General features: G+C 44.4%; 1 protein-coding gene and 3 pseudogenes across 1 annotated transcript; 2 read left to right on the top strand and 2 right to left on the bottom strand.

Annotated features, from left to right (window-relative positions):
- The first annotated feature begins 47205 nt into the window (after positions 1 to 47205).
- LOC146665529 (uncharacterized) lies at positions 47206 to 47828 on the top strand (annotated as a pseudogene).
- A 6123-nt stretch (positions 47829 to 53951) lies between these two features.
- LOC146665530 (histone H1-like) lies at positions 53952 to 59401 on the top strand (annotated as a pseudogene).
- A 13568-nt stretch (positions 59402 to 72969) lies between these two features.
- Positions 72970 to 233989, bottom strand: gfra2b (GDNF family receptor alpha 2b). The gene is made up of 10 exons (XM_085413252.1): positions 233337 to 233989; positions 229529 to 229828; positions 153047 to 153124; positions 122190 to 122389; positions 109711 to 109898; positions 91053 to 91162; positions 89746 to 89886; positions 85135 to 85319; positions 75629 to 75676; positions 72970 to 73244 (listed from the first exon to the last, which is right to left on the bottom strand). Exons 1-10 carry the CDS (start codon positions 233407 to 233409, stop codon positions 73101 to 73103), a joined length of 1467 nt encoding a protein of 488 aa, XP_085269378.1. The 5' UTR covers positions 233410 to 233989; the 3' UTR covers positions 72970 to 73100.
- Positions 233990 to 286796: 52807 nt separating this feature from the next.
- Positions 286797 to 288358, bottom strand: part of LOC146665532 (uncharacterized) — a 2772-nt pseudogene continuing 1210 nt past the window's right edge.

Below are 288358 nucleotides of genomic sequence, written 5' to 3' on the forward strand. Positions count from 1 at the left end.
TGTGGGTGAGTCTGTTAGTGACAATGTTGTAAAACTGTGAAAATGATCAGAAAAATGAACATCCACGGGGCTGGTTTGAATCCTGTGTTTGACCTCCCTGACATAATAATAAGAACATGAGTGTTACAAACTCCGTGCGACTCACTGCCTACCACAGCCTGCTAATAGTTGAACGCTACCATCATGATAATGTCATAACAATAATAATAATAACGTTTCATGCTTTGGAAATGTAATTTTTACAAACTGCCAATCATTTTCTCTAACATGTTAAATTTGCCCTCCACAACAGCAGGGGGTGCTGCTGTGAGCATATAAAATGATTTTTAAGTGTGATTCATGTAAAGCTACTTTTAAAAACTATGACGTCTTTGTTCAGTTGATCTGTGACCTCAATGATCGCTTCTGTTGTGAAGGCTCACCTTTTAGCACACTCACTTCACCATATGCACCTTGTTTCTCTTCCTCACCTTTGATTGGGTGTGGTGCTTGCCTGTCACTCGTTATATAAGGACTGCACTCACCTACACCTCACTCTTTCTTCACACATGGGGCAGCAGCTGAGGTGAGTTTCTATTTGAGTTTCCTGAGTTCATGTATTATTTTGAGTTACTTAAATCATACTTTATTTCCTGTCAGAGATGGCAGTCCATGTGTCTTTCCTTTTGCTCATTATTCAATAAAATGGAAAAACCTGCAAGTGATTGCTGACTGTTCATTCTCATCCTGACCGGATGAGCCTATGATGGTAACAATCTCCAACCTCCTCTGAACCTTCCTCCAAAACCTCTTCACTTCGCTTTTCCAGATGTTTTCACATCTATTAATATTTATGTTCATAGAATGTTCCTAGTTTATAAATGTGCATTATTTGGACAGACACTAGATACCAGAAACCTCACCAATTCCATCTGGCTCAAGTAAGACAACATAAGGCTGGAAACTGGAAACTCGTTGGTGTATGAAGAGAAAGCCAGTGCTCCGATCTCGGAGTTCTGACGTTGGGATTTCTTTGGACTCTGCGCTCTTTGTTGCTATGCATTCAGCAGCTCTTCCTCCTCAGGTGATCTATAAATACTTAAAGTCTGCAGCCAACTCGTTATTTTACCTTCAGCTTCTGAAGCGTCACCTCTTTAACTCACTCCTTCTCTTAAATTTAGATTCCTTCTGTCCTCCCTTTCCTTTCTCTTCCTCCCTCCCACTTCCACTGTTGTTCCAGATCAATATAGCATTAACCTTTACTCTCCCCTCTTTCACCTTTTCTTGGGGGTTGTGCAGGTGTATAATGTGATTACTCCCAGCGGGGCTCTGTGTGCGATGAACATGGATTCTGATCAGACTTATCTTGCTATGGAGCGGGTGGATGTTCATGGTGGAAGTAGACATAAGCATTTTCCCTGCTGCTGTTTAAGTGGATCACACCGATGCCTTTTGAAGTTCAGAGACGAAAACGTAAATTAACAGTGCAGTGAGAGGAAGCACAAATTCCACTGAATTTGAGTCTTCATATTCTCAGGCATTTTCACCATTAAACCTCAAAGAATGAGCACAGGGATCAGGAAACTCCCACTATCAACATGGAGAGCTGAAATTATCCAGTAACACATCAGCATCATCATTTGCACACCTGTGTTGTGCAGTCTAATACCAAACAGCAGCGCCAGCATTCAGGCTGCATGAAAACCCAGTGTCGAGGGGCGATTTACTCTCTCATTTCCTCTTTATCATTGAAGTTTTTGGATATGAACATTTATGTCTGGCTGGTTTCAGTAATATTCTGGGAACTCTTGCATGAGATACCTTTGGTAGATTCACAGCAGATATCATGTTGATACCGACCCTGTCAGAGCTCCAGTTCAGCAGCATCTTACATTCAGCTGTGGCGAATCCCACAGATTCAAAATGTAATCATGTACAAAGGGTAATACATTATATGTATCTATTCAATTTACAGGGGTTGATCATGTTGGAGTGTGAAGGCCATATACTTTATTGTGATTGCTGCATATTCAGCATTAGCTTAGCCAACAACAGTCCAGAGGTTGTTCATGCTACACTGAGAGGAGGGCAAACAGTGGCTGGAGATCAAAGCAGGAGCAACATTATCTGAACTCTTTAAAGCAACTTTGGTACACCAAGAGAGCAGTAAGATGGAGTTTCATGCAATCTATAAAAATGCAAAGATTAACTATATGAGTCACAATCATGGATCAGCTACTAGAAATTCCTCCGCAAACAGGGACATAGTTTCTGCAGGACTGCAATTTTACTACAAAATGACAGACACAACTGTTGTTCAATAAATTTAACCTCATAACAAAACATCAAGCAGTAGAGGAAAACCTTTCAGCCCTCCAGCTGGATGTGGGGATGTGAAGCCAAACACTGAGTTGTACAAGGAAATTATCTCTTTAATTTGCAGCACACTGAAATTTTAAATGGGGTATACGTGCAGGCCTTCCTGCGCTGAAGCACTGGTACAAATGTACTGGAAGTCGGCCAGTAATGACTGGTGTGCCAGATTATTGGCTGATGGATTATTGGTGGAAGTTAGTAATGAGTTTGAAAAATAAATAAGTTGGAGGCCGGATAACTGTAAAGAAACAGATTTGAACATGGGAAATGTGCCACCATTAACTGACTGTGCTTGTGTAATTCCTATTGCTGCCAGAAGGGGGAGACGGACATTTCACACAGCTGCTTTAATCATTTTTAGATTCAAAGAAAAACAGAACTAGATTTAGTAAACATGAGAATTTCTGTTCTTTTAAATTCATTTTGTTTTTTCAAAATAAGAAAGCGTGGTCCCCATTTGGGGACCGATGCCCTACAGTCCACTGTTTACAAATATATAAGAGTGTGTGTGTGTGTGTGTGTGTGTGTGTGTGTGTACATAAAGGACTGTGTGTGTATAATCACTGATAGTAAATCCAATGAATTGTGTTTTGTAGAGCATGAGAAAGCTCTGCTGATTTGGCCAATTATACGTGCGCTATCAAAAGGTCACCATTTCATTACACACAACACAGCCGAAGTCCTCCTGTCGCTAAGAAAGGGAAACAAAAAGAAAGAAAAATGTCACCAGAAACAGAACAACAGTGAACATGTTTGTACTGCTGGGTGTCACAAACTCTGTGGAGCAGGTGTTGCATTCAGAGGAAGTGTGTCTGCAGGATCGTCTTTGGAGATGTGATTTTAATCATAGACTCATCTTAAATTCACTTGGAAAGCAGAAAGAGAAAAAGAGCAAGAAACATCCAATGCAAAAGTATTTACATTATTCACCTAATTTATTTCTGTTAGTTTCAGCTCAGTGTGAGAGTCTTTGCTGCTGCTTACACTGTGGTTGAGCTCCTTTCCTTTCTGTCACGTGAGTTCCCCTCCTCACACAGACAAGTAAAGGGAAAAGTTAAAAACACTAAAAGTTTTCTTACTACAAGTGTTAACCTGAACATGAGGAGAGGATGAGAGAGAGAGAGCCAAGCTGACAGTGAACACATCGTTGTTGTCTGTGGCGTAATTAAAGCTACTACTGTTTGGCTGTCATGATACGTTGTGTGGCAGGCAGGAGAAGGACCCAAGATGCAGATTCACAGACACGGGGATAAACTCAAAAACACAGCTTTATTGCTGGCCACGAGAAGCAATACAAAATAAACTAAAACTGGGAAAACTAAAGCATGAGATGTACAAGGAACCGAACCACGGGGAGAATAACACACAACATGAGGGAGAACGCGACGCCGAACAGAGGGAGACTCAGACAGAAATACACAGAGGGTAAACGAGGAAAGTGGGCACACACGGGGAACACAGGTGATACTGATAATCATAACGAGACAGGGCGGGGTGAACTGAACATGACATGTACAGGCACAGAGGTTCAGACAGGAGGAGAGAGAGCACGGGGAAAACACAGACATAACGGGCTGGGGAAACATGAAACAACCACAAAGGGAGACGAGGGCTCATAAATACATAGAGGGCACACAGGGGGGAGAGAGAGCACGGGGAGAACTTAGACATAAAGGGCAGGGGAAACATGGAATAAAACATAAGGAGAGACGAGGGCTCACAGATACACAGAGGGGCACACAGGGGGTAAAAGCCATGAAGGGAAAACACTTAGGGAACAACACAACAGGGCAACTCAGAAAACATGGCCTAAATAAGGAACGAAATACAAAAATACAAGGAACTAAGAATACTGGGCCCACATGGCCCAGGACCATGACATCACCCCCCCCTAAAGGGCTGGCACCCGACAGCCCAAACCCGAGAAACAAAACCAAAGAGAAAACAACCCACCCAGGGCGGGAGGCGGGGGACCAGGACGGAGGGACCAGAATGGGAAACAAAACAAACAACAGAAAACACAGGAGCACATGACCGTAGTCCAAATAAGGTTCAGGGGGCCGACCCAGAGCCCACAGGCACAAGAGTTCACGGGTCACACGGTCGGGGGGCCGACCAGGCGGGTGGCACAGGTGGCAGAGCTGGTCCGTAGGCCGGCCGTGCGGAAGGCAATGGCGGCGGCGACGAAGGAGACGACGGAGCAGTTCAGGAGGCCGGCCGCGCGGAAGGCAGCGGCGGCGGCGAGGGAGACGACGGAGCAGTTCAGGAGGCCGGCCGCGCGGAAGGCAGCGGCGGCGGCGAGGGAGACGACGGAGCAGTTCAGGAGGCCGGCCGCGCGGAAGGCAGCGGCGGTTCTCCAGTGTCAGGCGTGCTGGCCATGGCCCGGTGGGCACAGGACCAGACGAAGCACAGGCTGAGGCTGGACCAGACGAAGCACAGGCTGAAGACTCAGAGGCTGGACCAGACGAAGCACAGGCTGAAGACTCAGAGGCTGGACCAGACGAAGCACAGGCTGAAGACTCTGAGGCTGGGCCAGACGAAGCACAGGCTGAAGACTCTGAGGCTGGGCCAGACGAGGACGAAGACTCTGAGGCTGAAGCCGGAGCCGGACCAGGTGGAGCAGGAGGAGCTGATGCAGAGGCCGGACCGGGCGAGGATGAAGGCTCTGAGGCTGCGGCTGACGAAGCACGGGCTGGAGCTGCGGCTGACGAAGCACGGGCTGGAGCTGCGGCTGACGAAGCACGGGCTGGAGCTGGACTAGGAGGAGCAGAAGCAGAAGGTGGCTGGATGGGCTCCTCGGGCCCTCCAGCTGAGGTGGCATGGTGCTGGACGGGCGGCTCGGGCCCCCCAGCAGACGTGGCATGAGGCTGGTGCGGTTCTCCTGAACCCCCAGCTGACGAGGAAGGTTGCTGAACGGGCCCCTCGGACCCTCCAGCGGAGACAGGAGGCTGAACGGGCCCCTCGGACCCTCCAGCGGAGACAGGAGGCTGAACGGGCCCCTCGGACCCTCCAGCTGACGAGGTAGATGGCGGCGTGGGAGCCGCGGAGTCCTGGATGAGCTCATCCGAGCTCCCAGCAGGAGCTGATGCAGAGCCAGAGAGATTTGAGACCCCTGGCTGAATGTTAAGCTGACCAGCGGACCGTACTGCTATCGGGGACTGGGCTACTGGAGATGCGGGGAGCTGAGCTACTGGGGCCTGCGCTACAGGCGGCACTGGAGCTACTGGGGCCTGCAATGCAGGCGGCACTGGAGCTACTGGGGCCTGCGCTGCAGGCGGCACTGGAGCTACTGGGGCCTGAACTGAAAGGGACACGGGGGACACTGGAAACTGAACTGAGGGGGACACTGGAAACTGAACTGAGGGGGACACTGGAAACTGGACTGAGGGTGGCTGCGAGGGAGCTAACTGAGCTGTGAAGGGCTGCGAGGGAGCTGACTGAGCTGTGAAGGGCTGCGAGGGAGCTGACTGAGCTGTGAAGGGCTGCGAGGGAGCTGACTGAGCTGTGAAGGGCTGCGAGGGAGCTAACTGAGTTGTGAGGGGCTGCGAGGGAGCTGACTGAGCTGGCCTGGGAGGAGAAACACGAGCAGGAAAAGGAGCAGGCTCAGAAAAAACTGTCCGAGAAATGGCAGGCTCAGGGTCGACAAAAATAGCTCTATCAAAAATGAACCCGCCGTCCACTTCATGTTTTGTAGTTTTAGCATTGTCTGGTTTATGGCGGCGGGCGCGCCGCCTCCTTCGAGCAGAGGAAGCTGGCGCGATGGGCGCTGATGGCGCCAACACAGAGGGTGACGTAGTGGTGAGTTCCCCGTCGTCCGCCCCCATCCTTGCCAGAAATGAGACAGGCGAAAAATAGCCTAAGCGGATCGGAGACGGCGAGCGGCTGGTAGGCTGTGCAGCAGGTGAGAGGTCCTCCTCCGGGATGAGCCAGGGTTTCCGCCGGAGCTCGTCCTCCCGATAAGCCCATAACACCTGCTGCCGCTCTTCCTCGCCAAAGTCTATGGCTTCCGTTGTCTCCGTGCGCCACGCCGTGCGGCCAGACCGCGGTGAAGACGCGGAAGCCGGCGGGGTGCGGGCGGAAGGTGTGTCTGTGGCGAGCCTCACCGTTCCAACTCTGACCGCTACTGGCTCATGAGACAGCGGGGAAACGGCGCAACGGCACGGCTCTGGTGAAGGTGCACGCCCACCGGGCCGCTGCTCCTGCGGACGGAGTTGGAGGGTGGAGACGAGAACGTCGCTGACGAGGGGGTGCAGCGTCTCCCATAACCAGGGGAACACAGATACGCACACCCCTACTTGGCGGGTGAACTCCTCTCGTTCCTCCTCACTGGAACAGTGCAGCCACTTGTCGCATAGAGACTCCACTGTCCGGACGATCCCCCTCCTCTGTGTCGCTGGGTCCGACATGTTCGCGTCGTCCTGGAGGTCCGCGGAGGGGTTGTGAACTGCTGGGTCCATGTTGCGGTCGCGTTCTTCTGTCATGATACGTTGTGTGGCAGGCAGGAGAAGGACCCAAGATGCAGATTCACAGACACGGGGATAAACTCAAAAACACAGCTTTATTGCTGGCCACGAGAAGCAATACAAAATAAACTAAAACTGGGAAAACTAAAGCATGAGATGTACAAGGAACCGAACCACGGGGAGAATAACACACAACATGAGGGAGAACGCGACGCCGAACAGAGGGAGACTCAGACAGAAATACACAGAGGGTAAACGAGGAAAGTGGGCACACACGGGGAACACAGGTGATACTGATAATCATAACGAGACAGGGCGGGGTGAACTGAACATGACATGTACAGGCACAGAGGTTCAGACAGGAGGAGAGAGAGCACGGGGAAAACACAGACATAACGGGCTGGGGAAACATGAAACAACCACAAAGGGAGACGAGGGCTCATAAATACATAGAGGGCACACAGGGGGGAGAGAGAGCACGGGGAGAACTTAGACATAAAGGGCAGGGGAAACATGGAATAAAACATAAGGAGAGACGAGGGCTCACAGATACACAGAGGGGCACACAGGGGGTAAAAGCCATGAAGGGAAAACACTTAGGGAACAACACAACAGGGCAACTCAGAAAACATGGCCTAAATAAGGAACGAAATACAAAAATACAAGGAACTAAGAATACTGGGCCCACATGGCCCAGGACCATGACATTGGCGCACTTTTTGCTCATACCTTCCTCCACGCTGTGCTCGGACCGTGCACCGATGCTCTTAGACAGTAGTGTTTCTGAGTGCAGTTCAGTCTGTGAGTCCCTCCTGGTAGTTAGTGCATGACCACAGGTGGCAGAAAAGATCCACGTAGATGCAGGGTCTGAAAAATTAAGCCAGTGTGGATTTGCCTTACACTTAAATATTTTTATAGGCCACCAGGGGGTGATAGCTGTGGTCGCAGACTTCCTGTCCTAAACAAGCCTGTGGGGAAATGGCGCTCTGCAAGAACCTCAGTAAACACTGAGTTTACAGGCTCAGCCACTCTGAAGGTCTTCAGTACCAGACCACACAAACCAGTGGGTGACATCACTGGAGCACCGCCCATTTTTTTATGGGCACTGTCACCTTCAGGCATCATTTCTGACTGATGCCCACTCACACTAATGCCTCCCCGTGAAACCGAGCCACTGCTCTTAATTAGCTCGTAATACATTTGTTTTTAATGGAGACAGTAACCAACCAATGGTGTGATACACTTCCAGACTCACTGACACTGAAAGCGATCCACTGACCTCCATAGCACGTCTGCAAACCGTCATGGCGTCACCATGAACAGCAGCTCGCAGGCTGAATGCAGCAACTATACATCACACCTATCTGACAGCTGACTGCTCGAGCATCTGCTGTTGGAAACATATAAGTGTGTGTCTTGTATAAATAACCTGTGTGTGTGTGTGTGTGTGTGTGTGTGTGTGTGTGTGTGTGTGTGTGTGTGTGTGTGTGTGTGTGTGTGTGTGTGAGGAAAGTGCCTGTGTGAACAGACTGTGTGTATCAGCCATTCGGGTATTAGTCCACAGAGACTCAGATCAGGTCAGAGGCAACATTCATCTCTCAGCCATTTTTCTGCTGAGCAGGAACATATTACACACACACACACACACACACACACACACACACACACACACACACACACACACACACACACACACACACCTTACACTCTGAAATCTGGTGTAAAACTGCGAAAGGCTGCATGAATGCTTGGTGTCATCCAAGAGGGAACAAAGAGAGGATCCAAACAAAAAGCGGTACAGCTGACCTTCAGTTCACTTCAGAAAGCCTGAAAAAGCAGACTAATAACAGCTTACACTCCGCTATTTTACTTCATTCAGCTCACAGTTTAGTGCGGAGACTGGAGAAAAGAAAGTGCTATTTCAATTTCTGCTTCCTGCTGTGCACATTAAAAGTTTTCAGTCGTAGTTTCAGGTCAGATCATCACCAAGCAGAACTTCTTTCAAAGTTTCCAGTGAATGAAAATTAAATCAAAGAATTTCAGTTCAGTGTTTGTAAAATTATTCACTCCTAACCTCTCGACTCTCGCCTGGTTCACATCTGTTCCTGTGTGCAGTGCTAACCTAAGCAGGTAGAAAAAGCTGGAAAGTGAGAGTTCAAGTAGGACACCAGGACCAAGCTTCTTTGTTTAGCATGCAGCTACAGTGCAGCCTAACCTTGTTCCTGCCCCTGAGGATGTTAAGAGGTTAAGCTCATGTACTGAGCTCTCTCCTGGGGATGAATTCACTTTCATAATTTATCAGCACCGTTTGGTCGTGCTGTGGTTAAAGTAGAGCCAGAGGTCCATGCCCGCAGGATGCGCCACATGTGAGTCTTTTGTTTCAGTGTTTTTCATTTTGAATGGCACACCTGTAATCATATCTGCACAGCTTCTTTCTTCTGATGAAGGTTGCAGACAATGTCACGCAGCACAGCACTTCACATTAATAATTATTGAGTTTGTTTGGGTTAAAATATATAAAATAAAAATAACTTCCACACAGATCAAAGCGATAAAAGGTGCAGGAAGAAGAAACTCTAATGAAAAAAGGGGGGTTTACAAAAGCAAAATGCCTCTATTCATACCTGTAAATGTAGCTATGCTCATCAACACACAAGCAAAGCAAAGCCACGAGACCTGCAGTGATGACATCAGGACCTCATAAATGTTTGTAAAGGTGAGTCTTGAGCTTTGAATAAGCTCACAGGTCATAGACTGCAGGGTGTGTGGGGTGGGGTTGCACGGCTGTGAGACCTGTGTCACCTTCAAGGTTCAAGGTTCAAGGTTCTTTATTTGTCACATGCATAGTTATACAAGTATAACACACAGTGAAATGTAGCCTGACACGCTCCTCGACATGTGCAAAAATTGGGGGGGGGGGGGGGGGGGGGTGTAGAGGAAGAACATTATATATATATATATATATATATATATATATATATATATATATTTTAGGGGTGCAACGATATTCGTATCGATATTGAACCGTTCGATACAGTGCTTTCGGTTCGGTACGCATATGTATCGAACAATACAACATTTGTAATTTATTTTATCAATTTTCCTTCTGACGATGCTGTCTGTGTTGAGCGCTCAGTGGATCTGTGTTCGACTACTCCGCCTAGGCTGCACTGTCGAGCGCAGATCCACTGAGCGCTCAACACTGTTCAATGTTCAGAAACAGAAACAATGTTCAATGTTCAATGTTCAGAAACAGCTCCGACGATGACGTCAACGTGTTTACGGAAGCGGTTGTGGGATTCATCGGGAAACTAGCGGATGATACCGTGGAGACAAAGACTATCACAACGTTTCCCAACCAGAAGCCGTGGGTGGATAAAACCATCCGCGACGCTCTGAGATCCCGCACCGCTGCCTACAACACGGGACTCATGACGGGGGACGTGGACCCGTACAAAGCCGCGTCATATAACGTGCGGAGGGCGGTGAAAGAGGCGAAGCAGCGCTACGGGAGGAAACTAGAGTCACAACTCCAACAGAGTGACTCTAGGAGCCTGTGGCGGGGACTAAGGACAATAACGGACTATAAAGCACCAACAACCGGTATGACGAACGCGGCCGTGACTCTGGCAGACGAGCTGAACACTTTCTATGCTCGCTTCGAGGCTGCAGCTAAGGTCTCCAACAATGCTAGTGTTAGCGGCGCTAACGGCTGCAGACAGGAAGATACTGCCAGCACTGGAAACGTGCTCGTCATCTCCGAGCATGAAGTAAGGAGAGCCTTCAAGAGAGTGAACACCAGGAAAGCAGCAGGACCAGACGGCATCCCAGGTCGTATCCTAAGAGACTGCGCATACCAGCTAGCTCCTGTGTTCACTGAGATATTCAACATCTCTTTATCTCAGTCGGTGATCCCCACATGCTTCAAAGAGTCCATCATTGTTCCTGTCCCGAAGAAACCCCACCCTGCTTCTCTCAATGACTATCGCCCTGTAGCCCTCACCTCAGTAGTGATGAAGTGCTTTGAACGCCTGGTCAGAGACTTCATCATTTCTTCACTACCAGACACACTGGACCCACTACAGTTCGCTTACCGTCCAAATCGTTCCACAGACGATGCCATCTCTCATCTCCTCCACACATCACTCACTCACTTGGACACTAGAAGGGGGAATTATGTTAAAATGCTCTTCATAGACTACAGCTCTGCATTTAACACCATAATTCCCTCCACACTCACCACCAAGCTGGAGCATCTGGGACTCAGCTCATCTATGTGTCAGTGGATCTCCAACTTCCTAACTGGCAGACCACAGGCAGTAAGGATGGGCGGACATGTCTCAGCCTCCACCACTCTCAGCACTGGAGCCCCCCAGGGGTGTGTTCTGAGCCCCCTGCTGTACTCTTTGTACACATATGACACCGTCGTGGTGGGCCTGATCTCTGATAACAACGAGACGGCCTACGTGAAGGAGATTAGGAATCTGGAGAACTGGTGCCAGAGGAACAACCTCCTTCTAAACGTCAGTAAGACAAAGGAGCTGATAGTGGACTTCAGCACTAAGCAGGAGAGGAACTACCAGACCCCCGTCATCAACGAGTGCCCAGTGGAGAGAGTGGACAGCTTCAAATACCTCGGAGTTCACATCACGCAGGACCTGTCATGGTCCTGTCACATCAACACCGTGGTGAAAAAGGCCCGACAGCGTCTCTACCACCTCAGACGCTTGAGAGACTTCCAACTGCCCTCCAAGGTGCTCAGGAACTTTTACTCGTGCACCATAGAGAGCATCCTGGCGGGAAACATCTTAACCTGGTTCGGGAACAGCACCATGCAGGACAGACGAGCTCTACAGAGGGTTGTGCGGTCAGCTGAGCGCACCATCCGCTCCGAGCTCCCTGACCTGCACTCAATCTACAGCAGGCGGTGCTGGACCAAGGCCAGGAAGATCGTGAAGGACCTCAGCCATCCCAACAACAGACTGTTCTCTCTGCTGAGGTCAGGAAAGCGATTCCGCTCCCTGAAGCCCAACACAGAGAGACTGAGGAGGAGCTTCTTCCCGCAGGCGATACGGTCTCTCAATCACACCACCACACAGTACTGACCCACACATATGGTTCTTACACACACACTGGACTTTCTGGACTTTGGTTTTGCACAACACTGGTCACTATATTCTTCATTTCCAGTTAATACTTGTACAGCTGCTGTTATTGTGTATATATTTATTTATATTTAGATTTCTTCATACATTCTTATATAGTTCTATATTGTGTATTGTGTATTTTGTTGTACAGTTATTTTATTTTCAACTTTAATTTATATATTTTATCTTATTCTTCCCAGTTAAATTTACCCTTCATTCTAATTTGTGTTGTACAGTTATTTCATTTTTAACCTTAATTTATATTTTATTCCTTCCTAGTTAAATTTACCCTTTTTAATTTTTCATATTTATTTCCTATCTTATTCACAGCCTTTCCTTTTTTTGTTTTCTTTAGGTCACGAGCAGTTGTCCAAGCATTTCACTACATATCGTACTGTGTATGACTGTGTACGTGACAAATAAAATTTGAATTTGAATTTGAATTTGAACACAGACAGCATAGTCAGAAGGAAGAGCACAGGGCAAGCTAGCGAGACAGAAGTTAAGCTCTCCTTGCAACAGGCAAATTGAACCTCATTCAGATCTGGCGTTTGGAATTATTTTGGTTTTCATGTGACGTATGACCCTGAAGGTAAGCGAGTCATGGACTAAAGTAAAACAGTATGTTGGATGTGCCATGCAATGCTCAATTACATTGGTGTGAACTAGTGTGTTAGCGCAGTTAGCTTGTTAACGTGTTGGCCGTCTAGCCCCATGCACGGAGCGATCGGCGGTAGCTCGTTAACGGAGATTTGCCGTGTTGTGGCGTTAAGGTCATTTCAACGAGATTAACCTGAAAGCACTAGTGGGAACACAACGAATATGACTGCACATTTACGCCGACATCATCCTAGTGCAAAGACAAGTGGAAGCAGACAAAAAAAAAGCAAGCATGCTACTAACTTTAGCCGAGTTATTTAGACAGCTGTTAGCACATGATTCTCCTTATGCTGCTGAGAATATAGCCCAGAAGAAGCGGATATTATAGCTTTTATTTTGGAAAGAGCCATTTCTCTGTAATAAACTCTCTTTTCCAAAGATGAGTGATTCCTCAATCAGATACAGGGCTTGCAATATCGCTAGCCCGACGTCCCGGAGCTAGCGATTTTTTCAGTCGGGCTACCAAAATCTATCTCTTCCCTGCCCGTCGGGCTATTGTAGGAAAAATATATGTCAATGCTTTTGCATTCTTTCGGAAATGTAGCTGGGTAATTATGTCATTGGCATCGGTGAGCCACTGTCAATATGTGACATATTGAATTTGCGCTTGTTTTTTTGCTTTCACTTTGCAATCGTGCGAACTGTGTATAGAGAGCGACAGCACTGATCTGTGAGTGATGATAATTTGTGCACCAATTCCTCTGACATCGTCTTATTAATCGTTAGCTTACTATGCAAACATGACAAGTGAAATCTCCCGCAGCAAGCTTAAACATGTGAGAGGTTGATCGCGCAGAGAATCGCTGAGCTTATGTGAGTGCGTGTGTAAAAGCATTTCAGTTCTGCTGAGCCAAATAAGAGAGGTCAGGGTGAAGAAGTGACAGCCAAAGAAAAGAAAAGCTTACCACAAAACGGAGAAGTTATGACAAATCAGACTATAAGGCAAAAAAGAAAGTGCAGCTTTATGGTTTCATGGACAAAAGAATTTCTGTGGCTGCAATATGATGAGCTAAATAACCAGGGCTGCACATAAGTGGTCCGCAGGTGCGCATTCGCTGTCAAAATAAAAAACACGCACAAGGGTTAGGGTTAAATTTAAAAACTGTACTTTTGAGTTAAAATATATATTTATAATTTTAATAAATGACAAATTAAAAATGCATGAACATTTTTTTGTATCGAAAAAATATCGAACCGTGACACCAAAGTATCGAACCGAACCGAACCGTGAATTTTGTGTATCGTTGCACCCCTAATATATATATATATATATATATATATATATACACACTGGGTGAATGTGCAGTAGTAGCAGCAAGCAGGTGAATTCTGTACATTAATATGAATAGACATCTGACTATTTTACAGGATAGACAATATAAACATATTTAAAATTAAAGGAATTGAAATGTACATTGTGCCTTGGTTTAGAGTGTCTGGAAGAGAGTCCTGTCTCAGTCAATTATAGATGATGTGAGAGGGCGGGTGTGTGTGTTCAGGGCACGGATGGCTTGGGGATAGAAGCTCCTCTTGAGTCTCTCTGTCCTTGCCCGGAAGATGCGGAACCTTCTACCAGATTGCAGAAGTTGGAACAGTTTGTTGCCAGGATGGGACGGGTCTTTCAGTATCTGCGCTGCTCTAGTCCGGCATCTCCTGGTGTAGGTGTCCTGAAGCGGGGGGAGAGAAATCTTGCAGCAGCGTTCTGCTGTACGGATCACTCTCTGGAGAGCTTTTTGGTCCTTCACACAGCTGTTCCCAAACCACGATGTCATGTTCTGTGTGAGGATGCTCTCCACAGCGCCTGTATAGAAAATCCTGAGGATCTTTGGAGAGACCCTGAACTTCCTCAGTTGTCGTAGGTGATACAGGCGCTGCCTAGCCTTTTTGGTCTGGACCTGAATGTGGGCAGCCCATGTCAGGTCTGAGGAGATGTGGACACCAAGATACTTGAAGGACTGCACCCTCTCCACTGGAGCTCCATTGATGATAATGGGCTTGTAGTCTCTGTGCTGACCCCTTCTGAAGTCCACCACCAGCTCCTTGGTCTTGCTGACGTTCAGCTGGAGGTGGTTGTCCTGGCACCACGATGCCAGATTCTTCACTTCATCCATGTAGGCCGCCTCATCGTTGTTGGAGATGGCACCCAACACCACTGTGTCGTCAGCAAACTTCACAATGGTGTTGGAGCCATGGGTGGCCACACAGTCTGAAGTGTAGAGGGAGTAGAGCAGTGGCGAGAAGACACATCCCTGAGGTGCTCCTGTGTTGATGGTGATGCTGTTGGAGAAGCACCTGCCCACCCTCACCACCTGAGTTCTGCCAGTGAGGAAGTCCAACACCCATGCACACAGACGGCTGTTAAGTCCCAGATCCCTCAGCTTTGTGAACAGTCTGCAGGGCACTATTGTGTTAAACGCTGAACTGTAATCAACAAACAGCATTCGCACATAGTTACCCTGTTTCTTGTCCACGTGGCTGAGAGTGGTGTGTAGGACGTGGGCGATGGCATCCTCTGTGGATCTGTTGGATCTGTAGGCGAACTGCAGCGGATCTGTGGTGTCTGGGATGGAGGAGGAGATGATGTTCTTCAGCAGCCTCTCAAACACCTTCATTACTACCGAGGTCAGTGCAACTGGCCGGTAATCGTTCAGGGATGAGGGTTTGCTGTTCTTGGGCACAGGGATGATGGTGGGTCTTTTGAAGCATGTGGGGACCACAGACTTCGCCAGGGACTCGTTGAAGATGTAAGTGAACACACCTGCTAGCTGGTCAGCACAGCAGCGCAGCAGACGGCCGGTGATGCCGTCTGGCCCCGCCGTTTTCCTTGTGTTCACTCTCCTCAGTGCCGTTCGGACGTCATGCTCCGCGATGCTGGTCACCGGTCTCTCGCTGATGACGTCACTGTCCTCGGTAGTCAGGCGGTAGATAGCATTAGCCGCCTGGCTAACCTCGAAACGGGCGTAGAACCGATTCAGCTCGTTGGTGAATGCAGAGTCGGCGTTGATCGGCGCAGTGTCCCTGGCTTTGTAGTCCGTAATGGTGCGTAGTCCGTGCCACATACTCCGTGTGTTGCCCTGGTGGAAGCGGGACTCCACACGTTCCCGGTACCGGCGTTTGGCATCTCTCACCGCGCGCCGCACGCCGTATGAGGCCGCTTTGTAGGCGCTCATATCGCCAGTGGCGAGACCCGCGTTGTAGGAGGCGGTCCTGGCGTTTACTGCAGTGCGGATCGATCTGTCCATCCACAGTTTCTGGTTTGGGAATGTGGTGACTCTCGCAGTGGGGATAATCTCCTCCGCTAGCATATTGACGAAGCATACTGCTTTGTCAATATTCAGTTGTTGGTCTGGAGTTTAGGATGGATGACTGGGCAGGATCAGACCTGAGAATTAGTTGGGCTTCAGAGTCAGCTGACTCCTGCCAGGTAACTTACTTTTTTTTTTTTTTTTTTTTTTTTTTTGCCTGTCCCGTTTGACTCTTTTGCCATCAGAATTGTTGTCTAAAGGCAAAGAAAGATGCCCAACGGATTTACTTTACCAAATTGACCATCCCAGCCTTGCCTTAATGGTCCATTTGATTCACCTTTTATTGTTTATTTTATTTTCACTTACTGAATATGGGACAGACTTGACTGGGGGAAAGAAGGGGAGAAAGAAAGAGGGAAAGAGAAACAGCTGAGAAGAGGGACGGGGGAGAAGGGCAAAAAACAAAAACCAACAGAATGAGCAGAGAAAAAAAGAAAGAAAAAAAATGCATATATCGATCACCTGGATCACCTGCTGAGAAAGAAAAAAGAAAACAAGCAGAAGGGAACAAGAGTAATAGAATAAACAACATCACAATGATATATGGGAATATGACAGTAAATACTAAATATTAAACATTATTGTGCAGCACATAAGATCAACAGAACACAGTGTGCTTTGAGGCAGGAGCCAAAAAGGGTGTAGTTTGTGGGTGTGATCACCCGTGTGTACACCTGTGAGCATGGACGCGCTTGTTTTTAAAAGGTTCCTTCATGTAATGATCTGCTAGAGGGTGTGGGGGGGCCACAGCCCCATCCTCCAGGGCATGAAGCAGGTATGGAGGAGATCAAAACTCCAGACATCCAGAGGCCCCCAGAACACAAGAGACCAAGGAAGACCAACAGAGGGGCAGCCGCGCCACTGTCCCAGAAAGAGCTGAGGAGAGTCCCAGATGAGGGCTCACTCAGCAGCCGCGGAGCAGAAGCCAGGGGGAGTTGCAGTGACGCGCCCGTGAGCTCCGCCGGCAGCCAGCCGTGCCTGAGTGACCGAGCCCCAGGCCGAGAGGCCGGGGGCCCCCACCTCCGGAGTGGCCCGAGCGAGCCCCAGGCTCCAGGCCCCGATAAGCGGCCGCCAAGGAGTGAGCCGGTGTGTACCTGGACGCCCATCCCCAGACACAAAGAACCACCAACGCACCGATGTCTGAGGGAGTCCGCCACTGGCAGGGGAAGTGGTGGTAGGGGGAGATAGGCCTCCAAACCTTGGAGGGCCTGAGATGTCCCCAGAGAGGTGGCGCCTGACACCCAACCTGACATATAGACACAGAAATACAGGCACACACATATACAAACATCCATTCCCACCCTCATGCTCTCATATGCACTTACTCCACACTCAACCAACGTGGAGACAGACATAAAGAGATGCTGTACACACGATTACACTCCCCAAGCGTACTCTACGAACCGGGTCTAGGTACCCTTGCCCCTGGAGGGGGGAACCGCACCCAGACCCAGGTGGTGTTACCCTTTTCCCTGCGGTGGGGGGAGGCAGACCGCCCCGACTCCGCAGCAGCAGGGAGGCCCCACACTCCAGACCGCAGTAGGACGGCCAACTCCTCCTCCTAGCCCCCCCGCTCCTGCAGGCCGCAGGGAATGGGGGTGGGAGAAGACTCCAAACCTCCCTCCACCCGCTCATTGTAGTGTTGATGCATGTGTGTTCTAAGGTGCATTTAAAACCCAGGAGGGCATGGAGCTACCTGCCAGAGAGCAGCAGGTAAGCGCATGGTCCCTCCTGCTAGCCCTCAATGTCTACGTGTATTTAAAATTGTGAGGTGGGCAACGACGCCAGGGGTGAGGTGTACACCCTGATGGTACTTTGGATTCCGTGTATCGTGCCCACCCCCAAGATCCTATATGTATGTGTAATGAGAGTGTGAGTAATGTGAATGTCTAAGTTGTGGGATAAAATTGAGGCAGAGGCAGCCAGAAGGGGACAGAGGGGGAGTGCCTACCCTGCACCCTGGTGACATACCTGCACCCCAAACACTGCGTGTGTGGGTGGGTGTGGGTGTGGGTGCCCCACAGAGCCCGGGACAGTCCACCCAACCCCACCACAGAGAAAACTGCACCCACCCCACCATCCACTCATCTTCCAGACTACATAAGACAATAAACACCCAGGCTGAGATCTTCCTCCACCTCTCCTGTATCTCCCCCTCCTGCAGAGAGAGTTCCTGAAGAGAGGAAAGTTCCTGCAAGATGTGACAATCTCCCCCACCAGTTGAAGAGCCCCCCAGGTGGCTCGATGCACCGGCGACACCCTGCTCCAGGGCTGGGCCCCATGCACCCACCCGCCCACAACCCTGGCAACACACCAACCAGGACCCAAGCCCCCGAGGCCTGGCCTGTGCCCCAGCCCAGAGACGGAGCGCCCCCAGAACCCCATGCCCATCCCGGACCCACCCAGGGGCAGCCAGGCTACCAGGTCAGTAACCCACGTCCGTCAGCACAGACCCTCCCCTAGCCCCGCTGCACGCAGCCGCGAGGAAACAGTCACCTGAGAGCCAACAGAGCCCCTAACCGGACATGACCGCTACCCCGGGTTGAGCCCCCCAAGGAAGATGCCTCCGGGGAACCCCCCGACGCCCTAAGCCTGTCCCTACCCCCACACCAATCACAACAGTGAAGGCGGGACCAAACTATGACCCCCCACCCCCACTAGGTGATGGAGCTGATCAAAAGGAGCCCAGAGCAATTGATCTGATGTGGTGGCAGAGGCTGTATCAAGACTAATGTAATCTAATAGATAATTTCTATATTGGTTAGAATAAAGATTATTTTTATTTGTCCAGTTCATGAGGACAGTTGTCTTGGCTATGCATAGGGCAGTGAAAACCATATGGGCGATATTCTTTTCTGAAGTGACATTATCTAAGCTGCCCAACAAACACACTAAGGGGGAAGTTGGAATGTTACATTTCAGACACTTCGATAAGTCTTCACATATCTCGCGCCAGGTAACTTACTTACTGGCATGGGGGGTCTTGGTTTGCTTGGTTTTTCTTGTTCCTTTTTCTTTGGCTGGTGTCATACCGATGATTAGTTGCAGTTGCAGTCACACATTTTCACCCCTTTAAACTTTGTTTTCATCCTCACTATTAATCACAGTCTTAGGTGTCATGCTGTAGACTTTATATGGTTTAATGAACAGTCTTAGGCCATTAAATGGGACTCAGTATGCACTCACTTACCAATTTCAAGTATTTTACCTGGCCATGAGTCCACCTACCTTTAAGTGGTGTGTGTAGAGTATGATCCATGACGAAGTACAGCAGGCTGAAATAAAGCAGAATTATCCTTTAAATGACACAATTTCTCCTCCAGCTGTTCCATAGCACCAGCTATAGAATGAATAGATTAAAAGTCTCTCAAACATTGTGCCTGATTTGGATGAAAATTTGACCGTAGCAGCTGATGTATTTCCCAGAGTGTTGTAGTTCACGCAATTAAACCTAGTACAGTCTTTTTTACCTAAAAGTGAAAAGGATGTGCTAACTCCAAATCTGACCACTTGATTGCGGCCACTTTAACAAACATCCAGTTTTATCCTGCTAGTGGAAATTCATGGAACTGATAGACTAACTGAGAGACTAACTCACAATAACACACATCTTGGCTTCATGTGATTCTTTGTGTTTAAAATGAGTTGGGGTGGGTGTGACTCAAGCAGAAGGCTGACAGCAGCACAGAGTTTAAAAAGGCACCAGGAAGAATTTCCTTATGTGGGAATGAGATGTCACAGTGGTGCCAGCATGATGGGTCAGGATGGATGGTCATGTCATCATCTGCACAGGGAGCAGTGTCACAGGGTATTTCTACATTATGGAGAAGAAGATGAACAAAATAAAAAGTCATAAAATGATATGTGACCTGGCAAAATGCTGTAATGGAGCCAGTCTATCTGCTTGCATGTTGAAGTCATAAAAATGGGGCTGTTGGTCCAAACCTCATTCGATGGTCATCTAACTTACTTCTGCACCATTTGCATTCAATATGTCGGGCCAGGGAATCTATTTTCTGATAAAGGCATCAGCATTTAGGGCAGTGTGGAGGAAAAGTGGGAGGAAATGGAGACAGACAATTATTTTCATCAGGATCGGAGTTATTTAGCGAATGAAATCATTTCCATAAACACATTAAATCCATCTTTTCATGAGCTTGCTTAGTGGTGTGCTGGCTGATACTGTAGCTAGTACTACGGCTGAAGGTTTGTCTTCCTTCCAGCTGCTCTGTGGTTAGTGCGGTTCTCAGTGCACTTTGGGTCGGTGCTGATTTCTCTGGTTAATTAGGGAGTGATCATAAATGACATAACTGACTGATGTAGATTTTGTTGCTATGCAGATGATACCCCAGTATATTTGTCTAAAAGAAGTAATTCAGATTATCTGGTGAAAGTACAGGCATGTGTCAGAGACATAAATGTCCTGATGGCCTGTGCCTCTGCTTGTAAAACCAGATAAAACTGAAGTCATGATGAAATGAATGTCATGTGGTTGGAGCTTACAGAGATTACGGCCTCAGTCACACTGTCCTCTAATTTACTTGAAAAAATTGAGAATTTTTACCTTCAAACTAAAACTTTGTTGGTTGCAGTAAAAAGGCACAACTTATATTTTGAAGGCAAACTATCTTCATTTCCAGGTTGTATCTTCAGTTACTGCCAATCAGAGAAAAGTTTGCAAGAGTTTAGAAAAGATGGCCTCTTCCATGCAAATTAAAGGTAACTGTTGCAACCTGCTAGCAACCAAAGCAACTGCAAAGTTTCAGTGCAGCACTGTTTACCTCTTTCCAATGAATCCCACGCTAAAGAGTGGCAGCATCCTCATAAACCACTCATCAACTGGTTGTTGAATTCATGCTTTTTACCTAGCAATTAGTGGTTACCCATTGATTACCATGTGGTCTCTAGGCCCGTGTAACTAGCCGGTTCCCATTTGCCATTATAACCTCTTAAAAAGATATGAAATAGCACATTCCTGAAAATTTGCCATATTATCTTTTCCAGATGTGTATTTTTAAACGGAAGTGTCTCTTGTTCAGTGTTGCTTGAGCCCAGTGTTGCTCTTCTGGTACCGGCCTTAGTTACAGTTTCTCTTTTTATGCCATACTGAATACATAACTAGATTTATTTTTTTAAGTCTTAGACATACCATTTCAAAGTGGAGGATTATCTGTAGTATGAAATCATCCACTCATCATCAGTCATAAGTCATTAGCCAATGAGCGTGCAGTTTCAGTCAGACCATCTGTTCCTCATCGCATCCATTTCTTTGTAATCAAGATGGCGACAGCTCATTTCACCAGCAGGTGATGTAGCTACATCCACCTTTTATACTGTCTGTGGTTCCAGCACTTAGATTAGATGTTGGTACTTGCTTACTCCTTGGTTCAAAAGTGGGAGAGTGGGCTGGTTTATTTCTCATTTCCAACATGAAGAGAAAGTCGTGTAGGCTCCAAAACTCGTCAAACATGAGTGAGTTAATCAGCAGTAATTCAGGCCGATATCAGGCACACAGAAAGCACAGTGTCCTGTTTTTCAAATTTAAGGAAAGTGAACTGGATCTTCTCCTCTGCTTCAGACATGCCTGTTTTCCCCTCCATGTGCTGACTGCCAGTGTTTTGGGTTAAATGTAGATTCTGCTGTGATTGGCCCTGTGAAACTCTGCCTCCTGGCTGCACCTGCTGCTGATTCGTTAGGAGCCCAGTGTAGTCCACTTGTTGGTGGATCCACCTGAAAGAGGCCCTGTTTAAGCCCGGCTGAGTGTGAGTAATCCTCAGCTTTGACTGTGTGAAAGTCTAGTTTTAGTTTGTAAATGCAGCAGCGGACGGTTAGGGCACCCAGTGTGCTGAAGCCGCCTGTAAGGCTGAGCTCAGGTAGCAGGCAGGGTTAATCCTGTGCTCGAGGTGCTGGTTCCTGCCTGGGGTTGAACCTGGTGTACACACACATCCAAATGCACTCGTGCATACACACAAGCTGTTGTGTTGATTCACATCAGCTGCGGGGTGCTGCTGCTGCTCTGGATTTGGCTGATTTCTGTTAGCTCGGCGCTCTCTCAGGTCCTGCTGTCCCTGCGGTTTCTCGCCACGTCTTCGAAGTCATCTCTTGATTCCTTTTCCTGTGTTTGACATTAAACATCCTCACCAATCCCTACAACCTCCACCTTCCCTTCCCTCTACCCTTGCTGAGCTGGGAGCTGACCTCCACCTTTACATCAAGGTTCATGGGACAGATATAATTCCACCTCTAACACAATCTGTAACTGAAGAGTGAACCTTTTTAATATTACAGAAATTGTGAGTGTGTGCAGGTAGACATAAGTGACTGCCTGTGGGTATTTACATTTCTAAAACATGAAGCATATTTCAAAGTGGGCGTGTTTCTGGATAAACTGAACACATACGGGAAAGCTGGTCGTTAGCTGGTCACATGCATGTGATGTACTCTCAGTTTCAGGCCTGACTGTTTATCTATCCACAGTATGGAGCCTTTCCAACACAGCCTGCAGTGATTTGTCTGTGAGAAGTGCAGCTCAGAGAGTAAAAGGATAACCTGAACCAGCCAAAACCTTCCTACCATCTTCCACTTTCACCTAACAACATGGAGTCCTGTCTCTGACTCGCTCCTCATGACGTAAGGATCCTGCAGCAGTTATCACATGAGTGTGTTGTCTTCTTCTGTGTTTTCCACAATGGAAGATGGCAGGAAGCACAGACAAGTCTGTGTACTTGTCTTCCTCTAATTAACAGTGTTTGCTCATTTAATTTCCCAGGGTGCTGCGCTGCAGATGGTCAGCATAAACTGTTCAATAAGCTCAGCTGTTCAGCCATCACGGGCTCAGTGTGTGTGCACACACTCATCCACAGGTCACTATGCTTCTGCCTGGATGCAGAGCACAGTGCTCTCCTCCTGGAAGACTTTTCAGCTTTCACACACACCTGTGAGGCAGTGCAGAGGTTTGTCAGGTGACTTTTTAGCAGCTTGGTGTCATTTGCATGTGATTTAATGAGAGCAAAGTCAGAAAACGGCTGCAACATCACTGCTGGAAGACACAGTGCTGTTAGGAGATGTGGATTTACAGTGTAGTCCTGCCTTTGGACAGCAGACGGATTTCTACACATTCCTGCTGAACTTGCACATACGGCCACCAGAACGTCACCCGGTGATTGATTCGTCCTGCTCTGAAACCTTGAGCAATTTTTTCTGTGAGGAGTGAGCGGTGGACATGCCTGAGACTGAGGGAGGTGCTCATCACTTCAGTCACACTATAGCTCCACCCCAGCTCAACATCCCCATTTCCTGTGACTTTATTACTTTAATAATTAATAACCCCCTGAGCCGGCGACTGTGGCTCAGGGGGTTGGGAAGCGCATCTGTAACCGGAAGGTCGCCGGTTCGATCCCTGGCCTCTCTGTCCTGGTTGCCAGAGGGGCCGATGGTGCGATATGGCAGCCTCGCTTCTGTCAATCTGCCCCAGGGCAGCTGTGGCTACAACCGTAGCTTGCCTCCACCAGTGTGTGAATGTGAGAGTGAATGAATAGTGGCATTGTCATGCGCTTTGGGTGCCTTGAAAAGCGCTATATAAATCCAATCCATTATTAATTTCATGTTTTATACAAGCAGACCAGGAACCAGTGACTGAGACCACAAACTCATCACGAAAGAGTTTTTTGAGCTCAGATCAGTTGAGCGGGAGGCCCATTTTCTCATAACAAGTCTATACATTCAGACCTGTTACAACCAGAGGAACCACTCCCTGCTGGACATTAGAGAGAATGCTGTTACCAGTTACCTCAGTTAGTGTTTAAGGATAGCACTGAAGGGAGGGGTTACCTGCCCCTCCCTTCCTTCCCTCCCCATCTCCAGCTGCCTCTCTCTTCCCGCTCCACCACAACCACCCACACATGCAGGGCCTTGGAGTAGGGGTATGTCACCAGGGTGCAGAGGAGGCTACCCCCCCCCCTTCTGTCCCCTTCTGGCTGCCTCTGCCTCAATTTTATCCCACAACATTCACATTATTCACACTCTCATTACACATACATATAGGATCTTGGGGGTGGGCACAATCACGGAGTCCAAATTACCATCAGGGTGTACACCTCACCCCTGGCGTCGTTGCCCACCTCACAATTTTAAATACACTTAGACATTGAGGGCTATCAGGAGGGACTATGCACTTACCTGCTGCTCTCTGGCAGGTAGCTCCATGCCCTCCTGGGTTTTAAATGCACCTTAGAACACACATGCATCAACACTACAATGAGCGGGTGGAGGGAGGTTTGGAGTCTTCTCCCACCCCCATTCTCTGCGGCCTGCTGGAGCGGGAGGGCTAGGTGGAGTTGGCCGTCCGACTGCGGTCTGGAGTGTGGGGCCCCCCTGCTGCTACGGAGTCGGGGTGGTCTGCCTCTCCCCACCGCAGGGAAAAGGGTAACACCACCTGGGTCTGGGTGCAGTTCCCCCCTCCAGGGGCAAGGGTACCTAGACCCGGTTTGTAGAGTACGCTTGGGGAGTGTGATCGTGTGTACAGCGTCTCTTTATGTCTGTCTCCACGTTGGTTGAGTGTGGAGTGAGTGCATATGAGAGCATGAGGGTGGGAATGGATGTTTGTGTCTGTGTGTGCCTGTATGTCTGTGTCTATATGTCAGGTTGGGTATCAGACGCCACCTCTCTGGGGACACCTCAGGCCCTCCAAGGTTTGGAGGCCTATCTCCCCCTACCACCACTTCCCCTGCCGGTGGCGGACTCCCTCAGGTGTCGGTGCGTTGGTGGTTCTTTGTGTCTGGGGGTGGGCGTCCAGGTACACACCGGCTCACTCCTTGGCGGCCGCTTATCGGGGCCTGGAGCCTGGGGCTCGCTCGGGCCCCTTCGGGGGTGGGGTGCCCCCGGCCTCTCGGCCTGGGGCTCGGTCACTCAGGCACAGCTGGCGGCCGGCGGAGCTCACGGGCGCGTCACTGCAACTCCCCCTGGCTTCTGCTCCGCGGCTGCTGAGTGAACCCTCATCTGGGACTCTCCTCAGCTCTTACTGGAACAGTGGCGCGGCTGCCCCTCTGTTGGTCTTCCATGGTTTCTTGTGTTCTGGGGGCCTCTGGATGTCTGGAGTTTTGATCTCCTCCATACCTGCTTCACACCCTGGAGGACGGGGCTGTGGCCCCCCCACACTCCCTAGCAGATCGTTACATGGAGAAACCTTTGGAATACAAGCGCGCTGATCCACACAGGTATACACACGGGTGTTCACTGCTCGTAGACCCAAATTACACCTTTCTTGGCTGCTACTTCGAAGCACATCTGTCCTGCGTGCTGCACAACAACATTGAATATTTAGTATTTACTGCTGTTTACACTTAGCTAGATTAATGCGATGGTGTTGTGTTTAGTATGTTGCTTTGTTTTGTTGTTTTTTTGTCTTTTTTTGCTTGTTTTCTATTCTTCTCTCAACAGGTGATCCAGGAGATTTTTATTTTTTTTCTCCCCCCCTTTCTCACTGTCCCTCTCCCCTTCTGTTTTTCCTTTCCTTCCTCTTTCTTTCTCCCTTTCCTATCTCTCACTCATGTCTGTCCCGTCTGTAACATCTGTAAATAAAATATAATAAATAATAAAAACAAAGATCGACCAAATGGACCAATACGGCAATGCCACGATGATCCATTTGGCAAAGTAAATCCATTGGGTATCCTTGTTGGTCTTCAGACAACAATTCTGATGGCTAAAGAACCAAATGGGACAGGCGAAAAAAAAAAAAAAAAAAAAAAAAAGGATAGCACTGAAACTTCAAAACTCTGCAGTTCCTCTGATGTCCAGCAGAGGCGGCTGTGAGTCAGTCCCCATAGACTCCCATGTTTTTACAGCAGAAAAATGTTTACAGGCTGACACACAAACCGTTTGATGTCTGTGGATAATTTCCTTCTTTATCATCAACACCTGTACAGGAGGATGTTTTTAAAAATCATCTGGATTAATGTTTACATTATTAAGGGCGTGGCCTCTTTGACTGAGAGGTAGGGTTGCCAACTCCCTGAAAAATAAATAAGGGACACCTCGTGGCCAGGGCCGGGCGACCCAATTGTCTTCACCCTTCCCAGTGTGGTGAATTTTCTAGCTCTTTTTTTGTGTGTGAAATTTTTTTTTTTAACCATTTGACTTGAATTTGATTTAAGTAGATGTGTATTCTTTGTGATATGAACACATGTGAAACAAATGATCATTTAGCCATTTATTTTTAGCTCAAAATGACAACATTAACACGATAAAACAGGTCTCTTTCTTAAACAGAAGCCTGTCATGCTTAACTTTTGAGAATATAAGTAAATCTTTCTTTAAAAGAACTCTGTCCTGCTTAACTTAAAATAATAGAAAACAATAGAAAGAAAAACATTCTTGTAACAGTGCACATTTAGTGCATTTAGTACAATTGGCTTCAGTTGAGGTATTATTTCAGCTTTTCTAATGCTAATCAGCTGCTCCTGTTTGTAAACCCACTTGCTCCCATGATTACGCATCTTAACTCATCATCATTATTCATCTATGTATTACTTTTATGTATTAGTCATCTATTTGTTGTAATCATCTATTCTTGCAGTTGTTTATTACACAAAATAAATTATATTATCACACTTCTGGCCACATAGCGCTGATATTCACTGCACATGCCCATATTAACTTTTTCCAGCCAGGTGTTTTCCTTTTCCCATTCTTCCCTTTCTCTGAGGGGAACAAACATTGCTGCTCTAATGCTGGGCTCACACTGTGCGGTTTTAGGCCCATTTTGAGCCGATTTTTGAGTGATCGGACCGATTTTGGCCTTCATCGTGCGTCGTGTAGTATACGTGGGGTAACGAGAAGTGATTAACACCTCACGACCAGCTCCCGATCATCAATCGCGCGTGAGCCGCTCACACTGCTCGCGCGCAAACACGTAAACGCCGTGAAAAAGACGGAGCAGTACGGCTGTGCAGCGTGTGATCTGGACACAAGCGACGGAGGCACAACTTGGAGAACTTTGGAAAGCTCATCCGAGCCTTTTCGATGTGGCATCACAAAATTATCATGACCACAACAACCGTGAAAACAGTTGGATTTACATTGCTGCTCAATCACAGCTGCCCGATCAATGTTTTTCATTAGCAATTTAGCAAAGTTGATGGTGGTGGTGTGTGTGTCTGTGTGAGTGTAAGACGGAGAGAGAGAGAGCGCGACAGATTTTCTGTTATAACCTTCATTTTATGGAGGCACAGTGTGAGCACTCAGGTCGCATCAGAGCATCGGGCGGTATAGTGTGAGACCTGCATCGTGACCTACCAACTTCTAACCCCTGCGAGTCAATCGTGCAGTTTGAGCAGGAGCTGAATAACGTGACTGAAAAAAATTGCACAGTGTCTGCCCAGCTTTAGGTTTACTGTCGTCCGAGACTTGCACCGCAGTGTCTGCGTTTGTTTCCCTGTTGGCCATGCTTCTTGTTGTGGTCATTTGTTGTCTTCCGGTATTTTCTCCGTAAGCGACCTTTCCTCGACCAATGAGATGAGTGGTAATCTGAATTGTCATACTCGTAAGTGTGCTGTCAGCTCATTGGTCACAAAGCAGGAGAGGAGCTGGGAATTATGTTTTCAAACAAAGCGTTAATTCCATTAACATTTATAGACTACTTTTGATTCTCACTGTATTACGGGACAAAGTGCGTCCCTTATTAGCTCAATACGGGACGTGTACTTTTGTTTCGAAATACGGGACGATTCCGTATTTTAAGGGACGGTTGGCAACCCTACTGAGAGGTGGATGGTGACCAAGCAGCTGTAGCTGCTAGCTTCACCTGCGCTGGACCTCTGAACTGTGTGTGCTGTTGGAGACTTTTGAAGCATTTTTTAATGACATCATTTGACCAGGAATATGGCTGCTGTGAGGTTACTGTTCTAACAGACTGTCCAATAAGGTGGAGCTCCAGCTTTGCTGAGTGAAATTTGATTATTTTAATTAGATATTGTTGATTAGGAGGTACTTGTGTCTGAGTGAGGCTCACATACACACTGTGGATGCAGACTGTAAACTGCTTGGCTGCTGGGATTTACTCTATGTGACTTGTCAGTGTTGTAACTGAGAGGTAACACACTCTTTCCCATAGAGACTGATAATTCATTTTGATTTATTATGGTTGTTACTTGTTTATAATGAATCTCGTGGCGTTTTCAGGGTTGAGTATTTTTGGAGAACGTATGAAGATCATTTATGATTTATACGATTTGATTTGGATTCCATATTAAAGTTTTCTGTTGCTGCTGTGATGCTTGACAGTCAGTCTTAATAAAGTTTTCCTGAGTGAGTCTGATTTTGTATTCAGTGTAACTTTATTGTCAGTGCAAAGTAAGACCCATCCATAACATACAGCCTCCCGAACATGCTCCATCAGGCAGCTTCAGTCTCTTTTTTGAGGATGAAATCACATTTCAGCTGCAGCGCCTGTCAGAGTGTGCGAGGTGCACTCGGTTGAAGATGAGCGTCTGCATTTGCATCAGCATGCCACGTCAACAGCTTCTGAACAAAAATAAAACACCCGAGTGAAACGTGTCATTTCTGTGATTACTTTAGTCAGAACACTGAGTTACCTGATAAAAAAAAATGTTATTCAATCCTCTTGGTCTTCTTTCCTCTGCATCAAGCTACTCTCTGCAGGCATCAGACCCCCAGCCCGCTGTGTCCATGTGGAGCCAGGGCTGAAGCCTGTACTTTAACATCACCTCAGCTGCCACGATGATCTCTACAGATCCTGTCAGAGCAGGTGGAGTTAGGCAGGCAAATGTATCAGCAGTTAGAGGTCGATGCAGAGTTTTTTAGCAGATCAGGGAGAAGCATCAGGATTACTGTTCAGCTGTCTCACCACAGAAGTTTAAACTTTAAAAAAGAGCTTCGGTATCCACAGGTAGGAGATATTTAAAGAGCCTGAAGTGATGCTGTGATTACAAACTCATGCTAAAATGCATGCGAATGTTGTTTGGAGAGGTTAGAAAGTGAATAATGCCACCGACACATTATTTTTGCTGGTTTAACAGAATTACAGCAGACAGAGTGTGAATATGAAGCACAGCAGAATCATGGCATCAATATTCAAAAGTACTGAAAGTCTCCAAAGTGAAGATGAAAACAAGCTAAATGTGCTCTTGCTTCTGGTTCCAGTAATGAGCTGGAAAAGCCCCAAATTATGATGATATTAACTGATCTTAAATATGATCAACCTGTCTCTAATAATCGTCTCTGGACCCTTCAAGCTGGCATCACAGCACAGAAACAGCTTTAGTGAAGGTTACAAATGATCTTCTTATGGCCTCTGACAGCGGACTCATCTCTGTGCTTGTCCTGCTAGACCTCAGTGCAGTGTTTGATACTGTCGACCATCATATCCTATTAGAGCGAATATTGCTTCATTGGCTTCCTGTTAAATCGACACTTTAAAATCCTGCTCCTTATTAAATAAGTTTAACTGAAGCAACCTGAAATGTTCTGTCACACTGTCTGCACTCAGTCTGAAAAACTGGGTTTTTTACTAGTAAATATCTGACTTTATAATCTTGGTGATTGCAGGCTCTGTTATTTATTTCTTACTCATCGCTGCCCTAATACAGCACTGTTAGTGATCACAGTATAAATCATGCCTACGTTGAACAGAAACTCTTAAATTAAACAGCGTATTTTTAGCTCCTACAGTATCTGAAGACTGAGAGATGACAGCAGGCTGTTGGGGTCCTATAACTGACTAAACCTTGTGCATGTGCAGCAGGAAACACGAGTACGACACTTCCTTCACCGTCGTTTCTAAGTGAAGTTGAAACCGTGCCAGGGAGTTTGTGCCAGAACACGAGCAGCACGCTGAGTTCCTAATGTACCAGCAGCCGTATGCCGAGGCCACATCTGAGTGTAAATACTGTACATCCCCACATGTGATGATGTCCTCGGAGCCTCAGGGAGACGGAGTGTGTGGAAAATGAGTCTGAAGAGCCTGAAGTGAGCATTCATGACAGACTGAAGGCTGGTGATTATAAATCTGTCTTCCCTTTGTGAAGTCCTCTCCAAGCATAACAGAAGAGCTGAAGACATTCATCATGTGGCTCACAGTGAAACATCGTCATCATCGGAGGAAAAGGCAGGAATATAGAGCTGGCTTTCCTCCACACAGCAGGATTTCTTAAAGGAAAGGTTCACTCTTCTCTCACGGCCCCTTGCATTCGGTCTTCCTCACGTTCAAACCCTCCAGCACAGGAGGTTCATGGATGCAGTGAAGGAGGACGTGCAGAGGGCTGGCGTGACAGAGGAGGTGGATGCAGATTATTCGCTTAAAGCAGGAACATCAAACTCATTTACATCATACAGAGCGTTTTTTAATCAGTGTCACAAACTTTAACTACACATTTAATCCCTGAGATATTCGACAGTTCAGCAGCACATCTCAGGTTTTCTACATGATACAGAAATTCGGCTGCATGTCATAAAAAATAAAATACATTTCAAATTATATAAATAATAAAACAATATTTAAAAAGACTGAAAAGCTTCTTCAGTGAATGAAAGAAATCTGTCAGCATGTCTGAGGGTAAGAAATAAATGTGTAAAATCACAAAGAAAGAAATCGTTTTTCTACTCCTGTGTCGTCTTTGTGACATCATTTTAACATTTCTTTATCCTCTCATGTTATCTTTTAGATTTTTTTTTCAGTATTTGGTTCAAATTTTCATTCTTTGGATATTATTATTAAGAAACACAGATTTGTGTAATTTGGACTCAGAGTCAGAGTACTTCCATATAAAACCCTCATAAGGGCTGCAGACTGTGCCCTTCACTGCTTGCACTGGAGCCATTGTGGATCTTGACTGTTAACAGGAGGAGCGGTTGGAGCGAGCGAGTGCCGGCAGGCTGAAAATGGTGTCAGCCCTTCAGTAGATTAAAGTCTCTGCTTCCTGAAGCTTTAAACCTAACATGCAGAACGCTCGCTGTCCTAATTGTTCTCCGAGGACTCTTTAGGTTGTGCAGAAGAAAGAACATGAAGACTCGAGCTGAAACGTGCATTCCTGTTTCCTGTAATGGGGACGTGATCATCCCTCGCCCACCACGTCTTTACTTTGAGTCTATCAGAGGGTATTTTTCAAAGACAAGTTGTACAAAGGCTTTCTGACTTCTATTATAAAAACCACCAGTCAGCCAATTATGCCGCACCTCTGCTCGGCCATCTCCCCAGACTTCCCTCATTTCCTCCTTCAGACGGCGAGCGGCGGGACACAGCGATGCCTTCCTTCAGGGCCCGCTAGTTTTAGAGCAACCTACTTACCAATGTCAGGTGGTCTCATATTTAGGTGAAGACACGACCAATTTATTTTGTGTACATTACAGTCTGCCTCAGCTCCCTCTTTACCTGCTGTCTGATTTCCTGCTGCTGGTCATTTGTTTTCCTCTCTGAAAGCGACTCTGCTGCTATTTGTGGCACAAACCGGCTCCGCCTCAGATCCGTCAGGAGCTTTTTTTTCAGCCCAGCTGAGCAAATAAAACCAAATTATTTCCATCATCGATTAGGCTTCCAATTATTTCTTTGAACTGTTTTGCGTATGAAACGAAGGTAATCAGTGAGAAATCAAACCGTCTTTGATGAACACTTCAAAACTCCAGGATGCTCAGTCATGAGGAGAGAGCTCTGAAGATGAGAACCCAGGAGGGGCAAAACACTGTGTGATTATGGAAACACAAGCAGATTCATTTTGGGTTTATTAACTGAGTTTTACTTTTTTGTTTTGCTAGTTGTGTGTTCATAACCAAACGTGGCTCGAGTAATTCATACCCCGGGGGAGGAGCCCTGACTATCTCCTGTTTAGCTTTGTTCTTGTACTTGGTGAAGTACAGCACCAGGCTGCTGCTGCTGAGTATTTCCCTGTAACACCGCAGTGATTTTACTTAAAGTGCCTCGAGCTGACGCTGTAGGGTCACATTAAGAGCGTTAATTCAGCAGTTTGTGTTGGAACTAATGACACAGAGTTACTAAGTGGAGCTGTGAGTGTAATCTGCTAACAGCGCACATGAAGAATGAGTGACTGATCAAACAACATCCACATGAAACTCAAGTTTCAGGTGTGTTATCCAAAATCGAGCCAAGGCAAATCAAACCAGTGAGAGGCAGCTGACAGCTGATATGAGGTGAAGTTGATGGGGGCTGTGTGGAGGTCAGGGTGGCCCCTCCCAGGATAACACCGTCATCTCTGAAGCCTTAAATATGAAATTATTGCTAGGAAATTCAAAGATTTTAAAATTTGAGTGTTTATTGAACCTTCTGGAAAATGTAAAAAAGAAAGAGAAATTAAATATCAGGAGTTTTCATTTGTATCATATTTGCTACAGCTGCATTTTTGTGTAATTTATATAATTTATCTTATAAAGGATGTATTGTGTATTTTGTTTAGGTTTTCCAGAGTAAAATAAATCACACAGGTGATGTAGAGGTCTGAGAAACTCATGCATCAAATGTGATCCACTTGACTTTACAGGGTAAATACATGTATTTACAGGTATATATGTATGTATATACAGGTATTAATACATGTGTGCTGCATGCTTGCTCTGGGAAGTTTCTGCATGCTGTGGGAGGCTGCAGGTATTAAAGTCAAAGGAAAGAATCTGACTGACAGCCAAAGTTTCTGCAAAATCCAGAAATACATCAAGTAATTCACTTTCATTTTTCATTTACCAAATCACAAAAGTAATGCATGACAGACAGACACACTGAAAAATCTGATGAAAAAATAGATGAAAACCTAGATTGTGATGTTGCAGAGCCCTTTGTGTACACTGAGTGAAGCCACACAGAGACTTTACACTGTGCCTTGATTTGAGTAACTCTTCCTCTCCTTCCATGAGCACTCCATTTTAAGTCCATGAGATCCCCAAATGAATTAAAGCTCCCTGCAGAAACTAACACAGCCACATCAGGCACCAAACCATGCGAACTTTGTTTGGGTCTAATGGAGGAGGCTGTCGTGTTGGCACAAACCAATGGTGAGAATAAAGAGCCGGAGTTGATGGCAGTCTCTGATCATCGGATGGTTCACACTAATGGAAAGTCTTGAATGGGCTTCATTTAAATGAGGAACTGCACCATTAGGGATGCAGTCCAGTCTCTGACTTCTAATCACGTATCTGCAAACCTGGGACTTTGCTGCTGGATGAGTAAATGTTGGAGAATGTCATGGTCCGCGGCCCGGCGTCCGGGGTGCTGCTGGGATGTCCACGCCCACGAGCGTGGCTGCTAACCCCACACCTGCATCCCATCCCAGGCGATCGTCAGGTGGACTATTTAATCCTGCCCTACCTGCTGCTCCACGCCAGTCCGTAGTCGCCTCTCAGCGGTAACGTACGCCTGCGGGAAAAGAACTCTTATGACAAACTCTCCATCGGACCTAACACTGTTTTTTCCCTGTGTACCCAGATCACAACTCGGCGTGTTTTTGTTTACGAGCCACCTGCCTGTCCACCTGTCCGCCTGAGATTTGGTTCACCATCAGCTTCGCCGTCTCGACCCCTTTTGGAGCTCCACCCCCCTCTGGTTCACTCGGCCCGGCTATCACCGTGAGACGCACACTCCACCTTCCCTCGTATGCTGCCTTTTTTCCGCACCCCAGTAATCTGTCTCTCTTTTTGTTTTACAGCCTCTCACAGCCCCGCTCTCGGCGTTCCCTGCGCGGTCCCTCGGTTTCTTCTGGTTCCATACGTTGTTTTTCAGGCTACCCTCACGGGACACCTTTAGTTGCAATAAAAATTACTTTCTTTATTCGCTCCTACCCTAGTGTGTGTGTTCTGCTACTGGGTCCTGCCTGCGCTCGGAACTTCGGTTCATGACAGAGAAGCTGTGAACATGGTGAACATTATGAGCTTCAGGAGATTTTCTCAGCTTCTAAGTCTGCGTCAGTTCAATGTGGTGTGGCGTAGCGGTTTGGGGGGGGGGTCATCCAATAAAATACTTCTGAATGATGGGAATAAATGCGAGCCATTCTTCATTTCATCACTGAAAAACATGAAGTGGCATTAATGATGTGACTCATGTGGCTTCGTGTGAATAATTAAATGTTCAGCTCTTCCTGCATGGCTTCACGTTCAGTGCTCAGTTTCAGGATTTTATTTTTCTTTCTCGTAGAAATGTGCTGTCTCCCAGCTCAGCTCGAGCGGCTGACCTCCCCTCTCCGTGCTCGTCACGCTTCAGTTCAGCTCATTGAGCAGCAGCGCCCGTAAACGAGCTGTTTGCACATATGCGCTGTTGTTCCTGCTCTTTGTTCCACAGACCGAGGCCGCCAGGCAATAAATGAAAGACACTCTGTCCCTCTGACACTCTGAGCATCTTTGTAAATGGAAATGTAGCTGAAATTAAAGAATATGTGCTCAGACCCTCCAAATGAAGCTCGACAGGCAGAAAGGAATGAATCTTTGGACCAATCGTGGCCCACACCTGCACACCTACAGGTTTCTACTGGTCACATTTGGCTCTTTGGTGTTTTCTGACATTTGTGCCACATCTGGTCCATATGTGCTGTAACTCCTGGCTCACATCTGGCTTGCACAGCTTTAGCCAGTGCAGTGCCTGAGAAATACAGTTCCAGCTGTTACGTGGGTAAATGTCTGTTAGCTGGCTTTTAACCAGATTCCATAAATCTTCAATAGGTTTGAGGTCTGAGCTTTGGGAAGGCTATTCCAGAAGCTCATGTTATCCTGCTTTATCCAAAACCAGTTCTCTATTTGGGGTCACTGTCCTGTTGGAGAACCTGACTGAGTCCAAGGTTCACCCAGATAGCTCATGATTTCAGGTGAAGTTGAAGGATTTGGAGGTAGTCCTTCTTCTTTATTATCCCGTCTACTTTCTGCAGCTACAGCCCAGGGCATGATGCTACCACCACCGTGCTTGACAGCCTCACCTTTACTCACATAAACATGTCTACGGTCATTCAATTCAGTTTTATTTTAGTTATTATTTTATATATTTTATATATTATTTTTACATGTGAATAACTTGTACTTCAGTACAGTTGTTGAACTGATGACCTTGGAATCTGCCCGTGATCAGCAGGTTTACACTGGAAGCTCTTTAAGTCTTACAGTTAAAATGCTCCTTTATAAAAGTGAGATAGATGTGTGTGTGTGTGTGTGTGTGTGTGTGTGTGTGTGTGTGTGTGTGTGTGTGTGTGTGTGTGTGTGTGTGTGTGTGTATGATGTTGTTGTTTTGGAGGCTGTGAAATAAAACTAACATGATTTCAATTTTCTGTGTTCAGCACAATAAACTGAACTTACTCATGACAGAGCGTGAATTTAATCATACGACTCTGTTAGTGTGTGTGTGTGTGTGTTTACTGTGGAGTGTGTTGTTTAAAACACAGCTCGATGATAATCACTGTGAAATTAAACTCCAAGCTGTGTTAAAGACTTCTGACGTGGTGTCTGTGCTGCTGAGCAGCCTGTGAGGACAGCTGCAGATATCGGTGTGATCTGAGCCGGGTGATGCCGCCGCGGGGCCAGATTACCAGCCCGCTGTGCCCGGTGTCCTATTAAGCGCTCAGTGTGCCTCAAATAAAGCATGTGTCCTGTTGAAGGCTGCTGCTCGGAAATAAAAGTGCAGTAACATGACGCTGCTGCTCCTGAAATAGCCCAGAAACAGAGCTATGATGCGGCGTGCTGCCCGAGGATGGAGAGGGGAGGGAGGAGAAGAACGTAAAGCCCCACACAGCAGTGGATTTTGGTGCAGACCCCCCTCAGTAAATATAAGTTGTTGTGTTGTACCTCAGAGGCGCTGCGTCAAAGAGTCGTTTGCCAGGAAAGGGGACGTAAGAGGCATTAAAGGTCTGCGGGAAACGTGAGTGCCCCACAGCAGATTTTAATGTTAGTGTTCTGCTCGGCAGAAAACATCCCGCGGCTTCAGTAACAGGAAGTTCAGGCACATACACGTGAGCCCGAACAGGATAAGGCGGGGCCAAGCATCAACCGCGGAGGCTGAGAAATGAAGCCGAAACCAGCAGAGCCTGAAAGATAACAGAGCAGAGATGTAACAACACGTTTTGCAGGCTCTCTGCTGAGGTTAGCATGCCTGTCCACCCTCATTATAACACTTCATCACTGAAGAGGCGACAATAACCACCGTGACCTCCAATCTGCCCTCAGTACACACTTTCTGTTGTGTGGCTTGGATGAAACTAACAGTAGAGAGCCGCTGAGGTTTGCTTTAGCCTAGCCAGACCTCCACTTCCACAGTGTTATCATGCAGTGCAGATGTAGCCAGGATCCACTCTGAATCAATGTCTGATCATCAGTGGAGCAGCTCACACACTAATGACGAGGTCGAAGGTGTGATCATCAGCTCTACGTGTCCAAGGACGCGAAGCCCTGAATTACTGCTATCAGTGTGTGTGGATGGAGGACTGGATCAGAGAGGCAGATCTCTGATAAACAAAGAACCAGAATGACAGAGTTATCATCGGGCTCCACGTGTGTGTCACTTCAGGTTCAGTCTCCACCTCTTCATCTCACTGTGCAAAGACATGCTGATGTGATCTAAGGTGTGTGTTTTCTGTGTATAATTCTGGCTACTGATTGGCCAGTGGATTTATTATAATCCCCAACTGCCAGCAGAGTCGCCCAGGTTTAACAAGCTGACCGTGAACCGTAACCTCAGTCTCCTAAATCCACCAAGGGATTACAGATGCATCTCATTATCTTCACTTCCTGTCTTCTCTCCACTATAAAAGCATCAGTTTCTCAGGATTATTGAACCACCAAGTGCGAATGAGGCAGCAGCTCATCTTCCGGCTGCAGAGGTGAAAAGTTTGTGTGCAGAATGTGGTAGATATCATCATTATTACAAAATAAATGCTTAATTTGGAGCTCGTGTCTGTCCTGCTGCTAATTGTCTGTCAAGACATTAAGAACAGGTGTCATTTTGATGTGAGTTTTATTTCTTAGTCTGACGTGGCCCTGACAAATTCATTATTCTATATTTAATCATGCGTATTCATTCTGTTGGTAATTTTAGTTTATTTAGTAGGAACTGAATATTAGGCTGAGTACTCATATTCAGACATTAGAGCTATAAGGCAGTTTCAGTCTCAGTGTAGTCCACCGTCCATGAGCCTCTGATGTTTTTGCTTTATTAACAAGCAGATCTCATGTTTCTGATTATTTCCAATTAATTTCTAACATGAGGATGTCAATCTGTCTGTCCTTTGAATTTTTGTGGTTTAGTAACAATGCAGATGGATAAATACTCACGAGTAACATGTTCGTAAAGATTCCAGGTTACTCCAGGTACTACAAAGAGTAGCTCAGTCACGAGCCACACAGCGTCATGGGCACAGGCTAAAGAGTTAGAAGTCTCCAGCATCAAACAGGTGGATTTCATTGGCTGACGTGAGAGATCACAGCCCCGGGTGAGTGAGTGAAGCAAAAAAAACTTCCTTATATCCATTATGAACCTGGCTGTCTCTCTGTACACAACACACACACACACACACACACACACACACACACACACACACACACACACACACACACACACAACAGTTATAAGTTATAAGGTTAATGGGCATCCAGCCAGCTAGCTAGTAAGTACCTTGGGTTCAATATCGGTACATGTACATAGGACAAAATAACCAGTTTCTCTCATTACATTTCAAACAGGACAGTGGTAACAACAGCAGGCTACGGACAATGTTAAGTTTTAGATTTTAAATAGGCTGTATACATTTAAATGGGAGCAACAGGACAGTCAAATGTCGCTGATTTTACTACAGAGTAGGACGGATTGTAGGGTAGCAAACATAGTCGGGAAACATGTTTTCAACACAGCAGGTTACCTGGTGTAATGTTTTTCAGCTAAAAAGAAACATGGTCTGACTCCTACCTAACTTTATAAAGAGTAACTGAAGGTTAAATGCAGCTAATATGTCCTGTTTTAAGCCTGGCTCTAACACCTCCGCTCCGCTGCATCTCAGCCACCAGCGTTCTGGCAGCAACGGCGCTAGAGCCAGAGCAGGGGAGAGCTGGAACAAACCACTTTGTTTGTCAGTCGGTCGTGTTTTTGTAACGTAAACGCTGGCCCTCCTCTCAGAGCCTACTCTCTATCTGCTATTCCTGAACAGAGATACACAAGTTTCTCCGTGACTGCAGCTGCCAGTCAAAGCTGCTATGATGACGTTTCACCTCAATTTAACATCGCCCCGTTAGGAATTAGAATCAAACTTATGGGGAAGGAGACCCCTTGGACATCAATCAGCGTGATGAGAACTATCTGCTAACATGGAGGAGGCGGGGTTTATGACCTATACTGCAGCCAGACACCAGGGCGGGATAGTGACGTTTTGGCTTCGTTTTTGGGGAGCTGTCGTGTCATCCATGTTTTCTACAGTCATTGGTTACAACATTCATATTTTACTAACATATGGACGGGGTTAGTGCCGGCTCCAATATCCCACACCTCTGTCTTTGAGACAGAAAGCTGTCAACATGGTGGACGAACTGTGGCTAACTCACCTGCAGCAACACAGGTGAGTTAGCCTAACTCACCTGCTGCTCTTAGCAATGTTAACGTTAGCTCTGCGAATGAGACTGAGACACTGGGAGTCACGAGCCACACTCTGAATATGTTAACGTCATGCCCACCGCATGTTTGTGCATCGGTAAATTGCGTTTTTAATCAGAGAACACGAGTCACGCCCTGGCTTTGCCTGTCATATGACTTCCTGTCGCTGCATGAGTCTGAAGCAGATGAACCACTGTTCACACTGCTCACATGCAGCGGCTTCTACTACATCGAGTGTATGTGTCTGTGTGTTGCGTGTGTGTGTGTGTGTGTGTGTGTGCGCGCATGGATGTACCAGATCCCCCTCTATTGATACAGACACACTGGGCTGATCTCCACCTTTATTCATGGGAAACGAGGAAGTTTGGAAGCTGTAGTGGTGTTGGTGGGGGCTGTACTTATTGTTATTAGCCAAGTGGATAAATGTGTGGAACAACCATGCTCTCCTTTCATTTCTATTCTTTGTTCTGCTCCATGTTTTTTCTGCCTGCAGACTTCAAGGCTGGCGTTCTGTAGCGCTGCATTTGCTCGACAGGTAAACATCTCCGCTGTCTTTAAAGGTGACATTTTCTACAAAGGACGAGAAAGGAAAAGAAGAAAAAGACCTCCATGGCTTTGTCGACTCTAATTTTGTGGAGGTGTAATCTGTTTCCCCTAGATTTTTTTGTACATTCAAAGCGCTGCCTGCTGCTCTCAGAGCAGCATTATCTCTGTGATAAGGGCCTGTGTTTAAAGGTGCCAGTATCAGCTAAATCTGCAGTCGTGGAAGAAAGAATAAGAGCATCCGTCACCCATGCGATGCATATCTGCTGGATAAGAGCTGAGCAAAGGGAAGCAATCAAGTGGGAGGAGCAGGAGAGTTGGAAGCGCTGCGCTCCAACAAGCCAAGCGCACTAACTGCTCCGTTTGTCCAAATTAAGACCTGATTTGTCCACGACGGCCCGTCCCGCCTCATCCCTGGACCTCCAACCAGATTTTGTTCCACATGTTTATTTCCTCTTTGCGTCACTGAACGTAATGAAAATGCTCAGAGACTGAACTATATTCAGTGAGAGCGGAGGAGCGTTCTTCTTTTTTTATGCTGTGTGAAGTGCAGCTGTGAACATGATCAGTGACGACTCCTTTAAACCTATGTCACATTTAAAAACATGAACGCTGTTATTAAAATTCATATTTAGAGCAGCTCTGGTTCCCATTCATATTTAAAAACAGAGAGGCAGAAGTGAGGGGAGCAAAATCAGAGCAACCAAGTACAGATGTTTAGGACAGGATCGTCCTAAACATTGAAGACTGCACACGAGATGAGAGAGTAGAGGCTCCAGGCTCAGCCCCCCCCCAAAAGAAAAATATATGGAGATGGTCAGCTGTCCATTTGTCTCTGTGCATCTTCAGTTTGGTTTCTTTCTTCTCTCTCGCAGTCTGCAGAAAAAAAGGAAAGCCTCGGGCAACGTAAACCCTGCAGAAATGCACCTGTGGATGTTCAAAAAACATAACTCTGTTATTTTCTGCACCATTTAGCTGCTATGGCCACTTACGTTTAGCAGCTCCTGTAAACTTGCGGTAGACCACACAGCTCGCTACTGTTTTCCTGGGGTTCGATACGAAGACATTTCAGCAGCGCATTAAGGATTAAATATGTTTGCTTGGAGGCGCCGAGTTGCACCACTTATCAGTGTCACCTTCAGGCCCGATCCCTGACACAGGAACAATGAGGCCAGTACGTCCTCCTGTGCCAGAGGATGTTTGTGTCAGAGACGTTGCCCGGCGTGCATGTTCACGCTGCTGCTGATGAGCTCTCTGCCAGTGTTCACGATTTACATAAATGATTATATCAGCGCATGTCCCTGCCTCAGCTCACAGGATGAGTTTGTTTAAATCACATGTCCATGGGGGGTCGTGGACCTGAAGCAACCCTGAAGTTTGACTGAGAGCGCGTCATTGCACACAAACAGTGCACAGCCCCCGGCACACAAATCCGTCCCTAAATCAGTCAGAGGAAAATATGTCTCCATCATTTTTAATGCAGATATAAGGGAAGCTTATAGGGCAGACTCTGCATCAACAGCATGTTAAACATAAACATGTTGGTGATGAAGATACACTGTTTAACATAGGAGTCTATCAGCTTTGCAAAGGAAAGGTTGCTGGTTCAATTCCAACTGGAGATGATCATGTCCTTCATTTGGAAGGATATCCAACAGAAATCTATGCCAAGGTCAAACATGCGGAGCGAGCCGCTGTGGTGCCCCCAAGAGGGAAACTAGCCTTAGCCTCTGCAGCAGTGTTGCCAACTCCTCAGTAAGGAAAATCGCTATTGGTTGTCCTCAAAGTCGCTAGAAGTCGCTAAATGACATCATCGCCTAATTTGCATAATTGGTCATGCTAATCTAATTGTAACCTATGTTGTTGGAGAGAGAAATAACATCGTGGAAGAGACATAAAGTGAGTAAAAAACATCCTAAATGCATTTAGAGTTTATTTAGAACTACAAATTAAATTTCTTTTAGCAATTATTGTTTTTTTTAATGTCACAATTCCAACCCTGCACCTTTACCCGGGCTTGGACCGGCAAAAGTGACCCGAAATAGGCACTCTGGTGGAGTTACTTTGTGTGTGTTTATAAGTAGTTTTAAACCTTGTTATGCTGTTTTGATCCACAAAACAGCATAAGAGTAAAAGAGTAAAAGAAGAACTGACTGCGTTACAGCACCCGCTGCTTGTTGAGAGTAAAAGCGATATGCGCTTTCATGTCTTTTTTTAGCAAAAAAGTCACTAAGGGGTCTGAAAACCCGTTAAATATAGCGACAAAGTCGCTAAGTTGGCAACACTGCTCTGCAGGGACTGACCAATGACTGTAGAAAACATGGAAGATGCGACAGCTCCCCAAAAATGAAGCTAAAATGTCTCTATTGCCCCCTGGTGTCTGGCTGCAGTATAGGTCATAAACCGCACATCCTCAATGTTAGTTGATGGGACTGGGGTCAGACTAAAATAAATAAATTCTCCCCAGATACATTTTTTCCAAAGATTCTTTCTTTTATTATCAATAGTTCTCATCACGCTGATTTATGTCCGAGGGGTCTCCTCTCCCATAAGTTTGATTCTAATTCCTACCGCGATGATATTAAATTGGGGTGAAACTTGCGTATCTCTGTTCGGGAATAGCAGATAGAGCGTAGGCTCTGAGAGGAGGGCCAGCGTTTACATTACAAAAACACGACCGACTGTTTAAACTAGTGATGTGCGATACCACTGATTTCCTTTCCGATCCGATACCAAGTAAAATTCAGGGTGGTATCAATGATACCGATCCAATACCAATAAAATAAATAAAGTTTTTCTGCAAAGTATCTTTTATTGTATCTCAAATTATAGCATCATAATGATTACAGGACATCTGATTACTTGTTCTTATCACTTAATAATGCAGAATTCATCATATAGAAATAAAAAACCTGAAGTTGTGCGCTATTTGAGCATGTTGCCTGCCTGCAGCACTAAAGGACTCCGTGAGAGACGTTTGTCTTGCCCTAGCAGCACCTGTCCCTGTCCACTCCTCCTCTTCAGTTCACCTCAACATACGCTCATCATTTTCTGTGATATGATTTACTCTGAGATGTTTGACAAATTTGTGGTGTTGCCACAACACCTCACTTTCTTGCCACATGTATCGCAAACCACGTCTCGGCAGTTTGGGGATGTAAAATACGTCCGCACATGACTCCATTTATGCTCAGCCATTGTTGTGAGTGCGCACGCCAAGGGGTTGCGACACATTTATACAGCTGTATTTCGCACATGACTATGAAAGGTGGAAGAGGAAGTAGTTCCTTCCAATGTAGACAATTCGAATGATATAGTTTCTTTCCACTGTGTTCTTGTTAATGATAAACTACAAATTTACCCTAAATTACTAAAATATCGATATTTTAATGTGAGAATCGATTCTAGAACATAAATGACTGGTATCGGAGGAATCGATATTTCAGTATTGATCCGCACATCACTAGTTTTAACCTGACAGCCTGAGGTGTCCTTCAGTAAACTGGACTACCTGACAGAAGACAAGGCAAGTTTATTTATATAGCACAATTCAACAACAAGGTGATTCAAAGTGCTTTACAGAGACATTAAAAAACAAAAACAATAAAAAGCATGATTTAAAATTGATTAAAAAAACAGTAGATAAAATCAGTAGTTAAAATATAAGTTTTGAAATTTAAGCTTAAAAGTGTGGATTTGGTGCTTTATTCAAATGCAGCTGAGAATAGGTGAGTCTTCAACCTGGATTTAAATAAACTGAGTGTTTCAGCTGATCTGAGGCTTTCTGGGAGTTTGTTCCAGATATATGGAGCATAAAAGCTGAATGCAGCTTCTCCGTGTCTGGTTCTGACTGGGAACTGATAAAAAACCGGATCCAGATGACCTGAGGGATCTGGAAGGTTCATACTGGGTCAGGAGGTCACTGATGTATTTTGGTCCTAAACCATTCAGAGCTTTATAGACCAGCATCAGAACTTTAAAGTCTATCCTCAAGGACCCGAGGCCCCGCTGCACTTTTTCGGTAAGTTAAACGTGTTTGTAAGCTAATCCGTAACTACCGTCCTTAGCTAGTTCCTGAGACCTAGCTAGCTAAGATGAGCACTCGGCTGTCGGGGAAACTTGCTTCCATTCGTTCTTTAGCTAATCCTTGCAGGTGAATGAATTTACCCCGACTAAAGAAATCAAGAGAAACGTCCGGGCTGCTCAGTCAATAATTACCGTTACTGTACTTTTATTATAAGTATTATACTGTAAATGCAACAGGCTGCACCCTGCTGCAGCTCCTGTGCAGAGCTGATTATTACATATGTGCAAACAACAGCATGTTTTCAGTCTCCACATGTGTAAAGACAGTAACACCATTTTTTTTAAGCTTGTACTTCAGTAATTCCTCATTAATCAGTAACTGTGGATTAAACTGTAGAACTGAAAAAAAATGTAAGAGAAGAACTTCAGATCCTGAGCGTGTGGGACAGAGAAGGATCAGCTTTATTTCAGATTTGAGAGATAAACTTTATATTTCAGTTTGTGATGGTTCTGTTCTCTTTGTGATTACAGGAGCTGCCCTCAGATTCAGACCTCAGCACCACCCAGTGACAGCAGACAGATCATCCAACATTTTCACATGTTAACTGCAAGATTAACTGATGAAAACAGTACAAAGGTTAAAGTACCCCATGTGCTGTTAGTGAAAGCTGCTGCTGTTTTATTGATAAAGTTAAAGACAAAAAAAACAAAAGGATTAATCACCCGTGTATCTGTGTCACTATATATCAGCATTAACAGGACCTCAGTTTGGTGTTTCACAGAGCTGCTGATCTCAGACCTGCACAGCTTCCATTTTAAACACTTGATGTACTCAGCTGCATGAAGAGCACATGAGATTTTCTCTGACACAATTAAATAAAACCTGATGAAGGTCAAAGGTCGTCACTTGTATGTTGAACTACAGACTTGTGATCTGGAATTCTTTCACAGTTTTTTGCACTTTATGGTTATTTACCATAAAGTGATGCAGAGTTATTCATACCAGAGTAAACAGAGAGGATCATATATTTTTAAATATATAACTTTCTACAGGACTGAATATATTATCTTTATGTAAAAGTCCAGTGCCTCTGGGGAGTATCCGAGTATTTATAACATTACACAAACCAAAGGTCTCCATCACAGTGTTCATGAAATGCTGGGTTTATCCATCTTCTGAGATGGGCCTACAGAGGAGCTCTGAAGATTTCCCTGTGAGGGAGCTGCTGGTGAAGATCATGAGTCCTCATTGATCAATGCAATAAGCTTTAGTCTTCCTGGTGTTTCTTAAATGAAGCCTCTCTCAGTGGGTAAACGGAACTTCTGGCTGTGATGAAAGAAAGGGAAGAAGTGTCTCCAAACCTCTGGACCCAGAAACCCAGCTTGATCCTGATGGTCTCCCTCACTAGTTTCTCCCCAGGGTGAATGTAGACTCTACTATTAAATGAAAAGAACCAATTAGACTACACTGCTGAAACCTTATGCTGCTGTTTTTAAAGTTTCCATGTTACCAGGCTGTAGAGATTTCAACAGTTTTAGATCCATTACACTCACAGTCTTAAATGTTAAAATCTCCAAGGACAGCATTACATTTTTGATATTAACAGTAACTCTGGGACTCTGTGGAGTGTGTAGCTGATCTCATCGCTGTCTAAAAATGGATAAAAAAAAACATAAGGAGTGCTGAATCATTCAGTAACACAGACTATTAGAGTAGCAGGTGTGTAGCATCGCTAGCAACAAGCCCCCAACACAGTGTGTATGCTAGCGGCTAATCTAGCAAACGAATTAACAACAGAGTGATTTTAGAACTATAAGATGATAAGCTGTGTGTCTTTTTTTATAACAGTGACATGGTTGTATTTACCTTAATTAAACGAGTCACCAGTCGTGGTAAACCAGCTTAAAACTGGAGCAGCCAGACTACGTAAAAGTGTAAGGGGGTGTGTTTTCAGTCACGTCCAGCGGGTGTGTGGGCGGGAGCGTTACACAGTCGCTTCACCTCAAGTCACTACTGCGCAGACTCTGGCTCCAAAAATGCAAGATGGCAGCCTCCACAAGTGGGATATTTTGGCTTCATTTTTGCACAATGGGAGGAGGCGGTGTCGCGTCGTCCATGTTTTCTACAGTCATTGATTATAACTGGTGTTATCGAAGGCACCAGTGCTGATGTCTCTTCAATAAATGGTAAATGGTAAATGGCCTGTATTTATATAGCGCTTTACTAGTCCCTAAGGACCCCAAAGCGCTTTACATATCCAGTCATCCACCCATTCACACACTGGTGATGGCAAGCTACATTGTAGCCACAGCCACCCTGGGGCGCACTGACAGAGGCGAGGCTGCTGGACACTGGCGCCACTGGGCCCTCTGACCACCACCAGTAGGCAACGGGTGAAGTGTCTTGCCCAAGGACACAACGACCGAGACTGTCCAAGCCGGGGCTCGAACCGGCAACCTTCCGATTGCAAGGCAAACTCCAAACTCTTGAGCCACGATCGCCCAATAAGACACTAAAACGTTGCTCATCAACACCAGAAGTACAATTATTTTCCCCAGGACACACCTGAAACCCACTGCTGCCCCTTGGTAGGCTTCCAGATGAGGGGTATCCATACAGAGACAGAACTGAGGATGAACTGAGGGAGTGCACTGAGGGTGCCCTGGATATTAACAGGTGGATGATTTTCATTCCTCCATTTCTTTCTTAACACCAGGCAGACAGAAGGAGTTAAAAGCTTTCATTTATGAGCTGCTCCACAAACACTCTTTGAAATCAGTTGCTTTTATGGAGCGCTTGGCTGCTAAAGCTCACAGGAGTGGTGTTTCTGAGCTGGTGGAGACCAAAACCAGAGCTAAAAACATCTTAGACATAAACTCAGTTACTGCAGATCTAAAGCTGTAAAGAATACCCACAGCATGTGCTTTCACCCTGTTTGTGCCGGCACAGGTCTGTGGCTCACAGCGCTGGCTTCAGACAGGGAAGGCAGGTGACCTCCTGAGGCTCGCGGCCTGTCTCATTAACACCTGAGTGATTCCACTGGCCTTGGACTCTGAGAGGCACAGAGACGGAACGCTGAGCAGTGATCACAGCTCCCCTCCAGGCTCTGCATCGTCTCCTGGCTCCTGCTTTTATTACGTTTCAGCATGGAGCATTTTATTTTTAGCTGCTCCTACCATAGACATCTCACGCACACACACACACACACACACACACATATACAAATGTACATATACAAACTTGCACGCACACATATATACACACATGCACGTACACACCCACACACGCACAATCACGCACAGACACACATACACACACGCTGCATACATTACAGATGCCGAGTCTGCAGGGCTGTCCAGGGTTTCATGTTGTTCAAAGCTTCCCTGCAGGGTGCTCTGTGTGACATGGGAGGAAGTTTAATTAAAAGCTTTAAGCTTTAAGGATCCTGACAAACTAGTAAAGACAGTTCAGCTGCGTTTACATTTACAGCGATCAGACATGTGGATGGCGAGGTTTCTTAGTTTTTCTTTTTTTCTTCTTCTGCATTTTGAAACCAGCATCCTCTGCATTTCCTGCTCTATCAGGGACACTCCAGTGATCTGTACAAACTTTGAACTTCATTATGAATATTTTACTACATGCAATTTTTTGTTTAGTGTTACCCAAGTTACTAGGTCGTCAACAAAACACACACAATTTGAACCAATCTGTCTCCACAACCTGGCAAGCCAGACCCCAATTCAGTCTCAGACAGAATGAAAGATGGCGGCCCTGAGCTGAGTGTTTTTCATCATCACCATCTTAGTGTTCTTAAACCTGATGTGAGGAACAACGCTGGATCTGACTGTGAAACACACAGTCATTGGTTAACTCCACAGATCATGATAGATTATGGATTACTTTCTTCAAGATGGCAGGCATAACAGCTTCATGGGTTACAATCTTTCAATCTGAGGTAAATTTTCTGCCACTTTCCTTATTTGCTCTCGGAGGAGGCGGACGCACTTTTTCTCCTCTCCTCTCCCTTATCTTCCCTGCTTAGTTCTTATGTCCTTGTCTAGTCTCGTGTTTTTTTGTATTACTTTCCCTAGAACAGTCTCTCACAGCCTGTTTCTAAAACCTAAAGAGAATTATGGATTTGATCAACTGGTCTCTGAATGCTATTGACACCCTTTTCTCAACGAGAAGTCTGGGCTCGGGAGAGCCCGAGTGCCCTGGAGGGACTTTCCCTGCCGGATACACGATGGATGGGTGGCAGGAATGGAGGGTCGTGTGCCTGGCGGGACTGTCAATTGAGGACGCTGAAGATATCTACCTATTCGGAACCATGATAACAGGGTACTTGCTGATTGGAGCTGGCTTCGCCCTGGCTTATCGGAAGATTAAGAAAGCGGAACCGGCTGTTCAAACCCCCCCAAGGCTGCCCGCTGGGATTGAAACGATGGGACGAGGCGCGACTTCTCAGAATGGGCTCATTGAGAGCAGCATGGTTAAGACCTTGGAGATGCTTACAGCTGCCGTGAATACTCAGAATAATACCTCTAGCGTATATTGGGTTACATCAAGGAGAGGCCTGCTCAGAATAACACCTTTGAGCAAAAGTTGGATTACATTGTGGAACAGCTGACTGCAGTCGTGAGTTCTCAGAATCAGCTCTCTGAGCAAAAGAATGAAAACACCAGCAAGTTTGATACCATCATGGGCAAGCTCGCGGTTCTTCAACGGGAGTTTGAGAGACCAGTGTCGGAGTGTTAAAGAACAGCTTTGAAATTTTCATGAGTTGTTGCAAAAGACAAATTACCATCATAATCCGGCTACCCCTTCAGCGCCAGCTGTGGGCTCAAGGCTGGAGCTGAACAAAAACTCCCTGATAACGACTGCGTTTAGTCTGTTCCTTCCCATTCCATGCAAGGCCACCTGGGTTGGCTGGAAGACTTAGCCTGGCAGGGCGAAGGACACTGTCTCAGCTGAACTATGGACACGCACACACATACATATACTGATACTGATAAGCACTCACTGACGCATCACCCTCCCTACCCCAGATCCCACGCCACCTCCAACGCTTACCTCCCCTCTGATGTGGACATCGGGTCAGCTGGAGGCGCAGTCGAAGATTGTAGCGGTCCCAGATCAGATGTACACACTGGAACTCTTTCCCATGTTGCTGTCTGTGTTTATTGTGCTATGGTGTGTTGATATCTGTGCATTCCTGTATTATCCTTTTGTGTTACACATTTCAATGTTTTCCTCGCTACCTAGCCTGACCTGTCTCTCCAATGTGATGTTTGTGTATTGTATGTACGGTCGGCAAGGTCTGTCATCTCGGTTGTGGGCAAAAGACCTGCAACTGGCAAAAAAAGGCTATCTCATCTCATCTCTCATCTCATTTACAGTTAAAGCAGTTTTTATCTGATAAAATTTCAAGTTAGAACTGGGCACAGTACCATTACTACAGCTGTGATAGTTGGCCCTGGACAGGAAACAGCATTGCACTGCTTTACCTGTGTATTAACATAGGAATTTTATATTGAAATGAATTGAAACAGCTGTCAAAGGCATTTTACTCAGTAGATCATATGTTTAAAAAAAAGTATTTATGCAGATTTTTGTGTTAAATGGTTTTGAAATTATCTGGTAAATCAAAATCAGTGTGTTCATGCAGAGGAATATAAATCTGCAGCGTTTCTATTTTACTTTCTATTTTTCTGAGTGATTTCAGTAAAAATCACTTTATGCTGATGATACTGTCATATACACACATGCTTGAACTTGACACTGCATTTCACTCATTGCTAACTGCTTTCCTGTGTTTAAAGTTTTATTTTTATTATTATTATTGTTGTTGTTGTGGTTATGATGATGATGATGATGATGATGATGATGATTATTATTATTGACAGTCACACCTCATTTTTCCATGAGGATCCCCTGGATCATCTTTCTTTGACCAGAACAGGATCCAGGGGTCAGGGGTCAAGGGTCAGGATTTCTTTACTACTCAGACTGTTTTTGCAACCACAGCTGTCGCCCCCTGCTGGTCACTAAACAGACTGCAGGTTTCATGCTGGGGCTTCCCTGTTCCTTGTCGACCTACACACGCCCATGTAAATCATCGAAGCCCCCTACGTGCTGTTGTGTTTTTCAGGATTCTTCCTCTTTGAGCTTTTCGGTGCTTAACTAGACCTGCAGCTTTGAGAGAGCCTGTATCGAGGCATCATTCATCCAGTGTTGTCTCACAGCTGTTATAACTCAGCTCCATAAGTTCAGCTGAAATGTGTTTTGGTTTGGCCTTTTCTGCACCTCCCGGCGCCACTAAAACATATAATAAAGAAGGACGAGTGGAGCTGTAGGTGCACGTTAGAAAATCTGTTTTCTGGACTTTAATTCCCAAAATGAGCTTCATGTTTTATTCAGTGAGACTTGAAACCAGCAACTGAACCATAAACTCATCAGGAAGGTGAGCAGTGGGCTCATTTCTCACACTTGGATCCAATCAGACTTTGAAATGCAGGTTTGTCTCTGTGCTGCTTTCATCTGTTTTATTGGATTGCGCCTCTTTGTAGTCATCTGAGATTCATCTTAATTGTCTTTGAGTCTCTTTTCAGCCTTTGCATCGTTTTCTGTTTATTTTCCTTCTGATTTGTGGGTTTGCATCTCTGTGGTCCTGCAGCTCTTTCTGGCTTCAGTCAATCTACAGGAAGTATTTGTAGTCGGAGGCTCTGGGCCTCACGTCAGTGTGTGCCGTGTTTTCAGCATCGAGCTTCTTCCTAAATCACCAAACCTCATCACCTCTCTGATCGTCATCGTTCAGTGTGAGAAAGCACTGCCTCAGAGCCTGTTGTGGAGTTTCTCTCCTTTCGGGTCGACGGCTGATAGAAACATGCCTGACAGCAGGCGTGATGTAAATAATTACAGGGTGTCGGAGGGGAGTGGGTATGTATGGGTAGTTAGAGCCATGTTAATGCATTCATGTTTGCTTTCTGTGTTCTCTCGACTCTCAAACTACCGTATTTCCCGGACTACAAAGCGCACCTGAATATTAGCCGCACAAGCTAAAATCAGGGGAAAATCCTGTTTTGTACATACATTAGCCGCACCTGACTAAAGGCCGCAGGTGTTTCAATGTTGACTCATCATATGTAAGAGAATATGCACAAAGGGAATTGTCAGGAAAGAGATGGCTGTTTGGAGACACACCCCTTTTATTAATATTTTGAAAAACAAGTTATGGGTACATATTTGCACATGTAGTACATAACAGTAACCTACAGCACACCAGAACAGTGCAGTGACACAGCTTTAACAAGAAGAAAAGTCAGTCATTCACCATCTTTCTCTTCTTCCTGCCCACTAAAACCACCAAAGTCCTCTTCTCCAGTGTCGGATACAAACAGGCTCAGGATGGCTTCGTCATCCACTCTCCGCTTCTCTCCTTCGTTGTCACTTTCAAAACCAAAGAAATCCTCGTTGTCAGAGTCGAACACCCTCAGAAGGGCCGTGGCGGTGTCCTCCTCTCCATCATGCAGCAGTCCAGCCCTTAGAAATCCGTTGGTGATCGTGGATGTTTTCACACTTTTCCACGCTGTCAGAATCCACCGGTGGAGTTGAGCACAACTTGCTTTTCGCAAGTTTATCGCCGCTCATCATCCACGCCTCCCGCTGAACGCGTAGCGCTACTTTGAAGTTTGTTTTTCGCGCTACTTCGTACGGCACTACGTTGCCTGGCGGACGGACACGTGACCAACATACCACTCTTGAACCCCGATCCTTCCGCCAGGCAACGTAGTGCCGTACAACAGCAGAACAAACAAAACAAATCCTCTTACGATATGACAACAATCATGGACAATCCATAGAAAAGCCGCACCTGACTAAAAGCCGCAGGGTTCAAAGCTGGTGCAAAAAGTAGCGGCTTATAGCCCGACAATTACGGTAGTTAATCACCAACCCCAAACTCTAAATCCTTAACGCGGACTTTATTCTGCTCATCTCTGTTAGATTTGTATTGTTGATTGTCATTTATGCTTAGAAATATTTACTTATATATGCTTAGAGTTTTGTAATTAGTTGTAGATTGGTAGAGGTTTTGATCCTTGATAGTCTGCAAACTTTGTGTGTATTAGACAGCACTTTGGGAGCATGAGAGGTCATACCGTGTCTTATTGTTTTATGGTAGGATTAACGTAGCTACGTCTGTTCTAGTCTAAGTGCTCTTTGTTTAGATGAACTGCAGGACTTCCTCACCGTGTTATCTAGGATGAACCATCTAGGGTGAGGGGGAGGCTACCCTCTTCCTGACCAAGGATGTTTAACCCTTTGATCAGCAACACACACACACACACACACACACACACACACACACACACACACACACACACACACACACACACAGGCAAGGTACTCTTTGTTTGTATGTAGACGTCGTATGTTAATGAACCTATGCATATTCATGTAACCTCAATAAAAGGGCAGTGTTACAGGAGGACGGACGAGACCAACTGGAGTCAAGCGGTTGTCCGGTTCTCTCCCGTGCACGAGTAACATGAAGAACTTTGCCTATTTGTGTCTTGCTTAGCAGTGTAATTATATTGTCTTAACGTTCCAGCGAATAGGTTTATGCTACAAACCTAACATTAATTGGTCCTTCGATGCCGGAGCCCTGGAATCGCATTCACCGAGGGGAGGAGAGGCACGCTGAAAGCCTGACGTCAGCCGGGAAGTTCCTGTGGATTCGCGGTCTGTCTTTTCTCCTCGATGAATGACGGTCGGCGGGATTCGGGCTGATATTACACTCTAAGCAACGCCAAGTAAGTTTAAAGAGGCCGACTCTATAACCGTGTCGTTGTGCAGTCTCCGCCACTGTGTGAGGCGTTGAGAAGAGGCCGACTCTATAACCGTGTCGTTGTGCAGTCTCCGCCACTGTGTGAGGCGTTGAGAAGAGGCCGACTCTATAACCGTGTCGTTGTGCAGTCTCCGCCACTGTGTGAGGCGTTGAGAAGTTCGCTACTTTGTGTAGCGATACCCGGGTTCCTTGCTACTTTGTGGAGCAAGAGGTTCCTCGCTACTTTGTGTGGCTAGAGGTGAGTTCTCCGCCGCTTTGTGGGGCGTTGAGAAGTTCCGCGGGGTCCAGATTGTGCTGGACGATAGGCCTATTTTGTGTTGTTTTTGTCGTCGTCGTCGTCGTCGTTGTTGTTGTTGTGTGAGTGTGTGCGGAGCAGAACATGTGGTCTGTGACACCGACTGTTGTTGTTATCATGGGTTTCTAAGCAACCAAGAGTGAGTCGGAGGGAGACAGACGTTTGTGCTGGACTTTGCTCCTGGCAGCACAAAGTATTTATGTAAAAAAGAGAGAGAGCGACGGCTCCACAGCTGCGCGGGTTCACGCGAGCGCGGTCACGCGGGTTTCACGCGGACCTGAGCCGTGCGGTTAATCGCAGGCTTAAAAATGGAAGAGATTAAAATGTTAGAAGTTTTCAGAAAACACACCAGCCTTGAAGAGCGTGTGGAGAAGGCCAGCCCACATCAGCAGCTATGCTCTGGTGGGTGGCTGTCCCCCCACCCCTTGCTGACACAAAACGTTAACTCTTCAGCCTGTGTGCCAGACCATAGACGTAATTGAGGTGGATAGTTGTTAAAAGTCATCTACATTACGCTTGTGATTGCTTAAATTCAGTACGATGACATGTGAGGTGAAGTGATATAGGTAAATATTTAAACTACTGAAGTGCATAGAGGCACTTGACCTGTGTGGAAGACTTTCGTCTTATTATGAGCCATTGTTGAGATATAGAGCACATCTGTGAAAACAACTAATATGCTCAACCCTGTATGAAACATCTAAAAGTACATGATGGAGAAGCTGAGTTGAATATGAAAGTGTAAGACTTTGCCGCTGTGGGCAGAGCAACTACTGTGTGATGTTGCGTTGCAGTTTTTTTTTTTTTTTTCTTCTGAGCTGATGAGCAGGCTACACATTATCAGATCGAGAGCTGTCTGAGAACTACTCTAAGAGAGGGAAACAGCGCTATGATAACTGTGATAACTGGAGTGTGCAACGTTTCCATGAGCAGTTTTCTTGCATCTTGACTTGTGTGTAGAGTGTTCATAACATCAGCATCATGTTTTTGATTATTTGTTTGTTGGGTTGAAAAATAGTTAAATAAACTGGTGATCATATTTACGGATCACCATGGCACATATCATCAGCCATGTGATTTATTTTTGCAGATGACAAAGTGAGTGTGAATGTGTCTGACATCACAGTGTTTTTGTGCACTGTGCAAGAGTAATTGCCTTTGATTGTGAGTGACAGCGGTGATTTTGCAGGTCACCAGCTATTGTAAATAAAAAAATAAAAAAAAAGAGTGAATAAGAGGGAGAATTTATATTGTAGAAAAAAATAATCATAGGAAAAAGGTTTTGTGTTGATCAACCAAAAAAAAAAAAAAAAAAACAACTATAATTTCATTTTCTGCTTTTAAGAAAGGACCGTTCACAAAAACACAGAGCGAGAGAGAGAGAGAGATATGTGTTGATTAAGCAGTGATGATAATAATGAAATGTCTTAGTTGTCACTTTCAGGTGAAAAGCAGACCTGAATCAATTTTCCACATGCAGCGGTCGGAAGAAAGTTATAGTTTAACATCATTGGAAACATGCAGGCCAAGTTTCTGGCTGACTTATTTACAGTGCCATGTGTTTCTCAACCTCACAAGCGAGCTCACTCCTCCCTGAAGATAAGGAATGCAGCTCCATGATAAAGAGACAGCAGCAAGTCCTGAGCACAAAAAGTCCCAGCAAAGCAGCAGCAATGTGGATAAACAGCAGCAGAAGAAAGCAAACCCATCTTCCTGTCTGATTGGATGACTTCCACGGAGGGGCGAGCAAGATGGCGGTGGCAGCATGTTGAAATGCTCAAAAAGGACTGAGTGACTCGGGCAAGCCACATGCAGCTAGCATGCTGGCTAGCGACATGAAAGAAATGGACCCTTCATGATGCGTTCAACGTGCCAGCGCTGTGGTGGGAAAGGCTCCATCATAAACACGCCCTGCGCCCTGCGCCGAGGTTCAGGCCAAGAAGAAGAAGACGATGACTTCCAAGCCCAAGAAGGTCAGCCTCAGCGTGGGCGAGCTGATTGTGAAAGCCGTGGCCGCTTCCAAGGAGCGCAACGGCCTGTCCGTGGCCGCCCTCAAGAAGGCTCTGGCTGCCGGAGGCTACGATGTGGACAAGAACAAGGCCCGTGTCAAGACCGCCATCAAGAGTCTGGTGGCGAAGGGCACTCTGGTGCAGACCAAGGGCACCGGGGCCTCCGGATCCTTCAAGATGAACAGGGTTACTGAGACCAAAGCTAAGACGCCCGCCGCGGCCAAAGCCAAGAAACCGGCAGCAGCTGCTGAGAAGTCGCCCAGGAAGGCAGCAGCAGCAGCACTTCAGCCACTAGCACGAAGTCAACCGCATCAGAGGACAATAGTGAGAGTGGCTGTGACTTCACTGTGCATGTGAAGAAAACGTTTGAGGAGAACTGAACAGTTGGAGTTTGACATTTGCCACCTGTGGAGTAAAATGGCAAGAAGAGACAGTGGGACACAGGACAAAGCTGAAGGAGAACTGCCGGCTGTTGGACTGTTGAAGTGGGAGAGGACAACAGAGTGAGAAGACTAGGTGAGAACACATAGGAATTATTTAATGTGGGAAATCAAAATTTGGGTTAGCAAACCTGGGGAAAAGAAAACTGACTGCTTAAGTTGGAAAATTGAGACGGAGTCTGAAACATTGCGAAAATAGAAACATATACAAAATCACACACACACAAGCAGAACATGCATTAACCCTACTAACAATTCCAAACACAAAATGACTCATGAAGACTCATAGCACATTAGTTAAGAAATGATTAAATAATAGCAGAGAAGTGTGTAGGAAAGGCAGCTTTAAGAACATGCTCTGCTGGAGATGCAGCTCCACAGACATGCATTAGACCTGCCTAATAACACAAACACATGTAATGAAAATTAGCTTGTTATCTTTCATCAGTGTTAAAATAGTGTCAATTTAGCAGACACTTGTTATCAAATGCTGAATTTATCCTAAAGAAAAAAAATTGACTCTCCAAGTTGCAGGACAACAATTTAACTTTTGTGAGAAAAAAGATCCTGGTTTGACCAACCAGTGATCAGACAATAAATTTAGTTGTTAAAATGGTAAATTGGGAGAAGCTTCCTGCTTGATTGAGGCAGCACATGTAATTTACTGTATGAGGGAAATTGTCTTTTGTGATACTATTTTGAACATGCTTTTCTGTCGTCCTGTCAACTTGGTGGGTTAATAGCTGATATGCAAATTAGTTGATTGGTTTTAGATTAATGAAAGGTGACTGAATTCTAGTATGAGTGAATGAGATGTGTTGGAGTTGTTGTGTGTTGAGTAGAGACTCTAAAACACTGAGTTTCCTGCTTTGATGTGCGAGTGAATCCTGTATTTAGATACACAACTCTGAATACGTCAGAACAGACTGTTTTGTGAAGTGCATGACAGCATGTCACATGTTTTATGATGAAGGGAAAAGGAAAATTGAATAGAATAGATCTGTGGCCTAAATGAGTGAAGAGCACAGACCTGGTAATTAAACTCATAGCTAATAAGACATTAGGATTATGTTGTGTGTTGTGCAGCTGATGGTTGATTTGGAGTGAATCTAGCTGATGATTTTTCTTTTGTTGTGAAGTTGAGCCTGCCGATTAGTATGATGGTATGATGAACCATGCTAATGGTATGATTTACCCTCCTGAGATGAGGAGCTTGTGTCATGACTTAACAAGGCCTTTTTATTTTGATACTTTCACAGTGCACTGAAAGTTTTGTTTGATAATCTCTGTTCTTTAAGCAGATCTGCACGTCGGGAATTAAAAGCGCTACACGTCGTCGAGAAAATTGTGCCAAGTGAGTTCTCCACATTTAAATGGACTCTGGAGAAAGCCACTTATTTGGGACAATTATTAAATGACAGTCCCAGTCCAAAAGGATTCAGCGATGTAATCCAAACTAAAGTTCTTCTTTTTCTTTTTGAAATGACGTCATTTTGCTGAGAGTGGAAACTAAATGCGACGATAGGTTCCACTATCAGCAAAGAAAGAAAGAATGAATGCATGAATGAGTGAGTGAAAGGAAAACAAACTGACTGACTGGTAAAAGCTGACAAAAGCTGACAAGACTTTACTGATGTAACACGACTGTGTGAAGTTGACCCCCGCCTGGCAGGGGTGCAGATGAGTCTGTGTGTGCTTCCCTTTACAGGAGCAGAAAGATGACAGCAACACTCGAGGTTGCGTGATGATTTAACATTTTAAATGCCATTTTCTGTGTCTGTGAATTTACTATGTGTGCGTCATTCACTAGCTTGTGTGCTCACAGAGATATCTGTGACAAAGTATGCATACGCCTGCGCAAGCGCTAACATTTGCATTTTCGTTTTTACAGCATTATGGTTCTTCATGTGTTTGATCATGTGATTTATAGGAATACTGGCTAATGTTTCTCTACTACGAGATTTCTGGGTTTATGTGTGAAGAAAACTGTAGTTACAGGCATATGTTGATGGAGAAATTAATATAGTTTGAGACATACTGTGATGAGACCAGTGTTACTGTTTCCACAGCGAGTGTTAACTTAATGGTGTTTTATGGCACCTCTAGAATCCGTTGACCTGTGTCTGACCTCCGTCTGACCACAGTCAATGTGTATTGCTAATGTTTGTTTCTTTGAGAATGCTGTGGTAGATTCAGCTGAAGCGGACAAGTGACATGGGTAAAACAAATAAGAAATTACGGTATTTATGGAATAGTTTATTATGGGCTCATTTGCTGGCCACTTTTGAACCCATAATAATAATATATGAGTGGAGTGACTTTGCTTAAGAGAAGTCACTGATTACATTAATGTTAACAGAGTACATGGGATAATCCATGTCTGAGGTGAATTAGGGTAATAGTTGTAGTTACTGATTTGAGAAAACCTGCACATGACACTTGTCTTGCTGATGTTGAATGCTTATTACTCTTATGATACAATTGTTTACAGGTATGAAGTTTGATTTCACTTCCAGATTTTGCTTTCCAGGCCGTGATGGTGTGTATGCAGGCTCCTGGGAGAGCCAGGTGTTAAGCAAACTTAATATGCAACACACGCTAACATCTTTTATTGCAGGGTTACGGAGCTACTCCAGAGGAGATGCCCTGATGTTGCCTGGGACATGATCTAGCTAATCTTTTTCTTTAAGACAGGGATCCAGGTTTGGTGAGTTGACGCATGGGAATGTCCATGCGTCAAGAGGTGGAGTGCAAGGATTAACATTAAACAATGTTTACTATTATTGTTGCAGTGATTTGTGTGATTAGCCGTTTTATTTACAAATATTAAACCTATGCAAGTGGTGCATCCATGTTCAGATGAGGCTTTGATGGCCTATAAGTGAAGTTCACTGAACTAAAGAATGTGGTTTGATGATTGTTGACATGCTCTCCAAATAGAAGTTTTTCTTCTTAGCAAGGAAATACAGGTGCAGCAGTAATCTCCTGAGAAATCTTCAGAGGCCCAGTGAGAAGCGTGAACCATTCCAGGCATAGCCGACAGCCAGGCAGTGGTTGAGGTCAAAGGTCAAGCTGGTTGGGGCCCATCATGAGATCAGACCTTGGAGCCACAGCAAGGACCATGAAACTGCCTGCAAAATAGAGGAGAGGGTCGTCCACAAGATGGGAGCTGAGGCCAGGAGAGAGGCTTCAGGAGGATCAGAGATCATCTTCAGCACAGCAGACATCACACAGAGAGCTGTGCTACTGAGCTTCCAGGAGATTTTAAATAAAATGAAAGATTCAATATTGACGCTGAGGAAGACAACTAAGGTGTACGACGTGCTCTGCCTTAAACCTGCAGCAGCGTTGGAACATGAAAACTCGTGGGATGAGGGGAGCGTGCCAAGCTCCATCGACAGCGCAGAAGGAGTTCGGGGATGACATCATGATTCTATGAAAGCACAGGAACCAGAAGCTATGGTGGTGATGACAGCAGTTTCCTATGAACATCACCTAATGCTGTGCCACTATACTGTGCATACGATGACACTCTGAAGGCTGCTGGGATCATAACAGCAGTAAGACAACTGAACCCTGCACCCTTTCCACAGAGGTGTTTCTCTGCAGAGCGTGGACAATTAAGGAGTCATAAATATCCCCCTCACAAGACGAAGGTCTGAAGTCAGGTGATGGGGGCTGGTAAGAGGCCATAAAACTAGAGTGCTGAGAGGTCTGCAGCTTGGAAATAGCTGAGACCCATGTTGACGAACAACAAAACCAACTGGTATGTTTGAATGTCTATTCTACATACATTTGGACTCTGGTCCTATGGACAGTGATGGAAACAACTGGAAGAGACATTCATGACGCCCTGCAGAGCTTAAACCACTCTGCAGAGAGACATGTGATGTGCACACCCGGAGGAAGCACCACCAAGCTGAGATGTTTTTGAAAATGTTACTTTTTTAGTTTCACTATTAAATTAACAATTTCTTTGGTTGCTCGTAAGATGTAGTTTGCCATGAGATGAGCTCAATGAATGGGGTAACTGCTAATACATTTATTAAACTGTGTACCTTTTCAGTAATTTAGGGTGATTTGACATATGCTGAGTATAAAAAGGTTTGCATTGAAACTGTCAGACATGAGGTATTCATACCTGGGAACTTTTTAAGCATAAAGGTCAAAAAGGGGGGAAATGTTAGATTTGTATTGTTGATTGTCATTTATGCTTAGAAATATTTACTTATATATGCTTAGAGTTTTGTAATTAGTTGTAGATTGGTAGAGGTTTTGATCCTTGATAGTCTGCAAACTTTGTGTGTATTAGACAGCACTTTGGGAGCATGAGAGGTCATACCGTGTCTTATTGTTTTATGGTAGGATTAACGTAGCTACGTCTGTTCTAGTCTAAGTGCTCTTTGTTTAGATGAACTGCAGGACTTCCTCACCGTGTTATCTAGGATGAACCATCTAGGGTGAGGGGGAGGCTACCCTCTTCCTGACCAAGGATGTTTAACCCTTTGATCAGCAACACACACACACACACACACACACACACACACACACACACACACACACACACACACACACACACAGGCAAGGTACTCTTTGTTTGTATGTAGACGTCGTATGTTAATGAACCTATGCATATTCATGTAACCTCAATAAAAGGGCAGTGTTACAGGAGGACGGACGAGACCAACTGGAGTCAAGCGGTTGTCCGGTTCTCTCCCGTGCACGAGTAACATGAAGAACTTTGCCTATTTGTGTCTTGCTTAGCAGTGTAATTATATTGTCTTAACGTTCCAGCGAATAGGTTTATGCTACAAACCTAACAATCTCTATCTGTTTTTAACTCTGGACTCTCCTCACACAGCTTCTTATGATTCACAGCCGAAACACGCAACTTTCTTCTGACTGGCTGCCCTTCCTGATCAAGAGTAGGTGGGGCCAGTGTGTTATATCCCTCTCTGTGATGTCACATTGAGGTAACAGTAGAAAAAACTGTGTGAAGCCAAGTGGAGGATTTTCACGAAGAAACACAAAGTAAGTAAAGGGCTGCATGTGTCTGAATCCAAATTAGTGTTTAGGAGGAAAATGTTACTGAAAAATCATAGAAATGTTCTCAGTGTTTAAATGAACTCACATTTTGCCAGCTGTATGATGTCAAACTATGTTTTTAAACACTTAATATCTGAAATTTTATATTTTTAGACTTTGGTGATGATGTGACAAATGACAACAAGGCTTAAAATCCTCTGCAGATCATCTCTCCCCCGCCTCCCGCTCTAGCACTCATCCTGTCCCAGCGGGGCTTAAATTGTGATGTAAATGAAGCAGGAGCTGAACACGTGGCATCTGATTTATCATATTTAATGTTTCAGAGGTTTCATTTATTACGGTTATTTTTAGGCTTTGCTCCCACATCACATTTCACAGCGCCGAGTTCTTCGCGGGAAACACGACCCTCACACATCTACGTCGGTATTTCTCAGACAAATAACGACAACCTTCCTCCAGCCACACGTCGCCGTCGGAGTGGTGAGCGGCCTGATGACTAGTGTGTGCATCGCAGCGGCCGCGATGATTGTTGCTGACATCTACGAGTTATCTCTCACTCTGAAGCACGATTTCCTTTTTCTGACCCTTGCTCAGGTCATCAATCCCTCTGATGTTTGTGTTCCTGTATGTGTGTCTGTGTGTGTCCCGTGTGTGTGTGTGTGTGTGTGTGTGTGTGTGTGTGTGTGTGTGTGTGTGTGTGTGTGTGTGTGTGTGTGTGTGTGTGTTGATGTTACTGCTGTATTTAGGAATTCTTCCACCTCCTATTGCTCCTTCCTGTCTAGTTTCTATTTCCAACCGTTTAATCCCCTCTGCCTCCTCTCACTTCCTCCTTTCCAATTTCACTGTGTCAACAGCAGCTTGTGGTTGCCGTGTGTGGTTGCTGTGCACGAGCAGCCACTGGATGCTCTTAAAGGTAAAACATGTGGTGAGTTGTTGTAAATGTTAAGTTTAGAGTTTGTTTGGTGGGTGTGACCTGAAACATCACCTGCTTTGCCACACTGCCAGCGTCAGTCACTGTGGGTCAGCTATGTCCATGTGATGCCCACCAGTGGAATGAAAAGTTTCAAAACAGTAAAGTGAACATAAGCCAACATGTTACTGCTCTGAAGGTCACCTGCTCCAGGTCCACTTCATCTGCATAGTGGAAATCTCACAAAAACATGTCAGACCTGTGAGACTCAGAGGTGTGCGATTTGGAGGTAACGTCTGATAAAGTCTGATGTACAGCTGTACCTGTGAACCACAGCTCCTTCGCCTACCCCTGATTGGATAGCTTCCAAACTCACCCTGCCTTTTTTACACTGCTTTACTGTCCTTGTGCGTTTGTTTTTATTTATTTAGTTATTTATTTAGGGAACACAGCTGAACTCTGTGATGAAAATGACCCCTGCTGTGCTGGTGACCTGCTGGATGTTCAGTTTAATTTGAACTTTGTTGCTCTTGATTCAGATTTGACTTCTTGTAAGAGCCAGAGATGGAGACAGCTGCAGAGATATTTCTGCTGAAGCTGGAAAGATGTGGATCCAGCTCAGTGGAGACACAGGTCTCCACAGACCTCCGTTAGAGCCCTCTGAGACTTCTGTTTCCATTTCAAGAGGTCTCTGAGTTTCAGTGGAGACCTCAGAGGTTGGTGGAGGACCTCTGTCTCCACTGGAGACCTCTCAGTGGAGACAGAGGTCCTCACTGTGGTTGCCTGTGTTCACATTTGAAGTTTCTCCTAATTGGCAGTCTCATAGCAGAAGAACTCTAAGGTCAAATTAAGCCTCAGAGGTTCTTCTGCAGTTCCGTGATGGTTGAGAGGTCAACCAAAATCTTCTGTAGGTTTAAACAGTCTCTGGCGAGTCCCAGAGCTCAGCTCCATGATCTGTTTCTTATCTTGCTGTGTTAGCAGAGAAGACGTTCTCTAATTTGAGTTGTGCACAAACCTCCCAGAACTCGTTGGTCTGATAGCCAAAGGGATGCTGGATGAAAGAACGAATCTTCTTTTTAAGAGCCTGAAAACGATTCAGCAGACCTGCAGCTCCTATATGTTTGTGTCTGTGCCGTCCAATAGGATATCTTCATCTCCTTTCTTCATTTGCATTCAAGTGTTTGATTGGCTGTCTGATTGGCACATCACACCGAGAAGAACAGAAGATGCTGCAGACAGATGGACGACCTGAACCGCTGGGCTCAGACTTAATGAGGCAGGAGCGAGAAAGCCGGCCCTATAAATATGCTCACACACGTTGCTATAGTGACAGCAAAAACAGTGTGTTTACTCCCAGATATTTCAGACATACCAAACCTCACACACAGACACACACTTGCACTCGCACACACACACTCGCGCGCGCGCGCGCGCACACACACACACACACACACCTTGTACACACACAGGCACACATTACTATACATGCCGTCTGAGTCTCTGGATCTGAAGCAGCTCTGATTTTTATTACAGGTCAGACACTTTCTCTCAGCGTCAGTGACAGATTTCAGTTTTTGTTTCACTGTTTTAACAAAGAAAGAATAAAAATATATAATATGCTATAACTTATCTGGGCTCACAGTCTCTGAGGTGCACACACTTGCATAAAAGATGGATGTCGCCTGCTGGTCAGTCAGGTCTCCAGCTTAGTGTTACACTTTGTGATACAGCCCTTACTGTATGTGCCTGTATTACAGTTTTTTACAGCCGCTTGGACACATTTCACAATACTTAGGTCACTTTTGCAAAACTCTTCACACAATCCTCCTAACTGACCGTCAGCTTGGCAAAGCAGTTCATTTCACATTCAAAATGCACTACAACTACCAAAACACTTTATTCAGGTCTCAAATAAACTCATTCTTCCAGAACACTAGTAAAGGTTGACAGCCGACAAACACACTTTGTCACCCACAAAACAATGACCTAAAAAACACTAACAACATGTAGCATTACACAGTGTTTTCCTGTGTAAAACAAGGACACATCTCTGTTTATAATTTCAATATATGTTACTGGAATGAATCAGACATCATGCAGAATTCGTTAATATTTGTTTATGTATTTTTAGTTTTTTGCACTAAGTAATCCCAAAATACAAGAATTTGTATACACACCATCCACTGACACACATACAATAGTAATGCTAATCTACTCGGTCTCCTCCATTTGGCCACAGGTTCTCATCCACATCACATCTTATGCCATCTAGGGCAACACACCTAGGAAAGAATCTCCTGGCTGCCAGAATTGAAGGAGTTGAAAAATTGAAGGAGTAACACCTGTGTAGATGTTCATCTACAATGAGAATAAGCTGTGGCTGGTTAAACTGCATTTTTAGATTTAAAATATGTTTCAATAAAATATTGCTGTTGAATTTTGCTGTCTTTTTAAGTTTTGCATTGTGTTATTGTTTTGGCCACAAGTTTAACAGTTTTGAAAACAGTATGTAAGCACATGCAAAATGTCCTGTACGTACAAAGATTTTTGGCAGTTGTTGTGTCTGAGTGAGAAGATAATTCATGAAATTTGAGAGATGTAGTCATTGAATGCATTTTGTGCCAAAACAATGATAACTGGTCCTCAGTTTAGCCCACATAGACTTCTGTTGTGCTCAACGTGTGAGGAGTTTTGCAAAAGTGACCTAAGTATTGAGAAATGTGTCCTAGCGTCTGTAAAAAACTGTAAAGTGGAATTTAATGTATTTTATTTGAAATTCCAAATAATGATGCTGTAACTGAATGGAAGACATTTGTTAGTAACTTTATGTAGTGCATGAGTAATTTCTGTGTAGTTTCTTGGTAATTTTGTGGAAAAACAAACAATATTTCTTCATCTTACATTTAAATAAGTTGTTCTTTTTGGGGCTGAATTATGGAGTGGCTTCACCTTCAAGCTGTTGGACAGGGATGGAGTCACAATGAAACTGTATAAAAAAACTGGCTCGATTATGAACATAAAACCTCTTGAAATTAGGCAAAGTTCAGACGCTCCATAATACAGCCTGGCTGAGCCCCAGAAAGTACCGCGTTGCTGTAAATGTTCCAGATGTGATGTGAAACCTGGTGGGCACTGCACACTCAGCCACAGTTCCCATATGTTTATCTGGTTCTTTCAGGGAGTCCACCTTTAACAGGAGGTGTAGTGCATTACAGGTCCGAGGTAGTGCTGTGGGGGGGGGGGGGGGGGGGGGGTTTGCATTACTGTGGCACGTTTCATTACAATATAAAGCATTGGAGGGGACTGTTGTTGTGATATAAAAATAAAACTGTGAGGCAGCCAGTGGTGGGCCAATCACAGTGTCTGATTATGAACAGAGCTGGGTCACATGGATCTGATCTCATTTTTATGTGAACATGGCTCTCAGCTCTGCTTCTGATTTGAACCTGGATCCCTCATCGTTCAGGCCCAGTCTGTTGAGTTCACTGCTATACAAAAGCGCGGTAAGATCCACCACAGGCACCCCACCAGCACCTCAACTTATTAATGAAAGCAGGTCTAATGAACATTGTAATCAGCCCTCATGCATAATTTGTATGCAAATGTAAACCTGAGAACATGGCTTCCTGTCCGTGGTGGAAGCTGCAGCCCCCGACGGCATATCAAAGTTTCACGTTCAGCGTGTAACAATGTGGACAAATATTTGATTATTTCTGATATAATTAGAGGTTTTCTCAGGCTGACTGGGCACCACTTTTCTTCTGTCTTGAAAGTGCACAATAGTATCATAAGGACCTTTGCTCATTTATGAGCACGAGTCTAATTAAAATTGTAATCAGAATCACGCATAATTTCCCAGTAAATGTGGGATGTAAACCTGAGAACATGACTTCCTGTCCTCAGTGGCACCTCCTGAATATTAGCATGATATTAAAGTTTCACACTCAGCTTTTTACCTTGTGAAAATTATTTTATTATTAATGTGATTATATATTTTTCTCAGGATATTGTTCTGCTTCCTTTCCTGTTCTTCTGCCTCAGATTGTTTAGTTTTGCTTTGAGCCTTTCAGACTTGGACTCAGCTTTGTCTCAGTTAATGAGGGGAAGAGGGAAGCTGTCCTTCCAGTCTCTTCACTTATCGCAGGACTACAAAGCCATACACAAATCTTTTATCCTGGTTCTTCCTGGAAGATCCTTTTATACTAAATGAGATTTATAGTATCTCCAGAAAGATCTGTTCCTGCGTCAGAATGCCATCCAGGTAGTCATCCATGGAAAGCTACTGAAGGACCCCAGCTCCTGGAGGAGGAACACACCATCTTATTTGTCTGTTTCATAGATGGTGGCGTCCACACAGTTACCATAGAAACAGGAGCACATAAAACCTTCGCATCAGCTTCATAGATCACAGATCCTGAGAGAAGTCCACAAACAAACACACACACATGATTGGATGTGTGAAGGCTGAAGGCGGGTTGTCGGGCTGAGAGGCACACTGTGTGTCTCAGGAAGCTCTTCACTGTTTTCACACTGATTTAAATGTGTTTATTCTGGGTGGAGGTGGGCTGTTTGTGGGTGTGTTGGCTCTCCTTCAACCCGGACTTCTTCTCCCTGAGCTTACCTGACCTTGTCTGGTGGCTGATGATGGCTGCTCCATCAGGAGCTTGGAGCTCAGCTGACATTAATCGTTAGAGTGAATGTCCACACGGTTAAACTCCTACCTCACCCGCCACCAACCTGCCGCAGCAGGGTGGAGCAGCGAGGACGCTGCGCAGCAGCTACAGATGATTGATCTGCAGCTCTTTGGATTCAGGATGAAATATTTCAGTCATTTAGTGTAAAAGACTGAAAAGATCCTGCTGTCCTAGCGTGATGGTTTGAGGCTTTTAATGAAAAGCACAGCCTGACGTAAACCTGGAGGATCTCTGAGTAACTTCGTCTCACCTTGTTGTGTGTAATTGCTTTAATCAGCCAAAACCAGCAACACACACAGACACACACATACACACAGAGCATGTTCTGGTTGTCACGTATGACTTGATGCCCACTGTCACCGGTTTCAATCCCGGCTAGTCCACAGAGTGTTTCACAGCTCCATGCTTAGTTTGACTTTGTTCCTAACTAGATCCACCTGAGACAGACCTGAACACTCTGCAGTGGAAACACAAACTCTGAGTGTCTGCTTCATCTAACAGAGCCAGATATTTTCCTGGTTAGGTATGGCTGAAGGAGGCAGTAAAGCACAGCCAGCGATGAGAGGATAATGAGAGGGAAAGACAAAGTGATGAGGAAAGGGCCGGCAGATGGATCTCAGGAATGAAGACACAAAGGAGGCTGAAGCAGACGTGACAGGCGGATTCGGTGTGGAAATGGAGGGAATGGAGATGGATGGAAGGATGATGATTTCACACAACCTGCTATCAGTGTCGTCTGAATCAAAGTGAGAGAATCAGGATTAGCCGGGAGAGAGGAGGAGATGTGACAGAGCTGAGAGTAAGGCAGAGATAAGAGCAGAGAAGCAAAGACACAAACTCTCACATGCACATCGTTTCTTTTTATTCTCCCGTCTGCTCACTAATCTGTCTCACGGTGTTTCAATCAGCAGATTCCTCACGCTCAGCTAAAAATACGGAACAGCAAGAGTCAGGTCAAAGTTCACATTTAAAAAGCCTCTTGTGAGTACATCGGGGGAAGGGTGCCTCTCACTCTATTCCTGAGAGCTGAACAACGCAGGGAGGTTCAGCTAAACTGGGAAAGGGTTTCTGATGAGCTGCAGCTCCAAACGAGCGAAACACGTTACATAAAGTCTGCATCACCTCCTCAGACTGTGATCTTCAGACGCATCAGCACAGAAACACTTCATTTACCTCCTGCTAATGCTCAAGTTAAACTGACAGTGTCTAATAAAGAGCGTGGTCAGTAAACACTGTGAGCCTGAAGCTCCAAACACTCCGGCTATCACAGTTTCTTCTGCTTGCACATTTTTATGATGTTAGTGAGGGCGGCTATCCTTATATGACTATGTCAGGGACACAGCATCCCCGTGTGAGCACTGAAACTTTCAAGCCTTGCGTTTATGAGGGACAGCCAATCAGACTAAGGTTGGTTAAAGGGGGAAGAACTAGGTTCAGGTTCACACACCGGGACTAAAAAGTACAGGAAATTAAAAAAACTAAAATAAAATCAAGCTTGATGTCCATCTATAGCTCGTAATCAGGATCATGCAGTAGATGTTAGTGCTAACGTTCGACACTAACATTACAGGTACAAACTGTGAGGCTTTAGTGCAGCTTCACAGCCACAGACACATCAGATCTGCAGAGCTGTGCTCGAGTCAGAGACCTGAAGAGTTTCCAAAGCTTTCGAATGTTGTTAACAGAGCAACAATTTACAAAATGAGCCACCCCATATGGAAAAGATATATATAAATCCTATAAAGTTTGTATCTGTCTTGTGTGAAACTTGTATAAAAAGCATACAAGAGTGGAAACACATATATGATGCCTTGAAAAATTATATAAATGAAACTTGTATGTTTTGGATACTTACTAAAACAATATATGAAAGTGGCCACTTTTATGAGTAAATCATATAAGCCTAATATGATTTACAATATGAAGGCCACATCTGATGCAAGACTTTTATAAGTTTTTTCTATTTCTTTTTCATATGGGACAGAAAGCCTAAATGTGTAGATTAAAGCCATGTTGACTGTTTCTGAAGAGAGAGTGGTTTTTGAATGAGTCAACAGAAGCCTGAAGAGATGTGTTTGGAGCCAACAGCATGGCTTCACTCTGATTTCAGCCTCCAGCCACCATAGTTCCCTCTCGGCTGCACACATGTAGGTTAGTTTGATGCAGAGGAAACCTTCACCAAACTGTAAGACCACACAGAGGGATTTCATCAGGCTAGGGGCAGCACTTTACTGAACACCTGTGTGACGTGTTTGTGGCCTTAACTCAGCTGTCACGGTCCTGGGTCTTATGACCCAGTGTTTTGAGTTTCAGTTCTTTTGATGTTCATAGTGTATGTTTAAGCTTATCAGGTTTCCTAAGTTTATTTGTTATCATGCCTAAGTGTTTCTAGTTCTTATTATTTCCCCCTCGTGTTCCAACTATGTTAAATCTCCCTTGCCCTTCGTGTGTTTCATGTCTGTTGTCTTATGTTGTTATGTCTGCCTCTCATGTTCCTGTTTCATTTTGGAGAGATCTCATGTTTTTATATTATGGATTATGTTTTGAGTCCTTTGTGGTACTGTTTCGTGTTTCCCTAGATCTCAGTTATGGTTATCTTAGGTTTTGCTCTTTGGCTTCGTCATATGGCTTCCCTGTGTTCCATGTTATGTCCACTGTGATGTTTTTGTACCATATTTCAGGTTCCTATATTCTGTCTCCCCAGTTGCTGTTAAGTTTGCATGTTTAGAATTCAGTCAGTGTGTTTCCTGTTTTACTTTGAAGGTCCATGTCTCATGTGAGTGTTTCTAGTTTTGCTTCCCTTGCCTCGTCCTGCTTTATTACCCTCAGCTGTTCCTCCATGTGTTCCCACTTCCCCTAATCACCTCCTGTGTATTTAAGTCCTCTGTTTTCAGTGTGTGATTGTCAGGTCGTCTGTTGTCCACGCCATGTTTCCTATGCCATGCTTCCAAGTTTCTTGTCTAGGTTTTTCTTATTGTTTGTTTAGATTTCCCAGTTTAGGTTTGTGTTAATTTTGCTTCAGTTTGCCTTGCCCTTTGTTTGTACCTTTTTTTTCCAGCCATATTAAACGGCTCGCTTTTTGTTAACATTCAAGTTTTGTTCCCTGTTCCTTGGAGTCTGCATTTTGGGTCCTTTTTCAATTCATACAGTCTGCCCTCGCCAGACTGTGACATCAGCACCCACAAAGACAAGTGTAGACTGTGTCAGGTACTCAGGCAGAGGTCATCATTCAGAGAGGCTTCAGGAAGACGAAGAACTTAAAGAAGAAATGTTTGTGGACAGCTGTTGTTACAGATGTTACTTTTATTTCCAGACACATATTTCATTACACTGCTGAGCGCTGTTAAGTTTACAAATAGATCAGCAAATTTACAACCTTCCTCACCGTCACCTTTGTCCTCATTTTACTCTTTCCCAACACACGGTCGTACCAGCACAAAGCCCTGTTCAGTCATCCTCAACACCAATGTAAAATCAGACATCCATCCTGAACAAACAGTTCTTTGTTTTCAAATACAATTAGTAATGAATGAATTGTTATGAATCAGATATCATGGTGTTCCACAGGGATCGATCGTTGGACTTAAATTTAAAAAACTTAAATTTTACACTTGCGTCAGTGATTTGTTTTAATTTTAGTTTTTGCTGACGATACCATCCTATTCCTTGGAGATAACCACATTTATACAGGAAGGAAATTAAGTACAAATGTGAAAGATAAACTTGCCTGCCAACATTAACAGAAGTTACTGTAAATATTGCATTGTGACATTTCTGCCATTCATTTCAAATATTTTTCTCCCAAAATTTGAATTCTTCTACCATTAAACAGATAATTTTGTGATTTGTGTGCTGCTGAAATCGAATGTTTTCATGTTGATGGTGCTTGTAAAACAGGGGAACATCAAGCCTGCCAGAGATCATCTTCTGGGGATCATGAAAAGTTACAGTAAAGTTATGGAAATCGATTTTAATATTTTGTTATTTATAAAGTTCTGCACTATCTCAACACTAGCACTTTAATTCTGAAATAAAACCTGAAGCTTCAGCAGCACTAAGGCAGTGGAGGGATGAACTGCCCCTCTGGGGACCATGGATTATCACACTGCTAATGAAACACTCAGGATCCCGATGTGCAGGGCATCATGAACAGTCAGCGTTACGTTAACACTGAGTTAATGAAAATCACATTTTAATTCACATTTTAAGCGAAAAAAGGTGTCTGGATGATGCCGATGAGAAACTCCAGGGAAAAATGCTCCTGGAATAAAAGTAGATGAAAAAAGCAACATGATTACGGGACAAGAGGAAGGCCAAGGTGATTAGAAATATATGACTTCATCGTCCAATTTCAGACACAAAAACAAATCTGTCCTAATAATGATACTGCTGAAAGCCCAAGGGGAAATATCACAATGTTTACAACAAATTTAATAGCAATCTCACTGATTTGGACAATTGTGTAATGACCCTTCACAGACACGGTAATACGTTTTCCTGACCGCTAGCAGGGATGACAGTAATAATCACACTAAAGTAAGGACGCACCAGCGCCTCTGGAACTGATCTCAGGTTTTCCAGCCCACGGATGGCACAAAGTGACGACTACCTCGAGCTTCAACTGGTGACAACCTTGCAGCACAACAGTTCATTTTCTGCATCCTGGTAGCTTCTATGAAACATAAAAAATACCCCACAGAGTGGCCAGAGGTACTGTACACACTGAGAACCCCACACACACTCACATATTAAACACATTAAGGGAAGCAAACGCAGGAGGAAGTGATCCAAATGTTACAAACAGCTGTTTGCCATCCACCTGTCAGTCAGAAGCCACGCCCCTAATAATGTAATCTTTAATACAATTTAAACAGGTGAATCATAAAGAGTGATTATGAAGGGGAAATTATCTATAGAGACCAAACAGTTTGTGTATCAGGCTGTACATGTGTTTTTTTGGGCTGACTGCAGAAGAACCTGAGCCAGTCTGCTGGAAACAGTGACCCTGCCCTTTAACACGCTAACACTAGTGACAAATCCTTTCCTTGAATTATTGATGTTTTCAGTCACCTAGTTCTCTTGGAACTTTCATTTTCTCAGAAGGGAGTTTTTCTTCCCCACTGTTGCCGAGAGCTTCTGTCTAATTGCAGGGTCTTACAGTATAAACACCCCTGAGGCGACTGCTCTTGGATAGTTGAAGCAGTTTTACATGTTTTTTGTGTTATTAGGCTTAAAAGAGAAAGCCTAAAACCTACAGTGAAATGAAATCAACCAACTTGTAGGGACAATAGAGGAAAAAGCTCCTCGAGGTGAGCTAGTGATAAGTTCAGCTTTTCTCCATTCTAAGTGACTGAAGCCGCTACCAGAGGAAGTGACGACAGCCTGATAGCATCGCCTGCTAACATGGTGCCAAAGAAGTGCACTCGATGTCTGGAAGCTAAACATAGATCCAAAAGAAATGTGGTCTACTTAGAAACACGGTGGCTCTGAAGCAGGTACCACTTCATATGATCGTATTTGAACCGCTGATGATAAGAAGCAGCGTAAGAACACAAACAACTTTTATGCTCTGAACTGAAGAGTCTTTGTCAACAGCCCCAAGAGCTGCCAGGACAGAGGATGGTTTCATACAGGTATGAATATAGTTGAGTCTTTGGTGCATCTTGGAGACGGTACATTTGAAACCAGAAACTCCGCAGACATAAAGCTGCTGTGAATATGTCAGGTGTCAGCTGCCACCCAGCTGCCTGAGACTCTGCAGCTGTAACGGGTGGTGGGAGTCACTTTTTCTGATAGTGCGAGCATAGCTGGTGATCATCCAGAAACTGTGTGAGGAAGCTCAGTAGCTATAAAACAGAGACTCTGGGAGTAAGCAGGGAGTAAACATTTTCCCTGCCCATTCTGCTCTTAATCACCTATTTCAACCGCCCGCTGCGTGTGTGAAGAAGTACAACTCAAATCTCCAAATCTTCTAATGAGCAAGTGAATGTAGGTCCGACTTTCATCACAAAGGACAGACTTTTATTTGTTCCCCTAACCCAAACCAACGGGATCCAAAAACCCATTGGTTTGGGTTCGAAAAAATGCAGTGAAGCGGCGAGCACTGACAAGAAGTCTGGTGGGACACAACCCAACAACTGTGCTTCACCCCAGACTGCAGTCACTCTCACTGTCATTTCTAACCTGAGTCCGTCTGTGCTGAACAGAGTGGCTCGTCTTTGCGTAGCAGACATGACTCGATGGGCAGGTCTCTGGTTCTATCCTTATAGAAAAACCAGTTCTGCAGATTTATCGCTGTTGTGCAGAAATGATGTCACTCTTTATTGAGGAATTTCTGTTTCAGGCCGCTGAGGTTCAGGCTGGACTGTGTGACTGAAGACACCAACATGTTTTTTTGCCGTATTATTAGGAACAGCTTGCATTTAATTGCCAACCTGACCTGTTCAGTCACAGAAGGACAGCAGGCTGTATTGCTGTGTTGGTGCTCCAAAGTTGCTCCAAAGTTGGATCTGATTGTGAGCGGTCACAGCATTGTTCCCCGTCTCAGCGCGCTGATCTCTACAACTTTGGTGGGTCTGTGTCCACCACCACTGTCTGCCCTGCTGTAACTGCAGCACCAGCAGCACCCATTTAAACTGAGACTGTGTTAAACTGACAGGGGCTTGGTGGTCTAATACCATGATAACAGCTGTAGCTTTGTTAGCAATACACCTACAACCAATCAAGACAAGAGGAGGAAAAAACCTAAAACTCCCAAATTTTGTTTGGTTGAGAGTACACACACATCGCTGTGTGTCCTGCAGCTGAGTCCTTCTTCCTTTGTTTGCTTCCACATGTCTGTACATCCACATTCAGCCACCGACACTCATGCACAAACACACACACACACACTCGCACAATTTTACACTTACATTTGTGAAATATACACTCTTTTTTCATATTCCACATTAAATTAAGTTTTTACAGAATGTTGACAACAAAATGAAGAGAAAGACCTGCGAAAAGCACACTGGTGTACAGCATGAGTGTTTGTGTCCTTGTGGGGACCCTGTTTGCCCGCTAACGAGGTCTAAGGGGAGGGTTACAGCGTGTGCGTTTGAATGTATGCAGTATAGCTTTCTTGCCACCAGAGAGGTCCAGGGAAGTGATAAATTGAGCTGACAAACACAGAGGAATGATCCGTCCCATCTGTCCAGCTCTGTCGTCTCTCTCACCATCGCGCTGCCAACTTTAAGACTTGTTCTCCGTGTTTGTGTGTGTGTTTGTGTGCGTGTGTGTGCAGTTCCAAGCTTGAGCCAAAGTCCCTGTGTTTCTGAGCCCAGCTGTCTCGGATCCCAGAAAGCTGGAGGCAGTGAGTCTGAGCCGGGCTGCACACAAACTCTGCAGACACCGAGCTTTGGAAACGAAGTCAATGTGATCGAAAATCCCAGGAGTCTCTCTGTGTCTGCCTCTCTCATTCTCACCCTCGCTCAAACACACAACACACCCTCTCACGGTGTGTGTGCACTGTGTGTGTGGTGCAGAGAGCTGGCTAATCCGAACGTCCTCCAGAATAACTTCCCTCCTCCTCTGAAAGGCAGTTGTTGATGCTGGACGTCTGCTGGCTGACATTTAGTGTGTGTGTGTGTGTGTGTCTGTGTGTATGTGTGTTTGTAAATGTCTGTGTGTGTGTGTGTGTGTGTGTGTGTGTGTGTGTGTGTGTGTGTGTGTGTGTGTGTGTGTGTGTGTGTGTGTGTGTGTGTGTGTAAATCTGTGTGTGGGCATGTATGTGTGTATGCTAGTTCACATTTATGAGACGTGGAACAGGAACGCTGGCAGGATGGACACACACACAGTCACAAGGAGGAGGTGGAGGAGTGGGGCTGATGGCCGGCTGCTGCTTCTTGGCCCTGCAGAGTCCTGAGAGTCTATCGAGCCCTGGGCCAACAGAGCCTGAGCACAGAGGGGGGACAAAGGCACGAGCATTAGTGCACAAGTGTTTGTAATGCCTCATTCTGTGGTGTCCTGAAAATCTTACAAATGATGAAGCTGCTTGTTAGCTGGAAATCAATATACCTGTAAATCTATCCATGAAAGTTTGTATAAAGTCCCTCTGACCAGCTCCCGTTCTAATTACAGACAGCCACATTTCATTCTTCAGTACTAATATTATAAATCCAAAATTCGTGTGTCACTGGTGACTGCAGATTTCTGAAACAAAGCTTTTCTATCGAGCGGGTTCAGTTGTGGGCGGTGTTAGAACGCCTCATACCTCATATCTGGCTTCAGATAAAGTTTTCTGCAATTAAATATTAATTCTTCATCAATATATAATTTCCTACTTTTTCAGATGTGTACCGTTTAATCTTGTCCTGCTATAATAATATAATAATAAATCTACGTACGGCTGTGTTAAAGTCTCTCACCACTGACTGCATGTCAAACTCTCAGATATCCAAAATTGAATTTTGCTATCAATAATTGATTTATTTCTTTTGTAACTGTCAGCTGTAGATGGCGGCGTCACTTAACTAGAGCAAGCAACTCGGAGCGTGAACCTCTGAAAATGAAGCTGAAGAGGAAACATAAAGCGTAAAATCTGTGGTATTGCACATTTGTAACATCGCTTCACTTTTATTCTTTATGTTTATTTTGTTGCAGGAGGAGCAGTATCCTACTGTGGTCGCCGCCCTCAGCACAGATGGTGTGTGGAGGCCGAGCAGGAGAGGTGTCTGCAGGAAGGTAAAGTGAGTCACAGAGCTGAGCTTTTATGGGCTGCTAAATATCTGAGTCTAACTCTCTTGCTTGAGTTTCAGCAGGTAATTCATTTTGTGTCTCTCTGTTTTACAGACAGATCTCCACCGAGGCGCAGCCGCTCCTTTTCTTTGCCGCCACACTCTCTGCAGCTTCTTATTCGTGCATATTTCATGTTGGAAGTTCATCTCCAGCTTCAGGTTTGGCAATAATATATCAATAAATTCAAACAAAGTGCTCCCATGTTCTCCATCTGTCACGTGACTCTCCTCTCCAACCTGGGGTGGTAACAGCTGCTGATGAAGATATTAGTGTGGTGATCAAGTGTTAATACAGAGCAGCTTATTGGAGGGAGCCTCACTTTGTTTCCTCACACTACACTTTACAGTTCAGCTGTGGATCTTTAACCCGAAAACAGATGGAGGACACTCAGTGAACCGGCCACAGGGAGGCTTACACAGGAAGTCTAGCAGCGAACTCTTAGAAATGAGAGTGGGCGAAAACACTGCTCGCTTTTTAATGTGCCAGCTGTGAAACTGAGAGCTGAGTACACACAGCATCCCATCATACACCGTTTCTAAAAGACTACAGACACTACACTCATACGGTCAGTCACAGGTAGCCCCGCCCTAAACCCTTTTCTGGTCCTTTCTGAGTAACAGGACCTGAAACTCCAAAATGGACATGGTGCTTAAATCAGGCCTGAAAGCAGCGACTGACACCATAAGCTCATTGGGAAAGAGTTTCCTGAGCTCAGAGCCAGAGGCAGTTTCACCCATCCTTTAACAGTCTTTCCTGAAGATCACATCTCACCTCAGAATGATCTCCTCATAATCTCACTCGACCAAAAAGCCCATGCTGTAATAAAACACCACTTAAGTTTACTTTTTTCCATTATGTTGACCAATAATAAAAGCTTTCTCTGTGATGTAATAGTGGCCCTCTCAGACACACAATCAGAAGACGTCTAGCAAACAGGTGTCAAACTTCAGTTCTTGAGGGCTGGTGAGGTGGCAATTCAGCCATTTGATTCATGTTACAGCAGCTCATGAGTGAAAGCACAAGGTGCAATAAAAGTACTTTTAGAAGTAAAAATTTCCAAACACTTACATTTACTTACATTTATTTAAAATTACTTGAAAAGGGATAGGGGTTGCCACCTCAGCATGGAGTCAAGTTCTATTGAGTCTCGCTAATGACCTAATTTTATAAAAGGTTGCAGCAGGGACACATTTAAAAGTTTCAGGACACTGGCCATTGAGGACTGGCGTTTGACACCCCTGGTTTAGTATAATCAAGAACTTCCATTGTCTGGACTTGACTTCCTGTTCCATAAGGGGCGCTCTCAGGTCTGTCCAGAATGAACTTGCTCAGATGATTTTAGTGAAAGGGCTCTAAGCTGTCTGTCTCTGATAAAAATCATCTGTTCATTTTTCATCTCATTGTCTGATCTGATGATGCACGTCAGCGTCATATAAACAACCTGAACACCACATCAGCTGGTCCAAGTGATGGGGGAGATGGAGACCCCTCCACCCATTACTTCAACCATCGTTTTTAAAGTTTTGATCAGAGCTGCTCACCTCCTCGCACTCGAAGTCATCAGAGGGGATGCACTTCTGTCCTCCATCCTGTAAAACAAGAGCTCACTGTGAGAAAGTATCAGGCTGAGTATTGAATAAGATCCATCCATCCATCCATTCAGATCAGTAATAAAATGTGTGAGTGAACAAGGTGCTTTCTGATGAGTTTCAATAGAAAAATCAAGCCATGGTGCTGGACTGAGATCTGCAGGAATTTGAAGTGTGATCTCCCTCTGCTGAGAGTCTTCATCTGTAATATTGTGCAGAAGCTTGTCAGCGAAAGCTGAAGGCTTTAGTTGATCTGTAAAAACTCTCAGATTCTCTCATGGTGCACGCAAAGACCTCCACAATATTTTCAATAAATGATGGCGCCATTTTCCACAGAACTGACTGGCCAGTGCATGGGCTTAATCATGCTGTAACCACTGTGAACCCAGAGTTAAACCTCCCTAAATTCCAAACCCTGTATCACAGTACAGACCACAGACTAATAATCATAATGATTTTTGTACTTATACTGAGGTTTTGATGCATATGCTCAATAATCCAGGTAAGTAAATCCCCAAAAGTTGATTCTGTTCATGTGGACGTAGCGCTTTCAGTGGGAGAAACGTTTCGTCACTCATCCGAGTGACTTCTTCAGTCTCAGCTGACTACAGGTTTCCCCAATCTTATAATGATTCACTTGCTTAAATCAAAAGGATTTAGTTCCAAAAAATACTCAGAGTCAGGTCCATAAATACCTGGACCCCACAGAGGTTTGAAATGCAGCATGCACACTTCAGCTTTAATTCAGAGGTAAAAATTACAGTCAGTGTTTTCAAAGGCTCTCGGGTTCTCTGCAGATGTCTGTCAAACTGAGTGGAAACAACAGATTCCTCAGAAACAGATCATCAATAATTAAAGCAGATGGTCAAAACCTGAAGTAAAATGTGGTGTTTGGACCACTGCTTCTGTGAGACCGTTAAAGGAAGCAGCTCCTCCACGTTTCAGCCTCCTCGGGTTTTTAAATCGAGCTCCACCTTCATTAAAATGCAGAGTGCTGATGATGACAAGGATGCACACTTATTTGTCCTCAAACACACACATGCCAGCATTTATCTCCAGCCTCCATCAGCTTCTTTGTCAGTGCTTCATTAGCATATCTCCTCCCGCTGCCTGGGTGGGTGAGTCAATCAGATCTTATCGCTCAGCGAGGAGGAAGAAAATTCTTTTCAGCGTCGGGGAAATCATCGCAAGTGGCCAGATCATTATCATTTCCCTGAAATATACATGCGCAGAGCCACAAATAGGCATCCATGTGCACGCGCACAGGCTTATTTAACCTGATCATTAAAGCGTGCAGATGATTTGCTATCATATGGACATCTTCTGACGCCGGACGCCTCTGCATGTCTGCTTCCTTTAAAAGAGCTGAAAATGATCGCTGTATTCACGAGCTTTGGGGAAAAGACACCATTATACAGTATGCATGAGGTGATATACAGCATCAACAGAGACGCAGCGCACAGCAGTATCACATTCCTGCCGATCCCTTTCTCTCTTTATCTGCCTGTTTTTCAGATGTAACTCCATCTGCACTGCCGGCTGTCCACAGAGCATTCAGACCCACTCCAAACATGCACGCTGACATCGCAGGTCTTTAGAAAGAGGCTTTGAAAGTGCTGACAGGTAGCCGTCTGCAGCTCTCTGCACTTGATGGAGGGCTGCAGGGTGAATTCATACTGTCACACTATGTTAAACGTGCAGTACAGGTGCTGTGAAATTGGATCATCTGACTGAGGGTTGGTCTCCTGTGCATTTACAGGTGCTCAGAATGCTTCTGCAGGCACTCTGGCATAAAAGGGTTGGTTGAAGAATGGAGACAGGAAAATAAACCATCCATCCATCGTTCTTCAGCAGTAGCCTTCAGCAGATCGCTGAACTAGAATTTAGTTACAGGTTACAGGAAGCCAGAGGTCACGTCCCATTTGGACCTCTGTGATTTGAACATTGTTCCACTTTTTAAAAAAACAAAACAAAAACCCTGTTTCCTCTCACTTCTGCTCAGTGGTTCTCCTTACTGTCAGCTAGTGGGTTAGGTTTAGGTGGGACTCTGCACCTCATGAAACTTGATGAAAACTTGGGTCTGAGCAGACCATCACTGTGACCTGATGTAGTGTTTTCCAACTGAGGTCCAGGGGTTGTGGGAAACACTGAACAGAAATTCAGAAAGACAGATTTTTGATCATGATCTTTGTTTGTGTTGTCGTTTTTAAGTTTGGTTTTCTGACTTTTAGAAGAACTCATCCTTCCTGCGATGATCTGCTTTCACCTCGGCTCTTTATCCTTCCAGCCGGTTTCTCAAAGCCACATTTAACACGCCAGAGTTTACTTTCCATCTGTTTGCCTTCTTAACGCTTCCATCTTGGCAGTCTGTGAACTTCAAATGAAAACACTAAGCTCAGAACACACACGTCTTCATAAAGATGATCCACTGCAGCACTCTGCACCCACTCAGACATTACAGCTGAAATGCTGGCCACGATGTGCTGTGCTGTATGTGGACTGGATGCAGACTCATATCTGTGCTACAAGGATGTCTGCAGGCTGGACATAAAGGGAAGCACCATCGACCCTGAGGCCCGGTTGAGTTCAGACGACCATCACAGTGATCAACGCTGCAGCTGGACTGAGAGATGGGAAAACAGACACATGAGCTCCAATTCATCCGAACACTGTGCTCTGTGCAGCAAAAGAATTAAACAGAAAGAAATAAAAATGAATAGAAATGGTCCAAAAAGCAGGGACAATCCTCACGAGGAGGAACAAACTGAGTCATCTGCTCTTTATCTTAAGCCGAACAAATCCAACCCGTAAAGGTCCCAGAATTGCAAACCCTGGTCTTCATTCTTGCTGCACTGAAGAATGAGAATTACAGAAACTGTTTCCATTCCAGGAAAAGAGGACCAGAACTTTGTGCACTTCCTGTCACAGGGACCACCCTAGTGGGACCTTTTTTACCTCACTGTCACCATAAAGCTGCTGATCCTAAAGTTGGAACCACAGTCATCAGAGGCCATGTGAGAAGTAACTGCAACAAATGCAATAACTGGCAGATGCAGCCTTCAATTTCTAACACCAAAATTTATAAACAGTATCATAGGTGGGCGGAGCTTCTGGGTCTGAAGACTGCAGCCACAGGGGGTGATATATGTGGCTGCAAAACAAATCTACACCCTCTGCAAACACTTCTCTGATTTTATGCTCAATAACTTATTTTAGGTGATACTGAATAAAACAAAAAGTCACTTTTGTAAATTTTGGTCGTTTGATGTTTCAGAACGGTTTATCTGGGATACACGCACTGGTTAACTGTCAGTCCTAAATCATTAGCCAATGAGAGTTCCCTTTCATAGTCTCCCCCACCCCGTTCTCGTCACATGTCGTTTGAAAACACCAACATGTCAACAGTGGAAACTTTCATCTCGAGCCTTCAAACTGGAACCTCACAAACGAGTAGGTCAACTGAGTACATGATAATGATATGTAATCTCAAATCTGCTAAAAGGGCCTCTGGTTAAACGTCACTAAAGCACGCAGTGCACAGGGAAAAAAAGAGGGTACTCCAGGGTCAGAACTTCTAAGAAACTCTATAAAACTGCAAGGCAGGGTTTCTCCTCTCAAACCAATCACCACCAGTTATTTGACAACAATCAGCAACCACCTGGAAACCACAGTTACTGTCACTAACAGGACAAATCATCCTTCAGTTTCAAAGATCTGTAATAGAGGTAGTAGTAGAGGTATATACTTGCTTGTAGATACTGTGGATGGGCACATTGGTTGGCATGAAGCCATGCTATTCTGACATGGTAGCTGGTACATTGTAGTCTCGGTGAAGTTTGGTAGAAGCTGGAGGCCACATGTCACTCGAAGGTGAACTCACCTTCCAATGACAAAGCTCCAAGCTCACCCAGCCGTAACCAGAACTTCAAAACTTAGCATGGCTTAACTTGCTTCTGCTTCTGTTGTTGGGATTATGTGTGGAATTTACAGTGTGACTGAAGCTGTTACCAGTTATCAGAGCCTTTGAGTCCAGTGCAGTGGAAACAGGCTGAAGAAGTGTCACCTTTACAGGCCTGATCACTATGCTGTACACCGGCCTTTGGTTAGGGTTACCAGACATTGATTATTACAGTCAGGGATGCATGGCTTTGTAATTGGAAGATGGAACAACACTGCTAATTAAAGGTTCGTGGAGCCACCCGTCAACCTGAACCTCCACCTTAGGTGTTCTTTTTTTTACTAAAATATCAGCTGATTTCCTGTTTTTGTCCCATCATGAGAATTCTGACCACTGGAAAGCTGCTGGTGTTTAAGCACAATTTCCAGAAATGCCTGAGATATCTGCACAAAATAGAGCTATTGCTACTTTTAGCTGCTCCCTCCTTCCCAGCGGGGACCTCCATATGTTTGATTTGGCAGAATTTCATATTGGATGCTCTTCCTTCAACCCCAGAGGGATTAGTGTCTCCTCCGCACAAAATATTAACTGTAAAACTCTTTCTCTACTACAAAGACAAAGAGAATAAAAAACCCCCATATGTTTAGGTGTACGAGTGCACCAAAATAAATAATATTCAAGGCTTACGATCTAAAACAGAATGCCAAAATCCACAAACTGCTCCACAGCAGACAAATAGGAAGAAGACCCCAGTCTGCAGAACTGCAGACTGGAGTTTATTACAGACACATCAGCTTCAGCTCCAGTTTCAGTGATACTAACTCAGTATTTTGTGACTCCAAAACTGAAATGTATTAGAGGTGTTCCGGGATGGCATGAATGCTGGCAATGTGCTTAAAAAATAAGAACATTGCAGCTTTGGCTCAACCTTTAATTTTCCACATTGGCACAAGACTGCCAACACAGAGCTCAGACAGACCGAAAGAAAAAAATCTGTTAGACATTTGGCTGCATGTGAGGAAACCATCACATAGAAACAGCTGAAGCCAAAACCCTCCAACAGAGGATGGCTGGACTTCAAGACTCAACATAAACTTTATAAAAAATCCAGCATTTACATTATAATTATAAATAAACTAATAAAGTAGCCCTCATGTCTGTTTCAAACTAAAGAGAGGTATCAGCTTCTGCAGCTAGTTGAAATCATGGCCCTGGAAATGTGTTGAGGACATTCTGCGGTACCAGTCAGTGTATGCTGGGTTCACTGGTCCACTTGTGTCTCCTGCTTTGCCTCTCCAGTCTAACACAGATAGTTTTACACATTACACGTTTCTGTGTGTACGTGTGTATATGGTTTTAAATATGCATTGCATGTTTTTTAGAGTATTTTTGGAATGGTAAAGTATATGATACCATGTCATAATTGAGAACCAACAGCAGGAAGTGACATTTATGGACTGGTCATTTAGTTCAGTCCTGAGGGTGGTGCAGTCTTTGAGCATGCTGATGTTGTTTAGCTGTCCAGGTTTAAATAAGAAGATTCACTGATTCATTGAGGTGTGTAAATTGTTACACATCTCAGAAACTCATTAAACTCACTGGTTTGTTGCAGAATTCTCTCTTTTCTGTATTTGAGCCCACATTAAATGAAGCTACAAACTCAGTACACACTGACTTGGATAACGTGCACACTCATGATCAGCAAAACTAATGTTGGGTATTTTTTGTAGAGTTTTCATTTCTTTCATCATTAAAAGTTATATGTGTATGCAAGTGGGTTAAAAATGTAAAAGTTCAGTAAAATGTCACATCCATCCCATTATATGATGAAGTTTTCTATAATTCATGCTTTAAATCTCTTTCATAATGCATAGCAATTTAGTTTGGCCTATATAACCTCCAGCCTTGCACCTCTTCTCTGTACATAATGGATGGAATTCCACTTTCCCACAATGCAGGCAGGATGACGCTAATGTGTGTGAAGGTGAAGAAGAGCGACGCACATAAAGCTGCAGTGCTCAGACCTCCTCAGTCATACCTGCTGTCTGCATTTCTCTTTCTATAACCACCCGTTTTTATTATACTGCTATAAAAAAAATTAGCTTTTTCAGATTTATCCCTTTAGAACCAAATATTCATATTTTATTTTTTGAGGCGATCCACACAGTTTGACTTTAGTCACAGTGCTCCAAAGGTACGCGTTCTCCTGCTTTCGTGGTTTAATCGTGGCTATGAAACATCTTCAAAAGGAGAAACAAAATGAGGGCAAACATATATTTTTATGTGTTTTTTTATTGCTAATAATGAACAGACTAACTTAAAGAAAGAAAATAACACAAGACCTTCCACGATTCTTGCTTCCTACTAATAGCTGGTTTAATTTTCCAAAAACTGAAAGTTATCTCAAAGATAAAAATATGCTACTGTGGATGGATGAGGTCAGTTAATTCATCCAAACTCGTGGGGCTGATATGAATACTTAGCCAGGAATCTTCATTTGCTTCTTTATCAGCTTTCCTCGCTTAACCACCACCTGATTTACAGATTTATAATCCGCGGTGTGCCAGCAAAACACCTGTGACTGAGCTCCAGATCTCCTCTCCACACAGGAATGTAAGATGCACTGTTTGCCTACCTGCTAGAGTTCTGAGACTGAGCTGAAAACACACAGACAGAGCTATCATGTCCTAAGCTTAAACACATTTTTACTGAGCCCCGGCATGGGAAGTATGAGAGGCATGCTCCTGTGGATTATACTGGACTGAATACAACCTAATATTTGTTTTTAAAGAGAAACTAGATAGTTATATGCTCCTTATATTTGATATAGATTTAAAATGAACAGTAGTGAGCTACCTGGCATGGATTTAGACTACCAGCATGGTACAGCCAACAGGTCTGTAAGAATCACACTACTGAGGTGAAGGTCCACTGGGGTTGGATGGATGGGTGTAAATTTCAGTATCAGAAAGTAAGTTTGAAGCAGGAACTATGCATGCATTCTTGGAGTGGACTGAAAAATACCGTAATGAGAACGGTTTGTCTGTGGTGTCTCAGTCAGCTCTGGAAGTGTTTGGTTAGCTGAGGGTAAACTGCACTAAGCTTTCAATTATTGAAAACTCAAACCAAGTTCACCATGTCCTCTCAGCAGAAACACAACCATTAATAGCACAGCTTCTATAATACATTTGACCACCTCAGCCTCTATACTCCTGCATCCTTCTGTAATTAATAATCCAGCTGAAAAAAAAGGTTAGGTCCTTTGGACTTAAATTTTCAAACATCTGGCAAACATGGTGGCATAATCTCTGCCACCTAAAACTGCACATACATTTTTATGCAGATTACACTGTTTTATATGCCACTGGCCGTTCCTCGGATCAGGCCACTGCAAATGTACAGTCTGCTTTTGGTACATTTCAAAATTCTCTGATCACACATAATCTTATTTTAAACTCTGATAAAACAAAATGCATGAGTGCATTTAAGGTCAACTAAAAATATCCAGCATACAGTCCATACTAAAACTCATCATGGTCATTAAAATTGTTCTCTGTTATAAATATTTAGGACTCTGGCTGGAAGTTAGACTCACTTTTAAAAACCACTATTGAGGAAAATTAAAGATGAAGATTAGAGTTTCACATAGAAACAAATCTTGTTTCTCATTCACAAGCACATTGCCAGTCTTGGTAAATGGACTGCTTCTTACAAAGCGCTTTTCTACTGTACCTGAGCACTCAAGGCACTTTATACAACTTGACTCATTCACCCGTTCACACAAGCACTTTTTCTATGTAAGTGCTTTCTATCTGACATTCACACTCCGATGGATGCATCAAACAGCAACTTGGGTTTAGTACTCTCCACGCAGACTGGAGCACCAGGGCTTGAACCACCAACCTTCCAGTTGGCAGATGACCTGCACTACAGCCATGCCAAAAGGTTTGTGCCTTGGATGGTAATGTGATTGATTTGGTAGATTTTCCATTCCTTCCTGCCCTGTGTCTGTAGAAAACCAGTGACCTTTTGCTTGCCATGCAAATGTGTCAACCATCACATTATAAGCAGAACACTAACGATGATATTGTTCATATGCATGCTTCTATATCCACCTCGACGCCTCTTGATTTTGTGTATTCTGTGCACTGAATCATGTGTCTTTCCAGGCTCTGCTGCTTACCTCTGCACCTTTGCTAAATTTAAACACAGTACTTACAATGTCAGTTTGCAGGACATTTTATCAATAGCTGTGCCTCTTGAAAACTGCATTTAAATACTTCGCTGCCTATAAATGGAATAAGCTAAAAACAAACCCAAGAATGGTGTTGTCTGATTTCACAGGAACATTTTAAAGGGTTGCATTTGTTTATATGCAACTACTTGAGTAGGTTTTTCTTCATCTGTGATCATGTGTAATGGCTTGTTCTATTGTGTAGCCGACTGTCTAAATTTTTGAATTTTTTTTGTACTGACATTTCTCTTGAAAAAAGATCTCGTTCTCACTGAGCTTACCTGTTGTAAAGAATATAATAAATAAGGCAGCAGCCATGTACTGTAGCTCAGACAGAAACCACAAAAAAACTATATCCAGACCAAGCCTCTCATATATTCATCGAGTAATTTAAATAACTCAATGATAAAAAATTCGTCACAGCAAATTTTTTTCTTCAATGCTTCGTTCCATCATTACCATGTAAATACGAGCGACACATAAACAGGCCAGAGATTTATTCAGGAGTAGTGAGTGAATAAACCACATTAAGAACACACAGGCCCCAGTCTTCAACAAAAACACTGGTAACAGAAGAGCAGCAGAGATGATGACGCAGGCACAGTTTAACGTGGAGGAGGTTTGTTTCACACAGAGAAATCTGCAGTGAGTCTCTTGAAGTTTATTAAAATCTGCAGATGAAATGTTAACTTAGTCTGATACATGTTTAAATTATACAGCTCGCTGAAAGCTGACGGCAGCCGTCCTATTTTACATGGAATTGATACCTGCAGCAAGCAGGGGTGAGTCTAAAGAGGGACATTGGGTGTACTAGTATTGTATTAATATTTCAAAATATAAATATTTTAAAAAATGTAAAAATATATAAATGCAAGACCATTAAAAATGTACATGGGCCAATAAAACTGAGGATTGTTAGGTTGGACAGTGAATTATTATTAATATTAATTAAGGTCTACACCATAATAACATCTTGTTTTCAGCAGCACAGAAAGGCACAGCACACACTTCACAATGCTGATACATTTCTCTTCATCGCAGCCACCACATTTTATTTGTAAGCCTTTTCTTTAAAGGCTTACAGATACAATCTCACTCACTCTCGTGCATAGTAAAACATGCAGACACACGCGCACAAAAACTCATAAACATAAACACACAGCAAATCCACCTCATCCAGGAGATAAAATGCCGTCACAACTCTTTCTGCCTCCTGTTTTTATTATTGCTCAACAATAAGACAAAAGTACTTCTTATCCAATTGCTTGATTAATCAATGAAATAATCACTAGAATACTCAATTACTAAGGCCTAATCCAAACTCACCTGCAGGTTCGCACAAGTGGAAAACATACAAGCACTGTCCAGGGGTTTGATTGCATTTCCGTGCAGAGAGGGAGCAGGTTTGGCGATGACTGGAGGCCCGGCAGGGGGCAGGAAAGTGGATGACGGCTCGGTTACGAAAAGAGTCCCTCCCTCCGAGCTGTAACCAAACGACTGGATGGCATTTTCTGTGTGGAGATAGAGACGGGCGGTCAGAGAAAGAGCGAGAACTTTCTACACCTGCTGAGAACCACACTGACCTGACAACCAATTACTGTTTTCTCATCAAGAGGCAGCTGCCACCTGGCCTTCCTCCAGGTAGGTAACAAGAATCTGACGCTGGTGTGTATCCTAAATTTAGATCAGCACACATGGTTCACTGTTGGGTCCTAAATTCCCCCCAAAACAAGCCAAACCCTCCAAGCTCAATCAAACTGGTAATTATTAGCGAGTATGTCTGTGAATGTTCTAAGTCAACCAGGTCATCGTAGTCTAAGGAGCTTGGAGAGAAAAGTGTCTGGACTTCTTTAAGTTGCTTGAAGATGTTTCACCTCTCATCCGAGAAGCTTCTTCAGTTCTAGGGTCACATGGTGGAGAGTCCCAGATTTAAACCCTGTGGGAGTTTCCCCCCAAAGAGGGACAAAAGAACCCCCTGATGATCCTCTACCTAATCACATGAGCCAAGGTGTGAAAACTGGTGTGGGTCACAATCAGCCAGGGTTTTGGGTGAGCTCATTGTGAAACCTGGCCCCACCCTATCATGTGATTTCCTGAGGTCAGATGGCCCAGGATGTGAGTGGGCGTTAAGGCGTCTGGGAAGGGATCTCAAAACTGGATTATAGATGGCAGACAGTTGGTGTCGTAGGCTATAATCTGGTATGTTTACATTCATGTAATTTTTTTTACATTTATGTTCATTAACATGCACTGTCCTAAATAAATAAATAAATTTATGTCCACTGTGAGCGACCATCTTTGAACAGAGGCGGTGGCTTACGACACCAACTGTGACCCACACCCGTTTTCACACCTTGGCTCATGTGATTAGGTAGAGGATCATCAGGGGGTCCTTTTGTCCCTCTTTGGGGGGAAACTCCCACGGGGTTTAAATCTGGGACTCTCCACCATTTGACCCTAGAACTGAAGAAGCTTCTCGGATGAGAGGTGAAACGTCTTCAAGCAACTTAAAGAAGTCCAGACGCTTTTCTTTCCAAGCTCCTTAGACAATTATTACTGAGGCACACCTGTCAGAATCCAGCCCAAGTGTGCCCAAGTCTAGCCTGAAGTGACCTAATTCAGCTGGTCACCTGGGTGTCTGGAAACCTTTGCTATATTATATATAATACTTACCTAAAGTCATATTCATAACCAATGAACCCGTTTCTTCCTGCTATCTAATCTAATGCTCAGTTCGAAGAACTACAAATCTAAATAGCTGAAATAACTTTTTATCAACAGAAACAAAAGTCATTGGATTTGTGTCACACTGGAGGATGTGTAGTGTTTCCAGTGTGTGCCATCTTTGTGCCATTGTTTCATCTGAGCATATTGTGAGAGTCTTTGCAGATTCTGCAATCATTTATGGTCATGCTACACTCTTAGCTTATCACCTCTACTGTCTGCAGACGTCAGGCAAACATAGACACAGGTGTGGTGACTGGGAGAAGATTATGATTATGTTGATTATGTTGCTGCTGCTTTGTGAAAGTCTGCAGAAGATCTTCTTCTTCCAGCTGATTCATTTAAGGGTCGCCACAATGGATCATCTGCCTCCATCTATCCCACCATCCTTCTCTGTTACACCAACCTTCCGAATGTCCTCCTTTACAACATCCATGGGCGTTCTCTGAGGTCTTTTCTCTCTGTTTACCATCGTAGGCCCACATTTAGCATCCCTACTCTCACCTCCTCACTCTCGCCTTTCCTTCTCTCTCACTGCCTTCTAATATGCCTTCCCCCTCTGCTCTATGGCAAACAGGAGCACAGTTTCCACCAGCAACCTGTTAGCTAACAGAGGCCGAGGTGGTCATTGTTAACCTGGTATTTGGTATGGGTACAGTTTAGCCAGATACTGGGGCATACTGGGGGATACTGAGGCGGAGCAGCCTCGAATAAAGTCATCTGTCTACCAGTTAGATGTTGACTCACTCCACCTCTCCTTCATTCACAGCCTCCTCCAAATACCTCAGTATCTCACCATCAATTAGAAGGACAGCCATGGCATTTAATGCAGATACCCATGGTTGATGGAGGATGGGGAATTTTGTTGAGCTAACATTTACAGTTTTGGGTGAACTGTTAACTCTGTGTCCACCCAGGATCCCCTGAGGATGATTTGGGATCACTTGGTTATTATCTGCTGTTTCTTCATTTGAAGGAGTCCAAATACTTTGATGTTTACTGCACTGAATAATGGGATTTTTGAGTACTGAACCTGAAAAACCTTCACAGTAATAAGTGACGCTATGGCTTCAGACCAGATTCAGATTCGATGTAAGACTTTTAAGGGTTAAAAATGCAACTCATGATGAAATTCAAGGCCAGCATGACAACTATAAAACTAAAGAAACAAACAGACACAGGGTTGGAGACACAGGTGTTTTCTTTCACTGCAAAGACTTTTAAAAGATTGATTTAACCCCAGTTATGTCATTTTTGGTTTAATTAATTAAAGACCTTTTATGGATTGCAGGAATCCTGGTTTATACATATGAATAATGCACATTGAAAATCAAATTTTAACCTTCTTTTATGGCTTTGAGTGTTTTTTCTGGTCTTTTTTACATTCTGGGGATCCACTGGCCTTGGAGATGAAAATATAACCTAACAAACTGAAGACGAATGACTATCGACCATTTTCACGAGGGCTGAATACAGAATAAAGAATATACAAGTTAGTATTTACACCACAGTCTGGCTGAACTGTGTGTGTTTATGGGAATTCATACTGAGACCAGCACAGAGATACACCAACAACTTTTTAAGCCCAACACACTGGTCTGTGGAGTCTGTTGGTAGGATCCATGGTGGTCTGTTTGGAGAATGATTAATGAACACAGTGGTGCAATGCAACCCACTCAACACAAGGCAGAGGTTGCTGCTGCCTCAGTGCAGCAAATCACGTTCAGATAACTGAAGGTTATTCTTGCATCTGAACACAAAACGTGTTTGTCCAGGTCTGACTACACCTCGACTGCAGAGAGCATTCTCTGCCCCTGTTAAACGTTAACGTGCCGCCGCGTCTTCTGACAGACCGGGAGATCATGGAGAGGGTACTCGAGCCCTGACGCTGTGCTCAGGTATCTGCACCAACATGCAGGTGCTTTCAGGCCGTAACCTGGGAGGTGGACCTCCATGGATTGGAATGTGGGTCCGAAGTTCACCTGATCCATGATAACTCCCGCACACTAACAGGAGCCGTGATGAAGAGATAATCAGTGTTATTCCCGTCACCTGACAGAGCTCACAGTTTTGAGCCTGATCAGAGCACAGTCCAGTAATCTGAGTACTTTTGGGTTTGAACATTTGGAGACATGTACATCATAAACAGGCTTCATCCTTCATTAACTGACTGACTTTCACATATACATGAATGCATGAAGTTCAATGTAACGGCATGGTTGTGTTCTTCGCTGCCTGCAGCACATGGATATGTATGTTTGCATCCACAGGAGGAGGAGGAGCGGATGTGTGATGGAGGAGGCGCAGAGGTGATGTTGGAGCTGGGTCAGTGTTATTTAAAGAAGGTATCTGGGGATCTTCAATACATCGGCTCGTACTTCTCTGTTTTTCCTCCTCCACTAACCTTTCCCCTCAATTATCCGCCTCACTCACACCTCTGTTTCTTTAACCATGCCAACGTTTTCAGCATTTCATGTGCTGAGACGACACATTTAACAGTAACATGTATCATGATTTTATTCATTGATTTAACCTCATACTGCAGTTCCACACCTCTGCACAGCTTGGGTTAGAGTTTGATAACATTTCTACATTAAAGTCTGAAAGTCTCATTATTTATGAACCATTTAATGGTTTCCCAAAATGAAGCCTACTTTTAAATGTAATAATTTCTACAATCAATAATTAAGACATTTAAAAATAAGAAATTATTCAGTGTGAATATTTTCTGCTTTTCTATGCTTCATATTTGTAAACTAAATTATAGTGCCCAAATCACTCTCCTTTTATGGAATAATCAATTAACAGTTTTTGGAAAATGCATAACCTAAACAGGCAACATCATTGATAAGCAACATAGAAATGAAAAATTCTGTTCTGAGTTCTGTAATATGATAGAGCTGAAATTTTGAATTTCCATGAATTTCCACCCTTTCAGTGTAAAGGGGGAAGATACATTTCTGTTAGCAGCAGCTTCATAAACTCAGATCCATAAACGACTGAATCCATCAGACAACAAACAGAAAACATGGCATAAAACTACCTGCAGGTATGTTCACATGTTGTTACAGCAGTGTGAAGGCTGATTGGCTTATAACCTGTTTGATTAATAATTTTGTTTTCTGGATTATTTAGGTAAATATTCTCCAGACTAACTGGAGAGGATCAGCACTTTACAGCTCTGACTCTCCTGATCAGGCATGCAGCACTCACTGAGGCAGGTGTTGTGTGTGAAATCGCGGTGGAAAGCTTCACACTCGTGCTCCTGGTGGCCGGTGCCCCTGCAGGTGCACCACAGGCTCATAGTGATGTTGGATGGGCTGCTGTCGCTGTAGTTTGGCGTTACATCCGAGCCTGAGGCAGGGAGGGGGGAGGAGGAGAGGAATAAGAATTAGGGTGGAGATTAGCCGGGAAGAAAGGTAAAGAGGATTTTTGCAAATTGGGAATTGAATCATTGAAAGATTTCCAGAGAAGAAATGAGTCACCAGTAGAATGTTTCTCTGCTCTTAATTCTCAACTGAAAGATTTAAATAATGGTCAAGTGGCTGCTGATCACAGCCAGAAACGAACAGGCTGGCTTCACTAAACAGGTCATGTGGTAAAGTTAGAGGAAGGCACAGTTACCTGAACTCATTAGATCTAAACAACTAACTCTGTGCTGGAGGATCTCTGTACCAAACACCTGTCACAGGTTAGGTCAGGTTCTACTATAAACAGGAAGATATTTTGAGAAAGCAGAATTAATTACTAATCTACGGTGGCCCTGAGAGGCCAAACAGACTGCAACTTAAGAAAACACCAGCAATTAGTAAAACGCTCCAAAAGTACACAAAACACAATAGAAATAGGAAAAACAAAAACAGAAACAGGAAAAAACTGATTTCCAAAAGCACAAGGCAAGTGTTTCTGTGGAGACAATAACCCGACGGACCAGTTGCAGGAATCAAAATGTGCTAAGAATTGCGCTGGGAGACACTTAAAAGAAGTGGAGGATCTAATGGTTTTGTGAGGAAAGAAAAGATGAGAGGTAAGTGTGTTAGCCTAACTATTAGCCTAAGAATCTGTCATCAGTATTATATGAATCATGATAAAACACACCTACCATGTTTTGGGTTTCTGCAACTGGTCCGTCGGGTTATTGTCTCCCCAGAAGCACTTCCCTTGTGCTTTTGGAAATCTGTTTTTTCCTATTTCTGTTTTTGTTCTTCCTATTTCTGTTTAGTTTTTTCCTATTTCCGTTGTGTTTTGTGTGCTTTTGCAGCGTTTTTCTTATTGCTGGTGTTTTCTTAAGTTGCAGTCCGTTTGGCCTCTCAGGGCCACCGTACTAATGAAGTCATTCAGATGTCAGTTTTCAGCATGTGTGACCCAAACTGTGATAAAAGGCAAGCAGTATTGTAACGACAGTCTAACCGACTCCATCAAACACTTTAATTCTGTTTCCAGTATTTGGGTTAGGGTTGGGGCCATCACCACTGATGATGTACACATCAGAAGGTTAGCCGAGTTTAGGCTAGACTTACCAATGAGGCCGACATAGGACATGAGGCAGCCGTGGTAGTTATCGTGAGGGCAGGTGGTGACGGTGTGTGGTGTCACCTGGCAGTTCATGTGGAAATCAGCGAGCCGAGACCTGCAACAGGAAGCAACACAACAAAAAACATCAGTAACATGATGTAATTTGGCCAACAGCTACCAGCTGTGTGTGTGTGTGTGTGTGTGTGTGTGTGTGTCGGGGGTTCTTTGCCTCTGGAGAATAAACCTCCCCCAAAGGGCTTGAGACAATCGAAACACTTCTATTTTTAGATGTTGTCACGATCCTGGGTCTTAGGACCCAGTGTTTTGAGTTTTAGTTCATTTTGATGTTTATAGTATGTTAAGCTCATCAGGTCTCCTATGTTCATTTGCTTATTAGTTCCCTCTTGTGTTTTCAACCCCTGTGAAGTCTCCCTTGCCCTTCGTGTGTTTCATGTCTGTTGTCTTATGTTGTCATGTCTGCCTCTCATGTTTCCTGTTTCATTTTGGAGAGATCTCGTGTTTTTATATTATGGATTATGTTTTGAGTCCTTTGTGGTACTGTTTCGTGTTTCCCTAGATCTGTTATGGTTATCTTAGGTTTTGCTCTTTGGCTTTGTCATACGGCTTCCCTGTGTTCCATGTTATGTCTCCCCTGTTGCTGTTAAGTTTGCATGTTTAGAATTCAGTCAGTGTGTTTCCTGTTTTACTTTGTAGGTCCATGCCTCATGTGAGTGTTTCTAGTTTTGCGTCTCTGTCTCGTCCAGCCTGATTGCTCCCCTTCTGTGTCTCATTCCCTCGTTATCCCTCTGTGTATTTAAGCCTTGTGTTTCTCTTTGTCAGTGTCGTAGTCTCCATCATAGCTGTGTGATTCTTCCCTGTGGCTCCCTGTGCTTTAGTTTTCCCAGTTTAGTTTATTTTGTATTGTTTTTCGTGTCCCACTCCACGCCAGCAATAAAGCTGTGTTTTTTGAGTTTACCTTTTGTCTCTGTGAGTTCGCGTTTGGGTCCTCTCCTGCCTGCCACACAGCCGAAACATGACAGATGTTCATGAAAGACCTTTCTGTCAGTTTACGGAAACGGCGTCCCCCATCTTGAATTGGGGTGTAAAGCAAGCAGCAGCCCCCTGTTAGCATCACCTTCAACCACCACAATCAGCTGCCGCTTCTACACACATGGTAGCTTCTGCTGGGCTTTAACGACGCTGCTAACATCTGCTAGAGTCATCGCTTCGAAACGGACACCATTGAGGGAGGAAGACCTGCCCTAAATCCTGAACCAGCTAATCAGCACACATTAGCAGAGTGCTAGCATTTTATGGCAATCGCTGTGAGAAAAACTAAAGGACAGAAGAGTAGTTTTCCTTCATGCTGGACTTATGGAAGCAAAAATGAAACAGACTTTTGTGTACAATCAGCTGGAAATAACATTTTGTTCTATTCACTCCATCGAGCGCCTCCTGGTGTGCCCCAGCTGAACAGGCACAAGGGACAGGCAGTGTAATGCTGTGGGTGGTTCAATGAGAGTGTGTTTTTAAATCCTGCATGCTGCTCGTCACGTCTGCAGAATCATTCCCGTGAACATTGAAAGCAAACACGTGTCATTTTGGGGGGTTTTGCAGGAAGGACTGATGGTCACATGACACTGAGTGGTCCTTAGTAATTAAGCCTAACAATGGACTGTAATAAGCAGCAGCTGCACAAACAACCTCTGGGGTTGACTTTTTTTTTTATGGGATTTATCATCGGTTGATGGAGCACAACAGCTGGTGGAGGTGATTTAGCAGGTGTCATTAAACCACAGAAGAAGAAAAGAGTGTGGCGAGGTGACGTCAAAGCCCCAGTCAAAGCGCCAACAATGGAGGCGTGTGGGAAACATGACGTTCAGCTCTGTGTAACAGTTTCGATGCTGAGGACACGCCCTGATTATCGCTGAGCTTCACCCTGCATCTCGCTCAGATCAGCAAACTTTTAAAACAGATGGATTTACAGAGTGACTAACATAAAGAAAGTAAGAAAAGAGCAATTTTATTTAGCTGAAAATGATTCACAGATGGCATCATACGCTGTAACAGCTACAGAAATGGAAATGAATGGGAGCCGACTCTCGCAGATGTGAAGGGGACAGTTTTTCCTCTCTACATTTATCATACAGACCTGTCCCACACTCACAGACGAGTGGAAGTAAATCCAACAGATTATGTTTGAAGTCTTTCACACCAAAATTTCCAAAGACAAAAAGTGGCTGATTTGGACTCTTTGGAAAGAAGACGGGTTGTTTTGGCAGCAGCGTGGATGCTAATGAGACACTGGGGGAAAAATATCCTCCCCTCATGAAAGATGGGCGACGGCAGTGCCACAGTTGGCTGCTTATGAGAGATGAACAAACTGTGTTTAATAAGCTTCATGGGCTTGCCTCTCATTGCCTTGCAGTCTGGACCTCACGCTGAGTCCGGTTCGGCCCTCAAAACAAACTGATGAGTCAGCTTTTGTGCATGTGTAAAAAATTCAGACCTGACTGAAGAAAGAGAGAGAAGGGCCAGACTCTGATGGACTCTTTGCAGTAAGTGATGTCACTGTCCATGCATGCATCCACTTCCTGCTATTTATGAGGGCCAAATTAATGTTAAACCACAGTCCACGGCCTCGCCCACAAACCAACCAGTAATTCTCAGCTAAAGGTGCAGTTTATCAACACATGTTTAGTCAAGAGGAAGGGCGGCACACCAAAGATGCATTAAACATGCATCCCTACATGACACCAAACTCCATAACTGACTGAACACAGGGGAAAACAACCGCGGTGAGAGAGCAGCCATTTAAACTACACAATTTAGGTAACGAGCAGGGAGCAGAGCTACTGTTTCTCCATGTAAAACATTGAATTATCAGAGGTTTGGAGATCAGGGACAGGACCAAAACACTGCTGCTGGGAGCAGGCTTTTTAAAATGGCCGGATGTAGACAGGAACCATTTAGCAGCTGACATGTGGACAGACTAGCCCATGGGTTTAACCAATCAGGTGGAGAACACATTCTATCTGTTTTGTCCTCGGTCTGTTCCAGGATCCCATCCCGCTGTCTGGATAGGTGATGAGCCACCTCGGCTGACTCCTTTCGATGTGGAGGAGCCTGCCTCTCAGGCCGAGCACAGACAGCTTTGAAGGAAGCTTTATTTCTTTTGTTTGGATCATCTGATAATGCCACCATCAGGAAAACTGGACCAGACTGTGAATCGAACAAAGGCAGAGGGTCTCCCCAGACAGATGGGCTTATGGCTGAGACCCTGCCTGAAAGAGCCTGCCCTGCAGTGTTCCCACCACCCGGCTGAGGTGCTATAGGGGTCTGATGATTTGTCACTGGGAAGGTAACCAAAACAGCTTGTAAGGACATAATTTACTTTATTTCGATGACAGATTAATCTGCTGATATGCTTCCAGTATTTTCTGATAACAGGGAGAGGATAGAGTCCTGTTTCAAAGAGTCTGCTCTTCTGGATTTAGTTCTTCTTGAGGTAAAAACACAGACATTTCCCAGTCAACCAGTTCAAATCATTCACGCCATGCCCAGTTTATCCACTGAGCAGAGAGATTTCAACACAACGCCTGTGTTAATGCTGTTTAAGTGCTGTGAATGGAGTATAAAGTGGGTATGTAGCACTCAGACTGCCGTTATTTGCACTGTCGAAGTGTAAAGTCCTTCAGAAATGCAAACATTGTTAAAAACAGATCGAACAGATGCCCAGCAAACTCTCCTGAGAGCTGAAAATCCTTGTGGAAATATCCGCCTGATTCATGCAGTAGTTTGGGAGATTATCTGCTGTTCCTGCGTGCATGTCCTGCAGTATCCACTACATCATGCATATGTTAATGCACAAGAAACTGTCACAGGCAATAAGAGTAAAGCTGCTGAGCTTAATCTACTGCCTGTCCTACTTTTGTGTTTCACATCCCGTCTCTCCTCTTGGTTTCCTTTGTCTCGCTCTCCTCTTAAAGCCTCTCACCTGCTTCGTCTCTTTAACGTCGCTCTTCTTCTTCTCTCTTGAAAATTTTTGACAGACAGGTGAAGTGAAAGGTGGCGTGTGGTGACGGAGACGTGTGATCTTGTCGCTGTTTGAGACAGCGTGATGGGCTTTGTGTTTACGCCGAGCTTTAGCTGGCTGCCATCGCAGGACTGCATCATGTCCTCAGAGAGGACACGAGAGCGTGACACGGAAGACATGACTGTGTGGTGGCTGTAGAGAGTGATCGGGTGTGACAGGCCGACTGCAGAGTGACTTTCAAACAGAGGCCACTGAGTGTGTGTCTGTGTGTGGGTCTGCGTGTCTGTGTGTGCGTGTGTGTTTACACAGGCACATTATGACAAAACTCACTCACTTGAACACATCCTCTAAGCATCTCCAAGGAAGGCTGTCACTGATGAAGGTCAAGTGATCTCAGCTTTCTCAGACCTGCTGCTAAACTTCACAAGTTCCCGGGCCTCAGCAGAACCAGACCCTCCAGAACTTGGTGGAGGCTGGACCAAAAAAATAAAACTCACAGGAATGCAGTGCTTCATCCGTCCATCCACTGCAGGCCTGTCTCTGTGAGTGTGTGATGATGTTGCTGTATTTCTGTATTTTGAGTCCCATGTGCTCGTGTCCCGGCCAGTCCAGCTCATAGAAACTATGCGGGGACGTTATACTCTCCAGGAAACTGCTGATATCTGTGAGTCCTTCTGTTGATGATTATGATTATTTTTCTTTATGCTAAGACGATGACCGTTTCTCTCTAACTGATAGAGTTACAGGAGGAACTGTTGGTGCTGAACAGACCAATGACAGTAGCTGTAGATCTCTAAAAAAGTGAAAGGTCAGATTACACCGCTGGTTATGGCGCAGATTTCCAGCTGAAGCATAAATCCTCAGTAAGCTTGGAGCCTGTATTACAGCTTTATGCTGAAATACAGGCAGAGATCGGTGATGATGGTGCGGACTGGTTAGTGTGGGTCTGTGAGTAACTGCACAAACATGAGACCTTACTGAGACTCAGACTAGTTTATAAGCTTATTTTTGTGTCTTTGTTAAATCTGATCTTTGTGTTTGAATCGCCTGCACATACCAGCACACACACCTGCTCTCACATGAGAGACCAGAGCTGTGTTTATGAGAGGACCATCCTGACCTAAACCAGCCTGCCAGTGACCTGCGGCTAAACTGAGTCTGCACCCTCAAACCTCACCTAACCTTCAAACTGCTCATTCCAGAGACAGAAGTACCATCACTCACACACACACCGTACCATCGCACACACTCACACACACCTGCCCCTTCGCCCTTTGCTGCCTCGTCGTGGCAGATGCCATGAGCCATGAGTCGAGCTCTTTGTTAGTTTTAAGGATGCATGAGGAGAGGGTTTACCACACAAGGCTGGTTTTTAAAGGACATCACCACCATCAGCCCATGACCTTCCTGCAGTTTTCCTACTAATAATTACTTCGAGTGACCTGAGGATCAGCTCCATCTGTCTGACTTCAAACCTTCACGTTTACTGGGTGAAAACTTAAAAAGTAGGTCTGCACCTCTATAGTGCCTTTTGCTTTGGGTTTTATGAAGGGCTTTCATTTATGCCTCCTTCTGTCATCACACAGTCACAAACGTGCATGCATGTACGAGGCTTTGGTCGTACATGCACGGGTACAATCGTGTTCTGGAGGCTTAGGAGACCTGGCTGTTGTCAGCTCTGTTACCTGCTCAGCTTTCAGCTCAGTCTTCAGCTCAGGCATCAGCTCTGTTTCCAGTTCACCCATTAGCTCTGTCACCAGCTCAGTCAGTTGCTCAGCCATCTTTTCAGCCACTTCCATCCTCTGCTGGAAGCTCCGGTGAGCTCATTCAGCCAGCAGGGGACTGCATCTCTGGTGTTGGCCAGAGGGGCCGATGGCGCGATATGGCAGCCTTGCTTCTGTCAGTCTGCCCCAGGGCAGCTGTGGCTACAACCGTAGCATGCCTCCACCAGTGTGTGAATGTGAGAGTGAATGAATAGTGGCATTGTAAAGCGCTTTGGGTGCCTTGAAAAGCGCTATATAAATCCAATCCAATAATAATAATAATAATTATTATTATTATTATTAATAAATCCCGGACAGACTGTTTGCACTGCACTGCCCCAGCCGTTGCATCCTGTGCCGGCTGTGTGCCCCATGCAGCTACAGTTAGCGTCCCTTCTGCTGGAGGTCTCCATACCTGCTGGCCTTGCCTTTGTTCCTGCTGGAGGCCCAGGAGAGCCCCTTTGTTCACCTGGAGTCAGGGTCAGCTCCTGAAATGTTTATTAACTGTTTCCTGGGCTCCTGTGCCTTTCGTGGGCCTTTTGTTTCGGACTGTTTGAGTTCCAGGTTTTCTTGTGAACATTTTTGTTTTATTGATCAGTTTCAGGGTCAGTTTTAGGTTGTTTATTTAGTCTCCTCTTGTTTGCCTTAGTATTTTTCTATCAGTTCATTCGTGTCTGCATTTTGAGTCCACTCCTTACTACATACAGTCTGCCTCAGCCAGACTGTGACAGAATATTTGCTGAAGTTTAGGATGCTCAGTCAAATTAATCAGCTCTTCAAACTTAATACAACACGCATGGAAGCCATGACCCAGAAAAGTGGATTCACATCAAATTTTAAACCTGGCTTTAAACACTGAACATCTTATTAATCTCTTAATTAATATTTTACTCATGAACAGAAAGACTGAGCAGGCACAGGTTTGGTTTTGACTCATCTTTGAGACCGGATGTTTCAGACTCTTTCCTCCACTCTGTGAAACCTGAGAAGACTGATGACAGGAACCTGAGGGCATCAGTAAAGGCATTGACGGGTTCATATCCAGACTCATATCCACCACCACTAAAATAATCAGAGTATTTTACCCTGAAACAAAGCGCTTTACCCGTGCAGGAAGTAGTTAGCATGGTGACAAATGAAGGTCAGAGAGCGATGATGGCAGAGCCAAAGACAGCAGAGGAGTTGGGGCAGATTTAGCTGAGGAGTGCAGTCTGCTGCCTCAGAAACCACTTGATCAAATCCTGCCGAGCACTCATCTCCCTGCAGGGCTCGTTAAAGTTTCATCTCCACTAATCATCAACCGGCAGAGAGATGGAGCAGATGTACTGTACGCTGCCTGACCTAAGATGTTTCCTCTGAATTAGACTCAGACCCTCGTAATACCAGGACTCTGGAACAGCATGCATGAAAAAATATGTTTGAAAAAGTCATGCCTGCAGGTTACCGCGCGGAGGTGTTCGTGTGACAGCGGCAGGAAGTTCCCGAGCGTTCAAGTCTTTCTTTGATTTGATGTGTTTCCATCGTCTCGTGTTCAGACATGTTTGTATGAACTTCTTCTTACGGTCATTACATTTAGCACGCTCTTTGAATTTTGGTTTAAAGGTACCGGCTTTACAGCCACCGCTCAGACGCTCCAGGCAGCAGCCATCATAGAAGTCCTGGACTCAGCCGTCTACATCAGATGACAACCGAGGCCTCGGTTTGCTGCTCCACTTCGTGGAGATTTATTCCATTAAGGGACCATTTTCAACTCATTAGCCTCTGTTTAGATAACACTTTTATTTGTAACATTAGCTAAAATATTTTTCCATATTTTCTTTAATAAACGTTAATATTTTTATTAGAATTTTAGACAGCAAGTGTTCATGAGTCACGTCTGCCCTGCAATATCTTTAGCTGCACTTGTAGCTAGCCTTTCATACCATCTGTTCAGATTTGTGTTCGATCATTTTATTGTATTACATTGAATTTTTACAGGCTGTGTCCACAGGCAGGGTTTTCTCTTCAACTTCAACTTCATGAACATGAAGCCAATTTTTTGAGTACAATACAACTGAAGTATATAAAATCAAAGATTTATTTATTTATTCAAACAATTAATCTTTAATTAAAATGTGCTCAGTGAGAAATGAATGTGTAACAGTTGAGTAAATTTAATTAGAGCAGAACATTTTATATTTTACAAAATTATATGGAAAATTTCAAATTAAAAAGTGAGAATTTCAATGTGAAGTTGAAATTCAGAGTCTTTTCAGCACAGAGTTTTTTCCTTGCTAAGGTCACGACACAAACACAAAATATAACCAATCAGGATCGAGAGTGTGCAGACATGACAACATCAACACTGTAAATACCCACGGAGCACGAATGCATCACTTGTTCCCAACTAATAAATAACACATTCACACAGGACACACTATTACACACACACACACATGCACACAAACTCACACATTAATATTTAGTGTTTCTCCGATAAATCAGATCGTCTGTTTTCCTGCTCTCATTTATCGCTGTGCAGTGTGTTTGTGTCTGTGTGTGCATGTGCGTCTGCGGTGGTGTGTGTGTGCAAGTGAAGGTGAAGAATATTAAAATGAAATTACAGCGAGGCTGAGTGAGTCTAAATGCCCTCATTACTGACTGTCAGGCAGCACGATGTATTCGCAGTGACAGACACACACACTCAGGCCCTGCTGGAACGAATGAATCCAATTAGCTCTGCTGTACATCCTGACAAACACACATTAAAAGTGTATATGGTGATTTATAAGAGCTTCCATCAGCCGTCCATGCAGAATGTATGTTCCCTTATCCTCCCACTCTGACCCTGACTTGTCAGTCATGGTGTAACAGACTCACAGATCCCTCAAGAGTTATTCAATTATCAGGTCTGCATTAACGGGGATAAACAAAGCACAAACACACACACACAGACACACCTATGTGAATACTCAGCGCACATTAATGCTCACTAAACAGAACTGTGTGGCGTGGCAGAAAAACAGGATACCAGTGGAAATAAACTTCCTCAAACCTGGAGAAGCTTTCGTGAGTGGGGGAACAGAATGTGTATTTCAGCTTTAGGGGGCTCACACTCTTCTACAGTGAGGTGGGTCCATCCTTCAAGAACCCAAGAGGAGCAGTGCAGATCATTGAACCAGCTCCTTGCAGCCTCAAGGGCGTGTGAGTTTTTCCAGACAGTCTGCTTGTGTTTTCTGGACCTGGAGAAGAAATCTGACTGCAGCCCCTGTAGACGTGCTTGGTTTGCATCACCATAATGGACAGACGGGTGGGCCTCACAGCCTGTTTGATGTGTTTCTGTGGGTGTTACCAAGCAATGACTCCACTGCGGCACTTTTGCCGGGGTGAAAATCAGCACCTCCAAGTCTGAGGCCAGGGTTCAGAGAAGCAGAGCGCTGGGGTGAAGACTGAGGAGAGTGTGAAGGATGTTCTGCCCTCACCTGCTGTACCGAGGTGTGGGCGGTGACTGAGGTGGAAATGGGCTTCCACTGAAGGAGTGTGAGGGCTGTCCATAGGAGAAGAGCCATTGCTCCTTCACATCAACAGCCGACCACAGCTGGGCTGGTTTGACAGCTGGGCTGCATGGCGCCTGGGTGACCAGCACCGGGACATTACGTCTCTCTGCTGACTTGGGAACGTCTGGAGAAGGAGTACAGTTTATGACCTTCAGATGAAACTGCTAAGCTGCTGCTAACTTTATAACTCAGCTGAACCTGAATCCTCTCGTTCAGGGACGCCTCGATTGGCTGTGCTAATCCTGTTATTGGAGCCTTTCAGTGTTTTTAACTCAGCCATGTCTCAGACTGATTTTGTGTGCAGAACTGTTTGTTATCAGTTAGAGGATAATCAATGTGACATGTCATAAGCAAGCGATCATGAAGTGATCACAAATCCATGGTTGATGAATATGAAATGCAGATTTTGTGATGGGCCATTTAATTATGATTAGTCATCTACGGTGTGTAAATGCTCCACATGTCGTCATGAGTTAGGCACGCAGTTTGAAACCTGCGAGTGAGTTCATTCATTCACTCATGTGTAATAAATGATTTATGATTTGAGTACTTGTTGGTGCACATGCCTCGACAAACTTTTGATCTGATTATGAGATTTATTGTGCATGAAAAATTAAAGTGCAGACACTCCAAGGAAAATAGACAGGTTAACACGGCGGAGTCACACCTGTTTAAAGAACCACCCCATCAACTCATCAGCACAGAGAAAACACAGGAATAAAAGTTCCACACAACAACAAGACGCAGTGAAGCTCATCGCTCCATCAAGAGCACTGCAATCGCATCATCACACCCATCACTGCTGACATTATAACGAGTTCAGCTTTCAGCAGCTCAACATTACACGTGTGAATACTTCAGGGTCCCTGGACCACTGCAGAACCCCCACATGTTCACTGATGAGAGGATATAAAACTTGAATAAAAGTCTGTGGATGCAGAGTAGTGAAGCTCAACATCAGGTTCCATGTTCAGAAGCAATCAGTAGCGCAATTAGTGCTCACATCAGAAATGTCTGACAGCAGGATGGACTGTCCCTTTAATCCTTCCAGCTGCAGCGTGCTCCTAAATCCAGAAATAATCCAGGACCAACAGAGAGCTCTCGTGTGCACGTTTCCTGTCCCTGCCCTTGTAAAGACCTCAGGACACGAATGCGACACCGCCGGGCGCTGCACGTACGTAGATATAATTAGAAAAAGATTTAGTGCATGAGAAAGTGCAGAGAAAAGCCCCGCAGCATGAGGGTAACTGAAATCAGATAACTATAAAACAAGCAGGATGCTCACATCAGTAACACTGAGCTGTAACAGTGGATCATAAATCCATATATATTATATAAGTGCTTGAGTATATGAGTATCACTTTGCTTTCTACTCATTTAGATGAATAGAGCACCTGAACAGCAGTGTGGTGCTTTGAGCAGAGTCTATTTCACATGAATCTGAGGACATATATGAGGTAAAGTGTTGTGGGGCTCCACAGGGATCCATTTTGGGTCCCGTGTTAATCACCATGCTAGCCCTAGGGCTAATCGTGCAGAGCGATGGCCTTGGCTGCCTAGTCTCTGTGTCCTGTTAAAGCCCATCAGCTCTGATGACTCACACACTCGCTCTGCTTCATGGTGCAAAATAATCCCACCCAGCATAAGCACCGCCATTGGACCTTTGACTCAGAGCAGGTCATCCACGCTGTCCTTTGTCCTCCACATCAGTCATCCTCTCACACAGTTGAGCTTCACCTGAAATCTGAAGAGCTCAGACAGACGAACTCTGCAGCCTCTTCCTCTTCCTCTCTTCTTCTCTCCTTAAATTTTTTAAAATAATGAAAGCCTTCTAAAAGTTTGACCTCCTTTTTTTCATGTGTGTGATTGTAAGAATACTTGCTTTCTCTCATTTCCACTGAGTTAATAGTGATAACAACTGAAATAGTCACTTAAGGTAACTAAAGGTAAAGTAATAAAGGTCCCGTTTTTGTAAAGTTCCTGCTGATGATTAACTGTGCAGTTCTCTGCAACTCCAACACTACTCAAATTTCATTAGGAGCCATTACTCTGACATTACCATTTGTAAGGCGAGTAACTACAGACTGGGGCAAGGAGGTTCATAAATGATTGGGAGGGTAAGTTAGCTCATGATGTCAGTGTGTTTCCTTCCTGTCCTCCTCAGTATTTGGAGCTGTTATGGGTCTAAAAGCAGAAGAATTCCTTTTTCTAAATTCTGTGAACTGATCCTTTAATAACTTCTAACTTAACTTGTGATAGACTTGTTGGAGCTTTCCGCCGGGACACATCTGGCAAATGTGAGGATTTATGTGCATCAGATTCCTTGTGACCCCCATCAGACTGAGAATGCTCGCTGTAATGACAGCGGGGCGTATGCAAACACATACACACACTCATTTGCCGAGGTGCATGGCACTAAACTGCTTCCCCAAACCCACCAGCAGCGACGGAGGCGGCGGCTCAGTGCTGCTTTAAGGCGAGCGAGCCAATCTAGCAGCGGCAGCGCTCCATTACACGGTCAGTGAGGTGGGGTGGTGCCGTGATGGAAATAGCTGCCTCTTTTCTGTAGGTCACAGAGGACGCCGGTACACGCACCAGGCCCGTCCGCTCGCGCCGACGTGCTTGTGATTCATCTCATTTCCTCTGCACTCGTCTGAAGCCTGCTTTCCAGGTTGGGGGGGGGGGGGGGCAGTAAGACGAGCTCACCCTGTGAAGATGGTGCAGAAAGCAATATAACCATGAGTGTGACCGAGGGCGAGCCATCCTGATGCAGACGCTGGCTCGTCAGCTATGCTAATATGTAAATATGCAAATGAGCATTCCCACTCAGGGACTCTTAATTAAAGAAACAGCGAGAGAAAACAAAGCAGCAAGATCACCAGACACAGACAGGAAATTGTGTGCACCCAGGTTAAACATTCAGGAGGAGCGCCACGGTGATGCCACCAATCAGAGAGCAGCCCCTACCTGCCGCTCGCCCTCATATTCAGAACAAACAGCGCCATGTTTGCTCACCAGGATCTAAATCACTCCAGAGTGCTGTTTGCAGTTCAGAGCAGCTTCAGTGCCTTGCTTTGTTCTCAGCCCCAGAACCACAGCCGGAACCACAGGCCCAACTAAATACTCACGCCCGAGCCCTCGGACCAAACCGCCACCATGGCCGCCTCAGAGAGACCACACCTCTGATACCGGACGCAAACACCACCTCTGTGGAAGCACTGAAGAGAGAACATCCACCAGGTCACTGCAGCCACGTGCTAAACAAGTTTCTAAAACCCAGTCACGTCAAGTTATTCATGAGCATGGTGGACCAACGTGCCACACAACTAGCTGGAAAAAAGCAAAGCAAGAAAATACTGAAGACTAGAAGAAAGAAAAGTGTCAGAAACTAAAGATGTAAAGACTTCAAACAAAGATTTTAAAGATGAGTGTTGGAGAGGTCATAATTTGAAGAGCCAGACCGCTGAGCTGCTGACCTTAACGAGCTGTTAGCACTGTGCTTAGTTAAAGTTCAGAAAGGTAAGAGTGCTGATCCATGTACTCACTTCAAAACAAACAATAAAATGTTAAAATCAATTCTAAAGCGCACTAAAGTGAAAAAGAGGGAAACACAATCTCGTTTACGAGCGCCTGTCCGGAGAAGAGCTGCAGATGCTGGAATCAATAATCAAGCCTGGACGAAGTGAAAGCATGAATTACTTCATCAAAGTCAGCAGATGAGAGAATGTTTTTAGTCTCTGCAAGTCTAAAAGATGATTCCCTTTCAAGTCAGGTGTTATAAGTACAGTTATGTATACCAGGCATGAACAGGTCCACACCTGTATATGGACAAACCCTCAGCAGCCATGATGGACACAAGGACAGCAAATCATGTAAATTAACAGGTGGTGTATACCAGCGGTCCTCAAACCCCGGGCCTCGGACCGGTACTGGTCCGTGAGTCGTTTGGTACCGGGCCGTGAGAGTTGAGGCTCCGGTGTGAAATGTATGGTTTTCAGGGTTTTTATCGGTTTTCAGCGTTATTTTGTTATCGTTTTTATTGTTAACTCGGTTTTCCTGGGTCTTTTCACGTGTGTTATGAATAAATCTTCTTTTTTTCGGTGCCGGTACTAGTTTTATTTTGTTGTATTTATCCGCGACACATTAAAGGCCGGTCCGTGAAAATATTGTCGGGCATAAACCGGCCCGTGGCGCAAAAAAGGTTGGAGACCGCTGGTGTATACCATGACTCCGTGCAGAGATCTGCAGGTGAAGCCTGAGTGCACACAGGTGAGTGTGTGCACTCAGCGGGAGCTCTGAGAGGTGCCGCCGTCTTTGGCTCAGTGAAAATGAACAGTAGGTCTGACTGTGCTCTTATTTGAAATGCAAATAAAGTCCAAAAACCTTTTAGAGCACCCCGTAGGTTTCTCCTACATTACCTGTGGCAAAGGCCAAATTTAATTACTCCTTCTGTCACTCAGAGTCCCTCTCCCAGCAGTCGTTTCATCCCAGCTGCTTTTCAGCCTCAGTGGGAGGCAAGCCACCCTCCGAGGCCGCCGAGACCCGGAGGACCTGCGGGATTCCCATGATTATGCAGCTCTCCGCTCTCCATCCGGGGTTAATGGAGGCTAAAAGGAAAAGAACGAGCCTGCTCCGGATTCTTTTTACAGGCAATCAAACACGATTCATGCTCCATGTGTGATACCGGCCGTCACCTGCAGTGCACTCTGAGGGGAGGGAGGGGACTCGTTGGGGGGGTCGTGGGGACATTTATTTGGATTTTTGCCTTCTGGCTTTCAGGTTCTTTTGGTGGTCTTACTCCAACTCCCACTCACTGATGTATCTGCTGCTTCTCCATAGGTCACACTTAGACACCGAAACCACAGAAACCTCCTGCTGCTGTCACCGAGAGGAGCTTGTAAAAACCTGGGAGCTGTCTGCAGGGGCAAAGGATCATCTAAATACTCCACCAATAACCACGTCATGACTTTCGGGCCATGCCGCGCCCACCCAACAGCTGACATAACCTCTCCATATGTGGGCAACCCAACATGAGCCACTGCCCGAACTGGACTGTGGACTTCTCTGCCAGGTTTCTCAGTGAGTCCTAAAAGCAGCCCAGGTTAGGTCCCGAGGAGTCATCGAGGAGTTGAGTTGCTGAATCAGCTGATTGAAGAGTGGAGGAGCTTTCCTGCATCATATGTTGGAAATACACATTCTTAAAAACAACCTTTGCACATGTGGGAGCAATAAGAGCATCACCTTCACAGGTTCTTCACAGTGAAGAGATCCAGCCTGCTGTGGAGGAGCATTGCTGCTGCTGAAGCAACAAGCAACTTTTGATGGGAAGAGAGCTCAGCCCAGCAGGCAGGTCAGCTGTTTACATGCTTCTCTCTAAGTATGCTCAACCCGCTGAACTGATACCCACATGGAGGACAGAATATGTGACTGAAAGCTGACAGCAGGACGGATAGAGACGGTAAACCCCGGAAAACTGGCAGAACAACCTCGGGATGAGTTCTCTCCGGCCACCGTGTGAGAATTAAATATGCCACTGGTGCACTAACAAAGGATCTCAGTTCAACCTTCAGGTGTTAGCACCTTTCCTCGAGATTACCAAACCGTCCCACCCGCATCGCTGTTTGTTTCATCCAGATGGTTTGAGGTCTGGATTCTGGGAATACCTTTAGCTTGGAGCCCCTTCTGGGGATTTTAAAGGTTGCCTGGCATTTACATGTAAACAGCCAAGTGACTTCAATGTGAGTCACTGTGATTCTTACACCTGCTTCAGAGGTTTTCCTCTGTATTTCTATATTTCCTGTATTTTTCAGACTATAAGGCACTTAAAATTCTTTAATTTTCTCAAAAATCGACAGTGCGCCTTATGTATGAATTCTGGTTGAGCTTACTGACCTCAAACCGATTTTTTGTGGTACACGACACTCAAAAATCTGCTTCAACATAATATTATGGTGTGATTATAAGGACCCCAAAATGGCACCTTTTAAGAGACATGCTTACGGGCCGAAATCGGCCACCTGTCAAACTCAGACACTGAAGATCGAGAATTTGATGGATTTCTGGACGAAGAATGAACTGAAAAAGTGAGTGTTTTGTTCTGTATTTTATGTGTTACAACTGAACAATGTTGAGAGTTATCGTGAATGAGTTGATTAAAGTTTGAATTATGTAACAGTTTTGTTTTGCTTAATGCACCTTATAATCCGGTGCGCCTTCTGTAACAAAATAGACCCGTTCATTGATATTGTGCCTTATAATCCGGTACGCCGTATAGTCCAAAAACTACGGTACATTATCAGTTGTAATCACACATAAATAAATCCAGGACCAGGACAAGAGTGGGAGAAGATCCACACAAGGACCCTCTGGCTGTTTGCTGACCACTGTTTCATTATCAGCTCATTTTAAAAAAAGACCTGATCTCCTCTTTAAAGGCTGAAACTGAAGTCCACATGAAGAGGTGGTTGCATGAATCTTATCTGGACCAAAGCTTCACTTTGTTCACTTTACTGTTTCACCATAGGCACCAAGTGTACTAGGGCTGGCATCTGGAACAATACACAGCTAAAAATGTCATATTAAATTAAAATGTAATATATTTCCAAAGCATAAAGAGTACTTTATGAAACGTACCTGTACATAACGTTAACATTCATGTCACAGAGCTTGAATTTCCACCAAACCGCACCAGCGGAGCTCAGGCTGCACTCCCGGTCATCAGATACATGCACGAAACAAACGTTTGACCTTTGAACTGCACCCCGACACTAACACAGAACCAGTGAAAGGACGCTAGCAGTCACAGTGATTGAATGGTTCTGTCTGCTCGAGCAAGTAAGCAGCCTTGGTATTAGCATTCAGAACTACCTGAAAACAATCCAGGGCAGATTTATTAGTTGAGGAAAACAGCGATCGACAGAAATCCATACAGGACAAGACTGAGTACATCAACTTACACCATCTTACACCCCAAAAATCCCTCCATAAGCTTCAACTGGTTCAAAACTCTGCTGTTCGCATTATTATCAGAATCCCCTCCTACCAGCACATCACCCCTGTTCTTCAGGAACTTCACTGGCTCCCAGTGAAATTCAGGATAATATACAAACTTCTTCTGCTCACCTTCAAGACCCTTCATAACCTTGCTCCTCCTTACCTTTTTGACCTGTTAAGCACTACCTACCCGCTACTACTGCCCACTCACTTTGATCTTCTTCTTCTTCTTCTATCTCGTGCCTTCTTTCCACCTCACCACAGTGGGAAGGAGAGCTTTCAGCTGCTCTACTCCCAAGCTGTGGAGCTCTCTACCCCCAGATTTAAGAAACATTGATTCCCTCCCCCTGTTTAAATCTTTAACTCAAAACCTATCTGTTCAAATCTGAATATTCACTGTGAACCCACTGTTTGTTTTTGTTTTTATTGTCCTTCATTTTGTCATCTCTATTATATGTTTTATTCTATTGTTAGGTGTCCTTGGGTGTCTTGAAAGGCGCTTTTAAAATAATTTAAATAATAATAATAATAATAATAATTATTATTATTATTATTATTATTATTATTATTATTTTATACTTATTATTTTATACTTATTATTATTAATAATTATTATTATTATCATTATTGTTAATATCTATAGAAACTATATACCCTGGCAGCAGTCAGGGGGCCCGTTAGCATCAATAATAACCCGATCGATATATCAATGACTGATAAACATGTGTCAGAGTTGACTGTATGTCCACTGTGTTCGCTCATTATCTTCGTGCCGCTGTGACGGCTCGCCCTACTCTAACTTCAAGTTCCTCTTCATGTTGTAAGCCTGACTCATGCAGGTAATCAGTCCTTGTTACAGATGTCTGTGTTTATTTGTATGAAACATCTGGAAACACCGGCCTCACTGTGTGACTGCACATCTGATATTTCTGTTTCTCTGCTGAAGCAGCTTCATCACTCAAAACCACGAAGAGACAGCATGTGCTCACTTTAATCAGACAAGTCCATCAAGTGCTTAACCTCCACCCTCAAGGCTGAGTGCGCACACACACATACACACTAACACACACATACACACTAACACACACACTCCCCACTCATAATGAATAAGCTTGATGAGATGAGTCTGACCTCAACTCTGTGCTGAATGTATGAAGGTGCTGGAAGGAAACAGTTTGAATCATTAAATGATGGCAGTGAGCTCTGTGAGCTCAGCCTCAACGGCCAGGCTGAACCAATGAAAATGCTGAAAATGTGTAGCAGGAAATAAAAAACCAAACAGGGACTGACGGACTGAAGGTGGCGATAAAACTGACCTACAGGAACAGGAGGCCTGATTCCAGCCTGAGATCTTCTCCCAGAGCTCGACTAACAGGTTCAGGTTCAAATGGTCATCAATCCAAACAAAGCTCTCGGATATTAATAAAATGACTGACCTGTAGTCTATGAAGAACATCCTCACGTAGCTCTTCCTGTTCTCCAGATGGCTCAGCACTCTCTGTGAAGGGCGATGGACCGATTTGCTCTGTAAGCAAACTACTACCCCTCCGTGGAGGGAGGGGGGTAAAGAGTCTCTGATGTACAGTTTTCGTCATATTTTCTCACCACTCTGGCTCTTTTCTTCTCACATTTTCATATTTGGAACTTTATTATATTAAGATAAACTTGATTTTTCTAACTGAGGGACAGGAACATATGCACTGTGAGTGCTTTTGAGGTGATGATGAGATTAAGCTTGACTGTCTTCAGATGCAGCTACTTCAATGGAGAAGCATAAATCCAGATGTTTAGAAGACCCGACCTGCACATGTGGAAAAATAGAGATTTCTTCTGTTTCAGAGTGTAAATATTTCCTGCAGCTGTGGGTTTGAAACTGTGCATAGCGTTATTTCTGATGATTCCTCTAAGTGTGTGGCACCTTTGCAGTATCAGTCACATGACCTAGCAGCTCTGTCTCAGGTCAGGTGCTGCCTCCATCAGTGGATTCAGCTCATACTCACGCAGATAAAAAAAAAAAAATCCAATCATGTGTGAGCATTTTCCCGGCAGTGCTTCCTTCTCAAGGACGCCTGGCCTGTAGTCGCTAAAGGGGGCAGGTGTGTGCGTGTGTGTGTGTGTGTGTGTGTGTGTGTGTGAAATGCTGACTGGCCCACTTTGAGCCTCTCTCACCTTTAAAGCCGGTGCTTACCAATCAAATGTGTAATTTGCACCTGTGCGTCTATGAGATTTCTCCCCATTAAGCTCTTGAGCTGCTGATTTCATTGATTAGCTCCTCCTCTGGCTTGGCGGAAATCATGCTGAGGAGCCCTAACGAGGCCTAACAAGGGTGGCTCACCTGCACAGGGCGTCCGAGCGGCAGGTGCGCCGCAGCTCCAGACAGCTGGCTTTGTGCCTCTCCTGGTGTGAGCAGGACGGGACAATGGTGCGACGGCGACGCTCAGCACACGCCTGGTCCGGGCACGAGCAGAACAGCAGGGGGTAGCTCAGCTCCCATGACACCCGCTCGAAAAACTGTCGCAGGGCCTGAAACACACGACGCGAAGAAAAAGGTAAACAAGACGAGGAATGTGGTACAGGTGATTGAGTGCAGCGAAAAAGCTAAAAGCACTAAACTATTATTCCTTAATATGAGAAAAGAAGCCTGCATTAACAGTATAGCACAGCCTGTTAAATAATAATATCACTTTCCTAAGTGCCGAGGGAGACAACCGCCTGGCCGGGACTGGTGTCTGCATTTATCTGGAATATAAACTAGGAATTCCCAAATTAGGAAAAAATATCTGGAAAGAGAAAAGTGGCAAAGTGGTCTGTTTCACTGAGGAGGGATCTGCAGCATCACTGGTCCCTTTGATTTAATACTCACTAGCTTTACAACAAACCAGTGAGACTGGTGTCCACAGGTATCCACATGGTCGGGATGCTGAGTAAAATGTTAAAAAGAAATCTGAATGATTCAAAATGAGCTTAGATTTTTATTAAAACTGAATTTCTTCAGTTTAAACACGTGACAGGTTTTCTGTTTTATACTGAGAATAAATTCTAGATTTCTGAGATCACTGCATTCTCTTTTTATTCACGTTTAATTCAGCATGAAAACTTTGTCAGGATTGGGGTTGTACACGGATAAAAGTTGTTCATGTCATACCTGCAGGAGGCCCTCAGCGTGAACCTCCTGGCACACAGCTTCTGTGCTGATGTTAATGCTGAAGGAGATCTGGAGCGCCGCAGTGACCCCAGTACTAACATAGCGTTCCACACATCTCACGGGTCTGAAACATCTGGGCTCAAAGATCAATAGGTCTAAATGTTTTTGTTAGAATCCCAGTGAAGGCCTAAACTTCTTTGGATGCAGCTCATTTGTTTTGCTTGTTAGACTTGTCAGAATTGTTTGCGGCTAGGGATGGGTACCGGTTCTGACATAAACGGTAGAAACCAGACCGAAAAGCAGCGCACATTTCGGTGCTTTTTTTCCCCTGAGATGTCATACACTTCAGATTCTAGCCAATCATTTTACCTTTGCAAGCGTAGTAGGCAGGCCCAGGTACGTACGTTCTTTTAGAGCAGAGCTACAGATTAAAAATGCCCAAGGTAGGGTTTTTTTTTTTTTTATACAGCTTGTGAACTCACTGTCTGACCCATACTCCGGAACAGTAGGAGGCGGTAATGCTCCTTTACGTTGGTTGCCAACCGCCGTTAAACACAAACAAGAAGAAGAAGAAGAAGAAAATGCCCAAGGCGAAGCGGTCAAAAGTCTGGCTGTACTTCACAGCAAAAGATGCAAACTCAGCAGCCTGCAACAAGTGCTTTAAGGTGATACTGTGCAAAGGAGGTAACTCCTCGAATCTGATGAAACACCTGGCGACGTATAGCATTTTGTTAAAAGCAGAGAAATGCACCGTATTTGATGGCTTGCTGCGAGACCTCACATCGAGCACATCTACTGCGGGTGTGGTGCCTGTTATCAGACCGGAGTTAACAACATCCCCCAAAAACCCGAATAGGAGAGTCCTGGCCCCTAGCCCTGCCAGTGTAGCAGAAATCATGACGGATGATGATGCAGCAGCAGCTGTTCTTCTCTGCGTGAGTAGCTTAATGTTGTTCGTGTGCAAGCTAACCACGTTATTAAATTAATGCATGTAAGGTGAACTAGCAAACACCGTTGTAGTTCCATACGGCTGTCTTCTTGTTTGATGGCAGATACTCCCTTCACCCTGGCCAAAAAGGCTAAAATGACCAAAGGAAAAGTGGGAAACAGCTAAACATGAGAGGTTTTTGGACAAAGTTTGTGTTTTTTTTCCATTGTTTAAGCACTGCTTGCAACCAAGAATGATACCCTATAGCTGCAGAAAAGGCTAACATTGTTATCTTTTTACAAAAAAAACTGCTAAACATGAGAGATTTTTGGACAAAGTCTGTGTTCTCCATTCTTTAAGCACCGGTTCGAACACTGTTTAAGCACCGTCACCATTTCAAAAGTAACGGTTTGGTACTGGTATCGGATAAAACCTAAACGATACCCATCCCTAATTGCGGCATCATTTGAAGACATAAACTGTAGATAAAAGATGGACTTTGCCTGCAGTCTTTCTCATGTCCATCAGGGGGTGATTCCTCAGGTCTGATTGGATAGAAGTCTGTTCGAGAAGTCTGAGCGTCCTGTTCAACTGGTCTCTGAGCTCAGTTAACTGTTTCCTGTCAGGTGTGACTGAATCAAACAGGATGTTACCTTTTGCATTATTATAATTGCAGGGTTGTGACCTTACAATATAAAACGCCCTGAGGCAATACTGAAGCCGAAACCTGACGAGTCTAGAATTACTTCAGCTGTGATGTTTCCTGACACGCTCAGAGAGGCTGCTCTGGATCCTCACAGTAAAATCTGCTGCACTGAATCTGTGTTTGAGCATCTTCAGTGTCACTGACTCACAGTTGGTAAAAACTCCTCACTACTCTGAGCCGGGAGCAAAACTGGCAGTTTTTCTGCAGGTGTTTGGCTGTGGCCCGGTGATGAGGACACACAGACTTATTGGATTTTCCCAGGAGTCTGTGATCCATGGAGCCCAGGGGTGTTCATCTCAGCCTCGGAGCTGTGGAGCTGAATTTAGATGCTTTCTCAGGTGAAATATAACCGTATTAAAAAAGCATTTTAAATGCTGCACTTTTACTTGACTATTTTTAAAGATTTTATTCCAACAAACAGTTTGTGTAATTCTGCCACTGACGTAAAAGTGAAACCGAGGAGGAGGAACTTGAAACGTTAATAACCTTTTAGCCTTTAGAAAGCTTTTAGCATCACAGCCTGCGCAGCGCTGATACCATAACACCAGCTCTGCAGTCCAGGCGCTGTCACATCATCACCATCATCACCGTCATCAGAGAGACCCTCGGACGGTTTAAACATGGAGGCCGTGAGGTTTGAGCCTCAGGTGCCACAAATGCTGTAAATGATGCTCAATCACTCTGAAGGGCGCTGAGACACGGGCAGCTGTCAGTGCTAGCTGTGTGCTTACTGCACACGTGCATATGTTTGTGCTGGTGGAGCATTTTCTTTAATGACATCATCTGACCAATAATATGGCTGCTATGAGGTTACTGTACTAAAAGATCATCTGAGAATAATTACATAATTTACACCTGCAGGTATTATGACCTGGTAAACAGATCAGTCTGTGAGTGAGTGCTGCATGCTCTCAATTTACATGAACTAGTTTCAGTCAGAGGCTCAGAAGGAAAAACGGTTATTTATTTAATTTTTATGTTGGCCTTATTGACAGATACAGTGAAGAACTGGCAGGAAAGCAGAGGGAGAGAGGGGAAAACATGCAGCAAAGGGCCGCGGGTCAGATTTGAACCTGGGCCGGCCGCTCTCAGCCGTACAGCACATGGGTGCCTGCTCAACGCACTGAGCTCAACTGCCACCCTGAGCAGTTATTGACGAATCAGAAGGTTGGAGGTTTGACCCCCTGCTACTGCAGTCTGTATGTTGAAGTACCGTTGGGCAAGATACTAAAGCCTGGTGCATCCATCCGAGTGAGTGTGAGTTAAACCACTTGTTTCAATACAGAAAATTGTGCCTGTGTGACCAGGAGGATGAGGCCTGAAGGACCTTCAGCATAAAACAGGGCTTATACTGTTTTATGCTGCCTATACTGAAAAAGGACAATCTTGACAAGACACAAATGAACAACTACAGGCCGATCTCAAATCTCCCATTTTTAAGTAAGATCATTGAAAAAGCAGTTTCTCAACAGCTCAATTACTTCTTAAAACAGAATAACTGCTATGATGCCTTCCAGTCGGGTTTTAGACAGAACCACAGCACTGAAACCGCTCTGACCAAAGTGTTTAATGACAAATGTCTGAATACAGACAGTGGAAAAATGTCAGTCTTAGTTTTACTGGATCTCAGTGCAGCATTTGACACAGTTGACCACAACATATTACTTAAACGACTGGAGAACTGGGCAGGTCTTTCAGGAACTGTACTAAACTGGTTCAAAACATACTTAGAAAACAGGAAATACTTTGTATCAATAGGTAACTTCACATCTGAGCAGACAAGTATCACATGTGGAGTTCCCCAAGGTTCCATCTTGGGACCCCTTCTGTTTAACATTTACATGCTCCCACTGGCACAGATTATAAAGAACAACAAAATAAACTACCACAGCTATGCAGATGACACACAAATATATATCACAATGTCACCAGGAGACCGAGGCCCTGTACAGGCTCTTGGTAAATGCATTGAGGAAATTAATGACTGGTTGTGTCACAATTTTCTTCAGCTAAACAAAAACAAAACTGAGGTAATAGTCTTTGGCGCCAAAGAAAAACGATTACAGGTCACCAGAGAACTTCAATCTATACATCTAAAAACCACAAACCAGGCGAGAAATTTGGGTGTAGTGATGGATGCAGACCTAAACTTAGAAAAACACATTAAGACAATAACATAATCAGCTTACTATCACCTCAAGAATACAGTGGGGCAAAAAAGTATTTAGTCAGCCACCGATTGTGCAAGTTCCCCCACCTAGATGGCGCCGCGGATGGTCGCCCTGGTGCTTCAGTGCGTTACTTTTGTTTTGTTTTTGTGCATTTTCTCTGTGTCTGGGCACTCCTCTGGATACTCGTACACCAGAGAAGAGCTCCTTAACTACAGGACTACAACGCCTGTGGATTTATTTCCAATATTTGTCGCATCTGCGGCAGATTTACTGCTGACTCTGACCAGGAAAGCGAGACGCCGAAAGAGAGGGAAGCGAGCCGGCGCACTCGTGCGTTTGAGGAGACGCGGACTGCGAACTGCTCTTCCTGGGATCTTCCTTTCTAATGTACGCTCACTCGGCAATAAGATTGACGAACTGGCCCTGATGAGAAGCATGAACAGAGACTTTGCCTCCTCCTGTGTCTTATGTTTTACGGAGTCGTGGCTCAGTGAGAACATCCCAGACTGCGCGTTCAAGCTGGAGGGCTTCCATCTGCTGCGCGCGGACCGGCAGGCCGCTCTCTCCGGTAAGTCCAAAGGTGGAGGTCTCTGCTTCTACATCAATAGTGGCTGGTGCACAGATGTGACAGTGATTGCTCAGCACTGCTCTTCCTCTCTGGAATATCTTTTTATCCACTGCAAACCGTTTTATTCTCCGCGGGAGTTCGCTTCATTCATCCTGGCCGCTGTTTACATCCCGCCAGACGCAGATGCGCAGGCAGCTCAGTGCGCACTCGCGGAGCAGATTCTCCACACGGAGCGGACATTCCCGGACTCTCTCATCATTGCTCTTGGGGACTTTAACAAAGCCAATCTGAGCCATGAGCTTCCAAAATATAAGCAGTATATTAAATGCCCGACCAGAGAGGAGAGGACATTAGACCACTGTTACAGCACGATCAGCGGGGCCTATCGCGCGGTGCCCCGCGCTTCACTCGGACTTTCTGACCACGTCATGATCCACCTAATCCCCGCGTACAGACAGAGGCTGAAGCTCTCCAAACCTGTCGTGAGGACTAAAAAACTGTGGAGCAACGAGGCTGTGGAGGAGCTTCGCACGTGTTTGGAGACCACAGACTGGGACACATTGAAGGCTGCTTCTAACAGCTTGGACGAGTTTACGGACACTGTCACCTCCTATATCCACTTCTGTGAGGACAGCATTGTGCCATCACGCACCGGGGTGAGTTATAACAATGACAAACCCTGGTTTACTCCTAAACTCAAAAAGCTGTGGCTGGAAAAGAGAAAGGCGTTCAGAAGCGGAGACAGGGACTGCTACAGAGAGGCCAAGTACAGGTTCACTAAAGAAGTGGACATTGCTAAACATCAGCACTCTGAGAAGATGCAGCAGCAGATCTCAGAGAATGACTCGGCCTCTGTGTGGAAAGGTTTTAGGAATATCACAAACTACAAGCCTAAAACCCCCCACTCCACTGATGACTTGCTCTTAGCCAACACCCTTAACGACTTCTACTGCCGTTTTGACGAGCCATCAGGCAGCCTTCACACCTCCAACGGCCCCAACAATAGAGACACTTTGGACACTAATTCCCCCACCTCTCCCCCCTCCATAGAGCCATCACCACCTTCAAACCGTTCACCTACAACACCCCCCTCCTCACCCCACACAAAAGAGGATTTCACACCACCTCCTCCCACCACAACTCTTCATATTCATGAAGCAGATGTGAGGAAGCAGTTTAAGAACCTGAATGCTCGGAAAGCTCCCGGCCCAGACGGTGTGTCTCCTGCCACCCTCAGACACTGTGCAAATGAGCTGGCCCCAGTGTTTTCTGGCATTTTCAACTCCTCACTGCAGGCATGTCATGTGCCTGCCTGCTTCAAGTCCTCCACCATAATCCCTGTCCCCAAGAAACCTAGGATCACTGGACTAAATGACTACAGACCCGTGGCTCTGACATCTGTGGTCATGAAGTCTTTTGAGCGCCTAGTTCTCTCCCATCTCAGGACCCTCACGGCCCCCCTCCTGGACCCCCTGCAGTTTGCATATAGAGCCAACAGGTCTGTAGACGACGCCATCAACATGGCCCTACACTTCATCCTGCAGCATCTGGACTCCCCAGGAACCTACGCCAGGATCCTGTTTGTGGACTTCAGCTCTGCCTTCAACACCATCCTTCCAGACCATCTCCGAGACAAGCTTTCCCAGATGAATGTGCCTGATCCCATCTGCCGGTGGATCACTGACTTCCTGATGGACAGGAAGCAGCATGTGAGGCTGGGAAAGAATGTCTCGGACTCCCGGACCATCAGCACCGGCTCCCCTCAGGGCTGTGTTCTTTCTCCTCTGCTCTTCTCCCTGTACACCAACTGCTGCACCTCCACCCACCAGTCTGTCAAGCTAATCAAGTTTGCAGATGACACCACCGTTATTGGACTCATCTCGGACGGGGACGAGTCTGCCTACAGGAGGGAGGTTGAACGTCTGGTGTCCTGGTGCAGCCACAACAACCTGGTGCTGAATGCCCAGAAGACAGTGGAGATTATTGTGGACTTCAGGAAGCACACAGCCCCACTCCCCCCCATCATCCTGACTGACACCCCCATCACCTCTGTGGACTCATTCCGCTTCCTGGGTACCACCATCACCCAGGACCTGAAGTGGGAGCCCACCATCACCTCCGTCATCAAGAAAGCCCAGCAGAGGATGTACTTCCTGAGGCAGCTGAAGAAATTCAACCTGCCAACACGGACGATGATGCAGTTCTACACTGCAATCATCGAGTCCATCCTCACCTCCTCCATCCGCTGGAGCCACTATCAGGGACAAACAGAGACTGCAGCGTGTTGTGCGCTCTGCTGAGAAGGTGATTGGCTGCAGACTCCCATCTTTGCAGGACCTGTACACCTCCAGGACATTGCGGCGTGCAGCTCGGATCTCAGCTGACCCTTCTCACCCTGGACACAGTCTGTTTGACCTGCTCCCCTCAGGCAGGAGGCTCCGGTCCATTCGCACCAGAACCTCTCGCCATAAGAACAGTTTCTTCCCCTCTGCTGTTGGACACATGAACAATAACCATATGACTGTACCCGCCACTAACACATGACCCTACGCTGTGTCACTGCATCATTCTATGTTTGGCACTGATCACCACCTGCACTCATGTATATATCTTTCAACGTAGCACTCTTAATTCTTATTCTCATGTATATATCTCATGTATATCTCATGCACATATCTTTCCACGTAGCACTTTTAATTCTTATCCCTACTTTTATTTTTTTCCATGTCTATTTAAGTGCTATTTATGACAGCATGTTTGCACTGAAGCACCGCAGCAATTTCCTAATGTTGTAAACCTGCTCAACATTTGGCAATAAACCCCATTCTGATTCTGATTCTAAAATGATGACAGAGGTCAGTAATTTGCACCAGAGGTACACTTCAACTGTGAGAGACAGAATGTGAAAAAAAAGAAATCCATGAATTCACATGGTAGGATTTGTAAAGAATTTATTCGTAAATCAGGGTGGAAAATAAGTATTTGGTCAATAACAAAAATACAACTCAATACTTTGTAACATATCCTTTGTTGGCAATAACAGAGGTCAAACGTTTACTATAGGTCTTTACCAGGTTTGCACACACAGTAGCTGGTATTTTGGCCCATTCCTCCATGCAGATCTTCTCGAGAGCAGTGATGTTTTGGGGCTGTCGCCGAGCAACACGGACTTTCAACTCCCGCCACAGATTTTCTATGGGGTTGAGGTCTGGAGACTGGCTAGGCCACTCCAGGACTTTCAAATGCTTCTTACGGAGCCACTCCTTTGTTGCCCGGGCGGTGTGTTTTGGATCATTGTCATGTTGGAAGACCCAGCCTCGTTTCATCTTCAAAGTTCTCACTGATGGAAGGAGGTTTTGGCTCAAAATCTCACAATACATGGCCCCATTCATTCTGTCCTTAACACGGATCAGTCGTCCTGTCCCCTTGGCAGAAAAACAGCCCCATAGCATGATGTTTCCACCCCCATGCTTCACAGTAGGTATGGTGTTCTTGGGATGCAACTCAGTATTCTTCTTCCTCCAAACACGACGAGTTGAGTTTATACCAAAAAGTTCTACTTTGGTTTCATCTGACCACATGACATTCTCCCAATCCTCTGCTGTATCATCCATGTGCTCTCTGGCAAACTTCAGACGGGCCTGGACATGCACTGGCTTCAGCAGCGGAACACGTCTGGCACTGCGGGATTTGATTCCCTGCCGTTGTAGTGTGTTACTGATGGTGACCTTTGTTACTTTGGTCCCAGCTCTCTGCAGGTCATTCACCAGGTCCCCCCGTGTGGTTCTGGGATCTTTGCTCACCGTTCTCATGATCATTTTGACCCCACGGGATGAGATCTTGCGTGGAGCCCCAGATCGAGGGAGATTATCAGTGGTCTTGTATGTCTTCCATTTTCTGATGATTGCTCCCACAGTTGATTTCTTCACACCAAGCTGCTTGCCTATTGTAGATTCACTCTTCCCAGTCTGGTGCAGGTCTACAATACTTTTCCTGGTGTCCTTCGAAAGCTCTTTGGTCTTGGCCGTGGCGGAGTTTGGAGTCTGACTGTTTGAGGCTGTGGACAGGTGTCTTTTATACAGATGATGAGTTCAAACAGGTGCCATTCATACAGGTAACGAGTGGGGGACAGAAAAGCTTCTTACAGAAGACGTTACAGGTCTGTGAGAGCCAGAGATTTTCCTTGTTTGAGGTGACCAAATACTTATTTTCCACCCTAATTTACGAATAAATTCTTTACAAATCCTACCATGTGAATTCATGGATTTTTTTTTCACATTCTGTCTCTCACAGTTGAAGTGTACCTCTGGTGCAAATTACTGACCTCTGTCATCATTTTAAGTGGGGGAACTTGCACAATCGGTGGCTGACTAAATACTTTTTTGCCCCACTGTATATCAAGGATAAAAGATCTGATGTCTCAACAGGACCTGGAAAAACTAGTCCATGCATTCATCTTTAGTAGGCTTGATTACTGTAACAGCATCTTTACAGGTCTACCTAAAAAATCAGTCAGACAACTACAGCTCATTCAGAACGCTGCTGTTCGAGTCCTCACTAAGACCAAAAAAGTGGACCACATCAGTCCAGCACTGAGGTCTTTACACTGGCTGCCTGTCCATCAGAGGATAGACTTTAAAGTTCTGATGCTGGTCTATAAAGCTCTGAATGGTTTAGGACCAAAATACATCAGTGACCTCCTGACCCAGTATGAACCTTCCAGATCCCTCAGGTCATCTGGATCCGGTCTTTTATCAGTTCCCAGAGTCAGAACCAGACACGGAGAAGCTGCATTCAGCTTTTATGCTCCTTATATCGGGAACAAACTCCCAGAAAGCCTCAGATCAGCTGAAACACTCAATTTATTTAAATCCAGGTTGAAGACTCACCTGTTCTCAGCTGCATTTGAATAAAGCACCAAATCCACACTTTTAAGCTTAAATTTCAAAACTAACATTTTAACTACTGATTTTATCTATTTCTGATTTTATCTGTTCTGATTTTATATACTGTTTTGTTTGTTTGTTAACACTAGGAAGGCCCAGAGCCCAGCCATTTGGCTTTTCTACCTTTAAAACCCGGAGAGCAGCCAAATGGCTGGTAGGCTTTTAGCTAAGCTTTAGCTTCAGGCAAGTGGAAGCTAAATTGGCTAGTCATTCATATGTAAATTGGGTTGTTACCTGGGAATTCTGGAGGGAGGGGAGTGGGGGTGTGTGGATGAGGGGGTGGGGGAGCTGCTAAAAGCGGTGAGCTTCCTTTTGTTTCATCTTGATGCATTCTCAATCATCCAGGGAAACAAATCTCCAAAAGTCACCAACTTGGAGTGTTTCAGTTTGCCATCTTAGGGAGAAATCAACACACATGGGTGTATGTCCTTTGTTGCTGAGATTTATTGATAAAAACAGTACAAAAAATCAACCATTTGTACACATTTTTACAAATAATTATAAAAAGTGAGTGAGTACATTTCAACATTTTCAGCAATCACTCACAATCCTGGCACTGCCATGGTATCTGTAGTCTGCATTTACCTTGGCTTGGCTTCCTGATCAATTGTCCACTACCAAAAGGAAGCCAAGCCCTGTGATCACACCTTGTTTTGTTGTAAAGGGTGGCAGGGCTTGGCTTCCTTTTGGTAGTGGAGCATTGATCAGTCGTCCATTGTGGCATCAATGTGATCACACCTTGTTTTGTTGTAAAGGGTGGCAGGGCTTGGCTTCCTTTTGGTAGTGGAGCATTGATCAGTCGTCCATTGTGGCATCAATGTGATCACACCTTGTTTTGTTGTAAAGGGTGGCAGGGCTTGGCTTCCTTTTGGTAGTGGAGCATTGATCAGTCGTCCATTGTGGCATCAATGTGATCACACCTTGTTTTGTTGTAAATCTGCTCCACTACCAAAAGGAAGCCAAGCCCTGCCACCCTTTACAACAAAACAAGGTGTGATCACATTGATGCCACAATGGACGACTGATCAATGCTCCACTACCAAAAGGAAGCCAAGCCCTGCCACCCTTTACAACAAAACAAGGTGTGATCACATTGATGCCACAATGGACGACTGATCAATGCTCCACTACCAAAAGGAAGCCAAGCCCTGCCACCCTTTACAACAAAACAAGGTGTGATCACATTGATGCCACAATGGACGACTGATCAATGCTCCACTACCAAAAGGAAGCCAAGCCCTGCCACCCTTTACAACAAAACAAGGTGTGATCACATTGATGCCACAATGGACGACTGATCAATGCTCCACTACCAAAAGGAAGCCAAGCCCTGCCACCCTTTACAACAAAACAAGGTGTGATCACAGGGCTTGGCTTCCTTTTGGTAGTGGACAATTGATCAGGAAGCCAAGCCAAGGTAAATGCAGACTACAGATACCATGGCAGTGCCAGGATTGTGAGTGATTGCTGAAAATGTTGAAATGTACTCACTCACTTTTTATAATTATTTGTAAAAATGTGTACAAATGGTTGATTTTTTGTACTGTTTTTATCAATAAATCTCAGCAACAAAGGACATACACCCATGTGTGTTGATTTCTCCCTAAGATGGCAAACTGAAACACTCCAAGTTGGTGACTTTTGGAGATTTGTTTCCCTGGATGATTGAGAATGCATCAAGATGAAACAAAAGGAAGCTCACCGCTTTTAGCAGCTCCCCCACCCCCTCATCCACACACCCCCACTCCCCTCCCTCCAGAATTCCCAGGTAACAACCCAATTTACATATGAATGACTAGCCAATTTAGCTTCCACTTGCCTGAAGCTAAAGCTTAGCTAAAAGCCTACCAGCCATTTGGCTGGTGGCGGGTTTTAAAGGTAGAAAGGTAGAAGCCTGGGCCTTCCTAGTGTTAATTAGTTAGTTTGTTTGTTTGCTTGTTTTAATCAATTTTAAATCATGCTTTTCATTTGTTTTTGTTTCTAATGTCTCTGTAAAGCACTTTGAATCACCTTGTTGTTGAATTGTGCTATACAAATAAACTTGCCTTGCCTTGCCTTATTAAGCATCCCCTGCCTGTGACCTGCAGCATGTACCTGCAGTCTGGGTCAGAGCTGTGTTCCTTGTCTTTAAACCACCTCCCTGCTACATTTCCCACATTCCCTGCCTTTGACGCTGGAGCAGGATGCTGTTGTGGAGAGGTTCGGAGTTTTTTTTTTTTAATCTACGCTTTGTGAAAGTGTGAAATTAAGCTGAGCTTCGTGCAGCTGAGCTTCGTGCAGCTGAGCTGAACGCTGGGCAGTTTTCTCACTGCTTCAGGATTTCCCCTCAAACTTGAGGCGCTGCACCCACCTTCTGACATCGCTTCCTGCTACACGGCTCCTGATAGCCCGCAGAGGGCTGCGGGGGCGTGGTCTTGCTGCAGATGGAGTTATAGGCAGATCGGAGACGTTTACATGTCTCGTTAAGGTTACAAGCCTTCGCCGCATCCAGACAGGGGTTACAGGGTTTCCCTGCCTCGGAGCAGGGGCTCATCTTGGTCAGAGATGAATCTGCAGAGAGAGAAGAGATAAAAGATAAATTAAAGAGACTCACACACGTCTTTGTGCCCGAGCTTGCACTAATTTGTGCACTTAATGAAATAATCTGCTGAAAGATAATTGAACGTTTTCAGAGAGCGACTTGACTTCAGCAAGGCTCCAATCAGCAAGGCTGTAATCACTCCACTCGCGGCACTCTCGCGTCTCCCAAAAGACACTTTTAGACTGAAAGCTTCGATTTCTGTTTTTATGATTAACCGTGTTTTTCTGCTTCTCCACTTACTTTGAAAAGTCCGAAGGCCGGAGGTCAAAGAAAAACAAAAACAAAGAGAAACTCAGAGGAGGAACAGAAAGTCACCTTCGACAAAATAATAAGAACACTACTACAGCATGACCCAGGGTCATTATTTGTGGTACGGGGTTGTTATTGTTTGTATTTGTATTCAGCGATGCTTGTTTCCAGGTGGAGGCCGCCCATTGGTGGAGGAAGGAAAGAGGCCAGCTACAAAAGGGGTTGGACTGGGCCGGTGAGGAGACTTTTCCTGGTTCCCCGTGAGCTGTGTGGCTGGGGACCGTCGTGGCGTGTGACTGCACGGGGCTGCAATATTAATGCTGAAAAAGGGTTGTACCTGGGCTTGGTAGCTGTAGGGGTGGGAAGCCGTTTCTTTTATTCCCCTCTTTTTTCCTGTTTCGGGTAGGGAGACAGGTTAGAGAATTGTATTTTGTTTTGGAATCGTGGGAGGTAAGTTAGTTCTGTTTTTCTTTCTAGTGTGTTTTGTTTGTTGTTTTGGCATCGCCCACCCTGAAGCTCGCTACCTGTTCAGTGAATAAATTAACCAAACTCGTCATTCTGCCGTGGTGTGTTTTTTTTTGTTTGTCGTTGTTATGTATCGGGTTTATTTTTTGTTGTGTTGCACCCCGGCTTCGGGCCGGTGTGTAACATAAATGGGGGCTCGTCCGTTTGAGGGATTTCGGGTTCGTTTGTGTGTCGTGGGGCTCGTGTGGGTGTGTGGGGTTGTTTTTTGTGTGTTTGGGGGTTGTTGGTGTGGGTGGCCGCGGATGGAGTTCGATGTGGACAAGTTTGCCGAGGCGCCTTCCTTGCAGCAGTTGGGTCGGTGTCGGAGGGAGGATTTGTTGCTTATTGCGGGCCGTTTTGATGTGCGAGCGCCGGCGGGGGTAAAGAAGGACGATTTGCGGCAGCTTGTCGCGGTGGCTTTGAGCGAGCGGGGTTTATTGTCGGGCGTGCCGCTTGTTGGTGGAACGGGCGGGGCGGTTGTGGAGCCGTTGGCTCCGGTGTCTGTTCCTCCTGTGGCCACCCCCTCTGTGGCTCCTCCGGCTCCGGTGGTGGGGTCGTCGGCGGAGGAGCTCCAGTTGTTGCTCCGCATTAAGGAGGTGGAGTTGAGTAGTCACCGGTTGGAGGTAGAAGCGATGCATCTGAGGGTGAGGGCGTTGGAGTTGGAGCGTGGACCTCCGCCGCGTGCCCCTGACTCTACGCCGCGTGCCCCTGTCTCTACGCCGCCCACGTCTGCGCCCTCTGTGCTCCCTGCGCCGCCGGCGCCTGGTCCCGCCCCGGCTCTCCGTCAGGATTTTGATATTGGGAGGCACATTAAATTGGTGCCGCCCTTTTGTGAATCGGAGGTGGAATCGTTTTTTTCTGCTTTTGAGCGTGTGGCTACCGCGTTACAGTGGCCGGAGGAGGTCTGGGTTTTACTGTTGCAGTGTCGGCTGGTGGGTAGGGCTCAGGAGGTGTGGGCTAGCCTGTCGGCATCTGAGAGCTTGGATTATGGTGTGGTTAAGGCTGCTGTATTGCGTGCTTTTGAGTTGGTGCCTGAAGCGTACCGTCAGAAGTTTCGGCAGTGTGTGAGGGGGGGGATCAGACTTATGTGGAGTTTGCGCGCGAGAAGGGTTTGCTCTTTGATCGGTGGTGCCAGGCTAGTGAGGTTAAGGAGTTTGCACAGCTGAGGGAGTTAGTGTTATTGGAGGATTTCAAAGGGTGTTTGCCAGAGCGGGTGGTTGTTTATTTGAACGAGCAGAAGGTCGTTTCCCTCACGAAAGCGGCGGTTCTGGCAGATGAGTTTGCTTTGACGCATAGGAGGGGTTTTTCCCCTCCGTTACGTCGGGGTTCTAGAGTTTTGCCGGAGGTGGGGGGGGGGCGTTCTCCCCCGCTCTCGCGGCGTAGCCCTACGGTGGCCGCTGGGGACCGCCGATGTTTTTTTTGTCATGAGCTCGGTCATCTCGTTGCTTCTTGTCCCGTGCTGAGGGCGAGGGAGGGGGCGCGGGCCAACATTTCGGGGGGGGCCGTGCAGTGTTGCTCCGCGGTAACCCGCCCTAGCTTAATGCCGATTGGCGTCGTTCCGCGGGGGATAGATGAGGTGTTTCGACCGTTTATTTCGTCGGGGTTTTTATCGTTGTCTGGTGATGCGGGGGACCGGGTTCCGATCACTATCTTGAGGGATACCGGGGCGAAGCATTCGGTGGCGCGGCGTGGAGTCGTGCCTTTCTCTCAGCAGTCGTATTGTGGTTCTGACTTACTGGTGTGGGGTATACAGATGAGTATTCTACGCATGCCTCTCCATACGGTTACTTTGACCTCGTCTTTTGTATCGGGCGCTGTGCGGGTGGGGGTTCGAGATCAGCTGCCGATTGAAGGTATTGATCTTATTTTGGGGAATGACTTGGCCGGGGGAAAAGTGTTTCCGGCTACTCCGGAAGTTATTGAGTGTCCTACCTTGGATCGGTTATGCCACTTTCCGTCGGAGCTGGGTGACTCCACGGTTTTTCCGGCATGTGTGGTTACTCGTGCTCAAGCTCGTCGCTTGGGTGGGGGGGTGGACATATCCGGTATGTTTCCGGACGGCTCTGAGCCGCATGATAGTTCTGTTCCGGGGGTGGATGGTGGGACGGCGAAGGTTTTTAGTGTGGTGTCGGAGGATTTGCGCCTGGCGGTAAACAGGGAGCAGCTCATTGCGGCCCAACAGGCTGATGATACGTTGTCTGCCTGTCGAGCTGCTGCCTTGCAGCCAGGGGCGGTGCCTGGTGCTGCTTCTTATGAGGTTGATCGCGGGGTTCTGTTACGCAATTGGGCTCCGGTGGGTGGGTTGGGGGTTGAGGTGGTCACTCAGGTGGTGGTGCCGACGGAGTACCGACCCCAGGTTTTGAGTCTGGCCCATGAGCATCATCTGTCAGGCCACTTGGGGATTAAAAAAACTTATGACCGAGTGCTTCGTTACTTTTTTTGGCCGGGGCTTAAGTCTGATGTGGCGTGCTATTGTCGGTCCTGTCATGTGTGCCAGGTGTCGGGTAAGCCCAATCAGGTCATTCCACCCGCCCCGTTACATCCAATTCCTGCAATAGGGGAGCCCTTCGAGCATGTTATTGTGGACTGTGTAGGGCCTTTACCGAAAACTAAGGCGGGTTACCAGTACGTACTCACCATAATGTGTGCGGCCACACGGTTTCCAGAAGCTATTCCCCTGCGATCGCTTAGGGCTAAGGCCGTGGTGAAAGCCTTAGTACAGTTCTTTTCTATATTTGGGTTACCGAAGTACATTCAGACCGATCAGGGCTCTAATTTTCTGTCGGGGGTTTTTGCTCAGGTGATGACTGAGTTGTCGGTTAAGCACCGGGTGTCTAGTGCTTATCACCCAGAAACACAGGGGGCTTTGGAGCGATTCCATCAGACCTTGAAGGCCATGTTACGGAAGTACTGTTTTGAAACTGAGTCCGAATGGGATGTGGGCCTGCCGTTATTGCTATTTGCCATTCGAGAGACCACACAAGAGTCCCTGGGTTTTAGCCCGGCGGCGTTGGTTTTTGGGCATACGGTGCGTGGACCCCTACGTCTGCTCCAAGAGGGGTGGCTCGCGCAGCCCGACCAGCCGCGGCCCGTGCACAACGTGCTTGACTATGTAAGTTCGTTTAGGGAGAGGCTGCACGCTGCATGTGAGTTGGCGCGCAGGTCGCTTTCCGGTGCTCAGGAGAAGATGAAAGAGAGGTATGATAGGAAGACCCTCAAGCGCACCTTTTTGCCTGGTGAGCGTGTTTTAGTTCTCTTACCCATTGTGGGTTCATGTTTCCAAGCTCGTTTTAGTGGTCCGTATGAGATCGAGCGCCAAGTTAGTGACACGGATTACCTGATTAAAACCCCGGATAGGCGGAAGAAGTCCCGGGTTTGTCATGTTAATATGCTCAAGAAATATGTGGACCGGAACCAGAGCCAGACTAACTCTGTTTCCCCTGTGGTGACGGTGGGTTCACCCTCCTACCAACCGGAGGTGGATGGGTTGCGTGAACCCCAGGGACCCAGCTCAGGGGCCCGCTTGGAGAATTCAAAGATCTTGGAGGACCTTGAGGCTCATTTGCTTTATTTGGGTGAGCCCCACAGGCAGGATATTTACAATCTGATCTGTGGTCATATTGTGCTCTTTAGTGACAAGCCGACTCAGACCACTATGCTTGAGCATGATATAGATGTTGGCGAACACCGGCCCATTAAGCAGCATGCCTATCGGGTCAATCCCGGAAAGCGGGCAATCATGAGAAAGGAGGTGGAATACCTGTTGGAGAATGGTTTTGCGGTGCCCAGCTTCAGTCCATGGAGCTCTCCTACCCTCTTGGTGCCTAAATCTGATCAAACCCCACGTTTTTGTAATGATTACCGTAAAGTAAATGCCATCACCAAGCCAGACTCCTTTCCGCTCCCCCGTATGGATGACTGTGTTGATAGGGTGGGCTCAGCCAGATTTGTCACCAAGCTAGATCTTTTGAAAGGTTATTGGCAGGTGCCCCTGTCGCAACGGGCGGCGGAGATTTCAGCTTTCGTGACACCAGACCATTTCCTGCAATACACGGTGATGCCGTTTGGGTTGAGAAATGCTCCCGCCACGTTTCAAAGGCTGATGAACATGGTGCTACTGGGTGTTCAGGGATGCGAGGTCTACTTAGATGATATTGTGGTTTACTCGCTGACCTGGCTAGAGCACATGGAGACGCTACGGGAGGTTCTTGTCTGATTGAAGGGTGCCTGTTTGACAGTCAATTTGGCCAAATGCGAGTTTGGCAAAGCTGTGGTTACCTACCTAGGGAAGCAGGTGGGACAGGGGCAGGTACGCCCTCTCATGGCCAAAGTCCAGGCCGTCTTGGATTTCCCTATACCAACTACGCGGCGTCAGCTTCGCCGTTTTTTGGGAATGTGTGGCTACTATCGAGGGTTCTGCAAAAATTTCGCCACCGTGGTTATTCCTCTGACAGCCCTGACAAGTCCGTCGTGCCTGTTTTTGTGGAACTCTGATTGTCAGGATGCCTTTGACTCAGCCAAAGCCCTGTTGTGCAGTGCCCCAGTGTTGGGTGCCCCTGACTTCACTCGGGTGTTTAAGTTAGAGGTGGATGCCAGTGCGCATGGTGCGGGTGCTGTACTCCTGCAGGAGGATGACCAGGGTATTGATCACCCCGTGTGTTACTTCTCAAGAAAATTCAATAAACATCAGGTGAATTATAGTACCATCGAGAAGGAAGCTTTAGCGTTACTCTTAGCCCTCCAACATTTTGAGGTGTATGTCAGTTCCAGCCCCGCTCCAACTGCTGTGTATACGGACCACAACCCCTTGGTTTTCCTCTCTCGCATGAGGAATAACAATCAGCGTCTCATGCGTTGGTCTTTGCTGCTGCAGGACTTTAATATTGACATCCATCATCTTAGAGGGGCTGATAATATTGTGGCCGATGCCCTATCCCGGGTGGAGACCTAGGTCTAGCATCTCTCTAATGAGATGCTTGATTTTAGGTGGGGGGGTGTTATGACCCAGGGTCATTATTTGTGGTACGGGGTTGTTATTGTTTGTATTTGTATTCAGCGATGCTTGTTTCCAGGTGGAGGCCGCCCATTGGTGGAGGAAGGAAAGAGGCCAGCTACAAAAGGGGTTGGACTGGGCCGGTGAGGAGACTTTTCCTGGTTCCCCGTGAGCTGTGTGGCTGGGGACCGTCGTGGCGTGTGACTGCACGGGGCTGCAATATTAATGCTGAAAAAGGGTTGTACCTGGGCTTGGTAGCTGTAGGGGTGGGAAGCCGTTTCTTTTATTCCCCTCTTTTTTCCTGTTTCGGGTAGGGAGACAGGTTAGAGAATTGTATTTTGTTTTGGAATCGTGGGAGGTAAGTTAGTTCTGTTTTTCTTTCTAGTGTGTTTTGTTTGTTGTTTTGGCATCGCCCACCCTGAAGCTCGCTACCTGTTCAGTGAATAAATTAACCAAACTCGTCATTCTGCCGTGGTGTGTTTTTTTTTGTTTGTCGTTGTTATGTATCGGGTTTATTTTTTGTTGTGTTGCACCCCGGCTTCGGGCCGGTGTGTAACACAGGTGAATTTGAATAATAACTACAGAGAAGCTTCGCTTGTTGTAGAAAAGTGAACATTTCGCCTCCTGTCTATTCTGGCCGGGCTTGTCCTCCAGAGAGGAGGTTAGCCTGGGAACGCCTTGATGGTTCTGGATAAGTTGGAGGACGTGGTGAGAAGGAGGTCTGGGCTTCCCTGCTGCTGCCCCCGAGACCCAACTTCAGATCAGCAGAAGAAAATAAATGAATGATTTAATGTGTTATTTTAGATTTGAACTTTTATTGAAGTGGATGAACTAGCTTCAATAATGCACGGCGCATTGCTCAGTCACAGTTTTAATAACACGTGAACTTTTGTACTAACATGTTTTCATACAATATTTAACATTAGTTTATTTAAAGTGTTTTTCTGCCTTGCTGTCTGGAGTATAACATGTAATGTTGATAATGAAGCGGCATGGTTCATTGTTGAAGAATCTTTTTTTTAGTAGACGAAGAAATTGGTCGCCAGGAACATCTCTGATTTATCTAACCTGCGATCTTTGTGTAAACCCAGTGACATGTTTGCACTGAATAACATATTAAAATCACACGAACGATGTGTGACTGATTGCTCCGTCAGCCCTCTAGCCTGCACCCGCATGCCCAATAATCACAGGATGAGAGCAGAGTGATCACAGATCACGTCCATCAACGTGATTGGACAGGTTAAAGGTCATCATTGTAACTGTGTTTCTTCCTAAAACAGAAAACTCTAAATACAAAGCTGAGATTTTATAAATGATATTTTTATCAGGATGTCTGAGTTGTTGTGATGAATTCAGATAAACTTAAATGAAGAAGAGCTGTCTTTGGTACGCTGTACGAGCTCATGTGACTAATCCTCTGTAATCCTGCGTAAACCACTTACTGCTTAAGTTTGCTCCATGAGTCAATCAGTCTGCATCCTTCTTCAAATATATAAAACTACTTTTATATATTGGACGTGTTTAATAGAGAGACTCAACATCCACACAGAAACATTTTAACAACTCAGACTGTGAAGAAAGAAAACCACACAAAACAGCAATCAGCGCCGCACACAGACCCACAAACAGACACAGAACATGCCTCCGTCAGTCAGGGCTCCCTGCTCTCAGAGCCAGCTCACTGTGACACAATCCTAAACAGCACAGCTGTCACGGTACTGGGTCGTGTGACCCAGTGTTTGAGTTTTTATGTATTTTTTTGTATTTATTTTCAGTCTAGTTAAATTCTAGGTTGCTGTTCAGGCCTTATTTCTTAGTTATTTCTGTCATCTCCGCCTGTACTCAGTCTCCCTGGTTCCTGCGTCTATGTTTCATGTCTATGCGGTTAAGTTCATGTCATGTTTTATCTCCATGTCTATGTCTCCGTGTTTCCTGTTTTATTTTGTAAGAGTCTGGTGTTCTTTGTTCATTGTAGTTAGTGTTTCTCTCCCCTGTATTGTCATTATGTTTCATTCGAGTCAGCTGTGTTCTCATGTGTCTCCACTTCCCCTGATCACCTCATGTGTGTATTTAAGTCCTCAGTCTTCCTTTGTTCGTTGTCGCGTTGTCTGTGTACTTCCCCTCTGGTCAAGTTAAGTGTTTTTCAGGATTCTGTGCAGTTCAGGTTTGCCATTTGGTTTCTGTTGTTTTTCATGCAGCCGCACGATGAGGTTCTGTGCAGGTCATGTCTGTTTCGTCATGCCATTTGGTTCACAGTTTCCATGCATCTGCACAGCATTCTGTTCACAGTGATCATAGTTATTCCTTACAGTCAGGTTAGTATTTTTCCAGTTTAGGTTTTTGGTTAGTTGCAGTCTGTCCCTGTTATGTTTTGTCTACTCCCTCCTGCATCAGCCCAAATAAAGGCTCTCTTTCAGTTTAAGTTCACTCCTGTCTCCTCGCCTGTGTTCGCGCCTGGGTCCACCACACACTCTCCACACGGTCTGCCCCCGCTGGCCGTGACAACAGCATCCACCTGCTCACATCCACCCAACAAACAGCAGCACAGAAGTCTGTTTTTCCTCCATCAACAACTTCAGCTCCATCAGTGCACTCACCATGTGACCTAATTAGGACTGTAACAGGAGGCAGTGTTTGTGGTTCTGTGTCCTGCAGCTGTGTTAGGGTTTAACAGTGAGCACGCTGCAGGAGCAGTGAAAGTGCTGTAGTCGTGTCCATGTCAGGTCTGAGTGCTGCAATCACATGTACCCACATGTGATTACATGTAATCACCTGCATTCACATGTACAGCGGTGCTGATTAGCATCTCCTGCCTGTGAGGCAGACTGCTCTGACCACCTTCGCTGTGCAGGACGTTTCTGATGAGCGCATGATACACAGGGACACGCCCAGACTGGCTGACCCTGGGTCAGCTGCTAACAGGCAAATAGTCTTAAGTGGAGCAGAAGCAGGCCGAAGGACTGGCGGCATGTCTGACAGGTCTCTGCTCACTGGCTACAGAACATTACAGGGAGAGGGGGTCAGCTGACGGCCTGTGAGGTGCTGATTAAACGATATCATCAGCAACGTGGTAAGACACCATCAGCATCAGTGCAGCTTCTTTGTTAACGAGCTGAGTTTCATTGAGTCTGATCTGTTTTACCTGAGTGCTGATTAAATGTGACTGACAGGCTGAGGTTTCTTCTCATGAGCGGCTTCATCCAAATACTGAACATCCTGAGTTTAATGGGTTTAAATGAAGCGCTCCCTGATCATGACCTGCTCCGTTTTTCACTCATGGAATTTATCAGAGTGGCTTTGCATGATTCACAGTTAAGAATCATCCTTCTGTATCATCCTGTTTCCTGATGGCCAACGTCTGGAAGCCTACTGAGGGACAGGACACAGTGTGTGTGTTCATTTCTTTACATTTACTTTATGCCGCCAATGTGTTCTTAGACTTTAATTAAACACTGGCCACTTTATTAGTTACTCCTTGTTAGGATGTGGATGGGCTCTTTTCATTCAGAGCTGCTTTAACTCCACAACCTGCTGGAAACGTTCCTCAGACTTTGTTCCATGGTATGACATCATCATGACATCATCACACAGTTTCTGCAGGTGTGTTGCTGCCTTTGTGATGAAGGTGAAGGTGCTCTGTTGGACTGAGTGCAGCGAACTTGTCATGTTCAGAAACCAGACTGTGTTGTAAGTCTGAGTTTCTTGTTCTTACTGACAGGAATGACACAATGTGGTCTCCTGCTGCTGCAGCCCATCTGCTTGAAGGTTCTTCTGTAGACGTTGGTTGTAATGAGTACCTTTCTATCAGCAGTCTGCTGTTTCTCTTCTGACCTCTGAGCTCAGCAGGGCGTTTCCTCCCAGAGAGCTGATGTCTGTGATGGTGGTTGGTGGTAAAATCGCAGCAGATTAGCAGATTGTGCAACACTCAGACCAACAACCACGCCGCCCTCAGGCCCTTAAAGCAACTTTCTTATCATTCTGATGCTCAGTTTGAACTCGTGCTGCGCCACTCTGCAGATTGGTGTATATCCAACGCCAGGTAACTACAGGGCCAGTACCACTGATACCGATGCCAATAGTGATATTTTTAACTATTTCTACAGGCAGCTGCTGTCGAGGAGCGCAGTGTGTCCTGATTTATGAGATGAACCATCATAAGGTTGCAAATTCTGAAGGCATTTTAAGTATCACTAAATCACTGTGACTTTTACTTTTAAAATAAGGAGTTAACACAGTAAAACACACCTTCCAGCTTTTATTTTGAAACTGAGCTGAATGTAGAGTTGTCTGGCTCAGCGTCTGTAGTTTAACTGTGCTGCAGGCTGTAAATAAAGCAGACAGTCAGCACAGACATGTTTCATAGCTCATGTTCGGGGTGTAGAATTTTATTTAAAAAATTACTTATTTAACACGCTTCAGTGAGCTGCACATAGAGGATAGAAACAAAGCATCGATCTGATACTATCGATACCTGGACGAGACCACCTCTAGTTTGAATTTCAGCATGTTTGCACACCTAAAGGCTCTGAGCTGCTGCCGTGCGATTGGCTGATTAGACATCAGTGTTAACGAGGGGTTGAACAGGTGTACCTAATAAAATGGGCGGTGATTATGTATTTAATGGTGTGCTCAGAGACTGGGTGGGTGGGTCGTGATGTTTGCGGTTCTACCTGCAGCAGCAGAGCTGAGCACATGTCTGTTGCCCTCCAACATGATCAGGATCTACAGAACAACGACACCTTCTCGTCTCCAGGGCTACGGTGAGATCCAATCAAGCGTGTGAATGTCACACCAGCATGTCGAGTGTGAACACACACGTGTGGACACCATTAAGTCTCAGCCTAACACATCCAATCACACAACTCCAATGGAAAAGACAGCTGTATCTGCGGCTCAGGGACAGATCATGAAGCGTGGCATCATGACATTTCCCTCAGTGTTTTAGCAAATTTACATCAGTGACTGACAACGCCTCCAGTGCTGAGCAGAGAAATCAAAGGCTTCCTGTGAGGCAGAAAACTGGGCACGATCAATGAAACCCCAGAAAAAATAATCTCATGCAGAGAATCCTCGAAGGAGCGGAGCCTCCAAACCTCAGAAATATGACTTAAATTGGCTTTTCCTCGGTGGAGGTATGAGCTCAGTGCGCCAGTTTCTTTGTTTACACAAAAACCATCAAGCTGAACCTCCTCAGGTTGAGAGCAGCACGGGACACCGGATGCAGATTCATCCACTCTGGAAGAGTGGGGGATGATGTCAATACTGCAATCTCAAATACCTAACATGCTGTGCGCTAAACCGAAACCTTTTAAAAGTCACTTCTTTTAAGATGATTCAAATTCATTAGGAAAAGGTGGAGGTGGTGGATTTTTAGGTAACAGCTGGTCCCTGCAGGTCTTCAGCCTCAAAGCTGGGAACATTTATCTATATTACACCTTCAGACAACTTCACCTCCAACTCTGTCAGAGGTCCAGTTCCAGAAGGAAGTGACCTTGGATTTTCATATTTATGCCATCTAGCAAAAACCACTGTCAGTATTTTATACAGCAACAACATGCTTCTGCTTATCGCTGATGTCATTTGCTTCCATGAAGACCCTCAACCTGTGATTGCTGCTCAGATCTGCAGCTATGCAGCAGCATCGTTTCACCCTTTGAACTTCTGCACCGCGTCTGTGTCGATACGGCCGGAGTGAGCCGAGGTGATGGAGAGGACACCGCTGTGAGCTGCCATCACCTCTGACAGACACCTCACTAATTAAATATGAATGTGGTCACCATCAATGCACCTCTGCAGGGTCCTATCAGCATCTTCACACTGCATAAAACACACGCACAGACACACACAAACAGACACACTCAGGCTCTCCGTGTGCTACACATGTAGAAGTTTACAGGATGGGATGCTCTCTGGTGGTTTAAAACATTTTATTATCAGTGACAGAGTCGGCCCTCATGGAACATGTTCTTCTTTGAGCTCAAACATCTACTGACAGAGTACAATACACACACACACACACACACACACACACACAGACACAGACAGACACACACAGACACAGACACACAGACAGACACACACACACTAGCCGTTGTGTGTTTCCAAGAAAGCTCGAGCTATTGAGGTGTTGCTTTGTGGCTCCATGAAAGTAGAAAGTCGAGCCATCGTGAAGACGTCTTCACCACCCACACGTCTTTCAGGAAACATCACTCATACTTTGAGTTTTTTCTCACACTTGTTAAATCTGATGCAGAAAAATAAAAACCAGAAGAAAGGTTAAACCCAGATCTGTTCCAGGTGCTTCCCTAACTCTCCTGTCAAGCCCTAAAGACTGTGGAATCATTCACATGTGAAGGAGTCAGGATGAGTTATTTGGAGCGAGTTGTCGGTTACTTATAAAGACCAATCAAGTTGCATGGGGAAACTGGACATGTTATCCTGCGGGAGTATTGTTTTTTAATTGTTCTCATTGTTCTCTACTCTGCTTCTATTTTGTGCTTTTACTTGCTGGTCAGCTTGTGGTTTTGGTTCTAAGGGTCTTAGCTGAATATTTACCCCGACACCTCCACAGCAGCATGTCAGGCAAACCCAAACCCACAGCAGGCTGTTGCTGGTTTGGGTTTGCAGAGGCTTTAAGGTTTGGGCATTGCCCACCCACAGATGTACTGAAAACTGACTTCTGATGAGGAAAAGAATCAATGATAAGGTCCTTCGACAGAAACTGATAATGTTTGAGAGGGTGAAGAGGCAGAGATGCTGTGACTGAGTGATGCTGCTTCATGCATAAACTGCACAACAGCCAGCGTCCTACATTCCCAGCAGATGTCTCGCTCATGCTAATGATCTGCAGAAAGTTTTTGTTTTAAGCACTTTCCCCAAAAACTTTGTCTGCCCATCATCTGAGTGCAGAGAGTGAGTCGTCTGGAAATGATGGAGCCGTCCACCGTCGAGTACATCCAAACTTTTCACTTTATCTAACTGAGCAGAAAACGTTTGACAGGCAGAGAGAGGAGGTGGAGGTGGAAGAGAAGTACGCTGAATGCAGAGCGATGAGCTGTAACTCTGTTTGTCTCCAACAGCAAACTTTGATCATACTTTTGGGTTGGTAGATCTTTCTACCAGATCAATCATGAATGAGCTGACCGGGCTGGCAGAGCTGATGATGAGGATGTTTCAGAGCCTCCTGAAGGGATCAACGATGTTGGAGAGGGCTGCTGATTCACTCGAAGGCAATTGGGTAGGATGTTGTTGACTGTAGTAGATGATGTTGTGCACGGCCTCAGTGTCTCCAACTCTGTAAATGTCTTACCTCGGAGCAACTCCCTGAGACTCGTTCCTATTCTCATTAAAAATTAACACTTTAATTATCTGGCTGCCCAGTTATTCACACAGCTACATGTCTGACTTATTTTGGAAGGTTGCTGCTTTGCCTGCTGATGGCGCTGAGCTGCAGATGTGACATGAAGTTGCTCTGATGCAAAAATAAACATTTGTATAAATTTGACTTTAATTTTCTCAAAATATTAAACTATACTATATCAATTGCTTTGATTTTGTTATTCATGCAAGTTTTTTGTTTTTTTATTCCATTAGATTCATTTCCTCATGAGGGGGCTTTGTGCTGTTGATAAAATTAGTCTGTCTTTGTCAGACGACATCTGTTCTCTGTTCTCTGTCACTGGTTCTCTTGTGGAAGACATACAGAACTTTTTGCAGTAAAGCAGAAGAAGAGCTGAAAGTTGATTGAAGTTCAGATAAAGGCAGTTAAAGGTACTGGGAGGTGCATGTTATGCAAAAAAACCTCTAAAATAAGTCTTTGTCCTTGAGCTGACAGCCACTTAAGGCCTAAAAGCCACTTCATCAGCGCGACATCAGCACCATTTAATAAGGTGAAAACAGATGACTGAGCCTACAACCAGGTGTTGGTCACACCTACTAGAGATATCCACACCAGTGATGCTGGGCAGCTAATGAGCTGATGAGGTAATCAGGTGCATTAAAGCCAGTATGCAAATATAACTGAGGACAGCGAGGCTGTTTGAACCTTTTTGACTTGCAGCTCATTTTCCAGCTTGAAGTTGCTTCATCACCCTGATCGGCCTGATATCACCTCTGCCTCCACAGCAGCTTTAGCAGCTAAACGCTTGCTGGCCTGGTTGGTTTCATTAAAGTTCAGCAGTTTGGAGTCGTTCTTGCTGAGCTGAATGTGGCGGAAACTCGACATCTTCATCCTTGACAGACAGCACAGATAAAGCCACAATGTGCTTATATTCCTGCAGGACAGCCGGAACATTCTCATTCTCCACATCCAAACAGCGCCGGCTTTGAAGTGGGACAAAACAGCAAGAGAACATGCACGAAGATTTAACAGCTTATGTCCAGAAATCGAAATGAAGGTAGCTCAGCGTCGCTGAGGTTTGTGCTGCGCTCGTTATGCACACTGTTTCACGGCACGTTCAGGGACATACAGAAAACTTGTGCTTCCAGCCCATGAATAATTTCTGAATTTATGCAGCCTTCTCAGTGTTTCCATAGCGCACTTAGTTAAATGGGCGTGTTTGGTCTCTGAGGGGCAGCTAACACCTCCTCACACCCGATTATATTGATTCTGTGAAATGAAGCAGGCTTCCTCCGCTCCACACGCACTCGTCTTAATTTTGTGGCTCTGCACAGCAGAGGCAGCTGCTCCCTCTGTCCAGATTAGAAACAGTCCATCACCTGGTTAGGCTGTCACTGTTAATATGACACTAAATTCTACATCAGCCTGAGGGAATGCATTATTATCAATTTAAACTGCAGAATCCTCTTTAATGCTCTATAACTGAAGAAACACTCAGTTTGGAAGCACAGAAAAGCTGCATAAAACCAAAAAAAGGCCACATTTGTTTTCAAAGGATGGCACAAAACAGCATAAAGTTGAGCAGAAGTTTTAATGATTAATGACATCACAAATCACTAATCATTAGTGATCTTAATGGGACATCTACGCAGGTGTACAGGAGGATGTTTCCATTTCTTCTCACAAGAACGTCATTATGAGAAAAAAATCATAAAGATCCTTGTTAATGCCTTCGCTGTACTTTTTATGCACTCCCTCTTCATGCTGCTCATTTGTTAAATAAAAGTTTGAAAGAAACTTTTCTGGGTCCCCTCAAACTTTTGAGGCATAAAAATAAAAGTTATTTAAAATGAGTAGTATGCACTATTAAAATATAAATTATGAGACTACAGCAGGGTGCCAGATTTCCACTGACTGTTGTGTAAAAGTGCTTCACATTGTGCATGTTGCACTTGGATGTGATAAAAATAGCTGCTGGGATATTTTCATTAACTGTGAAATAACAGCTGCACATTTCAACAGAAACTCTGAGAGCTGCTTTTTTATGACTGACAACAGTTTTTGTTTTTAGGGACTTTTTTTCTTTTCTTTTCTTTTTAACATGGAAGCTGCAGACACCAGTATTCACAGACTGGGGAGAGGACATGAATATGATGAAAAGCTGTGCATGTGATTTATTATGGAGCAATAACAAAGAAGAAAAACAGAAAAGCAGCAGAGGCAGCAGTGAGCCAGCCCCCATAGACTCCCATGTTAAATCTTTACAGTAAAAATAAACATGTTTACAGCCTGATACACAAACTTCTTGGTCTCTGTGGATAATTCTAACACCTTCATATCACTTGTACAGTGGGAGGATGTTTTTATAACTCACCTGTTAACTTGCACTGTGGTATAATTGCATGAATTTTGGTAAATTATCCAAATATTTGACATGGTGTCAGTGTCAAATACTGAAGGCATCCTTCAGTGTCACACAGAGAAGCAGAAAAGCTGTGGTTAAATGAGCACTAGACCTGCCATATGTATTAAGAGACTGAAGACTTCAAATAGCAGCATTTTTTGTTTTAGGAAACATGAGTCCACATATAAATGAGGGTTTTCTGGAAGCAGTAACCATCAGAGATCACCGTGAGTCACAAGAAAAGGGAACAGGGCATCACAGAGTGTTTTCTTGGGGCCGTGGCGTTCCACGGGGCTCTATTATTGATCCTCTACTTTTTACACATTTAAATCATGTTCTTGTTTGTCACAGCCCAAAACGTTTCCTCCTTTGTAACAATGTTATGGGGCAGAGTGTTTTTATAACTCACCTGTTTTAAGGCTTAAAGTTTGCATTATTAGGGGCGTGGCCTCTTTAACTAACAGGTGGATGGTGACAAAGGTGGCTGTAGCTGCTAGCTGTCTGCTAGGCTTTACCTAAACTGGACCTCTGGACCGTGTTTGTGCTGCTGGAGCCTTTTGGAGTTTTTTTTAATGACATCATGTGACCAATAGTATGACTGCTATGAGGTTACTGTGCTAACAGACCATGCAAGAAGAGCTCCAATTTAGGGGGGTGAGGCTTTAATTAGTAGGTATTAGCAGGTGACCACCATGCAAATGTTGAGCATTTAGAACAGATCATCATACACTAGTGTGCAGCAACAGTTCAGTTATGTCTGTCTTTTATATACCATCCATACCATCCACATATACCAGTCAGCAAAGCCTGCCTCCACGTGTCATTCATGAACTGGACTTTCTTGTTAAACTTAACTTTAACATCAGCTTTGAACTAAGAGTAGAGAAAAGCTCCATGAATTAAAGATGTACAGGAAAGCACTTTTCCCACTACTGCAGGCGAAAAGATTTCCAAACCTGACTCAGGTACAACGTTTAAATCCTTTCTCACTTCAAACTGCTTCACACCACAGCGCTGCAGAGCACTGATTGTGTGCTAGCACAAGCTGAATACATAACAGAGCCGCTTCCTCCTCCTTCAGAGTGACTGTTTCATTAGAGTCTGTCTCGCTGTTTAACCCTCTCGACCCACGGTGTCTTCCTCCCTCTACCCGGCTCTCTCTACCTTCCAGCAGAGAAGAAGAAGAAGAAGGAATGATATGAGCGCAATGTTTGAAGAGGAGCAGATATATATAGAGAGAAAGAGAGCGAGTATCCAGGGCAGGAGTGCGGGCCAATTAGAGAGTTGCCCTAGGTTGTCCTGTTATCTTCCTCACACACAGTCTCAACAGGATATACACACAGAGCCCCGCTCAGGGCTATACGCGCGCGCGTGCACGCACGCGCACACACACACACACACACACACACACACACACACACACACACACACATAATGTTTTATTAAAACACTGCTCCAGTGTCCGTTATAGATATATACACACCACGGAGACACGATCTAACGAGGTCAGAAACAGAACTGGAGGGAGGATGTGGGCGTAGGAGAGAGCGAACAAGCGGGGAGATGAAGGGGAAAAGGAAAAGAGGTCGAGCTGTGACAGAGTGAGAAGATGAAGACAAGAAGGGAAGACGTGACTGCAGCAGGATGGAGCACACCCACACCACCTGCAGCTCTGTCAGCTCCACCTTTCACAGGTGACCCCAAACAGCCTGAGGAGCATTTCTGTGGTACACCGGGAGGTTCGCACCTGCATTCAGCTTCATGTGGTGGAAGAATGATCCACCACCCACACAAACAACCTGCAGTCACAGCTACTGAGTCTGACTGGCTTAGCTCTTTGACTTTCTAAACTCGACATGTGACAAGTCTGTACCCCTAATGAAGAGTTCTGACACCTCCACATGTATGAGTGAAGATGTGTTCTGAGCACCATTTGAAGAGTTGCCGGGTTTTTGTGAGTGTAGCTACACTAATTTCTGAACAAACCCAGGCATGTGGTTCTTTAAGCACCCTGAAATACAACAGAAACCTCGCAGCTCAGCAAACAGCTTCAAGGGTTCCTGCTAGCAGGCTCTCAAGACTTAATGAGTTAATCATTTTACATGTGACAGAATATCATACCACAACAAGTTCTCCAAACTTCATACGGACACTACTTACCATGTCCGAGTCTAAATCCTCCTTCACTCCCTAAAAATAACTCCGAGTTAAAAAATAAAATGATGAGTGTCTGTGCTTCCAGCTGTTTCAGTAAAGTTCATTCTGACTGAACTAACAAACAACATACAGCACTGCTGTGCCTAAACTAGATTATATAAGAATGGATTAACTGCTGGCTAGCTACCTGCAAAATGGAGGATGAGGGTTACTCAGTAAAGGGTTAGGGTTCCTGATGGGCAGAGACGAACACCGCCACATGACAGGAAGACAATGCCGAAAACAGAGAAACCAGGTGAGAGAACATACGAGATGATCCATCCACAGCAGAAGGTCTGTCATTAATCTGCTGGATTACTTGCTTTGCAAACGTCCTGATTTTGAGCTGGGCACAGGTGGCAACACGTGGCAGCTGTTAGAGTACAGTCACATGATCATCAGCCAGAGCAGAGTGAAGACACGACAGCAACACACTGGGTCCCCGGTTCAAAGGCAACGGTTGCTATAACTGTGGTCTCCAACCGGTGTTCATATGAGCCTCTCATCTCTCACAGCGAGCATCACTTTGGAGCTGACAGCTCCAAACTGGTTGCCTTGGTGTTCAGTCAGCCTCTCTGAGGCTCTGTGTGACATAACGGGCGACCGTGGCTCAGGGGGTTGGGAAGCGTATCTGTAACCGGAAGGTCGCCGGTTCGATCCCTGGGCTCTCTGTCCTGGTCGTTGTGTCCTTGGGCAAGACACTTTACCCTACTTGCCTACTGGTGCTGGCCAGAGGGACCGATGGCGCGAAATGGCAGCCTCGCTTCTGTCAGTCTGCCCCAGGGCAGCTGTGGCTACACCAGTGTATGAATGCGAGAGTGAATGAATAGTGGCATTGTAAAGCACTTTGGGTGCCTTGAAAAGCGCTATATAAATCCAATCCATTATTATAACTATGACCAGCAAACTACGAATCACAGAGAATTTCAACAACCATATTTTCGTTGTAAGCCAATGAGTAAAAACTATGTGTGGTTCATTACATAACGCTCAGAAAGTCTGTTTTAATTATGGAAGTGTTGAACTCTTAAATGAAGAACACTTTAATTTTGTCTTGTAAATATTTAAATATCACATGTTGTATTTGGGCTGCTGGTCTCCAAAGAGTAGCTGTGCTGCATCGTGTAGCACCGGGCTAATCCTCATCCTAATCCAAATCCTAATGCCAGTGCTAATCCTAATGTCCCCATTAAAGTCAGAATCAAACGGCTTTCTGTAACTATCGTGCTTTTCACACATTTTTCATTAGTTCATGCTGTTGTTGTGTCGACCTGACGGCGGCATGTCCAGCTGCCTGCTGCTGCTACACAGCACGTTCAGTGAGATTAAACCTAATCTGCTAATTTCATTATGACTGTGAAAGAGCAAAACACAGGAAATATCCTTACTCTGGCAAGTTTTTACTAAAAAAAAAAAAACGAAGGGGGTTGAAAAATGCACATTAACAGAATTTTTCTGGTGTGTTGGTTTGACAGATGACTGACAAGGTGTGATGCGTCAAACAGGGACGAGTCAGGCAAATTCAACAAAGGGAAGGAAGCTGAAAGAAGCCATTTCATCTCTTTTCCTTAAAAACAACCTGAAGGGGTTTGAAGTGTCAAATGATGTTGGAAATAAACTGAAATGTAACCTCTGAAAGCAGATAAACAACACAGGAGGATAAAAGTTTAGCTGTTAAAGCACTGTGGCAGCCAGAAAACTGCTCTTGAATCGAAATGAACTCTAAAACAAACTGTTAAAGACAAGTTTTCTTTCTTCTTAAAAACAGAGGCCGGGGAGGGTGCGAGCACTTAATCACTTAAAGCAGAGGAACTCACAGATTAAAGGACTTAGTGAAAAAGTTGAAATGAAGGTTCAGTTCAGTTCAGTTCAGTTCATTTTTATTTCAAACATTTCAAACATGTGCCTTCACAATCATTACAAAATATCATTCCATTATTTGTTTGAAAAGGAGTAGGCTGAAGTATTTACTTATTTGTCCCTACCCCCTCAAGTTTTACCTCTCATTCATTAAATTTTTTTTTGTCTTAAATTAAACAAACAACATATGAAACATATGAAACATATGAAGTAAAACAAAACATAACATACATAAATCAAAACAAGAAATTAGCAAGCCCCACCACAGTATAGTTTCTTTCATATGAAAAATACAGAATGTGTATATTTGCAGATACACAAGTTATGGAAAAACAACAACCAAAACAAAACAAAAAAAACAAAAAAGAACCGCAACACCATTTCCAGCAAGGTCAAAACAGGGATTCAGAGATAAGTTTAGGTGGAGCAGAAACTAGAAACTGAAACTTAGGCTGAAGTGGAAGAAGAAATCCAGACGCAGTGGAGCGGGAGTCAGCTCATGTCCCAGAGCTGAGGAAGTGATGGTGAAAGGTACAGGTGCAGGTGAGATGTAGCATGCTGCAGGGACTTCAGCGGATAAGCTGTGTGCTGATGGAGTAATGACATGTAAGCAGCTTCCGGTTGCGCCGTAAGATGGCTGCACCGACGAGAGCTCCCAGTCATCTCAGCAAAAATGTTATTATTTATTTTGTACTGCTTTCAATTTCTGTGCGCACAGCGCGATCATACACTCGGTATGACAGACAAACGCTTCTGGAGCTACATTCGTCAGCCAGTTCGGACTTTACAGCAAATCTCCAGTCTCTGGACAAGAAACTTGACGAGCTGCGTGCACGGATTAAACACCAACAAGACATCAGCAACTGCTGCGTTCTGGCCTTCACAGAGACATGGCTGGAGCCCAGCGTCCCCAACTGCGCCATCACGCCGGATGGATTCACTTTTTACCGGGGAGACCGAACGAAGGACTCAGGCAAGAAAAGGGGAGGAGGGGTGTGCTTTATGGTTAACTCCTTGTGGGCTAGAGATGTGTGTATCTTAAAAACTTACTGCTCTCAGAGCCTCGAGCTGCTGACCAAAAAAAAAATTAAAGTCAGGCCTTTTTGCCTCCCAAGGGAGTTCAGCTCAGTTCTCCTCTCAGCTGTTTACATTCCCCCACATGCTGATAAAGCTGCTGCTATGGACGAACTGTATGACATCATTACTGGACTTGAGAACAAAAATCCAGAAGCTGCCTTTATTGTGCTGGGAGACTTCAACAGAGCCAACATGAAGAAGGTTCTCCCCAAATACTATCAGCACATCTCCTTCCCCACAAGAGGTGATCAAACATTGGACCACTGTTACACTCCATTCAAAGAGTGCTACAAACCCCTCCCCCGCCCAGCTTTTGGTAAGGCAGACCATTGTTCCATACTGCTGCTGCCTGCATACAGACAAAGACTGAAACAGGAAAAACCAGCTTCCGGGGTTATTTACAAATGGGACAGTGAGGCTGAGGAGGTCCTGCAGGACTGCTTTGACACAACTGACTGGCAGATATTTGTGGATGCAGCTGATGGCAACATCAATGAACTCACAGACTCTGTCATTGGATATATTGGAAAGTGCATGGATGATACCATCACAAAAACCACTGTCCGCATATATCCAAATCAGAAACCCTGGGTAAATAAAGACGTTCGCGCCAAGCTAAAAGTGCGGACCTCTGCCTTTAACTCCGGGGATGCTGATGCATATAAAGCAGCCAGGTACGACCTCCAAAAGTCCATAAAAAAGGCCAGAAAGGACTACAGGGACAAAATGGAGTCCAGCTACCACAGCTTTGACACCAGGCGACTGTGGAATGGACTGCGCAGCATCACTGACTACAAGAAGGTCAACACAGTCAGTGTTCAGCCCACTGCATCTCTTGCAGACGAGCTTAACAACTTCTATGCTCGTTTTGACGCGGACAACAGAGAGCAGATCCTCTACCCTCAGGAGGACAGTGAGGCTGCAACTTTAACTCTGAAAACAGAAGCTGTGAGGTGGACCTTTAAAAAGGTAAATCCTCACAAAGCTCCAGGACCAGACGGCATCCCAGACCGGCTACTCAGAGTGTGTGCAGGCGAGCTGGCAGAGGTGTTCACCAACATCTTCAACCTCTCCCTGAGGCAGTCAGTGGTCCCCACGTCCCTCAAAGCATCCACCATCATTCCCGTTCCCAAAAAATCAGTGGTCTCCTGTCTGAATGACTACCGTCCTGTTGCACTGACATCCGTCATCATGAAGTGCCTGGAGCGCTTGGTCAAAGGTCACATCTGCTCCTCCCTCCCTGACACACTGGACCCTCTTCAGTTTGCCTATCGGACAAACAGAGCCACAGAGGATGCCATCGCCCTGGCAATGCACACCACCCTCACTCACCTGGAGAAAGGGAATACATATGCAAGGATGCTCTTCATCGACTACAGCTCGGCATTTAACACCATCATCCCCCAAAACTTGCCACGAAGCTCGTCGACCTTGGGCTGGGAACACCGATCTGCAGATGGATTCTAAACTTCCTCACAAACAGGCCCCAGGTGGTGAGAGTTGGTAAACACACCTCCTCATCACTCATCCTAAACACAGGTACGCCACAGGGTTGTGTGCTTAGCCCCCTCCTATATTCCCTGTTCACACATGACTGTGTTGCTAAACACGTGTCCAACATCATCATCAAGTTTGCGGATGACACAACCATCGTAGGCCTCATCACAGGCAATGATGAGACGACCTATAGAGAGGAGGTGATGGCGCTGTACGAGTGGTGTCTGGAAAATAACCTGACTCTCAACATCAGCAAAACTAGAGAGATTTTAGTGGACTACCGGAAACGACCAGTCAGGGAACACCAGCCCAGCCACATCAACGGTGTCAAGGTCGAAAGGGTCAGCAGCTTCAAGTTCCTTGGAGTCAACATCACTGAGGACTTCTCCTGGACCCTTCACACAGACACTGCTATCAGGAAAGCTCGCCAGCGACTTTACTTACTGAGGAGGCTGAGGAAGTTTAGCATGAACGCCAACATCACCTACATTTTTACAGGTGTGCAATTGAGAGCTTGCTGACGAGCTGCATCACAGTTTGGTACGGAAGCTGCTCTGCCAGCAGCCGTAAATCACTACAGAGGGTGGTGAAGGCAGCAGAGCACATCACTGGCACGAGGCTTCCTGCCATTCAGGACATTTATCTCCAGCGATGCCTCCGTAAAGCACACAGCAAGGACCACAGCCACCTCAGCTCTTCTCCTTGTTACCATCTGGCAGACGTTACAGGAGCCTGTCTGCTCGGACTACAAGACTCAAAAACAGTTTTTACCACCAAGCCATACGACACCTCAACCACAACACTTAAACACACACAACACAGTCCACAGGACGCACTCAGAAGCTACACTGCAGCTTCACAAGTACTCTGTTTAATCTGCACTGGTCACTCCACTTCATTGTTATTGATATTTATGTTTAAAAAGTGCAATACTGTAATTTTCTGCTGCTCATTCCTGTGCAATATCCCATCTGCCCTCCCGTCATATTTCTTTTCAAGATTTTCTTATTTAATCACTAGTGTACATATATTTATATTTATAGATACATATATATTTAGTCATCTTTTCTCTTTTACCATGTCGCTCTAATATTTTGCTCCTTACTATTTTTCTATTTTCTTTATTATTTTCTTTTATTATATTTTCTCCTACCGTACCATGCTGCTGAGTTACTGCTGCTGTCAAACACATTTCATTGCAATGTTGACCCTGTGCTAACTTGCATATGACAAATAAAACTGAAACTGAACTGAACTGAGATCATGAGTCAGGTGACAGCGATCAGACTCCACTCGAGACTCCACTGGTCTCCATCCAGTGCTGTGGTGCAGACGAGCTCTGTGATCTGGGTCACAGTTGGAGCTTTCAGACGTAGACAGGGGTCAGAGGTGATGCTCTGTGCATCCTATCAGAGTCTGCATAAACGTTTGAGGTCCAACAGCTCGTCTGTTGGATCGGACCACACAGCCAGCCTTCACTCCCTATGTGCATCAGTGAGACGCCCGTGACCCTGGGTCACCGCTGTTCCTTCCTTGAGTCATTCTGATAGATCCCGCCCCTGCAGACCAGGAACGCCAACAGTGCTGCAGGTTTGGAGATGTTCTGACCCAAACTGCACCCAAAATCTTCTTCTAATATCAACTCTGAGGACAACATGTTCACCTGCTCTCTGCTAGATCCCGCCCACTACCAATAGCCATGATGGAGAGCAGTCGCAGCGCTAGGCCTGAGGATCCTGCATGCTGACATCCCTGCAGCACCTTACCTGGCTGTCCTCTGACCTCAGCACCGTTCAGTTATATGTTCGGCTAACAGTGAGTGACCCCCTCTATATTAAACATAATTTCTCACTTTACTGTGATGATGAAGTGAACAGCTGCAGGGAAGTGTCTGAAGTCAGAGTGAATCTCAGAAAAACCCACTTACCTCCTCTGAACGTGGAGGACGCTGGGCGGACGCTGGGCGGACGGTGTCCTGCGCGAGCGCACAGACGAAGCTGCGTCAGAGGAAACGTCTTCCTCCCCTGTGGTTAAATTATCTGCCCCGCTCTCCATTCTGCTGCCATCAACTCTCCTCACTTTCTGCTTTTCCAAGCTCTCGTCTCACATTTCTCCTCCTCTCTTATCATCTCCACTCCTCTCGGTTTTCTTTCCTCCCGTTGCTCCCTCCGGACCTCTGGCGTCACTGTTTCCATGTCCTTTCCTCTATCTATCCTTTCATATTCTCTTGTCTCACCTCCTTTGTCTTTCTTTCTGTCCCTCTCATATCTCTTCCAGATATAATTGAGCCCAAGCTGAAGTTGAAGTGAGGACAGCTGCATCTTTGCTGTGTCTTTGTATTGTTGTTTCAGATGTAAACGTGGACTCTGAACAGGCTCAGACCTTGATCAGGTCAGACAGCTGAATAAGGGGAAACATCTGGAGCTGTAGAGTCTCTGAAAACATGCAGAGGGGTGTAATGAATGCAGATTAGGGGCTTTAGAGATGAAGATGAAGAAGATGAAGAGCCCTTTATATGGGTGAGTGGTGATGATGAGCCTGGCCATCAGCTGCAGCGTGATTGTGTCTGATTAAGTGAATCATGCAGTCTCTGAATCATCAGCACAAAGAGGAAACAAACAAGCTGTATTTAAACCACACGACCGTATACGGATGCTTTTCAAAGTAAAACATTACAATAAATCCAACATTAAAGTGACCACACAGAGACTCTAACTGCTGCTTTTTAGATTCCACAGTAAGTGCATCTAAACACCATTAAAAGTTGAATACATGCAACACTTTATTTACAACTACAGTATTTCATTTTAAGCTAATTAAAAGAGTTAACTTGAACTAAAATGTTATCCATGACGCTGAGCTGCACATGTTCAGATGTTCACTGGGAGTCCATCAGAGTCCCAGAGGCTGAGATGGTTTGAAGATGTGCAGAGGAGGGAGGGTAGAGGATTAAGGTGGAGCTGCAGGGAGGAGGAAGGAGTGAAGGAGGACATGAAGAGGGCTGGTGAGACAGAGGAGGATGCTGGGATAGCTAAAGGAGAAGAACTGAAATTTTATAACAGGATGTTATAAAGTTATAAATGTTATCATTTTTAACAGAGTGTTATAAGTTAGTGAAATGCACCCTGGGAGTTGTAGTTGTTCACAGGATTTTTAATTAGAGATTTTCTAAAACACTGAGCTTCGTGCTTGTCTGGTGAGGTGATGTAACGTACAAGTTAAAGGAAGTTTCATTGTTTGAGGGTCAAAGCAAGTTTTGGTAAACTTAAATTCTGCCCTGGGTCCCAACCTGATCAGCCTAACACCAAACTCCTCCATCAGAGTGAACCTAACAGAGTTTGACTCAGACAAACTCTCAAGTTGCTTCTGTTGCATTATAATCACAGCTGCTGCTTCTGTGGGCTTTGCTCTGCACATTTCCATCTATGGGAGGATGAACTCTCAGCTCAGTGGCTGCTGTGTAAACTGAGTCTGACAGCAGCCTCTGGGTCTTTCTGCAGGTCTCTGTCCAGCATCAGCTTCACTTACAACACCTGACAGTGTAACACTACCAGCTGCTCACTAAAGTATTCTCTCATATCAGATCACATACCTGTTACAGCGCCGCCTCTCTTGCTGCTTAATGACTGCCTTACTTTGTAAGACACCAGAGCTGCTGTCAGTTTATCACTTTTTGTGTCTGTGAACACAACATTTCATCCAAACTCAAAGTTTACCAACCCATCTATCCACCCACCCACCCGCCCATCCATCTGCACATCCATCTACAAATTAGGGTTGTGCGATATGACCAAAATCTCATATCCCGATATAAGACATTTATTATCCCGACAACAATACATATCACAAAAACTTTACATTTTCTGTAAAGTTTGTGAATCTCGGGTTATTTACCGTAATTGTCGGGCTATAAGCCGCTACTTTTTGCACAAGCTTTGAACCCTGCGGCTTTTAGTCAGGTGCGGCTTTTCTATGGATTGTCCATGATTTTTGTCATATCGTAAGACGATTTGTTTTGTTTGTCCCGCTGTCGTACGGCACTACGTTGCCTGGCGGAAGGGCATGTGATCAGACACACAGCATCGGGGTTCAAGAGTGGTATGTTGGTCACATGTCCATCCGCCAGGCAACATAGTGCCGTACAAAGTAGCGCAAAAAACAAACTTCAAAGTAGCGCTACGCGCTCAGCGGGAGGCGTGGATGATGAGCGGCGATAAACTTGCGAAAAGTACTTATTTAACTCTGTTACTTTTTCTGTCTCAGTAACTTTACCTTACTGGGTTACTTTGTCAGATTCTGTGTTGCTGAGTTTGACCTAAATATTCTGTTATAGGTTGCACATGAATTTTGCAACTTTTAGGAATAAAGTATATCATCACTGCTTTGCTAACACACCCCTCCACCCTGACCTCCACTCTGTGCTGATTTTGTGATTCTGGGGAGCTTTGCTGTCCCATGTTTCAAATGTGATGAATGATGACTGACTGAGGGACACCGCCCTATCGTGCCTCTTTGACTCTCCAGATCTTCAAAATAAGCTTCATGCTTTATTCAGTGAGACCTGAAAGCAGTGACTGAGACCATGAACTCATCAGGATGATGTTCACTGAGCTCAGAGATCAGGGGAGTGGGAGGCTCAATCGCTCAAAGACTTCTATACAATCAGACAGCCAGAGGAGTCGCCCCCTGCTGGCCATCAGAGAAATTGCCACTATAAGACAACTGTGCAGTGGATGGCGACCTACATGCATGTTTCATGTGTTCAGGTTATGGCTGCACTGGACTGATGTAGTGCAGACAGAGGAAAAGGTAGCAGGTAAAGTGGGCTTGGCCTTTATTGGAGGTGACCTCAGGTTGGCCCGAGAACTTGATGGATGGACCACATATCTACATTTGCTGTGGACTGCTGCAAGTACATCAGTTGCTCGCAAAGGACAATTTGACTTCATTCATGTTTCTACTGACATGACAGGAGCTGCCCCGTGCTGGGCATCAGGAGGAACGCAGGTTTAAGGCGCTTCAGTCTGCAGACCCACAAGCTTTGCCCATTTTTTCCGCCTCTGGTGGCGGCGCTCCGAGAATGCAAACAGAGAGTTTGTTTAGAGGAGATAACAATATTTAAATTTTATAATCAGGTTTGCAGCTGCTTGTATGAGCTGAATCATTACAGCTCTAATTCGCTGCACACGCTAAAGTATTCTCACTGCGCCTCGAGTCTGCAAACAGTTAACAAGTTCTCGAGTACACACACTCACACACACACCGTATTCACAAAAACTCTGTCACGCTTAGCCTTTCCCTCCAATCAATTTGCGACACTCTTGTCTGAAACGTACTTTAATGTTCCAGGGCTCTTTCTTCTTGCCACTGCTGTTTAACACACTTCTATATGATCCTCTTATCCCCCCACCCCCGTCGTCTTTTATCAGCATGGAGCATTCGAGCTTCTCTCGCTGCACATCTTCACATCATGCAGTCAGACTCCTGATGACAGGTGATTGGACTGCAAGCCGGCCCCTCCCCCCACACGCCTGTCCTGCACGCGTGCAAAGGAGCGGCCACAGATTAATGTTGTGTTTGGTGACGTCGTGTTAGAGGAAATAAGGGAAACTTTACACAACACCTGCACCAGTGTCCTCTGTGTGTCTGTGTGTGTGCACCGTGTTTACATGACTTTGTGAGGACCAAAAATTGCTACTATAGTTGCAACTTATGGGGACAAAGTGTTCGTCCTCACGAGTCTGAAGACATTTTTGAGACTCAAAATGTGGTTTCAGTGTCAGGGTTACAGGTAGGTTAGGATTATGGTTAGGGTTAGACATTCATTTTTGATGTTTAGGGTAAGCAGCTAAGGAAAGGGTTATGTCATTTAGATGTCCTCACTAAGATATGAAGACAAGTGTGTGTGTGTGTGTGTGTGTGTGTGTGTGTGTGTGCGTGCGTGCGTGCGTGCGTGCGTGCGTGCGTGCATGTGTGTGTGTGTGTGTGTGTGTGTGAAAGAGAGTTTGTGAAAGAGCGTGTGAGTGTGTTAGGAACAGAAAGTGCTTTTGAAGCTGTGTTGGTTGCAGCACTCCTGCGTTGACCGTGTTGTTTGGACTCGTGTTAATCTGAGAGAGCAGAAGCCAATTTACAGAGCCGTGAGTCTATTTCACAGATGTTTGACCACACACACACACTAACATACACACACACACACACACACAGAAAGAAAGTGTAAATGACGCTGTATCGCTCAGGGCGTCTGACATTTAAACACTCCTCAGAAACGTGTGAGACCGAGACGGAGAGCCATGCACAGCTTTAATGGAGTCCTGCTAACATGCTGACAGAGAGTGAAAAACACATTTTTAATACATCGATTCATTTAAGTGCATCTTTTCATGAAATCCTTTATCGATGGCATCCAAAAACATCCTTTCCATGTTTTATTTTTTGGTGCTGGCTCATTGTATGAGGATAAAGAAGATAACTCTGCAGGGATCCTGTGGTGATGATAACTGAGTCATCAGCAGCCGTGATATCAACAGCGAGGAGGTTCTTTGGAACGTATGAAGGAGAAGACTGAACACACACATCCAACAGTTTCACTCAGTGACTGCAGGGCGTCTGAACCTCACAAGCAGCTTTCAGCACCTTACATGACCCTGGTAGATTTAGTGCCTGAGCCTAACCGCTTCGCTGTTCTCATTTCATCCTTCAAACATTCCTGATGAGCAACTATGCGTTACATATGCCTCAAGAAAAACCAATACTTTACCAAAATCAGTTTATTGAAACTCATTTAAAATTTTTGCCATTTGCACTTCAGGGCATCTGAGAAGCCCAGGTGGTACCAACAGTCATGTGACACATGATACAAAACTAGGATAGGTCCTAAAAACTCCCTGAAAAGCCTTTCAGTTATTCAAAATGCTGCAGCAAGAGCAGATTTCTCCTATATTGGCTTCCCTTCATTGGCTCCCTGTTAAATCCAGAATTCAAAATCCTGCTCCTCACATACAAGGTGCTGAATAATCAGGCTCCGTTTTATTTTAATGACCTTATAGTACCACATAACCCCATTAGAGCGCTTTGCTTTGCTCTCACACTGCAGGCCTACTTGTTGTTCCTAGAATTTTTAAAAGTAGAATGGAACCAGCTTGCAGTTTGGATTCAGGAGACAGACACTATCTCTACTTTTAAGATTAGGCTTCAAACTTTCCTTTTTAATAAAGCATATAGTTAGGACAGGATCAGGTGACCCTGAATCCTCCCTTAGTTATGTTGCAATAGGTGTAGGCTGCTGGGGGATTCCCATGATGCATTGAGTGTTTCTTCTTCACTCAGTATGTGTTTATACATCTCTGCATTTAATCATTAGTTATTATTAATCTCTGGCTCTCTTCCACAGTGTGTCTTTGTCCTGTCTTCCTTCTCTCTCCCCAATCGGTCGCAGCAGATGGCCGCCCCTCCCTGAGCCTGGTACTGCTGAAGGTTTCTTCCTGTTAAATGGAAGTTTTTCCTTCTCAATGTCACCAAAGTGCTTGCTCATAGTCTGATTGTTGGGTTTTCTCTGTATTATTATAGTGTCTTTATCTCACAACAGAAAGCATCTAGAGGTGACTGCTGTTGTGATTTGGTGCTGTATAAATAAAGTTTAATTATGTTAATAGAGGTGAGGATAAGTGAGATTCATATACCAGGACATGTGAGTATATTTCATTATCCTGCCATGGTCTCACTCTGGATGTTTTATAGTTAGAAACAACACGTAACTCTGCCACTGATCTCACATAACACTATGATTACACACACACACAGCAGCACTCTCCACAAAGAGATGTGCTAATCAGAGCTTTTTATTGGCCACTAAACGAGCCACACCACCCACACCTGTGTGCTTTAAACAAAAGACTGCATGACGTTCCAAATCTGTGAATACTTTAAACTTTCCACGGCAGACGTTTCCACAGAGGTGCAGTGAAAAGCAACAGAAACGTAACAGCGGGAAAAAACTTGAAACTCTCCAAAAAATACTTATGAGCAATTTTGCAGCATTTTTTCTGCATTTAATAAACTTAATATTTCATAATTTCATTAAGAGTAATCTGCAGGTTAATCAATAATGAAAATATAATAATTAGCTGCAGCCCTGAGCACATTTCCACCTCCACACTGATCCATGTGGGATGTCAACGATATGTGACAGCCTGTAATGAAAAGGAGCAGAGGTTATCTCTCTGCCCTCTGAATAATGAGCGCAGTATGTAGAGGCACAAACGCATTTTGGACGGAAAATAGGTTTTTATGAAAGAGCTGCTTCAGCTGCACGCTCTCTCACACGTCTGTAATTACAAAGACGCATTCATTCACGCACTCACAGATGGAGCGAGTGGCCCGAGTTTAATCAGCCCCTCCTCCACCCACACCAACCTAGATGAGTGTGTGTCCGTTGCTTCAGTCTGCTCCCACAAACATACACACACACACACACACAAACACACACACACACACAGTGGCGTTACCTGAGATGATGGAGGCATGTCTGAATTCCTCAGAGAAGTGGATCGGCTCGTATGGAGACGTCTCGTAAAACTCCTCCCCTGAGGAACAGAAAACAGAAACATGTTCAGTGTACAGTCCCAACCGTCTGTATCTACTCGCGCACGACCTTCAAAGGTCTCCTGTCTGTGCATGAAAACGTTTCTCAACCTCCAGAGCCAAAAACCCAAACCTGCAGTTCCTCTAACGACCAGCGCAGGCAGCAGTGAGTCCTCATGGACTCCCATGTTAACTCACCTGTTTAAATTGTATTGTGGTAACTTTGGTAAATCATCTGAACATTTGACCTGGTGTCAGTGTCAGACAAAATACTCACGATAGCCTTTAGTTTCACACAGAGAAGCAGAAGTGCTGTGGTTTAATGATACTGTATATATATTAAAAATACACAATAAACTTAACAGAAATGTTTGTATTAAGAAACATAAGTCCGCATGTATGATGAGCCTCTGAAGGTCTGACCTGAAGTATTTTACATTCAAACCAGAGTTTTACTGGAAGCAGTAACCATCAGAAATCACTGTGAGCAACAAAAACCACCACAGAGTGCCTTCTTACAGCTCATGGTGTTCCACAGGGCTCTGTCATTGATGTCAGTCAAAGAGGCTACGCCCCTTTGACTGACAGGTGGATGGTGACACAAGCAGCTGTAGCTGCTAGCTGTCTACTAGGACTCACCTGAACTCGACCTCTGGTCTGTGTTTGTGCTTTTGGAGCCTTTTGGAGCCTTTTTAATGACATCATGTGACCAATAATATGGCTGCTGTGAAGTTACTGTACTAACTTCACAGGCAGGGATAGCTCAGTAGGTAGAGTGGTAGCCCCATGATCAGAAGGTCGGGGGTTCGATTCCCCTGAACAGCTACCCTAAGGTACCCCTGAGCAAGGTACCGTACCCTACACACTGCTCCCCGGGCGCCCAATGGCTGCCCACTGCTTCACTGAGTGAATGGGTTAAATGCAGAGAGGAATTTCCCTACGGGGATCAATAAAGTTCTCCTTCTAACAGAGCATCCACAAAGGCAGAGCTTCAATTTAGATGGTTTTTTTTTTATACAATTAGGGGATGCAGACTATTAACCACACAAATATAGTCCAAAAAACCCAAAATGGCGACGGCTGAAACACTAAAACCTATGTGCAAAATTGCGTGCCTTTTTTTTAACACTGAGCCTGTTAAACATAAAAAAAAGCATGATCATTTGTCTCCTTTTTGAACATTGTGTTGTTTCAAGAATGAAAGAGAAATTTAATGTGAGAATTTGTTGTGGGAACAGTAAAAAAAGCTCCTATATGACAGTTATTTTCTCTTCTCGATCTTATCCCCAGTAATTTTTTCCTTTATGGGACTTCCACGCTGAGCCGAACCCGACTGTCATCCTTTCTCATGTTTCTAATTTTATTGGAGCTTTACCGCTAAAGGTTTCTGTTTGTCAGAGAACGCCGTGTTCACACGTCTAAAATGAAGCGAGGACGACAGACAAAAGAAACAGAGCGCTACAGAGAAGCCAGGCCTGCAGCACTGAGTCACACACTCAAACAGGAAAAGAGCTGGATCCGGATCATTCTGGAAACTTATCATCACTGCAGCTCATTTAAATCAGACAGAAAACAAACATGGCTGATTACAAAGCAATCTACATATCACGCTTCCGAGAACATTCAGAGCAATTCAGCAGCAGTTTCAGTCCACAGGAGCACAGAAAACTGTTGACAGCAGCTTTGGTGTACCTGATCTTCTGGAATATAAACAATTTAAGGCTTAAACAAGCTACTGTGACATCATTCCACTTCTTGTTTCAGCTCTACAGCCGTTCACGCAGTCATCGTGCAGTGAAGCATGTGTGGAGCGTAGAGAAGCTTACAAGAATAAAAATAAATTATGTAAAAATAAAGTTGTGACTGATGTGACTCACACTGAAGTTTCTGAATTCAAAAATAAAGAATGAAGATGATGGACATCTTTGCTTTTTCTTCAGATGGTTTGAGCCGTCTTTTGGGAATACCCACAGAATTGGTAACCTGACAGCAGATGGACCGCTTGACAGAGGCACATCTGAACTCTTTCTTGGAAACTGACTGAAAACTACTGAGCACTGCGTCACTATGGTCAGCAGGTAATTGGATGAAACATCTGTCTCTCACAAATCAGTCACCTGGAACTGTTGAAAAGTTTTTTCTGGAGAAAACTATTTGCTGCTGTTCTCTACTCTCAGAAATCTGAAGGAACAGATGTAGTCGATACTGTCATGGTCCGCGGCCCGGCGTCCGAGGTGCTGATGGGATGCCCACTCCCGTGGGCGTGGCTGCTAACTCCACACCTGCATCCCATCCCGGGCGATCACCAGGTGGACTATTTAATCCTGCCCAGCCTGCTGCTCCACGCCAGTCCGTAGTCGTCCTTCTGCGGTAACGTACACCTGCGGGAAAGCCCTTATGTAAACCTATCACTAACACTAACACTAACTCTGCCTTGTATACTCAGATCACAGCTCGGCGTGTTTGAGCCACCAGCCTGTCCACCTGCCTGTCCAGAATTTGGATCAAAATCAGCCCCAGCCGCCTCGACCTTTCTGAAGCTTCTCCCCACGGACCCTCACCCCTCCCTCCGGTTCCCTCGGCCCCACTATCATCGTAAGACGCGTACTCTACTTCCCTTCGTATGCTGCCGTTTTCCCACACCCCAATAATCCTTTTTTCCTTTTTCTGTTTCAGCCTCCCACAGTCCCGCTCTCGGCGTTCCTGCGCGATTCACCTCCCGGTCCCTCGGTTTTTCTGGTTCCGTGCGTTTTTTCCCTTCTACCCTCCCAGGACACCCTCAGTTATAATAAAGTTTATTTTTTGTTCTCTCGTACCGCTGTGTGTGTGTGTTCTGCTCCTGGGTCCAGCTTGTGCATATGTATCATGACAGATACATATGCAAGGATGCTCTTCAACGACTACAGCTCGGCATTTAACACCATCATCCCCTCAAAACTTGCCACGAAGCTCGTCGACCTTGGGCTGGGAACACCGATCTGCAGATGGATTCTAAACTTCCTCACAAACAGGCCCCAGGTGGTGAGAGTTGGTAAACACACCTCCTCATCACTCATCCTAAACACAGGTACGCCACAGGGTTGTGTGCTTAGCCCCCTCCTATATTCCCTGTTCACACATGACTGTGTTGCTAAACACGTGTCCAACATCATCATCAAGTTTGCAGATGACACAACCATCGTAGGCCTCATCACAGGCAATGATGAGACGACCTATAGAGAGGAGGTGATGGCGCTGTACGAGTGGTGTCTGGAAAATAACCTGACTCTCAACATCAGCAAAACTAGAGAGATTTTAGTGGACTACCGGAAACAACCAGTCAGGGAACACCAGCCCAGCCACATCAACGGTGTCAAGGTCGAAAGGGTCAGCAGCTTCAAGTTCCTTGGAGTCAACATCACTGAGGACTTCTCCTGGACCCTTCACACAGACACTGCTATCAGGAAAGCTCGCCAGCGGCTTTACTTACTGAGGAGGCTGAGGAAGTTTAGCATGAACGCCAACATCACCTACATTTTTACAGGTGTGCAATTGAGAGCTTGCTGACGAGCTGCATCACAGTTTGGTACGGAAGCTGCTCTGCCAGCAGCCGTAAATCACTACAGAGGGTGTTGAAGGCAGCAGAGCACATCACTGGCACGAGGCTTCCTGCCATTCAGGACATTTATCTCCAGCGATGCCTCCGTAAAGCACACAGCAAGGACCACAGCCACCTCAGCTCTTCTCCTTGTTACCATCTGGCAGACGTTACAGGAGCCTGTCTGCTCGGACTGCAAGACTCAAAAACAGTTTCTACCATCAAGCCATACGACACCTCAACCACAACACTTAAACACACACAACACAGTCCACAGGACGCACTCAGAAGCTACACTGCAGCTTCACAAGTACTCTGTTTAATCTGCACTGGTCACTCCACTTCATTGTTATTGATATTTATGTTTAAAAAGTGCAATACTGTAATTTTCTGCTGCTCATTCCTGTGCAATATCCCATCTGCCCCCCGTCATATTTCTTTTCAAGATTTTCTTATTTAATCACTAGTGTACATATATTAATATTTATAGATACATATATATTTAGTCATCTTTTCTCTTTTACCACGTCTCTCTAATATTTTGCTCTTTACTATTTTTCTATTTATTTATTTTTTATTACTTTATTTTATTTTATTTTATTATATTTTCTTCTACTGTACCATGCTGCTGAGTGACTGCTGCTCGTCAAACACATTTCATTGCAATGTTGACCCTGTGCTAACTTGCATATGACAAATAAAACTGAAAACTGAACAAAAACCTGTAGGTGTTCCTCAAGGGTCCGTTCTCGGGCCTCTTTATCTCCATGCTTGTTGCTTCATAAAGTCTCCTAACATCAGAGCTGAAGATATGACTGATATGGTATATGATATGGTGAAAATCTATATATGTGTTGTATATACATGGACAAACTAAAACACAACAATAAGATTCTGTACTCTCTACATCACAAAACTCTGTTTAACCCTTACATACTGTTCAGGTCAGACACATTTTGACCTTTGACAGCAGTAAAATACCCTAAATTTTATTATTTCAACCTGAAGTTTGATCACCTTTCTCATAGTGATCTAAAGGTCATATACATATATAGAGGTTATATACATTGAGCCTGTTCCGAATTGAAATTGACCAGTGTTTACCGAGACGTATTTTAGATCCACCCGTCTGAGTCAAATCAAGGAAAACAGTGATTTGGAATCTTTAATCTTGAGACCGGCACCAGCTGGACACGACCATGGTTACATTCTGCTGCGATATGAAACCCATTACTTCCTGTGGCTTGTGCTTCATATGAAAGGTTTACAGCTGCAGTGCAGATGGACACTCGTATGCCGTGACCATGGCGTGTTGTGGCAGACATTTTTGAGTGTAAAAGCACGCAGTACCCATAAAGACCACGGCTAAGGAAATGACAGAGCAGAGCGTTACAGGCCGCATTCGTCCCCTGTGCACCTGCAAACACAAGCACCGTGAGGAGTCACCTGAGCTGCCATTTCAGTGAGTGCAGGAAACACCAGTCAATCTCCCATCACTGCTCTGAGTGCTCAGGAAGCAGTTCGCAGCCAGTGTAAGTGAAAAGTGTTGATTAATGTTAAAGGAATATTGGTAATTATAGCTGGTGGTCATTAGGGTGTTTTGATAATGTAACAGTGAGGATATATATCTATTTATATCTACTGCTATGCTATGCTGATGATATTCAAATCTACCTCCACCTGACTGGGGATGTTTCATCTTCACTACATCCTCTGTTTGATTGTCTGAGCGATGTCAAAGACTGGTTATCACGTAACTTTCTTACTTTAAATGAAAAGAAGACAGAAATTATTGTTTTTGATAGAAATATGCCTCTGGGACAACTGACTGGCACATTCGGGCCTGTTGCTAACCACCTCACTGATGCTGCTAGGAATCTTGGAGTTTTCATGGATAGTTCCTTCAAACTAGATAAACAGGTCTCTACTGTGGTAAAAACCAGCTTTCACCAACTACGCCTAATTTCTAAGGCTAAACCTTACATACCACACAAAGATCTGGAGAAACTCATTCATGCTTTCATCACTTCAAGACTGGATTATTGTAATTCTCTCTACTTGGGCCTACAATCTTCTCTTCTTCAGCGTTTGCAGCTGGTTCAAAATGCCGCAGCACGTCTCTTGACCGGCACTAGAAAGTACGATTCTATCACCCCTGTTCTGGCAAATTTACACTGGCTTCCTATTAAATACCGAATTGATTTTAAAATTTTATTGTCTACTTATAAAATTCTAAACAATATGGCACCTGACTACCTAGCTGATCTCCTCTGTCTGTATAGCCCTCAGAGAGCACTAAGATCATTGGGCCAACTGCTCTTAGTGCAACCTAGGTCTCGGCTGAAGACCAGAGGAGACCGTGCCTTTGCCGCTGCTGCACCCAGGTTATGGAATACTCTTCCTCTTCATATTCGCGCATCAGATTCCATTCAGTCTTTTAAATCACGTTTAAAAACGTATTTGTTTAACCTGGCATTCAAGGCGAATTAGGGTAATTTACATCTGGCTTTGCATTTAGATTATGTAATTATTTTATATTTTATTTATATCTGTAATTTATATTTTATATTGTGATTTTTATCTGTATCATGATTTTACTGGAAAGCACTTTGGTGTACTTCGGTCTTTAAAAATGTGCTATATAAAAAAATTTTGATTGATTGATTTTGATATTTTGTAACAATGCTTTTAATGGTTATATAATAAATCCCAGCAGATCCAGGGTGTTGTTGCAACTATCAGTGAAATATGCTGAAGTGATTTTTGCTAACACAGGACCTGATATTGTTATTGAAACATGAATCATCAGTTAAAAAAGCCAGGCCTTCGTCAGGAACTGGAATTATTGTTTTTTTATCACTAAACAACAAATTAGAATCAAAAGGTCACTCACTCAAAGTCCAATACACAAAAATCTACACATCAGAGCTGCAGGTGAGCCGATTCATTTAACATCCACTTGAAGTGAAACGGTCCTCCTTCCCCCTTTAGAGCAGAGCAGGAGTGACAGGATTCCTGTCTCAGCCACATATGGAAATAATTTGTGGAATCGTTTATTTTCAGCAGGCGAGACGGTTTTAATTGTGTCTTCACAGGTCTGAGGAAAAAATCACTCAGACAGCTGCAGCTCGTCCACACGGCTGCTGCCAAAGTCATCAAACACACCAAGAAATTGGATCTATCCTTAAATAACTGCGTGTCACAGCACACATTCAAAATCCCTTCACCTCTTCATGCAGAGGCCCCCTCCTCTGCATGAAGAAGCAGGTCGCCCAGGAGAGGTCCGCTCAAGGTGAAGTGAATTTTATCTGCTGAAGCTCTCAGCTCCATTAACCTCTTCAGGCCCAGCAATGAAGTGGCCGTCTACGAGCACCGTCTCAGAAAATGATCGAAGATTTTTTTTTTTTAAATAAGTTTGGCAGATTCCTCAATAATATCACTGAGAATATTTTAGGCCTTTTTAGGCTGAAAGGTGCTGTCTGAGTAGGTGCAGGTACAGCTAACAGCTGATCATGGAGTCTGTCGACCAGCAAAAACCAAAGGAGACTTTCTTGTTTCCACTAAAGCTGATAAAGTTTTTATTGTTTTTTATGGAATGAGCTTTCCCCACCTCACTCCTCTCTCAGTAGTGTCTATACAACCTTCTCAAACTGTCATTTAGATTTTTGTGTGACTCATCCTCCTAGGACACTGTGCACCACTGCACAGCCGGATCCTGGAAAGACAGAGTTTCCCACAGAGATCATCGAGTTTTACATCTGTTTTCATTCCTGAGTTTCTGCATTTGTGAGAATGCTCGGTCTCTCCTGACACGTCACTCCCATGTGCCATGTTTCAGCTGCTGTGAGAGCTTTGAGCAAAACCAGTATCTTTTCCTAAAACTAACGGAGCCATTTTTCATGCCTAACCCTTACTTGCAACAGAACATCCAAAACATGAATGGCACAAACAACCATGTGTGAAGGCTAACCCAGCGATGATCTACGTAAAATTATACTCTCACAGTTACTTTGCATAACTTTCAGATAAATTTACTTCCTGCCATAACTCTGCATCTGCCGTACATCTTTAATTTGCTGTAATGTTGGATAAAAAAATTGGAATTAAAGAAAAAACTTGAGACTTTCTCTGAAGGGACTCCTGTTTCCTTTACAACATCATGACCAGTGCTGTGGTTGTGCTGTGCAGGGTCCATCAGAGATTCCCGTCATACTGTTGGTACAAACTGTCACAGGCTGGGTCTCCGACCCAGCACTTTGAGTTTTCTTTGTATTGTTCTTATTTTTTGAGATGTTGTTAGTTTTGTGTTATTTCCTATTTGCCTTTAGTTTAGGCAGTTATTGTTCCTGGGTTTTCTATGTTTGAGTTCTTGCATTATTCATCACGTATTTGGTATGTTAAGTTTGTATTGTCATGTCTAGTTTTAGTGTTTCCTGTTTTATTCTGACAGTGTCATGTGTTCTTTGGTCATTGTATTTAGTTTCACTCCTCCTGGTCCTGTCATTAGATTCATGTCAGTCAGCTGTTTCCTCATGTGTCTCCACTTCCCCTGATCACCTCATGTGTGTATTTAAGCCTTCTGTTTTCTGCATGTCATGGTCGGGTCGTCTGTTTATCTTACCAGAGTTACAGTTACAGTCATAGTCTTCGCCTGTTTTTCCACCATAGTCATAGTTACAGTCTTTGTCATAGTATGTCATAGTCTTTGTTTCTTAGTGGGTTTTTTTGTCAGTTTGCTTTAGGTTCCTGGTTTTAGCCCTGCAATCATCCAAATAAAGGATCGCTTTCTGTTTAAACTTACAACTCCTCGTCTTCATCTGCCTTTGGGTCCTGTTTCCATTCACATCGGCGCACCCCGCCGTGACACAAACGCAGCACGGGAAACACTGAACGTTACGTCACGATGATCTGCAACACCATCAGCATCACTTTCTGCTGCAGAAATGCTCACAGAGCAGAGAACGAAACCCACAAACATTGAGAGTCTGAGAGTCCATACTGTTGGATCAGCAGGGAGGTTTGAGGGCCAGACCAACTCCTACTAAACTTCTTCACCTGAACTTTACACCTGTTAACAACCAGCTGTGACCAGCATCATTGAGACTGAATGACTTAACTCTGAAAACCTGTTCAGCTCCTGTTTCTGCCTCACAAGAACAAACAGCCTGCTACATCCTGGAGGGTTTTGGGGTTACTGAGTTCGGGGCTTTCCAGTTTGATCTTCCATCAGAGTCTGCTGCGCTGCTGCTGTTTCTCCATGGCTATGAAGCCCGCTAACTCAGGTCAGTGTTCTGCTAGCACACATTAACACTGACTCCACATTTTAATCGAATACATAGCTGCAGAGCACATTTTTCAGGTGTCAGGCCGCTGTGGAGGGAAACCTTAAGAAACAGTAACAAACAACTCCATCGACTCTCAGCGTGACTTTGAAACAGCGTGTTTGAATAGGAAGTAGAATCTGTCTGCTGCTTGTTGGAGGGTCTTTAGAGGAGGAAAGCAGAACAGCAGAAGCTCGATTTTCTAATCCTCAAATCAAATCAAATCAAATCACTTTTATTGTCACATCACATGTGCAGGTACATTGGTACAGCACATGTGAGTGAAATTCTTGTGTGCGAGCTTCACAAGCAACAGAGTTGTGCAAAATACAATAATGTAAACAAGCAAAATACAAGAATGGCTACATCTGAAACTAATAAATATATGTACAATATATAATAGTATATGCATTTCTGGATGTGTATACTAAATATTTTTGTGTGTGTGTGTGTGTGTGTGTGTGTACACATATTTTACAAATTAAATAGAGTAAACAATAAATAAATATATAAAATATACAGAGTGAGACATGTGCAAAACAGTGGCGTTACTGTCCTGACCCACTTTTAGCTTTTAATGCCTAAACCTAACCAAAGAAGACAAGTAAGGCTTCGCAGGGTCACACAGGCCTACAGGCGACTGAAGACGCCACGCCAACCTCACTTGACTAGGTAAAAGAAGCCTTTTCCAGCCAATGTGCGAGTCCTGCTGGATGTCACTGGGTAAACTGTTTATAAAGAGGACGCTGCATCGGAGGTTCATGGAGCTGGGATGACAGGAAGGACTACAAAGCAGAATGGTGGGTTCCTGGAACGTGTATTCCAGTTTGATCGAATTAAGTGGAACAAATTTCCTCTCAGTGTGAATCTGGTATTCTCATAAAAGATGGAAGAGGATTGCTGACTCCCCGTTTGAAGAATGTGGAGCGTTGCATGCTGCTGCGTGCATTAGCACATCCTATATATTTATACCTGAGCTTTAAGCTGCATGCTCTCTCCCACACAAAACATACAACATGGCAGGCAATGAGGCGGGTGGGTTGTAATTATGCAAGCGCCTTTGTTTCCATCTGAACGTGTTGGGCTGTCAGCAAGTCTCCAGCAGCTGTTCCTTCACTGCAGCATATACATAACACTGTGCACTAACACCTCACAGACCGACCACCGCATGTGTCCTCAGTCAGGACAATCCAAACAGGAAGCTGGATCTCTGCTGCATCACAGCGCTGTTCTCCTCACTGCACACCTGTCTTTGTTAAAGAGACGTGTCCACATCAACCGGTGCTCGAAAGCTGAGCTGATTTCTTTATTAATGAGTTAATGATGGAAACGTAATCGGCAACAGAAGCCGTGGTTTCAGGCCTCTGCTAGCAGCTCTCACAGGTTCTTGTCACAGAAATGCTAACTGAAACCAAGAGGAAACAGCTTAAACACGTGTGTGTGTGTGTGTGTGTGTGTGTGTGTGTGTGTGTGTGTGTGTGTGTGTGTGTGTGTGTGTGTGTGCGCGATATCAGTGTGCTGCCTTTGACATATTACGTGATGTTTACATCCTGATGTTCCGCTGCTCAGCCTGCAGCAGCTGATATGAGCTCACCGGTGCCTGCAGCACACGGAGGCTGGAAGTCTGAGTGGAACCTGCTGAATTTAGTTATTTCTGTAGCTCAGAGTTGATTCTGAGCTACATAGAGCAGCACCAGCTCCACCTGTGCAGGTTCACACTCTGTTAACCTTAAAGTTGCCCATTCACTTCATACAGGAATCCTTAGGGATGGGAATTAATAACAGTGTAGCAAATCTGATTCTGTTATCAATATCAGTTATCAGTTCAATATCTTATTAAAAATTAATCACATGCCACATGCTCAAATGCACGCATGCTGGAGGTATTTCTCCTCTTTTTTATGATCAGTTTTAGGGTCATTACTCAAAAAAGTAATTATTGCACATATTATACGGAATACTTTTCTTAAAAGTAATGCAGTACATTACTTAATTACACCCAGGATAAAGACATTTGTTACACTACTTGTTACGTTACTTTCATGTTACTCTGTAAAATAATCTGAAACACACTGTCTCATTATCACCAATCAACAATATAAACCTACAGACTACAGCCCCACACACCAACACAAATCCCTGACCTAATGAGGACACACGTGATCTTTCTCTTAGTGTTTAGGTATGAACACAAAGCCGATAACACAAAACAAAGATGAAAAGGCTAAACTCAGCTTCACCATAACTCTGGGTTCTTGGCTAGCTTAGCATTACCATGCTGTCTGTGCAGGTGCTTGCGAAGAGCCGAAGTTGTGCTAACAGTATAATGCAGTCTCCACTTTACAATTGCGCTCTCATTCTTTTGTGCAATAAAAATAAAAGTAATGTTCACTATTTTCCTCACACACGAACTGAAATCAGCTGACCTTAGTGAGAGTGCAAGAACGGATAAGTGGGAAAACTGATGATTGCAAGGAATTGGACTACTGGGAACCGTTCGCTACAAGAACCGGTTCTCGATTCCCATCCCTAGGAATTCTTTTACAGACTTAACTGTTCCAGTTTTCACCATCGTCCTCGTTATCATACAAATCAAACTACTTCTATTTAGACTACTCTAAAACAATAAGCATGTCGCGAACTTTGAACTTTAATTGCATTGTGTGGTGGTCCTGATGAGGGAAACTCTGCTTTTTTAATGATGCATGTGTGTTTGAGCAACATTGTCTCAGGACCAACCCTAATCAGGAACCGGTGCCCAGGGCAGCTCCTGATCTCGCCAGGACCTCATCTGGCAGGTGGGCTTAACGAGACTTCCAGTGAGTGACTCATGTGAGGCTGTGTCAGGTGCATCAACCCCTCTTCTACATACAGCAGGTATGATACTCCTCGCATCATGTCGCTTGGGTCACGTGTGCACGTTCTCAGTCCGCAGCAGGACGGTGCTTCCTGCCCTATGATCATTCCTGAAACACTGACCTAACCGCTGCTCGCCACAAACACTGAGTGTGATGTTGACATGCGAGCTTAGCAACACAGCCGCCGATCAAAGAGCTTTCATCCTGCAGTTGAAGCGGACAGCGGCTGATTCCGTGAAATGTCATATTCAGCCAGCCCTCAGATGCAGGGCTGGGTGAATGTGACATTTCACGGCGTGCTGAACCAGGACCTCCAAACCACCGGCTCCTGTTCTTCTTCTGCTGCTGTTTTGTTTACAGGTCTGCACTGAGCCCGGAAACCTCAGCGGCTGATTTACTGCCGCATTAATGCTGAATCCCCCCCACAATTGTTTTCCACCCGCGAGCATTCGTCTGGCATTTAGCAGCACCGCGCCCTCCTGCCATGCCGCTGGCACCGCTCCTGCCTGTAGTTACAGAGCTGAGATCATCACATCCCGCCGAGTTTCAACTAATTTACTCTCACAGAGTAAAATGATAGTTTGAGAGAGACAAACCGAGCTGCTGCAACAATAAACAGAGGGAAACACTCCCGCGCCTCACCTGCCCATCTGATCTCGTTTCATGTGCCGAGGCTTTGACACCAGATGCTCGCTGTGTTCATGAGGAAATAAGAGAAATGCTGACTCCCGTACGGGAAGGATTTCTGATCCGGCAGCCTCTGTAAATAAATGCTGCCTATTTCTGTCCACAGATTGGTACTGAGAGCAGATGAAAGGAGAGAGTGCCGCTGTGTGTCTGCAATTACTGCCACGAGCAGCTTTTGCATCCTAAAAATGCATTTTTACAAAGAAACAGCAGAGAAAAGGTCACTGTGACCGGATAACCAACTCTGTTAATGATGTGAGGAAGAGAAGCTGGAAACGTAGGGCAAAACCAAAAAATATTCCCATATTTAAATCAACCACCACAAAACTCCAGTTACTCCACCATTGTGGTGTAGCTCACCTCCATCAGGGTGTTGTCATTCTAGAGTAGCTTTGCATGATTCTGGAAGGGGCTGCAGTTCCTCAGAAGCCTCTGTGACATCACACAGACCCGAGCAGAAAAAAAACTTAATAAACGGAGTGTTTAGAGCATTTACATGGATCACTGCACACACACTGAAAACAATTAACTGAATCAATGAAACAAAAAACTCGTTAAACAGTAAAAATATGAGTCTGAATAATTATATTTGGTTTTATGAGCATATCTAAAGCATCACTGAGTTAGCTGATATAATCTCAGAGTGTGCACGGCTCGGTTTGATGTCTTAATGACTCTTTACCAGGTCATAGCTATTGCTCACCTTTAATAAAAGAGGAAAGGAGTTGAGCTCAGGTTTGGACCTTGTAAACAATTTGTCTGTCCTTGCTCTCACACAGCTTTATATATTCTAATTGTCATTCTTCCCATTTTTCACTGGACCTGCTGCAAACAGAGCAACGTACACTGAAATAAAAAGCGAGCTTCCGAGCAAACAGATGCGCAGCAGCCTTAAAGCAAGCCAACAAATACATGCAGTGACCTTAAGATTAAAAAGGCGGCGTAATGAGCGGTTACGGAGCGCTGACATCATTTTAATGCACGTCCTCATTTAAATTTTCCGCTCAGCCATACGGTTAATGATAACACAGCGACTGTCTCCGCCTGAAGGTTAATTATCAGCAACATGTTCCTGAATGATGAGCCACCTCGAAACCAGGAGAGTGTGTCAGGAGCAGAGGAAGTGGAATCATATTCTAATGAAGACAGTGTGTGTGTGTGTGTGTGTGTGTGTGTGTGTGTGTGTGTGTGTGTGTGTGTGTGTGTGTGTGTGTGTGTGTGTGTGTGTGTGTGTGTAAACAGAGCAGCCCACAGGCACACACACCTGCAGTGGCATGCACGTGTCCAATGACTGCCTGTACAGATTATGAATACCTGGTGTGAGCTGCAGTACGTCGTACTGACTAATGTAAATACTCTCATAGGATCAACACCTTGTAGTTTCAAGCAGACGAGACTTTTCGTTTGTGTTACGCTCAGCAGAACTTCCACACGTTTCCTGTGAGTCTTTGTTTCTGCTCGGGTTCTACACAATTCAAATGTCTGTTTTCTTCACTTCAACAAACTGTCAGGGTTCCTGGGTCATTGACCCAGTATTTTCAGTTCATGTTGGCTGTTTATCTTCTGTATGTTCCACTTCCTGTTGTATTGTGTTAGCCTTACTCTGTGTGCATTATGTTCTAGTTCTCTTCCCATTTATCATTAGTTCATTATGTTCAGCTGTTCACTCACCTGTCTCTAATCACTCATCATTCAGCCTGTGTACTTAAGTCCCTCAGTTTCATCAGTTCAGTGTCGTGTCACTGATGCTGTCACTGCTGTCTATTCCACGTGTTTGCCTTTCAGTTCAGTCATTCAGTCAGTCAGCCAGCCAGCCTGCCTGCCTTCTTCCCCGTTCTGTTCATCCTGCCACTCCAATAAACACCTTAATTCTCACCACGAGTCCAGCGTTTGGGTCCCTCTTCTCCACATCCACACAGCAACTCCTGACACAAACTACTGCAAAAATGAAGCACGGATTCCTCAAACTACAGCTGTATAATTAAACTCACTGCATAAAAACAGTACTTTTACAATTAGAACAGATATCGCTTGACTGACTCCGCCCCTAATTCCTTAGAGCAACCTAAGATTGCATCAACTCCCTGTTGCTTTACCATTTAATGCTGGAAGGCAACCCGTCTCCCTTAAAGCAGATGACTTGTAAGCTGGAGAGGAAATGGCAAAAAGTCAGAGCTCTGTTGAGCCAACCATTCCTTTATCGTTAACTAGTAAAGACTTCATGAACTTCTTCACAAGTAAAATTGTAACCATTAGAGAACAAATTACAGATGTAACATTATCTAATGATATTCATTTAGTCTTTTTCTCCAACTGATCTTTCTAAGTTTTTTTCAGTAATTAGTTCCTCAAAACCATCAATGTGTCTTTTAGACTAGGGTTGGGGGATTGGACGAATATATCGACTATCGTTTTTACAAGGGCGATTTATTTATTTATTTGCCCATCAGTAAGTTTGCTAACAATGATGGAGCTAATAGAAGCAGTCAACAGAAAAAAAAAAATAGCGCTGTTTTAACAGCACCCTCTTTCATCTGTGAGCAAATGCACCCTCCTCAGAGTGCGCCCAAATGCTTGTTGATGGAGCTGCAGAAGCTAGTGATCGCCGCATACTCAGCCGGATGGTGGACATGTACATGCTCATGCAAATTAGTTGCGTTTGAGTACTTTGCTCGCACTATACGTCTGGACAAGTAACACAACGCTTTGGTTACATCCTTAGGTTTACCTCTTTCATCTGGTTTAGAGCCAAAGAAATCCCAAAATGGTGACTTCATATTGTTTAGTCAGCGTTAACACGCCGTCATCACGACTAGCACGTTTAACAATTAACCCATCTGGAGCGCAGACTGAGTCAAAATCCTTGAAATGTCTCTGTCAACGCATTTCAGGCAGTTTGTCCAAAGTTTGTTCATTCTGCGCTCCAGATGAGATTATTGTACTGACGATTTTCAGTTGGAAAATGTTTACATATCGCCCAACCCTATTTCAGACACCATTCCTACAAGACTGCTCAAAGAAGTCCTACCATTAATTAATGCTTCAATCTTAAATATGATCAATCTATCTCTAATAATCGTACCACAGGCCTTCAAGCTGGCAATAGTACTGGGCGATATGAGGAAAATCTAATATCATGATATGACAGACAAATGTTATTTTCAACCATATAGTGCCTAAAGTTGCACTTATTCAAATTGACCATTCAATGTTTTCGACTTTGTATACTAAAAATCTGAATGAATTGAAATGTTTTATTGAACCATCAGCTGCACACAGAGGTTTTCCACGAATGACAATACTGTGACAGTGAGTCTCTGTCTGTGGTCAACATTAGACCTTCAACAAACACAATATCACAGCGACAAAAAAGGACATTAAGCAAGAATTCACGAGACAAAATAAAACAACTGAAATTGAAAAGGTGCTCTTTGTGCTTATAACATATAAAAATTGTAATATAAAAAATGTGATGACCAAGAACAGTAGAATGGGAGGGAGAGCCTTCAGTTTTCAGGCCCCTCTTCTGTGGAACCAGCTTCCAGTTTGGATTCAGGAGACAGACACTATCTCTACTTTCAAGATTAGGCTTCAAACTTTCCTTTTTAATAAAGCATATAGTTAGGGCTGGATCAGGTGACCGTGAATCCTCCCTTAGTTATGCTGCAATAGGTGTAGGCTGCCGGGGGATACCCATGATGCACTGAGTGTTTCGTTTTCACTCACTATGTGTTTATACATCTCTGCATGTAATTATAAGTTATTATTAATCTCTGGCTCTCTTCCACAGCGTGTCTTTGTCCTGTCTTCTTCCCCCAACTGTCTGCCCCTCCTGAGCCTGGCACTGCTGGAGGTTTCTTGCTGTTAAAAGGGAGTTTTTCCTTCCTACTGTCACCAAAGCGCTTATTCTGTTTGTTGTGGTATCTCTGTATTGGGTATAATGTAAGGGTATTTACCTTACAATATAAAGCATCTTGAGGCAACTGCTGCTGTGATTTGGTGCGATATAAATAAAATTGAATTGAAGTAATGGATGTTTGGATGCAGATGTTTTGAATCACTCTGAGTGCTGAAAGGCTCTAGTGCAGGGGTCACCAACCTTTTTGAAAGTGAGAGCTACTTCTTGGGTACCGATTAATGTGAAGGGCTACCAGTTTGACACACACTTCTCAAATAACAAATTTCCTCAGTTTAACTTAATTATGTGTTATCATTAATAATTAATGATATTCATCTATGTACGGACACTAATTATGTTAATTATTTTTCACCATAATTATAAAGAATGCAATTAGGAAACAAGGTAGGAAACATAAATATCAATATGCAACGCTTTATTTCTATATATCTCTGCAAGTATTTACATTTTGAAGTGATCACTTCTACAACATTTTCACTTACCACTAACAAATTTTTTTTTTTTTTTTTTTTTTTTTAAATGACATCAGAAACAGCAGTATGCGACATTACGTGATGGCAGAGCTTCAGTTCATCCTTTGTCATTTTTTTTTTTAACAAATTTTAACAAATCATGCACTGTTACATACATTATTTTTGTATGTATGTAACATACAAAAAATCAACTTTCAAATTTTACAGAACTTTTCACCAAATTGGCAGCATTTTAAAGCAAATTATCACATGTTACACTTAACAAACACATTTGTTTTTCAATAATTAAATTAAACTTTGACATGACACTGTAATGTTGCCACTGAGAACATCTAATATGGCTTTCTTTGTCTGTTAGTGGGAAACCTGGCATTGCATGCTGTTCACCAGTGTGTTGTAATCTGGGGTATAACTTGACACTGCAACTCTGAGTGAGTCTTGCAGATGTGCATCGGAGAGGCGTGTTCTGTGTTTGTTCTTGATGAAGTTCATGTCAGAAAAGGCTGATTCACAAAGATAGGTTGAACCAAACAGGCTGGCAACCTTCATAGCTGCTGTGCACACACCACTGTACTTTTCTGTGTCAACAAGGCACCAAAAGTTTGGTGCACCCAGATAGGCTTTGAGGTGGACGTCATTTTGCAATGTTACAATTTCGATTTCCACCTGTCCAGCATCCAAGCTGAACATTGAACTTAGTTGCTCAGCAATGCATGTTGTGTCCACATTCATGAAAGGATTGGAAACAAATGAGACACATGGCTCAAGCTGATCAAGGTCACAAAACCTGTTCTCAAACTCTTGACCAAGTCGGTTTATGACTTGAGTGTACTTTTCTGCAACTTTGTCAAAAGTCTCAGATGCAGAAGCATTGTCTTTCAGCACCATCTGCACAGAGGGAAAGTGCAGCACCTTTTTTCTCTGTAAATGCACAGAGAAAATGTTCATCTGGGCTTTAAATCCATTTAAAGCACTTATCATGTCAGCAACAGTCTTACCTTTGCCTTGCAGCTCACAGTTCAAATGGTTCAGTTTCCCAGTAATGTCTGTTAAAAACGCAAGGTCAAGTGTCCACTCAGTGTCCTCCAGCAGAGATGTGTCTTCCCCTTTGGATTGCATGAACTCCTTGATTTCACCCAAAAGTGACAAAAAACGAAGCAAAATCCGTCCCCTGCTGAGCCATCGGATTTCCGTATGTAGTAGCAGGTCACCATATTCAGCTGACAGCTCCTCCAATAGCACCTTGAATGTTCTGTGCTGTTTAGCTCTGGAGCGGATGCTGTTTATGATCTTCACGACGGGAGTCATGACGTGCTCGAAGCCGATCACGTTTGGGCATAACGCCTGCTGGTGAATGATGCAGTGGTAATGCATGAAGTTTGGGAACTCTGTGTCACCTTTACAGTGAGCGATGAATCCCGTATGTCGGCCGATCATAGCAGGAGCCCCGTCGGTAGTCACTGATACCAGCTTTTCCAACGGTACCTTTTTCTTCGCGAAAAACTCCTTCACCGCGTTATAGATGTCAACTCCCTTCGTTGTTGTCTTTAGCGGCAGTAGTGTCAGAAGTTCTTCTTTTGTGGAGAAACCATCAAATACCATCCGGATAAAGACCATCAGCTGTGCTGTACTGCTGCTGTCGACGGACTCGTCACACTGGATGCTAAACCAACTGCACTTTGCCAGATCCTGATCCAACTGATCGGCCAAGTTCCCGGACATAGCCGACACTCTTCTAACAATTGTAGTTGCCCCCAGCTGGACATCAGAGAGAGTGGAGATTACATCGTTTCCATATTTCTCGTCTTTAAGCACAGTTTTTGCAATTATCATCATTGCTTCTTTGAAATACTCCCCGTCTAAAAATGCCTTCTTTTTCTTAATCATGAAATGTGTAGCTCTAAATGAGGCTTCGGTTGCTTTTTGAGAGTTTTTCACCGGTCTCGTGAAAAAAGACTGCTGTTTGCTCAAACCTGCCTTTAATTCGCGGGCCTTTTCCGCTCGCAGTGTGCTGCCCTTTGGGTAGTTAGCATGGTAGCTTGTGTGACACGTTCGGAAATGTCTCTCCACGTTGTGCCGCTTTGCCGTTGCCACAGTTGCCCCGCAAATGAGACACACGCATGAATCTTTCACAGTGGTAAAAAAAAACTCTTCCTCCCATTCACTGTGAAAATTATATGTTTTCTTCCTTTTTTCCGCCATGTTTTCCTCATCTCCTCACCTTTGCCTTTGCTGGTCTTCACGGCAACTGTTTCCGTGGAGACCAGCTAGCACTAAATATTAGATCATGATCTAATATTTAATAATAAACATTTTTTTAATATATTATCTCTAACAAATTAACGCCAATGCAATTGTGATTAAAAAAAATAGCAAGAAAAAATAAAAATAGATGCAGCTTACTGGTAAGTTGTTATGGTGAGCTATTTTTAGAACAGGCCCGCGGGCGACTCATGTGGTCCTTGCGGGCGACCTGGTGCCCGCGGGCACCGTGTTGGTGACCCCTGCTCTAGTGTGAACTGCACTGCTGTTTTCAGATGCATGCGTGTCTAACCCCGCCCCCATAACTTAGTTAGTGACAGCCTGATGATGATGAGGAGTGATGGCGGTACAAGGACTCTGTCAGCAGCTGGTCTGATGAGCTGTGGCTCCTGTGTGAAGCTGCACGCCTGCTTCTTGTCCAGCCTGTGCGTGTGTGTATGTAATACGCTGATTTTGAAGAATCTCAAAGTGCTTAGTTGCACTCCTCCCTGCTACTCCTCTCTCCTTTCACTCCCCCTGTTTAATTATTCTTGACAAGAGGGAGAGCGTGTCCACCCTCTGCAGCTACCATCGCCGCCACACATCTTCTACTTTCTGTCAAACGCTTCATCTATAGTACTCCGGCATCAACTCGCTGCCTCTTCATTGTGGGTCCTGTCATCAGCTGCTGCATGAAAACACGAATAATTACTATCATTCACAGCTAACGGCCATCTAAACAGCCGCTGGACTCTCAACCCTCAGACTAAACTCTGAGCCTGAAGCTGGAGGGCCCTCACCCTCAGCAGCTGGCGGATGCCCCCTGTCAGTCCGTAAGGTACAGTGGGGCAAAAAAGTATTTAGTCAGCCACTGATTGTGCAAGTTCCCCCACTTAAAATGATGACAGAGGTCAGTAATTTGCACCAGAGGTACGCTTCAACTGTGAGAGACAGAATGTGAAAAAAAAGAAATCCATGAATCCACATGGTAGGATTTGTAAAGAATTTATTCGTAAATCAGGGTGGAAAATAAGTATTTGGTCAATAACAAAAATACAACTCAATACTTTGTAACATAACCTTTGTTGGCAATAACAGAGGTCAAACGTTTACTATAGGTCTTTACCAGGTTTGCACACACAGTAGCTGGTATCTTGGCCCATTCCTCCATGCAGATCTTCTCGAGAGCAGTGATGTTTTGGGGCTGTCGCCGAGCAACACGGACTTTCAACTCCCGCCACAGATTTTCTATGGGGTTGAGGTCTGGAGACTGGCTAGGCCACTCCAGGACTTTCAAATGCTTCTTACGGAGCCACTCCTTTGTTGCCCGGGCGGTGTGTTTTGGATCATTGTCATGTTGGAAGACCCAGCCTCGTTTCATCTTCAAAGTTCTCACTGATGGAAGGAGGTTTCGGCTCAAAATCTCACGATACATGGCCCCATTCATTCTGTCCTTAACACGGATCAGTCGTCCTGTCCCCTTGGCAGAAAAACATCCCCATAGCATGATGTTTCCACCCCCATGCTTCACAGTAGGTATGGTGTTCTTGGGATGCAACTCAGTATTCGTCTTCCTCCAAACACGACGAGTTGAGTTTATACCAAAAAGTTCTACTTTGGTTTCATCTGACCACATGACATTCTCCCAATCCTCTGCTGTATCATCCATGTGCTCTCTGGCAAACTTCAGACGGGCCTGGACATGCACTGGCTTCAGCAGCGGAACACGTCTGGCACTGCGGGATTTGATTCCCTGCCGTTGTAGTGTGTTACTGATGGTGACCTTTGTTACTTTGGTCCCAGCTCTCTGCAGGTCATTCACCAGGTCCCCCCCGTGTGGTTCTGGGATCTTTGCTCACCGTTCTCATGATCATTTTGACCCCACGGGATGAGATCTTGCGTGGAGCCCCAGATCGAGGGAGATTATCAGTGGTCTTGTATGTCTTCCATTTTCTGATGATTGCTCCCACAGTTGATTTTTTCACACCAAGCTGCTTGCCTATTGTAGATTCACTCTTCCCAGTCTGGTGCAGGTCTACAATACTTTTCCTGGTGTCCTTCGAAAGCTCTTTGGTCTTGGCCATGTGAATTCATGGATTTTTTTTTCACATTCTGTCACTCACAGTTGAAGTGTACCTCTGGTGCAAATTACTGACCTCTGTCATCATTTTAAGTGGGGGAACTTGCACAATCGGTGGCTGACTAAATACTTTTTTGCCCCACTGTACAGTACGATGTAAGATGAGCGGTGATATTTTAATTCTGGTTCTCCACCTGAATCTGAGTCATGAGCCTGCATGCACGAGAACCCCAAACTCAAAGGATGCTCACGCTTTAACGTCAGCTTGATGAGCTGATGACCTTTTCCTGTTCCAAAGACATTTGACGTGCATCAGACTTCATCTACGACTTCTCCGCTGAGCTACTATTACCCCAATAATAATATGGCCTCAGGCATTACTACAATAACCTGTGGGAATGTAATATTCCCATTACTACATCGTGACTTTATGTTACTTGCAGCTGTAAAAGGAAACTTTGTGAGCTGTTGGACGAGCCCACAGCCTCGTCCACAACGCAGCTTTTCAAATCTGTCGTACGCACTGTGGTCAGGATCTGTTTTGGGGGTCTGAGGAATCATAATCAGACTGCTTGGAGCAATACAACACTAAGACAGAGAAGGAGAATTCTTCTAATAAAAGAGTATTAGTACCATTCAAAGAGTAAGAGAGGAAGGTCATGATATCACTTCCTGTGCAGGCTCTAATATTTGTCTGCAAGTAGAAACTGAAACCTCTGAGTAGAATAACTAAACACGCATATTCACTCAGATGTCTGCAGGTCCTAACAGTGGTTTGGTTGGTTTGAGAAGTCAGATTAATAATAAATCATTTGTGTGGCTTGTTGGTAAGCCATACCAGCAGGATTCAACTTTGCACCCAACCACAAACAAACTTCAGTAAAATGTAGCTGAGGTCAGCGGCTGAATCCCCACGCAGGAGTTATTCATTCATTTGCTGGAACATTTCCACGTGGCATATGTGGATAGTTTTTAAATGTAACCACAGTTTAAACACACTTATCACACTCATGACCCAGCGCGGAGAAAGGTTTGACGGTTTCTGCTTAAATTATTGAAAAGTCAATGAGGTTTTTAAACGCAGCCTGCATCTCCACAGCACTCCCACCTGTGGGCAAACACAGACACACCTGCTGGTGTGGTGATGAGACTGTGGCAGTACTCTGATTGGACGGTCACAGCTCAGGAGAGCTGCAGGTTGATGACTGCAGGTGTTCCTCCAGAGTCCAGTCTGACTCCGATGCTTTCCAACAACAAATGTTTCAATCGATTAGTGAGCACCTCAAATGCTGTCGTTACTATTCCTGTCGAGTGTGTGTGTGTGTGTGTGTGTGTGTGTGTGTGTGTCTGTAAATGAGTAAACACAGAGCGAGCGAGTGAGCGCTGCCAAATAAGAAAGTGAGAATCATTTCAGGCCTAATCACTGTAATTACTCTCTGTGTGTGTGTGTGTGTGTGTGTGTGTGTGTGTGTGTGTGTGTGTGTGTGTGTGTGTGTGTGTGTGTGTGTGTGTGTGTTCCTCATGTTGTGGGGACATAGCTGTGTTTGCTCAGAGGCAATGCGGGGACTCAGTTAAGTCTGGAGTGAGCTCTGGTTTAGATTAAGATTATCTTGCTTCATTCATAGTGCTGCCTTAAACCCATGAGCAAACAGAGACCTGCACATGGCGAACAGCTGTGATTGGTCTGTTCACGCTGCTCTTAGACAAATTTCACGCAAATCAGAGACTTCAGACCTGAACATGGACAGGAGTGGCTGCAGCCAGAAGGGTTCTGGATTAGTTTGGGATATTTTCTTGAAAACATCAAGATGATGATGTTGGACTCTAACCTGCAGCATGAGTTACCATGGTGATATACCTCAGTGAACTACCTTTAGTGCCCAGAGCCCAGGGTTAACCTGAAGTTACCTGGATAGGGCTAAATCCTGGCTTGCAGTGCAGGGCTCTGGTTTCTCATAGACGTCCATACAGTCAGGCTTCATCCAACACCAGAGGAGCGTGCTCAGATCCAGCTTCAGCTTCACTTTTATTCAGTTCATCTTCAGCAGCTAAACTTTTTTTGCCCAACATTAAAGACAAATTACGCCTTTTTGTCAAAGCTGAGCTAAAGCCGGAAAGTCTTGTTAAAACTGTGAGAACTGTAAAATTTTCTGTGGTTCTTTGTTCACTCTGTGTGTGCTGTGAAGCGTAGTTGCTCGATAGCCCCCCCCCAACTAAAACACACACACACGTTAGTTGTCGATTGGGGAAGTTGTGCAGTCAGCAGCATCCCAAGGCAGCCGATAAACGCGGGCGCACTCCTTCTTAACTTTCTGTGCTTTCAGATAATCGATGGCGTGCCGTGTCTGGTACCGCTGTGTGGCATTAGAGCCGGACCATCTACTCATAAATAATTAAGCTTCCAAAGAGCTCTGCTGTTGCTATAAAGCTCCACTAAACTGTCTTCTGTTGTGAAACTGCAGCTTGCAGCTTGCAGCTTCGATCTTTATGCTCATTGACTGAGCAGTGGAGCGTTTGAAGACTGTGGGACTAATCTATACTGATTCCTGTCATGTGCAAAATCCTGTGTGTGTTATACAGCTGTGAGTTTGCATGTTACAGTTCCAGGTAGGTGTGGGTGTGTGAGGCTTTAGAGAACATTTTTAGGCATTTTTATTGTTTAATGTTTAACAGAATGTGTCTATTTGCTGTTCTGGTTCAGACAAAAAACATCACATCAAACAAATAAAAACAAACACATTGTCATGGTCCTGGGTCTTTTGACCCAGCGTTTTAAGTTTGAGTTTATTTTGTTCATTAGGTTATCTAAGTTCATTTGGTTATTAGACTCCTTGTGTTTTCTTCCCCTGTATTTAAGCTTCCCCTCACCCTTCGTGTTTCATGCTGCATGTCTTATGTTATCAAGTTTGTATTATTATGCCTAAGTGTTTCTAGTTATTATTTTCCCCTCGTGTTTCCAACCATGTTAAATCTCCCCTGCTCTTCATGCGTTTCATGTCTGTGTCTTACGTTGTCAAGTTCGGGTTGTCATGTCTATGTCTCATTATGTTTCCTGTTTTATTGTGAAGAGGTCTGGTGTTCTGTGTTCATCATGTTCAGTTTTACTCTCCCACTGTGACGTCATTATGTTCATGTGTGCCAGCTGTTTCCTCATGTGTCTCCACTTCCCCTAATCACCTCCTGTGTATTTAAGTCCTCTGTTTTCAGTGTGTGATTGTCAGGTCGTCTGTTGTCCACGCCATGTTTCCTATGCCATGCTTCCAAGTTTCTTGTCTAGGTTTTTCTTATTGTTTGTTTAGATTTCCCAGTTTAGGTTTGTGTTAATTTTGCTTCAGTTTGCCTTGCCCTTTGTTTGTACCTTTTTTTTCCAGCCATATTAAACGGCTCGCTTTTTGTTAACATTCAAGTTTTGTTCCCTGTTCCTTGGAGTCTGCATTTTGGGTCCTTTTTCAATTCATACAGTCTGCCCTCGCCAGACTATGACACACATTATGTTTCTGTCGTTTCTTATTAACATCAAAAGTTTCTAAGTGGCTGTAATTTTAACTTTAACACTTCAGCACATCATCTCTATTAGTATCTGGATGCCACTCATAATGGTAAAGCACTGAGGGTGGAATAATTCTCACAGTCATTTCACAGGTTACTACATCAATGAGTCCTAATCCAGGAAAGTGAAATGCCCACAGCCTTTCCTAAGAGCTCACACCAGAGTGAAAATACACGCTAACCTCCTTGTGAAAAGCAAAAATCAGTTTTTTGCTGTCATAAACCAACTTTGCTGGTTGCCAGCTCTCCCACTGACCAACTGGTTACCCAGACTTCAAGCATGCAACTCCCACAACCTCTGAGGAACCTGGTGGAAGGCAACCCGTGTCTAACGATCACAGTGTGACTTGGACCGACTGTGGCTGCTCTCTGTTTGCTGAAGATTAAATCATTTAAACACACACAGAATGCCAACACGACAGGACCACACTGAGCTGGTCTGCAGCGATGAGCTCAGTTCATCTGTGTTTGTAGCGCTCAGCTCAGCGTCATATTCTGCTGCCATGCCCATATCGCTGTGTAGACACTGCGTCACCGTGTCTGCACCGTTTGGCTGGACTCTTTCTGTGTATAATCCACGACAGCTGATCAAAGTGTCATTAAAAACAGACTGCATGCAGTTACCAACGTAACCCTGTTCGCAGAATGATGACAGACCGACTCAGCCTTAGACAAACCAGTGTCACCTGTCCCCGCCTTCAAAGTGACCATTTAAAAGCCAATGAGATCGCAGCTCCACTGCACACCGTCGTTCTGCAGCACTTTCTTTGAGTGATGGTGTGAAGTTCAGAGTACGACTCAGAGTTAGTGTTAAATTGAGGAAATGAAGCTAGAAAAAGCTGTTTTGTTTGCGGCGTACTTGCTGAAACTTCTGCTGAGATGTGAAACACAACGTCAGGAGGGTTTATGTTGTTGCACACAAACAGGGACATTTTCTGCTGAGACACTGACCGGGGCCCTCAATCTCCTGCAGACATTACAGATTACTGACAGGCTTTTTGTACTCATGCTGCTCAATCACCAGGATTCAGATTACTGCCATCCCAGCATGTTAGCATTAGCTCTCCATGCACTTTTAACTTCTTGGGCTGGGAGGGTCGCCCTGCATAGGTTCACCTACGAATACCTGGCATGATTTTGTCTTCTCAATACTAAACTCGGCTTTTAGGCAGAGGTGGAAATGCACAGTTATACAGAAAAGAGGTGGACTTCATTTACAGCACAAGAAATCTGTGGAAAATTACCTTGTTAAAATGGATGATTTATCCTCTTTATGGTCTCATAATTGGTGAAAGTTAAAATCAAATTAAATTCCGATTAACTGCCCAGCCCTGGTTTTTTCTCACGGTTCCTGTGAGGAGAAGGAATGGGTGTGGATTTAATCTGAGTAAAAACCTCGTTCTTACGTGTGACTGCAGTCGTTCCCTGCTCACGCTCGCCACACACATACACACTCTGTGTGTGTGTGTGTGTGTGTGTGTGTGTGTGTGTGTGTGTGTGTGTGTGTGTGTGTGTGACACGCAGCTGAGAATGAGATGAGTGAACAGCGAACAGTGGTGTCTCTCTGCGGAGCAATACTAATCAGCCTCCAGCTTACTCATTAGCCCGCATGCTAAATACCTCGCTCATTAGCCTGCATGCTAAACACATCAGTCATTAGTCAGACTGGTAAATTAGCCATTTATTGACTACATGCTAAATACCAACGTCAGTGTTAAATGTGTCATTTAGCAGGCTGAACACCAAGCACCTCTGTGATTAGCTGCTGCTACAAGCCAGTCACTGGACAGAATACTTAAAGCCCGGCACATTAGCATGCATGCTAAATGGCTTCAGTCAATACTAAGTGCCCTGATCTATTAGCTAAAGGATTTGGCAATCTACTCCAAGCAATTACTTAAATACTGTCAGGTCACTGTGTGCCTGAGCCGCAGGAAATCCTGCACTTTCAGCAGCTCGGGCTGCAGCGAGCTGCACGACTCCCAAACACTTTTATTCATATCTACACAAAGGCAGCAGAGGCAGCTCCACAGGAGGTCCCTGCTACAACAAAAAGGATTTTTACTGTGGCCAACAAAACTCTCGTCTTTATGGACAATTCACTCACTCTGAATGCAGACACAAAGACATCAAACCATTAAAATCATTAGAAAAACTGAAACACTGAAGGAGGTTATACAGCGTAAAACATCCCAGTCCAAGCCTGCAGACTGTTTATTCCTCACTGTCGTGTAAAGAAACAACCAGGACAGTAATCCCTGTAACAAAGCTCAGGCTGCTTTCAACAGTGAAGTTATGGCAAGCTCTGGGATTTTTATGATGTCATACAGAGCAAGAGGATGGACTGTGCATTGAATACTTTCTTCGTGTCACCCAGGCCGTCTCCCCCTCTATGCTTCGCCTCCGCCTGTAGAAAGTAAGACGGTTTGCAGATGCAACCTACTTCTGGGACCTGTGTTTGGAATAGTAACTAACTTCTTGTTTCAGTGACTTGAGTTTCACGCTTCCACCCTTTTTCCTCTACCCCTCTTCCCAGGTTCCTGCTCTGGATATGTCCCAGTGTCGGTTCCCAGCCATGTCCACGACAGCCCCAAGGCTCCCTCATGTACTCCCTCACTGACCACTTAATGATTAATGCGAACCATGTATTCACTGTAAATGTGTACATAGAGTGACTCACATAGTGCCTCTTTCGGTAGGGCAGCGTCTATAGTATTCACCTGGAGTGTTTTTGTATTGAGCTTGTGTAACTTTCCTAGATTCCAGGGAATCTTAGTTTAACCTTCATAGTGTGACTAGTGGCATTCTGTTCTCTGCTGCAGGGATTTATTAGCTCGTTGTGATGATAATCAATCAGATGAGCTAGTTGTGTTTTCATCATTTGAAGTCATAGCTAAATCTGAACTTACAGTGACTGGTCTGAATTTAATTATTCCCCAGGGTTTAGTAAATCACACCAGGTGTCGTGTTTATTTGAGTTGTCACCCTGTCGGTTCTGTTATATGTTGTAAATAAAGTTTCGGATATTTGCATTCGCTTCACGTGCCTCTGAGTGGTGTCTGCACTTGAGTCCTTCCGCCTGTGTCAGCCTGCCGGCCGTGACATTGACCCTTGATTAATTTGGCTCAGATACTTAGCCAAATTAATCAAGGATAGAAAGAGAGAGCCTAGTTCTGCCTAGGTTTCGTCCTGTTAAACATTAGTTTTTCCTTCCCACTGTCACCAAGTGCTGCTTTTAGGGGTCATGTGATTATTGGGGTTTCTTTCTAATACTGTAGGGTCGGTAAGAACTTGACTCGATACCTCCTTATTCCAGTGTGCCTGGCTTTAAGTATTTGTAGGTAAATATAATTACACTGTGATTTAAAATAAAACATGCTGACATGACATGTACTTACAGGGGAATTATACCCTTATTAACAGGCTTCAATATAAAGTGTTATTGTGGGCTCTTTACCTTACATTAAATAGCACCGGAGGACACCACCTGTGTCACTGAAGGACATTACTTTAGCGCTTTAGCGGGAAGGTGAACAGCCTGGAGGCCTCAGTGTCATATTTAAATGAACCTTAGTTGAACAAGGACAATGTGTAAACTCCACAGTGAAGGTTCTCTGCCTTGTTCCACAGCACTGTGGGTTACATCAGTCACTCAGACTCAGTCTGCTCCCAAAATGAACTTTACAACTTTATTGTGAAACAATCAGCTTCTTCTGTTTGTGTGAAAAGGTTAAACATGATCCTGATGTTTGGCTTCATTCAGCTTATATAAGGTCACCTACAACTGAGGAACATGAACTGTCCGAAATATGAGATTAAACGTGTCATCACCCTGTGACCTCAGTCTGTGTACATGGCTGATATCGAGTCATTTCAAGTTTCCCTCGTTAGCTCTTCTACTGAAAGCCTCAGCAGTATTGATTTGATTTGATATACCTTTATTAGTCCCACAAGGGGAAATTTCATAAGGCTGCCAACCTATTGCACGCAATGGCGGCGCCATCTTACCCTCCAACCATACGTACATTACACAAAACATCACATGGGGAAGACAGGTCAGAGAGGTATAACAATGGAAAATGCACCACATGAGGAAAAATAAGGAGAAAAAAAAACTCCCCCCAGACTGAGCTCCAACAGGGAGATCAGTTTGAGAACAGAAAAAACACCTCTGCACATAGCACATGAAAAAAAACTCTTAATACACCAAAGAAACACATGACAAGCAACAGGGGTGGGTAAAGGGTGTGGCATCGGAAGGGAATAAGCATCGAAGGCGTTTGGAAAGGGAGGGGGGATGAGTGTGTGCATATCAGTCTATATGTATGTGTGTGCGTGTCCAGAGTTCAGCTGAGACAGTGTCCTTCACCCTGCTAGGTAAACAGTCTCCCAGCCAACCCAGGTGGCCTTGCATGGAATGGGAAGGAACAGACTAAACACAGTCGTCATCAGGGTGTTTTTGTCGGCTCCAGCCTTGCGACCTCAGCTGGCGCTGAAGGGGTATCCGCATAAGTGATGGTGCTTTTTTACTTTAGTGCAAACAACTCATATGAATTTTAAAGCAGTTCTACAGTCCAACACTGGTCTCTCAATCTCCCGTTGGAGAGCCGCGAGCTTCGCCATACTTGTGTTCTGTGAAGTTGTCATTTCTTGTGCTCAAGGAGCCGATTTCAGAGAACCCACGGCAGTGTGCCTCCCCGAGATGTCATCCAATTTGCGCCCAGAGACGTTATTCCGGGCTAGCCCTTTCGAGATGTATCCAGTCTGCAGTCAGAGATCTTATTCTAAGTATTCACAGCAGCCGTAGCCTCTCCAAGATCTTATCCGTGCTGACTCAATGAGCCCATTTTGAGAAACTCACGCCTCTTGTGGTAGTGTTGTAGTAGTATTGTAGTATTTTGATTCTGTTATGTGCCTTCTGCAGTTGGTTTTTGCTCATTCGCACTCGCCCTGAGGGGCCTGCCTTCGCTCTTTTTGTCCTGCTCAGCAGAACAGCCGTCATGCCCTGCAGACTGGATGGAAGTGATAGCATCTTCCTTTTTGTTACTTTCCCACGTCCCCGGACTTTCAGGAGAACATAAGAGGTTGATAAAACAGACTAACCAGCTCAGGTGTGAGAACGACGTTATATCAATAGTGTTCCAGTGGATGCGTGATTTAGTAAATGAGACTTGTAGCAAGATAGCCCTTTGAGTGCTCACACTGAGTATAGAGGAACTATATAAGTATATAAGTACCAGTTATCATTTATTTATTAAGCAAAAACAATTTCTACCAAACATCTGACTCTAAACAAATTCAGCTTTATTTCAGTTTGTTCTTTACTTTTGAATGCTCTGAATCTTATTTCAGCATTTTGAATATTTAATTGTTTTTTTTTGGCAGCCTTTTCAAATGTATATTGTACAGTATGTGTACAATATAACAACACATCCTTTTTATCCTCCATTATTCAGTTGACTGTTCATATTGCATGCCCTGTGTTTAGCTATACGTTACTTTTCATAATGATCTGCTCTTTGAAAGATTTTTATTTTGGGGATTTTCTGGCTGCTTGTTAATGAGTTTTCATGGCCGCTCTCTCTGTGGCAGCACATTGTTTTAAGTTTATTTGGATCCATTATTTTCTTCCTAAACTCAGTATGGACATATTTTTAATATTAAATCATAATTTCCATATTTCCACATTAGCTCCTCGTGCCTGCAGGAAACCGCTGAGCCGTCCTCTGGGATTACAGCTCCGCTGGGTGAGAATCACGGGAAGCTGAGGCACTCACATCCTTTATAGTCGACTTTAAATTGTTTCCAGGACAGAAGAGCTCCGTAAATCTGAATATCATTAATGTTCGCAGGCAGATGGGCACAAAAAAAAAGATGAAAACAAATTTGGGTAAAATTCAAAGAATGTTAAAAACAGCATCTCTTTATCTGAAAGTCAAATTTCAAGTGTATGGTTTATGCAGCACTGCCAGGCAGTGAAAGAACCTGCACCATGTGTTCAACTCTAAAAACATCTGGATTTGACGCACATCTGTCACTCTTTATGACTTATGGGTTATTTTCTTGTAATCGTAAGAAAGCAGTGAGACTGAAGCAAACACAAAAGACATAAAACCATTAAAGCTGCACATGCGTTTTACCTTTGTGCACAAAGGTAGAACTCACAGTCAGCTGATACATTTGAGAAAGATGGCTGAGGGGAGAATATCTGTATATCCTCAGTGTTTCTGCCTCCTCTGATCACATTAACATAATGAGAGCGCTGTTTACTCGAGCTCTGCCGTTCCCACATTACTCTCTTAATGACTTTTTAATTGCATTTCCATGTAAACTGTGAAGATCACAGAAAGACAGAACAAAGACAGAGGAAGCAGCGCTCTCAAAGGCTGTTTTGGTCACAGTGTTCAATGATTATAACAGTGGAAATAAGCCTCAGACTGACTTATTTCAAGCAGAGTGCATGCTGAGCCCCGTGTGTAACATTTGTGGTGAGACTACTTCAGACTACTACAGCTGTGACCACACCCACGGGTTCAGTCTTGAAGCCTCAAGCTTCACTGTTAAGAACTGATAGTGATGTCACAAGGAAACATCTGGCCAATACCATTCTTTGATGAGGTGTCAGTCCTTGTTTCTATCTGGCAACCATGGCAATGGTGGCAGTGTGGAGGTGTGGTTCAGGTATGACGCATCCAAACCTGTTCCAATAGAGCACCTGCTACCTCCACAGGTGGCTTCGCCTCACCTACCTCCGCCCCCTCTGCATGTTTCAGCTGCAGGAGATGGAGGTGATCGGTCGCAGTGGGAGCTCGGAGCGGAGCTGAAGGAATCAACTGACAATGCAGAGAGCTGACTAATGCCTCCCATCCTCTATCCAACTCCCTCTGGGGACAGCTTAGACTGGCCAAAACCCTCCACCCTCCACCCTGACTCCACTCCCAGCCACACTCGCTCAGATAAAACAATAACTCTGTTCTTTTGGTCCACTCATATCGTCTCATATCCATTTATGTTTCTTTGTGCTAGTCTGTCACAGTGTGACGAGTCCCAATGTACTTCATCTCTCAGGGACTAGAAATGTGTGGAAGAAGACTGGATTCAAAGCTCATCTTCAGCTCTTGGTTCAGTCTGACAAAGTGAGTTATCCTTTCGCTGTACTTTCACCTGGATGTGCTCCTTCGCGAGAAATGCCAGACGTGTTGATTTCACCCCGATCTGCTGCGACTCTGTGAGAACAAAAGGCTGAATCACACCTCTAACAGCTGTTTGTGCTTCTGTCACTGGCTTCATGCTTTTATTTTCTGTAAAGGTGGCCATCTGTTGTTACTACCCACTCAGCTTTGTTGGCATTTATGTCTCTGTATATTTTCAGGCAGAAGAAGGTGATTTGTTCTTTTAATGGCAGCTCAGCATCCAGTGGGTTAGAACTGGACCTGAGACATGTTGCTACCTGAATCCAATCGCATCCATCCACACAGCAGAACACTTTTCATCTTTAACATCTTAGAAGGCAAAACACCAAAGTCACAGAGTGTGGCAGCTGTGGACCAGCAGCTCCTGTGTCAGATAAAAACAATCCCCACAGCTGGGGGTCACCGTGGACCCTTCGAGTCTCACAGTAGTTCTGATTTTGGTCATTAAAGAGAGGAGGATTATTCGAGATCACACCACATCCACTAAATATGAATCAGTGCAGATGAACATAACGCTCTCCTCTGGATAAAGTAGTCCGGAGCTCTACAAATTGAGTTCAGGGCAAGGATTTCTGTCTCTAGATGTGCAAAGCTGGTAGAGTCATACCCTAAAAGACTGGCAGCTGTAATTGCAGCAAAAGGTGGTTCTACAAAGTATTGACTCAGGGGGCTGAATAATTACGCACACCCCACTTTTCAGTCATTTATTTGTAAAAAATGTTTGGAATCATGTATGATTTTCATTCCACTTCTCACGTGTACACCACTTTGTATTGGTCTTTCACGTGGAATTCCAATAAAATTGATTCATGTTTGTGGCTGTAATGTGACAAAATGTGGAAAAGTTCAAGCGGGCCGAATACTTTTGCAAGCCACTGTATCCCTTTAAATGGAGAAGAGTCTGTGCAGGCCACACTCAACATGGATGAGAGGCAGTGAGCTCCTGTTTCAACAGCACTGAAATATTAAACAGAAATGTTAACCTGGCCAGTGAACACGTTAGCTGTTTAACTATTAGAGGTTACCCGATTAGTGTAGCTGCTAGCAGACTGTAGTTAGATAAAGATGACTAATTATAGAGGCTTAATGAGTCATAGATGGAATACTGAACTGTAACAGAGCGGACTGAGGATATATGAAGCAAGCGAGATCCTGCTGTGCAGAGCAGCGGGGATAACACAGCTGAACAGAGCAGAGAGTCCGGAGCAAATAAAGAGTCAAACCTGGACCAAAGCAGCCAGTCAGCAGAGGCTTCTTTATTTTTTGTGATTAGTTCAATCTTTCACAGAACTGTTTTTATATCTGCTTTGTACTTTATCCAAAGGACATTTGAACTTTTCCACAATCATCCTCTTCTACAATAATTAAATGATTTAGATGTGTTAGTATTGTGTTGTTTGTCTTATTTTATCTTCACACTCTGTGATAAAGCAATCCATCAATGACAATCATTTTAAAAAATACATAAAAACTCTAAATTTATTCTTAATGTATACTTATTTTGTTCAATCTCACTAATAACTGGAAAAATTAAGTGAAAACAAGTTCACTTTTTCGAGATATGAGTTTTTCGACAATTACTCCTGTTGTTGTAGGACGGGGTCGAGATCTTCCCCATGATATCAAAACAATAAACTATCAAGTATTATCAGGGTGTCAGTATTGACCTTGTCAATCCTCAGGGCTCAGAGGAATTAGAGGATTTTCAAGCTGATGGAGGGAAACAGAGACTCGCCTAAGCACTCCTCTGGCAGTGAAACGATCCAGAGCAAAAAAGCCAAAAGCACCAAGACTGGACGAAAAGTCGCTCATTCACCATTAGACTAATACAGCAGGTCATCAGTGACCAGTCTTCCATCAGTAAGACTATTTAAGGTCAAATCAGCTTTACTCCCAAGTGGAAGGGCACCAATAAAAATCATCTGTGAGAACAATGGGATCTGTGTATAGAAATGGCTGTGGTTTCTCTGCAGTGATTAATGCAGCATTTTTTATTCTACCCCTCAAACTGCAGCTCAGCCTCTACCCTTTAACCCCACATTCATCACAGAACTGTAACATGAATGCTTGCCATGAAGATAAACAACACGTTCTCACTCCTTAAGCGTAATATTTTACGTTAGGTGACAAATCGTCAACATTTTACGCTTTCGGGTACCCAACACGTTCCTAAATGACGAGATCGGAAAAATGAGAAAACATGAGAACCGTTTGGACTCAATCTACGCATGTTCGTTCACGCCGAAGGTCACCTTTCGCGTTCCTCAGGAACACTGCGGGACATGACAAAACGTCGGTATGCTACGCCCTGGGAGTGAGAACGGGCTGAGATAAAAACACCAAAAAAAAAACACCCAAGCTGTTTGTCTTCAAGCGTACAGACATTAGTGTACCAAATAATCTTTCTTTATTAGCATTGGATATCCAGGCCCTCTGCGGCTCTTCATCAGCTGCAGATGTTTGTGAATATTTCCATTTTTCTCTGCTTCTGCCTTTAAGTGCTTCTCTTCTCTTTGTTTGTGCTCAAGGACACATAAACGCTGTGATGGTCGTCACTCTCAGTATCGTTTAATGGACCGGCAAGTGGCACAAACACGTGACCGTATGGCGGGCAGGCACCACGCATCGGTGCCACGGTGATGGATCTGCGCAGGCCAATCAGAAATCAAGTCTCCATACATCACCTCAGCAGCTCGACACGCCGTAATCAAACAGCCAGCCACTGATTCATGGAGCGTTTTACAGCTCCTGCCACCAAAAAACAGCAAACCCTCCTCAGAGTGAGCCGTGTAAACAGGAAGACTTAACCTGCACCCAAGCTGCCGGTCCGAATCCTTTAACGACCAGCGGCAGAGAAATAGAGGTTTGTGTCGCCCACCTTCTCGTCTATCTGAACTCCTCCTTCTGATCTCTCCCTGCTCTGCACCATTTCCTCCTCTTTCTGTTCCCTGTCCTCAAATTGCATCTTCGTCTGTCATCTGCTGTCATCACACTTTGATCTGATTCCCGGGGTATCAGTCTTTGATCTGCTGATCCTCTGAGTTACCCTCAGCCCCGCCGTCTTGCTGCTGTTCACACAAACGCTGCAGTTTAATCAGCAGCTTGTTCCTTTCAAACAGCCTGCAGACTCATTCTTTTAACTCCATGACTGCAGACAGCTGTGCACATTAATCTGCTGTCAAACAATATTTGTATGCATTGTGTAAGCAATTAAATAACACTTAATAATGTAGCTGCACAAGATCCACAGTAAGAGTTGGAATTCATCTTCTAATGATCGCAGCTCAAAACCGTGAACTAGCAGCCAATTAAACAGAGAGAAGCATCCAGTGAAAGGAATCGCAAAAATCATAACGTTAAAGAGATCAACAGGAAGTGATACGTGCAATACAAAAAATAATTTCCCCCAGGGATCAATAAAGTATTCTGATTCTGATTCTGATTCTGATTCAATACCCGCTGCAGCTTCATATGCAAAGGATCTGTGCACGCTGCTGAAGAAACATGGGTGGGGGAAATCCATCCAATATTTTGCTTGGTGACATTTTATCAATATCAAGGGCCATCAAAAATGGCAAATGGTCTGATTCTTATATAGCGCTTTATATAACGGATGCAAGAAGAGTGGAAAAACTGGTGAGGAGGGCTGGCTCAGTAATTGGAGCCAGATTGAAAAAAACCAAAACGGGGGGGGGCATGATAAAATGATACAGTACAAATAGAAATGTATAAGATATCACTGACTGTCGCTCCTGTAAGAGAAACAAACGTACAGAACTTGGAACACAAAAGTATAAAATACACAGAAACATAATACAGCAATCTCCTTATAGTGTGTGTGTGTGTGTGTGTGTGTGTGTGTGTGTGTGTGTGTGTGTGTGTGTGTGTGTGTGTGTGTGTGTGTGTGTGTGTGTGAGAAAGAGAGACTATAGCTTCGTCCAAAAACGTAGGCTGCATCCTACGGAGGACCCGGCCTTCGCGGTCTACATGGGCCGGGTCCTTCGAAGACCGAGACAGCCGGAAGTGCGAGGCTGTGAAATGGGACGGTCTAGCCTTCAGATTTGCGTCACCGCTGTCTCGGTGGAGTTTAATAAATTCAGCCGTCTGCTCCTTGCTATCTAAAATATAACAAAACACTGGCATAAATTCTCGACCGTCTCACACTTCTGTTTAATCAGTTTTCTGCTTGACGTTTATTCAGCTGTGTGAAAATCCCGGAGGAACCCACCCGATGGATTAATAAAGTTTTATTTAATCTAATAATCTAATAACATTGATTTCAGCCAAAACAATTTACTCTGGAACAAATAAAACAAAAGCCAAACAATTACATTTTTAAGTTATCCGAGTGATATATCATGTTTAACCTGAGTAGCAAGTCCGCTGCTCTCGCCGGCTCGAGTGGCCATTGAACCCCCCGGCTTCCTATCGAGCGGGTGGGTAACAGACGTCTTAGAAAACGTTGGCGCACTTTTGCAAATATGCGATGTCTTGATAAACCAAGCAGATATTTAAAGTTTACACAGCTACTTTCTCGTTAAATATGTTAAAAGTTCATTTTGTGACCCAGAAAGATTAATAAGAGTAATTTTAAAACTTAGTAGCGGCCGCCATTGTTGGAAACTGAAATTGGCTAGGCCGCGCTATGAATTCTGGGATATGGTGGGCCACGAAGGACACACCCGACCCATCCTTCAAATGAAGGACGCATTTGTCGGCCACATTTGAAGGAGTCGACGAATTGGGACAGCCTTCGTCGCCTGGCTGTGACGTAATCGGCCTTCAAGTGCGGCCTCCGGAGGATGCAGCCGACGTTTTGGGACACACTCTCAGAAAAAATTTTGGTTCTTAAATGGTTCTTCAGATGTCTTCATGGTTCTTTAAAGAACCATGGTTCTTTAAAGAACAAAAGGTTCTTCATCCTTAGCTATCTAAGTTTGATGGTGTAAAATGGCATAAATATTTATTCACTATAATGAATTTTAATAAAGTATTACTAATTTCTGCTTCAAGCCATTACTTTTGAGATTATTATATGTTCTGTTTTCAATATGTTCATATGCTAATGACACAAATAAGTGTAAAGTGTATTTCTATTGTTATACATTGGAAAATTGTGAATCTTTTATTTTGACAACTGGTTAGACAGGAAGGCTTTTATTTTGACATGTGCATAGACAGGAAGCAGGAAATGCAGAGAACAGTGGGAAAAGCATGTCTACACTTTTGTAATCATTCATGTGGAATCCAAAGCAATCCTTCAAAGGAGTCCTTCAGAAAGCAATAGTCTTTCACTCCAGTTCAATGTTGTCAGTTGAAGATGATTGCTATGTTTGGAGTCATTAAAGGAGCAAGTACGTTCACCTTCTTGGCTCTTGAAAAGGAGTTTAACACATAGAGAGAACAGTACAGTGAAAGACTATATTCGTCAGAGGGATTCTCCAGCATAGTTATGGATACCAAAATGGACGACAAAGTGTCATCGCTCTCCAGCTCCAAGCGCACCTCTTCTTCAAAGCATTCAGTAGCCAGCGCCACTGCAAAAGTCAGAGCTATCGCTGAAGCTGCACGCACCAGGGCCACATTTGCACAGAGGGAGCTCGAAATAAAAAAAAAAAACAAAAGGCCAAGTTGGATTTAGAAAAGGCTACTCTTGAGGCAGATCTAGAAGCATTGGAACTTGAAAAAGCAGCTGTCGTTGCTGTTGCTGAGGCTGAGGTTTTAGAAGCAGTAACAGCCATAGACTGTGATGATATACAGAGCAACAGGAGTGGCATCTCATCTTTGTCCATAAAACAGCAAACCGAGGCATACCTCGAAGATCAAGCTGGAATCAGTTTTAAACCTGCCATAGATTCTCAAGCCACACTGAGTCCCATCTATGTTAAGAAAGCATCGCTGTCAACAAAACAAGAACTCCCAGAATCCAACGTAGAATATCACACTTTATCCACAAACCCTGGTTACTCACAGCTAAGTGAGCATCAGCCAACTACAGGACAACAGCCATTCTCGCCTCAGTCCACTCCATTAAGCCCTCGCTATTTTTGTAAGGCATCTTCAGAACACAGTCCACACATAAGGCATTCAGATACTTCTCAAAGGATCAGGATACAGCAAAACTCTCAGACTCCATCTACAGGCATGTTAGACTTTGCAAAGTATCTGGCACGCAGGGAATTAGTAACCACAGGTCTCACTAAATTTGATGATCAGCCAGAAGGCTACAGAGCTTGGCAGTCATCCTTCCTCAGCATTTGCTTTTTTTTGTGGCAAAAAAGGCAAATGGGGTATGCTTTCCCCCATTTGCCTTTTTTGTGGATTTTGTGAACAGTGAAGCCAAGGCTAGGAACGATCCCAGTTTTGTTTTGACAAACAGCAGCCGTTGTTATAATCGAAATGAAAAACCCATGGCAAATCATGATGGTGGGAGAACTGCCATAGCCGTTTGAAAGACAAATGTCTCTACAGTAGTCAAAGGAGCTTGCAAAGAAAAGCGTCTGGACTTCTTTAAGTTGCTTGAAGACGTTTCACCTCTCATCCGAGAAGCTTCTTCAGTTCTAAGGTCAAATGGTGGAGAGTCCCAGATATAAACCTAGTGGGAGAAACCCCCCACAGAGGGACAAAAGGACCCCCTGATGATCCTCTAATCGTCTAAGCCAAGGTGTGTAACTGGGTGTGGGTCCCAATCAGCCAGAGTTTCGGGTGTGTTCATTGTGAAACCTGGCCCCACCTTATCATGCGAATTCCTGAGGGCAGATGGCCCAGGATGTGAGTGGGCGTTAAGGCGTCTGGGAAGGGATCTCAAAACTGGATTATAGATGGCAGAGAGTTGGTGTCGTAAACCCCCGCCTCTGTTCAAAGATGGTCGCTCACAGTGGACATAGATGGCTTCTTTCACTCCTCTTTCAAACCATCTGTCCTCTCTATCCAAAATGTGAACATTGGCATCCTCGAAAGAGTGTCCTTGTCCCTCTGTGGGGGGTTTCTCCCACTAGGTTTATATCTGGGACTCTCCACCATTTGACCTTAGAACTGAAGAAGCTTCTCGGATGAGAGGTGAAACGTCTTCAAGCAACTTAAAGAAGTCCAGACGCTTTTCTTTGCAAGCTCCTTTGACTACGATGACCTGGATGACTGAGAACCTTCACAGACGTCTCTACAGTAGCTAATCCAAGCTCCAGACATAGAGAAGAAACAGATGGGAGAGGCGCAAATGATCTTGCTAAGTACTGTCCACTTCACAACAAACCCTACCCTCTGGAAAAATGTAGGGTCTTTAAAGCGAAACCACTCATGGAACGGAAGAAGTTATTAAAGGACCACAGGTGCTGCTCAGTTACTCATGTTACGAGGGAATGTCACATGAAGCTACAGTGCAATGAATGTGAGAGTGATAAGCACTGCACTGCTCTTCATCTGGAGACTGCTCTCCCAGAAGCGTCGCCTCCTGCATCAGTGTCAGATATAGACCAGCGAAACAACTCCACAACAAAAGGTAACCTCAAAGTGCACTGAAGTCTGTGGAGTTGGTCTCCTTGAACAATCTTGCACTAAGATCTGCCTGGTGCGAGTTTTTCCAAAGGGACAACGAGAGCGCTCAGTCAAGATGTATGTCATCCTTGATGACCAGAGCAATCGCTCGCTGGCCAAATCTGAGTTTTTCCAACTCTTTGGGATCAGTAGCAACCTTTCCCTGTACTTGCTGAAGACATGCGCTGGTACTACTGAGATGACAGGGAGAAAGGTAGTCGGTTTCCAGATTGAGGCTTTAGACAGTGAAGTGTGCTTAGACTTACCTCCACTCATTGAATGTAATGACATCATGACCAACAGGTCTGAAATCCCCTCACCAGAGGTTGCGTGTTCCCATGCCCACTTGATGCCCATAGCGCCTTACATTCCTGAGATAGATCCCGAAGCACAGATTTTGATCTTACTGGGAAGAGATCTCATACGTGTGCACAAAGTAAGGCAACAAATTAACAGCCCCCACAATGCTCCCTTTGCCCAGCAATTGGATTTGGGATGGGTGATAGTTGGGGAAGTTTGCATCAACAGGGCACACAAGCCTACTGTAGATGTCTATAAGACTAGTGTCCTGCCGAATGGACGTCCATCTTTCATGGTGCCATGTCAGAATGAAATATCTGTGAAAGAAAAGTTGGCGTATGGCGGGGAGCAAAGACCCGATATTTACCCTTGCCTGTCCAGTTTTGGCTCCATCAACATGCCTGCTGAGGAAAAACTTGGGGTAAGCGTATTCACAAGACAGACATGTGATAACGAACCGGCTTTGTCGTTTGAAGACGAGAGCTTTCTGAACATCATGCAGAAGGAGTTCTGTCAGAATGAACAAAACAGCTGGGTTGCTCCTCTGCCATTCAGGTCGCCCAGACCACGCCTACCAAACAACTGTGCTCAAGCCTGGTCTCGTCTCCACTCTCTGGATCGCACATTGGGCAAAAATCCTAAAATGAAAGAGCAGTTCATTGCGTTCATGAAGAAGCTCTTTGAAATGGGCACGCTGAGAAGGCACCTTCTCTCCAAGAACATGAAGAATGTTGGTATTTACCCATTTTTGGGGTCTACCACCCCCAAAAACCCGATCAAATACGTGTGGTATTTGACTCAAGCGCACAAGAAAGTGGCATTTCTCTTAACGGCGTCCTGCTTTCAGGCCCTGACCTAAATAACTCCCTGTTAGGAGTGCTGCTCAGGTTCAGAAAGGACATTGTTGCTGTGACAGCCGACATCCAACAGATGTTCTATGGTTTCATGGTGAGAGAGGACCACAGAAATTATCTAAGATTTCTTTGGCACAAAGATCATGACCTGACAAAGGAAGTAGGGGAATACCGCATGCGCGTGCATGTGTTTGGGAATAGCCCGTCACCTGCAGTCGCTATATATGGACTTCGAAGAGCTTCCCAAGAGGGTGAGCACAAATACGGACCTGACACACGCCAGTTTGTGGAGAGACACTTTTATGTGGACGACTGACTGATCTCTCTCTCGACAGAAGCAGAGGCTATTGACCTTCTCAAGTGCACTCAACCATCACTGGCAGAATCTAATCTTAAACTGCATAAGATTGCCTCCAACAGTATCAGAGTGATGCAGGCTTTCACCCCTGAAGATCTGGCTACAGGTTTAAAAGACTTGGTGCTAAATGAGGAAGTTCTCCCAGCACAAAGAAGCCTTGGTCTGTGCTGGAGGATAGATTCTGACAACTTCACATTCAAGGTTGCAGCTGACGATAAACCCTTCACTCGCCGAGGAGTGCTATCGACAGTTAACAGCCTCTTTGACCCACTGGGCTTGGCTGCTCCAGTGACCATCTGAGGACGAGCACTACTAAGGGAACTTTCAGCTGACATATGCGACTGGGATACAGAACTTCCCACAAACAAGTTAAATGAATGGGAAACATGGAGAAGATCACTACAGGATTTAAGTAATCTTCAGCTTCCTCGTGCCTACATACAACAGTCCCTCTCCACTGCCATGTATACTGAGCTGTGTGTATTTTCTGACACCTCAAACTGGGCCATAGGAGCAGTAGCTTACCTGAAAGTCATCACTACAGACGGACAGTGTCGAGTCGGCTTTGTACTTGGAAAAGCCAAGCTAGCTCCTAAACCAGAGCCCACAATCCCTCGCCTGGAACTCTGTGGTGCAGTGCTGGCCGTCAAAGTGGCAGAACTAATCCTCAGGGAACTCGATCTTAAACCTGATACTGTGAAGTTTTTCTGTAACAGCAAGGTGGTTCTCGGATACATCCACAATGATTCTAAATGATTCTATGTGTATGTGCACAATCATGTTCACCGAATTCGACAGACAACTACTTGCCAACAGATCAGAATCCAGCTGACCTAGCCACCAGATCGGTCCAGCATCTCGGCTTGGAGAGACTATGTGGTTTACAGGTCCAGATTTTCTTCACAAGCCTCCTGTGGCTGAAACACATGAGCCCTTTGAGCTGGTGGGACCAGATGCAGATGTGGAGGTAAGACCACAGCTGACATCCTGTGCTACCCATATAACCGAGGGTAAGTTAACTTCAAATAGGTTCCAACGCTTCTCCACCTGGAGGTCTTTACTGAGAGCGATTGCCTTCTTGAGCCACCAGACTCAATCATTCAGTACCAACCCCCCAAATACATGTAGAGGATGGCATATGTGCAACAAACTTCATACTCCAGAAAAATTGGAGGCAGCAAAGCTGACCATACTTAGGTTGGTCCAAAGGGACGCTTATCCAGAAGAGTATGTTGCACTGCAAGAGAATAGAGCAATTTCAAAGACAAGCACAATCCTCAAGCTAGACCCTTTCATGTGCAACAGTCTTTTACGGGTTGGTGGACGTCTGAAACACTCCACTGTTAGTCTTGGAATGAAAAATCCAATCATTCTCCCAAAACAGAATCATGTGACCAAATTGCTAGTGACCCATTACCATCAAAAGATAAAACATCAAGGACGACAGTTTACAGAAGTGGCAATCAGAGCGGAAGGCCTGTGGATTGTTGCTGGCAAAAGGTTGATTAGCTCTGTAATCCATCCCTGTATTGTCTGCCAAAAGCAGAGAGGAAAACTGGAAGTCCAGAAAATGGCCGACCTTCCCCCAGAACGTCTGAGCATGTCTCCTCCCTTTACATATGTAGGGTTGGATGTTTTTGGTCCGTGGGAGGTAATCACCCGAAGAACTCGAGGTGGAGCAGCTCAGAGTAAGCGATGGGCGATCCTTTTCACGTCCATGAGTACCAGGGTTCTGCATATAGAAGTCATTGAGTCCATGGACTCAAGTAGCTGCATCAATGCATTACGCAGACTTTTTGCTTTAAGAGGGCCTGTGAAGCAGCTGAGGTCAGACTGTGGTACAAACTTTGTTGGAGCATGTTCTGAATTAGGAATAAGACAAGATGATCAGAGTCAAGACAAGATCCTGAGATACCTCTACGAACACGGCTGTACATGAGAGTTCAACCCTCCACATGCCTCGCATATGGGAGGTGTGTGGGATTGGTGTAACCAGGAGGATACTGGACTCCATGTTGTCTCACGGTAAACACAGTTCCCTGACTCATGAAGTGCTCTGTACCTTGATGGCAGAGGTGTCTGCTATAATCAATGCAAGGCCATTAATCCCAGTCTCCTCCGATCCTTCTTCACCACTGCTGCTGACTCCTGCTATGATAGTAACGCAGAAACCTGGTGTACCACCTCCAGCTGGCGAGTTTGTTGGAAAAGAACTTTTGAAGTGCCAGTGGAGACGAGTACAGGTACTTGCTGATGAATTCTGGACGCTCACCTTCCTGGCCTTTGAAAAGTAGTTTGGCTGGCTGTTTATCTATGTTCACACTCAGGGAGTTTAACACATAGAGAGAACAGTACATTATATATTTTTGAACATATAGCATAATGATAATACTAGTTATTGTAAACTTTACAAACCACCCAACAGTATTCAAAGGAGCTTGCAAAGCAAAGCGTCTGGACTTCTTTAAGTTGCTTGAAGACGTTTCACCTCTCATCTGAGAAGCTTCTTCAGTTCTAAGGTCAAATGGTATAGTATAGTATAGCACGTATAGTGCATCTGCAGGTAAATGAACATCAAATCTCTAAGACAGACTGAAATCTGTATATTTATCACCCTTATGATAAAACCCATGTCAGCCATTGGTTTATGGACTTAGTATTTTGAAGCCTCAACATTTGCTTTATTGCTATTGCTACGTTGCTAGAGGAGAACTTTAATAGCAGGCTTGTACAAAGTGAGGCTTTGTGCTCACATTTGCTGCAAACACTCGTTTTACCCTGTTTGATGCAGAATTCACTTGAAATCAGGCAAGAACTGGACTTGTTTTTTATAATGTGTTCTTGTGAATTGATTGTGTATCGCGTATGTTTGATTTGACTTTCTGCAAGACAACAGTTGCCCGCTGGCCAAAAAAGTTTTCCAAATACCTCCACGTGATCTAGCCTGGATTTAGAAAAGAATAGCAAAAAAAATCTGCACCTCCTGCTTCAGATGCAATTTGTGTTTCTGTGTTCAGAGGCAGCGGTGAGAGGAGAGACCTCGGATCATCCAGCTGGAGAGCCTGACCATGAGGAGTCTACCTTAACTCAGCTCTTCCAGGGCACCCTGCAGACTCGGCTGCTGGCATCGGTGAGGGATGACGTGAACGCCAGTGAGCCAGCGAGTCAGACCTTCTGAGGACGGTTTCACTTTTCTCTCTTCCGTATAATTGACTCTTTCCTCTCTCTCTCAGCTCCTTGTCTCAGAGTGGGAGGGATTTGAAGCACAAAGGGAGGATGTCATGGTCCTGGGTCGAGCGACCCAGTGTTTGAGTTTTATGTATCTTTTGTATTCATTTGTGCCCTAGTTTAGCTCATCTAGTTTATTTTGAGATTGCTGTTTAGTCCTTTGTTCCTTAGTTGTTTATGTCATCTCCCCCTGTACTAAGTCTCCCTGGTTCATGCGTCATGTCTGCGTGGTTATGTTTAGTTCATGTCATGTCTAATCTTGATGTTTCCTGTTTTACTTTGAAAGTCTGTATTCAATGTCAGTGTATTCAGTTTCACTTCTCCTGTCCCGTCGTTAAGTTCATGTGTGTCAGCTGTGCTCCCATGTGTGGCCACTTCCCCTGATCATCCCTCATGTGTATTTAGTCTCTGTGTTTCATACAGTCTGTGTCGCGTCGTCTGTGTTTCCACCCTCCATGTCCTCACGGCCAGTCTGTACAATCATCGTCATGGTTTTCTGAGTCTCCTTAGTTTATCAGTATCTGTTTCCCAGTTTAGTTTAGGTTCAGTTTAGTCACGGTGTTTCTGCTTTGTGTTGAGACCTGTCATCAGCCACAATAAAGGCTCGCTTTCAGTTTAAGTTTACTCCGGTCTACTCTCTTGTGTTCGCACCTGGGTCCACCACACACACCACTGCACGGTCTGTCCCCTCAGATCGTGACAGAGGAGCTTGTCATTTGGTTGGCTGATATGGATGTCCGCCTGAGTGAGGTTGACTAGCTGACAGTGTTGGGTGTAACGCGTTACTGTATTTAAATTACTTTTCCACTGAAAAAGTAGAGTAACTAATTACTGTTCATTTTTAGGTATTTTAAATACAGTTACTTACAATGTACTTGCGTTACATTGTAAAATAACTAAACTCGCTGAAAATCATTATTTAATTTCAATAATTTATCTTCTAAAGGTAAAAATAAACTCTGCCGCTTTAACATCGCTGTAGTGCAGCTGTACGTCATTTCGCGCCAGTTTGCCGCATAGTCGTATTCTACAGCCGAAGATGTCGGACTCAGCTGAAGCGAGGGCCTGTTTTATGAAATGGAAATATTCCCGTCACTTCACTTTTCTAAAACAAGCAGACAAGAACATTACGGTAATATGTAAGCTGTGTCCTGGGGAGAAAAAATTATCGGCCGCTGTCAATAGCACGAGTAATCTGCTGAAGCACCTGACACAGAAGGCTTTGTCTGTGCTGCCGAGTGAGCCATCTTCATCATCCATGGATAACACCGCGGCAACTCCTGCTAAGCAGACGAAACTTGATTTCACTTCAGCAACACAGAAAGTGTCTGAAGGTGAGCTTAAGAAAATGATTGCAGGTTATGTTGTGGAAGAGATGCTACCGCTGCGTACTGTAGAGTCTCTGTCTTTTAGGTGCATATTAAACAAAATACCTGTGTGTGGCAAAAAAGCAGCACTGCATGATCGAAAAACGTTTTCTACTTACTTAGATAAGTTTTACTTACTTACTTAGATAAGGGTGGCTGTAGCTCAGGTGGCAGGTCAGCCACTAATCAGAAGGTCGGTGGTTCGATCCCAGGCTGCCTCCTGGCTGCATGCCAAATATCCTTGGGCAAGATACTAACCCCATGTTTGCCTACTGGTGGTGGTCAGAGGGCCCGGTGGCGCCAGTGTCCGGCAGCCTCGCCTCTGTCAGTGCGCCCCAGGGCAGCTGTGGCTACAATGTAGCTTGCTATCGCCAGTGTGTGAATGTGTGTGCGAATGGGTGGATGACTGAATGTAGTGTGAAGCGCTTTGGGGTCCTTAGGGACTAGAAAAGCGCTATACAAATGCAGGCCATTTACCATTATGCTGACATGGAAATGGAGCTTAAAGAGACATTCGAGAGTTTGGAATATATTTCCACGACTGCTGACATTTAGACGAACCATAACAAAAGTTTTCTTGGAATGACGGCACACTGGATTGATCCTTCTACTTTTGTACGAGGACATGCTGCGCTAGCATGTAAAAGAGTTCGAGGGAGACACACATATGATGTCATCGGCAATGAAATCGAGCAAGTACATTCGGCTTATGGACTGAACTCTAAAGTGACAGCCACCGTGACAGACAACGGGTCCAATTTTATCAAAGCTTTCAGAATGTTCCAAAAATCAGACTCTGATGAGGAATCGGAAGAAGATGAAGAGATGACATTTACTGATGTTGAGCAGACCCTTTCCACAGAATCTGAAGGATAGTTTTCTCTCCCTCCACACTTAAGGTGTGCATCACACACACTGAACTTAATTTTTCATGATGTTGAGAAATGGCTTCAAGAAAATGAGGCAAAATTAATCTACAGAAGTGTAACTTCAAAGTGTTCTGCAATGTGGACAAAAGCAAACCGTTCTTCTGTTGCTTAAGAGTTGGTAGATAATTTTTTCAAGAAAAAACTCATAGTACCTGTTTCAACACGATGGAATTCATTTCACGATGCTCTGTTCAGGATCACTGACATTCCCCTTGCTGAATTAAATACTGTCTGCACTCAGTTTGGAATCAAATGCTTCACTGATCGGGAGTATCTGTTCCTAAAGGAGTATTGTATCGTGTTGAAGCCACTCACTGTTGCACTAGACATATTGCAAGGAGAAGAGAACTGCTATTTTGGAATCCTTCTTCCAACTCTGGAGATTCTAATGTCCAGGACGCTGGCACTGCAGGACGAGCTTAAGCTGACAGCATCCCTCCCTGATATCATTGTTAAGGTAATCTATATATAGCATTACCCTAAAATAAATTTTTGTTTTATTTATCATGCTCTTATGTGAAGTGTCTGATGTATTTTTTTCTCATAGGCGATCAAGGTGCGCTTTTCCTCAATGATGGACAATAAAGAAGCTCTCCTGGCTGCAGTCACTTTGCCTAAATTTAAGTTACGCTGGATCAGAGAAGAAGAGAAAAAAGACATGGTTAGGGCAATGCTTACTACAGAGTGCCGTGGGTTGTCTCTTGAAGACCAACAACCTGCTCAAGATCACAAGAACCCTGCTGACTCCACTGATGACTTTTTTTCATTTGAGGAGGACGACTCTACCTACTCTGCTGAAACAGAGGTGATGGAATATTTGAAATCTGCTGGGTCTGAGCTGGGTGTTCTTAGCCAGCTTCCCAGGATTAAGGCCATTTCACTGAGGAACAACACAGCCACACCATCAAGCGCACCAGTCGAAAGGCTTTTTAGTCTCGGCAATCTTGTGCTTACACCCAGAAGGAACAGACTGTCAAGTGAACGCTTTGAGAGACTTACATTAATGAGATACAACAACTTTTTCAAAAACAACACAGCTAAGTAGTACAAAAAATGTTTTGGAAAACATGAGTGCATACAGCATGCAGGAAATATGGTGCTCATTGGTTTGAGGAAGTTTCAGAGGAATTCTGTTTGTTAACCAAAGTTCAGAGTTAACTTCACTTTGTTGAATCGCATGACATGATTACATACATTATGTATGAATATGTTACTCATTGCTTTGAAAATGTAAAAATTTTAATGTTTACTGCGTGAAATATGTCATGTTTAACATTTCTTAAGTTAAGCTTTTTTGTTATTCAGATATGTTGCAGAAAAATATATTTGTTATTCTGAAATTGTGTTTCCTAGCTAAGGAAAGTTACATTCCTTACTAAAAAATGTAAATATTAAAGAATGCTTTTTTTTATAGAATGTAATAAAGATGATTCAGGAAGCGAAAAGGCGAAACTATTTCATGTTGACTCGTATTTTTAAATGATTTATTATTTTAAGAGTTTAATTTATATTGTTTGTCCACTCAAGGTTTATGGGGATTTTAATAAGTATTTAGTTAAATTACTTATTGAGTAATTAAGTTACTTTTCAGACACAGTAATTAGATAAGTATTTTAAATACAATATTGATTGAGTAATTAGTAATAGTAATTAATTACTTTTTTAAAGTAACTTACCCAACACTGCCAGCTGATAGGAAACGCCTGTGAAAAACTGAAACAACTGCAGGTGTGGGCTTGTTTTGATATGACATATATTTGATATGATACATATGTCAGAGACATTGTCCTAAACTGGACTAACAAAGGACCGTGAGTCCAACATGAAACTTACCTTACATAACGTAAGGCTGAAGTTCATTGATAATTTTAATCATAAACTTGTTGAAATATTTTTACTGAACATGCAAACAACTGCTGATGAAAATGTGTTGATTTATTGGTCTGTTTTGAAGGTGTTGCTATTTCTAATGTGTTTTATCACTTTCTGATGTTTTATTAATTAAACAATACATGTATTAATTGTGGTGTTATCTGTAGATATAGTATTTATATATATATTTATTTATAGTATAGCAAATATATTTAATTATTACTGTTTAAATGACTAATATGTGACATGTATTAGTAGTGATGTTGTGCTGAGGGTTAAAATGCCTTTTTGTCTTTTGGTATATTACGAAATGACAATAAACCATTAATATATGTCTATGCTGTGCTCGTATTTATTTTACCCTACTCAAATTCAATTTATGATACATTTTATTTTGAAAGACTTAAAATGGTTCTTTAAAGAACCACTCAAAAAAGGTTCTTTAAAATGCTCTTTTAAAAGAACGATTTGAAGGACCTTTTTAAAAATGGTTCTTTAAAGAACCATTTTAAATCTTTCAAAATAAAATGTATCATAAATTGAATTTGAGTAGGGTAAAATAAATATGAGTACAGTGGTCTGCGCTGACGTGATAAATAACATGACTGCTGCTGCCCTCACCTGCAGGCTGCTGAATAACAACACAAATTAGGATGGATGATGAGCTTTCTGAGCCACCCAAATTGCGAGCGGTATTCAAACACAGCCGTTTTATCAGTGTGAAGTCTAAAGTAGGCCAGCGGAGAGGAGAGCAGAGTGCCTCACGCCTCCTAATTGAGATGTCACAGATTCGGCCTGTTTACCTCAGTGAGCGCGTGCTGCAGAAGGGTGGAAAATCTCTCCGGCACACAGGAGGCCATGAATCCAGAGTTAGGACCAAAATAAAATGTCTGCTGAACAGCAACATGTTTAATAGATCCATCAGACAAACAGCATAGACGTCTGGTCCTGAAGACGGTGTACTGCATGTTTCAGATATTGGCTCTACAGAGCAGCCAGAGCTCAAACTTTAGGTTCTGATCCTGATGACTGTCTCACAGCAGAAAGGTGTGAGAGAGTCTGCACTGTTTTCATCTTCAGACTGCAGTAAATGAAACGCAGCACACTCCGAACTGCAGGTCAGAGGCTGCATTCACACAGACCCTCCAGCCAGGTGTTGTCCATGTTTCAGCCAATGAAAGCTGTAATCTTTGGGGTTCGGGGTTGGTCACAGTCGACCTGTGTTTGTAGAATTTCTGCTTATTTGGAAAAGCCAAATAAAAAAGCTATGGAAGGAAAACTGAGAGGTCAGAATGAATGAAACTTCATTTGACTGGCTCAGGCATCTCCACCAAAGAGGGCTCTTTGGTGTTAAGAAAAAACTTTTAGCTTATGTTAAGAAAAAACAAAAATATTTTATTTAAATAAAAAAACACAATGGTGGTGAAGGAAACAAAGAGAAACTGGCTTCTTTTGTGTTTACAGGCTGTTCTATTGTTTATCTGTCTTACACACTCTGCCAAACAACAAATACAAAATTAAATAAAAACTATGTTAAAAGTCAAAATATCTCTTCCAGTGAACATAAAAAAATATCTGTGATATAAAGTTAAGTCTTTTGTGCAATTTGGCGCATATCAAACAAATAAATTAATAATCCAAAAAGTAGCTATATTAATACTGAAACAAACAAGAAAAGAAGGTAAAATATTCCCTCCAAACAAAACTTATAAATTATTCCATCCTAGGCATCCAGGTAAGCCTGGTGGGTCGCCGGGAGGCTCCAGTTGAGGGGTGGGTACTGTCATGGTCCCCATTGTTAAGTCAAATTGTTGAATGTGTCATTGTGGTTCTTAAATTTGTAAAGTCTTAGTTCAAGCAGTAGGATCAAAGTCATTCCTTTGTCTCTGACCACCTCTCCAGCCACTCTGTGCTGGGGGAGGTTTTATTGCAGATACATCCTATCTGAAAGATCTGATTCTTGTGTGGTAAGCTTCCTGCCCTTCTGTGGCTTCACTGTGTTGTGCATGGTGAAACAATACAGGAACTGATGATGAGATGAGATGATGAGATAGCCTTTATTTGTCAGTTGCAGGTCTTTTGCCCACAACCGAGATGACAGACCTTGCCGACCGTACATACAATACACAAACATCAAATTGGGGAGACAGGTCAGGCTAGGTAGCGAGGAAAAAAAAACATTGAAATGTGTAACACAAAAGGATAATACAGGAATGCACAGATATCAACACACCATAGCACAATAAACACAGACAGCAACATGGGAAAGAGTTCCAGTGTGTACATCTGATCTGGGACTGCTGCAATCTTTCGACTGCGCCTCCAACTGACCCGATGTGTCATGGGTTGCTCTGAGGATCCACTCGCAGGACTCCGGAGTGTGTTGTAACAGAGACAGTTTATTCACAAATATCTTCACCAAGTGTATTTACAGGCAGTGCGAGGACAGTGCTATATACAAGATGTGCGAGGACGGGTTCCAGGGCTCCAGGGAAAACAAGGGGATCACACACACGCTCACGCCAACCTCTCTCCGCTAGTGACCAGCCACCTCATACACGCTCCACACGGGGAAACACGGGGACGGGTCCGGGGAATCTAGAACAGAGAGACAAGTGTTACTTTCTGTGGCGGAAGTGTGGGAAACTAGGGCTCGACGTGTACTGACAGGAGTCTTCACAACAATCCAGCGTTGAACAGCTGATCTCCTCCTTCTGATATACCAGCTGGTCTGATGAGGCCCAGGTGTGCATGATCCGGGAGGGCGTGGGCCGAGGGCGTGAACCCGCCATGAGTTCCGCCCCGGCAAAACAGGGGAGGGGGAGAGAGATTGCTGATCAGTGCCTTGCCGACCCCGCAGGTCGTGACACGATGTCCACATCAGAGGGGAGGTAAGCGTTGGAGGTGGCGTTGGATCCGGGGTAGGGAGGGTGATGCATCAGTGAGTGCTTATCAGTATCAGTATATGTATGTGTGAGCGTGTCCATAGTTCAGCTGAGACAGTGTCCTTCGCCCTGCCAGGCTAAGTAAACAGTCTTCCAGCCAACCCAGGTGGCCTTGCATGGAATGGGAAGGAACAGACTAAACACAGTCGTTATCAGGGTGTTTTGTTCAGCTCCGGCCTTGCAGCTGGCGCCAAAGGGGTATCCGCATAAGTGATGGTATTTTTTACTTTAGTGCGAACAGCTCATATGAATTTCAAAGCAGTTCTACAGTCCAACACTGGTCTCTCAATCTCCCGTTGGAGAGCCGCGAGCTTCGCCATACTTGCGTTCTGTGATGTTGTCATTTCTTGTGCTGAAGGAGCCAATTTCTGAGAACCCACGGCAGTGTGCCTCCCCGAGATGTCATCCAATTTGCGCCCAGAGACGTTATTCTGGGCTAGCCCTTCCGAGATGTATCCAGTCTGCAGTCAGAGATCTTATTCTGAGTATTCACAGCAGCCGTAGCCTCTCCAAGATCTTATCCGTGCTGACTCAATGAGCCCATTTTGAGAAACTCACGCCTCCCCCATCGTTCCAATCCCAGCAGGCAGCCTTGTGGGGGTTTGAACAGCCGGTTCCACTTTCTTAATTCTTCAATAAGCCAGGGCCAAGCCAGCTCCGATCAGCCAGAACCCTGCTACCATGGTTCCGAATACAGTGGGGCAAAAAAGTATTTAGTCAGCCACCGATTGTGCAAGTTCCCCCACCTAAAATGATGACAGAGGTCAGTAATTTGCACCAGAGGTACACTTCAACTGTGAGAGACAGAATGTGAAAAAAAAAATCCATGAATTCACATGGTAGGATTTGTAAAGAATTTATTCGTAAATCAGGGTGGAAAATAAGTATTTGGTCAATAACAAAAATACAACTCAATACTTTGTAACATAACCTTTGTTGGCAATAACAGAGGTCAAACGTTTACTATAGGTCTTTACCAGGTTTGCACACACAGTAGCTGGTATTTTGGCCCATTCCTCCATGCAGATCTTCTCGAGAGCAGTGATGTTTTGGGGCTGTCGCCGAGCAACACGGACTTTCAACTCCCGCCACAGATTTTCTATGGGGTTGAGGTCTGGAGACTGGCTAGGCCACTCCAGGACTTTCAAATGCTTCTTACGGAGCCACTCCTTTGTTGCCCGGGCGGTGTGTTTTGGATCATTGTCATGTTGGAAGACCCAGCCTCGTTTCATCTTCAAAGTTCTCACTGATGGAAGGAGGTTTTGGCTCAAAATCTCACGATACATGGCCCCATTCATTCTGTCCTTAACACGGATCAGTCGGCCTGTCCCCTTGGCAGAAAAACAGCCCCATAGCATGATGTTTCCACCCCCATGCTTCACAGTAGGTATGGTGTTCTTGGGATGCAACTCAGTATTCTTCTTCCTCCAAACACAACGAGTTGAGTTTATACCAAAAAGTTCTACTTTGGTTTAGTCTGACCACATGACATTCTCCCAATCCTCTGCTGTATCATCCATGTGCTCTCTGGCAAACTTCAGACAGGCCTGGACATGCACTGGCTTCAGCAGCGGAACACGTCTGGCACTGCGGGATTTGATTCCCTGCCGTTGTAGTGTGTTACTGATGGTGACCTTTGTTACTTTGGTCCCAGCTCTCTGCAGGTCATTCACCAGGTCCCCCCGTGTGGTTCTGGGATCTTTGCTCACCGTTCTCATGATCATTTTGACCCCACGGGATGAGATCTTGCGTGGAGCCCCAGATCGAGGGAGATTATCAGTGGTCTTGTATGTCTTCCATTTTCTGATGATTGCTCCCACAGTTGATTTTTTCACACCAAGCTGCTTGCCTATTGTAGATTCACTCTTCCCAGTCTGCTGCAGGTCTACAATACTTTTCCTGGTGTCCTTCGAAAGCTCTTTGGTCTTGGCCATGGCGGAGTTTGGAGTCTGACTGTTTGAGGCTGTGGACAGGTGTCTTTTATACAGATGATGAGTTCAAACAGGTGCCATTCATACAGGTAACGAGTGGGGGACAGAAAAGCTTCTTACAGAAGACGTTACAGGTCTGTGAGAGCCAGAGATTTTCCTTGTTTGAGGTGACCAAATACTTATTTTCCACCCTAATTTACGAATAAATTCTTTACAAATTCTACCATGTGAATACATGGATTTTTTTTTCACATTCTGTCTCTCACAGTTGAAGTGTACCTCTGGTGCAAATTACTGACCTCTGTCATCATTTTAAGTGGGGGAACTTGCACAATCGGTGGCTGAATAAATACTTTTTTGCCCCACTATAGGTAGATATCTTCAGCACTCAGGCTCACCCAAGCCCAAACTTCTCGTTGAGAAAGGGGTGTCAATTGCATTTAAGGACCAGATGATCCAATCCATAATTCCTCTTTTAGGTTTTAGAGAACAGACTGTGAGAGAATGTTCCAGGGAAAATACAAAAAAAACCACGAGACTAGACAAGGACATAAGCAGGGACGATAAGGGAGAGGAGGAAAAGTGCGTCCGCCTCCTCCGAGAGCCAAAGAAGAAACTGAACCATATATTGGGTGTGGGGGAGATTACCATTTTATGACTAAGGATGTTGTTAGAAACAGTTGGAAATCACGCACACAGAGAGACACACATTCTCACACACTCACTCAAACACAAACAGACACACATACACACACATTCTCATATGCATACACACACACACACATACACACACATTCTCACATGCATACACACACACACGTTCTTGCACATGCATATAGATGTTTACACATTCACACACATAGTGCCTTGTCTTAGAACGATTTGGGGTTTTTACGGTGGGAGGTGCTTTTGCTGTGATGTGTATTGTGTGAACTGTTTTCCCAATAAAAGGCAGCAAGCGGAGGCCGGATATGGGGTCATTTTGTGCTAGGATTCGAAGTGCGTTCCTGAGATACCGACGAGGCCTCCCTTGCAAGTAAATCGATCGATCGCTGACTGTCTTGTTTTCTTCATGATGAATGAGTCTCTAGAATTAGCGGGACTTGTGGAAACACTGACCCAACATTTATTTGGTCCTTCCGAGCTGGAACCCAACACATCGCATCCACCGAGGAGAGGGAGATGACGCCGCCGTAGTCTGCTAGTAGCCAGCGTCTGGGACGCCTGACGAAAGCCCTGGTGCTTAACTTTGTCACCAGGCCGGACAGTTTGCGTCTGAACTCCCCTCGGGTTGGATGGCGATTGACGGGATCCAGAGAATTTTCCGATGAACGAAAACAACACGAACAGTGAGTAGAAAAGGCCTTATACGTCACTGAGACTGCGCGTGCAGACGCGGGTCCGGGGGAGCGCTGGTTGCGCGGTTTCACGCAAACCTAAAACAATAGAGAGCGCCTACGTGACCGTGTGGTTAAACGCAGGTACATGAGTGCGCAAGCTGTGCGTGTAGACGCAAGCTACCTGGTTTCTCCACCAGTTTTTTTCTGTAATTTTTTTTAAGGAGGTCTGGCTTCTCCGCCAGTTTCAAGGAGGTCTGGCTTCTCCGCCAGTGTTTTTAATTTTTGTAAGGAGATTTAAGATGGTTTCTCCACCAGTTTTAAGGAGGTCTAAGCAGGTTTCTCCACCGAATAGAAGGAGAGTTAAAAACGTTTTTCTCCGCCGCTGAGGGCGTTGAGTGTTGGTTTTCTCCACCGAAAGGAGGTCAGAGCTCTTGTATGTGTCTATTTTGTGTGTGTGCGGGCCAGACGTGGTCTGCGTGAGTGTGGCTGATTGTTGTCTTGTAATGGAGAATAAACTGAGTAAGTCTCCCTTGAAAGAGGATGAAATACACTGTAAAGTATTTATTGGGCAGCACGTGGTGTGTAGACCATTGAAGAATGAAGTGAAATTGTGTGCAAAACAAAAGTGAGGGTGAATGTGTCTGACGTCACAGTGTGTGTGAAAAGGTATCCAGCTGGGGCAGACGTGATACTGCAGGTCACCTGCCCAGTGGCCAAAGAAATAAAATATTTGTATGGATGAAATATGAATGATAACATGAAGAGTGTTTGGTGTTTCTCAGCCTGAAACAACTGCAATCCCACTTTCTTTTTTTTTTAAGAAAGGAGGGTTAAAAAAAAACAGAGAGAGAAATGCGTGTTGTTTTAAGCAGTGATAAGAATAATGAAAACGTGATGAGAGGTACATAAAACACACACAAACAGAAAATGCATTAACCATACTAACCCTACATGCATATACACATACAATGAAACTCATGAAGACCAGACAGCATCTTCAGCATGAGATTCTGTTTGTCATCTTGTCCAAGTCACTAGTAAGATGAAAGTGATACATAGACTAGTGCAGACCTTCCCAAAGTGTGGGGCCCAGAGCCATTGCAGAGGGGGCACGGCATGAAAAGGGAAAAAAAAAACAAAAAAAAACAACGCTGCTAGCATGGGGCGCCTACACAGACGGAAAGCAGGAGATGAAGCATTGCTGAATATGTTTTCAAACCAACTTCATTCTATGCCAAAGACTAGAAAATATGGTGAAGCATATCTTCCCTTTGGTTTCACCTGCACAAGTGCCAAGGTAGGTCTCCCCTGCAAAATTGGTTTTCCCTTAGTCGGGAGCACCGCTGGGCTCTTCAAATCACGGACAAACAGTATCCCACATTCTTGATTTTTAGTTCACAAACACTTGTTGTAATGACTAACTGACTACTCCTGACATTTTGGAGATGTTAGCTCTGTATACAGTAAAGTGCTCTCTCTCTCTCCTTTGCCGCTCTGCCTGGGCGGAGCTCACTGCGGTCTCCCGGTCCTGTCACTGTTATGTTGCCATTATGTCTCTACCATTTAAGGCTGGGACACAGACTTCTCGTCGCTGGATGATTGTGTGAGACACGTTAGTGATCCTCTCTAGCTCTTGTGAACGTTAGCTTGTGTAAGATTCGTGACTTTGTCTAACCTGCCTTTCCTGTGTGATAGTTCTCCCCCCCGGACCCGTGACCTCCCCGCTGTGTGGACGTGTGTGTTGGAGTATAGGAGAAGAGAACGAGTGCAAGAGAGTTTTCCCCTGGACCTTTCCCTTGGACCCTCAGAACCCTGGATTTCCCCCACTGTATATATTCTGCACTTGGTGTTTGTAAATAAACTCTGTGTTTGGAACTGACAACCCGCTCTGCGCTCAGCGAGTCCCTCCAACAGTTTGTGACAGAATCATCCAGCCACAAAAATGGACTCAGCAGATTCAGCGACCTCGACCCCCACTCTTGCCACATTGGCAGCGATGCTGGAGCGTCAGGAGCAAATGTTTATCCACATTCGAGGTGAGCTTGCAAACCTCACGCAGGCTGTGGCTCAGCAAACACCTCTGGCGGTGAATCCACCCGCCGCCGCACCCCCCACAGGAGACGCCAGCACCAGTTGTAAGTGCCACACCACCAGCTCCTACACCTGTTCTATTAGACAGATTTCTCCCTACACCTAAAGCTTTTTCTGGAGAACTTGGTAAATGCACTGGTTTGCTCACTCAATGTTTCCTCCAGTTTTGTCAGCAGCCGCAAGTTTTTTCTAGTGATGGTGCTAAAATTGCTTATATTGACCAGTTACTCCAGTATCGCACACTGACCTGGGCGCAAGCAGTGCTTCACGCTACCCCTGAAATGTCCTTTTCTGACTTCCTTGATAAATTTTAAAATGTGTTTGACAAAAAGTCCACTGCAGCCGCCGCTGGCCAACGCTTACTCGCTCTCAAACAAGGTAAGCGGAGCATGGCCAATTTTTCTATGCTCTCTTCCACTTTGGCTGAGCAGATGAAATGGGGGGAAAAGCCACTCAAGAGTGCGTTACTGACTAACATTATTGATGAACTCAAAAATGAACTGATGCTTTGTGAATTGCCTTCCTCCCTAGTTGCTCTCATGACCCTGTGTATTCGAGTGGACAATCGAGTACGCGCGCACTGGAGTTCACACGCACCCTCCCGTTATGAACCTCTGGGGCTTCACGGAGCCTCCACAGCGGCTTGTGGGCTGCGTGAATCTGAGGCCAGTGAAGAGGAGTAGGAGCCCATGGAGCTGGGACGCTCACGGCTTTCGCCCGTGAAACGCCATGGAGCGCTACATCACGGAGTCGCTCGTGGCAGGCTTGATTCGCCCTTCCTCTTCACCTGTCACGGCCAAGTTTTTCTTTGTGGCTAAAAAGGATAAGTCTCTGCGGCCATGCATAGATTATAAGGTCCTGAACCAGATCACTGTGAAAAACAAATATCCTTTGCCGTTGCTTTCCTCTGCCTTTGAGCTGCTTCAAGGCATGACTGTTTTTAGCAAGCTGGATTTGCGCAATGCTTACCATCTAAGATAAGATAAGATAAGATAATATAAGATAAGCTAAGATAAGATAAGATAAGATAAGATAAGATAAGATAAAACTTTATTAATCCCTCGGGCGGGTTCCTCTGGGAAATTCGGTTTCCAAAAGCACAACACCGACAGAAGTTACAGAGTTACAGAATATTATATACACACACACACACACACACACACACACACACACACACACACACACATATATAAATACAGAGACATATATAAATAAAATATACGAAGGGGATAAATAGAATAAATAGCAATAAAAATAAAAATACAAGTGAATTGCACATTTCAAGTATTGAGGTCTTTTGCACTGTTGACTATTAACAAAAGTATTGCACAAAAGTTATTGCACAGTGAAGTGAAGAGGCACTACAGCTTAGTTGTTCCCCCCTCCTTTGTCCTCCTGTTTCCCCTCCCTCTCCCCTCCAGAGAGAAGTTAAACAGTCTGATGGCGTGTGGGACAAAGGAGTTTTTAAGTCTGTTAGTTCTTGTCTTGGGGAGAAGCAACCTGTCACTGAACAGACTCTTCTGGTTGTTAATGGCCGTGTGCAGAGGATGCCCAGCATTGTTCATAATGTCCAGCAGTTTTTTAGTGTCCTTTTCTCTGCCACTGTCACCAGAGTGTCCAGCTTCATGCCGACCACAGAGCTAGCCTTCCTGATCGGTTTCTCCAGCCTGGATGAGTCCTTCTTTGCTGTGCTGCTCTCCCAGCACACCACAGCATAGAAAAGTACTCCAGCAACCACTGACTGGTAAAACATCCTCAGGAGCTTCCTGCAGACCTCCTGAGGAAGTACAGTCGGCTTTGGGCTTTTTTATACAGGTGCTCTGTGTTGCATGACCAGTCCAGTTTATTGTCCACCCACAGCCCGAGGTACTCCTCCCCCTCTATCTGAACCGGCAGTGGACCTTCTCTGGACCTCCCGAAGTCCACAACCAGTTCCTTAGTCTTTGAGGTGTTGAGTTGCAGGTGGTTTGTGTGACTCCATGCAACAAACTTCCTCACCAGACTTCTGTACTCCTCTTCCTGATCATCCCAGATACACCCCATGATGGCTGTGTCATCTGCAAACTTCTGAATGTGGCATACTTCAGAGTTGTAGCAGAAGTCAGAGGTGTACAGGTGAAGAGAAGAGGGGACAGCACAGTTCCCTGTGGTGCTCCTGTGCTGCTGACCACAGTGTCAGACGTGATGTCCTTCAGCCTGACGTACTGTGGTCTGTCAGTGAGGTAGTCGGAGATCCAAGCCACCAGGCAGGGGTCCACCTCCATCCTGTTCAGTTTTTCCTGAAGCATACAGGGCCGGATGGTATTAAAGGCACTGGAAAAGTCAAGAAACAGGATCCTGACCGTGCCTTTTCCCCCATCCAGGTGTGAGTGGGCTCTATGCAGGAGGTATCTGGTGCGTATCAGGGAGGGGGATGAGTGGAAAACTGCATTCAACACCCACTTGAGCCACTTTGAATACCTCGTGATGCCTTTTGGTCTAACCAATGCTCCCGCAGTGTTCCAAGCCATGGTTAATGATGTGCTCTGTGACTTTGTCAATCGTTTTTGTGTACCTGGATGACATGCTTTCAAAGGTGCTTGTGGAGCACCAAGTTCACGTGAGGCAGGTCCTCAAATGCCTTCTGGAGAACCGGCTCTTTGTGAAGGGGGAGAAGTGCAAGTTCCACGTGACCTCGGTGGTTTTTCTGGGCTATGTCATCGAGAGGAGGAACTGAAGGACCGACCTTCCAAATCGTCGGCAGCTGCAACGTTTTTTGGGATTTGCAAACTTTTACAGGCAATTCATTCGTGATTTCAGTACAATCACTCTCCCACTCACTAAACTTACTTCTCCCAAAGTTTCTTTCCAGTGGGATTCTGCTGCGCAGCATGCCTTTACCCTGCTCAAGGAGAGGCTTTCTGCAGCGCCCATTCTCCGTCAACCGGACCTCACCCGGCAGTTTATTGTGGAGGTGGATGCATCGGACTCCGGAGTGGGAGCGGTCCTGTCCGAGCAGGAGGATGGCAAGCTCCACCCATGTGCCTTCTACTCTTGCCACCTCTCTCCCGCAGAATGTAATTATGACATCGGAGACTGGGAACTATTGGCCATCAAGCTCGCCCTGGAGGAGTGGAGGCACTGGTTGGAGGGAGCAGCGCAGCCATTCATCATGTGGACGGATCATAAGAACCTGGAGTACCTTCGTTCGGCCAGACGCCTCAACTCCCGGCAGGCCAGGTGGGCTTTGTTTTTTACCCGCTTTGATTTCACTATCACCTACAGGCCGGGGTCACGGAATATGAAGCCAGATGCCCTTTCCCGGCAGTTTGTCAGCACAGAGGAGGAATCGGACCCTGGACCCATCCTCCCGTCCGCCTGTGTTATTGGGGCAGTTTTATGGGAGATCGAGTCGCTCATCCAGGAGGCACAAGAATCTGAGCTGGACCCGGGAACCGGCCCGCCCGGCCGCCTCTTCATTCCTACATCTGTTCACCCTCAAGTTCTCCAGTGGGCTCACACCGCCCATTTCTCGTGCCACCCGGGGGTCCTCCGCACTGTATCCTTCCTCCGAAGCTACTTTTGGTGCCCCTGTATAACAAAGGATACCAGGGAATATGTGTCAGCCTGTTCTACGTGCGCCCAGAATCGTCCTCCCCCGGGCCTTCTTCAGCCTCTCCCCACACCGGCTCGCCCATGGTCACATATCTCCCTGGATTTCATCACTGGATTACCGCCCTCTTCAGGTAACACCGCAATACCATCTGCTCATGTCGACCATTTCTCCAAAGCCACTCATTTCGTCGCCCTTCTGAAACTTCCCACGGCCCTGGAGACAGCTCGGCTCCTCACCGCCCAGGTGTTCCGGCTCCACGGGATCCCCGAGGATGTCGTCTCGGACAGAGGGCCGCAGTTTACGTTCCTAGTGTGGAGGGAGTTCTGCTCCGCTCTGGGAGCAAAGGTCAGTCTCTCTTCCGGGTTTCACCTACAGAGTAATGGACAATCTGAGCAGGCTAACCAGGAGCTTGAGGCTGCCCTCCGCTGCGTCGCCTCCCATAACCAATTGACCTGGAGTGAACAGCTTCCGTGGATTGAATACGTGCATAACAGCCACACCTCCACTGCCACGGGCAAGTCTCCTTTTGAAGCATCCCTGGGATACCAACCGCCTTTGCTTCCTGCTATCGAAGGTGAGCACACCGTTCCTTCTGTGCAGGCTCACAGGCCGTAGGTGCCGCCGTGCGACTCGAGCCACCCTACTCCGCACTAAAGAACGGAACAAGGCGCTCGCTGACCACCGTCGGATGCCAGCCCCGGCGTATGCTGTGGGACAACAGGTATGGCTGTCTACTCGCTTTGTGCCACTATGGGTCGAATCTAAAAAACTGTCAACCCAGTTCATTGGCCCTTTTGCCATAGACGCCATTGTTAACCCTGTGTCTGTTCGCCTCAAGTTACCGCACAACATGCGCATTCATAACGTGTTTCATGTGTCCCAGGTCAAGCCGGTGCTCTCCAGCCCGTTGTGTCCCCGCAACCGTTTGTGACATATTTGACAGGAAAACAAGCATGTTTACTTTATCAGGTTTTGGCAGTGTGCGCAGGTGGTTAACAATAGGTGGTGTTGAAAGACCTGTTCTGAAGGTTTGCTTGTGGCTGGTATACGCAGATATTTCCGAACCATGTGTGACATCAATGGGAAAGATGGCGGCGCGTGAACAACGCGAGGCTCAGTGTCTCTCCAGAATCTGCTATTTAGCGGTTTTTTATCTACTTTTAACCGGATTATTCGTCCAGAATTGCTGTGCGTTGCTGACCTACAGCAGACAAGAGCTTCTGGACATCTGGACTCACAACTCCAACAGTTTTATCGCCGATCTCCGACTCATCCCAGAGATCTCCAGAACACCGGAGGCTGCCCACTCTCCCCGGCCGGGCGGAAGTGCACGCAGACGGCGCCGAGATCGTAAACAAAGGCGAGGTAGGCGCGGAGGGCTACGGGCTAAGCTAAAGCTAACACCACACCGGCTGCCTTTACCCAGTATTTTCCTCGCCAATGTCCGTTCTCTGGCAAACAAAATGGATGAGATACGGCTCTCCATCACTAACAACAGACGGATTATGGACTCAAATGTCATGTTTTTCACCGAAACATGGTTGAACAACAGCTGCCCGGACAATGCTATCGAGTTAGCAGGACGCCACACACACCGAGCCGACAGGCTAGCAGATGACTCCGGCAAGACCAGAGGTGGAGGTTTGTGCATTTATATTAACAATGCTTGGTGCATGAACTCCACTACTACTGAGAGTCACTGCTCACCTAATGCGGAGTTTTTAATGGTCAAATGCAGACCTTATTATCTCCCCAGAGAACTCACTTCGATCATACTCACTGCCGTGTATATCCCCCCCGACGCTAATGCTAGGTTGGCCATGAAAGAACTTTCTGCAGCCATTAACAAACACCAGAATAAACACCCCGAGGCTGCTTTTATTGTTGCTGGCGACTTCAACCACACCAACTTAAAGTCAGTCCTCCCCAGATTCCACCAACATGTCTCCTGCCACACCAGAGGAGACAAGACTTTAGACCATGTGTATTCCAACCTGGCTGGAGCCTACAAAGCCACACCCCTCCCCCACATTGGACAATCGGACCATCTCTCCCTGTTCCTTACACCTAGGTATTCACCACTCATCCAACGTATGAAACCTGCTGTGAGGACAATTAAAGTGTGGCCAGAGGGGACAGAGGCAGTGCTCCAGGACAGATTTAAAAACACAGACTGGAATATGTTCACCCACACAGACCTGGACCAGTACGCCTCATCTGTACTGGATTACATCTCCGAAACCACAGACAGTGTCACCACCCAGAAACGGATCACCATGTACCCCAACCAGAAGCCTTGGATGAACCGGGATGTTCGTCTCCACTTGAAGGCCCGCAACACTGCCTTTAGGTCAGGAGATGCACACGCCTACAGCACAGCCAGGGCTAATCTAAAGAAGGGCATCAAAAAAGCCAAACACCATTACAAAAAGAAGGTAGAAGAACACTTCTCCAACTCCAACCCCCGACGAATGTGGCAAGGACTCCAGACCATTACAGACTACAGGACCACCAAACCCTCCCCCGCATCCTCTGATGTTTCCTTCCTCAACGAGCTCAACAACTTTTATGCTCGTTTTGAGCGAGGGAACCCCACAACCACAACCAAAGCAGACATGACGCCAGACCACCAACCTCTGACTCTCTCCCCCACCGATGTAGGAGCGGTGCTGAGCAGGATCAATGTCCACAAGGCTGCAGGTCCTGATGGCATCCCCGGGCGTGTTCTCAGAGCGTGTTCTGGGGAGCTTGCAGGAGTGCTCGCAGACATATTCAATCTGTCCTTGGCCCACGCTGTGGTACCGGCCTGCTTCAAATCCACCTCCATCGTCCCGATACCCAAAAACTCCAACCCATCTTGCCTCAATGACTACCGCCCAGTAGCACTCACCCCCATCATCACTAAGTGCTTAGAGCAGCTGGTCCTAGCACACTTCAAATCCTGTCTCCCCCCCACCCTGGACCCCCACCAATTCGCATACCGCCAGAACAGGAGCACAGAGGATGCAGTCTCCATCGCACTGCACTCTGTCCTCTCACACCTGGACAACAACAACACCTACGCCAGAATGCTGTTTATAGACTTCAGTTCAGCATTCAATACAATCCACCCCTCACAACTCATCAGGAAACTGACAGACCTGGGCATCAGTTCCCTCATCTGCAAATGGTTACTGGACTTCCTGACCAACCGCCCCCAACATGTCCGGCTGGATAACCACTGCTCATCTACCATCACAATGAACACCGGTGTACCACAAGGCTGTGTGATGAGCCCTTTCCTCTACTCCCTCTTCACCCACGACTGCAGACCTGCTGATGGTTCCAACACCATCATTAAGTTTGCAGATGACACCACGGTGATTGGCCTCATCAGTGACAACGATGAGGCCGCCTACAGGGAGGAGGTGGATCGTCTGGCTGAGTGGTGCGACACAAACAACCTGCTGCTTAACACCGAGAAGACCAAGGAGCTCATCGTGGACTACAGGAGGAATGCTGACCCACATCCACCCATCCACATTAAGGGGACGGCTGTGGAGCGTGTGAGCAGCTTCAAGTTCCTGGGAGTCCACATCTCCGAGGATCTCACCTGGACGACCAACTGCTCCAAGCTGGTCAAGAAGGCTCACCAGCGCCTCTTCTTCTTGAGGACTCTGAGGAAGAACCACCTGTCCTCAGACATCCTGGTGAACTTCTATCGTTGCACCATCGAGAGCATCCTGACCAACTGTATAACAGTCTGGTACGGGAACTGCTCTGCCTCGGACCGGAAGGCGTTGCAGAGGGTCGTGAAAACTGCCCAGCGCATCGCCGGAGCACCACTTCCTGCCATAAAAGACATCTACAGGAAGCGGTGTCTGAAAAGGGCTGGGAAAATCATCAAAGACCCCAGTCAGTCACCCATCGCATGGACTCTTCCCCCTCCTGCCCTCTGGGAGGCGCCACAGGAGCCTCCGGACTAAGACCACCAGGTACCGGAACAGCTTCTTCCCCACAGCTGTCAGACTCCTGAACTCTGCCTCCTGACAGCTGACCCACGTTAAACTCATGGACTGAACATACACACACACAATGGACAACTGTACCCTCAAACACACAATAATAACATGGAGTGAACCACCACTCACAACCACTAGCACTTTATATAGCTTCTGTAGAAACTATCTACACCCTCACTTATCTTAACTGCACTACTGTATAGCTCTGTGTAAATAATCATTCTGTACATTCAATAATCTTTAATCCTACAACTGTTTACAACTTGCATAGTTCCCATTTCTGTATAGCTGTATATCTCAGATTTCTGTAAAGTTATTTATTTCATATTCTGTATAGTTTTTCATATTTATATCCTGTTCATAGCTTGTACTCACTACAGCCTGTACATACTTAGTTATAGAATATTCACAACATACTTCATACCGTGTACATTATAACATACCATAATAGACCCATTTCTGTAATATACTTACATATCTATACTATTGCTAATATATATTGTAATATACCTATATCACTAAAGCACTTCTGGATGGATGCAAACTGCATTTCGTTGCCCTGTACCTGTGCATGTGCAATGACAATAAAGTTGAATTCTATTCTATTCTATTCTAAACATTTTTCATGCCTTTTCCACCAAGCCAGTGGATCGTCTTCTCCGTTTACGACCTCCTCGCTGAGATAACGGTTCATTTCTATCTGAGCCTTTTCCTCCAGTGTGCAATTTGGCAATTAGTTTGTCCAAACACAGAAATCAGTCCGTGCATGATTACATTGCTCCTCCCATCAAAAAGTCTGGACATGCGTGAATATATTGCCTATCGTCGGTTATTGGACTGACAAGTGTCGCTTGGAAAATTTTTACATGTTGCCCAACCCTAGTGGGACCTGATGTAAACTTTTCGATACTTTAGCCCAGTGGTTCCCAAACATATTTTGTTAGACCCCCTTTGTATTACAAGAAAAATCTTCGCGCCCCCCCACCACCCAACCACACACACCCATATTTTGAGGTGTGAAATAACCTCCATCGTGGTTTATTTCACACCTCAAACATTTAGTAAACAATTAAGCAAATACAAGTAAACTGCAATAAATTACACGTAGAAATGAAATAAACTTCTAATTCTTTTACACTACGTCCACACCTACATGGTATTTTTGAAAATGCAGCTGATTCTATGCGTTTGGGCCTTTCGTCCACACGTAAACGGCGTTTTGAATAAACGAAAACGGCAATGTTTTAAAACTCAGTTTTTGCGTTACGTGTGGACGAGGAATACAGAGTTTGTCACGCAACATCAAAGGTATGTGCCTTTTTTCACGCCACGCTGTGCGCCACGTTATTGTTTGCATGAGATTAATTTCTACAATGACAGATAGAGACAAAATACTGTTACTGTTAATCTTACTATCTTCAGTTTTTACACGCTTACAATTACACACACACAGTTACTGTCCCTCCATTTAGAAAGGCAGAGGCGTCACGGCGTCATTATTTTACGTGTAGTTGTTTTTTCGTTTGTAATAATATTCAACATTGCTATCAATAAATTTTTCAAAAATGCCTCTCTGTGCAAAATGGGTTTAAAAACATAAACAACTGTGGGATACTGTGATTTGGACAGGGAGAACAAATTGTGGCAGGATCAGCCTGATATTATTTGTATCCCACTGTAACTTTACTGTATAAAGAGCTAACATCTCCAAAATGTCAGGAGTAGTTATTTATTACAAGAAGTGTTTGTGAACTCCACGCAACATTGTAGAGGCGTGGAGATCGGGGCAGTACCCCTGGACTGGCAGACCGGGTTGGTGGTCCCCATCTTTAAGAAGGGGGACCGGAGGGTGTGTTCCAACTACAGGGGGATCACACTCCTCAGCCTCCCTGGGAAAGTCTATGCCAGGGTGCTCGAAAGGAGAGTTCGTCCGCTAGTCGAACCTCGGATACTGGAGGAACACTGCTGTTTTCGTTCTGGTCGCGGAACACTGGACCAGCTCTTTATCCTCTCAAGGATACTTGAGGGTGCATGGGAGTTTGCCCAACCAGTCTATATGTGTTTTGTGGACTTGGAGAAGGCATTCGACCGTGTCCCTTGGGGTGTCCTGTGGGAGGTGCTGCGGGAGTATGGGGTGTCTGGCCCATTGCTACGGGCCATTCGATCCCTATACAACTGTTGCAAGAGCTTGGTTCGCATTGCCGACAATAAGTCGGACTCATTCCCGGTGGGTGATGGGCTCGGCCAGGGATGCCCTTTGTCACCGATTCTGTTCATAATTTTTATGGACAGGATTTCTAGGCACAGCCAAGTGGCGGAGGGCTTTCACTTCGGTGGCCTCAGAATCTCATTTCTGCTTTTCGCAGATGATGTGGTTCTGTTGGCTTCATCAGGTGATGGCCTCCAGCTCGCACTGGAACGGTTCGCACCGAGTGTGAAGCAGCGGGAATGAGGATTAGCACCTCCAAATCTGAGGCCATGGTTCTCAGCCGGAAAACGGTGGAGTGCCCACTCCGGGTCGGGGATGAGTTCCTGCCCCAAGTGGAGGAGTTCAAGTATCTCGGCGTCTTGTTCGCGAGTGATGGGAGAAGGGAGCCAGAGATCAACAGACGGATTGGTGCGGCGGCTGCAGTGATGCGGACGCTGCACCAGTCCGTCGTGGTGAAGAGGGAGCTGAGTGTAAAAGCGAAGCTCTCAATTTACCGGTCGATCTAGGTCCCTACCCTCACCTATGGCCACGAGCTGTGGGTAGTGACCGAAAGAACGAGATCGCGGATACAAGCGGCGAAAATGAGCTTCCTCCGAAGGGTGGCTGGCCTCTCCCTTAGAGATAGGGTGAGAGGTTCGGCCATCCGGGAGGGGCTCAGAGTAGATCCGCTGCTCTTCCACATCGAAAGGAGCCAGCTGAGGTGGTTCGGGCAAGGATGCCTCCTGGGCACCTCCCGGGGTTGGTGTTCCGGGCATGTCCCACCGGGAGTAGGCCCCGGGGCAGACCCAGGACACGCTGGAGAGATTATATCTCTCGGCTGGCCTGGGAACGCCTTGGTGTTCCCCCGGATAAGCTGGAGGAGGTGGCTGGGGAGAGGGAGGTCTGGGCCTCTCTGCTTAGGCTGCTGCCCCCGCGACCCGGCCTCGGATAAAGCGGATGAAGATGAATGGATGGATGGATGGATGGTGTTTGTGAACTAAAAATAAAAAATGTGGGATACTGTTTGTCTGTGATTTGGAGAGCCCAGCGCGTGCTTCCAATGCAGGGAAAACTAATTGTATTGCAGAGACCTAACTTGGCACTTGTGCAGGTGAAGCCAAAGGGAAGATATGCTTCATCATATTTTCTAGTCTTTGGATTGGAAGGAGGTTGGTTTGGAAACATATTTGGCGATGCTTCATCTCCTGCTTTGCGTTTGTGTGGGAGCCTCGTCAAAAATCTGTTCATTATGCTAGCAGTGTCCAAGCATTCTTTTTTTTTTCTCTTTTCATACCGCGCCCCCCCTGCAATAGCTCTGCGCCTCCCCAGGAGGCGGGCCCCACACCTTGGGAACCTCTGCTTTGGCCAATCCGGTTCAAGCTACTACCAATGAGCAGGACATTATTCTGGGTCAAGCAAAGGTCTGCAGGAAAGAAATCTGTGAACGTCTGGTCCAAGGCAAAAGTGCCATGAGACCCATGAGGGAAGCAAACAAAATAAAATGATGGAGCTCAGACGTGTGTTGTTTTGCAAAGAACTAACCTCCCTGTGTTTTACAGAAAAAAGTAGCTAAGGCCATTTTTCTCTCTGTTCTGGATTATGGCGATATGATTTATGGGCATGCCTCTGCAGCTGCTCTTAAGGCCCTCGATGCTGTTTATCATTCTGCCCTCGGGGCCCGGCTTACAGTCATCATCACTGCATCTCAGATGGAAAAGCTGAATGGTGTTTTCTGTTTAAAGACGTGATGATTGTTTACCATTCTATATTACCTTTATGCTAGAACAACTGCGGGTCCACTCACTGGTGCCCACCAAGAGGATGCTCTTGTAGCTCTCAGAGAATTAAATAACATTTCACCTTCTAGTCATACCTGACTACCTGAAATAATCCTACTCAGAAATCTGATACCATCAGGCCTCCATAGACTAATGCTTTACACGTTCACCTGACAAGCAAGAGCTCACAGATGGATTTGTGACCCCACCCCCCAAACCCATTCCTGGTAATGGGATTAGCTTTGCCATGGTTTTGTAATGTGTGCAACTATAGCTATGTCTTGCGAACAGATGTGTGTTGCAAGCCAAGTGATGAAATCCTCAATCATCAGTCCACCTTAAGTCCGTGTAAATAAAATAAAGAAATATATTACCGTATTTTCACGACCATAAGGCGCACTGTGCTAAAAGGCGCAGTCTCAGTTATGTGTGCCCTTACTGTATTTAACACACACATAAGGCGCACTGGACCATAGGGCGCATACAAGTACCGTATGCGTATTTAAAAATAAAGCGGGAGCAAACCTGAATTCGGTACCTTATGCCGGTAATCGTCATCATCAACAACACACAAGCATACAAGTGTGCATATTTAAAAATAAAGCAGGAGCAAAACTGAGTTTGGTACTCACATTTTTATTACCAATAATCGTCATCATCAACAACACACAAGCATACAAGTGTGCGTATTTAAAAATAAAGCAGGAGCAAAACTGAGTTTGGTACTCACATTTTTATTACCAATAATCGTCATCATCAACAACACACAAGCATACAAGTGTGCGTATTTAAAAATAAAGCAGGAGCAAAACAAAGTTTGGTACTCACATTTTTATCATCAATCAAACCCATCGAAGTCCTCATCCTCTGTGTCTGAATTAAACAGCTGCGCTAAATCTCCATCAAACATGCCAGGTTCACTGTCTTCACCGTCAGAGTCACTTTCCGTGCCGTGCGGCTCCTCGGAAACAATGCCGGCTTTTGCGAAAGCTCGAACAACAGTGCCAGCAGACATGTTAGCCCAAGCATCTACAATCCATTGGCAAATTGTGGCGTAACTCGCCCGGCGCTGCCTTCCACTCTTAGTGAAACTGTGGTCTCCACCGGTCATCCATCGCTCCCAGGCCGCTCGCAGCCTTACTTTGAACGGGCGGTTCACACCGATGTCCAGCGGTTGGAGTTCCTTCGTCAGGCCTCCCGGAATGACAGCAAGCTCACAGTTCATTTGCTTCACAAGTTTTTTCACATCGGCTGTGAGATGGGCACGCATAGAGTCACAGATCAACAGCGATGGTGATGCGTGGAAAAAACCACCTGGTCTCCTTACATACACCTCCCTCAGCCAGTCTTTCATCATTTCCTCATCCATCCAGCCCTTTTCATTTGCCTTAATGATGATTTCTGCTGGAAACTTCTCTTTAGGCAAAGTCTTTCGCTTAAAAATCACCATAGGCGGCAGTTTCTGTCCATTAGCATGGCAGCCAAGCACAACAGTAAAAGAAGACTTTTCATACCCCGTTGTGCGTATCGCTACCGTGCTGGTCCCCTTCTTCTCCACAGTGTGACTCACCGGGATGTCAAAAGTGAGCGGGACCTCGTCCATGTTTGTGATGTGGCTGGGCTGGATGTTTTTGTCGCCGATGTGTTTGCTGCAGTAGGAGCGGAAGATGGCCAGCTTTTCCTTATAATCCGCTGGAAGTTGCTGCGCTACCGTAGTCCTGGTCCGGATGGAAAAATGGCACCGTTTCATAAAAAGTGAAAGTGAAACTGCTTTTAGCCGAATGGTGACCGTCGAAACGCTTCTCCCGCTCGCTCTTTGCTCGATGATCCACCGCTCGAGTCTTTCCTCCAACTCGAGCCACCTCGCCTTATGTCCGCGGAAACTCAGCTGCGTCTTCTTGACCTGCCGGACCTTGTTTTCCAGCTTCCTCCATTTGCGAACCATCGATTCGTTAATCTTAAATTCTCTCGCGGCTGCTCGATTTCCATGTTCCTCCGCGTAGCTGATGGCCTTCAGTTTAAACTGTGCTTCGTAAGCGTGTCTCTTTGCCATTTTCAGGGTTGTTAAAACAACGATGTCCTGCATAATGCACATACCTGTTCTTTTATACAGGTATGTGCGATTGTCCCGGTATATACGATCAACGCCCACACTTCACCCTTTAACGTTCTCATGGTGTTCTCTACTACGTCCTCCTTACAACACATAGGGCGCACCGCGCTATAGGGCGCGCCGCACTTTTTGAAGAAAATCTAAGACTTTTAAGTGCGCCTTATGGTCGTGAAAATACGGTAACAAAATGACAGGCAAAATGTTAAATCAACAGATGATGCAGGTCTTTCCACAGGTGAGTCATGGTGACATCACAGTCGTCATCATCATAGCTACTGTGGTAATAGATTTATTCAGCATCTCTAACCATGTCCAGGTTTTTATTCTGTGCCTCACTTTCTGATAATTTGTAAGTTTCCTTCTCCTATTAAGGTGCTTCCACTCACCTCCTTCACATTCACAGTGAACATAATAACAGGTGGGAGGAAACCTCTGAGAGTCTCTGTCACCCCACTTTGTTCCTCCTGGGTGAGTGTTTCTTCTGCAGCCCTCAAAGAACGAATAATGAAAAGAATGCCAGAGGAAAAGCTTTCAGGAAAGACTCCAGTCCTCCATCTCTGGACTCGGCACTCTCCACCCACAACCAATTTTCTGTCCCTCAGCTCATTACTCATTTCCACCCTTCCCTTCAACACCTTCCCGGCAGCTCTCAGAGGATCTGCCGGGCAGAGACACTCACTGGAGAGTCTGCAAAGTGAAACCTGGATGCTGCCGTCAATCACAGCTCTCCTAATTAAGCCACAGGCTGCTGATTTACTCAAGTGACTCACAAAGACCATATTTAAGACTAAGTGAAAGACTCTGTATCAGACTATAAAAGCAGCGTCACGCAGGAGTGAACTACGTGTAATTAGCAATTTAAACACATTTCCAGAGCATGCTGGTATTTCAGAGACCATTTCACTTCTGACTCTTTTCTCTTTCTGTGCTCTGAACAAAAGGATCGACAAAATATTTGCAAGAAAAGAAACGATTACTGGCTGTTGCTGGAATGCAGGTGGGCACGTTACAGAAACCAAAACCAGAGTGAGGCAACAAACTAAACCATAAACCCTCAGAAACACAATGACAAGTAAAGATTTCATCACATATTAAAGACTACATTCAGGAGTGAAGATGCACTTCAGAGGATGTGACAGCATTATTTCTGAAAGTTAGCATCACACAGTGACAGAGTCTTCGCCCATCTACATGAACTTTAATAACAATTAAAGTAAATCTTTGACTAAAAACACACAAATAACCTCCGCGGTGGAAGCATTGCAGTCTCGAGAGGAAAACCCTTCACGAAAATATGTAGAAATGTCTGGAAGGTCTCCTGAACACAGCGCTGAGCCCAGCAGTGAGCAGAGATTAGACTGAAATTTACAGAATGAGGCCTAAAGACAAGACTCAGGTCTAAATGTAACACTAAGGACTAGATGATCTATGTGAGGCCCTCAGCGACCCCAACCTCTCATTTCCAAAACAAAAGACATTTCGTTGTGTGTTAGTTTCAAGGTTTATTTTTTATTAGCAGCCAAAAATCCAATAATCTGACAGGACTAATCCTGATTAGGTTGGAATTTACTGATGATTATTTAGGCCAGAATAACACATAAAGACTTGGCTAAAATCTTTAGACTGGATTAAACATGTAAGAATGAAAATCAGACTAAAGACCAAGTTTGAGACCGAGAACTAATTTTAACATGAATCAGATTAAAAACCTAAGAGTAGATTAAAGATCTCAAACTGGATGTCTGCTGCACACTTTAGTTTCACTCCTGTGTTTGTAGATTTTCTGTGTGTGTGTGATGTAACAGTCATTGTAAAATTTGTATTATTATTATTATTACTATCATTATTATCATTATTTCTTAGTGACATTTTTGTTGTTGTTGTTGTTGTTGTTCTTATTATTATTATTATCATTATCATTATGTAGTTAAAGACTGGCTCCTCTGATGACCACAGCTCTGAGTTTTGAACCTGTCTCCTAAATCAACCTCTCCAGGCACATAAACACAGGCTGAACCTCGTACTGGGAGAAACTTCGGAGTCTTTTCAGTCTCACCTGTTCTTCCTCCTGACTTCTATTATAAGTTTTAAGCTGAAAAGCCAACACATCCCCTCCTGCCCGTCATGCATGAACGAGACAAACAGTGCAAGAGAAAATCTTTTGTTCAGTGTCACATGAAAGAAAAATATAGCTGGAAGCCAGAACTACAGGAGCACAATTTCTATAAACCCATCAGAAGCAGGATGTAATTAAGCGAGCAGCAAATGAACTTTCCTGTGAGAAACCTTTTAAAGCTTCTTTGTAGTCACGCTGACGTTCCTAGCAATCTGCACAGACTGCTGCCATGTTCAAATCATTTTTAAGATTCATGACTCAAGGCTGCGCGCCACATCAAGCCATTTACCTGCACCCTTGAAATCCTGCTCATTAGCTGAAAGTGCACAAACACTGTTTGAGTTTTTAACTTTGAGTTGTCACCTTGTTCAAGGTTTGGAGAGGACTGTAGTCTCTGATGCGACAGCTTTGTAGCACTGATCATCATCCCTCATACCCACTAAAAAAACATAACTATTGATTCAATTCAATTTTATTTTCAATTTTATATATAGCACCAATAAAATAGTCACCTCAAGGTGTTTTAATACTGTAAGGTAAAGACCCTACAGGATTACAGAAAAATCCCAACAATCACATGACCCCATGTGAGGAAGTACTTTGGCAACAACATGAAGGAAAAACTCCCTTTTGACAGGAAGAAACGCGTTAATGCAGCGTTAACATGGTCATCACGATTAAAAATTTTAACGCGCTCAACCCATCTGGAGCGCAGAATGAACAAACTTTTGGACAAACTGCCCGATATGCATTGACAGAGACATTTCAGGGATTTTGACTCAGTAGGGTCGGATTAACAATTAACCCTCCAGATGGGTTAATTGTTAATCGCGTTAGTTAGCACTGACAGCACTAAAAAAATATAAAGTCGCCAATTTGGGATTTCTTTGGCTCTAAACCAGATGAAAGAGGTAAACCTAAGGATGTAACCAAAGTGGTGTGCCACTTGTCCAGACGTATAGTGCGAGCAAAGTACTCAAACGCGACTAATTTGCATGAGCATGTACGTGTCCACCATCCGGCTGAGTATGCAGCGATCACTAGCTTCTGCAGCTCCATCAACAAGCATTTGGGCGCACTCTGAGGAGGGTGCATTTGCTCACAGATGAAAGAGGGTGCTGTTAAAACAGCGCTATTTTTTTTTTCTGTTGACTGCTTCTATTAGCTCCATCATTATTAGCAAACTTACTGATGGGCAAATAAATCTCCCCTGTAAAAACGATAGTCAATATATTCGTCCAATCGCCCAACCCTAATTCATCCAGGTGTCCATCATCAGGCTAAGTAACCAGGTAATCCTCAAACATCTCACCAAACCTGGACACCCATCTTCAGTACCTCCCCAAGAGGCTTCCAGCTCTTCTGAAAGAGAACGGCAACTTCTGCCAAATACTTTCAAGTCATTCAGATGCACAGTCGCCTCTACTAAGGCTCTGTGTTGGAAGCTTGATGGTTTCTGAACTCTGCAAGCTTTACCTTTAAGTGTGAGGTCATGGCTCCTGTTTCTTTTTCCTCTGCTTTTGTGCAAGCTGGGCCCAGTTGAGGACTGACTTTCAGTTCCACCTCCTCTCAGGGTCCAAACTGGACATATTCTGTGACAGCTAGCATTGTAATTTTCACGCTCAGGTCCTGTCTTTGAATAAACACAGTGTTTCTGGTCATCAGCCTCTAGCAGGGCTGGAGGATTGATCAGATTATAATTTGGCTTTTAGAGATGATGAAAACAAGGCAAGCTCATTTAATTTTGTCCAATAAACCAAACACTCCCGTTGCCCCTCCCTAAAAGTCATTCACTGTTGGTTTAGCTTGAGCTAAAAGTCACTAAAAGAGAGATTTTAGTGAACAAGATCAGTGCAGAGGAAATAATAAAGGTTTGGAAGATCATTAAGAACTGCACATGACTCTGTCTCTGGATCTCAAAGCGTTTCTCACTGGTCCACCTTCAGCTGTGTGCGACCAAGATGTTTGATCGCCAGGTTAAGATGTGATGCTTTAATGCAAAAAGACTCTGAAACACACTGCAGAGCTCAGACACATAAACACAGCACGAAGGAAAGCCGTGTGAGCACGTGCAGTGTTAGTGGGTATAGATATTTGTTCTGCTGCGTGTCAGACAGCATGTTTGTGTTTCTGTACATTACAACTTTGTCAGGCTTAAACACACGGCCTGTGTGTCTCCGCACAGCATTGTGTGTGTGTGTGTGATGTGGAGACTTTGCTAGCTTTGCTGGCACTACAGAGACATCCTCAATGGAAAGGAGAACAAAGACAAAGGCTCTTAATGAGCTCTGCCACTGCCGAGACCTAAACTAGGCCAGCCAACGGGCTGTGTGCACGTGTGTGTGTGTGGCAGTGGGATGTGAACGAGCCACGGGCGTTATCCAGGTGACTGAGAACGCAGCAGCTCTGCAGCGAGCGAGCGTTTCATGTGAGCGGCTCGTTTGTTGTGCTAAAATTCCCAAAGAAGCATCTCGGAAAGCCGTCAGAGGCTCGTCTGTCGGCGCACCGCTGGAGCGCTCGCGATGGACACTTTAAAAGGATTAAAATCATTTTTAGGTTCCTCTGCAGAAAACCAAACAGCTAAACAAACACGCCGCCCTCCCTTTGTAAAATCACAAAGTCAGAGCTGACAAAGTTTGGAACACAGCCCCGGGTGAACCTCAGCGTTGCTGCAGGTTTATTTGGACTAAGAGTTTTTGGGTTTTGCAGATTTCAGTGAAACATGGCAGAGGAAGGGACGCCTGACACCCACAGCCATCACACTGATGGCTGTGGGGGTCTGTAGGCAGCCTGGGGTACAGTGCTCTGCTGTATGAACTGTGTTTCATATACACCTGACCTGGATGTGATGAAGTCACATGTCGAATACATGCTGTGAAGCTATGCTACAGCTAACTGTCTGTTATTATAGAAACTAAATGGTAGTAAAGCATCTTTACTCTGAGCCTTTACACGAGATTTACCGATAGATAAAATCAACACTCTTTGACTTCATGTATTTACAGCTAACTACCATCTGGATTTTAAAAATCATTAACTGAGTCCAGTCTGGGGGTCCATAAACACCAATCCCACTTTTGTCAACAGCCCAGCTCACACTCCACCCAACCCCAGGCCCTCTGGGGCGGTGGGCTCACTGAGCAGCAGATCCATGTTATTCAGTAGGTGTCCAACCAAGCCTCATGGACCCAAAACCAGGCGCTCGATAGATGGTGGGATGGTTATCAATATCGGCCCTAAAACTCCAGCATCAATAATGAAATAATAGTTTGGTGAAATAAGAGTAATCTTAAAAAAATAGCACAAATATGAGTCGATCTGAACCAGCAGCTGGCCCAGGTTAAAGGTCACCCACTAATCAACATGATTGCAGCAATTTTGTCAAACAATCAGTAATAACTCCCTCAAACCTGACTGCACAGACACGATCCCATTGTCATTAGATTCAGGGTGGCTCGTGCTGCTGAGAATTTCACTACATCTACTGTCCATCACACATAAACAGCCAGAAAAACAACTCTGCCCAGGATGCAGAACCTGCAGAGATTGAGGGATCAGTGATGCTTCCCTGACAATCCAGAGGAGCATGAAGAATCCAGCCAATTCAAATTATACTGATGAAAAACAGCAGGGCTCGCACTGCAGACACAGTGTAACTCATCCATTCCCCATTCCTGTCAAATCTCTTCATACTCTGGTGATGATGTCTGAGCGTCTCCTGAATAAACACACTTCCTGTCACATCAGACTTCAGGCTGCTCCACTGCACTCTCTCACGTCTTTAGCTGCTGTTTGCAAGTGCTCACTGAGTAAAACTTTCTCTACTTTCTGTCTGCGCTTCAGGCCAACAGACGACCTCAGCGTGTGAAGAGAAGACCTGACATAAAAACACCAGCAAGCTGCTGTGCTCCATCGGCGGCAGCAGGAGGCTTTATTAGCTCTGGACAGGGCCCAGCATGGGAGGCTTACCCTCAGTCAGGCCCATGTGGATGCTCCAGTAGTTCTGCAGGCACTGCAGCTCCTTCTTCATGCCTCTCTTGCAGCGGCAGTCGTAGAGCGGCGAGTCCTGCAGCACCTCCAGCGCCCCCTGGCACTCCTTGGAGGCCAGCATGGCGCTGCGCTCCTTGTCCCCGCCCGACAGGCACTGGCGCATGATCCGGTAACGCGAGCTGCACTGGCTGTTCTGGTTGCACAGCTCGGAGGCTCGGACACAGTCTAGAGGTTCCCTCCAGCCGGGGGTGCCGAGCTCCGAGTCACAAACGCACACATCTGCAGGAAAACAGGGAGAAGGCGGGAGTTAGACACAGAGGTGTTAGCTTCACTCACTTCCTGTTTACTTTTGTGATCATTTTATCTATTTGCAGTCATTTTGTGTCTCATTAGAGTCACCGTGTGTCTCTGCTCTGCTTTTTGTTAAATTTTTGTGTGTGCGTATGGTCTTTTTAAATATTTTTCCAATATTTTTGTCTCTTTGTAGTTTTTGGCACCTGTTTACTGTCACTTATTGCTTCTTTGTGATCTTTTTCCACCTCTTTAACATAGCAAACTAATCAGTTCAAACAGAGCTCGTTTAAAACTAAATGTAAAAATATTAATGGGGCTGTTGGTCAGATAAATGTGCGTCTCTGCAGACTCTGGCAGGCTTTTCCTCTGGTGCAGGTGGAGGTGTGTCTGTATGCTATGCCTCAGTTTCTCAGCTGTAACTCAGGATTGCAGATTGAAGGCTCAGTGATGGATCTCGGATCGAGATGAGGTGATCTCCTGATAAGAAGCTGAGGATAAAGCCAGCACGTGTTCATAGAGCATCATATCATATATGTCTTCCTGTTGTAGGTTATTGTTGTTCCAGCGGCCGTTAGCTGTGACAGAAACATATGAAACTGAAATAGGAAACATTAGAAGGCATTGCGCGGATGTCCTCAAGAAAATATCCCACACTAATCCGGTTCGACATCTCCTCCAGGGCGCACAGACTCAGCTCCATCTGTGTCGAGCGTGGCCTTTGTCAGGCAGTTCAACAGCTTCCGTCCAGCAGAGACAATAGCATGCGGGTGAATCCAATTAAGCGAGCATCACAGGGACCAGATAAATGAATGTTTACCTGTCGGCAGCCGCAGATAGCAGGTGTGTGCATTTCGTGGGATTTCGAGGGTTTTCAGAAACAGGAAGTGTGTGTGTGAGCTGCTGGAGTCATTATTTTAGAGACATAACATGCTGAACGCCAACAAACAACACGATCTAACGGTTAACCGGCACAAAACCAGGCAGGAGGGTAAAAGTAAACTATTACATTACATGCCGCTGACATTTCACAGTCCCAAAAATTACCTATGATAACCAGAAGCATAATCATATAATAATTCTGTGAATGAATATAAAGGCTGTGTTATAGAGAGGAAACACGATGTGGAACAAACACACATTCAGATCTTTGTCCTTCAGTGCGCAAAGCACCATAGTCCTTCTTCGAAATTAAAAATGTAAAGCGCTGTAGTTCTCCTTCAAAATAAAAGTGCAAAGAGCTGCGGTTCTTCAAAATAAAAGTGCAAAGAGCTGTAGTTCTCCTTCAAAGTAAAAGTGAAAGTGCTGCAGCATGCTCCTCCTTCCATTTTCCTCGTCCCTGGTACAGCTCCTGAAACCTCACATGTGGACCAGAAGCTGGGGATCATGGCTTTCACAGTGAGTAATCCAGACTATGAATGGTTGACCTCATGCTGTGGACAGATCATCTCACCCATTCTCTCGGCTGAAGTTTGATTCGTTTGGCATCTTCTTTGTGCCTTCTGCCCATTGAGGGACCTCAAAGTGAACTTTCATTTAGGAAGATTTTCACCCTTATCCTCCATCTTCTCTGTGTTCATACGAGCCTAACCACAGCTCTGCAGGTAACGACTGATATACCTCAACCTGCCCTCCAAATATTGCTGCTGTTCAGTTTTTTCTTTCTGTCTAAAGTTCTAGCAGGGAAATCCTTCAGTGAGAACATCTGGAGAACATCTTTGGACCATTTCTAACTGTCAGATGTGTTTCAGAGCTTCCTGATTCTGGGATTTGAAGAAGACAATCAGGTGCTTGAGCTGAACTTGTTTTTGTCCTTGCAGATGTTTGAGCTCTCATCTGAAAGGCTTTACAGTTCAGAAAGCTGACGGCCGTCCCAGAGTTTGAGGTGGTGAGATCAGCAATGATGACGTGAAGAGCAGTGCAAACTAAAGCTAAGCCCACCTCTCGAAGAGGCAGCTGTTTCTTACAGGTGAGCTGTCTGTTACAGCCAGGTGGACCGTTAACCCGTTACTCTCAACTAACCATGAACCTAAACTCTTTGTAATCCGTGTGAAAACATTCATGAACGAGGCTGTTACTGTGGGTTCATCCACATCTTTATATGCTTTCTATGGTCTGCAGTGAATACTGATGTCCCACACAGGCTGTGGTCCCTGAAGTCCTCCTTAATCCTCACAATCACTCGAGGAGGCTCTTCCTGTTCACCTGGTCTAAGGAGAGCACTGTGGAACATAGCCACCTCAGAACCGGAGCTAGTGGAGCTGCTGGAGCTGGTGAACAATGCTACACCTTTAAGCTGACTGGACCGGGACTGACGCCTGAGACCTGAGACCTGAGCTGGCCTTCACTGAGTCTCCTATGATGAGTAACTGATGGAAGCTGTGGGACACTCTGCAGGCTCCCCTCATCTCACACTTTATCAGCACCTGACGCGATGCTTGCAGGGGACATCTGCACATTGTATCTGTAAAAAATAACCTGGATGACTCTACAGACTTTCCTGTGGTTAGTGCTAGGTCAGTAGGGCACCAGGCGCCCCCTGCTGGAACAGTGGGACAAAATCCTGTGCTGCTCTCATGAAACGTGCATTTACACTCTGCAGAGACACAAAAAAAAGGTGGCACGAAAAAACACGGCTCCACACTCTGTTTGTTCCACTGCAGACAGAAATGCTCCAGCACCACAAGCTTGTGTCACCCACCCCACAGCTCCACCTCAACAAGCTGCAACACATCAGACCAGTGCTCAGAACCAGGGGCAGAGGAACAGCTCCCACAGGTGAGGGCCACACAAAGAGCTAATTACTGGACCTCGGGGTAACGATGTGACCTTTCAGGGGTACGTGGATGTTTGTGCAGCAGTAAAAAGTTCAGATTAAAATATTCAGGATCAGAACAAATGTTCCCGAGACCTGCTGTCCTCAGTCCTGGTATCAAGCATGGTAACAGCATCTTTTAGTAGAAGCTCACAGTAAGGCAGAGGTGTAGAAGTAGTCAAACCCCTAGGAGTACAAATAACTACACCCTGTCAGGGATAAAATGGCAGTACCTCAGAGAGTACTTCACCTGAATATATTTCATTTACTGAATGTAACAAAGATGCTCTTTATGGCTCTGATGATCAATAGAAACATAATAGAAATCCAAACAGAATGTACAGCAGAGTACACACAGTACTCTGTACACCAAGTACTCTGTAAACACAGTACTCTGCACACACAGTACTCTGTACTATTCTAACACGTCACGGCTGGTACATGGGTCTGAGGGTAAGGGCGCGCGCTATTTGTCTGCGGAGATTTAAAAGTTAACTTCATGCACTGCAACATTTTCACTTGTAATGGAGTATCTCTGTGAGTATCCGAGTACTCCTGCTGACGGTTACTCGGTGTTTCAGAGCACGAGAGCATCTTTAGACCCAGCTGACTGACAGAGGCGCAAACCGAGCCTCTGCCCTCACCTGTGCGCGTGCACGCGGGCAGCGGAGGTGTACTCACCGAGCACGAGCAGCAGGCAGACGACGCCGATTAGGATCATGTCGCGTGCTGCTGTAATCCCACAGGAAGTCATGGTTCTCTCGCTCTGAGCGTCGGGGTCTCTCACTCTCTCTCTCCGCACATCACGCGGACTGCCACCGACATAGTGGCACTAGCACGAACCCCGGACACGGTGGGATCCCCCCCTCCCACCCCGCCGTCCTGGGCTCACAGCAGCCCCGGCAGGGACGCAGAAGAAGACGAAGAAGCGTGGGAGTCTGGGCAGGAGCGCATGCTCCGGAGCGGCTCTCCCGGAGATGGAGCTCTGTCCTCGGTGAAGAACATCAGCTGCCCCCGATCACTCCGCAGCTGTACTCCAACTTTCCGGGCTCAATGTGACTCTGTCCGCTACTCTTCCTCCTCTTTGTCACACACACACACAGTCACACACCGGAGCTGCCCGGTGGGTAACGGCACGCGCGTCTCCCGCCGGTTAGAATCTACTCCAGTAGCAGCCTCGTGCGTCTTTCAGCAAGCCCAGCGCGTGCGAGCACTGAGGAAAACCTCGAAACCTCCTTCTCCTCCTCCTCACCCCCTCCTCACCCAAAACTCAGACTCTCTTTCGCTCTGTCTCTCTCTTTCTCCCTTTCTCCGGGTGTCAAACGCACGCGCGTTTACTCCTTACGTTGACCCGGAGTGTGACCTCAGAGCAACGTCATCTGACTGAAAGACACGATCTGCTATTACTGTAATGACTGTTTATTTATTTATCTTTTATTATTGAAAATGTCCCAGGTATTTTATATTTTAATCATACATTTTATTTATATTCATTTTTTATTTACATATGAATGTATAGTTTTAGTGTAATTATTTTTGTTATTTTACATTTTAATTATTGTCATTATTAATTATTAATTTATTTTTATTCTTCGTTTTATTATTTACCTTTTTGTGCTGTAGTTATATTTTTCCTTATTTCCCTTTTTTAAACTTATATTAAATTAAATTAAAGTTAGAATCACATAACTATAATTAATTTTTTATTATAATTTCATCTTAACATATTTTTTTTGATCTACCTTTATTATTTTAGAATATATCACACCCTGGAGGACGGGGCTGTGCCCCCCCCCCCACACTCCCTAGCAGATCGTTACATGGAGAAACCTTTGGAATACAAGCGCGCTGATCCACACAGGTATGCACACGGGTGTTCACTGCTCGTAGACCCAAATTACACCTTTCTTGGCTGCTACTTCGAAGCACATCTGTCCTGCGTGCTGCACAACAACATTGAATATTTAGTATTTACTGCTGTTTACACTTAGCTAGATTAATGCGATGGTGTTGTGTTTAGTATGTTGCTTTGTTGTTGTTGTTTTTTTGGTCTTTTTTTGCTTGTTTTCTATTCTTCTCTCAACAGGTGATCCAGGAGATTTTTTTTTTCTCCCCCCCTTTCTCACTGTCCCTCTCCCCTTCTGTTTTTCCTTTCCTTCCTCTTTCTTTCTCCCTTTCCTATCTCTCACTCATGTCTGTCCCGTCTGTAACATCTGAAAATAAAATATAATAAATAATAAAAACAAAGATCGACCAAATGGACCAATACGGCAATGCCACGATGATCCATTTGGCAAAGTAAATCCATTGGGTATCCTTGTTGGTCTTCAGACAACAATTCTGACGGCTAAAGAACCAAATGGGACAGGCGGAAAAAAAAAAAAAAAAAAAAGAATATATCACATAGATTTATTATGTCTTTTATTTCTAATTCCTCTCCAACTCCATAATGCTGTTGTAATTTTATTTCTTTTTCAGGATTCTTGTTCTGATTATTGCTTTTTTTAAAAAATCTTTTTAATCTGTGTATGTAATTATTTAATATTGTTTTAATATTTGGGTTTTTTAGGGGGAGTAATCAGATATAATAATTTATTTATATATATACATTTATTATTTTCTGAACTTTTGACTTAGAGAGTTATTTTTATGTGGTCTTGAAGCATTTAGTGAAATGTTTTACATAATATTTTTATTTTAATTATAGTTTTTATCCCAACAATCCATTTGCCTTAATTTTGTAAATAATCGTGTGTGTGTGTGTGTGTGTGTGTGTGTGTGTGTGTGTGTGTGTGTGTGTGTGAGAGAGAGAGGTGTGTGAGAGAGGTGTGTGTGTGTGCGTGTGTGTGAGAGGTGTGTGTGTGTGTGAGGTGTGTGCGTGTTTGTGTGTGAGAGAGGTGTGTGTGTGTGTGCGTGTGTGTGTGAGGTGTGTGCGTGTGAGGTGTGTGGGTGAGGTGTGTGTGTGTGTGTGTGTGAGGTGTGTGTGTGTGCGTGTGTGTGTGAGGTGTGTGGGTGTGCATGTGTGTGTGTTTGTGTGTGTGAGGTGTGTGCATGTGCGTGTGAGGTGTGTGTGTGCGTGTGAGGTGTGTGCGTGTTTGTGTGTGAGGTGTGTGTGTGAGGTGTGTGGGTGTGCGTGTGTGTGAGGTGTGTGCGTGTGAGGTGTGTGTGTGGGTGAGGTGTGTGTGTGAGGTGTGTGTGTGTGTGTGAGGTGTGTGCGTGTGAGGTGTGCGTGTGTGTGGGTGAGGTGTGTGTGTGTGTGTGTGTGTGTGTGTGTGTGTGTGAGAGAGAGAGGTGTGTGTGCGTGTGTGTGAGAGGTGTGTGTGTGTGTGAGGTGTGTGCGTGTTTGTGTGTGAGAGAGGTGTGTGTGTGTGTGCGTGTGTGTGTGAGGTGTGTGCGTGTGAGGTGTGTGGGTGAGGTGTGTGCATGTGCGTGTGAGGTGTGTGTGTGTGTGTGTGTGTGAGGTGTGTGCGTGTTTGTGTGTGAGGTGTGTGTGTGTGTGAGGTGTGTGGGTGTGTGTGTGTGTGAGGTGTGTGCGTGTGAGGTGTGTGTGTGGGTGAGGTGTGTGTGTGAGGTGTGTGTGTGTGTGTGAGGTGTGTGCGTGTGAGAGGTGTGTGTGTGAGGTGTGAGGTGTGTGTGTGTGTTTGTGTGTGTGAGGTGTGTGCGTGTGAGGTGTGCGTGTGTGTGTGTGTGTGTGTGTGTGTGTGTGTGTGTGTGTGTGTGTGTGTGTGTGTGTGTGTGTGTGAGAGAGAGAGAGGTGTGTGTGTGGTTGACTGATAGTTGCAGATTGTGGACTCTGTGTCTCAGCTCACAGACGTCGCTCTGATACTGGTTCAGGATGTGCTTCTGATTGTGGTCGAGCAACAGCACCAGCAGCAGCAGCAGCAGCACTCGTCCTGCTGAGCAGTGAAGATGGATGGACAGTCGGCCTTTATCATCCCTGGCCGACACATTTAAATTCACCGCCTGTAGGTGCTCATGTCTCCCAGGAAGAAAAAAACAGAGAGGCTCAGAGCTCATGAAGAAGACTTATGAATACACAGACTGAGCTCTCAGAGCGTGCACTGTGATCAGTCATATCAGCAGGAGCTGAAATACACTCCCAATGAGCAGCATCACAGGGCTCACTCCTAACTCCAGCTCATTGTTGATCTCACATTATTTGGCTGTAGAAGCGTGAGGTCAGCATGACTTTAACAAACAACAAATGTTAAAATATGTTTTTGTGCTTCCAGAGATGAGGAAGTGTAACAAAGAAAACACAGGGCAAACTTAAGAGTTCATTCTTACAAAAAGTCATTTTAATTTTACTTTCTGTAGACAAAATCAATTAAAAAACTATTTTCAGTCTAAACCCTGAGTACAGCCTGGAGGCTTCTGGCATCCAGATGTTATACACAGACAGATGTGGTCTCTGTGACATAAACAACAAAGCTTCCGGACTTGTAGCAACCACTATGTTGTTTTTCATTTGTTTTGTTTTTTTTGGAGCCAGAAGTGACAAATGCTAAAATATCACCTAATGCTGGGTCACTTAGGTCACTTGGTTAGACCAGACCAGGGGTCGGCAACCCTAGGCACGCGTGCCACAGTTGGCACGCGAAGGGTTAACTAATAGCACGACCATAGCTGGATTGGCCATCGGGCATACCGGGCATTTGCTCAGTGGCCCGGTGACTTTTTTCTTCTTTGCAACGGTATAAACAAGGAAAGGTGGTGGATTGGCCAGATCCTGGCCGGTGTGTAAAAATAACTCAGTAGTTTGGTGCTGGCTATGGCGGAGCTTCCACAGATTCAGTAAAATTAACAAGTGGTGGAGGCCAGTAGGTGGATGAGGGAGAGGGGAGGCAGGAGGAGGAGAGACCCGAGGCGGCCGCCGGTCCGAGTGTCAGGTGAACTGAACTTCAGGTAAGAAGTTATGACCTGCAGTCTATCTGGGTCAGATATAAACCAAGTTTAGGTGCAGTTTATTTTTGTTGTGCTGACGTTTTACAGTCAGTTAGAATAACTCGTACTGCGTACTAGCTAGCATGATGGAGTTTCTATACAGCTGGGTCGGTGCTATGATGTAACTGATAATGAACTTTATTTTATTCATAAGGTTAGTTAGTAGAGTTGCCAACCTTCCTGTAAAAAATGGAATCGTCCCGTATTCAGAGAAAATATTACGCGTTTTGTGTTGAGCTGAGAAGGGACGCAGTTTGTCCCGGACTTCAGCTAGAATGGAAAAAGACACAAAGCTGGAGTTATTCTGTCGTTACGCTGTCAGCTGCCTCTTCTTCTTCTCTCATTCTCTCCCCTCCCTCTCCTGTTTCTACTTCAATCATTAAACTGATCAGTGATCAGCTGATCGGCTTTTCTCTCGTTTGTTTATCGCCCACTTTGCGCCAGAAAGAGGAAACCGCCAGATGTCGCGCTAAACAACAGCAGCACGTTTAAGCTTGATCAGCTGTTGTTAGAATTTATTTAATATTAATTTCTAGTATCAGCTGATGTTTGCTGGAGCCACAGCTGTAAAAGCTGCTGGTCATGATATCGGTTTGTATATCTGGTGAGAGGGAAACATGAAGATGAAACCAGGAGATGTCCTTACTGAATCATCAGAGCTGAACAGGTGATGGAGAAACAGGTTTACCTTTTAGTTAACATGAATGAGTTGACAGGAAGTTATGAACTGTTTCTGAGAGACAAATAACACCAGGATCCTTTTCTATGTAGCTGACAGCTGGTAACTGTGCAGGGGCGGGTCTAGCAAAGTTTTGCCAGGGGGGCCAGGTAGGGCATTAACAGGGAAAGGGGGCACAGAGAAATACTTTCTTATTCTCATTTAAAATGTCTTGCTGTTATTAAATAATTATCTGAAACTTACAACCAATGTTTTTATCTGACATAAAATGTATAGAAATCATACATATACCAACAAGATTGTACATCACTGTCACAACAGCATTTGTTTTCATTCAAAGGCTTTATGGCTTTAGTACCTGGTGGGCCGGTCTCTAGTCAAAATGCCCGGGGCGATTTTTTGTCTCAGTCCAGCCCTGGGCACGACACGCAGTGAACTAATCTGAGATGGTGCATTAAAAAATAAATGGCTGCGCCAGCGGTGCACATCGCAAATCAGCTCGCATAGACACATTAGTTGTGCCTCTTCTTAATGACGGTATCTTAGCTAACAAACCCAACTACCAGATTCAACTTGTAATTGGCTAAAAATAACTTGGCCTACTGGTGAGAGGGACGTTGTTAACTTTCCACATTCCGACACTTCAAAAGCTTCAGGAGCTTTCTGCTCAGCACAGCATCAGCACCACGGAAACACACGGATACATCCGTAGACTCGAGACACAATGCATTTTTGGGACTTTCAGGTGTATGGACCAATGTTCTATTTTCTGATCAAAGCGGAAATCTTTAATGAGCAGCTAGATTTGTCTCGCATTAACTGGCTGAGTTAATGCCAGTTAATGCAACATCGAAGCAGCCGGAATCCACAGCTTTGCGTGTTCATGGAGCTTGCATTTTCACCTGCTGGACATCACTGCCTGACAAGTTTAACTGTCTTCAGAACATTGCAGAGGCCTTATTGACAGTATTTGGCTCTACATGTCTGTGTGAGCAGATTTTCTCTCACATGAGTCCTCAGGTAGCCGTCTGAATGCTGGACATTTGGAGACCTGTGTCTCTGAGTGGGAGACCAGAGATCACATTAACATGTGTGTCTCTGTATTAACAAACATGCCATATTGACTTAGTTTATTTTTCTTATCATTGTTGTGAGGAGACCATAAATAGGATTTGTATTGTCTGTTGTGCAGTTCATTTGCTTTTATGGAGTTGTTATTATGGATTTGTTTCAAAATAGCTGATATTATTCGCTGATAGCTGTCAACATCTGCAAACAAATATAATTCTTTAAAGTGGTTCTATATATTGTGTAACTGTTCATATAGAGCGTTATTAAATTTATTCCTAATGCAATCATATGGCACACTGACTTCTGAGGAAATTTTAAATGGCACTCGCCATCAGAAAGGTTGCCGACCCCTGGACCAGACTATACGAAAGTATCAAACACGTTTTATTGTGTGAATGCATCATTTATTCTCTTTTTTTGTTGTTGTCATATTTCTATTTGGACTGAGGGTGTTGTTCAGTGAGTCAATACCCTAAAAACTTGTTTTAATCGAGCCCGGATCAAGAATTTTAGGTCACACTGACTGACTGAGTTTTTTATGAGTAACTGAATAAATTTGAGTTTGAGTCATTTTGTGTCTGTTTTCTGTCATTTAGCACCAGGGGTGCCACCAGAGATATGGGACATAAATAATAATATCACTTTTGGGCACCACACACAAACACTGTGCAGACATGAAAAATGGATAAATAGAATTAATGATTTCATGCAAGGTTGATGAGATATATGCTTTTAATTATTTTAATGATAACAATACTATAATTTTATTAATTTTTTTTAAATTTTATTTCTGTTGATTGGTACCTTACACAAAATACAAATTAAATATACATAAACCTTTGAACAGAAATAATTTTTCATTCTCATCTATAAAATGGTGTAAAGTATTTTTACTGCTAAAACATTGTATTCATAATATTAAGTATTGGGAAATATAACTTAAATAATCCTTTGGATCTTAGTGTTCAAACAAAGTAAATCCGTGTGCAAAATATGTGCAGAGCAACACACACGTCTCCATAACTGCTCTGTTTATGTGGGTTATAGGGATAATGTATTATTATTATGAAATAAATAGCGTGTAGAATAAAAATACATTTCCCACGGGTCCTCCTGCAGTCAGACACACGTTTTAAGTTAAAAGAGCTTCCCTGTTTCTTCAGGTGTCAGTGGGCTGGTTCAGTGTCAGCAGTGTGGCTGTGGGGAGATGTGAGTGGGACAGCTGAGCCTGAGCTAGAGGTGTGATCTGTGTGGCACCACGTAAGTAACGTAGTGCACACGTGTACAAAGGGTCAGGCTTCACCGAGCACATGCTTCCTGTTAGTGAGGAAGTAAGCTAGCTACCACTGGGACACGCGGCAGTTTCTTTCACTTCACTTCACTCCACCTGTCCCTCTTTCATTTTTTTCAAACCCAGCCTTCACTTTTAATGGAGCCATCCTACTGCAGTCCAGGAGCACGTGCACGTGGAACAAACCAAATCATGAAATAAGAGGGGGGTCAAAAACACATCCAACTAGTGATAGGAAACAAACATCTTTATAAGTACCCGAGAAACAAAAATAATTTTATAGCGATAGGTTCATATTTTTTTTTAAAGATTTTTTAAATGAGATTTAAAAGATTAACTGACTGTTTACTGTTTTCGAATGCCCCTGTCAGTTGCTGTCAATCGTGGGCCTTTAATATGGTCATCGCTTTCTTGTGGGAGAAATACCAAATGACACATGGTGAGCGAACACAGGTGTAAAATTTTGCTTTATCTTTAAAAAGCATGGACAGACTCCCCCAAATTGAGGAAGTCTTTGCAAGCTCCTTTGACGAGGAAGTCTGTCCATCACTTTTCATACACCTAGTGACAGAACATAAGGAATTCCTTCCCTATGTTAAACATAGTGAAACTAGTGGGGCTGAATGCGCAATCAACAGGTGTGTGTGTGTGAGCTATGTTTATCATCAAACAAACTTTCTGAAAATCATTTATTGGATAACTCTTCTGGTTTTTTCCCATCATTTATGCTATAAGACAGGGGTGGGGAACTCCAGGCCTCAAGCGCTAGTGTCCTGCACGTTTTAGATATCACCCTAGGTGATAATGATTACTTCATTATCAGGCCTCTGGAGAACTTCAAGACCATTTGAGGAAGTAATTTAGCCATTTAAATCAGCTGTGTTGGATAAAGGACATATCTAAAACCTGCAGGACACCGACCCTTGAGGCCTGGAGTTCCCCCACCCCTGTTATAAGGGGTTCTGCTCTCTCTGCAACAGCAGGTTGATTCATGCACCACAAGCAGAGGTTCCTCTTCATGTGCTGAGAGTCTCACAGATGGAAACATTTCAGCCTCCAGCTCATTGTCCTCTGTCTGAATGTTGGGTGTTCTCTGTATTATAGTAGGGTCTTTATCTTAAAGTATAATACACTTTGAAGTGACTATTGATTTGATGACTGAAAAGCCAGACAGACATGACCAGGCAAGCGAAGAACTGTAGATGTGGTTAACCTGTAAAGGTGAGGTTGGAAACTCAGAGTTTTGGTCATGAGGGTTAGTCTATCATTTCTAAAAGCCTGTTCAAACATCTTCAGTTTTTTTAGTTCAAACCCCAACAGTCAGACGACTCCCTATGAGCAGCAATTGGTGAAAAAGGCAAGGAAGAACTCTGGGTTCATGGATAACGCTGGGTATCATCTGGTGGGTAATGAAAATTTTTGCAGTGAAAAAAGTATAAGTCTGAGTACACAACCCCAACGAACTCCAGTGTGAAGAAGACTCTTTATATTAACAAAGAATTATACCCTGTTGGATGAAAATGATTCAAACCACTGCAGCACAGTACGCTTAATACATCTAAAAATGAAGAGCATGCAGTAAGCATCAAAAAGCATTCATGAAAAAAAAATAAAATAAAATAAAATAAACACTCTGAATTGTCAACGAAAGGGTTGATGTGTTACAGTGGCATGTCTCTGGGGTACAAACAGAGTCTACAAGAAGCTGGTGTTCATCCAGGGAAAGCAACGTGTCGGTGTGATCTGTAACATTTATACAGGAGTTTTAGGTTTCAGAGAACTGCAGAACATTCGGGGTATTTTATAAAAAGGTTTGGTTCAGCTAATTACACCTCATGGGCCTTTTTTTGGACCACTGTGGTAACAGACCCCCCTCCATCCACCTCCCCAGCACAGGCTGCAAACATTTACAGGCCTACTGGCTGGCAGCACCCACCCGTCCCTATTTAAAAACCTCCACCTCACAGGTAACTTTAGTTCACCTTCAGACACTGAGTACACAGAAATCAGACAGAAACAGGCGAACATCTGTGGCGATGCTGCAAACCTTTGTTTTCTTTGTTATTTGTGACACGCAGTTTGGGTCATCAGTTATCGAGGGCTTTTCTCAGAAGAATTAAGCAACTGGGAGTGTGTTTTGGATGCTAAACAGTGCATGACCAGGCTGTTGCAAAACATGACAATCAATCCCCTCTTGATGTTTGCTTCAATTTATAGTAGACATGTTAGATACAGCCTGTTCCTTGCTAATCGAAAAAGGGAACTAAGATGATGGTGAAAGAGCCTGACAATCACTTTATTTATCCTAAAAAGAGCTTTGATAAATTGGAAGATGGCATAATTTGTATTAAACATATTAGATTCAAAATAAAAATCACAATTTTAAATTAAAAAAAAAAAAAAAAAGCATTCATGACAGTCAGCTTATTTCCATAGTGGACACTCTGAGGGACTTAGCCGGAGAATTTCAATTAGATTAAATTCAATTTCACAACAACAGTCGCCTCAAGGCGCTTTATATTGTACAGTAGATCTTACAATAATAGATAAAGAGAAAAACCCAACAATCATATGACCCCCTATGAGCAAGAACTTTGACAACAGTGGGAAGGAAAACCTCCGGCAGAACCAGGCTCAGGGAGGGGCGGCCATCTGCTGCAACCGGTTGGGGTGAGAGAAGGAAGACAGGATAAAAGACATGCTGTGGAAGAGAGACAGAGATTAATACCAGGTACGATTCAAAGCAGAGAGGTCTATTAACACATAGTGAGTGAGAAAGGTGACTGGAAAGGAAAAACTCAATCATACATGTAATCATAGTGTTGTGTGAGATCAGTGGCAGAGTTATGTTTTGTTTCCAACTATAAAACATCCAGAGTGAGACCATGGCAGGATAATGAAATACACTCACATGTCCTGGTATATGAATCTCACTTATCCTCACCTCTGTTAACATAATTAAACTTTATTTATACAGCACCAAATCACAACAGCAGTCACCTCTAGATGCTTTCTGTTGTGAGATAAAGACACTATAATAATACAGAGAAAACCCAACAATCAGACTCTGAGCAAGCACTTTGGTGACATTGAGAAGGAAAAACTCCCTTTTAACAGGAAGAAACCTCCAGCAGAACCAGGCTCAGGGAGGGGCGGGGCCATCTGCTGCGACAGGTTGGGGTGAGAGAAGGAAGACAGGACAAAGACACACTGTGGAAGAGAGCCAGAGATTAATAATAACTAATGATTAAATGCAGAGATGTATAAACACATACTGAGTGAAGAAGAAACACTCAGTCCATCATGGGAATCCCCCGGCAGCCTACGTCTATTGCAGCATAACTAAGGTAGGATTCAGGGTCACCAAGTCCAGCCCTAATTATATGCTTTATTAACCCTTTAAGACCTACCATAGAACCAAGTCCGCCAGAGCTAATATTATATTTTTACATGTTGTAGTGCCCTTTTTGGGAGCATTTCAAGTTGATATACATCAATACAACCATTATAGCCCAAATTTTAATAATATGTATGCATTAAGTGCATAGTAATTACATAAATTCCAAAAAAGTGCAACAGACTACAAAAAAATTTAAAATCGTTTTTGCTTTTTTAACATATATTTCTAGTTAGAGAAATTTAAGAGGCTTATCCCTCAAAACTGTAAATACAAAAAAGTTGCACAAAATAGTTTCCCACCACATGAAATTTATTTTGAGTGTCTTCATAGTTTTATTTTTGAAATACACTTTTATATACTGCTGGAAAAACGAAAATAAATATTATAATGCAAATTTGCAAAAAAAGCAGCATGTGCATCAAAATAAACTATTTCCAGCAGTGCAACATGAGTCCTAAGCATCCCAGAAACGACACAGAAAATCATAAAGTCAAACATAACACAAGTATAGGCTCAAAAGGCCCTGATGGTAAAAAAAACTACATTTCCGCAAAATGACGTCACTTCCGGTTTCGGCCAGGACATGGCGGACATGCTATAGTTCGTGCTGATGGACGTAGGAAATGTTACGAACGGCTGATCGGATCGGCAAAGCGTGTTTCTGGAATATTATGTTTTTGTTGCTGCAAGTGCTTTTTATGCAGTTTTTGCAAAGCTATATGTGGAAGGAAACTGTGACTTAGGACAAGCTGATGGCATAAGATGTAAGTACAACTCCTCCAGTTTCATATGCAAAAAAAATTATTGCGCTAGCTTACGTGGTTGCAGAGCTACCAGGATTTAAAAATAGTTACGCAAAACGGCGCATGCCCGCTCCGACTGGCTTTAAAGGGTTAAAAAGGAAAGTTTTAAGCCTAATCTGAAAAGTAGAGATAGTGTCTGTCTCCCGAATCCAAACTGGAAGCTGGTTCCACAGAAGAGGGGCCTGAAAGCTGAAGGCTCTGTCTCCCATTCTACAGGGTGGGCCATTTATATGGATACACCGTAATAACATGGGAATGGTTGGTGATATTAAAGTCCTGTTTGTGGCACATTAGTATATGTGAGGGGACAAACTCCTCAAGATGGGTGGTGACCATGGTGGCCATTTAGAAGTCGGCCATCTTGGATACAACTTTTGTTTTTTCAATAGGAAGAGGGCCATGTGACACATCAAACTTATTGGTAATGTCACAAGAAAAACAATGGTGTGCTTGGTTTCAACGTAACTTCATTCTTTCATGAGATATTTACAAGTTTCTGACCACTTATAAAATGTGTTCAATTGTTGACCATTGTGTTGGATTGTCAATGCAACCCTCTTCTCCCACTCTTCACATACTGATAGCAACACCGCAGCAGAAATGCCAGCACAGGCATCCAGTATCCGTAGTTTCAGGTGCTGCACATTTCGTATCTTCACACCATAGACAATTGCCTTCAGATGACCCCAAAAATAAAAGTCTAAGGGGGTCAGATCGGGAGACCTTGGGGGCCATTCAACTGTCCAACGACGACCAATCCACTTTCCAGGAAACTGTTCATTTAGGAATGCTCGGACCTGGCACCCATAATGTGGTGGTGCACCATCTTGCTGGGAAAACTCAGGAAACGTGCCAGCTTCAGTGCGTAAAGAGGGAAACACATCATCATGTAGCAATTTCAAATATCCAGTGGCCTTGAGGTTTCCATTGATAAAGAATGGACCCACTATCGTTGTACCCCATATACCACACCAAACCATCACTTTTGTTGTTCCAACAGTCTTGGAGGGATCCATCCAGTGTCAGACCAATAGCGGTGGTTTTGTTTGTTAACTTCACCATTCACATAAAAGTTTACCTCTCTGGAAATGAAGCAGTTTCTTCTCTCGTCATATCGACAGAGGTACAAAGAGCTATGAAAATCACAGTGAAAGTTCAAGTCTTTTCAGCAGAATTTTTAGCTTCTTGGCCTGTTTACAGCAGAATTCTCAGTTTCTTCAAGTCTTTTTACCATAAAATTCCACAAGTTCACTTTTTTCAGCAGAATTTTCAGCTTTTTCACCTGTTCTCAGCACAAATCTCAGCCTCTTCTGCTCTTTTCAACAGAATTTTAAGAATCTTCACCTCTTTTAAGGAAAAATTTCAGTTTCATATCGTTTCAGTCACCTGAGAACCAGTTTGGCTCGGTGAGATAAGCAGCCGCCTTGAGACCAAGTGGCGCAGGTTCAAATCCTACCTGTAGCTGATGCCCTAGGTCTTCTCCTCTTGCACTCACTCTACCCTTTCAAATAAAGCAGTTTTCAACAAAGACAAAAGCTTCCACACAGTGTTTTCAGCAGATAGTTCTTCTTCTGCTTTTTTCAGATTCCACTACAAGGCATTCACACAGTATTTTCGCAGGAAATGCAACTTTTTCTAGTTTTTATTCAACAGCTAAATGTATAAAACATATATATTAAACATATAAGGTAAATATGCAATGTCAGATTACATTAAGATAGCTCAGAATCAGTGGCGGTCCTAGCCTGTTTGGCGCCCTGGGCGAACACTCCCTTCCTCTTCTTTTTTATTTTTTCTAAACTGAGGACCTGATGGCTTTGAACTTTTTTTGTCCATCTTCCATTGGTTTTAATTTTGCACTCCAGTATGAACACAAATCCCCCAACTCGAGGATTGCCACAACATAACCTAATAGACCTACACCTTAGTTCACAGATTTGCTTTGTCTAGGGTTTATTTCTGGGATTTCGCACAACCCAGGATTCAAATCATGAATACATAATGGGCTTGGATTTATAACATTATGAAGGAAATGTGCTCTATTTGGAAGCAGCCGGCCCCCCTCCCCTTTCGACAGGTTGTGTGTGAGACGTTAAATCATCAAACATCAAACCCTGGAGGTTATTAGATGCTGCTCCAGCCAGCCAGAGAATCCCCCGCCGCCCCGCCCTCTCCTCCCTGTGCCGCGAGCAGTAGGCGCACCTCGCAAACGGAGGGCGCCCTTACTCCCAGCAAATGGTTCTCAGTGAGAACACAATTATCTGTAAAAAGGTTTTTTAGCTCCTGTCCATAGTCAGTGGTTTGAGTCAATAGTTCTCGCATTTTTAGTGCATCACTTCAGAATCTAAACAAAGTTCACAAGTCACAGCTCACTTAAAAAAAATAAATAACTGTCAATAATAAAAAGCATCCAGATTTAATTGTAGTGAATCAAAAATCTAGATAAAAAAGATTTACATGATCAAACTCCCTTTTTGCTTGTTTTTCTTCAAAAACATTCATATTAGTTTCCCTGTAATCTCGAGTGAAATTATGCAGGTTTCTTCCTCCAGGATGCTCTCTTCATAGTAAAGTTACAGACTACTGGGTAATTTATGCTTTAGTATGAAGTGCATGTAAACACTGGACCAAGCAGCAGTATGAAGCCTGAGCTAAGAACATGTCCAGCTTCTTCTTCCTTATAATAAACTAAATAATGCATTCAATTTGTGATGTGTTCACCCAACCAGCACACTGCCACAAAGGGCAGCATGCAGCCCCCTCATTATGTCAAATTTGCCAAAACAGATCAAAGGAGCTGCAGAGGGAACACGGAGCTCTGCATCAGCCGGTAAAAATACAACTCATTTAGAAATGATTTGTATTTTTACCGGAAAAGGAGCAAACAACCAGCATCGCTTCCTCAGACTAGCCCTTGGTTGGCCTTTCCTTCAGAGCAGGAGCTGAAGCTGCTGTCCTGGTTTTTGTGAACCTCAGGTGACATGGATCAAAACACAAAGACTCCGCATTTATAATTTTACTCTGAAACCTGCAGGGAGGATTACAGCAATTAGCAGACTTCTGTCACAAAATATGAATCTCATCAGGGAAAGTAATTAGTCACAGAACTGTAAAAACTCTGCCTCCAGTGGAGTTTGCTCAGAGTAAGACAGTCTCATCTGTTGAGGGCAGCAAGTCAAAGATCGGAACCAGAGGGAGTGGAATCTGCTGGATGTGAAGTTTCATGGTTGGTGCTCTGTGGCTTGGGCTTGCTTTCCAGCACACTCCACAGATGCCCAGATGAGATTAAGATTTGAAGAAATTTGAAGGATCTGATTTCTTAAAATGTTGCTAAAAATGTCTAAAACACTCCTGATTATCATGCTGAAAGAGGCCCCTGCAGTCACGTTGACCTGTGACCATCAAATCTAATCTGATCATTTCTAAATCCAAGTACGTTACTCCGTTTTGGAGCCAGCCTCAACAGGTAATTTGACAGAGTGCACTTCCAAGTTGGCTTAATTTTTAACCCTGGAGGTTACTTCTTTTTCTGTCTATCTTTCCATGTGAGCTCTTGCTCCAGGACAATGTGTTGCAGCTTTGAACTTTCTGTTTCTTTGAGGTCTGAGTGTAATCATTCAGATGTCCAGAGGGGAGTTCAGAGCTGAGTCTCTTTATGTTAAAAGGACCCTTCTGAGATGGTTCAGGTCCTCCTGAGTCCCCTTCATTGATGCTTTTCCAGACATCGTCTGGACCCAGAACACAGTGAGGAGATTATCCTTTTTGTTTGTACTTGAAATGTCCTGGGTTTTGTTAGGCAGAGGCATGACTGGAGTACCATGACCACAGAGAGGTGGACAGATGCATTTATAAATAGGTGTTTGTGTTGATTAGCAGCCATTAACAGTCTATTATCAGAGATCTCATTGACTTGTTGTGACATTAAAGTAGTGAGCTGGGTTCATTAGAAGTTTTCTGAGCATGCTGTCTGGATGTTCTTGAAATTGCAGCCTGCAGCAGAATGCTGGCCAATGCCAGATTTCACAAACAGTGGAGGAGTTTCTGCAGTGGCACTGGCTTGGCTGCAACACAATCACCCTCACATCACAAGGCACAAGAGGCGTTTGAGATAACAGCTCCTACAAAGAAGCTTTGCATTTTCTTTCTACAACAGACTGAAATAGACTAAGACGAAACCCACAGAATCTATATCATGATGTCTGAACAGGAACTGCTCTGTGCCACAGACTCAAGCAAGAGGCAAATATTGGATGGTAAAAAGAAATATTCCTGTGTGTGAAAATTAAGTGGAGAAAGTGTGACAATTCAAACCAGATGCAGTCTGCTGGGAAATCACTTTTACAACAAGCTCTCAGGATTAGTCTGCCATGATTTCCATTCTCATCACCCTCCCTGTTACATGCCCTCTACTTATCCACGCCTTCATTCCTATTTCTCGTTAAAACTTCATCTCTCTGATTGCTCTTCTCTGCCTCTCTCTCTCTTTTGTTGCTCTTTTTTCCCTCTTGTGCAGCAGCACAAACCCGAACTTGCTGCAACGCTGACCTCTTTTACCTTGGTCTCCTGGCACTAATTCAATTACAACAGCCACTAGAAAAGGCATTTATAATTAACACTGATTAATGAGGTGAAGTCAGAGGATACATCCGAGATAGAGTGACTGGACAACATTAGTGGGGGACAATTACGGAGGCGAGCTATGAAGTGAATCACACCCACAGTCATTAGAGGAGGAATCAGCGCTCACTGTGGGGAAAGCAAGGCCAGAGGTTTACAATGTGATCAATAGCAATCCAAATCTGGCCCAAATCACTCTCCCCTTATCAGAAGCTGTGTGACTCCAGGCCAAAGGTGACTCTGAAAACAGAAAAACTACGTCAACGTTGATAACAGACTGTTGTATTGTATTGTTACCTAATATATGGTGACTATGTCTGCTGAAATACGAATAAAGTCCAAGAAGGCATCCTGCTGCTTCCAGATGCGGAACCACTTTTGATGTGGAGGAGTAGCAGCCGTACTCGATTGCCTTCACCCATCAGAGGAAACTCATTTCTGCCACTTGTGTCTTCAGATACATTCTTTTGGTCATTACCCAGAGCTCCATCAGTGAGGGTAAATCAACAGCTTCACCTTCACGCTCAACTCTCTCTTTATCACGTAACTGTAGATGCCCCACCTGCTTTCTTCCCTCACTTGTGAAGAAGACTCTTAGATTCCAGAGTCATGGATGAGGACCAGACTTGGAGCCTCAACACATCCTCACAGCTTCACTGAGCTGTAAATGTCCCCAGTGTGAGCAGCATATCAACACTGAATGAGCAGTAATGGTCATCCCCTGCTGAAGTTAAAATTTCACTCAGAGTTTCATCAACCCTCTCCTATATTAGCCGTCCAGATAAGAAAAAGGCATCGTGTCTCTTTAACGTCTGCTGTGCAGTGCTTGTGGACCACTGTAGAGCCAAACACCCAGCAGCATCATCGCTCTTGGTCTGGTCTCTGGGAGTTTAAGTGTTAAAAGCTTCATTGAGTCTTACCTTTTTCAGGCTGAAGACATACAGAATGTATTGTAGCTGCACGTTACTCTGTAATTAAACTGTCTGAATGCTTTTGCCTGCACATAGTCATTAGCTTTTTATGAGGAGTCACTTATGGTGCCATACAACAAAATCAGTGAGGAAGTGAAGCAGAAAAGCAGCTAATGGTGTATAAGCTTGTCTTACTGACATGTTGATTCTTAGTGCTGTCAGAACAGGAACAACAGGTTTTCATGCCACTGATAATACAGACATATGATAAGACTCAACGGAGAGGTAGCTTTATCTATTTAAACCCGAAGCATGGCTCCTAGGCTGTTTTCAGATAAATCTGGCTGGGATTACTTACACTAGTTTCTGGAAGATGTAGTGAGAACACACTTTAGATACCATAATTTTCAGTCCACAAAACACACCGAATTATAAGCCGCACTGTCCACGAACAGGTCCGTTTTCATACATAAGGCACACTGGATTATAAAGCGCATTAAGCAAAACAAAATCAGATAAGTCAAACTTTACTCAACTCATTCTGCTTGCTTCCTCCACTTCCGATTCATTAATGTTGAATTCTCTCGCAGCTGCTCTATTCCCATGTTGTTGCAGTATAATAATGACTAACCTCATATTGTTGATGAATTATTTCAGTTTTTCTCCTGACTGAACTTTGGTCCCTTCATAGCATCCTGCCATGCGATTGCATTTGTCCCTAACCATAGGGAACCCTCACATTAACTTTTATGGAGTGGAAAAAAGTTAGTGTTCCTCCTCCAGCTTCACTGTGTTTATGTTATGCTAACATAGGTGTGTCGCTAGCGATCACGTAGCACATTATTATATACCAGCTAGCCCAACTTCAGTAAAAATCAGTTCGAGGGCAGTAAGCATCAGAACTCATACATGAGGCGCACAAGATTATAAGGTGCGAAGGGATAACCAGTGAAGGTGACTAAGGGATGTTGACAATGCCACCTGGGGAGGGAGTTACACCCCAGGAAATATGTCTGTGAAGGTTCTCAGTCATCCAGGTCATTGTAGTCTAAGGAGCTTGGAAAGAAAAGCGTCTTCAAGCAACTTAAAAAAGTTGCTTGAAGACGTTATACCTCTCATCCAAGAAGCTTCTTCAAATGGTCAAATGGTAGAGAGTCCCAGATTTAAACCCCTGTGGGAGTTTCTCCCCAAAGAGGGACAAAAGGACCCCTGATGATCCTCTACCTAATCACATGAGCCATTGTGTGAAAACGGGAGTAGGTCACAATCAGCCAGGGTTTCGGATGAGCTCATTGTGAAACCTGGACCCACCCTATAATGTGATTTCCTGAGGTCAGATGGCCCAGGGTGTGAGTGGGTGTTAAGGCGTCTGGGAAGGGATCTCAAAACTGGATTATAGATGCATAGTTGATGTCGTAGGCCACCGCCTCTGTTCAAAGATGGTCGCTCACAGTGGACATAAATGACCTCCACTAAAGCAACAAAACAACAAAACATATAAAACATTAAACAAATCAGTAAAAGAGATATAAACGAAACAAATACTCCCTAAGGTACAGTTATGGTTTATAAAAACATGATTAAAATATATCAAACAATTCAGAGTAAAAGACCATAAAACCCGGAGTCAGTTAAGGCCAGTCCATAAACGTTTGCAAAATGACAACATGGCTACAGCAGTGTGGCACAATCCACTCTCTAAAGGGCAATACTGAAATGAGCAGCTTTCCTGGAGAAATCAAACCGCTCTACAATGCTTAACCGCTTAACGCTCTTGGCCACTTTGGATGGGAACGGACTGCCAAATGCCTCCGTGTGGTAGTGAAGCGCAGCCGTTTCTTATAAGGCCTCTAATTATCAGCTGGAAAGGTGCGCTGCATTCAAGGACATCACGTAAAAGTCTACCCCAAAATCTACTTAACTACATTACTTTCAGCTGGGTTTAATTTTTCTGCCATCATCCATGTGTATAAATAGCCCTGTCTTCCTTGTTGTCTCTATTGCATCCTCCTATCTTCTTTTAAGTTTCCTGTGCCTAGTTATTTACTTATCGTTACACTCAATGTAAGAATGAGTGTTGGGGAGTAACGTAATACATGTACCAGCATTACGTATTTAAAATACAAAATATGAGTAACTGTATTCTTACAGTTACCGTTTTAAAAGGTGATATTCAGAATAGTGTTACTTTGTTGAAATAAAGGGATTACACAGCGGTCTTTTCCTGTTTCATATGTTAGGCTATGCTCTCTCTATTTTTCGTAATTGACTATGTGCACGTTAGCATATGCTACTTCCGGGGGGGAAACTCCTGTGGGGAGCTTTGTTTCCGGTGTCCTATTCGTCCCTGTTTACGGTCCAAAACAAGTTAAGCAAATGAATGAATCAAGCGGCGATCTACATTTCTATAGATGTCTTGGGCATTTACCCAATATATCTGTAAATGATGTTCATCGACTTGTCGATATTTTGACTTCAGAGTCACACTGCTAGCGATCGATGCAGCGATTCTGTACTGTACAGGAGAGATGTCATGGAGGAGATCGTCTGCAGTGATCAGGACGCAGGACACAATGTGACTTAAAAAATAAGCATGCAAACTTGCAATAAAAAATCTGCGAAACAGCGAGGTGAAAGGTGAACCGCGTTATAGCGAGGGACCACTGTAATTTTGAAGGTAAGTCACAACATACCCTTCGTAAATACTAATGTATAGAAACCCTTACCAGCAATCATTCATTTTTTTGTGTGGCTTTTTTCACGGTTTGTTAACATGCTGTGTAGATGTGTACTTGACTAGCTGATCTCGACATAAAGGGGGAAACCTCTGGTTTGACTATTCTTCACCTGTAGTTTGAATGCTGAACATTTGCCTGTTTAAATCATAAGACCAGTTATGGGCTCAAAATGTGGTCATAAATATTTTGTACTTGTAAATCAGGATTTGTATGTTTAAAAAAAATTTGTGTGTGCGTAAAAAAGATTTGTATGTGTAAAAAAATTTGTCTGTCATGGGCCGTGGTGCGCGGGCACGAAAGGATCCAGGCGCAGACTCCGAGCTAACAGAAAGACACTTTATTGAAACAACGAAAGGCGACCCGGGGAAATTAGAGAGCAAAACAGAAACTAAAAACCCGGGGAAACAATGACACGAGGAAGCCGGGATCGGGACGGCGGGGGGCTGCAATAGAAAGGGGAGATGATTACTAGGGAGCCAGAAAGCGGGGAAAACATATCAGGACTGAGTTAGAGTAGGGGCTTACGATAGAACGGGACCGTGGGAGCTCGGGAGGGAAGTGTGGCAGTCCGTGGGGGCAGGAAGTCCGTGGGAATGGCGAGTGGGCCGGGTGAGCACCGCGAGATCCAGTCGGAGGACAGGCAGGTAGCAGACGCCGAGTAGAAACCTGGACAGAAGTAGGCAGGTTAAACAAAGTTCCAAGCAGAAGAGAACGCACACTTTTCGTGGAAGTCTGGTTACCACTGTGGGGATGACTAACGGACTGGCGTGGAGCATCCGTCAGCGCCGGATTAAGTGGATCTCCGTGTAATCACCGTGATGGAGAGCAGGTGTGCTGGTGATGGCCCAGCCCGGGGGTGTGGCTACCCGAGCATCACGCATTCCACAGACACAGGACCATGGACCATGACATTGTGTGTGTGTAAAAAAGATTTGTATGTGTAAAAAAATTTGTGTGTGCGTAAAAAAGATTTGTATGTGTAAAAAAAATTTGTGTGTGCGTAAAAAAGATTTGTATGTGTAAAAAAAATTTGTGTGTGCGTAAAAGAGATTTGTATGTGTAAAAAAAAAAAGATGGGTTTGGCTGTCAGAGGGGCGCTTTTTTGAACTGCAGGTCCTTGAAGGGTAGCAGCTAGGTCGACTAATTTTCAGCAGTTGTTGAAAGGGTAAAGTTGTGGTATATCAGTGGTTAGAAATACCATTATTACTTTAGGATTAGTTTAACACAAAGTCAGGGCTGACCCGGGACCATTGCTGTGAGTCACAGTGCGCAGCATAAAAGTCCTTTCACATGGGACGCAGGATGTGCTGCTAATGCTAACTAAAAGCAAAGGATCCAGAATTTGTTGCACTGGCTGCTGGGCTCTGTGGGTTTTTGCAGCAGCTCTACCTGTACTAGATGCACCTGCTCCTTGTCTTTTCTATCTCTGACTTTATGTCCTCTACAAGAGTTTGGGTTTTTTTGCTGGTTCTTCAAATGTTCAATAAAAACATGTATGCTAATTCATAACGAAGAAAGCGGGGGCGGGCAGTGTTTTGTAATGAAGACTGTCATTTCCAAAACACTGCCCGCCCCCACCCCACGGTCCGCAACGCTGTTGAAAAGGCTGTGGAAGTCCCTGTATTAAACACGTAGACCTGTGACACAAAAATCACCAAACTCGGACGACCACAGACTGTTTTCCTTCGTGGTGATGAAGGAAAACGCTGGGTTGGCATGTAAAAGGGCATTTATTCCCTTCAAAGACCTGCAGTTCAAAAAAAGCGCCCCTCCGACAGCCAAACCCATCTGTTCTCTGATTGGATTGTTACATTTGTGATGTAACAATCCATTGACCAATCAGATGAAAGGAAGAAAACTAGGGTCAAAATTCGTACTTGTAACTTGCAGGGGTTTTTTTTGGCTAAGTCCACACACAAATTTTTTTACACATACAAAACCGATTTACAAGTACAAAATATTTATGACCACATTTTGGGCCCATAACCAGTCACTATACAGAGATGTGCTTCTGAATGTGGACGATGTGTCTTCTGATTTTGTAATGCAGTTCTGCTTGTGTTGAGTGATGTAAACAACTGATCGATCTAAACTCTTTAAACGTCAAAATTGATCATTAGATTTTTTATGACACAACAGTGGTGAGCGTTTCCACCTTCTGCTCTTTGTAACTTAACGCGATCTTTCCGTTTTCGAGTTTTGGACATGATTTTGGAGTATATCTTCGCAGTAGACTCTCCAGTGAGAGTCCAAGAATGGCCCTGTAGTTGCTTCGAATGAGCTCATATTTTTATTTAAATGGTACATTTTCTCAGTTAAAACATTTGAAATGACTCTTTAAATCCAGAAAACAGTCCAAATATGAACCTTTTACATTTCTAGGTCTTGTAAGGCTATCCTGAGGTCCAGTAACGAGCCTCAGTGGTCAGTTTGTGCAGATTATATGTGTGGAGGACAGAAATGGATCTTTACTGAACTCTGACCATGAAGATCAGACTTAACCCTCGTGCCGTCACCCGAGTCAGGTCTTCTGAGAGGCCTCCCAGGCTGCTTTGCTGTAATCGTCTTCATTACTTTATGGTGACCTGCGTCTGATTCGTCACATCTGAATCCTCGCCACCCCTCCACTCTCACCTTTTCCTTGCTTTTACAGTACCTCACACTCAGCTTTGTTCATTTAATTAAGGTGTAATTATATCTGAAGCTGCAGACATCCAGCGTCAACTTCTCTGCAGGTTTAATATCCACCTTGCACGCTAAATCAATTCTCCTCCAAACTGAATCTGAAATTAAATCTCAGATCATGTTAAATCACATTTGAATCAGAAAATTATGCTACTTTAGCATAAGGACATCACATGGAGCTCAGAAGGATGACTGAAAGAGTAATAATATGTTAATAATTATCATCATCTTCATCATTATGAATCTAAAACACTTCCCTCTGGTTAAGTGTCCTTTGCGGGGAATGTTAAATGTGCTTAGTATCACAAACTGAAACTCGATCAGATTCAGACCACCAAAGGTGCTAGCTTACATAAAGACTGATGACCTTCTTGTTTTAGTTCCTTTAGGCTGACAAACTCTGAGGCCAAAGAGGAGATTTTTCCTCTCTGCTTTGACTGATCTAAATTTGCTGAGAATATGAGCTGAAGAAGAGGTGGACTCCTTTTGTGAAGAGTCCCGTTGATGCAGTGTTGTGTGTTCTGTGTTTGTGATAATGACGGATCTGATTGGGTGAGTGGACAGTGTCTCGTTCAGAGAAAGGCCTTTGCTTTTATTTTCAGGCGATGTGCTTCTGCTGGCTTAGTCAGAATCCACCTCAGTTTGCACCAAGCGTGAAGTGATGTGGATAAAGCTGTGGTTCGCTGGAACACGGTGGAATAAGAGTCGTTGCCCCCAAAGGGAGCAGTTTATGAATTTTGGGATCTGGACAGTGGATCTGCAGGGTCAGTGGTAATGTGAGCGCTGTGCTGGACTAAAGTGAAGCTTAAATGTTACCTCAATTGTCATCACCACCTGCACTCATGTATATATCTTTCTACGTAGCACTCATAATTCTTATTCTCATGTATATATCTCATGTATATCTCATGCACATATCTTTCTTTCTTTCTACATAGCACTTTAATTCTTATTGTCTGCACTGAAGCACCGCAGCAATTTCCTAATGTTGTAAACCTCAACATCTGGCAATAAACCCATTCTGATCTGATCTGATCTGATCCTGAGCTCTCAATAATGACCAAAGTGAACAGATTCAGATACAAGGATTAGGATAAGGATTCAATTTTATTGTCATTACACATGTATAAATACAGGGTAACAAAATACAGTTTGCATCTAATCATAAGTGCAAAAGCAGTAAGTGCAATAAGAGCAGATTATATACAGATAATATACAGATAAGACACAAGTTTCCTGTGAGCCCTACAGACAGGCCGAGGAAATCCTGTAACAGTAAAGTGAGCCTTTGAATCATTCAGTCTTCTGTGTTCATGATATCTCAGTATTGACCAGAAGAACAAGACTGCAGGTAAAAGAGGCCGGCACAGTTTCTGACTGGTCTCAAGCTTTGGTCACCCACACAGGCAAATGCCCCTGGTGGATTTTAAGGCTTACCTGCCACTCACCTGACTGCCCACTCTTCACAGATCTCCACTGCCCACTGGTACCTCCTCCTGAGCTCTGCTTGCTTGGACTCTCAAATAAGACCTCATCCTGCAAACCCTTTCAGTTACTGCCCTTTAATAAACAAAGCATACCTAACCGTCTCCCTCCCACTCTACAGACGCTGCTCATGTTCAGTATGATGAGGACGCGTTTCCCTACAGTCTATCACGGCTCAACACTCAGACAAACAAACCTTTAATGACTCTCTCTATTGTGTGACTTTCTTCTCTCTGCGTCAGAATCTGGCGGGCATGCAAAGCTCAGAGGTAGACTAAGAAACTGCTGGATCTGGTCTGGGAACACCTCAGAATCCCAGGCAAGGGAGTGGAAAACATTCCTGGGGAAAATGATACAAGGAATACACTGCTTAATCACGACCAAATTTCACATAGGTAGAGTAGATGGAGCTCGCCTCTACAGAGACCTTTTTACACCTGTAAGTAGGGATGGGTATCGTTTAGGTTTTATCCGATACCGGTGCCAAACCGGTACTTTTGAAACGTGCCGGTGCTTAAACGGTGCTCAAACCAGTGCTTAAAGAATGGAGAACACAAAATTGGTCCTAAAACCTCTCATGTTCAGCTGTTTTTTTGTAAAAAGATAACAATGTTAGCCTTTTCTGCAGCTATAGGGCATATATGGTATCACTCTTGGCTGGAAGCAGTGCTTAAACAATGGAAAAAACACAAACTTTGTCCTAAACCTCTCATGTTTAGCTGTTTCCCACTTTTTCTTTGGTCATTTTAGCCTTTTTGGCCAGGGTGAAGGGAGCATCTGCCATCAAACAAGAAGACAGCCGAATGTAGCTATGATGATGTTTGCTAGTTCACCTTACATGCATTAATTTAATAACGTGGTTAGCCTACTCAACGTAAATTACATACGAATAGGGTTGCCAACTCCCTGAAAAATAAATAAGGGACACCTCGTGGCCAGGGCCGGGCAACCCAGTTGTCTTCACCCTTCCCAGTGTGGTAGCTCTTTTTTTTTGTGTGTGAAATTATTTTTTAACCATTTGACTTGAATTTGATTTAAGCAGATGCATTTTCTTTGTGATATGACCATATGTGAAACAAATGATCATTTAGCCATTTATTTTTAGCTCAAAATGACAACATTAACACAGTAAAACAGGTCTCTTTCTTAAACAGAAGCCTGTCATGCTTAACTTTTGAGAATATAAGTAAATCTTTCTTTAAAAGAACTCTGTCCTGCTTAACTTAAAATTATATAAATTAATAGAAAGCAATAGAACAAAAATATTCTTGTAACAGTGCACATATAGTGCATTTAGTACAATTGGCTTCAGTTGAGGTATTATTTCAGCTTTTCTAATGCTAATCAGCTGCTCCTGTTTGTAAACCCGCTTGTTCCCATGATTACGCATCTTAACTCATCATCATTATTCATCTATGTATTACTTTTATGTATTAGTGATCTATTTGTTGTAATCATCTATCCTTGCAGTTGTTTATTACACAAAATAAATTATATTATCACACTTCTGGCCACATAGCGCTGATATTCACTGCACATGCCCATATTAACCTTAACCAGAGGGTTTAAAAAAACAAACCAATGTTTACATACCATATCTGCTTCTGCCGTGGCCTGGTGGACAAAAAATTGGTTAAGGGTTCCCCAAGCTTTCACGCCCCTCATGTTCTTCATGTGCCCACCATTAGAAGCATGCCTATGGAAAAAGTGCGCCAGCACACAGTGCAGTGCGTTTTATAGGTGTTATCGTGCATTTTTCCAGCCAGGTGTTTCCCTTTTCTCATTCCTCCCTGTACTTTTGCAGCCTTTTTTTTCTTTCTCTGAGGGGAACAAACATTGCTGCTCTAATGCTGGGCTCACACTGTGCGATTTTTGGCCCATTTTGAGCTGATTTTTGAGTCGTGCGACCGATTTGGTGATCGGCCCAATTTTGGCCTTCATCGTGCATTGTGTAGTATACGTGGGGTAACGAGAAGCGATTAACACCTCGAGCAGCTCCCGATCATCAATCACTCGTGAGCCGCTCACACTGCTCACGCGCAAACAGGTAAACGTCAGTGAAAAAGACGGTGCAGCACGGCTGTGCAGCGTGTGATCTGGACACAAGCGATGGAGGCACAACTTGTAGAACTTTGGAAAGCTCATCCGAGCCTTTTCGATGTGGCATGACAAAATTATCACGACCACAACAACCGTGAAAATAGTTGGATCTACATTGCTGCTCAATCACAGCTGCCTGATCAATGTTTTTCATTAGCAATTTAGCAAAGTTGATGGTGGTGGTGTGTCTGTGTGAGTGAAAGACAGAGAGAGAGAGAGAGCGACAGATTTTCTGTTATAACCTTCATTTTATGGAGGCACAGTGTGAGCACTCAGGTCGCATCAGAGCATCGGGTGAGACCCTGCATCGTGACCTACCAACTTCTAACCCCTGCGAGTCAATCGTGCAGTTTGAAAATCGCACAGTGTCTGCCCAGCTTTAGGTGTACTGTCGTCCGAGACTTGCACCGCAGTGTTGGCATTTGTTCCCCTGTTGGCCATGCTTCTTGTTGTGGTCATCTGTTGTCTTCCAGTATTTTCTCCGTAAGCGACCTTTCCTCGACCAATGAGATAAGCGGTAATCTGACTTGTCATACTCGAATTGTCATAAGTGTGCTGTCAGCTCATTGGTCACAAAGCAGGAGAGGGGCTGGGAATTATGTTTTCAAACAAAGCGTTAATTCCATTAAAAGTTATAGACTACTTTTGATTATCACATTGCTGCTCTAATGCTGGGCTGTAATCAATTTTAAATCATGCTTTTTATTTGTTCTTGTTTCTAATGTCTCTGTAAAGCACTATGAATCACCTTGTTGTTGAATTGTGCTATACAAATAAACTTGCCTTGCCTTGCCTTGCCTATTACGGGACAAACTGCATCCCTTATTAGCTCAATACGGGACTTGTACTTTTGTTTCGAAATATGGGACGATTCCGTTTTTTAAGGGACGGTTGGCAACCCTACACACGAACAACATTAAGCTACTCACACAGAGAAGAACGGCTGCTGCTGCCATCATCATCTGTCATCATTTCTGCTACACTGGCAGGGCTAGGGGCCAGGACTCTAATCTTCGGGTTTTTGGGGGATGTTGCTAACATCCAATAACAGGCACCACACCCGCAATAGATGTGCTCGGTGTGAGGTCTCGCAGCAAGCTATCAAATATGGCACATTTCTCTGCTTTTAACCCTTTAAAGCCAGTCGGAGCGGGCATGCTCCATTTTGCGTAACTATTTTTAAATCCCGGTAGCACTGCAACCACGTAAGCTAGCGCAATAATTTTCTTTTGCATATGAAACCGGAGGAGTTGTACTTACATCTTATGCCATCAGCTTGTCCTTGGTCACAGTTTCCTTCCACATATAGCTTTGCAAAAACTGCATAAAAAGCACTTGCAGCAACAAAAACATAATATTCCAGAAACACGCTTTGCCAATCCGATCAGCTGTTTGTAACACTTCCTACGTCCATCGGCATGAACTATCACATGACTGCATGACCTGCCCGAAACCGGAAGTGACGTCATTTTGTGGAAATGTAGTTTTTTACCATCGTGGCCTTATGAGCCTATACTTGTGTTTTTCAAAGTTATGTTTGACTTTATGACTTTCTGTGTCATTTCTGGGATGCTGAGGACTCCTATTGCACTGCTGGAAATAGTTTACTGTGATGCATATGCTGTTATTTTGCAAATTTGCACTATAATATATTTTTTCGTTTTTCCTGCAGTATATGAAAATTGGTGTATCTCAAAAATAAAACTATGAAGACACTTAAAATAAATTTCCTTTGGTGGGAAACTAGTTTGTGCAACTTTTTTGTATTTACAGTTTTGAGGGATAAGCCTCTTAAATTTCTCTAACTAGAAATATGTTAAAAAATCAAAAACGATTTTCAATTTTTTTGTAGTTTATTGCACTTTTTTGCAATTTAGGTAATTTCTATGCACTTAATGCAGACATATTATTAAAATTTGGGCTATAATGGTTGTATTGATGTATAGCAACTTGAAATGCTCCAAAAAATGGCTCCACAGCATGTAAAAATATACTATAAGCTCTGGCAGACTTGGTTCTATGGTAGGTCTTAAAGGGTTAAAAAAAAAACGCTATGCGTTGCCAGGTGTTTCATCGGAATCGAGGTGTTACCTCCTTTGCACAGTATCACAGTATCAGCTTAAAGCACTTGTTGCAGGCTGCTGAGTTTGCATCTTTTGCTGTGAAGTACAGCCAGAATTCGACCGCTTCGCCTTGGGCGTTTTTAAATCTGTAGCTCTGCTCTAAAAGAATGTACGTACCTGGGCCCGCCTACTATCCTCGGAAACATAAAATGATTGGCTAGAATCTAAAGTGTATCACAGCTCAGGAAAAAAAAGCACCGAAATAAAGCACCGAAATGTGCGCTGCTTTTTGGTCTGGTTACTACCGTTTATGTCAGAACCGGTGCCATCATGGCACCGGATACCGGTACCCATCCCTACCTGTAAGTTTTACTGAAATTTACGGGAGACACCAGGCTGAAAAAAACCCCCACAAGCTCATGTCCATGACCTTCTTTATCCTTTGGATTAGCTCAGGCTGTAAGTAGGCAGCAATTTTCCAGGATTTTGCCAAATTTGCAGATAAATAGAGTACGTTGTGTCTTATCCATCAACCTGCTGACATTTCTTCTGTTATTACCTGAACAGCTGATGTTCCAGCTGCACGAGCTCACTGCTCTTCTAAAAGAGAAAAAACGCCTTCTGCACCTTTTCTCAGCAAACTCTTGTTCCTGCTGCTGCTTCGGCATTCTGTTTTATGTTTGTCTTCACACACATGCACACACACACACACACACACACACACACGAAGAAGCACACCTGAGAGGCGGTATCAGTGTGAGACATGTTGGTTAGGTAACAAAGCTCTGAGCTGTAATTGGAGACTTTCTCGCTGCCTCCTCCGAGCTGACATTGATTTAATTTAATTTAATTTCGACTCCCTCCGTGGGGACGCTCAGATAACATTAATTAGGTTTTCTCTTTTAACTTTTTTAATACTACCCTTGTGTCCCTACAGAGTTTATGCAAAGCCAACCTACCTTTCTATCTCGCTGTCTATCTGCCGCTCGTCTTTCTGTCTGTCTTCTAGACTCCCTCCATCCCTGTCTCTACATGCACTTTATTTTTCACCTTTATCTCAACCCACAGCTCTAATAGGAGCTATTTCACCCGCACACATAAATATTTCCTCTGACACACACATAGTCTAGGTGGTAGTTATGGATACAGTCCAGTTTTTAAACGTGTTTCTGAGCGCTCAGGACTGATGCTGTGACTGCTATATAATTACAGTTGACAGGCAGGAGGCAGACAATAAAAGCAATACATCCACTGTGGCTTTTATCTTTGAATACTTAAAATACATGCACTGCATCAGCAGAGACTTCCAGGGTCTGACAAAACTACAGAACTGAGCTGCCACACTTTTATTTAGTTTTTTTGTTTTTGCACCTCCTGGGGACAGACTGTACTTAAACAATGTACATGGCTACCATGATGTAACCCACTGATTGTGGATTTATCATTTGGATTATTTATCGGAATTTCAGGAGCGGGACCACAGCTCCAAATACGCTCCTTCCGGTTCTCATCTATATAGGTTCCCCCAGTTCTGCAAGCTGTTCATTCTCACTTACGTGCCCCACCCTCCCTCTCTCCCCTTTTCAATTCTTTAACTTCTTTACTCCTATTTAGTACATGGGGATCTGCCAGGCCCGGGAGCCATCGCCAGTCTCCTTCGAGGCCTTCCCCAAACCGCAGCTCAATTCATGTCCAAGCATTCACATTTACCTACTGAAACGCTGTCAAACCTAAAATGAGGACGTGGGCCCAGCCAGTGAAATTAGAGTTTTGGTTACCACTATCTTGAATTTTGGGAGTCAGAAATGTGCCATAATGTACCAAATTGTCAGCTGGAATTAACTCCGGCTAATCAACACTCAGTAACATCCAGTTTCTGCTGGACGCTCTGTTAGTACAATGGCCATATACTGTATTGGTATATTGGTCACATGATGTAATCATAAATGCTCCAACAGCACAAACACGGTCCAGAGGTTTATTGTGTTAACTGGCTGCTGATAATAAGATCTTTATTTTATAAATCATAATAATTAATTATTGTCTTCATAATAATCTACATAATCAGTGCACAGTCTTTGGATATTCATGAAATTGACAGAAACAGACTTCAGCAGCTATAAAGCAGAGTTAACTTCGGCACAACAACAAACTGCTGATTCTGTTCAGAGTTTCTCTCTTGGTAAAGATTCCACACTTTACTTTTTCTAATTCAATGAAAAAAAATAAGATTTCTTCCTTTGTTTCTATTCAGGATTTTCAGCTACAAAACGTAAACTTTCCCTTTGTGTGAAGATGAATGTATTATTGAATCATCCAAGGCCAGCAGACACTGTGGGAACATTTCACACTGGAGCACTAGTACATGGTGTCAGGTGAAAACCTTGCATTTCCAAATGATTGTAAAGACCATAAAAGCAGAGACAAATAGAGTGAGATTCTTTTTTTTTTTCGGATTCTCAGAACTACAAAGTAAGAAAACTGAGAATCCAGTGTTTTTCATCAGCAGCAGAATGACTTTAAATGGTTGTTCTCCACACCTACCCTGCATCAACACCAAAGCTGGCAGCCTGTATTGTTCTACTCGCAACAAAAAATTATACAGAAGCAATCAAAGCGATTTCCTTTCATCACCAGGACAGCTACAGCGTGTTTGCATACAGATATGAAAGACAAAATGTGGATGGAGAGCAGTCAGAAAGCATGTGAGTCTGCAGCTGCAGATTTAGCCCTCCCACCTCCACCTCCACCACCAACACCCCCACCTCGTTTTCATCCCCTTATCTTCATTTAGCTCCCAGAGGCTTTGGTGCTGCAAACACTGCCGCATGCACTCGCATTCACACACACCTGCTGCAGTGTGTATAACGCGCACACGCCGTTATAACAGCAGCGTGCAACCTGATGATGATCTTCCTCCACTGTTTAACAAACTGGACCAGATTAAAACACCTTTTCATGGTTTTATGCTGCCGATCTTTTATTCTTTCATGCTATTCTTGTATGCTGACAGACTTGTATGTCTTGCTGCGCTTTGCGTGGACATCCTCACCTTTCTGTGAGTAATTATGCGTTTCTTTCATAAAATTAGTGAAAGTGTTAAATGGAATAATATTACTTCTGCAGGTGTTTAAGCTTCTAACTACTCTGTGGTCAGTGGTTAGCATCGGTTTCTCATCAAAGAACAGACATTTATTCATAAAACATACATGTAAACTAGCCACTGTTAACTGGACACACACGTGCTATCAAAACGACAGATGCTTAACATGGAGCCCTGCTTCCAGAGACAATTTCCAACTGCCGTCACAAGATGGCAGTAATTTAAAGGATGTTAGTTTCCAGTTCATGCTAGCAGGTCAGTCAACATTAGCCAGAAGAAAGTGGATCAGATTCAAATGTCCTGCTGATATCACCCATAGTTTTAACCCAATTATCAACGCCCTGTTTGGTCAGACAGGCTTTATTAGATAAAACTAGACTTCTTCTGGCTAATGTTAGCTGACATTAGCTGCTTCACTAATGATACAGGCTTGAGCTAAGTATTGGCTCTGATGTTAAATGACTGTGTCTGGCTGTTTTCAGTGTTTAGTTACAGGGAACACTAATAACAGGAGAGTCTGTTTGTTTGTTTTTTAAATTTGGGCTTTAATGCATATAAATGAAGTGAAATGAAAATATTCTTTTATAATGGAATTGCATTTCTTATTATTATTTTACTTGAAGTAATAGCTACTGTTTCCCCTGAAGCGAGAGCCAAGGCGGAGGAATGCGGAACACCAGCACAAATTTGATGAAGCTCAGCTTAGAGGTGGAACACAGGTGAAGGGGGACGCTTTTAGCGGTTGGTGCAGATTCACAGCGCTTTCTTTAAAACTGGCTTATGGTGTTTTTGAGTTTCTGTGATCTATTAAATATTACCTCATCAATCAGCAATCATGTAGTATCAATGTGGTGAAATTCCGACTTGCATCACTTGGTTCTCCTCCACTTGTGTCAATGTCATGACACATACAGGTGCGCACGCATCCTGACAAACACTGCAGGCCTTTCTGCCTCCTGCTGTGACTGCAACACATCAAACACTCTTTCTCTCACATACACACACACACATATGCACACGCACAGACACACACTTCATGTATTGCATCATGTGTAAATGTGCATAAACACTCTCTCTGTCAGCGTGTTTGTGCGTTCAGGCGGTGTGAGCGAGCTAAAGCGACAGCCCGCTGACCGAACTCCTGCCGCTGTCGCCATCGCCGCCACTGAATACCAAAGAGCAGCTCCCACTGAGCGTAAACACAGGGCGCAGCAGGGCCGTGACAGATGATGGCAACGCTGCTGCTCCTGAGCACCTCCGGCATCAGACGCTGAACGTCAGTGGAGGGAAGATAATCACAGGCCGACGGCAAGAAAGGAGACAATATGCAGGCAGGAGAAGCAGGGTGAAGCGCTCTAACAGCCTCACCACAGGATGCTGGCCTCGGAGGCGGAGTCAGCCCGACATGCAGAGTTGACTCGCGTGAGTCTGCTGTGGAAGGTGGAGGCAGTCAACTCCTCTCACCTCTTCTTACTGTGGTTTCTAGCTGCTAGGTCGGGTTCCTTCAAGTTTTTTTGGCCAGCAGGGGGCAGAGGCCTTCGTCGGATTTTACACCTCAGGCGCAGCAGCTCCACCACAGAGCTCCTCCATCACTTAGTTTTCACATATGAAGGTATAGATTTGTTCGACTGATAACCTCCTCCAAGAAAAGCTGTTTTTATAAAGAAGCAATGCCTGAGAATCTATCACAAGGTTTTACACCCTAAACACATGTTTAGGGTGTAAAACGCTGTGTAACGTGTAGCGGTGTAACGTGTAGCGGTGTAACGCTCCAATGTTCCAAAGCAGCCAATAACACATCAAGATGCGCTCACATCCACAGGGATACTGGCAAGTTCTGTTAACTAAACGTGCGCCGAAATCAGTGCCTTTGTTACACCTGATAATTTTTTGCACTACACTGTCATGCCGTTTGGGTTAAGAAATGCCCCAGTCACATTCCAGCGACTGATGAAAACTGTGTTACGTGGAGTCCGGAATTTTGAAGTGTATTCGGATGATATAGTGGCCTATTCATCCACCTGGACTGAACACCTCAAAACCCTTAGCGAAATATTTGACCACCTGTGTGATCCCTCTCTGACACTAAACTTGGCTAAATGTCAGTTTGGAAAGGCTGTTGTAACCTACCTAGGCAAGCAAGTAGGACAGTGTCGAGTCCAAAATATGACTATCCAGATGTGACGGAGTTACATCGCCCAGCCGCAGACAGCTGATCGGGGCGCATATACGCACCGCCACCATTAGTTCTAACAGACACCAATAAACAAAAAGGGGTGAAGGGGGGGGGGATTTGGAGCAGCATAGAGGGTGGCCAACTTATTTCCCCTTACCTTGTTAATAAAGTCGGTCGAGGAGACGCGCTGTGATCTCCAATGATGCGGGATGATGCAAGCCGATGGTATGGTGTTCCGGGGTTTAAATAATGGGTTCACGTGGGCTTGGACGATCACGTGAACTGCATCCTTTGTTTGGATTGTTTTAATGTTTTGTGAAACATTGTAGGCTGATTGGAAGTTGCCTAAGAGTCTGTATATACATGTGTGTTGTGAGACTACAGTGGGAAAGAAGCTGAGGGGGGACAGTGAGGATTAAAGTAATAATAAAGAAATGATTGTTACGTCTAGGGGGAGGGGCTACGGGATATAAGAGACAGGTCATACGGGGTGGGAGAGAGAGTCCAGTGAGCTGTTACAAGGAGGGTAACATGCAGGCTGGGTCGGGTATACAGACGTTTTGTTGACACTGACCCAAGTCAATTCTATTTGCTGTAAATAATTTTCTGTGCACTGGGGAGGCCGGCTAAATAAATTATCCACACTAAAAGACCTTACCGACTGCGCCTGTGTTTGTTGTCCGGGAGAGGATTAAAAGAGGACCCCGCGACATATGGTGTCAGGAGTGGGATGGCTAGTCGGAAGAGGAAAACGCGCCTCCCAGCGAAGCGCACAGGGCTGCGGTCCCAGCAGCATGAGCTTCCGGGGGAGAAGACAGCAGAGGAGCTGGCGTGGGACACAGTGCCGGCGTCGTCTTCTTCAGCAGAGGAGGAGATTTCCGGCAGGATTGGTCCGGAGTTGCCTACAACCTCGACCGCAGCACGTGATGGAGAACTGATTGCGATGATGAGGGACTTCCTGGCGGGACAGCAAAGGAGAGAGACGGTGTTATTGGCAGAACTCAGGGGACTGAGGACCGTTTTCCCTCCTAATGCGCCGCTGCCCGCAGATGTGGCTGGTCAGCAAAGCCCAGGTCCCGCACTAGCTGGAGCTAGCACCACGGCAGCAACGGCTACGCCAAGCACGGCAACAGCAAGCAGCCCCCGAATGGTACTGCCTACACCGGCGCGGCAGAGGGAATACGGGGAGTCGCCAGCGGAGGTTCCCTCTCGTCAGTCCCAAGGAGGGATTAGCAGTATCGACCCGTCAGGGGGAGAGTGGAGGCGATCGGCGGGGCCGAAGATCCCGCCTTATCAGATGGGGGAAGATATTGAGAACTATTTGTTGCGTTTTGAGCGGGTGGCCAGAACATGGAGATGGCCAGAGAGCGAATGGGCCTGTCGGCTAGTTCCACTGCTAGCGGGGAAGGCGTTGGAGGCCTATACTGCAATGGATGAAGAAAGAGCCCATCGGTATGAAGATCTCAAAACTGCCTTGTTAATTAAATTTGACATTTCACCGGAAACGTATCGGCAGCGGTTTCGCTCTAATATAATTCCACCTGGTGAGAGCCCCACCGAGACCTATTATCGCCTGAAAGGACTTTATCGATGCTGGCTCCGACCAGAGCAGCACACGAAGGACGAGATGGGAGAAGCGATCATCTTGGAGCAGTTAATTCGAGTACTGCCAGGGGAGGTGAGGACCTGGGTGAGGGAGCATGAGCCAGCAGATGGACTGGCCGCTGCTAAGCTGGTGTCACAGTACATCAACGCGCGTAAAGGAGCACCACCTGCACGCTCGTCTGGGACGCCACAGCGACCACCACTGCCATCGTCGGGGTTTTTGAAGAGGGAGAGCAACCCCGAGCCACCCGGGATCCCCAAGGTATCTAATCTACGAGGAGCGGGTAAGGACTTTCTTTGTTATTATTGCCAGCAGCCAGGCCATAAAGCCTCGGTGTGCCCTATTCGGAAGGCCAAAGTCACGGGGGCCTGCTATGCACCCCGACTGGAGGCGGAGCCTACAAGGGTCCAGCCAGTGGATGTGCAACGCTATAAAAAAGTGATAGTAAATGGTCAGCAGGTTACTGCTTTGCTGGACACTGGTAGTTTCATGTCATTAATTAAGCAAAGCTTGGTACCAGTGAACTGTGTGGATTACAGCAGACAAGAAGAAGTGTTATGTGTGCATGGTGATAAACACCCATACCCAAAGGTGGAAGTAACAGTGACTATTAATGAACAGCCATACCTATTGTCAGTTGGGGTGGTACAGAATTTGCCGGTAGAGGTTATTCTGGGGATGGACTTGCCTGTGCTTATGGATTTGTTGCAAGAAAAAGAAGAACGGGCCACAGAGACTGAGAGGGGGGAAGCGGGGAAGGTTAAAGTGAATGTGTTAGGCCCGGTGGTCACTAGGGCCCGGGCGAAGGCTGAATGCCAACCCCTGCCAGACTTTGACAGTAGTCTGTGCGATGGTGGCACGAAAGGGCCAGGAAAATCTCGCCGCCAACGCCGCTTTGAGAAGCAGCTATGGTCAAAAGAGCCGGACACTAAGAACATGAAATGGGATGTGCCCGAAAATATCTCTGTGTTGCAAAGGGAGGATGAAACGTTAAATGTGTTGTTCGCTAATGTGATTGAAGGGGGAACGGGGAAATGGGGAGGGAAAGAGAAGTTTATTCTTGATAAAAATGTGTTGTATGCAGTTGACGGGGACCACCAACGGCTTGTGATTCCTGCTAGTTGTAAATCCCTCATTTTGCACTTAGCACACACCCTCCCCTGGGCAGGTCATTTGGGTCGCCAAAAAACTTATCTGCGAGTTAGCTCTCGTTTCTTTTGGCCGTCGATGTACACTGATGTCCAAAATTATTGCCGTACATGCCCTGTATGTCAGAAAACATGTCCAGCCCGCAAATCGGACCGGGCCTTGCTACAGCCCCTTCCAATCATCTCCACACCCTTCCGTAGGATAGCTATGGATATTGTGGGTCCGCTGGTAAAAAGTAGCCGGGGTCATCAGTACATTTTGGTGGTGTGTGATTATGCGACCCGTTTTCCAGAAGCGGTCCCGTTGCGTGCGCTCACGGCACCTAATGTTCTGCGTGCACTGGTACAGTTGTTTTCCCGGGTGGGGATACCAGATGAGATTTTGACTGACCAAGGGACTAACTTTACCTCTAAGTTGATGCAGCTCTTCCACAAGCAGCTAGGCATTTCTGCCATCAGGACGTCACCTTACCATCCACAGACAGATGGGTTGGTGGAGAGGTTCAACCAAACTTTGAAGAGGATGTTGCAGAAGTTTGTGTCAGACACTGGGAAAGACTGGGACCAGTGGCTACCTTTCCTGCTGTTCGCGTACAGAGAAGTTCCCCAGGCTTCCACTGGTTTCTCACCATTCGAGCTACTCTATGGTTGGGACGTGCAGGGGCCCTTGGATCTCCTCCGGAAGTGTTGGGAGACTCCTGCTTCGGCTCAAAATGAGAAAGGAGTGGTGCAGTTTGTGCTGGAGATGAGAGATCGGTTGGGGAGATACCAGGCAGAGGCCGAAGTCAACCTGCGAGATGCTCAACGAAGCCAGAAGATCTGGTATGACCAACAGGCCCGGCAACGTGAATTCCAGCCCGGTCAAAAAGTGTTGTTACTTCTCCCCTCATCCAACAGTAAACTGCTGGCGAAATGGCAAGGCCCCTACACCATTCTGCGCAGAATGGGACCCGTGACTTATGAGGTTCATCATCCGGAGAGAAGGAAACAGAAGCAAACGTACCATGTGAACCTCCTGAAGGAATGGGCGGAGCAGCCCCATCAGGCCCCAATGGAGGCACTGATGGCCAGGGGAGTGCCCAGAGAAGGACAGCGCGAACCTGAGCAGGGAGTCGATCCAATGTCTCCGGTACTGGCTCATCTGACCTTACAGCAGGCTGCTGAGCTACTGGAAATCTTCCGGGAGACTCCATCGCTGTGTTCAGCTAACCCTGGCAGGACTACCTTGGTGGAACATGTGATACGGCTAAAGGAGAGACATCCCATCCGCCAACGGCCATACCGGGTTCCACAACACTTAGTGGGTAAGCTGCGACAGGAGGTGGAGCAGATGCTGGAGCTGGGAGTGATCGAGCCGTCCTGCTCTGAATGGTGTAGCCCGGTGGTCATTATCTTCAAGAAAGATGGCTCCCTACGTATCTGCATTGACTTCCGGAAGCTTAATGCCATTTCTGAGTTTGATGCTTACCCCATGCCCCGAATCGAGGGGAGGTCCGGTCTTTCCTGGGGCTGGTTGGTTGGTACCGAAGGTTTGTGCCCCAGTTTGCAACCATTGCGGCCCCTCTTACTGCGTTGACCGGTAAGAACCAACGGAATCCGGTCATATGGACCGCAGAATGTGAACAAACAAGCTTTCCAGGGGCTGAAAACCTGCCTGTGTACGACCCCAGTTCTCTGGAGCCCGGACTTCAAAAAGAGGTTTTTGGTCCAGGTGGATGCCTCCAAAAGTGGCCTGGGAGCAGTGCTGGCTCAAGGGGACCCTGGAGAGGAACATCCAGTCCTATACTTAAGCCGCAAGCTGCTGCCACGGGAGACCAACTACTCGACGGTGGAAAAAGAGGCCTTAGCTATTAAGTGGGCGTTGGACAAGCTCAGGTATTATTTACTTGGAAGAGAGTTTGAGCTGGAAACCGATCACCGAGCGCTCACTTGGATCCAGTCCATGAAGGATCATAACAGTCGACTCACCCGCTGGTACCTGTCACTGCAGCCTTTCAGATTCACCATCCGTCATAGACCAGGCAAGCTCAATGTGGTGGCAGATTATCTTTCCAGGTTGCCGCACATCGGCCACCTCCGGGTGGAAGGGGATGATGTGACGGAGTTACATCGCCCAGCCGCAGACAGCTGATCGGGGCGCATATACGCACCGCCACCATTAGTTCTAACAGACACCAATAAACAAAAAGGGGTGAAGGGGGGGGGGGGGGGGATTTGGAGCAGCATAGAGGGTGGCCAACTTATTTCCCCTCACCTTGTTAATAAAGTCGGTCGAGGAGACGCGCTGTGATCTCCAATGATGCGGGATGATGCAAGCCGATGGTATGGTGTTCCGGGGTTTAAATAATGGGTTCACGTGGGCTTGGACGATCACGTGAACTGCATCCTTTGTTTGGATTGTTTTAATGTTTTGTGAAACATTGTAGGCTGATTGGAAGTTGCCTAAGAGTCTGTATATACATGTGTGTTGTGAGACTACAGTGGGAAAGAAGCTGAGGGGGGACAGTGAGGATTAAAGTAATAATAAAGAAATGATTGTTACGTCTAGGGGGAGGGGCTACGGGATATAAGAGACAGGTCATACGGGGTGGGAGAGAGAGTCCAGTGAGCTGTTACAAGGAGGGTAACATGCAGGCTGGGTCGGGTATACAGACGTTTTGTTGACACTGACCCAAGTTAATTCTATTTGCTGTAAATAATTTTCTGTGCACTGGGGAGGCCGGCTAAATAAATTATCCACACTAAAAGACCTTACCGACTACGCCTGTGTTTATTGTCCGGGAGAGGATTAAAAGAGGACCCCGCGACACAGAGTTGGGACCAGGAAGCAGAGTTGCAGTCTTGCACGCCTCTCTGCAGCTTCTCTCCTCCTGCTACACCCCCCCCCCCCCCCCCCAAAAAAAAAACCCCATCTCCATAGAGACTGTCAAAAAAGGACAAAAAACAAACTAAAAACCAGCAACAAACAACTTAAAAATAAACAATTACAAAGAAAGAACAATACAGTATCCACATCTGAACCAAAGAGTAAAACAGTGAAATGTGGATTATTAAATATTAGGTCTCTCTCCTCCAAGTCTCTGTTAGTACATGACTTAATAATTGATCAACAAATTGATTTACTCTGCCTTACAGGAACCTGGTTGCAGCAGGATGATTATGTTAGTTTAAATGAATCAACACCCCCGAGTCATTCTAACTAGCACAGGCCGAGGGGGCGGTGTGGCAGCAATTTTTCACACCAGCCTATTAATTAATGAAAGACCAAGACAGACTTTTAATTCATTTGAAAGCCTGATGCTTAACATTGTCCACCCCAGCTGTGAAACTCAGAAACCAGTCTTACTTGTTATCATCTATCGTCCACCTGGGCCTTACACAGAGTTTCTGTCTGATTTCTCAGACTTTATATCTAATTTAGTTCTGAGCTCAGATAAAATAATTATTGTGGGTAATTTTAACATCCATGTAGACGCTAAAAATGACAGCCTCAACATGGCATTTAATCTGTTATTAGACTCAATTGGTTTCTCTCAAAATGTAAAAGAACCCACCCACCACTTTAATCACACTCTAGATCTTGTTTTAACATATGGCATAGAAACTGAACATTTAACAGTGTTTCCTGCAAACCCTCTCCTGTCTGATCATTTCCTGATAACATTTACATTTACAATAATGGATTACACAGAATTGGAGAGTAGACTTCATCACAGTAGATGTCTTTCTGAAAGCGCTGTAACTAAGTTTAAGAATATAATCCGCCCACTGTTATCATCTTCAATGCCCTGTTCCAACACAGAGCAGAGCAGCTATCTGAACGCTACTCCAACAGAGGTCGATTATCTTGTTAATAATTTCACCTCCTCACTACGTACGACTCTGGATACTGTAGCTCCAGTGAAAACTAAGGTCTCTAATCAGAAGTACCTGACTCCGTGGTATAATTCTCAAACACGTAGCCTAAAGCAGTTGACTCGTAATCTGGAGAGGAAATGGCGTGTCACAAATTTAGAGGATCATCATTTAGCCTGGAGAAATAGTTTGCTGCTTTATAAGAAAGCCCTCCGCAAAGCCAGAACATCTTGCTATTCATCACTGATTGAAGAAAATAAGAACAACCCCAGGTTTCTCTTCAGCTCTGTAGCCAGGCTGACAAAAAGTCAGAGCTCTACTGAGCCAACCATCCCTTTAAAGTTAACTAGTAATGACTTCATGAACTTCTTCACAAATAAAATTTTTATCATTAGAGAAAAAATTACCAATAATCATCCCACAGATGTAATATTATCTACAGCTACTCTTAGTACCATTGATGTTAAGTTAGACTCTTTTTCTCCAATTGATCTTTCTGAGTAACTTCAATAATTACTTCCTCCAAACCATCAACGTGTCTTTTAGACCCCATTCCTACAAAACTGCTCAAAGAAGTCCTGCCATTAATTAATTCTTCGATCATGATCAACCTATCTCTAATAATTGGCTATATGGGTTCCGGTGACGTCACCATCCCGAATGGCAGGCTAAAGCAATAGCTCCCTCGCGAAAATAGTTATTTCGTCCCTTCAGAACATCAAATACTAGACCTACAAATAATACTCGAATAGATGAGAGGGGCAAGAATGGGGAAGACGCGTGCAAACAAAGAAACCACCGCAGCAGAAACTGCAGATGCAGAAAATTTGAGGAGCAGCTCTCTTACGAAGGGACAAGAAGGCGAAGCTAATGCTAACCCAGCTCTCTCAAGTGCCGACGTAAGTTTGACAAAAATCCTGGAGGAGATTCGGGACTTCCGAAAAGACATAAAAGAACAATTAACTGATATTAAATCAGAGATTACCAGCGTTAATCAAAAAATAACAGAGGCAGAGGTACGAATTGAAAAAGTGGAAGACCGTGTTCAAAACTTGGAACAGACTCTGAATAAGATGATAAAAGTCATGCATCAACAAGAAAATAAGCTACTTGACTATGAAGGAAGATCCCGACGAAAAAATTTAAGGATCTATAATGTCCCGGAAGGAGCCGAGGGCTCGTCTATGGTGGACTTTGTGGAAAAACTACTGCGGGACACTCTGGAGATAAACCCTAACAAGGAGTTTGGCATCGAGAGAGCACATCGGGCGCTGGCTTTAAGACCCGCCGGAGACAGGCAAGATAAAACGCGATCAATAATAGTCAAATTTCTCCGCTATAGGGTTAAAGAAGAGATCCTACGTAGAGCTTGGGAAAAGAAGAAAGTTTTTCTGAATGGGAAATTGATATTCTTTGACCATGACTACCCTCCAGTAGTACTGCAGAAGAGAAAGGAGTACGTAGAGGCAAAGCGGGTGTTAAAGCAGAAAAACATCCGCTTCCATACTCCGTTCCCGGCAAAACTACGAGTGTTTTATGAGGATGGAATAGTTCTGTATCAGACGGCGGAGGAGGCGACTACAGACATGAAGGACAGAGGACTTCCAGTTAATGTGACTACACCGAAGGAGAGTCTGGTCGAGCAGCTGTCCCGTACCACCTGGGAAACCACGAGAGGTCCAACTCAGCGAGGGACAGACGACGAGCGAGAGAAAGATATCAGGGCGAGACTGCGAACCTTCAGAAGACAGATCATGCCCTCGCCAGAGGAGCTATAAGTACTGTCGGACGTTAAAATGAGGTAAAAATACGTGGTGTTAAATATATTTCAAGATGTTTTGTGAGAATATCTTTACCCCAATTGGATGAGACTACACAGATATAAGCGAGAGACACATAAGGACACACTTTTTGTGAAATGAACAACGACTTTGTTTTCTGCCGCCTCAAGTGCCATGATGGGGGCCCTCAGCCCATATATGGGAGAGGCTTTCCTCCACAGCTAGACGTTTTCTCTAGCTCTACACAGGGTCATTTCTTAGAGACCCCAGCCTTGGAATCACAGTTTTTTGTTTGTTTTTTTTCCTCTGTATTTGATGTTTATGTTTGATATGTTTGTCTGTTTAGGGAGTAGATCTGATAAGTTTAATTTTACTTGCTTTATGGACATACGCTGATTACATATGGCTAGTGATAAAGTAAAATTTATATCTTTCAATGTTAATGGGCTGTTAAATCCAATTAAACGTACTAAAATCCTAACTAAAGTGAAAGCAGAACAAGCCCATATAGTCTACTTACAGGAGACCCACATGACAGATAAGGAGCATGTAAAATTAAAGAGAATGGGTTTTACTAATCTGTTTTTTTCTTCATACAAATCAGGACATAGGAGAGGAGTTGCAATCCTTATTTCAAGCAAATTAAACTTTGAAAAAGTATCTGAAATGGGTGATAAAGAGGGCAGATTTATTCTAGTAAAAGGGAAAATAGATGGGAATTTGATCACCCTCTTAAATGTTTATGCCCCACCAAAGAGTGATATTAGCTTCTTCCAAAGGATTATTAATATTATGGTAACAGAAACAGAAGGCCTTTTGATCTGTGGAGGGGATTTAAATATACACCTGCAGCCAAAATTAGACTCGTCTAGCAAGAAAACATACGATATGAAATCTCCATATATCAAAGTGAATGCACTTTTTGAGGAGGTAGGATTAATGGACATATGGCGAGACCTTTTTCCTAATAGAAAGGACTATACTTACTACTCTGCCCCACACTCTCTTTATACAAGGATAGATTATTTTATAACATTTGGTAAAGATAAGGATAAAATATATACTTGTGGAATTGGAACGATAGATATAAGTGACCATGCACCAATATATTTATCCATTGATTTTAACTTACGGTTAAAAAATAATACATGGAAATTGAACTCAAGTCTATTGAATGATTCACCTTTCAAGGCACAAATTAAATCAGAAATTAGTCTCTTTTTAGAGTTCAATGATACCGGAGAAGTACCACCTCCCATACTATGGGATACTCTGAAGGCGGTACTAAGAGGGAAAATTATAGCAATAGCTTCATTTAGGAAAAAAGATAAGAATAGAAAATTAGAAGAGTTGAGTAAGAAACTAAAGGAATTAGAAAGAAGACATAAAAGGGACTTAACACAGGATATATTAAGGGACATCAAAAACATTAGGAACGAAATTAACAATATAGCCACACAAGAAATCAAGAAAGATTTAATGTTTTTGAAACAGAGACAATATGAAAGTGGCATTAAATCTACCAAAATATTGGCGTGGAAATTGAAAAAAAAGATAGCGGAAAATACAATTTATAAAATTAGGGACCCAAGTACAAAAGTGATAAAAAAATAAATTAAATGAAATACAGGAAGCCTTTGAAAGATTTTATAAAACCCTATACTCTGAAGCCCCGGGCGGGACTGAAGCTCAGATGGATAGCTTTCTGAACTCTCTAGACTTACCCACTCTAGATGAAGAACAAAATCAAGCAATGACAATGAATATAACTGAGGAAGAATTAAAAGCTGCAATTAATAGGCTTAAATTAAGTAAATCACCAGGACCAGATGGTTACACGGCAGAGTGGTATAAAGAATTTAAAAAGGAACTGATACCTGTCTTACTGCCTACATTGAATTGGGTTTTGAAAAAGGCACAAATGCCCCCCAGTTGGAAGGAGGCAATTATTTCAGTTATACCAAAAGAAGGCAAAGATAAAATGGAATGTGGATCTTTCAGGCCAATCTCTGTTCTTAACGTGGACTATAAACTTTTCACATCTATCATGGCCAAACAGCTAGAAGAGTTCCTACCAACACTGATATGTAATGATCAAACAGGTTTCATACATCAACGCCAAACACAGGACAATATACGAAAGACACTACACATTATGGACCATATACAAAAACACAAAATCAAAGCAATTGTGATGAGTGTAGACGCTGAAAAAGCCTTTGACTCTGTCAATTGGAAGTTCCTCTACAGGGTACTATATAAATTTGGCTTTCATGATATGATTATTAAAACAATACAAGCATTATATGATAATCCTACAGATCAAAATTAATGGATGCCTATCCAACAGTTTTACCCTAAAAAGGGGCACTAGACAGGGCTGTGCATGGTCACCGTTACTTTTTGCACTATACTTGGAACCACTAGCTCAATCCATCAGGCAAAATAAGGACATTAAGGGAATTTTTATCAAAGGGACACAATATAAACTGGCTTGCTACGCGGATGACATTTTGATTTACCTTGGACACCCAACATATTCTTTACCCAAGCTGATGCAGTCATTTGAACAATACGGCCAATTATCAGGCTATAAAATTAATATAGGTAAAACCCAGCTACTCTCATATAACTACAGCCCACCAGAAGAAATAAAATGTAGCTACTCTCTGGTATGGCAAACGGAGTGTTTTAAATATTTAGGCATAAATTTACCGAAAGACCTTACAAAACTATTCGAACAGAACTACCTACCCTTATACAAAAAAATAAAGGAAGATATAGTAAGATGGAATTTAATTCCTTTCTTTAGTTTTAATTCAAGAATTGATTCTATTAAAATGAATGTATTGCCAAGATTTTTGTATCTATTTCAAACCCTACCAATAGAGATTAACCAAAGTCAATTTAATGAGTGGGATAAAATGTTATCTAGATATATATGGCAAGGTAAAAGACCAAGGGTTCGCCTTAAAACACTACAGCTGGCTAAGCAAAAGGGAGGATGGGGCCTCCCTGACCTCAGATATTATTATTTTGCAGCGCAGATGAGAGCAATAATATGCTGGTGTAACCAATCATACACTGCCCAATGGAAAACCATTGAGGAACAAATGCTGTCTATACCTATTCAGGCAACTCTAGCTGACAATAACTTACAAACCTATATAAAAAATACTGATAACATGTGGGTGAAAAGGACCCTTAAAACATGGAGAACTATTATAAAGGAATATAAACTCGAGACCAATATTACAGTTCTTAAATGGTGTGCTTACGACTCAGAGTTCAAACCTAATGAACTGGATTCTAGATTCAAGGACTGGACAGGTAAGGGCATAACAGCCCTGTGCAGTATAATGAAGGATGGAAAATTGTTCAGCTTTGACATGCTTAGAAAAACATTTTCATTAGAAAAAGAAGACTTCTATCGATATCTGCAGTTAAGGCACTATGCCGACACGAAGATGAGAAACGTAACAATGATAAACACACGCTTGATGGAACTGTTTATAAAAAGCTATAACTCAGAAACTATTGATAGAATTGTATCATGTCTCTATAAGGGTCTAATGGATTTGAAACCACATTCGACTTCATATATTAGAACAAAATGGGAGAAGGAAGGAGGGATAAAAATATTAGAGGAAGAATGGACGGCAATATGGAGATATCAGTGGATGTGTACCAGCTCACAAAAGTGGAGGGAATTTGGCTGGAAGTGCCTAATTAGATACTTTATAACACCTTCTCAGAAGTCTCATTATGATGATAACCCCCCTGCTTGTTGGAGGAACTGTGGAAATCAAAGTGCAAATCATTACCATATTTTCTGGGACTGCTCAATCTTGAGGGATTATTGGAGAGAAATACATAATGCCTTACAGGATATCTTTAAACGTGAAATACCTCTCGAGAGTAAGACTATGTTCTTTGGATATATACCTCAGGAATGGCCTAAATATGATAAACATTTAATAAATATTTTATTGGTGGCCTGTAAAAAGAATATCACCAGAAAATGGTTATCCCCAGAGAGCCCAAACATAAGTACATGGATGGAAATCACAATGGAAATTTATAACATGGAAAAGATAACAGCTTCTGTTAACCACAAGCTGGAGAAATTTACATCATATTGGGAAAACTGGGTTAAATATATCACGCCTCATAGGCCAGATTTTACTATTACAAACCAATAATTATGATGTATGTATATATATTTATAGGATCACCCCATACCAACACATCCGTGTTTTTTTTTTTTTTGTTTTGTTTTTTGTTTCTTTTTTTTGTTTTTTTTGTTTTTTTTTTCTTTTCTCTTTTCTTAGGTTTGTTAGTTTTGTTTTTTGTTTTTTGATTTTCGGATTATGTGATGGTTTCAATTACTTCTATCGTTGTAAGTATTCTTCCCTTATGACTTGGATGTAAATTAAAATACTATTTCAGTATTTAAGGCAGATAACCTAAGTATGAAGAATGCTTACATGATGTACATACTGTGAATGCCTGCTTTTGAAACCTTAATAAAAATATGAATTAAAAAAAAAATAATAATTGGCTATGTACCACAGGCCTTCAAGCTGGCTGTAGTTAAACCTTTACTCAAAAAGCCACCTCTAGACCCAGCAGTCTTAGCTAATTATAGGCCAATCTCCAACCTTCCTTTCATATCAAAAATCCTTGAAAGAGTAGTTGTCAAACAGCTAACAGATCATCTGCAGAGGAATGGCTTATTTGAAGAGTTTCAGTCAGGTTTCAGAGCTCATCACAGCACAGAAACAGCTTTAGTGAAGGTTACAAATGATCTTGTAATCGGAAGGTTGCCGGTTCGAGCCCCGGCTCGGACAGTCTCGGTCGTTGTGTCCAGAGGTGGGACCAAGTCTCAAGTAAGTCTCAAGTCTTTATCCTCAAGTCTCAAGTCAAGTCTCAAGTAATGTCAGGCAAGTCAGAGTCGAGTCTCAAGTCACTGGTGTAAAAGTCCGAGTCAAGTCACAAGTCTGAAACTTTGAATTTCGAGTCTTTAAAAAAAAAAAAAAACGAAAAAATAATGTTGCAGTTATATGCTAAATGTAAATATTAGACCATGTAATTTTAAAATCTGTGTTTTTCTCAACACATGACAAAATAGTGAACTTAGAAAATATACACAAATTGTGAAATTGCACCTCTTTAAAATGCAGCTCAATTAAACCTAGCTCCAAGAATAATTTTCACCGACAGTTCTGAGATAAGCTGCATGTTATTCTTGGATGCGGTTGTAGGACCGGCTTTAAAATCGCATGACAAAAATATCATACACATTAAAAAAAACTGTATCACCAACGTAGCCTGGACAACATTTGCTAGTTAGATGAAGTCAGCTATCTCATCGTAGCATATTTATATGTATATTTATAATCATACGGTTCTTGGAGTGAGTGCATACACTCATGAAGTTTAGTAACTTCAGGTCACTGCAACAAGTCCAGGTACAGTTTACCGACGGATGGGTGCAGGACCTTGAAATGCACCGTGTAGAAAGTAAAGACCATCGTACGTGAAGAGAAAATCTCCGTCCCGGTTTCCCTCCAAGGCGTGAGCACCGATAAGCAGAGTTTTGTCCTTTCCTTATAAGATTCCTAATTATTCAAAGTAACACTCAGGTATGCCGCTCAGCTGGGTTAGTTACGACGTCGGGAGTAGCTTGGGAGAACAAGGAAACACAGACTGCTTCAGGTTGCCTTCCCAAATCGACTCAAAGGTTTATTTAGTACATAACAGCTTATATAGAGGAAAAAAAGGTTCGTGTGTCAGCAGGTTCTCAGTTCAAACCGGTACAGACCAAATAAGGAAGTTTAGTAGTTTATCAGTTCAGCTACAATTTATGATCATCCCAGCAAAATACACTCCTAGACATAGAATACAGAGTTCTTTCATTAGTGAATTCTGAAACGAACCACCTGGCCTTTAACAAGCTCTTTTCTAAATTATAAGGAAGGGAGGATGGGAGTAAGGAAGTGGTCTCGTCTCTGTGGTATTTTCGACCTTGGGGTACCAGCCTGTGAGTCTTACACATCAATACATGGGTCAGAGAGAAAGAGAAAAACAACTAGTAAATGGGCCTTATTGAGTAACAGTTCTCCTGTATAATATTACTACAAAACAATATCCTGTAAATGCTAACCGTAGTATCAAAATATCACAACAGTACGTATCATAAGTTTACCAGCCTCACAAATTGTCGTCATAAATACACATTCCTTAACCGTTTATTAATAGGACCTTTGAGCTCAACGGTAATTAATTAGCAGTGGAAATAATTTCTGGTAGCATCACAGAAATGTAGCAGTGACAACAATATTGTATGCTGTAATCGTACTGGGCAATTAGTGATACAAAAAACCTGTTTTATCCTGTGAATAAAAGTATATGTTTTTGTCAATGTACCATAATAACAGAAGCGAAACGCAATATTGTGTCAGGACAATTCACTGTTTATGCACAATAAACAAAGGAGCATAGCGCGACAATTTCTGTTCAGCGCCAGACTTGCTTGTAACCTATATCACTAATTATGTTATGAAAATGACGTATTAACTACTAAAAAACACTGACCTTTGTGTAAATGCTTGGAGCAGACTAACCTGTGAGCTGGAGTGTTCTGGGACGTTATATTTGATCTTTGAATGGCTGCAATCCAGGCCACCCGTCGCGTCTTTGTTACTTCGGAAACATGTCTTGAACAATTTCTCTTCAACGACGTAATCCGATAACAACCGATCTCTTTACCCGTCGGCTTCCCGTGGCTGTCATGCGACCGGCTATTGCAGTTAATAATACAACAGCTTCTTGACATTTTTGTGTTTCTTTTTATCGCTGTGTAACTGATTTTAATTGAAAGCCTGCGTGCGCTAGTACCGCTTGCCACGAGTTCCCAGAATCCTTTGCGGTTCTACCCGTGAATGACGTCACATTTTCAATCTCTATATAATATGCATGTTAAATTTTATATTTGGGGTAAAATATCAAGTCTTTTCAAGTAAACCGGTTCAAGTCCAATTCAAGTCCCAAGTCATTGGTGTAAAAGTCCAAGTCAAGTCACAAGTCTTAGAACATTTTTTCAAGTCAAGTCTAAAGTCATAAAATTAATGACTCGAGTCTGACTCGAGTCCAAGTCATGTGACTCGAGTCCACACCTCTGGTTGTGTCCTTGGGCAAGACACTTCACCCGTTGCCTACTGGTGGTGGTCAGAGGGCTCGGTGGCGCCAGTGTCCGGCAGCCTCGCCTCTGTCAGTGCGCCCCAGGGCAGCTGTGGCTACAATGTAGCTTGCCATCACCAGTGTGTGAATGTGTGTGTGAATGGGTGGATGACTGGATATGTAAAGCGCTTTGGGGTCCTTAGGGACTAGTAAAAGCGCTATATAAATACAGGCCATTTACCATTTACCATTTACCATCTTCTTATGGCCTCAGATAGTGGACTCATCTCTGTGCTTGTCCTGCTAGACCACAGTGCAGTGTTCGATACTGTCGATCATAATATCCTATTAGAGCGATTAGAACATGCTGTAGGTATTACAGGTACTGCACTGCAGTGGTTTGTATCATATCTATCTAACAGACTCCAATTTGTGCATGTAAATGGAGAGTCCTCTTCACACACTGAGGTTAATTATTGAGTTCCACAGGGTTCAGTGCTAGGACCAATTCTGTTTACATTATACATGCTTCCCTTAGGCAGCATCATTAGAAGACATAGTATACATTTTCACTGCTATGCAGATGACACCCAGCTCTATCTGTCCATGAAGCCAGACAACACAGGCCAATTTGTTAAACTGCAGAAATGTCTTAAAGACATAAAGACCTGGATGGCCGCTAACTTTCTGCTTCTTACTTCAGATAAAACTGAGATTATTGTACTCGGCCCTGAAAAGCTTAGAAATATGGTATCTAACCAGATTCTTACTCTGGATGGCATTACCTTGGCCTCCAGTAATGCTGTGAGGAACCTTGGAGTCATTTTTGACCAGCATATGTCCTTCAACGCACATATTAAACAAATATGTAAGACTGCGTTCTTCCATTTGCGCAACATCTCTAAAGTTAGAAATATCCTGTCTCTTAGTGACGCTGAAAAACTAGATCATGCATTTATTATTTCCAGGCTGGACTACTGTAATTCATTATTATCAGGATGTCCTAAAAACTCGCTGAAAAGCCTTCAGTTAATCCAAAATGCTGCAGCAAGAGTCCTGACAGGGACTAGAAAGAGAGAGCATATTTCTCCTGTTTTGGCTTCCCTTCATTGGCTTCCTGTTAAATCCAGAATTGAATTCAAAATCCTGCTCCTCACATACAAGATCTTAAATAATCAGGCCCCATCTTATCTTAATGACCTTGTAGTACCATATCACCCTATTAGAGCACTTCGCTCTCGCTCTGCAGGCCTACTTGTTGTTCCTAGAGTATTTAAAAGTAGAATGGGAGGGAGAGCCTTCAGTTTTCAGGCCCCTCTTCTGTGGAACCAGCTTCCAGTTTGGATTCGGGAGACAGACACTATCTCTACTTTCAAGATTAGGCTTCAAACTTTCCTTTTTGCTAAAGCATATAGTTAGGGCTGGACCAGGTGACCCTGAATCCTCCCTTAGTTATGCTGCAATAGACGTAGGCTGCCGGGGGATTCCCACGATGCATTGAGTTTTTCCTTTCCAGTCACCTTTCTCACTCACTATGTATTAATAGACCTCTCTGCATTGAATCATATCTGTTATCAACCTCTGTCTCTCTTCCACAGCATGTCTTTTATCCTGTCTTCCTTCTCTCACCCCAACCGGTCACAGCAGATGGCCGCCCCTCCCTGAGCCTGGTTCTGCCGGAGGTTTCTTCCTGTTAAAAGGGAGTTTTTCCTTCCCACTGTCGCCAAAGTGCTTGCTTATAGGGGGTCATATGATTGTTGGGTTTTTCTCTGTATCTATGAAGCGCCTTGAGGCGCCTTTTGTTGTGATTTGGCGCTATATAAATAAATTTGAATTGAATTGAACTGAATTGAGTCCTCCCTTTTGCCGCGAAAGTGCAGGCAATATTAGACTTCCCAGCTCCTCAAATGCGTTGAGAGCTGCATTGTTTTTTAGGCATGGCCGGTTACTACCGTAGTTTCTGCAAAAACTTCTCTGAGGTAGTAACCCCGTTTACCAGCCTTGCCAGTCCTAAGTCACTGTTCGTGTGGTCAGAGACATGTCAGTTTCCTCGGGTTTGATCCTGTACTTACTGACCCTGACTCTACATGTTCATTCAAGCTCGAGGTGGACGCCAGCGCTTTGGGGGCTGGCGCCATGCTCCTGTAGGAGGATGAACATGGCGTTGATCATCCTGTCTGTTTTTTTGTTTTTTTTTTAATTCATAAAACACCAGCTACATTATAGCATGATTGAAAAGGAGGCTTAGAGCTTTGCTGCTCGCCTTGCAGCATTTCGAAGTGTACCTTGGGTCCAATCCTCTACTAACCATTGTATTTTCCAACCATAACCCCCTCGTGTTCTTATCTCAGATGCAGAACAGCAACCAATGGCTCATGCTCTGGTCTTTACTCCTCCAAGACTTTAACATTGAAATCTGTTAAAAGAAGGGCTTAGATAATGTCATGGCTGATGCGCTGTCTAGATCATGAATCAAACTTCCCGTTGAGGACGAAAAGTTTGATCTTGGATAGGGGGGTATATTATGATTCAGTGTTATGGATGTTTTGCACTTTGTCGGCCACACCAGAGGGCGGCATAGTTTGTGTCCTGTGTCATTGATGTTATGTGGGTTTTGGGTGTAGGCTGACCATTGATGGAGGACTGGGAGAGGCCGGCTATAAATGAGGACCCTTCTGAACCGGGACACGCCTCACAACTACTTCCTGTTCCCAACGAACTGTGCATGTGGCTGCATATGAATCTGTATTCTGGAATGAGAAGCTTTTGCTGTGTTGTAAATAGTTTTGTTGTAAATAGTTGTAAATACTTTTACTCAGTAGATTTAGAGGTGAGAAGCCATTTTCTTTTGGAACCTTTTCTCCTGTTTTTGGTTAGGGAGGCAGGTGGGGGTTTTTCCGTGTAAGTAAGCCAGTTGCACTTCATTTCTAGAGAGTTTTGTTTGTTGTTTTGGCCATGCTCACCCTGACGCCCGCTACCTTTTGGGACTTAATAAACTGACTGGTTGTTGTAAATCTGTGGCAGTTTTTGGTTCGTCTTCCTTGAGAGCAGGGAGTGTGGGGGCACTTTCCTTTCTTTTCTTTTTTTTAATTTTCCTTGTGTTGCACACCGGTTTCCCCTGGGCTGGGGTGTAAGTTTAGCCTCCACACTCTAAGAAATAAAACGTTGGATTTAATTGACAAAGTTAAGGCAATCTTTTCCACAAAACCTGGTCAATTAAACATAAATCAATATGGTTGTTATCTGCAATTTCAATGGTGATGTATATCAGAAGTGAAATTGTTGTATAAAAGCAACAGCTTTCCTTTCATTGTTACTATTTAACACCATTAATTAGAATTTAAACACTTTGTTCATTTTATTAACTGTATTGCTTTAGGTTCAATTGACAATATTAATTTGAATTTAATGGCACCATTTAGATTGCGTTTTGGACCTAATTAATTTGATTAATTATGATTTAATTAATAGTTTCATCTATATGCTAAATGTTTAGGTATCAACAAAACAAGTCTAGAAAGGTTCCTGAGTTGTCATCTATACATTGTAATTAGGTGTTTGGACCTTTCAGAGGTCTTCAGCAAAGGTCTGACACTTAACTACAGAGTACAGGTGACAACTCAAGAACCTTTTTACACTTGCTCACACGTTACCATTTATAACATTCAAGATCCTTGCACTTCAATAGAAAACTCTTACGCCAAAGCTTACATAAAGTGTAAATGCAAAAAAAGGGTGCTGCATCAACAACTTTATTTACTGTGAGCCTTGACAAGGCAAAGCTTCTACAGGGAACAACACCGCATAAGGCAATATTAAATGCTTAAAGTTCATGAACAAAATTTAAACATTGGAAATAACTTTCCGAGTTTCAACAAAGTGACATTGTAAATCACTTAAATCACTGTATGTAATGCAATTACAGAAAATATTTAAGTGACACAAAAAGGTAAAAACGATTTAGTCCCCAGTTACAAAAATCTGATTCAGAATTTTAAGTTTTCTATTATATAATAAATTTTACAATAAAAAATGCGTATAGCAAATCTCAAAATATTCTTAATTAAATGCTAAGACCAAAAATCCAGTACTTAACTTGAGTACAGGTGACAACCTTAGAACCTTTTCACATTTGTTTGCACATACACTTTAACATTTATAACACTCAAGATCTTTGACCTGCAATGGAAACCTGGTACACGAGAACTAATATGAAGTGTAAATACAAAATAAATTGTGTTGCTTTAACAACTTGAACAAAAGCCTTCAATGAGGCAAAGCTTAAACAGGGAAACAACACTGCATAATGCAACATTAAATGGTGTGTAAAATAAAATGTAAACATCTGAAACAACTTTCCAGTTTCAACTAAGTGACAGTGCAGTGTAGTACAGTTGTAGGTCTGCAATGGCTACAGTCTGCAGAATTACCACAGCAACTCAAACTAAAGAAAATGTTGTGAAACAAGAAAATATATCCATCTGGGTAATTTTGTCCCCAGTTCAAAAAACTCAGTTTCTGAATTATGTTTTCTTTTCCACAATCAAAAAAAAAAAAAAAAAAAAAAAGCATTCAGTAAATCTCTTAAATATTAAAAGCTATGACAAAATATTTACAAACAAGGATCAACATATATACAATTTATAAACTTTTAAACAGTGAAACAGAGCACTTATTTTGGGGGACATTTTGATCTAGAAGAGTCATTGCGTCTCCTTTTGGCAGAGTTTGTTCTTCAGCACTTGTATTTTGTTAGACAGTTTTTTGTCTTCCAGTCCCATGAGCACCTTCTGGAAGAACTCAAATGTGTAGCGAAGTGGCTTTGGGTAACTCAGATTGAGGCAGTAAATTAGCCCAAACAAAAGTGCACACCCGCTCGCCACATCGTGAAGATCCTGCAAGACGGTGCATCTCTCGATAATGATGCCAACATCTTCAAGGGAGTCATCAGGCTGTGCTCCTTCATGGATTATTTTATAAACACCCAAATCCATCCTCTCGAGCTCTTCAGCTTCCATCACGTTGAAAGCCTGAAAAGGACAGAAATATTTTAAATCAGTTGTATTTTGGTCATCGCATCATCTATTCACTCCATTTTAGTTAAAATGGTCCACACTACCCTAATTACACATATCCCTGAATGAGACTGAGGAGAACAGACCAAAGAAAAATGTGGATTTAAGACTATCAAATAAAGACCAAGAAGAAGATACATGAAACATGGACAGAGGGCAGAAGGAGTATGCATTAATAATATTATCAATATTCTGCTGACCAGGGTCATTTTCTTTAGTTTCGCATAAAACAATGTAAGTGAATGGAAACAAAATCCTAGTATTTCCCATGCACTTTATTGTTGTAAGCTAATTTAAAGAAAACTGATTGCTGCCAGATCAGGAGAATGCCTGGGGCCTGTTTAGAAAATACATTTTTCAACTTACAAAACTCTGGGAATTATGACAGTCAAAATTTTACTGAGGGGTGGAATATCCCTTTAAAAATAAACTTACCATGTTCTCTTTGATGAGATTTTCAGGGTTCTCATTCAGGTATATAATCACAGCTTTAAGGATGCATTCACGCTTCACTTCGATTCGGGAACTCTAAACAAAACAACACATGCAGCGCAATTACTTTTTTGAAGTTTTTAGAGACCCCCACAGAACTTAAGTCAATTTTTATTGTTGTTTAACCAATTCATAATTGTTTCTAAGTAAATTTTAAACATGCTTTTTGCAAGCAAGTAGTATTTTGTGTTAGAGAATGAGAAGCTTACCAATTCATACCCATAAAGATTATAAGTTATGAGTCCAATTACACTGATTGCGATACATTGGGTCGTGGAAAATGCAGCTTTAGCGTGGTGTACCACCTGAAAGAAGGAAGAAAAGTGTTGTTGCATAGGAGTGCTGTTCAAAGGAATCAAAAACATTTTGATAGAGATTTCCAAAAATTAATGACAAAAACTACACACTGTCACGTTAATATGAGGTATGCGGGCTACCACCACATTTGCAGTATTTATACCAAGAGTGAAAAAAAATAATCTATTGTGTCACTGAGTT

This window comes from Rhamphochromis longiceps, linkage group LG7 (genome assembly GCF_057381845.1).
Source record: "Rhamphochromis longiceps isolate RC_006_pf linkage group LG7, R_longiceps_female_GT1.1, whole genome shotgun sequence".
NCBI lineage: Eukaryota > Metazoa > Chordata > Actinopteri > Cichliformes > Cichlidae > Rhamphochromis > Rhamphochromis longiceps.

Coding starts and splice junctions, on each gene's coding strand:
- gfra2b (XM_085413252.1), bottom strand. CDS start 233,409: ATGACTTCCTGTGGGATTACAGCAGCACGCGACATGATCCTAATCGGC. Junction 91,163..109,710: donor CGCTCGGACGCCCTGTGCAG/GTGAGCCACCCT, acceptor TTCCTGTTGCAG/GTCTCGGCTCGCTGATTTCC. Junction 75,677..85,134: donor CCACTTGTGCGAACCTGCAG/GTGAGTTTGGAT, acceptor CTTGTTTTACAG/GATGGAGGACAGAAGTGCAT.